Source organism: Tachypleus tridentatus, chromosome 2 (genome assembly GCF_004210375.1).
Source record: "Tachypleus tridentatus isolate NWPU-2018 chromosome 2, ASM421037v1, whole genome shotgun sequence".
NCBI lineage: Eukaryota > Metazoa > Arthropoda > Merostomata > Xiphosura > Limulidae > Tachypleus > Tachypleus tridentatus.
In genome coordinates, this window is record NC_134826.1 from 100,611,613 (window position 1) to 100,899,970 (window position 288,358).

General features: G+C 33.3%; 3 protein-coding genes across 3 annotated transcripts; 1 reads left to right on the forward strand and 2 right to left on the reverse strand.

Annotated features, from left to right (window-relative positions):
• Nucleotides 1-42,245: 42,245 nt before the first annotated feature.
• On the forward strand, nt 42,246-141,062 carry LOC143244694 (ATP-binding cassette sub-family F member 1). The gene is made up of 18 exons (XM_076489809.1): nt 42,246-42,578; nt 53,173-53,237; nt 59,474-59,605; nt 62,782-62,882; nt 73,507-73,592; nt 75,217-75,356; nt 75,518-75,666; nt 77,252-77,335; nt 100,424-100,548; nt 101,384-101,496; nt 110,045-110,219; nt 115,803-115,877; nt 122,716-122,786; nt 123,622-123,654; nt 124,272-124,343; nt 127,758-127,919; nt 136,446-136,518; nt 139,465-141,062. The coding sequence occupies exons 1-18, from the start codon at nt 42,389-42,391 to the stop codon at nt 139,653-139,655; spliced, it is 2,037 nt and encodes a 678-aa protein (XP_076345924.1). The 5' UTR covers nt 42,246-42,388; the 3' UTR covers nt 139,656-141,062.
• Nucleotides 141,063-179,128: 38,066 nt separating this feature from the next.
• Nucleotides 179,129-235,062, reverse strand: LOC143245573 (uncharacterized). The gene is made up of 10 exons (XM_076491932.1): nt 234,928-235,062; nt 233,600-233,799; nt 216,655-216,705; nt 211,954-212,012; nt 199,049-199,129; nt 197,281-197,550; nt 190,725-190,928; nt 186,622-186,840; nt 184,292-184,489; nt 179,129-179,710 (listed from the first exon to the last, which is right to left on the reverse strand). The coding sequence occupies exons 1-10, from the start codon at nt 235,060-235,062 to the stop codon at nt 179,298-179,300; spliced, it is 1,830 nt and encodes a 609-aa protein (XP_076348047.1). The 3' UTR covers nt 179,129-179,297.
• An 8,946-nt stretch (nt 235,063-244,008) lies between these two features.
• Nucleotides 244,009-286,989, reverse strand: LOC143244695 (transmembrane protein 132E-like). Its single transcript, XM_076489810.1, is given in 12 exon segments — nt 244,009-247,509; nt 250,925-251,116; nt 251,748-251,978; nt 253,939-254,029; nt 256,174-256,376; nt 260,254-260,397; nt 261,055-261,233; nt 261,236-261,255; nt 265,489-265,647; nt 273,053-273,511; nt 273,513-273,918; nt 286,463-286,989. Coding segments are annotated over 12 exon segments (3,444 nt in total). The 5' UTR covers nt 286,524-286,989; the 3' UTR covers nt 244,009-246,210.
• Nucleotides 286,990-288,358: the final 1,369 nt, after the last annotated feature.

The following is a 288,358-nucleotide window of genomic DNA, read 5'->3' on the forward strand; positions in this document are numbered from 1 at the left end:
GTTTCTATACCTGTGGTGGTCAAAGCACAGAAATCTCATTATGTAGATTTGTGCTTAACTACAAACTGAAAAACAGCTTTTTAAATTTCTAGTGATCCCTGCTATGCCTTGGCCCAAAAATAAACTTATTGAATGGCTAGGGAGAGATTCAAGTCAAAGGAATAATTTGCTTAACCTTAATTGCAAATTGGAGGGACATCCCAAGGACTGATCATCTGGCAATTGATGTTAAGATTGTAGTTTCTTAATAAACAGCTGAGAACACCATACAGTAAAAATTAGTTTTGGGTACAAGAAAAATAACTGATCATTGCTGGATTCGTGATTTTTTCTTGCAAAGATCTATTTATTTTACTTTTTTGAGTGCTATTTTCAATTTCATTCTAAAGTTGCTATAAAATAAGCTGCAGTTTAGGAAAATTACAATTTTTAATTTGTTTTTATTACGGTTAAATTTGCTTCTATATACAATAATGCTAGTATCAGGCCATTATGGTACATTTTTGGACTTGCTAATGTTGAGACTGCAGTCTAACTCCAGTGTGCTTGTGTACGTACGTACAGTCACACAATATCATGTATGACCATTTACTTTTGAGAGCATACTTAGAAATGATAACTTGCCAACGGAACTTTAATTTAAGATAATAAGTTTTGCGTGTTTGTGTTTTATTATAGCAAAGCGACATTGGGCTATCTGCTGAGCCCACCGAGGGGAATCGAACCCCTGATTTTAGCGTTGTAAATCCGTAGACATACCGCTGTACTAGCGGGGTACGTAATAAGTTTTAAATATATTTCTTAAAAATAAAATTTCTTTAAATATATTCATTGATAGATAGTCAGAGTAAATTATTAGTAAAGAGATAACAACCAAACTAAAGCTTTGACTCCAACAAACATTTTACCAGATTCTTAAACAAATTTGGATATTCAATGAATAATTATTAAAAACAATAACGATATTATATAACTACATGTGGCAACTTTTTCAAATCATGCTACTCATATGTTTAACTAAAGCCAGCTAAAACTCAAAGCCAGATAGTAAGGAATGATCCCAAAATAAAAACTTATCTTATGTTACTGTCATCATTTTAGTTTTCACGTGGTCTGTTACTAGATGAAATTACTTATGGTGCATCCAGGAAGGCTCCAAAGGGCCACATCAAGAAGTTAAAAAAAAATCTGACTTGGATAACAGGAAATGATGACAACATAGGAAAACTATACTGTAACCATTCAGCTAAATGTTTCCACGTTACGTTAGATTTGGACTTTAGTACAAAAAGGAAATTGTTATTTTATTGTTTATTACCAGAAAACTACATACAACCAAGTTGGAGATTACCAACGAATCTCCAAACATTATAAAGTTTGTGAAAACACTACAGAGTCACATTGTGATGTTCAAAAATAGCTAGATTTTACCCTTCTCTAAGTAGAAAATAATTTATCTGTATTCAAAAATATTTAAATAATATTTTGTACGTTTACTTACAATTACAATAAGATTATTGAAAACACTGGCACTCTGTTGCTATTGTATACAGATGAGTTATGGATGCATTAGAAAGACTCCCTGGTCTTGAATACCACTAGAATGAGCTGGATAATTGGTGCAACTCTAAATCTGCTTTCGGTACTTTAGGTGGTTTGTATGAATTCTGTGTCATACCTTTTGTCTCTAGTATTGTGCCTCCTACTTCCAAGCAAACGATGGCGCTTACACTGAGAGGAATATAATGTGAGTGGTACCTGATCTATGTTGACAATGTTGTAGTGTTAGGTGAATTTTATAGTCTATCGCTGAAAACCTGAACATGGTTCTTTTGTAAGTAAGGAAGACAGAGCTAAAATTTAAGGTTGCATCTGTTTGAAACTACCCCCATATCGAGATTTATTGAGCAATCTACAGTATCCTAGGTTTTTTTCACCATATTACGAATAATTTTTAGTCTATTTCTCCAGATTATTATAAATTTTCTACACAAAATAAAGCTTTAATAAACTTTAGTTAGATTTAGTTAGCATTAGCATGGTTCCCGTAAGAAATTTGTTTCGTTCTGCTGAATACTGACGCAGTGGAAATGTAAGTGGTGGAACAGTATTTTTGCAGCTGTGGCACAGTGTACAGTATGCAATTACAAACTTTAGTTACATACTTTTGACTTGTGAACACGTTCTGTATAATAAAAAGATAATATTGAATAGATAATTGCCCGTTGTTCATATTGTTACAAGAATACGAATTTGTTGTTCATCATGTACCCTACCCATAACTCACATAAACAGATGGATTGCCCAACTAGTTATGTATGACATACGGTATGTAATGATTACGCTACTGAATAATCTACGAAAATTATGCTTCATAAGACCTAGAAAGAGCATCTAAAGGTCATGGATCTAGGTTGTTTGATACTTAACCGGACAACAACATGAAATACAATAATTGAAAATAAAGTATTTTTATTCAAATGCACACAACCTATGGCACTTGTTCAAGCAGCTGGAAATGCAGAAATGTGTGTCTCACTGAGACACGGTTCTCAACCAATAATGAAGCTATTAGTCCATGACAATCTTGGAAGAGATGTATTTCAGACTCCATGTAATGCAAAAAAAACCACCAGAGCATTTTTTCACATATGTGACCAATGCAAGAAAGCACTTTGCCTGACCAAGTTTGTGATAAATTGTTGAGTGATGATGCAAACATTGTATTACGTATACTATCTGTAAGAAACATAAAAAAACAGAATAAACTTCAACACAAAGTTCTTAGTTCTCATGTATTGCGTGTATTGTCTATTGAAACATAAAAAAATAGGATAAACTTCAACAGAAAGTCTTTAGTTCTCATTACAGCAAATAGCTCAGGGCATAGTTCTCTTATAGAATTAATGAGATAATTAGTGTGTTTTGTTCATTATCAGCTGTTTCACTACGTGGGTTAAAGTTTTTGTATTATCTACCACTGATGTGTTGAATGAACTATGCATAGCTGTATTGAAGTGTTGTGAAGTGATGATTTGCACCTAGAGCTTTAACACGTTTTAAAGATGAGGTCTTCCATGGCGGTAGATGCTTTTCTTTCTTTCTATTGGAGTCCAGTAAATCGCGTTTTAGCAATAAATATTTTGGTTTTTGATCATTTTTTCATAATTGCTTGACATCTTTAGCCATTTAAGAATTAACACTGAACCCTCTTTTATTCAGCAGTTTTCTCTTAGTAACAAGACTATACTTTTATTTTCTTTGTTGCTTTGGCCTGACCATGATTTCTCTGTTGGATATCTCTTACATTAGATACTCACATTTGCTGGTTGGAAGTTTGGCACAGATATAAGGGTTCCACTGATTAAGATGTTGTCGCGGTAGCTATCTTAGCAGCCTCTGGATTATCTTGAGCCAAATACATTGCTTCAGGCCCGTATACTTTCTTATGAGATTCTTTCAACTTATTTTTCAACGCTGAAGTGAACTTACTAGCATTATAACTTTGAAAAAGTGTTGTGATGTTCAGAAATATGACGCTTCAGCATAATGGTATATCTTTATATTATTTTTATGCTAATACCTCTCTGAGTAACTTTTATAAAGGGACATCGCAATTTCTGCTTCTTTGTTATGGCAGGAGTTAGTGTAGTGCTGGGAAGAAATGTCATCACTGCAGATAAGTTAGACTGATCCATAGTCTTTATAGATCAGGATTTTGTGTGTTTTGCTAGTGTTATAATAGAAAGCTCCAATTCTAAAAGATTATCTTTTATAAAGGTTGGACCTTCAGCTGAGAGTTCTTCTAGTAGGTGTAGCAGAATGGGCAAACTCAGGGTATTATCATAGTTACTATCAAATAAGTCACAGCTGTCTTCTATGGTTCTTACTAAATAAATAGAGCTTTGTGTAGAAATAATAATAGACAGTATGGTCAAAAACGTAACCTTATATCTAATAATAAATAGATGACAAACTCAATGATCAGAATACAACTGAATGTTACCTAGTTTTTGAAACACACTTAAACAGTTAAAATATAACAGTGGATTATAACATACCCAGGTATTTCATTACAAACACACGTACTGAAAGGAGGTACTGCTCTTCCTCATAAATTAAATCGTTAGGATCAAACAGTGAAATGATTAAACCACACACCAAGTTTAATCCTGCTAAATCTTTACCTAGCTATAACAACTCTCCCAAACTATGTTTATCTATATCTCCTATGTCATGAGTAATATTCCACATTTAGGTTTCCAAAGGTTTCCTGAGATATCAAATAGATTTGAATATGAATAGCTCCTATATTAGTTGGTGGTACATGGTGGCAGTTTTACACATACTTACCACTCACTCGTTTGATTATGGAGGATTAGCAACGTTCAGAACAAACTTTGACTTACCATTGATGATTTACATCTGTATTAAGTATAGCAAAACTCAAAGGAAAAATAAGGAACATCGTCCCACAGTATATACAGCCCATTAGTATATACTAAGCAGTGTAAATGTTATGCTTGAGTAGAAATAGTATTAAATATTATTCAAAAAGTCCAAAAGCTTAGAAGCTTTTCAATTCTAAAAAACAACATATTGTAACCCGTCACCAGTGACAACACTGTGTACACTGCTTCTTCTTACTTGTGACTAATAATTAGCTATTTTTACTTACCAAAATAAATGTACCAAATTAAATAATTTTTTTACAAATATTATTAAAGTATTATTTATACCACATTTTCCCTTGATGTTTTGTAACGAATTACAATGATTTATATGTCTTAAGTCAAAGCCTATAGACTTACAAGTATTTCAGTATTGTAGAACTAAACATTATCTTCACTGACACCAAATTAACCATTAAATACCATATTTTATCTTGATATTATGTAATCCTTTAGTTTGCCCAACTTTATTAGCTGTTAACTATTCTTCAATGTATGGGTGTTTATGTATATTCAGGTATATAATAAACATTACAAAAAGAAGTGGATAAACAGACTAATCACAATATTATATATTTTGTCGTATCCTACAAATATATGCATTAATTGTGATGTACATATTACTTAAAGTAAGTGATTAATATAATTAACGGCAGAAACGATATTCGCTGACTTAACTAAATATCGACATGCTAATTGCTACTGCTTTATCATGTGTGAGTCAGAAAACCCAGGACTAATTCTTTCTATACCAATCATTATGCCCGAAGTTAAACAAAAAGACGCGAACTGGCTAACTAATGAATGAATATTTGTTGTAAAAGGTTCATAAGTGTAGCTAACAGTTTGACTGCTAATTTTGATTCCATTTCTTCAAGTCGCACGTTCAATTCTTTTTTGGCAGCACTTTTCTTTTCACACCTATGATGTTTTTGATTAGATAGACTTTAACAAAAAAAGAAAACGTTATAAGAAAAACACTAAAATCAAAACAAATATTACATGGATAACAATATAAGATGTGAAATACAAATAAATTGATGATCACAAAGTTATAGTAGAAATTAGATTTTGTTGGTCGACTGTTATGACTTACACTTTAAGAATTAAAGTTATAAGTAAAACTAAATAAACAATAATAATATGAGGAAATAAAGTGTAATTAATGCACTGAACGTAAATAAAACACATAATTATAGTACCAAAGCAGATAAAGAAAATAATTAATACGCTAATAAAACAACTTTTGTTGAGCTGACGTTTGAGGGTAATAGTAAGTTACAAGGGATTGGTCACAAGTCCCTCGCTGGGACAGAGGTAAGTCTTCGGACTTATAAAACTATAATCATGGGTTTGATTCCCTTCGGTAGACACAGCTGATGAGGCTTTTCTATAAGCAAAACACACACACTGAAATCACTCAATAATGTAAATGTATAGAGAAATAATTAAAGTACATGCAATTTACAAATTTGTAATAAAGAAATATAAATATATTTCCTAAATATAAATAGACAATATATAAGAATCTAAAAAACATCTAGATATGAGATTATTTTCAAATATGGGTGTGTTAAGAAAATGGAAAGTGGAGTGAGAAAAGGTTCACATTTACAAATAAAAAATATCACTAATTTCTTTTAGAAAATGTTTTAAGATAAAATGGATATTCTTCTTCCTCGCATAAATTTCCCTGGAAACATATTTCAAAACCACAATTACATTAAAATTCAATGATTTTTTAGAATAAAAGTGATTAGGTCAAGAGTCACTCAGTTGGCCAGTTAACAGACGAGAGTATGTTGAACATTATCCTTAAGCAACAAAAACATCACGAATATCTGTTGGCGACTCACTATTGCAGCTTCATCAAAGCATGTTTTTCTTTTATGAAGCATTAACTAACTATAAAGTTTGTAAGAATAACTTTACTTAGTAGAGAAGACAATAGGTTCATAAAGCTTTAGCCAAGCTTTGGCCGAAAGGGTACGGGGTTTGCAAAGGTTATTTGTCCTTAAGCAATGTGATAGTGTAGAAAGAAGCTAAATATCTTGATTTATTCCTATTCTATTTTACTGGTATTTGTCAGTTAGAACTTGAACGTAACTATGGTTTTATAGATACCAATTTGCCAAATCAAGATTAAACTACACAAAGTCACTTTTAACTGCCTTAAATATTAAATGTTTAATCTATATGAACCAACTAAAACCAATAAATCACATAAATATGGGTTGCTTGTATATAAGTCGTGTTTACAAATACCGGGAAAAATAATATGTAAACAAGATCACAAATTTATGACACTTTTATTTATGCAAAATACTGCCCATATTTATGTTTTATCTTAACTTCAGAAAAGCAAAACAAGTTTTCGCCTAACTTGAATTTGGAAAGTAATTAAGATTCATTTTCAGCTGCGGCATAGCGGCTCATAGAATGGCTCCGAGCTTGTTGGTTTTATTAGCAATCGAAACTTACAACTCCGTCATCTCTTGACTGATTTGAGATATAATAACAGTTTTGGACTCAGGAGGTCAAACCCTTTCGATTAATGTATCTCAACATACCCAAGATTTCATAAATTAATTCACTCCAATCCTGTCTAAGATAATTTCAATTTGACTTGTATAGATCATGATAAGTAATAAAATTGATTGTAGTATAGATGTGCCCCACGCCCTGGTGCACACAAATGTAGTTGACAAAAATGAAAAAAAAAAAAGGTATTAGAGATTAATTTACTTCCTTCGTAGAATAATTTCAAGTGTCTCGGCTATTGAGGATTCCTTCTTGTTTAACTTTAAGTTACATTAGACATAAGCAACTCCCTGTCTAGCGTGATTTTATTTAGAGATCTTAGAAAATACGATTCGCTTAAACTATAACTAATTATTTTAACTTTACATTTGGCAAATATGATTTTCTAAAAACTGTAACTAATTATATCAATGCTGGTTAGTACCTGGAGAAAAATTAAACACTACATCAGTGATCTGATCTATCTAAGGTCAGGTAAAATCAGTTTCAGTAGTTTCAGAAACGCGTTTTCAAGTTTTGTTTTTAGATCTTATGTCAAATGCTTGTTGTTATCTTTAGCTGAAATTATATACAAATAATAGAAGTTTGACTAGTAAAGTATGTATTTTTAATAATGACCTAGAGTGATAATTATTTAAGTTTCAATAAAGGTTACTATCCACCAAGGTAGATAGTGTTATGAAGTCTCTCATTTATAACACTATAGAAAGCTTTAAAGGCAAATAAAATAAAAAAATAATATAATAAAAAAACATCTTATGTATGAAAAAAGGTGCGGACAGAAGAGGATTTAATGTGTGATTTAAAGGAATGAAATCAAACTGGTAACTACACTTACAGTGTTGGTAAGAATTTTACTGCAAATATTCTTTCATTAGTTAGCCAGGCCGTGTTTTGGTTCATTTTGGAGCATTACTGTTAGTAAAATTTTCTTTAAATTTGAGCACTTTTTTGTTGGTCAACTTTGTAGTTAAGCACAAAGCTACACGATGGGTTATCTGTGCTCCGCGCATCTCTGGTATTAAAACCCAGTTTCTAGCATTGTAAGTACTCAGACTTGTCGCTGTACCATTAGAAAGCATTGTACGCGTAATTTATAATTACATCAAATGAGACTCCTTAATGTAGGTTTTACAGATATGTTAGTGTACGAAATGTGAAAAACGTCAATAAAAGTTAAGTATATTTTTTAACCAAATAAAATTTCCACACTTTTGTTAAGAAATAAGAAAAAAAGAAAGAAACTAAATCAAAATTGTATATGCTATATCTTAAGTATTTCTTAATGAATTCTTTAAAATTTGTATATGCGAAGTAAGAGTCCAGTAAGACATATCCACTAAAAATATATGATAATTTGGATCATTAGAGTTCTGCAGGGTTTATTTGTTTTTTACGCAAGACATTACTGTTTAGTTAAATTGAAACAATAAAAAACACAACATATTGATATAACTGGAAACAGTTGAAACGGATTCTTATTCTCTATACGTTGAAAATACTTTCGCACGTGGAAGATGTAAAACAAAAATAGCAATAAATTTGCATCTGCTTGAACACATGTAATCGCTTGCCTAAAGACAGTTCTTTACGTTGATATGCTTAACACGTGACGATTAAATACACACAGATTGCATATCTTTCATTTATTGAACGAAACGAAAGTATTATAAAAAAATTATAATTCCACTTGAATACATGTAATAATATTCTCTTCAAGTCTTCCAAGAGATTTTCTCTAAACAGCCTATCACCATTTCAAGAGCACTTTGGTCTTGATATCAGTTCACTATAATATATATAAGAAAGTGGAGCAAAAGGTAATTTTTTTATTGTCTAACGTAAATATTAGTTTTAGAAACTCAATGAACTTTATGAAATATTGAAATAAAAATTTACGTCATTCTCAACCACTTAATGGGATTAGCACCCAGATTTCTTGAGTATGACTTATTTAATTAAGGAAACCATTTTCAATAATTCTTTGGTTTCGTAATAAGTTCTCGAAATTCATTGTTCTATGATATTAATACGTATCTAAACTAGGAACATTTTAATGTAAACTTTAAGTAAACTCGAGTGTTGTGATTCAATCTCGTTTTATACACAAAAAAGTGACTCAGTGATCAATTTACACGAACTACCGTTTTACCTCTTCAACCTTCACAGGTACCATCTTCCTATTCGATATACACTATATATTGTCTTCTAGTTCAAATCATACAGTCACCATTATCTTATTAAATATATACTAATTGTTGTCTTCCAGCTCAACTTGCACTAACTTCTGTTTCCTGTTTAACCGTCTTAACTACCATGTTCCTATTCAACCCACACAAACTTCATTGTTCTTGTTCAATATATTTTAACTACCATATTCCTGTTTTACCTGCACTAAGTAGTGCCTTTCTATGTTGTCTGTCTCTTTCGTGGCTCAGTGTCAAATTTACGGACTGAAAAATATTACAGTGGACAGAGCGCCTAAGACTCATTGGGTAGTTTTGCATTAGCAGTACACCAGTCAGTCAACCAATATTGTTTGAACATATTTTAAGAAGAGATACGGAATTAGTTTTGGATGATGGCCTGAATTATATATCTTGTATATATATATAATGATATATGTAATTCCGTAAAACTACCGCTAACCGATCGATCAGAGAAACTTAATTTTGGAGTTACATTTTAGTAGAAAGGTAGCCTGTGAATAGTATCCGCTGCCAATCTAACCAGATAGAGAGAACTGTCTATTGCTCATGATAATTATCAGGTTACATTTAGCTCTTTAAATTTTTAAAATATTCTATATTTGACCTTCTATTCGAAACACAAGAGGGGATCCTAATAGCCGCGGCACTTTAAATTATTTTAAGTAGGATTAGACTAAATTAATATTCTATGAGACTTTTTATTCACTTTTTATAAGCTATATTTTTCTGTGTCAGCAATACAGCTGCAAATATAACCCATTAGGGAGTAATTTTATCTACATATAAACATTTGTTTTTTTGTATATTTTTGTAGCTAGAAATATATCCACCACAGCTGCAAATACATCTATTAAAATAATTTGTTTTCTGTTTGTGTCCATTCTAAGAATTTTTGTACATCTCATTAATAATTGAGATAATAATAATTATAAACTATATTTAATAATAATAAACACATCTATTACGAGAATTACTTTAACTTTACCTAACTGTGTGTTTCCCCCTCTGTGGGACAGCAATAACTCTTCGGATTTACAACGCTAAAATTACTATGAAACGTATGCACACACAGTATATTTATTATAAGAATTATTTTATTTTTTATAAGTGTATATATCTTTGTATACTTTTATAACTATCCTTATCTAGTACAAGAAATACTTTAGCATCATTAAATCCTATATGACTTTGTGAAACTTCATATTTCAAATAAATAAACTGAAGGAATCACTATAATATTATTGAAGTATATATATATATATATATATATCACATACTTTCATAGATATCTATATCCATTACAGAAAATATATGAGCTTTATTGCAGTATATATATATATATATACATTTTGTATACCTTCATGGTTGCAAAATTATTTATCAAAGGAACTATTTTAGCAATATTTCGTTATAGGTACCTTTAGATAATTTTATAGCTAAAGTATATCAAATAAAATAATTAGTTTAGCATTATTAAAGTGTATATTTCTTAGTATATCCTCACTATTGTAACTATATCCACTACAGGAATTGTTTACGATGATTGAAGTATTTATTCCTTTGTATACTTTCATAGATGGAAATATATCTATTAAAGGAAAGACTTTAAGATTATTAAAAAGTTATATGTCTTTGCATTACTTCAAAGCTGCTTATATATCTATTACTTAAAGTATTTTGGCATTACTTTAATGTACATATCCTGGTGAACATTCAAAACTATATATAGGCACCACAGTAATTATTTAACATTATTAAAATTTAAGTATCCTTGTATATTTTACATAGTTAACTATATACATTACAAGAATTACTTAAGCTAAATTTAAGAGTATAAATCTTTTCTCTACCTATATAGCTGCAAGTATATACATTACAAGAATTACTTTAGAATTAATTAAAGTGTATATTTCTTTATGAACTTCATAGCTAACTTTATTCATTACAGATATTGTTTTAACTGTAGTAGTGTATCTTTGTATACCTTAAAAGCTGAAAGTATTTCCATTACACGAAGTACTTAAGCATTAAAGAGCATAAATGTTTCTGTATCTCACAGCTGTCTATATCCATCACAGGAATTACTTTAGCGTTTTCGAATTGTCTGTATCTTTATATACCTTCATAGTTCAGGTATAGCAGTTAAAATAAATACTTTGGCATTATTAAAACATATGTGACTTTGTGAGACTTCGTATTTCAATAAATAAACTAAAGGAATTGTTATATTATTATTGAAGTGTCTATATATATATACATCATTATTATTATCAAAGAGTATTTATCTATCGGTACCATTGTAAACAATTATATCCTTTAAATGAATTATTTTAGCGTTATCAAAATTTAAATAACTTTGCGTACCATCACTGTTACGTATATGTCCAGTACAAGAATTATATTTGCTGTATTTAAGTGTATGTATCATTTCATATTTTCGTAGCTAAATTGCATTAACATTATTAAACTGTATATTTCTTTCTAGAACTTATTAGCAACAAACATCAATTACAAGAATTACTGTAATTTTATTTAAAAAGTGTGGATCTTTATTTAGCTTCATAGCTTTAAATATATGTAGTAAAGGAATTACCTAATCATTATTAAATTGTATGTGTCTTTTCAATCTTTCGTAATTGCAAATATATCCATTACAAAAATTATATTAGCATTATTGAAGTGTATACTATACAAAATAAAATATCTAGCTACGATGCAGAAGTTCAAATTTTCTCTTCTCTTTTCATCAGGATTTAGTCCAAGTTTTCGACCAAAGAGGGTTAGATTTAGCGTTGATCTCTTCCTCCTTCTCAAAAATTGTTATTTTGTTAACATTGTTACTGCTAATATAGATAAGAAAAGACGTTTCTGCTGTTTAAGTTTCCCGCTCTTTAGTGATTCACGCCATTTAACTTCTGGTTTATACCAGGCTTAGAATAAGCACTTAGGCCTGATTTATAGAAGTATTTCAGAACTAAATATTTTTCAGGATATTTCTTATATCTTGGTGAAGAAGATAATTTTCATTATAAGAAGCAAAATTCAAGATTATCATATAACTTAACGCATTAAATATACCAAATTCAGACAGTAGAAATCTTAACCACGTCTCTATTGTGAAACTGTCTGCTTTGAACAAGAAATGACGCAATTGCTTTGCCATTTCTGCCAAGTTTTCGAGTTGACTGCCACTGATCCTCTCTTTCGATCCATTTACATTATCTTACAATAATTTTCTTGGAGAATGAATGCTACCAAAAATAATCCCATACATACTGATGACTTTTAGCCAATTTCTGAGTGTTTTGCGTAAAGAAGTAAGAGTACAATTTCCTTAACGTCAGTTTGCAAATAGCTCATATTGCAAAATAACCTTGTTTAGTTAGTCTCTGGATACCCTGGAATAAATGTGTTTATTCCATTCCTGTCGTAAGGAATTACAAGACTTCTTTCAACTCAGGTAGTGGTCTTGCGGCTTCTGACACTAAACTTTCCTGAAACAACGTTTCCTGTAGTCTTATGATATTTCAGAAATATGGATAAAGTACACTGGACAATTGAACAACTTTACGCTTAGTAGCTTGTGGCACGTGACGACGCATTACTCTACACAAAGTACTGAGACATTGTTTAAACAAAGCTTTGTTTTTTTTCTGTAGAAGATTATATTAAAACCCTATCATTTTATACAAAAAAATGTGCATATGTGTTTTAATGAACAAATGCTCAAAAAATTTAAACAGAGCAGAATAACAACTCGTACATGTTTTTCTCATCATAGTTACCTTTGTTGTTACTACTCTGGAACTTGCTCAGTAACAACCTCAAGCAAGTAGACAATAACATCAATATAGAGCTGTATACAAACATTTTGGCTAAGACTATATTTTGCTCCAGATTTTTTTTGGCTTTTAGTTTGCTCTTAATATTTATTTTATGCAAAGTTATAGTTAATCTTGATTTTTTTACTTAATTACTGTCTAATCAACGAAGTAATTAGTTTTACGATATATATACATATATATATATATATGTTGATGCTAGTATAGTGCGCTGTAACTGTATTTATGAAGCTCTAGTGAAATAGTTAATATTCGAGAACTGTTTCAGATCAGGATAATTACTTCGACACTTTGTTGGTATATATAGATTAAACAGACATACAGTTATTATGAGTTCAGAAACTTACAAGTTTATTTCTTAAAAAATATAAAATTTTATATCTAAAACTGATAAATTTATCAGGAACACAATTTTAGCTCTCCAGCAGTACAGCGGATATGTCTGCCGACAACCACCGCTAAAAACCGAGTTCAATACCCATAGTGCGCAGAGCACAGGTAACCCATTGTGTAACTTTGTGCTTAATTACGAACAAACAAATACAGTTTTAGTCTTCGAACTCCAGATGTTGGCGGTGTAACGAAAAGAAACATAATCACAAACAGTAAGTTGCACCAAAAAGTATAATAAAAGATTACTACAAATTTTGTGGCTAACTTTAATGTTAATTTGGGTAAAACTAAGAATAATAATATTAAAAAAGTAAAATAAAGTGAAGTGTGCGAAAAGGTTGAGTGAAATCACAGTGGATCGCCGTGAAAGCTCGAAAGTTTTTTATTAGCTTTCAAATCATTGTTACAAATATGGTTAAAACTTCATTGTGTAGTAAGAAAGAAAGAGGAGTGTAAAATAGAGAGAGTTTCGAAAAGTTTTGTTTCTAAAAAATGTAAAGAAAACCTCTATGAGACATTGATTAAGTAAAATAAATGTCATAAGAAGATTGATTAAGGAGAATATGTTAATTATACATAAACATAAAAAAAATAAAAATAAAAAAGTGGAAAATTAACATAAATACATAATAAGTACTAAGAAAGATTAGTGTTAATAGAAATTTTACTTCAAACATTGAAAAAAAACACAAGAGATTTTACTTGCCAAACACTGGGGCCTATCATGGCAAGGTGATTGGAGGTGTTATAATGTTAGCAAAAGAGATGGCGGTAGGTGATGAATGGCTAGCTGCCTTTACTGCTAAGTTAAGGACGACTAGCGCGGGTAGCTCACGTATAACTTTGAGAGAAATAAATACAAAACAAACAAACATTGTCAATTATTGAACTAATTAATAATTGAATTATATTATGCAGGAAGTACGTTTTTTAGTGTTAACAGCAGATTTATTGTTGTTGAAACGCTCTCTAGAAGTCGTTTGGATCTGTTAATGATTTTACTTTTTACAGTGTACGACGTACACTAAACACGTAGTTTTTATGACAGTTTCAACCTATTTCTCTTACATGAATAAATAATATCTTCATTCTTCTGCTCTCCCTGAAGAAGACAACAGTAACTTTAGATGCAATCAATGTAATTATTTTTCTCAGAATAAGGAAACAATTTTTAAGTTTAAAATGATAAGTAATAACAAGATGATTCGTGATGGAACAAAACGAAGTGTAATGATAAATATGAAAACAGTTGACAAAATAGAAAAATTTTACTTACAGCTTTCAATTGTTTCAGAATACATTTATTCCATTTTCAGCGAAATATGAAAACAGTGTTGCAAAGATATTTTCCACCTTTCAGCCGTTGGGGCGTTATAATGTGACCGTCAATCTCACTATTCGTTGGTAAAAGAGTAGCCCAAGAGTTAGCGGTGGGTGGTGATGACTAGCTGCCTTCCCTCTAATCTTACATTACTAAATTAGGGACGGCTAGCGCAGATAACCCTCGTGTAACTTTGCGTGAAATTCAAAACAATTAAAGGTATTTATTAATTAACGCAATGATATCATTAATGACCAGTTTATTTAAATATTAATTGAAGTTGTAAATTTATTTATTGTTAGGAATTATGCACAAAGCCAAACTTGGAGCTGTCTGTGGTTTGCCCACCACTGATATCGAAACCCCGTTTTTCGTAGTGGGGATCTGCAGACATACCACTGTGCCACTGAGGGGTAAAGTGGTAAATTAAGAGAAAAAGATAAAATAAACAAAGTATAGAATAAATATCTTATGAAACAGTTGAGTTTTAATTATGCGTTTAAATGTAGAATAATTTTAAGTCTAAGGAAGTTTTGAGTCATTAAGAGTAGGGCGGTATTTAGCTATATGTACAATTTTTTTTAATGTAGAGTAGCTTTGCGCGAAATTCCAAACAAACAAACAATTCGCGCATTAACATAATCTGTATCAGTCTGAAATCACACCGAAATATATACAGCATTTTTAATTTGTTTTCTAATGCAAAATTTTTCAACAGATTATAATTTAAAATACTACGGCCAATGTATCAAACCGTAAAACAGCTAAATCACGAAATTAAACGTTAACCGATCAAGTTTCAATTGCTTCCGAAGTAATACAATGTTTATTGCAAATTGATTAATATGACCTTATTTACTTTGAAACGAAGTCACTGTGAAAGAAAGAAAAAATAAATCCTGGCAGCAAGAGTATCTGACGTTAAATACAGTTCAACCACAGTTAGAATTTTATTCATTACACCGATCAGTGCACTGAGTGAAAAGGATATAGTCCGAACGCACGGTCATTATACACAAAGGACTTGTAAGCTAAATAATTATATATATATACATATAGTTCAAAGACAATAACGAAAAGCTGCAAACATAGGTCACAACTGTTTGTGTTAATTAGTTAACACCATCATTTTCATTCTATTCTCAATTCGACCAGACAGGCAGGTTTTATACATCCTTAATTTATAACCAAGCATTTCCTTATTAAACTTATCGTTGGACATTTTGATATTATGACCCAACTGTCCTTGTAACCATAAATTTATACTATGAGACTACACATACTACATACAACGTCACATCTGAGTTTCGCTATTATCTGCATTTTGTAAGTTCTGCAATATTTAGAATATACGCTGCTTTTATTACAGTTGGTATGAATAAGCTGATGATTTTTTTTCCATTTTAGTTACATAAATATAGTAGCACAAAGATACATAAAAGTTATTCTTGTCGGTTTGAGTAAAATGCCATGTTTGTGATTTTGCTAAGAAGCTTATATATTTATTGTTAGAAAAGATGAATCATTTTATACGTATGATGTAATGTATAAAGCATACATATATCTTAATTTATTAAAATACTCTGGCCAAGCGTGTTAAGGCGTTCGACTCCCGGTCGCACTAAACATGCTCGCCCTCCCAGCCGTGGGGGTGTTATAATGTGACGGGTAATCCCACTATTCGTTGGTAAAAAAAGAGTTGGCGGTGGGTGGTGATGACTAGCTGCCTTCCCTCTAGTTTTACACTACTAAATTAGGGACGGCTAGCGCAGATAGCCCTCGAGTAGCTTTGCGCGAAATTCAAAAACAAAACAAACTAAAATCCTAAACGAATTACATTATTAGCCTTCCTCACTGTATGAAAGTTCGTTGATCGAATTTATTTAGATACACTTGAGTGACGTAATTTGTGAGGTGAGTGTCAATAAAATCTGAACTTATTTCATAAATTTTACATTTAAAAATGACAGCTATTTCCAGCTATCAAGAACCTTAAATGTTTTAATTTTCTTTCCAACTCATTATACTCTGATTTTTGGTAAAATATATTTCTGTTGTAAAAACAACTTTATTCCGTCTGTACAGAATAGCAATGGTTTCATGGGATGACGATTAATTCTGAAGTTGGAGCGAAAAGAATTTATTTGAAACTGAATAATGATATCAAAGATTCATTATGAATTTCAAAATAACTTTAGTAATAAAAATGTATTTACTTTAGTTATAAAAATGTATTTAAACTATAATTTTTAGAAAATTCTAACAGGTTCTTGGAAATTCTCGTACGTTTTACAACATTCTAGAAAATTCTTGGAAGTTCTACAACATTCTAGAATGTTCTTGTAAGTTTGAGAAATTTTTCTATCAGCTACTCAGCACTGAATTTACCTGGAATGTTCTGAAAAATGGGTAAATTTGAAAATTTCATTACCCAGGTCACAAAAGAAAGAGAAAAATAGGTCTTTTCCATTTACTTCAGGCATAAGCAATTGGGAAATAACACTTTTTACCCAGGAACAAGAAAAAAATAAAAATTTTGTTTCATAGTGTGATAGATTGACTTGTGAGAAACGAAAATATTTATAAATAGAGTTATATCAGCAAAACAACGAGTAAAGAAGTTTTATTCTGAAGCTGGAAAAAAAAGACTGCTTGGAAAGTTTTGACTCTTACGTTTCAAGGCCTGGCATGGCCTAGCGCGTTAAGGCGTTCGACTCCCGGTCGCACTAAACATGCTCGCCCTCCCAGCCGTGGGGGTGTTATAATGTGACGGGTAATCCCACTATTCGTTGGTAAAAAAAGAGTTGGCGGTGGGTGGTGATGACTAGCTGCCTTCCCTCTAGTTTTACACTACTAAATTAGGGACGGCTAGCGCAGATAGCCCTCGAGTAGCTTTGCGCGAAATTCAAAAACAAAACAAACTAAAATCCTAAACGAATTACATTATTAGCCTTCCTCACTGTATGAAAGTTCGTTGATCGAATTTATTTAGATACACTTGAGTGACGTAATTTGTGAGGTGAGTGTCAATAAAATCTGAACTTATTTCATAAATTTTACATTTAAAAATGACAGCTATTTCCAGCTATCAAGAACCTTAAATGTTTTAATTTTCTTTCCAACTCATTATACTCTGATTTTTGGTAAAATATATTTCTGTTGTAAAAACAACTTTATTCCGTCTGTACAGAATAGCAATGGTTTCATGGGATGACGATTAATTCTGAAGTTGGAGCGAAAAGAATTTATTTGAAACTGAATAATGATATCAAAGATTCATTATGAATTTCAAAATAACTTTAGTAATAAAAATGTATTTACTTTAGTTATAAAAATGTATTTAAACTATAATTTTTAAAGGGAAGAATGACGTGCGATGTCAAGAGGAAACATTGTTCTAAATATGGGAAATAACTGTGGAATACATAAGGTAAAAACGTTTTCTCTAAATAAGAAGAATGACTTAAACTTTCACTTGGACAGATTTTATTTAGAAATGAAGAAGAAACACTTTTTATTCTCACAATACAACATGACAAATGGATTCTCCATACATACTGTAGCTACAGTGTAACAAATTATTTCAATGAAGAAATATTTCACATCTGAGTAATTACTACAAAGTCAGGCGAACAAAATTTAAATTATAAAGGTAAAAATGATTGTGGAATATCAAGGATTCATAACACAACATTCTAAAACTGTTAATCATTGTTAATTTTACAGCTGCAGGATGACAAGTAGAATCAATAGAAATATTTTCATTCTGGATCTGAAACATAACACTTTGTAACCCAAGTTTTGTTCCTGGATAGCATGTGTTATTTCTTAACTGCTTATGTTATAAAAGTACAAAATATGGCCATTATTCCCTTCAAACTTTGTTTTGTGACCTGGATAATGAAATTTAGAAATTAACCTATTTTCTATGCAAAAACGAGCAAATTTGCACATTTTCATTTACATAAGGTCTGAATAAAACAACACGTGAATCAAGATTTACATGTATTTATACTAAAGTTATACAACAATGAACAAAAATATTTAGAAGTGAGCAGTTTTTCGAAATTTGCAACTGTAATGTAAATCAATTTTACTTATTAGCCTCCAAATATAGTCTCAGCATTTGTCTTTGTTAGACCAAGATCTCTGATCAAGTCATTGAGGCCTCTTTGGTTTGGGTAGTATGGGTTTCTCTCACCAGCTGCACCTCTGAAATTATAATCTGAATCTCCAACGTCTATCTCCTCTTCTGATTTACTGCTCTCTTTTGAAGATGGCTGCTTTTTTCTCTGGCGAAATGAGTTCAGGGAGCTCAGGACAGTCTGGCACTGGGGCGATGGAACATGGAAGTTCCAGATACATGATAACAGATGCATTCGCGCCAGCCCGACGTTTGAAAGGGTCCACCATTCAAAAGTAGCAATTGTTTGAGTGGTCAGAGGGTTCACGCCAAATTTTTGGGATAATGAACTTCATGGTTCTCTGTACCATCCTGCAAAAGAGCAAAATAAAATTGTTATTATGAAGAATAAATTTATTTCATCCACAACTAATGTGTAAGAGGATTATGCAAAATATTTTATGTGATATATGTGATACATTTTCTATACTATTGGAAATTAAAAAAATTAATAAATTAAAAGATATTTAAATTTTAAATGTCTACAATTTGTATAATATAAAATCAAGAAAGCAAAAATTGTCCATCTTACCTTCCAGAGATTTTTTGCAGTGCTCAGAGGTAAAATGAGGTGCCCAGGGTTTGTCTTGATCCCCGACAAGCATGCCGAAATATGCCTTATAGGCTTCACACATTTTAGCGGATGCTGTCACAGAGTACTTTTTACTCTTGTCTTGATAAATTAGCCACATACATAGCAGAATGCTTGCAGCTTCTTGATGCCATCTTTGATAAAATCAGATAGGTCTGCCTTGTCACTTAGGCAGCTAGAACCAAATTGAAGTGGTGAGTGGTGAGCCCCTGTATATATATATATATATATATATATATATATATATATATATACTTTGGAAAGTTCTAGAAAATTCTAACAGGTTCTTGGAAATTCTCGTACGTTTTACAACATTCTAGAAAATTCTTGGAAGTTCTACAACATTCTAGAATGTTCTTGTAAGTTTGAGAAATTTTTCTATCAGCTACTCAGCACTGAATTTACCTGGAATGTTCTGAAAAATGGGTAAATTTGAAAATTTCATTACCCAGGTCACAAAAGAAAGAGAAAAATAGGTCTTTTCCATTTACTTCAGGCATAAGCAATTGGGAAATAACACTTTTTACCCAGGAACAAGAAAAAAATAAAAATTTTGTTTCATAGTGTGATAGATTGACTTGTGAGAAACGAAAATATTTATAAATAGAGTTATATCAGCAAAACAACGAGTAAAGAAGTTTTATTCTGAAGCTGGAAAAAAAAGACTGCTTGGAAAGTTTTGACTCTTACGTTTCAAGGCCTGGCATGGCCTAGCGCGTTAAGGCGTGCGCTTCGTAATCTGAGGGTCGCGGGTTCGCGCCCGAGTCGCGCCAAACATGCTCGCCCTCCAAGCCGTGGGGGCGTTATAATGTGACGGTCAATCCCACTATTCGTTGGTAAAATAGTAGCCCAAGAGTTGGCGGTGGGTGGTGATGACTAGCTGCCTTCCCTCTAGTCTTACACTGCTAAATTAGGGACGGCTAGCACAGATAGCCCTCGAGTAGCTTTGTGCGAAAATCCAAAAAACAAACAAACTTACGTTTCAACGAGTCGTACGAGTATGCGATCATGCAAAAATAGTAATTTCATTTAATTGTCATATTGCAAAAGTCAGGAATAAATTATTTCGAAACAGTAGTAGTTCTATAGAAATCATTTAAATGTAATACTGATGCTTCGAAATATCTTTTTTTTTTTCATTCACGGGTAATGTTTCACCCGAATACTACGTAAACTCTAATATATTACATCGCAATTATGTTTAAACTATTTTCAGTAGTAGCTGCTTGTTGGGGCTCAAGGCCCTAATACCTTCGATAGATAGTGATGCTTATAAGAATTATGATAAAGCTTCAATTCTAAAACGTAAGGAGCAGCTTAAGATGATGGGGTAAAGAACTTTCGTTTTGAAGCTAAAGAATTATCGCCAGTTTACAAGAAAAAGTCATTCTTTCCTAATCAAGGTGATGTATGATATCTGAATTCATGAGATAAGGACACTTTTATTCAAATAATACTGAAAATTTCTGTAGTTTCATGAGAAAAGCAAAATATAATATTGTCTTAGCTGAAATATCAAATAATTCCACGCTTTTTTACCTCGTACAGAATATAAACTTTTTCAGACACATGCTCGGTATAAGTTCGAGGGTTGCTCTCCTCTGTATGTTGTTTGAGTAATTGATAATGTACGTACCTATTCGATACGAAATACTCCAGTTGAACCCTTTATCTGATTTTAAAAAGCGATATGTAGCCATTAATTCAGTCTTATCAGATGCGACTATATTAGAATTAGAATGTTTCCCTTTCATTCCAGCAATTTACGATAATGTGAAGTAAAAATTAAGACAATGTCAATAAAATCAGGGAGAAATTTTGTTTATTCTGAACCAGAGTAATTACTGTCAAATCATCAGAAAAATATTTTCATTTTGAAGCTGCAGGGCTGTAGAATTCAGGTTCACTAATACCAATCACATAAGTTTGAATCATAAATTGGTCAACCTCTAGCTGCCGGTTTTAGAAGAAAAGTTAGAACTAAAAGAATCCCCATCTACACAAGATAGGAAGAAAGATGGCTCTCTTTTTCCAATAAGAAATTCAGAATAAACGATAAAGAGCGAAATTTAAAGTTACATACGCATTGATTATTCCAAACAACATTTATAAGGGAGAAATAAATTGTAAAAGCACCTCACATGGGCACGTTCTTCCTTAGTGAAGAGACACAGGACCAAGGTAATATGATTTTCTAGCCCATGTAAAATATACCTGATTGAAAGGTTTAGTACATGTTTATGAAGTTTTGTAATTCAGCTAAAAATAATTGCAACTTACGTAAAGATGAATTGATTGTCTGTAATTAAACACAACGTTATACAATGGGCTAGCTATACTCTGTCTACTCTGTGTACCGAAAGTTAGTTTTAGCGTTGCAAGTCTGCAGACGTATCTCTGTGCCACTGTGCAAAGAACACATGCACGAAAATTTAGAACAACTAACTGAGTATTCCTAACAAAAGATATAAGATATATTCAAAACTGGTCATACCGTGTTTCTCCGAAAATAAGACAGGGCTTATATTAATTTTCACTCCAAAATATGACACTAGGGCTTATTTTCGGGGGATGTCTTATTTTGATATATTAAAAAAATAAAGTTGCAAGGTAAAACTATTAAACTAACCATTTAAAATAAACTATTATTAAACTATTAAACTAACTGAGTAATACTTAAACAAACTAATTAACTAACTATTAAACTAATTAATAAATTATTTTTTTTATTTCTTTCCTCTTCCTGCCACTCTTAACTGGGGCTTATTTTAAGGGTAGGGCTTATATTAAAATTATCCCCAAAAATCACACTAGGTCTTATTTTATGGGTAGGTCTTATTATCGGAGAAACACGGTAGTAGGATAAAGTATATGATTAGTTCAGTCGTTAAAATTTAACATGTGGAATAATTATAAGAACCTTTTTAATTTATTTCAATTTTAAGAAGTGACTAATCATAAACAAATATTTTCCAGGAGCTGAAGGATAGGAAAAGCATGTTAATTTTGAAGCTTAAGTATTAGAAAACTTTATGAAAATACAATTTTTAAAAGCATAAAAATGACTATAGAATCACATTTAAAAATTCTCCTCCTGAAGCTAAAAGAGAAATAGATCCATCACAGTTAATAATTTCTATTCTGCTGCTGCAAAATACCAATGGAATTTTGGAGGGAAAATAATTTTTGATTTTAAATTATTAGGGTGACATGTAGATTAATGATGCAAAACATCGTTTAAAGGCTGAATAATGAATGACTCCTGAAGAAAAAATAACTTTCATTTTAAACCTCAGAGTGATTGTTTAATCATACTGTTGTGCCACTGGGAGGCGAGTCATAATACAATATAATTATTCTGTCATTGGGTAATGACTGTGTAATTATCAGAAAAAACAAATCTTAAACTTCTGAATTACTAAACAATGAGATTTTGCGTTGAAGGATGACATGTTGATTGGTGATGTCAACTAATTCGTTCTGAAGTTGTATCATGGCATGTATATTCGCAATGATATAAGATTCACTCAAAAACTTCGTAATGACTATGACATCATGAACTAAAGTTATTCAGAAGCAATGGATAATTCTCAGATTGTGAAAAATTTTTCAAATGTTGGCTTTTCTCTCTTGAAAGGAAAATATTCAACACATTTAGCAGAAAATGAGAGAATAGAATATTCTTCTGGAGCTATAAGATGACATTTGGTTTCACAAGAGAATAAAGCTTTTATTCAAAACTCTATGGATGTTGTATGTGATAAGAAAAATTAAATAAGAGGATTATAAAATCGTAAAAAGTTCATTTTAAAATTCCAACTTGGTGTGTAGATTAATAAGAAAAATTTAATTCTAGAGATAGGAACATAATGAGATAGCTTGAGTTAAAAACAAGAAAAGTTGAAAAGATACAATGTGAAATGTAGATTTAAATGAAAAGAGAAAGATCACTTCAAAGTTGTAGAATAATCTTTGGGTATACAATAAAACACTGAAGAACCACGAAAATAAAAATATCTACCATGAAGCAAAAAAATTTATTTTGGAATTATAAGAAAAATAAATATTCATTTTCGAAATCAGAATAAAATAAGAGCTTCTGATGGAACTGCCACTCTAAATCTGTAGGATAACATCTGAATTCAAAAATAAACATTTTTCATTTTGAAACTGCAGCATATTTAATTCATCAGGAAATCAATAGCTCATTCATTCATAACAGAAAGACTATACTAAATTTAAGTAATGTCTGTCGAATCATGAGGGTCCACAGTATTTTCTTGAACAAGTAGCATAAGTTTTATTTTTATAATAATAGGTTGTCCAGAAATAAATGCCGTTCTTGAATTACGAAGCTTGGAAAAGTATAAACCAGTGTTGTAAAACATGCTTTGATCAAAGTAAGCACCTTTGCGCCAACACACTTTTTCCAACTTGTAACGATGCTATTTATGCTCCTGTTGTAGAAGTCAGAGTTTCTAAAGTCAATTAACTCTTTGAAAGCTTCTTCTGCAGCTGCCTGGTTTTGAAAGCGTTTATTGTTCAAAAAATTGTCAAAGTGATTGAAAGAATGAAAATATTTAGTGAAAAGGTCTAGAGACATAAGGTGGATGAGGCAGAACCTCGATTTCCAATTCGTTCACTTTTTGGAGAGTCATCCTTGACAGATTTCATAATGCCAATTTTGTTGATCTTCAGTCAGCTCATGCGGAACCTACTTGTCTAAGTTTTTCGTCTTTCCAATCGCGCTCAGGTGGTTGGCAATGCTTCATTTGCCTGAGCCTAGCTTTACTGCAAGCTCACATACTGTTGTGCGACGGTCAGTCTCAACTGCTTCCCTTAATGTGTTTTCATGTAAGGATGACTTCTTTCCACAACTTTGGTGGTCTTCAAGACTTTCATCTCCATGTCGAAACCTTTGGAACCAACGCTAATCTGTACGTTCAGTAACGAATCCATGGCCGAATATCTGGTTGATGTTTCGTGAGTTTCGGTAGCTTTTCTTCCAAGTTTGAAGTCGCAGAAGAAAATCAGACAAAAGTCCTTCTTTTCCATGCTGCCTTGGGGGTTGCGAAATTTACTTTTAGTAGAGATGAAAGTGTAGACAATTAAGACACCTTACAAGCGACAAACGTCGGTCTAAACCAGCCAACCAACGATAAGTTACTCAATATTCAGCTTCTAAATGTCATCGTAAGAATTCTGACATTTATTTCTGGACTACCTAATAATTAGGTCCTAATAGTGGGTTAGTATTTTTATTTTCAATCTTTACAAACTTTTCAGAATGAAAAACATTTTACTAATTCAATATCCAGTATACTGAATTATAATAATAAGATGCAATTATTTACGATTTCATGTTATATATTTTGTCTTTTGAGTTATTTACTACATCTTTTTCTTTATTTCACTAGAAGAAGTTGAAATGCAAAAATAGGTGAGTTTCTGAACAGAAACACTAAATTGTTTTTGAATTCCTGCATTTTAAATATTAGTTTAACTACTGCTGCTCCTAAAATGGTTTAACAGATCCGTTTGTTTTAACGTAAACGTAGTTTGAAATAATAATAAAACAAGTAAAAGATCAAGTTTGTTTGTTTTTGAATTTCGCTAGCCGTCCCTAATTTAGCAGTGTAAGACTAGAGGGAAGACAGCTAGTCATCACCACGCACCGCCAACTCTTGGGCTACTCTTTTACCAACGAACAGTGGGATTAACCATAACATTATAACGCCATCATGGCTGAAAAGGCGAGCAAGTTTGGTGTGACGGGAAGTTGAACCTGGGACTTTCAGAATATGAGTCGAGTGCCTTAACCACCTGGCCATGCCGGACAGAAAGATCAGGTCAATAAAATTGAATAACATAAGCCAATGCTTTAATAAACTATATTCTGAAAACAAGCAACATATTTTGTCGATAGAAAATTCGTTATTCTTTCTGAATTATCTAAACATTACACATTTCCCTTGCAAATATAGAAGCTGTGAATAAGAAATGTTATAAATTATATGTTAAGACTTTATTTGGTGTAATTGAAATTCATGTAGAAATTATACCCAAATATAAAAATTTTCAAAATACATTGGTTTAATTACTTTTAGAGAGATATAAACGCTGAATTTAAGAACCCTATCATTATTTGTTCCACATATCTAATACGAACTTTCCACACAATGCAGCATGTTGTTTAAATCCAGCTATCTCAAACCGGTTTCAACTAGATTTGGACAGCAATATGTTTGACGCTTTTGTCACTTGTTAAGCTTCTTTTATTGTTATTTACTATTCAAAACACAAAAAGAATTAAGCGTAAATAGTTGTAATAGTTTTATACAGACATATTATTCTTTAATTTCTTTTAATTTAATGCCTTGAATACAACTGTTTAAGCAGCATATATTTAGATGCGCTATCGCGGCCCTCCAGTGGCTCAGCGGTATGTCTGCAGACTTACAACGCTAAAAACCGAGTTTCTACACCCGTGGTGGGCAGAGCACAGATAGTCTATTGTGTAGCTTTGTGCTTAATTCAAAACAACAACAGCGCTACCGCGCATTTAGGCGCAAAGGTAAAAAAAAAAAAAAGCTATCTAATCTGTTACTCTGTACTATTAAATATATAAAAAAATAGTTCTTGTCGCTCGCTTAAAATGAATATTTAAATCAGTTTCTGTATTTCAGTTATTTCCCTGACTAAGATCATAATACTGCTGCTGTGTTTAGTAAGGTTTTTATTATATGTTTTTTTTAATTATTGCAACCGCGTTTTTTACTACGGTATTTTGTACTTCAACTTGAATCATAATTCAGTATTACTGGGTAAATTAAAAGCACATATTAACTTCCTGCATGGCTTAATTATTTGCTTGTTACTTTATTTAGGTCCCCGAGCTTGACACATATTTAATTTATTGCCCCCCCCCCAGTTGTATAATGGTAGGTCTGCGGATTATAAAGCTGGGGATCGGATTTCGATACTTTTGGTGGACACACCACAGAGGCCATTGTGTAGTTTTAAGTTTAACCATACAGAAAAAACCTTATTCTTTAAAAAGTGATTTTATGTCACTGCATAGTAATCTCTTTACTACGAGGACATTAAATATCTTTGCTAGGAGACATCTTGTACTTTGTGTGAAGCTAGCCAAGAAGGGCGTCTTTAGTTTATTTGAGGTGCAAAAACATCAACCCAGAATTATTTTTTTTCGGCGTGGACTTGGATCGTCGATAAAATTAAAAAAAACTGTTTTTTTTTATAAGTTTGTAAAATCTTGCATATAAACAATCATTTGTAATAGCTGTTAGTAATAACTGTTATTATAAAATAAATTATTTTATGTTTGTATGCTAACATTTATTTGTGTTAAAAATAAAATTGTGTGTATCAATCTAGTTGGCGAATAACATAAAATTAATACATATTAACGTTCAATTAACTACTAAGATCATATTCAAATTTCCGGTTATTTGAAATAGAAATACGTAACGTAATAAATCGGGGACTCATCCGACATATATTACAATACGTAATTATGTAGTCGGTCATCCCTTCCTAAACCACTTTAGTTCTTTTACTTCTTTTAATAAATACATTTTCTGGATTTTTTTTTCTAAGATGTACAAACATCAGAATTTGTAAATATATTACACACATTTTTTAGTTTTCCGTTTGTAAATTGTTTGTTTTCTTCCAGTATGCTTTGGTTTTAACATTTTCATACAGCTATACTGTTTCTTAAATTTCTTTATTTTTTATTTTTGGCTATCACTGTTGGTTTTATGTAGTTCCTGACGATAAAAAATGTCAAAGATTAGGGTGTTGACTCCGTTTTAGTTGCAGTGAGTCAGTTTAGAGGAGTTATTAAAGATTTTTCACTCGTGCTTCCCCTAAAAATAAATTCTATCACAGTTCTCCATTCCTCTTAGGTAAAGTTTTTTATTTTTCTCCATACAAGGTAATATGCCTTAGGCAAATCGGCTTCTAGAATTGATTGTTGGATTATTTACTTGAATCATTCAGTTTTCACAGTCACTTCTGGGGAGGTCTTCATAAATGTTAATAATATTCTCCAGCTGCACTTCTGCATACTTAGGGTTTACATCTCTTAAGGTGGGTGGTACATAACTGGTGAAAATACAATGTTTTATTATTGTTTGAGACTTGAAGATGTATAGCTAGCAACGCTGCATTCGTCTTGAATGGGTTCACTTCCAGAGGTCTTGTGGCTTGGATCCAGTAAAGTACAGTACCAGTAACAAATGAAGGATGAGCAAATCGTGACTTGTTCTGAGTAAGGTGCATCATTTCCCTCTCGTTGATTTAGTATACAAGTATAGAAGGTATGTTTGGTGTGAATATAGTTGAACAACACGAAGTAGTAATCTTACAAGCCTACCATGGTCTATTGTTGAAAAAGCCCTTTAGTCCTTCATTTGGACTATTTTATGCCTCATATCTGAGCACATTTCAGGACTTTGTGTATTTAATGAAATTTTTTGGATAAGAACAAATCGTGCTTCATAGGATAGGCTCAGTTGTATGTTGGAAGGTAGTAAACCCATGCACTTCTCCTGATGCACTACAGAAGGAACTGCAAGTCTAGTGTGGGAGGTAATTAATTTATCAAGTTTCTGCAGTATTAACCTGGGAAGTGGTAAGGCTGAGCTGTTGCAGTTTCTTACTTGATCAATGTGATAACACATGTTCTTCTTGAGTTTCAATAAATATAAGTTTATAGTATCCCTTTTTGTACTACAAATTATTGCTTGATGGTAGGAGTGTCAATTAACAAGTTCTCTTTCTGATTGAAACTTCTTTCAGTATGCGACGGTCATGGAGACGTTTGAGAAAGTATTATGTGTATTTCCAGAATTGGTTCCCTGATTTATAAAGTACGTATTTCAGTATCTATTTGCAAACCCAAGGCGTTTAACTTGACATCCTCATCCATTTTAAATTGTTTTAATTTAAAAACTCAGAATTGTGGAAATTTTGAGAAGAACAGAGTGTGTTTTTCTGAAGTTTTTTATCTGTGTTTACTAACAACCTTATCGAGTTACTTTCTACAAGTAAGTTTACTAGTTTTATGGTTAAATAATTTATCTGTAACGTAGAACTTTGACACTGTTTGGCAGTGTACAAGCATTCGTATATGTAGAAACGTCCAAAGACTTGATGATGCATTGTTTTCACAACATAATTTTAAACGAAGCTTCCAATAAAATAACAACGCTGAAACAATATAAGAAGTGAAAATCGAGATTATTAACAGCTGCACAACACTAGCAACAGGGCAAACAAATACAATCCTAGCTTTGCATCAATATACAGTTGTGTATCTCACATAACTTGAAATTAACTAAGATATTTATGATAAATTGAGAAAAATCTTAATATTTATAATTACAGTCGTTGAGAACTAAAGTTGTAAAGGCTAAAATGTGTAAGCCAGATGTTTTTCTTTTTTCTTTTCGGAGTTGGCGTGCCACGTTCGAATTCGTTCAGTACCACAGTTTGTAAACTGTATTGAAACTATAAGAGTGACAATCACTCTATTAACGTGAACAGTTGCTGGCAGGATGCTGCTAATTATCTGCCTACTCTCTGATTAGTTATTCAAAATTATAAGTGGCAACAGGTGGTCTTAGTTACTGATTTATTTTTGTTGTTGTTGTTGTTAATTTAACAGTGTAAGACTAGAAGGAAGGCAAATAGTTATCACCACCCACAGCCAACTCTTGGGGTAAAACCAACAAATAGTGGAATTGACCGTAACATTATAACGTCCCCACAGCTGAAAAGGCGAGCATGTTTGGTGTGACGGGGATTCTCACCCGCGACCGTCAGATTACTAGTTGAGCGTTATAACCACCTGGACATGCCGGGGCTTAGTTATTATATATATAGAGTAGCTTTCACATAAATACTAAAATGCGATTGCGAATGCTTATCTTTTTAATTTGACACCACAAAAGTTAAGAAAGTGAAGTTGATTATTTTGTAAACTAATAACTGGACCTAAATTCTATTATTCCTACTAATAGTTAGTTAGTTAGTTATCACCATTAGATTCCATCTAGGAACATAGGGCCGCAATCGCTTGCGGATTCTTCAACAAGTATTTAAGTGAGTAGGTAGTTAGCCCACTGCACCGAGCCATCCCTAATTTAGAAGTGTAAGACTAGAGGGAAGGCAGCTAGTCATCACCACCCACCGCCAACTCTTGGGCTACTCTTTTAAGTATGGTATAATATACTTTATACATGCTGTAAACAGTTAATAAAGTAATGAGGATATGGTTTCTGTTGCAGAGTCATACCCTTACACTGTGGGTTTAAAGGTAAATTTTGTTTAAGGTATTTAAGGACTCCATATAATACATGCTGTTACAATTATTAGTTTATTTTGGATGAGTCTTCGGGTTATTATGTTATGTATGTTAACGTCTCACTATTTAAAATAACCGGAACATTGAATTTGAATTTAGTAGTTAATTAGATATTAATATGTATTAAATTTATTTTATTTGCAAACAAGATTGATTACACACAATGTCCTTTTTTAACAAAAATAATACAATTAGTAATAATGGTTATGGTTATTACTAATACTTATTACAAATGATAGGGTATATACAAGAGTTTGCAAATTTACAAACAATACTGAGTTTTATATACAGTCTAGAACTAAATATTTTATCAATGGCCCATGTCCATAATGAGAAAATTAATTCCGAATTGATAATATTACGCCTTGTCTGAGCTAACAGTCTTTTTCTTTGCTGGCTTCACAACGAGTACAAGCTGATTCCTTTTAGCAAAGGAATTTAATGTTATCGTAGAAATACTAACATACAAATTAATTCACTAAAGTTGAACTGTTTGTAATATTCGAAAACTGTAGCATTCCTGGTCAAGTTATGTAATTTACCGATCACTAGACTTTAATCATAATTATAGCTTCCTAGGTCTATAGCGTATTGACTGTAGCTGTCCAATAATATTCTCTTTTTTCCGTCTCTTGGCTAGTTGCTTTTCATAAGAATCACGCGTGTTTGTAAAAATTTCGACAATATCCTTGCGTGCTTTCGTCAAACAAATATTGTTTATTCTTACACTAAAAAATGTTCTACACATTTCAAAGACAGGCGGGACTTGCTCAATACACAATTAAAAGTATACGTAATAGAAAAAAACCCAACTGTACACAAACAAGCCTAAACACTAAAATAATGAATAATGGCAAATCTGCTACAAGGTGTACAACTATGGGAGGATTTTAATCCTGTTTGTAATTTTTATGGGAAAACATTTTCTTCTGTTAGATGCTTAGGTATCGTTTTGGCTTCTTATTTGACCGCCTTTTTGGATTTGCATTTAATGTAGCATAGGTGGAAGTGTCTTAAAGGTGTTCTTCTATCTTACTTTGGTAACTGATTTTTTTAAACTACAAAACCTTTCTCTTTGTCTAATTTTTTTATGATCAGGTAGTTGTTCGTTTGGATCTCTATCATAGTTGCTTTTTCTGCTGGTGAGATGTTATTTTTTTCTTAATGATTTACATGTGTAGTTAGGATGCTTTTTATCTGGTGAAGTAGGAATGAGATTTTTTTTGTTCCGTATCTGTTGGTGTTTTTGATGATTGATACTTCTGTAAGTCAAATGGATGATTGCTGATTGATAGGTGATTCTAATTATCTTCTTGGTGATTTGTATCTTCTATTGGGTGGTAATAGAGGACAGAACGTTGTCTGGGGTATTATCGAAAATTCATTGTGTTTTCTTCAGTGTTTGGTGTGGAATTTTTTTTAGGTGTTTGTTCTTTCTATAGTTTCATAACGTTCTTTCCAGCAGACACAACATATAGCTTTTTCAAGTGATGTTAAAATCACTACACTGGTGTTGTCTGTACGCTGGACCATTTGCCAGAAGTGGCATATACTTGAGCTGAAGTTTTTTTTACTTATTATTATGACTGTCGTTCAAAACATTTCTGTGTTTTCTTGTAACTGTGCAACAATGATTTTGCATTTAGATGCTAGTAAAATTGATGGCTTACATTTATTACGTGTTTGAGAAGCATTACCTTCCTTTAACGAAATTGAATTGTTAAGCCAGTTTTAGAACTGTAGGTTTTTGTTGTTTTTTATTTTTAATATCTGTTTTTCTATCAATTTCCGGTAATGTTATTTTCTTCGATAATTAGAATCTTTAACACCTCGAATAATGTTTTTAAGGAAACGGTGTTGATTCATCAATGTTTTGGGGTATCTTTGTAATTGAATGAGACGTTAAATTACAAATGGGGTAATGTTATATTTTCAGAGCTGCTATAGAAAGCCTTTTGGTTTTTCTGTCCTGATCAGCTTGTTTGTTTAGAAAAAACTACTATTACGCTTCAGATATATATAAAAACATTAAAAAATATAACTAACATTTTACCTTTGCGGCTTCATCAGGGTTAATATACACAGTTTTTTGATGCAGAGGATATTCATCAATTTATAAAACTATTTATTATGTTCTATTTCTCGAATCTATTATTATGTGGTTCCAAAAATATATAAATTATTGTAATTGTTTCATTATTTTTCTAATATCATAGTATAGATATAATACTAACTCTATTGCTAAATTAACATATTTCACTAGATACAAACATACAGAGAACTACAATGTGTTTTATTATTAGCTGAAAACACAAAGACGAAAATAGAAGGCGCTTAGATGCAATAATAAATGGAAAGGATACAAAGTTTACAATCAGTGTTTAAAACAAATTGCAAGACTGTGTAATACTCCAGAATACGCGAATATTAAACTGAAGGTTATATTGTCAAGCATATTGCTAAGGTATGTTGTATTTTTTAATGAAATTATGACATTATGACAGACTGCAGAAACAGAACATTACAAGTAGTTTTATAATTTTACAAATATTCTAATACCAAACTGTTGTGTATATTAACCAGATGAAGCCAGAAAGGCGAAACATTGATTAAAATTTAAAAAAATATTATATATATCTCGTGTGTAAAGGCATTTTTTTCTAAATTTAATTTTGGGAGTTCCTTCAAATTATAAGTTGAAAATAACTTACATTCCAATCCATTTAATAAAAGAAAATTAATTTATATTTTCTTTTAATCAGCCCGGCATGGCCAGGTGGGCTAAGGCGTTCGACTTGTAACCTGAGGGTTGCAGCTTAGAATCCCTGTTGCACCAAACATGCTCGCCCTTTCAGCCGTGGGGGCGTTATAATATGACGGTAAATCCCACTATTCGTTGGTAAAAGAGTAGCCCAAGAGTTGGCAGTGGGTGGTGATGACTAGCTGTCTTCCCTCTAGTCTTACATTGCTAAATTAGGAACGGCTAGCGCAGATAGCCCTTGAGTAGCTTTGTGCGAAATTCAAAAACAAACAAACAAACTTTTCTTTTAATTTCTACAAACTTATATTACTTCCTACATTGCTATAAATAGATTAAGCCTACATTTACACTTTACACAAAAATTAACTTATATGTACAAATTAGCACAATAATTTCAACTACCTTGTTATATTTTCTCTAGTAACACTTTCTTTTTCAACTGTGTTGACATTTCATGGACGGTGGACTCAGCAGAGTACCCGATGTAGCTTTGCTATAGGAAAATACACATGCACACTTCATGGAACATAGTTTTATAATATACCTTTGTTCTAAAGCTTCTATGGCTAACGTAAGCTGAATATTAAATTACATCATGAAAAACCGCAGCAGCCTCTAGCTAACAAATAAATTACAATATTAGAGATATATATATAGCTGACAATATTGCGAATGCCTTGATAATGAAGTTCATTGAACAACAGTAATAGAACAAATAAAATAAAACACTACACTAAATTGTTCATTCACTACATCTTTTTGGTGGTTTTCTGTTTTAAGGTGAACATTATGCAAATGGATAGAATCTTGTCCCTGGTTGTTATTGGCCATACTACTGTTGTAGGAGATATCCCTAGGTAGATATTTGAGCTAATTTGCTAATGGTTTCAACCTAGATTATCTTCTACAGAAAGTCATTACGGGAATTCTGAGCTCTTTCTCAGGTTGAAGTTACATTGAGAAGTTCTTCTCTGGAGTTACTCACGTGGTCATTCTCTTACTGGCATACTTTCACAGACAAGTATGATGAATTATTCTTGGTTTAAACTGTATATCCTACTGACACTTTCTTAACTTTGTAATTTTTCACATTTTGCAATAAAATTTATTCAGCTATATCATGTCATTTTGAAGAAATCCAAATTTACCAGCCTTCTCACCACAGTTACCTTTTGTTAAATAACCGGTTTTATTTAAGTCTTTCCTAGATGAAATTATGTATACCTTTATTCTTTACATTTATGAGTGTTTCGAAAATTAATTTCACGGAACATGCCAAATAATTTAGATACACTTTGCCACAACCATTAGATGAAGAATTTTTCTAATAATTCCTGGAATGAGTGTTTCACTTCTTAACATTGCAAACCACGCTCCCTTTTTCTACTGAAAGTTCCACTTCTAGTGAAGTAACTCCTATATTGAATTTATTCATGTCTTGTGGCATCTTCATTCCATTCTATTTAACTTATTGTCTATCTAATACTTTAATTCCTTTTATGCTAATGTCAATGTGTGTTTATGTTTCAGTATTATTCATTGTGACATCTGACCATTCAATAACTTAAAGAGAATATCTTTAGTTGTTTATGCAAAACCTTAATGAATTCCAGCTCAATACAAAAACTGAAAATCCTTCTCTAAAGATGTAGACCTAATTTATCATATCCTAGTCTTTCAAAGTGTCTGTAAATTAAGTATACACCAAGGAATTCAATGGCTCACGTGGAACATCTGGTGATATAACTGTGCTATCCTTTTGCAAATTCATCTAAGGTCTTTTCTTTCTTTCATGCCTTGTTCTGAAATTTTGCACTAAATATTTATTTCTGTTTTTACACTCCAAACATATTCAACTACTGAAGCATTTTGGGCTACTCTTTTACCAACGAATAGTGGGATTGACCGTCACATTATAACGCCCCCACGGCTGGGAGCGCGAGCCTGTTTGGCGGGCGCGAACCCGCGACCCTCGGATTACGAGTCGCACGCCTTATGCGCTTGGCCATGCCAGGCCAAAATTAATTTTGGACAAATGATATTTTGAAAATATATTAAAAATGTTTATTTCTGTGAATCTCAGTTTCGGAGTCGGATTCTTTACTTCAAGTGTAAACATCTCGAGTTAGTGCTTGTGCGCTCCACTGGCCACTGCATCGCTCAATTAATGTAAATAAAGTATGGACTGGCAGAACTAGTCGAAATTCCAAAGGTTAGCTTGTTCAACTGGCCTGCTTATCTTGCGCTACCAATGCTGGATAGGTTTTACAACTCTCACATATAAGGTTACATAATATAATCACTGTCGGTGTTTCGTGATGACGAGGAACCCACTTGAAATAAAAATGTATCTCAAGACGGCTGGTATGGGTATTAAAAAGTTTAATAAAATAAAGTAGAGAACAACGTTTTGATCCACTGTCATTACGTTCACCTGTAAACAGGAAAAACTAACTAAATAGCATTTTTCAACCTCAAGATCATTAGAACCGATATACAATTCAAAATAGAAATCCACAGTAAAATCACCATACTGGACTTACATACCGTGGGACTCAAAACCAAAAACTCAACATATTAAGAAACTAAATAAACACAGCCACGAAACTATGCTCACCCGATAAAATTAACAATGAAATCAATAAAATAAAACAACGCTTCATCAACGTAAACAAATTTCTTTCAAAAACCAATAAAAAAAATTATATACGCACACACCTAGATCAACAACAACAAACAATAATAAATCCAAAGATACAACAAACTACTCATACTGCTGCATACCATGCATTCCCGACACCAGCGGAAAATAACCAACATTTGGAAAAACTTATAACAAAACAGAACATTCCAGTAAACGCCAAATTTATTTAAAAAACCAGGAACAAAACTAAAGACCACACTATGTAAAAACTACACTAACAAACACAACACCAACATAATTTATGAAATAGAATGCAACAACTGCCACGACTTCTATATTGGAGAAACAAGCAGAAAAATGGAAACCAGATTTAAAGAACAAAAAAAACAACCTTCACACGTTATGAGCACTACAAATAAAATAAACGCAACATGCTCATAGAAAACACCCAGATGTCAAGTAGAGAAAGAAACGTAAACAAACATAAACTCAAAGAAGCCCTACTTGTACAACAATTCAAACCGAAATTAAACCAGTATAATGAACACCTTTATACGTATACTAATTAATAACCTAACATATACTACAATGCCCCTACAATCCTGTATCCGTTTACACTCTCGTTCTCAAGTTATTTGCCCAGTAACAGTCAATTGCAAATTCTTTTTGTTAACCTCGATATGACCTGAGAAAGCCGAAACGTTGTTCTCTACTTTATTTTAATAAAAGTTTTAATACCCATACCAGCCGTTTTGAGATATAATGCTGGTCCTTCTAAATTGGAAGCAGGGAAGGCTTGTTATTTACTATTTCACCTTTTAAATCTTAAAATTATCTCCAATTGATCCTGATATGACTCCCACAGTACCTTTTCATTCTAGTACACTGATTTTCTAGTGACTGATAATGAACTGAACAGCTAGATTCTGGAACTGGATTTAAAATGCCATGGCTTGATTAGTTCAAGAATATTTTTCACTAACGCCTGGTACAGCAGTAATAGTAATAAGAGTAAATGAAATACGTTATTCTGAAATTGTACTAGATGAAATTTTTAGTTGAAACTCATGAACTAATGCAACAATGGTATGGGTTACTTAATTTTTGCATTTAATTATTTATTTTCCAGGTATTTTATTCAATCACTAATGTTTGTTTTCATTTCAACAATTTTATAATTATAGCTTCCTTGATGCACTTTTTAAATTTAGTCATTACAGTCTATCTGTTCTTCTTTTATATCCTTCTGAATTTCTTCAGACTTGTTATTCTAATATATTAATACGTTTTTCAATTAGAATTCTGATTTTAATTCTTATTTGAATAATTTTGTGGAATCTCGAGTTATGGAGGAGATATATTCCTGAAAAACACCATGTAATTTTAAACCATGTTACTCAAGGCAAGAAACACAAAAGGATAGGTACAGAGGACCAATATTTTATATCCTTATTTGATAATAATATTCTAATTAATTATATATTATTTATATTTTTAAAATCATATTTGATAGGTTTAATTATTTTTACAAGTTTAACTTGCTGTTGCCTTGATTATGAAAGTGTATAACCAAGATGGCATCATTTTCATGTGCAAAGCATCAGTGAAACAATTCTCATAGTCTAATAATGACGTTCCATGAGCACCATTTGATGTTTCAGTATAAATAATAAAAGACAAAGAATTGGAGAAAAAATAAAAGATAAACCATAAGTAAAAAAAAAAGAGAGATGAAATTATGCATATTAACTTAATGGTTATGGAATAAGTTTATATGATTATGGTTATCCGTGTATTGCCACGAGAGTTTACTTTGTTACATTCGAAATTTAATTGAGCAATATTGCTATCAATATTTACAAATGAAATTTTCATTAAAATTTATATTATAGTTCAAAATTTATATTATTTAGGCTTTAATTTGGTTATTTAAAGAGAAGCACTGAAAGAATCCTCAAACTTAAGTTGTTACTTATAAAGTTTTAATATTTAAACTTTCTACTTTGAGAATAGCTGGATTACATTAAATCTTCCTCATACAGAGAAAACCTAGATTAATTGTTTCGACTACACGTATCTCTTTCAAGTTCATTAAGAAATAAAAATAAATTTCTTGGAATTTTGACAAATGCCAAGTTCAAACTCTACTCACACTTGCGATTTCTCAGTCACTTATACTTAGTTGAACCAGATGTTTGTAACCAATTGAAAGACCACATTTCAAAATTCGAACGAAGAGTTTCATTCAGAACTTGTCAAATGTTCTAACTATTGTTGCTGTTTGTATCCTTGCTAACACTTTAGCATTATGTCTTATCTATAAACAAGTTAGATAGACAAACAACTAAAATTTAATTTGGTTTTAGTTTCATATTTTACGTAACTGTGTGTTAGTTATGTTTTAAAATGCATATTAAAAGGTTTATAATTTTTTTATGTAAACTAAATTGCCTCCGTTTATCAGACTTAGTGTCACTGCCAAGTAAACCCCAAGAATGGTCTTTGACGTGTGTCATGTTATGTGATAATGTTAAAGAATGAGAAAGAAAAATAAAACATAAAAAATGAGCTTGTTATGAAAAAGTAAAAATTTATAATTAAGAATATAAACTAAAATGTTCAATATTATCTGATGAAAGAATAAGAGGTGGGTACATTTTTTCCTATTTTGATTTTAAACATTGTACTGTAGTTGACAATACTACTTTAAATATTCAGATTTTGGCAACGGATAACTAGAAAACAAAAATAACAATTTTTAACTCAAATATTTAAATAAATACCTACTAAAATAAAAAAAATAATTGATTAAAACAAGTTCACTATTTGAGTACAAACTACTTGTAATCTTTAACCAAACTTTAAGTTAAAAGAAGTGAACTGCGAGATTTTTCTAAACAACAACAAGAATTAGAAAAAGAAAAAATCTTTGGCAGAGAATAGAGGAATAAAATCTAAAAAAAATAAGGGAGAAGCAAATGAGAAAAAGGAAAAAAACTGGAAATATATGTAGAGAGAATGGGAGCATAAATTGTGAAAGAAGAAAGTGTAGAGAGGAAATACCTAATAAAATAAAAATACTTAATTAAAACAATTTCATTCTTTATGTACAAAAACTTGTGATCTTTAATCAAATTTTACGCATTTTTATCAAGATACGTCACTAAAGCTCAGATTTGTTGTAAATATTGTTAGACTGTGCATCATTATCCATACGAGCTATGCCCAATAAAACTACTCTTTATATTGAGTTAAAGATGCTGCAAGAGACTTCTACAGAGATCTAAAAGGTACGAATATATTTATATTTTTTATATTTAACATTTCATTGCACTGTATTTTGATGATAATGGGTACAGAAAATTGAAAATGAAATATGTACATTTACCTTAAAACTTTGAAATCTATATATGATGCTCTACAGACAATGCAAATAAAATGTGATAACTGTAATATAGCAAATAATGTTTTTTTACTCTACATAAAAATCACCTTTCAGGTGAACTATTCATAAATCGATAACAAATAATTACATTAAATAACAATTTTTATGAGAAATATTTGAAAAAATCAAAATTAAAAGTTTTATTTTTTGAAACTACATGCTTTCAGGAAAGTTCTTGTCAACTTTCAAACAGTTTCGTCCAGTAGTTTTATTTTGGAAGAAATAAAACAATAGCATAATTAGGTCCTTAAAGTTGGGATGAGTTAGTAAAAAGATTAGGAGTTGATATCAGCTGATTGTTTCTTTCTATAGTCTCTCGCTGGTACATCGGCAAGTCTTTAGATTTAGAACGATAAAATCAGGGGTTCGATTCCCCTCGATGGACTCAGCAGATAGCTCAATGTGACTTTGCTAAAGGAAAACACACACACACGCTTCTTTCAAGAGGTAACAGTAATTCAAAATATATTAGTTGCACTTGATTCTTGTGAATTTCTGATCTCACAGTTAAGCTCGAATATCAGTTCAAACTTGAAAATGGCAATCCCAGTTGCTTTCACCAGTCACTCGAAAATTTCATTAATAAGATTATAAATTTTATAGCTACAATCATAATGTAAAACCATGTTAACAAATTTTAATAAGTGAATTGTAAGTGGTGAGTGTCTCAGGTTAAGAGACAGTAAACTATGAGTTTTCTAAACGACAACATGAATTAGAGAAAGAGAGAAGCTTAGGCAGAGAAGAAAGAAAGACTGAAAGAGGAGAGAAAAGGGGAGAATTAAATGGGAGAAAGGAAAGACTGGAAATATATAGGCTAGAGAGATATGAAAAAATTGCCCAAAGACATAACTGGGATAAAAATGACTGGACAGTCTTTCTCATCCCATTTCTTACATAAAAAGGCTTACAAGTCTATCAAAGCATGACATTAGATGATGCTATAGACTATGGCAAGTTAAAAGTGATCTTCGTAATGACAAGAAACCCACTTTAAGTAAAAATATATATCAGGACGGCTGGTATAGGTATTAATATTTTTACCAAAATAAAGCAGAGAACAACGTTTCGACCTTCTTAGGTCATCTTCAGCTTAACAAAAGGTTTATGGCTTTTCTACAATAATACTTACAATACAGACTAACATGACCAAATGTGAAAATAATTTTAAGTGGCTGGCAGATCTACTAATATATGAACATTTCAATAACACATGCTCAACTGGCAGGCCAATATTCCTAAAGAAAAGACCACTAAAGATATGGACGAGATGATCAAGTTTGTAGAAAAGCATATAGAACTTCATGGTAGGAATATATCTGAAAAGTCTAAAAATAATAATTTAAAGTCAAAACCAATGGTGGCTGACCAGAAACAGGAGTCCATCATAGGTGACAGAAGGTTAATAGATAAATTGGAGAAGAAATGGTATACTTACTACAAAATAGGGCACTTCACAAAGGAGTGCAAATCCATAACCAAGAAACAACAGCATAAATCTTAACATAAGTTTTAACCTTTTGTAATTGTTTTCGATATCTTGTATTACCATGGTTTCCAGCTCCAACTATGAAGCCATCCAACTATTTCAAAATATTCAAACTTATTCTACACGGAAAGACGTGAAATTATTAAACAGGTGAAAAGTGTCAGACTGACGTTTATCAATAACAAGTCCATGAATAAAAATATGTTGCTTATATATCCATCTGGCTTGGGATAGTTCACCAATTTGATGAAAGGGATGTTGCATATCTTCTAGAACCAAACCATCTGTGATGACTGACAATAATTTAAGGTGATTATTAAGTTTGCTGATTTGTCCATCCAAATTGGGAGAGCTCACCAGTTTTATTAAATTGCTGGTGATGATGTCTTCTAGAACCAAACTGACGAAGATTCTAATGCCACTGGCAAACCTGGAAAGATTAGACACTACCCCAGATGGGAATTTACACTTGTAAATGGCACAACAGCTGGCGTCATTGCTTTTTATTATCGATGTCTCCAAATGGTTTGGTGACATGTTTCATCGTAGTGTGTAGCACAACCACGAATAGGAAAAAAAATATGTGCATACATCTTTGATGAAACAACCACTTTCTTTAGCCAAAGTATATACACTTCAAGTACTACAAATGTTCTGAATGACATTTAAGTTTCGGGAAAATGAAGGTGGAGTGAACCGACCTCAACAAAGCTTTGACAGCTCAACTTTTAAGATATTGACTGGATAGTTCTGAAGAATATAGAGAGCTATGGTAATCAAAGTACAACTAGCAGAAATACCACTTGAGACATCTTAGAAGGGGCGAAGAGTAAAGCTCTCTACAAAGCAACTAACGATGATAAAAACTTGTCCATGCTAGAGGGGATTGCAGTGCTGAAGCATCACTCTTAGGAGATCATGTCTGAGTTGTTTTCTTTTATGTTGTTTTAACGTGCTTTCAAATTGTTTTTATTACACGTATCGTTGCTCATGAATTTATTTGTGTGTATGTATTAATTAAATTAATTCTAATAGATTTTTACGACTTAAAGCTATGTTTAATTTTTATTTTGTAGGTTTTATGAAGTATTTAACTTTTTAGGTAAGGCTATAGTTTCTTATTCTGTTTATCTTTTGGTATTGCAATATTAATTGTTAGACTGTCCACTTTTAAAACAGGCAGGACATCTCTACGTTTTGTTATTTATTATTTTTCAATTTTAGTGTTTATGCTTGTGAGTACATATATATTCGTTAATTGCTTTTTTTTGTTTAAATGCATTAATAAGTTCATGTATTTCATAGTTAAATGGTTCTTGTCTTTTTTTATATTATACTTCGTTTTATGCTTAATTCCAAATAAATTTCGTACAGTACTGCAAGATTATTTGCTATTTGTCAAAATAAAATGAACAGAGGATGTTTTAAATATTACATGATTTAATCAAATATTTTAGTTCAGATGTGATATTCTAGTCTAGAATAACAACCATTGAGTAATACCATACATTCTTGTTTCTGTAAGTTTTTTTCATTTTATACGTTTTTAAAATCTATAATTTAATCGCCAAAAGCTGGCCACGCATTTCATAAAAGTCATGTATACTACGGACTACCCGGCATGAATAAGTGGTTAGGACTCTCGACTTGTAATCTGAGGATTTCGGGCTCAAACCTGTGTCACATCAAGCATGCTAACTCTTTCAGCCGTGGGAGCGTTCTTACTTCGATCAATCCCACTATTTGTTGGAGAAAGAGTGGTCCAAGGGTTGACGGTGACTAATGATGACTAACTGTCTTCCCTCTAGTCATACACTACTAAATTAGGGACGGCTAGCGCAGATAGTCTTCTTATAGCTTTATGCGAAATTCAACACAAACAAACAATCAAAATACTGCGAACCTCCATCCCACCCGAGGAATATGCAGTTTACGTGAATACAAGTTTAATACATATTTATAGAACGAATTTAAAACTGACAGTAGGTGGCGCGACATTCGTTGTTTGAGGGCACGTTGCCTCTGTACGTCTTTTAGAATTCGGTGTTAAGTGTAATTTTCTGAATTTAATGTACGTAATTTGAAACATATTGTTGTTTGAGAAATACAGTTAATAATTTAAAATGCCTAAAAAGAATAAAGGAAAATCAGCAAAAAAGGATGTAGATGAAATTTCCAATACGGGAAAGTCGGAAATAAAAAAAACATTAGAAGAAGAATTGGAAGAAATGGGTTTTACAGGTGATGAAGTTGGACATGAGAATGAAATTGATGAAGAGAATGTTAATTCTGTGAAAAGAGTGGGAGAAAACGGTAACATTTTATTCAGTGAAAACTGTATGAAAAGAAACTTTTATTTAATTTAACGATAAATAATCTTAAAAGGACAAGTGTAAATTATACTTTTATTTTTCGTCTGTGTAAACACAACAAACATTATGTAATTTATATTTAAGGTAATTTATGTGGAGACGTACTTCCATTACTTATTGACTTGTGTGGTACTAGTAGGATTAAACGTAACGTATGACTGAATAAGAGTAAGGATCGTAAGGTGGTGAGGTTAGGCCTACATTTGATATTTTAGTTAACGTTTCTTTTGAAATCGGCAAAATTACATTAGTTTGCGCATACACACGTATATAGTGCTTAATTTGCAGATAGGAAGTGGAACGTAAAAATTATGACAAGGTTAGTGTAAATACAGGGTGTTTGGAAAGTCACTGTGCACTTGTATATTTATTAACAGACATATTTCAGTATAGAATACAGGAGGTAAATATGAATGACAGTTATAAACAATGTTGAAAGTGACCCCCGTTGGCATCAATACAGGCCTGGATCCTTTTTATTTTGTTTCTAAACACCGCTATTAGTTGCTGGCTTGAAATAGACTGAATAAAATATGATTACAAAACTGCACAGTGACTTTCCGAACACCCTATATTTACAACAAACATTGATATTATTGAAGAATTCCATCATTTCCTTCTTAAAAAGTACTGTAATGCTGTTTTTGAGCATTCCATCACAAATTAAGCACTGTTTAGTGTGTGGATTATAATATATACATATTTAAACACACATATACCACCTAAAAGAAACAAAGGCATATCAATTCTACAATAAAACTTAATCAGTTCATATTTTAACCTTTATCCTTTTATAGTATTAATTGCTTTGAGTTTGACATATTCATTTTGCCCTAGTGTATTATGCATGTTTATTCTTTACATTTTTCGTGTTACCTTTATTTTTACATTATTCAGGATAATTCTAATATTTCCAATAGAAATTGGATGCCAACATAATGTTTAGGGACAAAAAGAGACTATTGGTCCAATTTGGCTGTCACTTCCTCTAAGCCAAAACTTAAATAAATAAAAATTAAAATCAGACCTTGTCATTTCTACATCTATCAAGCTTTATTTTAAACTCAAATTTACTGCCTCCACAGTATCCGAAAACAACCTATTTTGAATGACAACCACCCTATAGGAAAAATAAAAATGTCTTTGCTAAAGACAGTTTCTTCTTTGCCTAAATCTGTATTTGTGTCCCCTAGTTCTGTAATTATTGTTGTTAAGTATGAAAAATGTTCATACATCAGCATTATAAATTCCTTTTATTATTTATTTATTTTTACTTAAATTAGATGCTCTCCCCTTTAACTCTTCTTTTTTCAAAAGAAAATTTGAGATATCATATGACAATTCCTCTGTCCCAGGTACCATTTTAGTAACTCTCCTCTGAATCCTTTCCAACAATTCAGTGTCCTTCCTAAAGTAAGGAGTCAAAGACTGAACACAACACTCAAAATGTAGCTTAAGTAGTTACCTAAAAAAGGAAATTATGAGCTCTTTTAGACTTGAATTGAATATTTCTGTAGATACAACCTAAAATTCTATTTGCCCTACCACTGTAACAGCACACTACTTGGATGGCTTAAGAGACTGGTCAACGATTACACCAAGATCCTTTTCTTTCATGATGCTCATATGGTTATTCTCATCCAAAGTATATGTGTAATTCAAATTATGATAGCCCACATGCAGTATCTTGCATTTATAATAATTGAAAACCATTTGGGTGTGTTTATCAACACTTAATTAAGCCATGCTCAACCAAATTCTCTTAGGCTTAAAGCCATGGAAAGAGCCATCACACTTCTATTTCTGTCTCCTTTTCCTACTGCACTGATGGTTCTCTCTCTCTTTTGGGGATGTAAGCATCCCTCGAATCTCTCATTACTTTGGGATGAGCACATATGAGGTCCCTTCAGTCGTTACTATATGACCATTGGATTATGCATTACAATCCTTTGGATCATCCTGTCTCATTACAAAGGAACAGCATCATCAGTTACAAATGGGGATTGGTTTGGAGCAACACTATCGTTTGGATACCTATTCCAACACCTCATCCCGAGATCTATGTATTCACATATACATCTCTTCACGGAAGGGAGCTTATCTTCAAAGTTGGGAGTTTCAAGGTATGTGGACAGAAGTTGAGCCAACTCTCCATATCTACATTTTTGTTAAACTTCTTGCAATACATTGGACAATGGTTCTGGGTGTTTCTTTTGAGGAGAAAACTGTCATAATATATTCCAACAATTCCATGATTGTGTCTTAGATCTCTTGTCAGTGAGGCACACACTCTTAGAGACCTTTGTTTTTGTACCTTTGATCTTCTTAAGTGGGTTCATTCTTATTATATCTGTGTTTTAGGATTTTATGTTCCAGTATTGATGAACTTCATTGCAGAACACTTGTCACAACCAACATGGATTTTTCCAATCCAAAGGATGCTATATGGCCATGTTTTTTAGCAAATTTGCTTTCAGTTTTAATCTCCAATGGTTGATGCCATTGCGACTCATTGGAATTCTCAACTGCAGTTCTTTTGGTCTCCTGTACCTCATCTTCAAGTGATATCAGTAAATGTATTTAGTCAAAACAGGACAGGTTTAAATCTGTATGCCTTTCCTCTGATTTGGCTATTGCCTGCATTCTGACTATAGTTCTAATATCTGTTGAGATCTTTTGATTGCACCCTACTGGCCAGCTCAAGCATGGTTTACTTTTCTTTGGTATGGGCATAATTGTCCACCTCTACCTTTTACATATTAGAAGTCTCTGTTCAGACAACCTTGATCAGACATTTTCCACCCAAATGCTTGGAAACTAGATCTTCGTGCTTGGAAGTTATGCATTTTTTTGCCTGACATAAGGGTTTAACTACTAAGATTTCTCTGCACTTAATCTTTATCTAGACCACCCATGATCTTTTATCAACAGTAATAGAATATTTATTGTTAATGGTGCATTAAAAAGAAGTTAAATCCTTTTCATCTAAAAGCATCCATCATATCTTGTTTTCTAACTTTGGGATATGAAAATAATGTTGTCTCCTACAGTAGCTTTCACCTTTCTCTTAAATTATATTTGTTGTTGTTGTTGGATTATGTACATTGTCAGTTGGAGTTATTTGCAGTCCATATGCATAGAACTTTATTCCACATTTGTCCTGCTTTACCCAAATAGGTCTTTTCTTTCCAATATTTCTAGAAGCAAGGAAAGAAGAACAGTCTGTCTCTACAATCCATTTTTAGTCATGTCTCACCTTTATGGCTGCTCTGAACATGATTGGTTATTATATCCTGTCAGGGCCCTCAAGTGTTATATGGTTTATATATGTAAAAACGGCTCGTTTTCTCGACATTACTGGTTATGTGGTTTGTACTGACTCATTTTGAGGTACTGTAATAGATTGTTCGTTCATCGGAATCCTTCTGTTCCTTGTGACGTATCTCTTCATGAAGTGGCTTTACAAATTGATTCACATGGCATATAATGAATTGTTGTTAGAGGAGAGGAATATTTTGCTTATCACATCTCACTAGGTTTGTCATAACGTTTTGTTATTAGCAGCCCAGTTGAATTTTCTTCTGGTAGATATTGTGTGGTCTGGTATGTGGACTGTTCCTAATACATTCCTGTGCTGTTACATACACAATTTGGCAATTTCCTATTCTGAAGGTTTTTGACTACCCCTGTAGCTGTTTATATCATATCTGTTAGACCAGAGGTCAGTATTTTCCTCAATGAAATAGTCTTTCATTTCCAGGGTCTCTTTATTTTTTCACTGGATCCCACTCTTTGCCAATTGTTACTGCACTAGCAACCTCTTTCACTGTAATTATTACACAGTGCAACACACTGTGTGAAAATAAAGTGTTCTATAAGATTATCTAGGTTCTTATATTATTATGTAACCTTAGTATGGACTATCAATCAAGGATGATCAGTGGTAAAGCTTAAGGGGATTCTGCCTGTCCCTGCCAATCTTTAGGTTGAATAAATTGGGATCATTTTGCTTTTAAAAATATAGGGAACTTGGTTCATCTGTTGCACAGTTTCCAGAGCTCTATTCCTCAGGTCTCCCTAGTGAGTATTAATTCTCCAGGAATCATTTAAGTTTAAAATTGAACCAGTGTTTCAACTTTCATGATAAATTTTGTGCACTTGGCTCTAGGCTAAGTGATCCCACTACACTACTACACTCACTACACTAATTAAGGCTTCACTATAGCACATACTGCACCTCACAGCTATTTTATGTTCTTCTCTTTAACATAATAGGCAGATAGTAATCAAACTATACTATCTATATATATGTTTTTTGACTTTTATGACTCCTATTTTGAGAAATCTAGTGTGCTGTGCCATGACACACATTGGCTTTCATGTGGGTGTGATAAATAACAGAAATGGCTTAAAATAATTTTCATACCTGGTCAAGCAGGGCTTCAAAAATATCATTCAAGGACAATGATGTCAAAATGTTCAAAGCTGCTAAATTTAAAGCCTTTAGATCCAGAGTTATCAGTTAGTTATGCATGATACAGTGGCAAACATAAGAAAAAAATGTATAGCAAGTTTTGAAAGTGGGAAATGTGGCATGTTATATTGGTTATATCTCCATAAGTTAAAAATGCTTCTCTGCTACAAACTGAGAGTTTAATTTTTTGGTTACATATAGTGTAAGTGTAATTGGTTCCAAAAAAGATTAAGTAAAAAATTTATTAAATGAACATAGGATTTCCATTAAAATTGTGTCTACTTCCATGCCCCAAAATTCCAGTATGTAACTAAAAATACAGAAAAATGCAGATATTATAAACTAATTTAATAAATACAATATGCAGGTACTGTTAAGATGAAATTATAAATATAAACATTAATAAGTAAAAACTACTTTTAATTTTAGTGTAATAATTAATGCATTTACTTTAAAGTGTGAAGAAGTTTGCTTGTTGGTTTAGAAATGTATTGATGGATGAAAATAAATTATTTCTTGCAAGAGGAATCACTTTCCATTATGACATCTGGAAGTTTTGATGCCACAGAAACACTAGTAACAGATGATATTCCTTGTATTTAGGGTGACAAAGACTCTTCTTACTGCCTTTCAGTGAAAAAATACTGTTTATAGTTTGCTGATTGGCTCTCTTTCTTCTACTTGCAAACTGATTCTTGAAGTAAGACACCATCTTGTCCTCCATCTCACAGTACAAGTTCAGTTCTTTCAGTGTTAGGATGTCTTGCAACTAGCTGCCTGATGTTCTCCAAGTGGTAGATAGTCTTTTCTGTCTGATGTAGAGATGGTGTCATCCTTCCCTTTTTCTTCCTCTTCACGGTCTTGTTCAGTCATCTTTTTAACTACTGCAGATCCTGAGGAGAAAGCTCTTTCATGTGGGACTGCACCAGTTCTTCAACATCCTCTACAGCTTCTTCAAGTCCAGTCAAATGAACTGTTGAAGCAGTCTCCTTTTACACATTTCCTATTGCTTCTTCATCTTGAGAGCTCTCAACATTCTGGACTGCCTCCACTCTGAATTCGTACAGCAAGTTGAAACATCTTAGCATACTGCCACAATCAGTCTTACAGCTTTCAAGATGTTGCACTTTGTTTTTTGAAATGTTGCAAGACTCAAATTAGAATTTGTTAAAGCTGCTTGGTTATATCTCCTAAACATTTTTTTATATATAATTTCTTGGAGCTGCAGATCACATTTTGGTCCATGGGTTGCAAGATTGGAGATGTGTTTGGAAGACCTTCAAAGAACTAACAAGTTCAGGGTCAGGACCAAGAGTATTATCCATGAGGAGCAGAGCTTTCAAAGGTAGCTTATTTGTTATTAAGTAGATCACCACAGAAGAGCCAAAGACATCTGATGTCATCTCACTGAATGGCTTCGTAGTAATCCATTCCATGCAGTTTGACTTCCAATAAACTCCAAATTGCCTTCTGGTTACTTTCTGTTGCTTAAATACCCTAGGATTTTCTGAATGGTACACAGGCATTGTCTTCAATTTGAAGTCTCCAGAGGCATCACCACCAAGCAACAAAGTTAACTGGTTATTCATGGGTTTATGTCTTGGTAAAGCAGCTTCATCTCTAGTAGTATAGGTTACCTGAGGCATTTACATCAATGTTAACAACTTGTTGTGGAAGATAATTCTCCTCATCCATCAGCTAACTAAATTCAATTTCAAATTTATCAACTGCTTCTTTATCAGCACTTGCAGCTTCACCATACATTACTATACTTACAATTTCAGCTTTTAAATTTATCAAACTAGCCCTTGCTTACCATAAATTCATTGATTCAACATCTGAGCTACCAGACAAGTTTCTCTTCTAATATTCATAAATCTCTCAGGTCTTTTCACAAATAAGTTCAAAACTTATGGAGTCATCTTTCATTTGTTTCTCTCTGATCCAACTTAACAAATGTTTCTCCACTTCAACTGTCAATGACTTGCTTTTGAACACCCTGGTTGATTTATCATTCACCTTTACTGCTTTCAGTTTTTCTTTGTGAGCAAGCGGAGTCAAAGAAGGAAGCCCGTATTCAGCACAAACATCATTTATTATAACACCTTCTCCATGCTTCTTAATAATTTCCTGCTTTTGCTGGGTTGAAATGGCTTTCCAAGTTCTCTTTGTTCAGTGCATGCTTACCTTGACATACCTTTAGTGAGAAGGTTAATCAGCTTGGTACATGGACTCATTTTAACATTTAGATGTAGAGAATCTTGTAGAAGCAATTGTCCAGTCTAAATAAAAGTAAGAAAACATTGTGTTGCCATGATCACTTAAGATTTAACACTTTTATTATGGTAAATTACTAAAAAGTTCATTTTTCAAGGCAGTGAAAAAAAGCCAAGGAACCTTATCTGTGACATTTAATGGCTCTTGTGCACACAACAATTATATCACACTGTGAGCATTGAATACTACATGTAAATGCATAACAGGTTAGGATAAATCCATTCATGTGTTTGTTGTAACAATCAAGGCAAGGTGTATGCATACCCCTTACTCTTGGTCTGATGATTTAACAAGCATTGTATCGTTTTAAGACAGTCTTCAGTTAGTCAGTTGGTATGGTTTAAAGCCAATTTTATTTATTATATGTAGTGTTACTTTTCTCTTCATTAGTAATACACACAAATCCAGGATACACCAGACCTACGGAAAAGAGTTTTTGTGGCGAAATCTTGTCAGGTTACTGTGATTAGCTGAGAAGAAGGTGTATAAATTTCTGTATCATGTTAATGGCTTAACTAGCAAGAATGGAAATTTCCATGAGACTGGCAAATTGAAGCAAAATTGTGATCTTGTACAGTATTCATTAAAAGGAATTTTGTTGTTAAATGAACAATCTTTCAGAAGATAAAACGTTGAATATGTAAAGGACTCGTGAAACAAGGGACCACTGTATATATGTATGTGTGTATATTCTTAAAAATAAAAATTAAAACTTGTTAACAGTTGAGTTTTGAACTTTTATTGCCAAGTTTATTGATACATATTGCTGTTAAAATAGTTTTATTAAAGTTTGAATGTGATTCTATAAAAGATTATGGCATGCTTACCTTGACATACACCACATGGCTAAAAGTATGGGGACGTTTGACCATCACACCCATATGTTCTTGTTGAATATCTCATTCCAAAACTATGGGCATTAATATGGCATTGCCACCCCCTTTGCTGCTATAACAGCCTCCAATCTACTGGGTAGGTTTTTCACTAGATTTTGGAACATAGCTGCAGGGATTTGCTGCTATTCAGCCACAAGAGCATTAGTGAGGTAGGGCATTGATGTCAGGTGAGAAAGTCTGGCTCACAGTTGGCCTTCATATTCATCTGAAAGGTGTTCCATCGGGTTGAGGTCAGGGCTCTGTGCAGGCCAGTAAAGTTTTTCCACACCAACCTTGGCAAACCATGTCTTTATGATCTCGCTTTGTGCACTGGGGCATTGTTATGTTGTAACAAAAAAAGGCTTTCCTCAAACTGTTGCTACAATGTTGGTAGTACACAATTCTCTAGAATATCATTGTATGCTGTAGCATTAAGATTTCTCTTCACTGGAACTAAAGAATCTAGCCCCTGACCATTATTCCTCCTTTACAAAACTTTACAGTTGGCACTATGCACTCAGGCAGATAGCGTTCTACTGACTTCCGCCAAGCCCAAATTCATCCATCATACTGCCAGATAGTGAAGTGTGATTCATCACTCCAGAGAACACATTTCTACTGCTCTAGAGTCCAATAGTGGTGTACTTTACACCATTCTAGCTGACACTTCGCATTGCACATTGCTTGTGTGCAGCTGCTTAACCATGGAAACCCATTTTATGAAGCTTCCAACAAACATTTCTTGTACTGATGTTGCTTCCAGAAGCAGTTTGGAATTCAGTAGTGAGTGTTGCAACTGTGAACAGACGATTTTTATGCGCTACACACTTCAGCACTCAGCTGTCCCATTCTGTGAGCTTGTGTGGCTGAGCTTTTGGGCAGCTCTAGCAGGGCAGAAATATTATGAATTGACTTGTTGGAAAGGTGGCATCCTATGACAGTGCCACATTGAAAGTCACTGAGCTTTTCAGTATGTCCCATTCTACTGCCAGTGTTTGTCTGTGGAGATTGCATGGCTGTGTACTTGATTTTATGTACCTGTCAGCAATGGGTGTGGCTGAAATAGCCAAACCCACTAATTAGAAGGGGTATCCAATAGCTGTCCATTTATTGTTCATATTTATCAATAACAAGTCACAAACACCCCTTATGGCAAAATCTTTATCTCACATATACATAAAACTCCATGTGAAACTAAATGAACTTAGTAGAACAGTGTAAGTTCAGATAATAAGAGATTCATTCAAGATACTGATTATGAAGTAATTAAGCTTTTGAGTAATGAAGTCATGAAGTTGAATGATACAAGATGGAAGTGAAATATAAACAATCTATATTAAAACAGGCTTAACACACACACACACATTTTCTCACTTTTATTTAGACTGGACAATTATTTCTACAAGATTCTCTTTATCCAACTGTTAAGATGAGTCCATGTACCAAGTTGATTAACCTTCTCAAATAAGGTACACTACAAAACAAGAAACATATTTCTTCTCATTTCTCCAAAGTTTGTTTCTAAAATCAGAATTAAAAACATTAAAAATATATACATATATATGTGTGTGTGTGTGTGTTTTCCCATTTAAATGTGCATGAAACAGAAAAGGTCCAAATCTTTACACTATGGATATCGCAGTTGTATCTCAAACTTTGAATAGCTCTCTTTTTTTTTTTCTTGTCAAAAATCTATTCAAGCTGATTCAGTTACTCTGCAATCCAATTGACAAGATAAACTATTTTTCTTTATCTTCTTTTCTTATAAAATAAATAGTGAATTCACTAATGCTACCCTGTGGGTTACCACAGATGTATCCTAAATTTCAAACAATTGTCTTCTTTTCATCAAAGATCAAACAAATAGATTTAATTACATTGTCACTAGATACTTTGTATTGTCTTGATGTTTAGCAATTCTTTTAACTATATATATATTTAATGTAAAAAGCACTTTCTTTGTTTCATAAACATCAAGAAAAATGATTCTCCTTATTTCTATTAAACTGAAATTCATTTCATAATATTGCCCATCACTGGTAATCACTCACACAGTGGCTAACTTCATATTTTCTTATGTTTCTTTCTGACAGAACCTTACTTGACTTGTTTTACTTTACTTTACATGGCTTGAGCTCACTTGATTCTCTTGATTTATATGTTGATTACTGAGGCCTCGAATAATTTTGAAGACTCAATGTGATGTTAACAATAATAGTAAAGCCTAGACAAGAATAGCAAACTCAACATATGACTTGTACAAAGTTATGCAACCAAGCTTGTCATCATTATAAGCTTCAAAGAAGTTACTTTTTACTTTTTGTTAAAACTAAACAATCATAAAATAATAGCTCACAAAATAAATAATGCCTGCACTAAACAGTTTTGTAGATCCAACATGAGGATATTACATTATAATCTTGCAATTCTATAATTGTTAAAACTTGTATTTACTTGCATTATTTAACATAAATTATGTAAACTTAAAGTGAGATCATTAAAATATAGTTGAGTGTTTTATTTATGTCATGATAAAAAAAATTCATCAACTACATTTGTGTACATTTTATTAAGAGCTTCATGTTGTCAAACGAACAACATGGCTTCATAAAATATGCCATACTGCTGCATTTTTTCAGAGAAATAACTCAATTAAATAATAACATAGAAGATTGCATCAGGCTTTGATTTTGCTGAGTGTCATTATTTTTATTTTATCCAGTTCTTTAAGTTAATATTGATGTATGTTTTTCAAAATGTTTTATATATTGCTCCTCTGAAATTGTGTTGCAATCTAAATTTTAAAGTTTTACTTACTTCATATATATACCTTGATTATGTGTATGTTTTGTACAATAGTCTGGAAAGAGATGCATTTGTATGTGGATGTTGTTTTTGTTCTTTTTTAGCTGAAAATGGTGAAAATGTAAAAGAAAAACTAAGCCACAGAGATAAGAAAAAGAAGAAAAAAGAGGTAAGAAAACCTGTTTATTATTAAAATTCAGATATGATATTATAACATTATTATAATTTTAAGATTTCTGTTTCCATCTCTATTTCTTTCATTATTGCTTATCCACTAATTCCAATTTGTAATCTTGAGCAACTCTCATATCTTATACTGTGTGTGTATTTGTGAGAGAGAGAAAGAATAATATATGACTAGCATATTTCTGCCTTCTCTGTACTCTTTAGCACAGTTTTTTTTTTTTTTCATATGGTTCCTCATCTGTTTATACTTACTTTGCACTTGATCTTATGTGTTCACAGTTTATTTTTTACACTCGATGCACTTCACATATATTTTTATTATTCATCATGGTGCTGTAATTTTTGGCTGTTCTTTCTGTCATATTTTTTCAAAACTAACAATTTATCTCAGCCCTATTATTAACTTTCTCATACATTCTTTAGTTATGAAATTGAAAATTTGTTTTATGAGAGAGAGCCTTGGCCTTCTGTTTTTGGAATTTGTTATTAAAGCTATTGCACTTTTGTTAGCATAACTTTAGTCTGTTTAGACTTTAATTTTTTAAAGTTTAACATTTCATTGATGTTGAAATTTTTTCAACTCTTTGGTCTCTTAGAAATCAGCCAGTTTTATTTAATTAATTTTTTTTAGTTTATTTTTTTATAGTGAAATATTGGGTCTGAGAAAGAATTGTTGTTTTAACTTAAACTGTTGTAGCATTGGAATAGATTTGTTATAAGAATTCCCATCCAAAACAGTCTAGAATCTTATTACCCATAGTTTCATCCACAAAATTTAACTGGGCATTTTGCCTTTTATTTTATGAAAATGTATGCCTAACTGTGCTTGGCACACCTAAGTTGACTGCACATTTTAGCCCTCATCAAACAGGTAATAGGTTCTTACATGCCTCAAGGTGTGTAAGATAAAGTTTAAGATTTCTTGAAAAATTGAGCAAAATACACATACACTTCCTGAACGTTGACCTAAGTTTCAAGAAGCTCAATTTCAGTAATTATTTATGGGTCTTTTTTAAGTCCCAGAATGTCTGGAGATTTAGAGAACAAGAAATACTATACAGGATAAATCATTTAATTGTGTTTCCTTTATGGAGAATAACATCATTCATGATTTAAAAGTCCCTCACTAATCAATCTTTAATCCTATCATTACAGGTTTTCCTTTGGATATGTGTCAGAGGACGTGCCATCACATTTGTAGAATTACATTTAGAAGTTTATTGAAATATTGTTTTGTGAATCTATGGCAATAACCTAGGCATCACATATTAAATTATAATTGAAATTTTAGTATTATACTTTAGGTAATTATTTTTAATTTAAAAGTGAATATTAAAACAAAATTCCTAAAGTATGATTTTTGTATGTTGCATGATATGTTGAATGCAGCTTTGGTTCAAATTAGATGTTGTGTTATACAAATACAAAATTATATCTTTTTATTAAATAGAAATTCAAATAACCAGTATTTAAAACCTAGAATATATGAAAACGTCCTGTCTTTTCTATTTGGTGAGATATATTTAATGAATCAAACAGTGGCTCTGTCCATCTCTTCCATTTGTCAAAATCCTTACATATACCTACACTGCTCTATTACACGCTAATAACCAATCAAAAGCTCAGAATTTTCTCGTGGTTTACTCGGTCTTTGTTAGGTGTTCAGGCAGTAAAAAACCATTAGGATGAAATGGTGATCTAGAAATGATAATGTTTTAGACTCAAATACAACTTAGTTAGTAAGCTGATGAATTATAGTGAAATTCTTTGGTGTAGGTATAGTAATTTCTTATTTTTTTGTTATGTTAAAATGCATTTAGAAAACCTAAACAAAATTTACATTCTCTATGTGTTAAATTTAATGAATCTTAATAGCAAGGTATGACAAGTAAGTATATACTTCATAGCAATCGTAAGTTGGTGAGATCATTGTTTTCTATATTTCTTTATTTAGTATTCTCTCTTTCAAGAAAAATAACTGAAATTTAAGAATATGTATACATGTACAAATATTATAACACTTCTGTAAAAGACTTGGTATAATATACAAGTTGGTGTACACAATTGCACAGGCTAAGTATTCTGTAACTTTTAATAATGATTCAGTGGTTTTTTTACACAAAAATCAGACTCTTTAATAAAGTATTTTTACTAAAGATTTGTTTGTGAAAATATTGAGTCTGTTTCTTAACTATTCCAAATGCAAAGTGATTTTCATGCCATGATTATAAAACTATCCTTTGTCCAACAAATCTCCAAAACCTCCTAAATATATTTCAAATGTTTGTTTTTAGTAAAACTTTGTATTTAGTCTGTTATTTATTCTACCTTAATCTAGTTGACCTCATAACCATCATAAATGCAATTCAAAAAATATGATGGCATAAATATTTGGCCTGTGACTTGTAGTGATAGGAATAAATGGAATGTGATCATACACTTCAAAATATGGGTATACTACAACAAAGCTAAGACAGTTATACTTTGTAAAGACTGGTTTTATGCTGTTGAATACAGTAACATGAAGTGCACATACACAACATGATTGCAACTTCTGTAATGTTAGCAAGACATAGCTGATATGTAAATAAAATGGTAAATACAAATAGATGTATAATGTTATGAGATTAAGCAATTGTTGTTTCCTATTTTGTAATTATTCCAGAACAAATAAAGTATATTTTAGATTTATATCTTCAGTTTTTATGGTGGATACAAAGTCAGTTAAGTTGACCAAACATATACTGATTTCAGATAGGGAAGATAACAGACAAAATATAAAGTTGATGTTAAAAGAAAGGTTTGTTAGTTACCTGAAGGTTGTTATGAGGTTATAGTTTTTGCATATAAAATTTTATAATTTTTGCTGCATGAAAATATTTTTAATCTTAAAATCAAAATGATTTCATGTTAGATAGTTAACATTTGTAAAGAAAAATTCACAATGAAATATTTAATTACAAGAATCTTAAAACTTAATTAAAAAAATTGATATTTTTTGTTTGAAAGCTTTGTAATGTGTACTGATAACATGCAAAACTTTGTAGATTATAAAACTATAGTATGACTACTCCCATGGTTACTTTGGCATTTATGAGCTGGCTGGATTTCACTTTACCTGTAGTCAACGAGTTAACCTCTGCATTTGTCCTACTTATCTCAAATATTATTCTGTATCACCTAATACTCATTATTTTATATATTTTTTGTAGACAAAGCTGTACCCTTTATATAAGAATTCCATTAGAGGATGTTGCTTTTCTTTCTTGAAAGGTTATTTGAACTCAAATTAAAACTAATTCAAATATGATAATCTGCATGCATTACCTTGCATTTATTAAATTAAACTCAATTGAAATTTATTTGCTCAACTCACTAAATGAACTAAATTCTTTTTGTAAATCAGCAGAATCCTCTTCACAGCTAGTTTGCTAAAGATCTTAATATCATCTGCTAATTTAAGTAATTTATTGAACATTCCTTCTTCTATGTTGTTGATATAAATCAAAAAGAGTAAGGACACAGAACCCTGAGGTACCCTCACTTGGGACATTAATTTGTCTGAACTATTTGTAACAACTGTGTTTTATTCCATCCAGCCTTTCTTCTATTCAGTTTACTAAGTTATTCCCCACACCTGTAGAAATAATTTTTTACAAGTATTTTATATGGTACCTTGTCAAGTGCTTCCTAAAAATCCAGTTATGTCAAATCTGCACTTACCCTTAGCTACATAAGGACTAACCTTTTCAAAGAACGTGAAAATATTTTTCCTTAGTGAAACCATGTTGACTATCCAAAAAAATTATAAACTTTATTAAATGACTTCACAAAGTCTTTTATCAGTCTTCCACAACATTTCCCTCAAACAATTTAAGGATAATAGGCCCTTAATTATGAGGACATCTTCTGTTACCTCCCTTGAAGATAGGAATAATATTAATCCAGTTTAACTGAACTCCATATGTAACAACCTTCTGTTTTTTTCTGTTTAACTACTCTTCTAATCAGAATGTAAAGTTAATGGAATCTGTTTCTGGTTTATTGTTTTCCTAATCATACCATTAACCCTTTTGCTTACAGGCTCAGAATAATATACACAAGTTTGTACATTTGTAGATGTTAAGTATCTTCACAATAACTTTTGATACATCATGTGCATCTTTGCTAAATTTATTTATTGCACTTTTAGTAAAAATTACAAGTGTTTTGTCCATAAAAAATCAGATTTTTTTAATGAAATATTTTTACTAAAGAATTATATGGAAAACTCATCTGTTCCATAACTAGTCTGAGTGTAAAGTGATTTCATGTTATGATTAAGAAAACTATTCTTCATCCCAAAATATTGATATTATTTGCATAATCTCTAAAACCTTCTAAATACATTTTAAATGTTTGTTTTGAATAAGACTACATTTTATTATTTTCTATACTCTAACTTTGTTGGGTCTGTCACTTGACCAACTTCATAACCATCATAAAAACAATAGACAATAAATATAAGTTATGTTTTTTCATTTTAAAATTACTACATATTATAACGTAAAAATACAAATGTTTAGCGTAAGTAGCTTAATTTTCATAATCATATATATATATATATATATATATATATATATATATTTTTATTATATTGACCTTCCAGTCATATCTAGCTTACATTACATAACTTGCATTGATGTGGTGCATGTGTATTCATGTTAAGTATCCAATAATATAAAACTGATCTTTAGTCTTCCCTCTCTTGGCTGTGTTTTAGTAGAAAAATATTTTCCAATATACAGTCACATTTCAATTATTATACAGTATGTGTGTATATATTGATTAATACTATTTACAAATAAATTAAATTTATTTTTCTTAAAATATGGAATAACAAATCAAACAATTATCATTTATTGCTACAACCTGTGAACTCAGTTAAATCTTTTAAAATTTTGCATTTGGAGGTTGTCAAACAAATTTTTTTTTAAGTTTTTGTATGTACAGTTGAATAACCAAATATTATGATTAACTATACTGATACTGCAGAATTCTACTATAATTTATTAAGCTTAGTAACTGAGGTGTATTTAGATTTTAAAAAATATGAAACTTCAAGCAGATTAGAGACCCAACATACCTTCATGAAATTTTGGTTTGAAAGAACATGGTAACTTTTTCACAGATTAAAATTGCTGAGATAACCCCAAAGGGGATATTTTAAGCTGTCAATTAGTTATTCACATAGCATATACTGTAGCAAGAATATATAAGGGACCATTTCAATTAATAGAAAGAGTTTAATGGGGCCACCATCTTTGATTCAGTACATCAGCCATAACTCAGCAAAATAAAAAGATATGAGGTTCTTATTTTATATTCTAGCTTGACTACATTAGTAATTTGAGGTTCTAATTTGCACAAAACTATAGACTTAGTATTTTGACATCATAAACATCTAATTGTAAACAGTGCTGCATTTAACATACCAAGTGACTCAATAAAACCTATATTTAGGTGTGTTCATTTAATATTCACTTTCAAATTAAGAAATTGACTGATATATATAACATTTACCTGTTTAGTGCCATAGACGAGATAACTCATCCAAGCCGATCAGTAACACAGTGCCACAGACGAGTTATTGTTTCATGTTTTGTACATATTTCTTCATTTTGTGTACAACTATAAGTTTGGCTAAGAGAAAAAATAGTATTTGTTGCTTATTTCCTTTGTTTTAAAACTTACTCAATTTTGCTGAAAAAAAACCAGCATAGGAACTGCCATAGAAGCTAAAATACTTGGTAGTCAACAGGTTAAAGCTTGAATTATAATCTAAAATTTGATTCTAAACGTATTGACAAAAATTCATAAAATTGTTCAATAAAATTTTGAATGTAAGTCAACATGGGACTTGACCTGTGACCCATTGTAAAATGGTTAAATAATATGTTTTGTAAAATAAGTTTTTCTGAGAAAATAATATTATTGCATGATTTTTACATGCATGTGAAAATTCCATTTTTATTAAATGACAATCTTAGTACTAATTAACCCTTTATTGTCAATAGAAGGTTTTTTTACATTACCATAGTTGGCAAAATGATATTAAGCATTTGTAAATGTATGGGTGGAGCTGATATGGTTAAAATACTCTTAAGTGAACATATTCAATTATTTTCATTTGAATAAAATACATTAAATACATTATTATTATTATGCATTATGTTATAGTTAGAATACCAGAAACAACTTGAAGCAGTTGGAAAACCTCATTCTGAGAAGATAGATGCTCAGTTTACTGTATCTCAGGCAGAAAAATCAACATCTCAGCAACAGCAGTTAGAAAATGCTATTGACATAAAGGTGGGTAGTGCTTTACCATACAAGTTTTCTGCAGTGATATTGTTAATTTCTTTTATGTATTTCTGCAATTTTATCCTCATGCTACTCCTTATATATATTTAAACTTCAGCATTTTTTTATAACTTTCACAATATTTTATACACATTATTTTTTATCTGACATATGTTTATTCTTTGTTCCACTGCAAGTCAAGCTTGTTGTGATTCATAACTATATTTTTAAGCCATATCATTTTTATTAAGTCAAATTTGTAATAAACATTAATATTGCTTTTTTCCATCTGTTGGTATTAATGCAATGCTTTCAGAGATCCAAGATGTAGTGTTAATGATGAAATACATTTTTGTTTTAAGCATAATCAAATTCTTTTGTATTTGTGAAAATAATTTTAATTAAACTTTTAAAGGGCTCATGTAAAAGTTTCGGGCTCAAAGCTGGTATTAGTAGGATGATGCATTTAGTAGACTATTGGAAAGTAAAGTCAAACATTAGCCTTATTCAAGTATTTTTACATTCAGTTAGTCCATTTTTTTTTTATCTACTCTTCATTTTGTTTCTCCCTTGGTATGGATTCCTGTACGTGGTGAGGGGACCTTCCAGTTAAGGTTCTCTTATTTCAGTTTACCTCCTGTAGGATCTAAACATACACTCACGTGTTTGCTGTGCGTGGTTCTCCATGAAGGGGAAGAGAGAATCCTGGTAGCTGAGGGGTCCAACCCTAACACACCACTTTGGCCTTGAATTCCTGTAGATGGGCGTCCTTGGGATGGTCCCCTTGGGACATTCGGCTGGTCCACTTGGGCTAGGGTCAAACAAATACCAGTGTTGGATGTTCTCAACAGCTGTTGTGGACATTGTATCTGATGCTGGTGTTTGGGTATAGTGAGCATGAAACCCTAATGTTGCTGCAGTGTCCTTGTTTGACATTGTAGTGCAATTCCCCTAAGGGCTCCAAGGTGGATGGGGTCAGTGGGCATTGAAAATTTTCTTTTTTTATAATGGATGCTCTAATTAAAAATCTTAATAAAATAGGGAAAAAACAATCTGTAGGTAAACGACCATGTTTTGAAGATCCTCACCATCTGTACCACCTGTTGTACCTAATTTTCTTATATTGCATTCACTTTCAGACAAACCTTGAGAGCAAGTGTCTCCCATTTTCATTTAGAAGGAACTAGAGGGACTTGCTGACTCTCCAAAGTCACTAAAGAAGCTTTGATCTGGTGACATATTGGTGGAAGCTTCCACATCTCAACACAGTGAACTCCTCTTGCATTAAAGGGGATTGGGAATATACCTATTGAGGTTACACCTCATATTACTTTGAGTTCATCTCAAAGGAATTATTGTTGAGAGGGATTTGAAGAATATCCCCGAGTCAGAGATTCTCACTGGTTTCTCCACCCAAGGAGTTTCTGCAGTGAGGCTTATCTCCATTTACAAAGATGGAATTACGATGCCGACCAATGTCCTCATTCTGACATTTACACCATCACTTCCATCCACCTGCCACCATCAAGGCAGGTTATCTTAATTGCAGGATACAGCTATACATTTTGTACCTACTCTGATGTTTCCAGTGTCAACAGTTTGGTCACCCGAAGAAGTCGTAGTGGTTCCTAGAGATGTGCTTGTTGTGGTGGCAAGGACCATGGTGCCTATGAGTGCGAAACGGACCCTCATTACGTCAACTGTGATGGCTCTCACCTGTCTCACTTTTGTTCTTGTCCTAAATGGTGGGAAGGAAAAGAGGTGCAGCATTTGAAAATGATTCATAACATTATTTATCGTGAGGCTCGAAAGTTACCGTCCACCATGTCATCTCTGACGTATGCTGCTGCACTTTGTTCCACTACTACAGTGGGAGTGCAGACAGATCTTTCTGTGACTCCAAAAGAATCATTCTCAAAACATATGAAAAGTATTTTGACCTCCATTGTTAAAAAAGTTGATGAATCAACTTCAACTTCCATCTTAAATACGTTCCAACAAACCTCAAGGTTCATATGCTTTGGTTCCGGATACAGGCATTTCCTCGGATACGATTTCTTCTCCCACCCCAAGATGCAAAACAATCATTTATTCACGTCTTCAGTCACTGGAATCTCCTTCCAACAGCAAAGACCTGCCCAATCAACCTAGGGCAGGATTCATGGAGATTGATAGACCTCCCTCGAATAAGAATGGTAAGGAAAAAAGACGTGGTCGTAAACAGAGGGGTTCTCCACCCAATTCATCTACACAAAATAAAAATGGACACCTTGATACAATGGAACTGTTAGAGGGCTGTTATGAAAGTTCAAGGCATTCAAAGACCACTATGGTGGCCAGTTATAGGATAACAGCCATACTCAAAGATCTGATTATTAATTTATCTCAAGATGGCTGGTATGAGTATTAAAACTTTTATTAAAATAAAATATAGATCAATGTTTTGACCTTCTTAGGTCATCTTCAGGTTAACAAAGAGAGTTTGCAACTAACCATTGCAGAGCACGACTTAATGACTGGAATGTGTGGGGGAAAAAAGAAGAAATATAGATATATATAATTTTTATAAATTTCTCTGCAATATTGTAATTTAAATGACTTGTAATTTTGATTTAGTGCTGTACTTAACATTAACTAATAATTACATTTTTTGAAGGTAGTTGTTAATTTATGTATTAATGTTATATTTTTGATGTATCATATATTATAATTGAACATTGTAACCAAATATTTTGATTGACATTAAAGCATATTACAAACTGTGTTTTGTACTGTTATGAGATTAATTTTATTGATTATTATTCTACAAATGTTTGATAAAGTAATTTAATTTTTAGTGTTAACAAGCCTTAAGTACTAAAGCACCTTCTTTTATGAAGGTAAGCATTCATTCTATATTAAGTTTGTTTTTCTCTTTGTTTTTTGAATTACTAACTTGTATATTTTAGAGTTTTCTGTAGCTTTAAATTTATTTTTATGTTGTTGTCCTCATAAAAGGGAAAAAAGTTTGCTATTTCAAATTATCAAATATCATAGTTACAGCCAAATCATTATGTTTTACCATATTTAATTTAAAAGGCCCAGAAACATTTTTAATCTACACTTTATATAACTGATGCATATCATAATTATTATTAACATCTAACTTTACTTGATTGAAAATCCTTTTTTCATTTCATTATTAGGTGGATAATTTTTCTATATCAGCTCGAGGAAAGGATCTATTTGTTAATGCTAGTTTACATATAACGGCAGGGAGACGATACGGTTTAGTGGGTCCCAATGGGTAAGTTCAAATTTTGTTCATATTTGTAACATACAGAAATCCTTGATGATCATAAATCATCTCCCTCTTTCTCTCGTTGTTACAGTAGTTTGTTGTTGGAGATAAATATACAAATAACTTTTTCCTTATGTGACTAAGTTTGAAACAGTTTCTATTAGTTCCTCTTATTAAAACCATTGTTATGACCAAAAATTATACAAAATTTCTGCAATAAAATATGAAAGCACTACTGTATTTACTGAATTTTGTCATTCAACTATGCATTTTGCTGAAAATAAAGATCATAGTGTAATTAAAAAGAGATGTTATCAATGCTGGCTTCTAGTTCAAAAATTAAAGGATGTAAAAATAGGTTATACTCTTTCAAGATTTTAATGTTTTATCTTTTAATTTTCTGTAAATTTTAAAAAAATGTTGAAAATACAATGCAAAATGGTACATAGTAGACAAAATATATATAAAAAAATAGAGTACTCTTTAGAAAATTGAATTTAATCAGCTTTTAATATGAAAAACATTTCCTTAATTTGTATTTTATAGACAGCTATTGTGGGTACTAAAACTTTAATTAAAAATAAAGTGCAGAACCATGTTTTGACCTTCTTAGGTTATTGTCAGGTTAATATATTAACCTCCTCTCAATGGACAGGTCTCAAGACATGCTACAATGTTTTAGAAAAATATTTTCAAAATATAATTGGATAACTTTATTTTTGTATATCATTAAAATTAGCATCATGTTGTAGTTTGGAAATACAGTTTTAATATTACCTGTTTTTAATTTCTCAATTTGAAAGAAAATATTTAATGTAAGTGGCAGAAATTAAATTTTTATGTGCCTTATGTTCTGCTGAATTTATATTTTATTTTGTTTACTGTACAATGTCTCTTATGGTTAATAAATTAGAAACTCAAATTTCAAACAGTTACAAGGTACACCTAGAATGAAATATCCTCCCACCTTCTTGACTTGCTATGATATCAACATATTTTGCAAACTTGCAAGGATAGCTCCAACCACTACTCCATTATTTTGGAACCTCTCATCTACTCATGTCTACATCTCTCAACCCTTAAAAGCAGCCATCATCAATTGATGTTTTCCTTGAAAAGGGCACCCATCATCAATTGATGACTTTATGCTCTGCACTCTGTACAGCTATCATCATTTGATGATAAAGGGTAAAAACATTAGTTGGCAACCCCCTCACACCATAGTGAGCGTACCCACTCAAAGCGTTATGTTTGAGTTTTTTCTCGGTGTAAGTCATGAACCATAAATGGAAGGGTGCATCAGCTAAGGGAATGAAGCGAAAATGTTTTTCATCAAAAGACAAAATTGGAGTATTAGCACTTGATAATTATTACAATGAAGAAAATTCTTCAGATTTTTCATCATCATCAAATTCAACTGTTTCAAGTTCTGAACATGATTTAGATAGTGTCTCTGTTGTTCTGGTGGTGTCCTAGAGTGACTCTATAAACTAGTTTCTGTATTCTATTATCCTGATGGTGTTACAGAGTGATTTTATAAACTTCTGGTTGCCATATCTGTTGTTCTGGTGGTGTTCCAGAGTGATTTTATAAACTTCTAGTTGCTGTATCTGTTGTTCTAGTGGTGTTCCAGAGTGATATTATAAACCTTTATTTGCTGTCTCTGTTGTTCTGGTGGTGTTCTAGAGTTATTTTATAAATTTCTAATTGCAGTCGCTGGGTAAGGTGTCATGAGTTTGATCCATTTATTCCTTCTTTTGATAGTAGAAATGCTGGATTCACAGATGAATCTAAAGAATATGAATTTTTCACTGCTATATTTGACCAAAGTATAAAGGGTCATATTGTGTGAGAAACTAACAGATATTACGAGTTTTGTATGTCCTTGAATTTCAGAAACAGTGAAAGTAACACTCCCTGTACTTCACAAAATAAGAAATGGGAAGATACAACTATAGAGGAAATGTACACTTTTTTGCTTTGTTGATGCTTATTCCATAAGTAAAAGAGCATATGATGGCTGACTATTGGAAGAATGATCCCCTTATAGGAACTCCCAATTTTTCTAAAATACTTTACTTGAGATCTATTCAGGGAGATTCTTAGATATATACACATTACAAGTGACAAAGAACCAATTGCAAACAATTGATTGTGGAAAGTTTGAGAAGTAATTACAGTGTTGAAGAATAAAGCTAAGGAATGTTTTTCTCTATTTCAAAAAGTAATAATTGATGGACCTTTGTTTCTTTTTTAAGGATCACATTGTTTTCAAGCAATACATATCAAATGAGCACTGTAGATTTGGAATAAAGGGCTTTTCTATCATGTGACTGTGAAACAGGAATTGTAATAGATGTGATTTTCTGTTCTGCAAGTGATGTAGATGTTCCTAAAGATCCCTGATTAGGATTTTCAGGATCATTTGTCAATCAGTTGATTAAAGACTATCTTGGAAAAGGTCATATATTATATACTGATAAGTCTCCCTCTGGTACAGTGGTAAGTCTATGGATTTACAATGCTAAAATCAGGAGTTTGATTTCCCTTGGTGGACTCAGCAGATAACCCAATGTGGCTTTGCTATGAGAAGACACACACAAACTTCTAATTACTATACAAGTCTGTATTTATGCAATTTTCTCTTTGAAAATAAGACTGGTTTTTGTGGAACAGTTAGAAGTAATCAGAAGAACATGCCTAAATTTACATCTCTAAACAAGGGTGATGTTGAGATCAAGAAGCAAGGGAATATTTTAGCACTTCAATGGAAAGACAAACATCCTGTTACTTTGCTTAGTACAGTATATAAAGGTGAAATTAAATACAGTGGAAAGGATGATTACAAAACTAAACAACCAATAATCAAGCCCAATAAGGTTTTAGGTTATACTGTCAATATGAGACTAGTTGACAAAACTGGCATGCAAATTGGACAAACTGATTGCCTTCATAAATGTGTAAAGTGGTACAAGCTCTTTTTTCACCTAATTGATATCTCAATTTTGAGTTTTTATGTGTGCATACAACAAGAAAAGAAACGAAAGATGGTGACTATCTGGTGTAAAGAATACAGAATAACGCTGTGTATTGGAGAAAGGTTTCATGATTTTCATAACCTAAAAACATTTGAATTTGTAATAAGTCTTTATCATGCTTTTTTTTTCATATTTTGTTCAAATTCATAATAAAAATGCTAAAGATTATGTTTGAGAAACTTTTTCCCCAATTTTTTAAGCCTGTGGTAAGCTATTATCTACAACATTCCTGTTGTCTAAGGGTTAAGTACATGTTTATAACCAACAGAAAGAGGACTCCCAGACTTTGTAAATCTGACAGTTGTTTGTAATTGGCTTTGAGGGGAAACTTTTAATCGAAAGGAGATTTTGAAGACATGATCTAGGAAGCACTCGATTGTCATTGAGAAGAGCATGCAAAAAAAATCATTAAAAAACAAAGTTTGATTTGTGGTGTGCTGTTCTTTTCCTTTTTAGATAAAACACTAACTGAACTTGCATACAATGACATACACAAGTCTTCCTTTCTCACTCTGCTTCCAGGAAGTTGGGGCACTAGCCAACTTATTTTGTGTTTTCCATAAGTCTGCTCTGAAGAAAGTTTTTAAACCCCATGTGGCTCAGTTAGAAAGTCAGATAGATTTCAGTGGTTTTTACATATATATAGTAATTTGATAATTGTTTGGTTTTTCTAAAATGCATATTTGAAATTAACAAAAATTAATTTATTTTCCCCTACACTTTAGAGAATAAATGAGGCCTATCAAGTATGATGTACAAGTATAAATTAATTTTGTACCATAGCAAGTATTGGACATCATTTCAATTCATTTTTTACTTACAGCATTATGTTTTTAGAAAAATAATTTCCAAAACTTACTCACCATCCTTTGACCCCTTGGTGTGGATTCCTGTATGTGGTGAGGGAGCATCCCAGGGAAGGTTCTGTTTTTCCAGTTTACCTCCTCTGGGATCTAAACATCCTCCCACATGTTTGCTGTGCATGGCAACCCGTAAAAGGGTATGAGAGAATCCTGGTGGTTGAGGGGTCCAACCCTAACACACCACTTTGGCCTTGAATTCCTGTAGATGGATGGCCTTGGGGTGGCCCCCATTGGGTCAGTTGGCTGGTCCATTTGGGCTAGGGTCAACCAAGTACTAGTGTTGGATGTTCTTAACAGGTGCTGTGGACATTGTACCAGAGGTTGGTGTTTGGGTATAGTGCTCATGAAACCCTGGCGTTGCTGCAGTGTCCTCTTTTAGGGTTCCATGGTGGGTGGGGTCAGTAGGCACCGAAATTTTCCTTTTTTTTATAATGGATATTCCAATTAAAAATCTTAATAAAATAGTGAAAAAACAATCTATAGGTAAACGACCACTTCTTGAAGATTTTGAGCAGCAATCTTCACCATCTGTACAACATGTTGTACCTCATTTTCTTATATTGCATTCACTTTCAGACAAACCTTCAGGGCAAATGTCTCCCTTCTTTCATTCCAAAGGGAATAAAGGGACTTGCTGGCTCTCCAAAGTCAGTAAAGAAGCTTCAATCTGGTGACATATTGATGGGAACATCCACATCTCAACACAGTGAACTCCTCTTGCATTCAAAGACAATTGGGGATATACCTATTGAGGTTACACCTCATGCTACTTTGAATTAATCATGAGAAGTTATTGTTGAGAGGGATTTGAAGAACATCCCAGAATCAGAGATTCTTGCTGGTTTCTCCACCCAAGGGGTTTCTGCAGTGAGGCATATATCCACTCTCAAAGAAGGAATTATGATGCCGACCAATGTCTTAATTCTGACATTTACATCACCATGTCCGCCTGCCACCATCAAGGCAGGTTATATTAATTGCAGAATACGGCCATACATTCCAAACCCTTTCCATGTTTCCAGTGCCAGTGGTTCTGTCACTCGAAGACGTCATGTGGTTCCTTGACGTGTGCTTATTGAGGTGGCAAGGACCATGATGCCTACGAGTGTGAAATGGACCCTCACTGCATCACTTGCAATGGCTCTCACACATGCTACTTTCGTTCTTGCCTTAATTGGTTGGAAGAAAAAGAGGTGCAATGTTTGGAAATGATTTATAACATTACTTTTCTTGAGGCTTGCAAGTTGCTGGCCACCACTTCATCTCAGACATATGCTGCTGCACTTCGTTTGACAGTAGGAGTGAAGACGAATGTCTCTGTGCCTCCAAAAGAATCATTTTCAAAATAAATGAAAAGTCTTTTAACTTCCATGGCTAAAAAGGTTTATGAATTAACTTCAGCACCCATCTCTGTCCCTTCCATACATTCCAACAAATTCCAAGATTCCTTTCCTTTGGTTTTGGGTACAGGCATTTCCATAGATATATCTTATTCTCCCACCCCACCATGCAAAACGATCATTCATTCATGTCCTCAATTGCTGGAATCCTCTTCCAACAGCAAAGACCTGCTCAATCAACCTCAGGCAGGATCCATGGAGGTCGATTGACCTCCCTCAAATAAAGACAGCAAACAAAAAATACATGGTTGTAAACAGAAGGGCTCTCCACCCAATTCACCTACACGTAAATAAAAATGGCCACCTTGATACAATGGAACTGTCAAAGTTTATGTTCTAATCTGATGACGTCAATACACTGATTGTTTTTAACCATCCTGTATGTCTTTACTTACAGGAAACATTTCTGAAACCTGAGGATACAGTCATCTTTTGGCAGTTTTCATTGTACAGAAATGACAGGCTGTGTAATGGACAAGTGCATGGAGGGGTGGCACTATTAGTTGATCAGCATGTGCCCACCCTGTCCTTGCCACTCGATACGCACTTGGAGGCCATAGCCATCCGTGTTTCCTTGGGTCGTACCATTACTATTTGTTCTCTCTAACTGTCACCTAGAGAGACATATGTTCAATCAGACCTTGATGCTCTCATTGAACAGTTGCTGTCTCCATTTTTAATCTTGGGGGGCTTTAATTAAAGTGCTGATGTTGATAGGAGAGGTTGCTCCATAGAGCATATGCTCTTTGATCACAACCTTTTTGTTTTCAATATGGTTCTTCTACTTATTTTCATGGGTTGACACTAATCCACGAGGCAATGATCATTTTCCTATAATTTGAAGAGAGATTGGCCGTGGTTGATGCCACCCGACCCGCTTGCCCTGGTGGAAGCTGGACCAAGCAAACTGGCCCTGTTTCACTGTTCTTACAAAACGTTACCCTGCCATTGTCTGTAAGCCATCAATAGATGACTGTGTGGCAGCAGTAACTGACTATATTATACAGGCAGCTGCTCAGTGTATTCCTAAAACTTCAACACATTTTCCATGATATTCTCATTCGTGGTGGAATCCTGCCAGCCACATAGCACAGGAGGCCCAAAATTGAGCCTGGGATACTTTTTGTTGGTATCCCCCACACTCGCACTGCATCTCCTTTCCTGCTGGCCCATGCACATGCTTAGTGGGTGAATGTCAAAACCAGAAGGAATCTTGGATTAAGTTCACAACTAGCATATCTTCTACCACCAGTTCCAAAGTCATATGGGACAATATTCCATTGCTCTCTGATGGCCAGGAAATAGCTGATACTCTAGGTGAAATCTTTTGCTTGGTATCTAGCACTTCTGCTTCTTCCTCCACATTTTTAGTCAACAAGACTCAGACAGAGCAAACACCTCTTTCCTTTTAAGTTGATTGTCTTTATGACTATAATCATCCCTTTACACTGGTGAAATTTAAACTGGCCCTTTATTGGTCTGGCAGTACACCTTTGGACTGGATGATGTACACTATAATATGCTGTGCTATCTGTCTCCTGCTTCTCTTACTATTCTTATGCTTGTTTTTAACCAAATGTGGAAGGAGAATGTTTTTCCTGATGCCTGGCATCAGGCTATTGTCTTAACTTTCTCTAAGCATGGGAAGGTTCCCAAGATTCCTTCAAACTACTGTCCAATTGCTTTGACAAGCTGTCTCTGTAAGACCTTAGAGAGGATGGTTAATGCTCGTCTCAGTTGGTTTCTCGAATCAAACAACCTCATCTTACCCACCTAGTGTGGGTTTTGAAAACAGTGCTCCTCCATGGACCACCTGATTTGACTTGAAATGTCCATCAGAGAAGCTTTTCTCAAATTTCATCTTGTATCAGTATTCTTGGACATTGAGAAGGCTTATGACACAACTTAGAGGTATAGCATTTTGCGAGACCCATATATATATATATGGGTAACATGGCCATTTGCTCATTTTTATTAATTTTTAATGGACAAGAGATTCCAAGTTCGTGTGGGTTCAACACTTTCCCATTCTTTTCTACAGGAGCTTGGAGTCCCTTAGGGCTGTGTTTTAAGTGTCACACTTTTCAGTATAAAGATTAGTGTCGTCATTGAACAACTCCCTGTTACTGTTACAAATGGGCTCAATGTTGGCAACTTTCACATCTTGTCAGTCATCAAACATGAGGTTTTATTGAGTGGCAGCTACAGACTGCCCTCAATCAGTTACTGAAGTGGTCCACAGCAAACAGCCTTAACTTCTCTCTTTCTAAAACTATTTGCATGCACTTTTGCCACCAATGGGTTATTCATCCTAGTCCTGAACTATGTATCAGTGAAGTTGTGCTGCCTGTGGTCCCTGAGACAAAGTTCTTGGTGCTTATCTTTGACCATAAGCTGACTTTTATACAACACATCAAGCAGCTATGGGTCAAATGTACAAGAGCACTTAACATACTCCATATCCTCTCTTCCACCACCTGGGGAGCAGATTCATCTTCTGTGAATAAGATATATCATGCTCTTATTCTTTTGAAACTCAACTATGGATCACTGGTCTATGGGTTTGCCAGGACTTTTATCTTAAAGATGCTGGACCCCATTCATCATCAAGGACTTTGGCTCTGCAATGGGGCTTTCCACATTTCCCCAATTCAGAGTTTATATGTAGAGTTTCATGAACCTTTTTTGCAACTCTGCCATTTGCAACTGTCTTTACTATATGCTTTGAAGCTTTGTTCCTTACGAAAGCATCTCACGTGAGATTTGTTTTCCTTCCTTGTTGGGCCATACTTTTTCAGAATAGATGATCTGCCATTGCTCCTTTTGGCCTTCATACCAAGTTGCAGTTGGATGTATTGAGTCTGTCTTTGGATAATATTGCTATATCCACTGATGAACCCATTCCACCATGGCTTCTTAGGTCCCCCAATGTGACCTCTCTTTAAGTCATCTGAGAAAAGCAGACATTCATGATTCAAAATATTGTCTGTTATTTGCTGAACATCTTTTGAACCATCCTTCCAATCCTATTTATAGAGATGGTTCAAAATCAGGTGACTGTGTTGTCTCAGCCAAGGTTTGTTATGGTTCAGTGGTTGCTTGTAGAATCCCCTCTACAGCTTTTGTGTTTACTGCCAAACTGTATGCCATTTCTCTTGCCCTGGATTACAGTTAAGCAGTTTTCAAACTGCACTATTTATACTGACTTGCTTAGTTCTCTACAGGCCATCGCTTCACGTTAGTTCACACCCTGTTCTCTATGAAATTCAAAACCAACTGGCTCATTTCTCTGTAACATCTACTTCTATCCAGTTTTTCTGGATAGCGGGTCATGTTGGTATTTATGGGAATGAGCTTGCCAGTGACACAGCAAAATCTATCTGCTCTGGCACTATCACTGCTATGCCTGTTCCATACAAGGACTATGGTCCTGTATTCAAGGCTCAGCTTTATGCCAGTTGGCCATTGACTTGGAATGAGCAACATGACAGCAAGCTTTTCCAAATAAAACCCTTTATTGGACTTTGGTTGTCTTTCTTGCGTAAGGATCTGAAAGAGGAAATTGTTCTTACTGGACTGCACATTGGTCACAGTTTTTTAACTCATCATTTTTTTTTATCTGGAACTGATACATCATTGTGTAGTCTGTCTGATACTCAGGTCACAGTAAACCACATTTCACTTTCTTGTAGTTGTTATGACTCTTAACATTGGCATCATTTTCACCATATTCTGTCCCAAAGTTTGTCCATAACGTTAGACAGTGTTATTGGTGATGGTGACACTGTCCACCTTGAAAATGTTTAGTTTTTTAAAGGCCATCAATCTTTTTAATGCTATTTAAGTTTTTTGATTTATACATTAGACCTTTTTTTTAATGAGATTCCCTTTTAATAATAACAATCCATCTAGTTCGATTTGAAATTAAAAAATAGCCGTAATGTCAAATAACTTGAAACCAGAACTGGAAAGGCCAACTTCAGGTAACTAACGCTGCTGTTCAAATTACGTGTTTGAACTTGATGTTAATCATTCTGGCGAGTTATTATTCAAATGTTGCTACAAGTTTTTTAAAATTTTTATTACTTTTTGAAATGGCCATTACGTCAAATAACTCAGAACCAGGACTGGAAAGGCCAACTTCAGGTGACTGACAATGGTTTTTGTACTTACCTGTTAGTCTTCCTGGCAAGTTCAGATAATTACAGTTATACTACAGAAAGTTCTTTATCACATGTATTACTGTAGTTTTTCTCTTAATGCTCTAGACTGGATGTAAACATAGGTTTTTATGATTTTTTTACTGTGTTTTTTTTACCTTAAATTACTTTTATAAATTTCCTAATTTTACTTTAATTTTAACTTTTTACTAGATGTTTGGCACAGATAACCTAGCTGCTTTGTGCCATAAAACACCAAATCAACCAACCAACCATCCTTTGATAATATAGCTATTTTTCAACATAAATTTTGCCTATATAAGCATTGATCATTCATGCTTCAGTCTTTTATACCCCACTCAAATGCACATGGCAATATCTGTTTTGTAAATTTTTCCACCCTCTTCATTGTACTCTCTCTCCTGGTACTGTATATAAGCACTTCACTTTGATAATGTAATCATTTTCTTGAGACTTACACTGACTCCTAGTAGAGAAGCAGGGCAGGAAAGTGTCAGCAGAGTTAAGTATGATTTGAAACACATTTACAATTTAGGAAGATATTAGCTTCCAATACATACTTCAATCTGCCGACAATATAGCTAGAATCCAACATTGAGAAGGTGGAGGGGACCAGTGTGGGCATTATGCATACAGAAAGCATCTACATAGAATGGTGGTGTACCAAAATAAAAGTGTGATTGCAGTCCCATAGTAGAAGAGTTGTGAATCTATTAAATTACAGTTCTAAAGTCAGTGTGGGTTTGCTCATAAACAAGCTTGCGACTTCATTATTTAAGCAAATCTATATCATGACAGGAGGTAGAAGCTCGTATAAGATCTCTTGACAGTTGCAAAGTAATCATGTGAAAAGTGGAAGAGTTGAGAATTATAGGTAAATCATGTATATGGTATTCAGACATCTAAAGTACATTAATAGATTTTGAGTTGCAAGTTTTGAGTTTATTATCAACAAGGAAAGCCTTTTAGTGTTTCAGAAGTAATTATCTGTTTGAAATTCTTTTTATTTCTAAATATATAAAATTTAGTAAATGTGGTATATTAATAAGAATAATTCTGTGACACTTTTATGATTTTTTATGTTTTTCATGGACAAAATGTTTTCATGCTTACCTATAAACTTAAAAGAGAAATGTCTATAATTTTAGCCATGGAAAGACTACATTGCTGAAACACATAGCTAATAGAGCTCTAAATATCCCTCCAAATATTGATGTTCTTCTCTGTGAGCAAGGTGAGATACTTCTTAACTGGTGTGTTTCATAATGAAAATAGAAATGTATCATATTAGATAATTGCAAAAACTATTTTTAATCATTTTATTCACTTATGATTTTTTTAAAAATCAAATTTACAATTTTATATATATTTTGTTTTTTAAGTTCTCAAAACTGGTCCTACTGATTCATTAAATCTAAGCATCTAGTATGAACATTGACTGTCAGTTTTATTTGAAACTTTCTTTTAGTTTTCAGTATTAATCTGTTCACAAAACCTTTTTCTTTGGAAATATGCATATTATTGTACATGAAAGTTAATATTTTGACAAGTGTGATATTTGACAAATACATATTTTGTAAATAGGATAATTGGCCTGTGAAATACAAAGTGCCCATGAAGTCCGTGTGCAGTTTGAATATTTAGTAACTTCACTTCTATGTAAGGTATAAAGAATCTGTAAAATAGAAAAAGAGGGAATTTATTCAAGATTTAGCATATTTAATTGTAAAAATGTAGCTTTCAAAATATCCACCATTGTTTTGGATACAAAGCTGAATGTGATTTTGAAGTTCCCCATTAATAGAACCAGTCTCCTTAAGTTTTTTTTAATCCAGTTTTGAATTGAATTTCTGATGCCTGATACAGAGAAGACGATTGACCTTTTCTTCAGCTAAAGCCATTCTGTATAATAAAGGGTTTATTATCTGGAAAATAAAACAAATTAGAACAAATGAATCATTAACAATTTTATTTAAATTCTGAATAAATTTCCCTTTTATTTTTATTTTACAGATTGTTTATATCTTATATAGAAGTGATGTTATTAAAGATTCAAACAGCTTAAGGACTTTGTGGACACCCTGTATATCTTATCAGTAATTTATACTGTTTCTTTAAGATAGATCATTCATGCAGGACTGTTTCATTTTTTATAAATAACTTGGATATCTGAATAGGAATGCATACATTTCATCAGTCTTATTTGCATTTTTTTTTGTATGGAAAATTTATTTTTTGTCACATGTGCACTTGAAATTTCCTTACTCTATGTAACTGTGTTTTCATTAATACCAATTTAATTTTAGTGGGTAAAGCTATAGAGAAATAACCTTGCATGAAACATGTTTAGTGTATTATGTGTGGGTATTTTGGTATTTTAACATGTAAAGAAAGAGCATCATGGAAATTTTTTTAATGTTTTTAGAAAATTAGTTTTTTTAAGTGTTTTTAGATGTAAAGTCTCAAAAACTTAAATAAAAAGTCATGAACATTTATATTAAGTCCTGCTAACTTGTATTTTAGGACTGTATATAAAGGTAATTTATATTTAAATTTGTTCTAGTGTAGATAGCAGCTATCCGTAACATTTGCTGGAAAGCATGACAAATGTACACCAATTATTTGTTTATCAGCAAAGCACACGCTAAAAAGCAATTGTTACATTCTATTTTTGTCCCTGTTTATGTTGAAAATATATCATAAATGTTTACAATATTAAGTGGAAGTGAGTATTTTAAATTACTTATAAACCTTAATGTGATTACATTTCTCATTGTACCGGAAAATTTTGGCGCATATATATATATATATATACACACACACACAAGTTGTAACATGTTTTTGTTTGGGGTATTTAGAGGTAGTTGCTGATGCTACTTCAGCTGTGGAGGTTGTTTTAAAATCTGACACAAAGAGGGTTGAACTTTTGGAGGAGTTAAATACACTGGAAAAAGAAATAAGTACTGGCAACATGAAGAATCAGACTCGACTAAATGAGGTCTGTGATTGGATTTATATTATAGTAACACAACTGAGAAAATAAAAGCTAAAATAACATATTTTTCAGTTTGTGTGTAACTTTTTATGTGTAATTCTCTCTTTAATAAACATAGATTTTCCTGTTTGTAAAAGATCTTTCTTAGATTTGTATCTGCTTAGGTTTATGAGGAACTTAAGATTATTGGAGCAGATTCTGCTGAATCACGTGCCCGAAGAATCTTGGCAGGTTTAGGTTTTACTCGTGGAATGCAAGATCGACCAACAAAGAACTTCTCTGGTGGTTGGCGAATGCGAGTGTCTCTTGCTCGGTAAGTCAGATTTAATTGCATATTCATGGTAAATAATGTTTATGTATATAATTTTATCCCTTAGTTTTTACTTAGTACAAGAGCATATATTATGGGAATTGTTGTTTGTTTTTCCAAAGAAATTAGATGATACATTAGGTTTAAAAGAACTAATTAGTCTTTTACATTTTTATATTGCCTAAAACTTGGTCCAAACCTTTGAAGTAGTAATTTTTCGCTTGAAAAAATCCCTGCAATTTTGCTTAAGATTTTAAATGTTTTCAGTGGTATTTATTGTTTGAGCAGAAAGTTCCATTTCTGTATATATTTTATGTATATATGTATATGTTACCAGGTTTAACTTCTTTTATGGTCATCAGTATGTTTCTTTTGATACTCAGAATTTGCTGATTGAAGCAGATAACTTCATACTGTGAAAGTGAATCACATAAACATATCATCATTAACAAAAATTTACTATTGGTAAAATGACCTTTCCTTTTAAAATAACATTGATACATTTGTAAGGTGAAGTAGCATAATATTCACCAATAATATCTTTGATCAAAATTGATTTATCTACTAACTAGTTTATTTTTAATAAATGTTAAAGAATTCTTATGTGTGTGTCATTTGAATACATTAAACTCAACACTGTTCAGTAAGTTTACTGTCATGGGCCTTTATTAGCTTACCATACTTATTAAACCTAAACTTCTTATTTTGATATTTTGTCATAGATAGATGCTCCTGTTTAATTTACATAATATTATCAGGAATGAAAAGAACATCAGCAGAAACTAAAACATCACAGGTCCGTAATTAGTTGGAAAGTATTTCTCATGAGGTTGTTTGTGGTGGCTGTACTTAACCTCAATATTTTCAAGAGTGTAACTAATTTTTATGTCAAACTGTTGTATTCTATATAATAGAGCATTACATATTAGAATATTTCTTTGTAACGGCTACAAGGCTATGTTGTTAATCCGACCTATGAAGTGTTTAAAGTTCTCAAGATGTTCCTGGGTGTACATTAAATGAAAAAGTTAATAAATTTTATTTTTCTGTCTTTAACATTTTTATCACTATTATCACAAGAAAAATTTACTTATTCTAAATTAGCACATATAAGCATAGAAATAAAACTCTTTATTTATCTACGCCATAAAAAAAGCCCAATTAATACACTATGGTGAGTGTAGATTAAACTGTTGACAGCTAAAGTGTAACTTCTAAATTTTATCAAGTAAGAGAACTGAATGAAGATTTCAAAGCAAACTAAAGTTACCCATCTCAGAAATTAAGAAAATTTTCTATATACCTTTTTTGTGATCTGAAATTTTGAGAAGTCTGAATTTTTTACTGTATGAGTGAAATTTAGTTAATATTACTAAGCCTGGTTATTCCAACCATAATTTGCAATCAGTGTTGAACTATTGTTATTTTGACATAAATAAATCTGTGTGTTTGTTTGTATTTTTTTAAATACTTATGTTTTAGCTTATACTCTTTTTCATAAGATTAAGAATTTAGGAACAGATACAAAAGAAAATTTGTTCAAGTAAGCATAAACTTGAAAATTACTTACTTGTATTTCATTCAACAGAGCCTTATTTATGGAACCAACACTACTACTACTTGATGAACCTACAAACCATTTAGATCTGAATGCTGTTATTTGGTTAGACAAGTAAGTTTTACTTTTTACAGTGATCAGAAAATTAATAGGTCTGCCAGTGGCATTACAGCCCTTAACTAATTTTGTTTATATTCTTAATATTTATATTAGTGAAAAAAGAGATCATTGGACAATAAATAGGTTCTGATTTGAATTTGATGTGATATTTCTTTATTTTATTTTGAAAAGCCTGGTCATTTAATTCTCAAGGTTCACTTAGTCAATTTGCCTACCAAATGGCTTCTTTGTACTAATTTAAAGTCTTTACAGATTTAATATTGTGTTGTTTGAAAAATAATGACAGATTTTAAATTTTAACTTTAATAAGAAATAAAAAAATTGAAAACAACTTTATTAATTAATATAGAAACCTAATGAATTTACATGCTTTTGCCAGTGAGAAACAAGACTACTTATGCCATAACAATAAAACTCAGAAGTCATAGAACTAAAAAATTTCTTAAAGCCTTTCTCTTCTGCTGCTCTGTTGTTGAATCTTTTGTCCTGTTAAAAGTTGTCCAAATGCTTGAAAAAGTGGTAGTTAGTGGGCGACAGGTCTGGGGAGTAAGGAGGATGAGGCAGAGTTTCATAGCCCAATTCACTGAGCTTCTGGAGCAACATGGCTAAGCGTCATCATGAAGCAAGATTAGTCTTCTTCAATTGACTAATGCAGGCATATTTTTTTTGCAGAGCTTTCTTGGCATTTCTTCCAATTCCTGACAGTAAACCTCTACAGTGATGTTTGGCCCCAGTTGAGCAGGCTGTAATACAGTGATTACAATCTTTTGTTGGTGCAACTTTGGCTTTGGAAAGTGTTTTAGAGCTTCTCTATGGTTGAACCATTGTGCAGATCACTTTCTGTTGTCGTAAAGTATTCACTTGTCATTGCAGGTGACAATTCGATCAAGAAACGGGTCGTTTCTTTTGTACAAAATCAGCATAGAGCACAGTTCAAAATGATGATTTTTCTGATTTTCACTGAGTTCAGGTGAACCCATTTGTCAAGCTATTTTGCTTTTCCAATTTGTTGGAGATGGTCCAAAATTGTGGAAATGCCAACACTCAATTCTTGTGCCATTTTTTGAATAGTTTGACGTGGATTTCTTTCCACTAATGCTCTCAGTTGGCAATTTTCAACAGCAGAAAGATGTTTTCTGCCATTCTAATCATCATCATCAAGACATATTTCTATTACAAAATATTTGGAACCAGTGATGTACTGTTTGTTCAGAGATCCTTTGCCCCATGCTTGGTTTATATTGCAAGCAGTTTGCAATACATTAAGATTAAGTTTGGATTCATGCAAAATAATTATGCTGAAATTATTTTTTTCCTACCATTGATTGTAGGGGTCTGAGATATTGGTAATAAAGTTTTAGAAAAGAATAAAAGCTCTAATGAATAGAAGAAAACTTCAGTTTTTCTATGGTAAATATGAAGTCATAAAAAAGACAGCTTTCTTATCACTATAAATTAATAAAATTTTAATACAAAAACCTTCTATTATTTTTAATAGTTTTTCAGTTAACATTATGAGTCTTTCACATATAAAATAATCATACTTTTTAGTTAAGTATTTTAAATAAATTAAAATTTAAACTTGTCTGTGAGTATATTAAGCATTTGATTTGAATAGTCTGTGTGAAAAATCTTTAAGATTAAAAATACTTTCTCTTATTTCAGAACTCTCAAATATTCTTTGTGTAATTTCTGAAACCTTCTAAATACATTCCAAAAGTTTTTTTTTTCTCAGTAAAACATTAGATTTTAAAACATACCATCCACTGTTTGTCCAGTGAGAATGCTTGCTCCATTCTTTTATAACCCTACATGACTGCCTTAGACAATTTCTGATTTGCAGATTTCTTTGCCAGCTCGACTGCACCCTCTCTTTAGGCTCTGTATATAAGCACCTCATCCCAATAATATAATCACTTTTCTCGACAACATATTGGGACCAAGTTTCTTTCAAGAGGAGTTTTGTGCTTATTTACTATTTGCATTGTGAATATGAATGTGATTGGCATTTCTACCATTATTTTTTCATCTATAATTATACATTATTTAATTAAAAGAAAGAATTACAGGGTGGTATGAATTCCCATGTTAAATGTTTCTGCTATAGAGATCAATCAGACCTTTTTTCTTCCACTTTTGCTGTCAGATATTTGTCAACAACCAAGGAGGAGGTTGTTCTTAATCGATACTGCTCATGATATGATCTGTAGTGAGATGTAGACATGTATGTGAACTGAGGGTGTCTCTCCATGTGGTTTTGAGGCAATTTTGGCAAATGACCTGGGAATAATTGGTGAGAATTTATACTTACCTCTTCTGGCTTCTTTTTTGGGTCAGGCTCAACAGAGGATCATTTTAAGCAGCCACTTACAGCCCCTTTTTCACTTCAGTTGGTTAATAGACTGTTCACTTTTGATAATCTCTCCTATTGCATTAGATGGAGAAGAAACTCCATCCTTGTTAGCAGAAAAGTCAGCAAGTGACTACTAATACTCCTGATATGCTAGATTTGTTGCTTAATTACTTGAAGGGATAGCTATGCCTTGACTCCCACATTTATCAGATCAGCATACTATGGCTTCTTACCACCAGGAGGTGGCCTATTTAGATTCTCAAAGGATGGATTCTCTCTCGGACCTGTGGGAATTTAGATTGGACCTGTGATCTCTTTCATCAGTTAAAGTTTTCTCATATTTCTCTTATCATCATGACTGTCCTGCAGTTTTTATCTTCATCTTTTGTCTGAAGCTTATCAGTGTTCTTTTCAATAGTTTGAGGATAAGTTTGGAATTTTTCTAATGTTTACAACAGTCATATTGTCTTTTTCCATTTTTGATTCCCATCTGGTTTGTTTTTGGAATTTAGTGGGTAGAGATGCTTTGCTACACAGGGTTCATTTATCATCTTCTGTCCTCTGGAAATTATGGGAATCTCCTCTATTCCATGTTATTTGCTTGAGTTCCAGTGATGTTAAAATCCCAAATTTATAATGCCCATTTATATTTCTTTTTATCATCCTTGACTTTCCCATCTTTCTCACCATAACAAAGAAATATTAGCCTGAAGTGTTTCCTGAACCCCTTCCTCCTTTGGTCCCCAAATCTTTTGGTTCCAGTGATAGGGTCCATCTATATTCTTGAGGATTTTGGGCTTGGGTGGACAGATGACAACTGCATTTGTGACTACCTTGGGGGCAGGGAAGTTCTAGTGCGAATACAATTACATCACTTCCTGGATGTTTGAAGCTCTTCTAATGGGGATCTATGGGTACTCTGACATTTTCTACTCATCCTGTTATATTTTTATCTCCAACACATCCATGTTGAGTGGAACTCTGTTTTCAGACCATAAGAGAGTTGCTAGTCAAGAAAGCAGTGGAGATGGTCAATTCATTTCTTCTGCAATTTGGTCCCCCAGTGGCTCAGTGATACGTCTGCAGACTTACAATGATATAAACTGTGTTTCAATACCTGTGGTGGGCAGAGCACAGATAGCCCATTGTGTAGCTTTGTGCTTAATTCAAAAAAACAATAAACTTCTGCAATTTCCCATTTATTTGTGACACTCAATCTGTCTTGACTCACTCCATTTTTGGAGCCTACTCACTTCACAATGGAATCTTTCTTACACTCTGAAATGGCACTTTAAACCAGGGCTATGGATGACTAACTTTGATGTCACTGATGATTATCTCTGTATTCCCACAGCAGAATCTTCTCAGAGGTTTCTCAAGTTTATACACAAAGGGCTGGTGCTACATTTCGGGGCTCTTTCTTGTGATTTTACATCTTATCTCCTCTACATAGTTGGTTGAGCTTTTTCTTGTCATCTGCATACTTATGGCATGTGCACACATCATTATATGGATGACTCAATCTTTCTTGCTCTATCCCATCAATTATCAGAATAGTATTCTCAGATTCTCTTTTCATAAATGACAATGTTGGCTTCCTTATCAGATTGAAGAGTTTTATTTTGTCACCAATGCAGTGCCTTGTCTATTTGGGTGTGTTTTTCAATACTCACTTAAGCTCCTTGGTGTGGATTCCTGTACGTGGTGATGGGACCTCCCAGGGAAGGTTCTGTTCTTTCAGGTTACCTCCTCTGGGATCTAAACATCCACCCATTGTTTGCCATGCATGGTGACCCATGAAAGGGAGAGAGGTTGGACCCCTCAACCCTAACACACCACTTTGGCCTTGAATTCCTGTAGACAGGTAGCCTTTGGGTGGCCCCCATTAGGTAAATCTTTGGTCCTCTCTGGCTAGAGTCAACCAAGTACCAGTGTTGGAAGTTCTCAATGGGTGTTGTGGATAATGTGTCTGATGCTGTTGTTTGGGTATAGTGCTCACCAAACTCTGGCATTGCTGCAATGTCCTTGCTTGACATTGTAGTTCATCCCCTCGTAGGGCTCCATGTTGGGTGGGGTCAGTGAGCACCGAAATTTTCTTTTTTCCTATGGATCCTCCAAATAAAAATTTAAATAAAATAGTGAAAAAACTGTCAATGGGTAAACGACCATGTCTTGAAGACTCTGATCAGCAATCTTCAACATCTGTACCACCAGTTGTACCTCATTTTCTCATTCCACATTCTCTTTCAGAGAAACCTTTAGGGCAAATGTCCCCCTTTTTTTATTGGAGGGAACTGGAGGGACTTTCTGGCTCTCCAAAGTCAGTAAAGAAGCTTTGATCTGGAGACATATTGGTTGAAACATCCACATCACAACACAGTGAACTCCTTTGAATTCAAAGGCAATTGAGGATATACCTATTGAGGTTACACCTCATGCTACTTTGAATTCATCATGAGGAGTTATTGTTGAGAAGGATTTGAAGAACCTCCCCGAGTCAGAGGTTCTCGCTGGTTTCTCAGCTCAAATTGTTTCTGCAGTGAGGCACATCTCCACTTTCAAAGATGGAGTTACACTGCTGACAAATATCCTCATTTTGACATTTACATCACCACGTGCACCTGCCACCATCAAGGCAGGTTATCTAAATTGCAGGGTATTGCCGTACATTCCAAACCCTCTTCGATGTTTCCAGTGTTAGAGGTTCGGTCACTCAAAGACATCATGTCTTGGTTCCCTGACATGTGCTTGTTGTGGTGACAAGGACCACAATGCCTATGAGTGTGAAATGGACCCACATTATGTCAGCTGCAATGGTTCTCACCCTTCCTACTTTCATTCTTGCTCTCAATGGTTGGAGGTAATAGTGGTGCAGCATTTGAAAACAACTCATAACATTACTTATCCTGAGGCTCGAAAATTGCTGTCCACCACTTCATCTCGAACATAAGCTGATGCACTTCATTCCACAACTATAGTGGGAGTGCAGACAGATTTCTCTGTGCTTTTAAGAGAATTGTTCTCAAAACAAATGAATAGCCTTTTGACCTCCATGGTTAAAAAAGTTGATGAATCAACTTCTACACCCATCTCTGTTCCTCCCATACATTCCAACAAACCCCAAGATTCACATCCTTTGGTTCCAGGTACAGGAATTTTTTCAGATACACCTTTTTCTCCCACCCCAAGATGCAAAACAATCATTCGTTCATGTCCTTAGTCACTGGAATCCCCTTCCAACAACAAAGGCCTGCCCAATCAACCTAGTGCAGGATCCATGGAGGTCGATAGACCTCCCTGAATGAGGACAGTAACGAAAAAAGATGTGGTCATAAACAGAAGGGTTCTTCAGCCAATTTGCCTGCACATAAATAAAAATGGCCACCTTGATACAATGGAACTGTCAAGGTTTGCGTTCTAATCTGAAGGACATCAAAATGCTGATTGCTTCCTACCATCCTGTATGTTTTTCCTTACAGGAAACATTTTTGAAACCTGCCGATACAGTCACCTTTCAACAGTTTTCTCTGTACAGAAATGACAGACTGTGTGATGGACAAGTACATGGGGGGTGGCACTGTTGGTTGATCAGCATGTACCCACCCTGTCTTTGTCACTCAACACAACCTTGGAGGCTGTAGCCATCTGTGTTTCCTTGGGTCATACCATCACTGTTTGTTCTCTCTACCTGTCACCTGGAGAGACATATGATCAATCAGATCTTGATGCTCTCATTGAACAGTTGGCGTCACCTTTTATAATCCTGGGGGACTTTAATGGACATCATCCCCTCTGGGGAAGTGCTGTTATTGATAGAAGGGTTCTTTCTGTAGAGCATATGCTCTCTGATCACAACCTTTCTCTTTTCAGTACTGGTTCTTCCACTTTTTTTCACGCACCTAATCAGTCCTTTACTGCTATTGATCTCTCAATTTGCTCCCCTTCATTATTTTTTCCATTTTTGATGGAGGGTTGACAATAATTCACAAGGCAGTGATCATTTTTCTATACTTTTGAGAGAGACTGGCCATGGTCATTGCCACCCAACCCATGTGCCCAGGTGGAAGCTGGATCAGGCAGACTGGTCCACTTTCACTGCTCTCACAGAATTTGATCCTACCATCATCTGTCAACCATCAATAGACGAATCTGTGACAGCAGTAAGTGACTGTATTATACAAGCAGCTGCTCTATATCTTCCTAAAAGCTCAAGATGTTTTCTACTATATTTTTGTCTGTGGTGGAATCCTGCCTGCCACGTGGCACAGAAGGCTAAAAAACGGGCCTTGGATACTTTCCGTAGATATCCCACACTTTGAAATTGCATTGCTTCCCAGGTGGCCTATGCACATGATAGGTGGGTAAGACGTCAAAGCCAGAAGGAATCTTGGATTAAGTTCACAACTGGCATATCTTCTACCACCAGTTCCAAAGTCATATGGGACAGTGTCCCATATTTCTGTCCCCCTCTTGATCTTACCCTCTGATGGCCAAGAAGTAGCTGATATCAGGAGCATCGCCGATACTCTAGGTGAAATCTTTTGCCAGGTATCTAGTACTTCTGCTTGTTTCTCCACCTTCTTGGCCATCAAGACTTGGGCAGAGCGTTCACCTCTTTCCTTTCGAACTGACTGTCTCTATGACTATAATCGTTCCTTTACACTGGTGGAACTGAAACTGGCCCTTTATCAGTTTGGCAGTACACCTGTTGGACCAGATGATGTACACTATGACATGCTACACCATCTATCTCCTGCTTCTCTTGATATTATTCTTATTGTTTTTAACTGGATCTGGCAGGAGAATGTTTTTCCTGATGCCTGGCACCAGGCTATTATCTTACCTTTCTCTAAGCTTGTGAAAGATCCCAAGATTCTTTCAAACTACCATCCAATTGCTTTGACGAGCTTTCTCTGTAAGACCTTTGAGAGGATGGTTAATGCTTGTCTTGTTTGGTTTCTCGAATCAAACAACCTCCTCTTGCCCGCCAAGTGTGGGTTCCGATGACAGCACTCCACCATGGACCACCTGATTTAACATGAAACATCAATACATTGAGAAGGCTTATGACACAACATGGAGGTATGGCATTTTGCGAGACCTCAATGTATATGGGTTATGTGGCCATTTACCCATTTTTATTAAAAATTGTTAACAAACAGGAAATTCCAAGTTTTTGTCAGTTCGACACTTTTCTACAGGAACTTGGAGTCCCTCAGGGCTATGTTTTGAAGGTCACACTTTTCAGTATAAGGATTAATGCCATCACTGAACAACTCCCTCTCACTGTTGCAAATGGGCTCTATGTCGACGACTTTAACATCTTATGTCAGTTATTGAACATGAGATATATTGAGCGGCAACTACAAATTGCCCTCAATCGTGTACTGAAGTGGACCACAGCAAACGGCTTTAACTTCTCTCTCTCTCTAAAACCATTTGCATGCACTTTGGCTGCCAATGGGGTATTCACTCTGATCCTGAACTCCATATCAGTGAAGTTGTGCTGCCTGTGGTCCCTGAGAATACGTTCTTGGGGCTTATCTTTCACCGTAAGCTGACCTTTATACCACACATTAAGCATCTACGGGTCAAATGCACAAGAGCACTGATCATCTTCTGTGTTCTCTCTACCACCAGTTTGGGAGTGGATCGATGTTCTATGATAAAGATATATCATGCTCTTATTTGATTGGAACTCAAGTGTGGTTCACTGGTCTATGGCTCTGCCAGAACCTCGGCCTTAAAGCTGCTGGACCCCATTCATCATCAAGGACTTCGACTCTGCACTGAGGCTTTCCGCACCTCACCAGTTCAGAGCTTATACATAGAATCTCATAAACCTTCTTTGCACCTTTGCTGTTTGCAACTGTCTTTACTATATTCTTCGAAACTTCGTTCCTTACCAAAGCATCCCACCTGGGGTTGTGTTTACGTTCCTCGGTGGGCCATACTTTTTCAGAACAGATGATCTGCCATTGTTCCTTTTGGCCTTCGCGTCCAACATTGCAGTATCCACTGGTCAGCCCATTCCAACATGGCCTCTCACAGTCCCAAAATGTGACCTACCTTTAAGTCATCTGAGAAAGGCAGACACTTTTGATTGGAAATACTTTCTGCTGTTTGTTGAACATCTTTTGAACCATCCTTCCATTCCTTATACAGATGGTTCAATATCAAGTGATTGTGTGGGCTCTTCCATGTTTTGTTGCAGTTCAGTGGTTGCACACAGAATCCCCTCTACAGCTTCTGTGTTCACTGCTGAACTGTACGCCATTTCTCTTGCCCTGGATCATATTGAAGCTAAGCAGTACTCCAACTGCACTATTTATACTGACTTGCTTAGTTCTCTACTGGCCCTGGAATCACTTCACGTTGATCCACACCCTGTTCTCGCTGATATTCAAAACGGACTGGCCCATTTCTCATTAACATCTACTTGTTTTTTTGGATACTAGGCCACGTTGGTATTTGCAGGGACGAGCTTGCAGACACGCCAGCTAAATCTATTTGCTCTGGCACTATCACCACTGTGCTTATTCCATACTAAGGTCCTGTATTCAAGGCTCAACTTCATGCCAGCTGGCAGTCTACTTGTGGCGAGCAATTCGAAAACAAGATTTTCCAAATAAAACCCTATATTGGACTTTGGCCGTCTTGCTTCCGTAAGGATCGGAAGTAGGAAGTTGACTATGCATTGGCCACAGTTTTTTAACTCGTCATTTTCTTTTATCTAAAACTGATGCACCAGTGTGTAATCTATGTAACACTGAAATCACTATAAGCTGCATTTTACTTTTTTGCCATCGTTAGGACTCTGAATGACAGCACCATTTTGACACTGTTCGGTTCAAGGTTTGTCCGTAACATAAGACAATGTTATTGGTGATGGTGACACTGTCCACCTTGATAAAGTTTTTAGTTTTTAAAGGCCATTAATCTTTTTAGTGTCATTTAAGTGTTTTAAATTTATACATTAAATGTTTTTTAATGTGGTTTCCTTTTAAGAATCACAATCTCTCTAATTCGATTTGAAAAGCAGAAAGTGGCTGTAACATTAAATAACTCGATACCTGGACTGGAAAGGCCAATGACTAATGCTGCTGTTTGAACTATCTGTTTGAAGTACCCTTTAGTCATCCTGGAGAGTTATTATTACAATTTTACTGCATGTCTTTTAAAACTTTTATTACTTTATTTTTTGAAAATGGCCATAATGACACATAACCCAGAACCAGGACTGGAAAGGCCAACCTCAGGTGACTGATGGTGGTTCTTGTACTTACCTGTTAGTCTTTTTGGCAATTTATGATCATTACCAATTTGCTAGAGAAAGTTCTTTACAACTTCTTTTACTGTAGTTTCTCTCTTAACATTGTAGACTGAATGTTAACATTGGTTTCATGCAATTTATGTTTTTAAATGCTGTTTCGTTTTACCTTCATTTCCTTTTATGAATTTTACTACATTAACTTTATTTTTATCTTTTTATCGGACGTTTGGCACAGATAGCCTATCACTTTGTGCCATAAAACACTAAATCAACCAACCACCCAACCAACTTAAGTTGTGTTCAACCAAACCCTTCTCAGACCTCAAGCTGTGGAAAGAGCCATCAGGCTTTTACTTCAGTCTCCTTTTCCCGATGCATGGAAGTTTTTTTCTCTTTTGGTGATGTAAGCATCTCCAGAACTTCTTATTTCTTTGGGATAGACCACACAAAGTATCTTCAAAAGATCATGCATTTTTATCACTGGGATCGTCCTGTTCTATTACTCAGGAACAACATTGTTGATCATGAATGGTGGTTGGATTTGAGCAACACTACTATTGGGGCACCCATTACACCACCTCATTCCAAGATTCATCTGCTCAAAGATGCATTACTTCAGGGATTTGGAGCTTATTTTCAAGGCCAGGAATTTCAGGATACTTGGACAGAAGAGTCTTCCCTCATTATCCACATTCTTAATCTTCTTGCAGTATATTGGGGAATGGTTCAAGGTCTACTTCTTTTGGGGGAAAAATTGTCATGATGCATTCTGACTATTCCATGGTTGTATCTTAGATTTTTTATCGAGGAAGCACACAGTCTTGAAACCTTTGTTTTTGTATTTTGGATCTTCTCTGTTGGACTTGTTCCTGTCATATCAGTCTTTTAGTGTATCATGTTCCAAGAGTGATGAATTTAATTGGAGATCATTTGTCTCAACCTGACTGAATTCTTCCAACAGAATGGATGTTACATGAACAGGTTTGTTAGTGGATTTGTCCTCAGTTCAGGTCTTCAACAATTGATGGTTTTGCAACTCACTGGAATTTTCAACTGCAGTTGTTTTTGTCTTCAATACCTCATCCTCAACCATTGAAAGAAAGTGTGTTCAGTCAGGATTGAACAGGTTTACATGTGTATATCTTTCTCTTGATTTGGCTATTTCACCTGCTTCTGACTGTGGTTTGTTCTCCCTGTTACACTCATTGTTACACCATTGGCTTTTTTGAGAGTGGTTGCCACTTCAGTATTTGCAGGAATGTCAACCTCTACCTCATCCACATTGGAAGTCTGCTGTGACAACTTTGATCAGATATTCTCCACCCATATGTTTTGAAACTCACTCTTTGTGCGTGGAAGGGGAAAAATCCTTTTCACCAATCAATTTGTTCCTTTTCCTCCTCCTCGTCTTGACCTTCATCTTTCTACAGATGTTCTGTTTGCAGGATTTTGAGGAAATAACTAGTCATTGGTGAGAAGTTGAATCTCTACCACATATCAATCTTTATGAAGTTACTTGGTGTACATTTGCATTGGATAATTTCCTGCCTGTAGTAGGATGTGGACATTTTGTCATGATTCATTCTGATAACTTGACAGTTGTCTGTTACAGCAGTCATGAAGGTGGCACCCGGTGTCATTGTATTTATTTTTAAATACTGGATCTTCCCTTCGGAGATCATTCTCAGGAAGTCTTTCTTATTGCTTGTTACATCCTGGGTGCTCTGAATCTTGTGACAGATTGGCTTTCTTGTCACAACAAGCTTTTTCTTATGAAGTATTTTCTTGCTACTCAAGTGTTCAAGTGGATATTCTCCTAGCTATGTGTCACCTTTCAGATGTCTTTACCACCCAGCTCAGTATCAAACTTTCCCCTCTTCTGGATTTTATTTCCTCATCTTTTGGTTATGGGTGTACAATCATTGGGATTAGCCAATTGTTTTGTATGCTTATACTCCCATCCTTCTTTTTCAATTCAAACCGCTCCATCTTAAGTCTTTTTCATCACTTTTTTCTTTTGTGTACTTCTGTAATTTTCACTTTTGAATTTCCTTCAGTCATTTTTTCCCATACTACTTCTTTCCTAATCTCTTCTTAGATAACCTGTTTTCTCCTCCTTTCATTCCTCCATAGACACACTCTGGTTTCATGCATGGGTTTCACCCAGTCTCTTATGAAGCAATCTGGACTTTACACAAGTAACTTTTATTCTTTCTTATTCTGCCTGCAAATTGTGCATATTTTATTGCTGAGTTTTACTTCCTATCTTTTCACCTTCCTAACCAACAGTTCCATTATATATCTTTCTTTATCTTGATCATAGTTTTCCCCAGATCTTTGGCAGCATGTGAAGGAAACAGCACTTTCACACCTATTTTCCTTTCATCTATCTGTTCTGTATTTCTGATGATATTTGCATGGGATTTTAATTTTTATGTTGCTAGCATGATTTATTTTCGAGGCTTTTAGGAAATATCATAATCTAAAAACAATACATGAACTACATTAAAATGTATATGTACAATAGTGCACATAAATTAGAGACCACTTAGTCATCACTATATATTTTAAAATCTAAACATATTACATTTTTTTTAGTGTTGATATTTCAAAAACTTGTAATACCTGAAAGCAAAACATTTTTGATAGATACTAAGTGGAAATTTAATTCTGAGCATCTTGTGACTTTATCTCTTTCTCCTGCATCTACAGGCTCCAAACCTAGCATACTGTAGTTTTTTTGCTGTATTTTCTGTGCATTTGGGATCATTATCTTACTGGAAAATTAAATTTATTACTAAACAACTTTCAGAAGGAACAGCTAAGTGAATAAATACTTGCTTTATATTAGGCAAAATTTGGGTTTCTAGTAGTACAGAAGTGATCACAGACAGCCCATATATTTTCTTTTAACTTGTTACCATATCTACAATGAATATACTGGCGTCTGTTGGTTTCAAAAATTCAAAACTGATTTTTCAGAATGAAGTATCCTTCTCCACATTTATTTTGTTCAATTTGTTTTATATATAAATTTAAGTGTCTTCTTTTTGCTGTCTTTCTAGAACAAAGATTTTCTTGTAGCAGTACTCTTTTGAGTTGTTATTGTCATACTGTGAAAGAGTTAGTGTTTTTTTGGAAATTCTGTGATAAGGCATTTACTAGATTTATATTTGTCTAAGTGAAGTTAGCCTAAAAACATGTTTTTTCCTTGGCTTTTTTTTCTCATCACAGATATTACTTTGATTGTATCTTTTCATTATATTTTTGAAATCAAGAGTGTGATACATTTGTTTTTGTAAAAAGCTGAAACTGACTGTATCCTTTAAACAGAGCTATTCTATGTCTTACTTTTCCAGAAACTTGGCATTTTAGAGCCATATTTTGTACTTTGGAAAGAGCAGTAGCAATGTTTCTGATTAAGTGGCAAATTACAGAAAATTGTATTTCATAAAAGAAACTAAAAACTGAAAAACAAAAAAAAGTTAATACCCTACCTTTATAGGAGAACTCTAAATGTATGGATTGGTGTTTGGTGTTGGACAACAGTATATTAGCAACATCATTAACTCTGAATGCTACGTGCTTCAGTTACTAGAAATGTGACTTTTACTAGTTTTGAGATTCTTATTTCTAACTTTTGAATAAATTTAATCCATGTACATTATTTGGAAGGAGAAGATATTTAAATAAATAAAGGTTTTTAGATTAGTATTATTCCTATATATCTCATCCTGAACACCTTTTGCACAGGAAAGTGAATGGTAGTCTAATTTGTGCTCTAGTGCATATGCAATACAACATGATAATCATATGAAAACTTGTCCCAATACTGCATGTAAACATAAATCATAATGCAAGTTTTCAAGTGCATTGAAAGCTGAAAATCCTTTCTAATTTCTATCTCTTTTGGTGATTTTTTTCCAGTTTTTAGAGCCTTTCTAGGACTTGTAAAGACATTTCGTTTCAAATGTTTGTGTATGCTCTTATAATCTTTTTTTATTTAATGATAAACTGGTTTATTAATAACAAGCAGCCATTTATTGTAAAAAATATTCTACGTTCAATATAATAGGTTACAAGTTTTTTTCAAAACTTAAGACTCAGTTTTGAATGCTCAGGAGTCAAAGAAAACACTTAAAATAGAAGTGGTATGAAACATTAATCAAAGGGAGAGTGACAAAATCATTTTAGGAAGATCGAATTTATCCATTCAAGTATTAGAAAAAAATTGAAGCTAAAAACTTAAAACATAATTATAATATATGCCATCTGAATGCCTGTCATACAATGATAAATTATGATTTATTTTTCTTTTGAAAATGTGATTCTTTTTCCTGTATTTCATAATAACATGTTTTCTGTATATTTAAATGCCTCCTGCAACTATTCCTTGATTGTCTCCTCCTTACCACTCTGGTATGTATGTGAACTCACAATGCTGGGAACCAGATTATGTTACCTGTTGTGGGTAGACAACAGCTAGCCTATTGTATAGCTTTGTGCTTAACTTCAAACAGACAGACAGACTCTTTGGTTGATTAAAATTTTGTCTTGTGTTCACATCTGCATCTTGATAAACCCTTATCAATTTGGCCATGTAGGAAAAAAAAAAAATATTTCCACAGTATCAAGTACATGAATATATGGTTTATTAATTGTGATAGCAAAAGCAAACAATTTCAGGGCGATAGGCAAATGTCCAAAGATACAACTTTTCATAAAAAATGCTTATAAAGTTTTTGCTTCAGTTGAACAGTGTCAATAATATATTGTGGTGTTATGTGTTAGGTTGAATATGTATTTAAGTTGTGTTTAACATAGACCAACACTGGTCTATATGCTTAATGTGATATGATTCCTGATATAACCTATAATTGTTCAAATTTTTCAGAATATCTAAATAGCTTTCTATAAATACCCAAACAAGCATTTAAAAAAATTAGCAAATATTCTGACTTGACTGGGATTGCAACAAGATTTCCACATGATAGTCATGCTCTACAACTATTCTGACACTTAATAATACTGTGCGTAGTGACCCGTGAAGGGGAGGAAAGGATCCTGGTGGTTGAGGGGTCCAACCCTAACACACACATTGGCCTTGAATTCCTGTAGATGGACAGCCTTTGGGTGGCCCCCCTTGGGTCAATCGGCTGGTCCACTTGGGCTAGGGTCAACCAAGTACCAGTGTTGGAAGTTTTCAATGGGTGTTGTGGACATTGTGTCTGATGCTGGTGTTTGTTTATAGTGCTCACGAAACCCTGGTGTTGCTACAGTGTCCTTGTTTGACATTGTAGTACATTCCCTCGTAGGGCTCCATGGTGGGTGGGGTCAGTGGGCACTGAAATATCTTTTTTATCATGAATCCTCTAAATAAAAACTTATTTAAAATAGTGGAAAAACAGTCCACTGGTAAACGACCACATATTGAAGATTCTGAGTAGCAATCTTCAACATCTGTAACATCTTTTGTACCTCATTTTTTTATACTACATTCTCTTTCAGACAAACCTTTATGGCAGATGTTTCCCTTTTTCATTCAGAAGAGACTAGTGGGACTTGCTGGCTCTCCAAAGTCAGTAAAGAAGCTTTGCTCTGGTGACATATTGGTGGAAAGATCTGCATCTCAACTCCTCTTGCATTCAAAGGTGATTGGGGATATACCTATTGAGGTTATGCCTCATGCTATGTTAAGTTTGTCATGAGGAGATATTGTTGAGAGGGATTTGAAGAACATCCCCAAGTCAGAAATTCTTGCTGGCTTTTTCACCCAAGATGGAATTATGATGCCAACCAATGTCCTCATTCTGACATTTAAGTCACTGCGTCCACCTGCCACCATCAAGGCAGGTTATCTTAATTGCAAGGTACAGACATATGTTCCAAACACTCTCAGATGTTTCCAGTGTCAGAGGTTTTGTCACTCAAAAATGTCATGTTGTGGTTCCTTGACATGTGCTCATTGCAGTGGCAAGAACCATAATGCCTGTGAGTGTGAAACAGACCCTCATTGCATTAGTTGCAATGGCTGTCACCCATCCTACTTTTCATTCTTGCCCTAAATGGTTAAAACAAAAATAGGTGCAGCATTTCAAAACTATTCAAAACGTTACTTACAAAAGTTGCTCTCCATCACTTCATCTCAAACATATGCTGCTGCACTTCATTCCACTACTACACTGTGCCTCCAAGAATGTTCTCAAACCAAATGAAAAGTTTTTTTACCTCCATTGTTAAAAAAGTTGATGAATCAACTTCAATATCCATCTTTGTTCCTAACATACATTCCAGCAAATTCCAAGATCCACTTCTTTTGGTTTTGGGTACGGGCATTTCCTCAGCTACATCTTCTTCTCCCACCCTAAGATGCAAAACGATCATTTGTTCATGTCCTCAGTCACTGGAATCCTCTTCCAACAACAAAGACCAGCCCAATCGACCCAGGTTGATAGACCTTCCTTGAATAAAGACAATAAAGAGAAAGATGTGGTCATAAACAGAAGGGCTCTTAGCCCAATTTGCCTGCACATAAATAAAAATAGCCACCTTAATACAATGGAACTGTTGAGGTTTACATTCTAATCTGGATGACATAAAAGCACTGATTGCTTCCTACCATTCTGTATGTTTTTCCTTACAGGAAACATTTCTGAAACCTGCTGATAAAGTCACCTTTTGGCAGTTTTCTTTGTACAGAAATGACAGGCTGTGTGATGGATGAGGAGTGGCACTGTTGGCTCATTAGCATTGCCCACCCTGTGTTTGCCACTCGACACACCCTTGGAGGCCACTGCCATCCGTGTTTCCTTTGGTTGTACCCTCACTGTTTGTTCTCTCTACCTGCTGTCTGGAGAGACCTATGATCAATCATACCTTGATGCTTTTATTGAACAGTTTCCATCTCCCTCTCTAATCCTGGGGGACTTTAATGGGCATCATCCCCTCTGGGGTAGTGCTAGTATTGATAGGAGGGGTTGCTTTGTGGAGCATATGTTCTCTGACCATAACCTTTCTCTTTTCAGTAGTGGTTCTTAAACTTATTTTCATGTACCTAGTCAGTCCTTTACTGCAATTGATCTCTCACTATACTCTTCTTAACTATTCTCCCACTTTTCATGGAGGGTTGACAATAACCCAAGAGGCAATGATCATTTTCCTCTACTTTTGAGAGAGACTGACCATGGTCAGTGCCACCTGACCTGCATGCCCCAGTGGGAGCTGGATTAAGCAAACTGGCCCTCTTTCACTGCTGTTACAGAACTTGATTCTGCCATTGTCTATAAGCCATCAATAGACGACTGTGTGGCAGTGGTAACTGACTGTATTATATAGGCAGCTGCTCAATGTATTCCTAAAACCTAGACATGTTTCCCACATTATCCTCATCTGTGGTGGAATCCTGCCTGCCACATGGGATGGAAGGCTGAAAAATGGGCCTGGGATACTTTTCCAGCAGGCTCGTGCATATGCTCAATGGGTAAGACATCAAAGCCAGAAGGACTCTTAGATTAAGTTTACAACCAGTATATTTTCTACCACCAGTTTCAAAGTCATATGGGACAAGATTCAAAAGGTCAGTGGGTAATATAATTCTGTCCCCCTCTCGATCTTGCTCTCTGATGGTCATGAAGTAGCTGATACCCATAGCATTGCCGATACTCTAGGTGAAAGCTTTTGCCGGGTGTCTAGCACTTCTGCCTCCACTTTGTTAGCCATTAAGACTTGGGAAGAGAGATCACCTCTTTCCTTTCAAGCTGATTGTCTCTATTACTATAATCATCCCTTTACACTGGTTGAACTCAAACTGACCCTTCATCAGTCTGGCAGTACATCGGTTTGGCCTGATGATGTACACTACGAAATGTTGTGCCATCTATCTCCTGCTTCTCTTGCTTTTCTTCTGATTGCTTTTAACTGGGTCTAGCAGGAGAATATTTTTCCTGGTGCTTAGTGTCAGGCTGTTGTTCTGCCTTTCTCTAAGCCTGGGAAGGATCCAAAGATTCCTTCAAACTACTGTCTAATTGTTTTGATGAACTGTTTCTGTAAGACTTTAGGGAGGATGTTTAATGCTCATCTTGTTTGGTTTCTTGAATCAAACAATCTCCTCTTGCCCACCCAGCATTGGTTCCAATGACAGCACTCCACTGTGGACCACCTGATTCGAATTGAAATGTCAATCAGAGAAGCCTTTCTCAAACGACAACATCTTGTGTCAATATTCTTTGACATTGAGGAGGCTTATGATACAACATGGAGGTATGACGTTGCGAGACCTCCATATATATGGGTTATGTGACCATTTTCCCATTTTTATTAAAATTTTATTAATGTACAGGCAATTCCAAATTTGTATAAGTTTGACACTTTCCCATTCTTTTCTACAGGAACTTGGAGTCTTTCAGGGCTGTATTTTGAGTGTCACACTTTTCAGTATAACGATTAATGCCATCATTGAAAAACTCCCTGTTACTGTTGCAAACGATCTATTGGATGATGACTTTCACATCTCATGTCAGTCATCGAACATAAGGTATATTAAGCAGCAGCTACAGACTGCCCTCAATTGTTTACTGAAGCGCATCACAGCAAATGGCCTTAACTTCTCTCTAAAACCATTTGCATGCACTTTTGCTCTGAACTACGTATTGGTGAAGTTATGCTTCCTGGGGTCCCTAAAACAAAGTTCTTGGGGCTTATCTTTGACCTTTATACCACACATCAAGCAACTAAGGGTCAAATGTACAAGAGCACTGAACATCCTCCATTTCCTCTTTTTCCCACTTGGGGAGTGGATTGATGTTCTATGCTAAAAATATATCATGCTCTTATTTGATCAAACCTATGCTATGGACCCCATGTCTATGGCTTTGCCGGATTCTGTTCATCATCTGGGACTTTGGCTCTGCACCAGGACTTTCTGCAAGTCCTCAGTTCAAAGCTTACACACAGTCTCATGAACTTTCTTTGCACCTCTGCCATTTGCAGCTGTCTTTGTTATATGCTTTGAAAATATGTTCCTTATGAAAGCATCCCACCTGAGGCTGTGTTTTCCATCCTAGGTGGGCCATGCTTTTTCAGAACATACAATCTACTATTGCTCCTTTTGGCCTTTGTATCAAGGTGCAGTTAGATGAATTGGGTCTGTCCTTCTATAACATTGCTGTATTATTTATACAGATGGTTCAAAATCAGGGGACTCTGTGTGGGCTCTGTCATGGTTTGTTATGATTCAGTGGTTGTGTGCAGAATCCCCTTTGCAGCTTCTGTGTTCACTGCTGAACTGTATGCCACTTCTGTTGCCCTGGATTACATAGAAGCTAAGCAGTATTTATACTGGACTATTTATGCTGACTCATTTAGTTCTCTACTGGCCCTGTAATTGCTTCACATTAGTTCACACCCTGTTCTTGCTGATGTTCAAAACCGACTGGCCCATTTCTCTTTAACATCTTCTTCTATCCAGTTTTTTTGGATACCAGGCCATGTTGATATCCACAAGAACGAGGTGGCTGACATTGCAGCTTAATCTGTTTGCTCTGGCACTATCACTACTGTGCCTGTTCCATACATGGACTGTGGTCCTGTATTCAAGGCTCGGCTCCATGCAGTTCACAGTCAACTTGGAGTAAGCAATGTGAAAACAAGCTTTTCCAATGAAAATCCTCTATTGAGAAAGTTGTTCTAACTAGACCACACATTGGTCAAAGTTTTTTTTAACTCGTCGTTTTCTTTTATTTGAGATTGATGCACCAATGTGTTGTCTGTGTAACACTTAGGTCACAATAAGCCACATTTTACTTTCTTGCCATCGTTACAACTCCCAAGGACAACACCATTTTAAACACGTTCAGTCCCAAGGTTTATCCATTACGTTAGACCGTGTTATTGGCGATGGTGACATTGTCCACCTTAGAAATGTCTTTAGTTTTTTAAAGGCCATTAACATTTTTAATGGTATTTAAGTTTTGTAATTTGTACATTAGACTATTTTTAATGTTATTCCCTTTTAAGTATCAAAGTCCATCTAGTTGGATTTGAAATTAGAAAATGACCGTAACATTAAATAACTTGAAACCAGGACTGGAAAGGCCAACTTCAGGTGACTAATGCTACTGTTCGAACTACTCATTAGCCATCCTGGTGAGTTATAATAATTAAAATTTTGCTTCAAGTTTTTTAAAACTTCTATTAATTTACTTTCTGTAATTGGCCATAATGTCAAATAACTCAAAACCAGGACTGGAAAGGCCAACTTCAGGTGACTAGAGGTGGTTATTGAACATATCTGTTAGTCTTCCTGGCAAGTTATGATAATTACAGTTATGCTGCAGAAAGTGTTTAAAACTTGTGTTACTGGAGTTTTTCTTTTACTGTTGTAGACTAGATGTAAAAATTTGATTTAATGCTATTTATGTTTTTAATTCAGAAATTAAACTTTGCCTTGGTTTACCTTAATTTCCTTTTATGAATTTTAATAATTTTACTTTAATTTTAACTTTTTACCAGATGTTTGTTGCAGATAGCCTAGCTGCTTTGTGCCATAAAACACCAAACCAACCAATCAACCCTAGGAATTTGGTTGTTCAGTGTCAGAATTGAGTTAGCTTATTTATAGTGTACCATAACTCAAACTCACAGCAACTTGATTACCATACAAAATTGATAAAACTAAATATACTCTTGCTTAATTTACTATACAAGTTCCTAAATAGTTAGACATCATTACAGAAGAATTGGAAGCCCTTAACAAATGAAACAGAGGTTCCTAATTGACATTCACTGCTTTTATGTGACTCTTTGAGGTGTGTTGTAATACTTCTGAATAAAATCATATTCTTTGAATTCTTGTTGTTCAGTCTGATAGACCTTGTGACTGTAAGTGATAATCATGTGTCACTGATTTAACTGGTGGAACAGCTAGTTGTTCTGATGTTACTTCAGATACAGTGATTACTTCTGCATTATTATGGGTTCTTCTTCAGGAGTATTTGTATCCACAAGTGGTATTTTTAATTCTGACTTCTTTTAGTTTATTCAATTCAGTATTTTCTGTCTTTTGTTTCCTTTTGTCATAAGGAAATGGTTGCCATTCCCTAACTTTCTTTAGTCTGTTTACATGTACAAATTGTTTATTACTGCCATATACTTCCTGAATTTCACAATTAACTCGGCTTGTTGGTTTCATTACCCTAAACAGTCCTTTCCATAACTTAGCTAGTTTCTTAGTATTTCCTTTTTTTAACACTAGGGATATACAACAAATCATTATCTCCTATGTTTATATTATCTGTCTGAGCTTTTTTTTTTCAGTTTGTTTTCCCTTTGCTCTGTTGCTTTTCTTAATTACTCTTGTGATATTTCAAAAGCTGACTGCATTTTTTTATTGTCTCAGCTACATAATGTTCACTTTCTGTAGTGTTAATATTTCCTGCATTGGTAAAAGTACATCTGCCTTCCAAAAGGAAAAAGGAGCTTTCATGTACAAATTTAGTTTCAGAACCTCTATAGGTCAGTAATAATAGTTATCTGCTTATCACCAGTTTTTGATCTTTTTTCACAATATTGTTCAATCAAATCTAACAATGTTTCATTTTTTCTATCAAATTGTTGACAGAAGGGCGATAAGCTGTGGTTTTAATTTTGGTCACTCCCAAGATTAGCCAAATTTCTTTCATTAAGTGCAATTCCTTCATGCCTGGTAATTATTAGATTTGTAAATGCTTTAGGTATTGTCTGAGCTTTCTGATCTGGTAAACACGTGACTTTTGGATATTGAGCTAAGTGGTCTGCAACTATTAATACATATTTTCTACATAAGATGTTAGTAGAGGACCCAACATATCCATAGTTATTAACTGGAAGGATGTAGTTAACCCTTAAATGGCAGCTATCATCAATTGATGCTGCTACCTACAACATTCTCACTGTTTAAGGATTAAATATGGCATCCTTTATGAAGAGGCATTTTTCAGAATCAAAGATAAGAGAGAGTTATTAATAAATCTTGAAAGAGGTGTGACAAGTGGGTACCGATTTGATAGCTCTCTAACCAAACAAAATTGCAGGCTATATATATTATGGTTTGGCTGAGTAATGAAAATTTTATAGTGAATAATTTACATTTAATTTCATACTTATTGGATAAAATAGAGAAAAGGAGATGTCTGGCAAAACTATTGTTTGTTACACTAAAGGAAGTTTAGGACTTTTTTTAAATATTGCCTTATAAAATTAAGTATTTAAAACTTGTATGATTAAAATAAGGATTATTAGTTAAAATTTTTTGCTATACTGGTTGATATAACATAATCAAAAGTAGATTAATATACATTAAAGCCTCATGACACACACAGTAAAGGATACCCATCATAATGGGGTTAAGTTGAAAAGATATTTAAGTTTTTTGACACATGCAATGAATGGTGTTTTGTTATGTCAGTGGCTGACTGCCTGTTATATGACAGTGAATGCTGATCAATATTTCTAAATAAATGTCTTATGAACATATTTTCTAAAAATTATTTTTGTGATAACAATACGTGTAAACAATGGCTATCCCTTTTCTGTTATTTCATGAAAACTTTTTTGTGTATTTTTTGTTATATCCTGCAGGATATCCTGTATGAAAATTTTGAATTGTGTATAATTTATCTTGAGTTTTCTTGATAAAACCTTGTTATATGAACCATACAAAAAACTGGCTTTCAAAGAAATATTCCTGCAATGTTAAATGTATGAACCTACCATTTATTAAATGTGTTGGCAGAGGCAACAAAGTTTATGGTAAATGGTAAATTCACAACCATATAACTTTTCATCAAAAATGCTTATAAGTTTTTAACTACATTTTAATAATTTGATATCTAAAGTAAAGAATATCAATAATAATGTATTGCAATCTGTTTGGTCAAAAAAACTATTTACATTCTCTTTGACACACAGTTACTGTAATATAAAATTGTATACATATTTCTTTCCAAATATTCAAAGGAATTGTTGTAAATATAATAATAAATATATACAAAAGATTATAAAAAGATTGTCATAAAATCTCTTATTGACTGGTATTAAAAATTGAGAGTGCCATGTGACACACAAACACCTTGCCACCCAGTCTTTCAAAGGAAGTGTTTATAAACAATTCAAGCCTCTAATACAAACTATCGTGCTTTTCTAGTTTTCCTAATATTGTAATATCTTTCTATACATGATGAGTTATAAAAATATTCCCACTCAACTGTCATATGAACTCAAGACTTCCACTTGAGACAAACCACTGAGTTAATTTCAATGTCACCAACAGAGAGTTGAGTGTTACTTAAAAAGGGAGCAGTCTCAGATAAATTATTTTTTTATAATTGTTATAACTTTTGACAACTCTTTAATATTAACTGTTACAACAAAGGATGGTACTTAACCCCTTTTTTGTATATTTTTTTCTTCTGACTTACAGCTATCTACAGGTTTGGAAGAAGACTTTGTTAGTTGTTTCTCATGACCAAAGTTTCTTAGACAATGTTTGTACAGACATTGTTCACCTTGATAACCAGAAACTTTTTTATTACAGAGGGAACTTTAGTAAGTATAAGACTTTTGAACATTGCCTAATAACATGTAGTAAAAAAACAAATAGTATAGAAATTATTTAAGTTGATAAGCCACTGTCTTTAGAACATGAGAATAATTACAACATTGTGTTTTCTTAGTTGTTAGCATTGCTTATATCTGAAATCCAAATTTTCCCATTAAAATAAATGTATTTTTTCATATTTCTTTCATTTTGTTTGTAATTGTTACATAATATACAATATTCTCTCATTTATAGAGAACTTAAGTGTGAAGAGATCTGTGTAGATTAATATTTATTGCAAATATTATTGCTATTTGTGTAGAGTATTTTACCAGTATTCTCTTTGCAGAACCCCACATTCAATTACAAACCAGTAACATGCACAATCAGTTACATTTCTGCTCTAGTTATCCTCCAAATAAGTGAAACATTCCCAAATCACAATTCACCAGATAACATGGATTTTACAGTAACAACCAAGATTTGGGTGCATTATTTTCCAAAATATGAGCCACTTTTGATTATAATAATGAGAATTTACATGTAATAAGTATTCAAATTCAGTTTATTGTACATTGCCTGGCTTAAATCTTGTTAATTCTTCTAATGCCAACATTTTAGATAACTTACAGATTTCAGTGGTGTCTAACCTCAATTCATCCAACACACTTATGTTATTCCATTTACATTTACGTATAACCCATTCAGTGCAAAAATCAATCATATATTGCTTGAAAATTTTTGCATCCTTATATATCTCAAGAAGAGATTAAAAATAAGAATTTTAAGGTAAATTTTAAGGTAAGAATTTATTTTTACCACCTTAATATTTGATTATTTTAGGTCAGTTCAAGAAAATGTATGTACAAAAAAGAAAAGAAATGATCAAGGAATATGAAAAACAGGAAAAAAGGCTCAAAGAAATGAAAGCTTCAGGAAAATCCAGTAAACAAGCTGTAAGTTTATATTTTTACCATTTGAGTCATGAGTATTTGGTATTAAAAGTAATAAGTAAATACATTAAAAATTTTGTATTAAATATAAATTAAACTGTTTTGCTAGTGCTTTTGACATCAACAGATTGTTTTTATGACAATAGCAGTAGAGAGATAATGAGTGAAAATTTAAATTCATTTACTTTTGCATAAGTAAATATTACATATTTATGACAAAATTGCTTGCTCTTCCATTATCTATAATTTTGAATCTGCTTATCAGAAGGAAAGTAGCCAGTCAATAGCACTTACCACCCATCATGCATGCTAATGAATTGACCCTTACTCTTGTAATATACTTATAACTTAAAGTGTGGCAATAAATATGTTGTATTTCTGTGAATATATAATTCAGAATGAAGTTTTAAAAACATACTTGATACTTTATTGAGGAAGTTGTGATTTGTTTCATTTACTTTTCAGTATTTTATATATATGACTAGTTTATTTGTATCAAAACATTTTGGGCTGTTTGTTTGTGTACTGTAATTTTGTAACTTTAAAATTGCTCTACAAAATTTAAGAAAAAACTAGAAGAAAATTTTATTTAGAAGATGCTGACAGTTCCCCACTTTAGGATACAAATGTAGACATGTAATAAGCTTATTCTAAATATGAAGGTAACAGTGATGTACATTTCTGCACATACACTTATAAAATAGGTATACAGTATATTCAGTTTCATAACAAAACAAAACATGTTATGTAATGCTAAACCCATTGTGTTACTTTATGCTAAAAATATCAAAAGAAACAAGTGTTAGGGCAGCTACTTAACATAAAATAAATTTTATGTGAACTAGTGTTTCAAAGTTAAACATTTTTTAATTTGAAGTTTTAAGATCAGTATTACATACGTACAAGTATAATCATATAAGTGTATATACATGTTTATGAAAAAGAATACATGCTCTCTATAGCAGTGTGGAAATTAAAATATTAACAATACTGTGTGCACATGTACATGCATTTTATATATTATTATTATAGACAATGTTGTTCCTGGGCTGTTCCTTTTTGTATGGCTGCTGAGTTCTTCAACAAAATAAAACATTACATAAGTCCAAAAAGATGTATTCTGTTTGTCAAATACATTGTGTAAAGTTATCTCATTATATATCCTGCATTTTGTATATTGCGGACTAGAATGTAGTATTTCAATATTTCTTGTTTACTAGTATAATGGCCAGGTGGTTAAGGCACTTGACTCATAACATGAGGGTTGTTGGTTCAAATCCCTGTCACACCAAACATGCTCGCCCTTTCAGCCGTGGGGGCATTATAATGTGACAATCAATCTTACTATTTATTGGTAAAAGAGTAGCCCAAGAGTTGGTGGTGAGTGGTGGTGACTAGCTACTTTCCCTCTAGTCTTACACTGCAAAATTAGGGACAGTTAGTGCAGATAGCTCTCATGTAACTTTGCATGAAATTCATAAACCAAACCAGTACAGTAATTGTAAAAGTAAGCATTCTTAAAACTGCTTTGGAAATGATCTTTTTTGTCCTATTCTCATTTAAAACTTGTCTTTTTCTGCAACTACTTTATCATGTCAAAATTTGTTAGGGCTGTGTTTCTTTACAGTACTTGTTAATGAATTGTTGATGATGATATTCAGCAACGAACAAACAGATGAGGAGTCCACTTGTTTTAAAATAATATAGTAAATCAAGTCAAATGTGTATGCAAATGGTCATTACACTGTTGATTTGCACAGTTATATTCAGAGCTTTATATAATTTATTTTTACAATGAAAGTCCAGACAAGCTGGTTTAGAGCTTTTTTATCAAGGTGAATTATTCTTCTCTAGTCTGTTATTACACTACAGTCTGTAATTATAACACTTTAATAAAAGTTGTCAGTATAAACTCATGATCAACTGGTATAGATTTATCTGTTCTTGTAACCAACTTTATCTTTTACTTACTTAAACTACATTTTGTATGTGTCTTTATAGCTTGACCAAAGCCTCAAACTTTCTACACACTAAAACACATTATATGATTCAACAATATTGGATTAAAGCAGTGAGAAAGAATGAGAAGATTCAAATAACATGACATCAGTTAATAACAGTTGAATGATATAACAAATGATTTGTAAATGGTTATGTTAGTAAACTTGCCATAATAATCAATTATTTGTGGTGATTATCAAATAGGTCAAATCTATTGGACATGTATAGAGATTTAATAGTGAAAGTAATAGATAAAATACAAAGTTTTTATCAAAGAATGTTTAATAATTATCTTTAGAGGTTATAGAGATATTGGGTGTTCATTAAATTATCTAATACATATAACTATTTTTAATCTTAAAATGAAAATTACTTTGCATTTTGGGTAAGCAATGCTTAAAGAGAAAAAAAAATCAGAACAATTATACCTTGTGTTATTTTACAGTTTTATGCAAAATTTCTGAATTTATTCACCAACCATTTTTTCTAATAATTTTGTGGAAATAATTTACTGCCCTCTGTTTTGCATCTCAGTCTTTACAAATGTTTGTAATAGTCAAACAGCATGCAAGTAGTATATATCTAGGATGTGTTGGTCATTTTTTGAGGGTAAAATGGGGTAAAAACATGGTTCTGCTTCATAGCCAGTGACTCCAACAGAGAAAAGGGAAGTTCATAGTGAGCAATAGGCATGAGTATTCAAAAAAGTTCATTGATACTGTATAATCCTCAAAGGGTATAAATTATGCAAGATGTACAATTTTTGTTTATAATTTTACTATTTCTTGTGGAGGTGAAAATAACAAAAAGACATCTTAGTACTGTTAAAAACTTTACCAGAATTTTTTATGGTGGCTGGAATTAATAAACTGTATTCATTTGTCATAAAACCTGATGCTCAAAAAATAATGTGTTCAGTGCAGAATATTTATTCACCTCATTCATTGTTGAACAATATCTTCCTTTGCCAGTTTCAGACCATGTTTGGAAAAAGTTTTATCAATATGTTTCTGGATTTGGAAATTGCTGAAAGATACAGATGCTGGAGAACCAAAACCTCTGTAATAATTAGAAAAATCTCCAGCAGTACAACTGAGTAAATTCTGAGTAACGTTAAAACTAGAATTTTCAACTTGTCCACAGATGGCACTAATGACATTGATAGTAAATTCTACCTTAATGTAGTGACATACTTTAATGACAATCAGGAAGAAGTGGTAAATTCATTACTTTCTAATCTTACTTTAATCAGAAAATCATTTAGCAAGAATATTGCAGGACTTCTTCAAGAAAAAAACTTGCCTCAAAGTCATTAAGGTGGGAAAACTATGTATTATTAGCTGTTGACAATACAAATGTGATAATAGGGAGTAAAAAGGAGTGCAGGTTATCTTCTGAAACTTAACCCAGAAATGTTGATTAAGGGAAACCCAGTTTCTCTCCTTCATTTGGCAAAAGACAAAAAGCAGTGAAGAAGAAATATCAGTCTGATGAACTTCTTATCACAATTTATTACTATTTGGACTAGAGTACAGACTAGAATCATAAGAACTACATGATATGGAGACTTCTGATGTATGTGTGTACATGCTTGTTGTCTATTGGAAAATGCTTGTAGAGGTTAATTGTGTAGAAGAAATATTTGAAGCAATACTTTGCAGCCAGACATGATGCAAATAAAAGAATGAAAACAAAAATTGATCTGAAGGAAAAGTTTTTTTCCTTAAGGATCAGAGGTATCAGCAGAAAAGGTTAGTGATTGTTTAGAAAAATTTAAAGAAAAACTTCCAGATTGAGGCTTTCTGTCAGTATGTTTTTTGGACAGGGATCTAGATCTTCTATGAATGGTTCTAAGAAAGTTGCAGACAAAATTGTAAAGACAAGTCAGAAGGTACAAGACACATCTGATACCAAATTACCAGGAAACACTTATTTGCAAGAGAAAAGACTTTACAAGTTATTTACATTAAGTAAATGTATATACATTATTTCTGAACAGTTGTATTCTTATCTTTGAGTATTATATTTTGAAATTACAATCTAACGATATGCCCATTGCTTGCAAAAGATTCTGTTTGCTTTATTTGAGGATCTGTGACTGCATATGCAATTTTGAATTGTTTAAATATTTTGGATTTGAATTTCAAAGACGACTTCAGTTAAAAAATGAGAACTTGGTAATTGGTTACGAAGTTGAGCATTTCCTTGCAAAGCTTAACAAAGGAAGCCATTTCTCTTTCTATGAAGGTGTAAGAAATTACTGTGAAACTGTATTGCAATATATTAAGGCCAAGCTCCCACTTCAAGACACAATTTTGAAACATACAAATGTAGCAAACATATCTGTCAAAAAAAAGTTTTTTTGGAAATGGTAGAGTACTTAGAAAATTCAAGTCATTCATTGCATGGAATTGAGCCAGTACATGGAATGTGTGTGTGCATAACTCTTTTGAAGTGCACTATGCACCATGTCAAACAGAATGAAAATGCAAATCTCTCACATTAAATAGTTTGGCATTTTTCTCTGTTTTAAAGCAGATGCCAAACTTGACAATTATGAGCAGGAATGTCTGTACTTTGAACATATTTAAAGGTAAAAGTCCAGTATCTGTAGCATCAACAAAGTTCCATTTCTTGTTTTATTAGAATTTTATGTTCTTTTAAATATGCATTACATTCGTAGCACTTTTTACTTTTCATCCCAAAACTCATCAAACCCTAGTACATAGAGATTGAATGAAGTTACCGAATGATGCCAACATGTTATTGCAGTGTTAAAGTCCATATGTCCAGTTTGTAAGCATATGCTAGTGAAGTTTAAATCTGTTCAATATATCACAGACCATACTTGCACAAACATTTCTGTTTATAACTGGTTTGTAACTGGTTCATTACAAAAGAAAGTCCATCTGCCTCTAAATACATTTATATGATACATCTCAGGACATAGCAAAGAGAATGTCTGATATCTTTGTAGCCTTTTGGAAGTACATGTATCACATCATCATGATAAGCAGACCAACTTGTATCTGAAATTTGTTTCAGCATTGGTATTCTTAGAGTTTTGAAACTTTCCATGAAAAGATTTCGATGATAAGTGGAAGAAGAAGTAAATAAAATTACAGTTTCTGTACAATATTTAAAAAAATGGAAATAGCTTCTGAACAATGGTCAACTGCACTTTGTTCCATAAGATTGCGCAGCATGGAATGATTTCAACTAGCTCATTTTTCTTCTGGGTTATTGCCTACATGCTTGCATATTTGCTGCTCATATTTGATGCATTATAAAAACACTGCCCTTTCAGTCATTTATGGAAATGCCATGTTCTTGTAGAAAGCTGAACAAAAGTTTTTGCCAAGCTCTACTGTGTGTCCATAAAATGGAATGAATTTTATAAAATGTTCAACAGGTCCATCAGATAATACATAGTGAAATATTAGTGTATGTTTATCAGTGTGTGATAATTCAGGAGTTGAGTCTATGCTAACAGAATAATACTTTGCATTGTTTATTTCATGGATGAGGATTTGATGGAGAATGTTTGGGCAGATGATAATAAATCTGTCACACTGTGGATATAATCTGTGATGACAATAAAACCCACTGTAGAGAAAAATATTTATGTAAAAACTTTTTTACATATATATTCTTTTGGATATGTTCTGTGAAAAATGTCATTAATAATTCTAAACCTCCAACATAATTAGCATTAGGGACAAAACCTACTATTTCATCACTTTTGTTGTAATAAATGCACAGTTTTGTGTGTTGTCTTGAATGACTTGCAATAAACACAAAATAATTTCCTTGCTGCTGATGAATAGCAAAGCCAGTTTCTTCTAACTGTTTTGCCACTTAGCTATTCATAACAAAATAGTGATTTTAGTATATGTCTTGAAAAATTATCCTGAAAATGCATTTTTGAAACACACAAAATAAAATAACTATTGACAGTTGGTAATGCTGTTTCATGTATAATATTCATGCCATGATTCAAAGATTAGTGAATGTACTAAATCATTAGAGAATTACATTTCTTTGTATTTGTCATCAGAAATTGTCATTTCAACATTTGATGGGCCAGTGCTACTCACTTCCAAAACTTTGTTATTCCCCAAGTTTTCACTTTCAATTCTAGGAACCTCTATACAAACATCATGCTCATTAATTTTCTTAGATGGGCAAAACTTTTATACTTCTGATGCTTGATATAGTACCTTTTGAGGTTTTGTGTCCTCTTCTATTTTGGCTTTTAATTACTCCCAACCACTAAGATACCTTTTCATTATACAAATAGTGAATCAAATATGGAGCTAATTCAAGGTTATCTTGACGAATTTATTAATGTAATAGATGATAGCTGTACTTATATTTTGATTTATACAATCAAAATTTACTGCTAAGTTCTTGTACCAGTGATTCAGTCCCCTAGTCTAGGTTTAACTTTAGGATAGAATGTAACAAAGATGTCCTGTTCCACCATTGCCTCCTTTTCTTTAATCCTAGATATTTCTGTGCCCATTCAGACTTTATACATACACAACTATCATCACATTAGTAGTATTTCAGGAAATGACAATAATTATTAATGACTTCAAGCCTGTTAAGTTTGTTTTTTTTACAAAAGACAAATTAGGTAATTAAATTTCACGTTTTTTGTAACATATTCAAAGATGTGATGAGGCTCTGACATACAAAAGAGATTTCATCATTTTCGTGTCATATGTGGTTCTAATCAACCAATAACATTGTATTTAAAGGATTGTACCAAACTGTATCTGTCTCAGTAACATTTTTTTTATATATATAAATTTAAACTTATCACAAATGACTTAGCCACGTGTGTTTTCAGGTGTTTTTTAACTTGGTGAAACTAGAGTTGCAACTCAGATAGTTCCTGCCTTGATCTAATTCTGGTTTTCTTGCTTGTTTGCAAAAACTAGAAAGACTTTTGAGGATCAATGTTAAACTCTCCCTTAGAATCAGTGCTGATAAGAAAAATGAAAATGGCTCTGTGCCATATTCATTTTCTTTCATTCCAAGAATTAACATATGATTTTTTAAGGAAAGTCAAAAGTGCTCCATTATAGGACTTTTAGTCAGCAGTACTTTATAATTAGTAGGTATCAAATAAAACATAATTAGTAGGAACACCATTTCTGTATACATTTTTTACTATTTTTCCCTTGTCCTGATATCAGTTACTATTTATCACAATTTAATATTGACAGGTGTGGTGATGTTTATTGGCTGTTGTTTCTTCAGGTCTGAAAGATGAAGAGAAATAGATTTTTTACTTTGTTAATAAGGTATTTATTGAACTGTACAGATTACCTAAGAAAAGAATTATATAACAGTTTAGAAGGGTAAAGAAAAGATTGTTTTATGGGTTGAAAGAGTTCAAGTTGATCTTACTAGTAAGTAGTTGTTTTTGTGAATGCAAAAGTATATGTTCCCTGTCAAACCATAATTTTCTGACAGGTATGATGAACTGTAGGATTTTGTAGACCACAATTGATGGGTTTAAAGTGTAAAATGTAGAGATGACTATTGCACTTGAATTAAGTCTTCCTAGCTGTTAAGCTATTTCATCGCTAGCTTCAACATAATCTCCATTTACCAATTTACCTTGACATGATGCTTGTTTGTCTTAATTTATCTGCAATAATATTTATTTTTCATTCTTAGCACTAATACAACATACTTTTATTTCAGTATATTGGTTTTATTGCAGTTATTATTCTGTTATATTTTAATGTAAAGGTGTTCACCAGATATATAGAAATCTAAGCCCAGTAGTAGTAGTACATTTCTAAACCTTGTGTAATATAAACATATAAAACTGAATGCTTGTAATGAGTTATACATTATAATAATGTTTTTTTGTTTTTTTGAATAGCTACAGTACAATAAATTCCAATTATTCTTTAACTGTTTTGTGCATGGTATTTATCTTTTATTACATTAATTGAATTTATTAGTTAGTTGAATGTACAGTACTTATTATTTTTTAAAAATAGTTAGATGTGTGTATTAAACATTAAATCCAATGCTATTCAATAAAACTAAAAATGCAGTAAAATATAACTTTACACGACATAAAATTAATACCAGTACATGCAAAACTAATTTTTTTAAAAACATCCTTCAGCTAAGGAATGCTCATTAATCAGTACCATCAGTGTAAATTATGTTAAACATATTGCTAACAACACAACTTATTTTAAAACACCATTCTTTGTTTCTGTTAATCTTATATTTGTGTGTTAAGCTAAATAATATTTCATCTTTTACTGACAGCTACATTTTTCTCTTCACATGTGCTTCAATAATCGTAGTTAGTGTTCATAGTTACTTGCTTTGCACATGGAATAAGTAAAATTAGCAATCTTGAGCAAAATACTCTTGATTTAAGACAAATGTGTAACTTTCAGCTTTTGTAAGGACAAAGTTCTTTTCTAACTGATATATATATATATATATATATAGAACTTGATTGTTAAAATAGTGGTGCTTTGACACAATGATTCTTGTTTTTTGTCTGCAGGAAAAAGCTACAAAAGATGTTTTGACAAGAAAACAGCAAAAAAATAAACAAAAGCTCCAGTCTAATGCTGATGATAATGGCCCAACAGAGCTACTTAAGAAACCCAAAGATTACATTGTTAAATTCAGCTTTCCAAATCCTCCACCTTTAAGTCCCCCTATTCTTGGTCTTCATTGTAAGTTTGCATACTTTTTGCATTATTATTATTATTCATTGAACATTTATACTGGGAATTATGTGTATTCCAAAACATACATGCCTCTGTGAACAATATAGCTATTTCTCATTCTCCAGGGTTTCCATTCTGTCCATCTAAGCTTTGAACATGCTTCCTCAATTGTTTATACCCCACTCAAATACCTTGGACCAACTTCAGTGTGCTCTCTATCTAGGTACTGTGTATGAACACCCCATTCAGATAATCACTTTTTTTTTCTGACAAAGCATTTGGCATGGGATTCTATCAACAGGAGTGTTGTGATTTTTCGCAATTTACATTGTGAGTTTAAACATCGTGACACTTCTATGATTTTATCTTTGTTTATAGTTATAAATTATTTTACAAAAACAACATAAAAAGTATAAATTGGCATGAATTCTTGAGTTAATATTTCTACTATGGAAGCCAACCAGATGTTTTATTTCCACCTATGCTATCTGGTGTTTGGTGTTTGTAAATAGCCTGGGAAGTGGTTACTCTCATATGAAGCTGTCCATGATATCTTTTGTAAGATGAAGACATATATTTGGACTGAGAGTGTCTTTTCAGAAGGTTCTCATGTGGCTTTTGTAAATGACCCAGGACTGGCTGAGGAGAATTTAGACTCATTTTTTCTGGTTCCTCCTTTAACTATGATTATCTCAACAGAGAATCATTTTGATCAGCCATTTCAAGCATCTTTATTAGGTTACTTAGGTTTGTGAGGTTTTGGGGTCTCTTGAATTGCATTTGACTCTACTCGTTGTTAATAGAAAGAATGGCAAGTGGCTACTTGGTTTTTCCTCCTCCTCCTGATATTACTGCTCATGCTGGGAGATTTGCCAATAAGTTATGCAGTGAGATAGCTGTTTCTCATCCCCCACATTTATCAGAACAGAATGCTTTGGCTTATTTCTGCCAGGAAGAGGTATGTTTATATTTTCAGTGAATGGATCCCCTTTTGGACATGTGGGAATCTAGATTAAAACCTGTGATTATTTTAAACAGATCACAGTTTTCTGAAATAAATCTTACTCTTACTGCTCTCATGAGGTATTTATCTTTAATTCAACATTCACATGAAGCCTTTCAATTTTCCCCTGCAGCAATTTAGGATGTATTGGGGATTTTGCTGACACCTACCTCAGTCAGATTATCTTCTTCTTCAGTTCTTTCTTTGGTTTCTTGGCTGGTTTGTTCTGGAATTTATTGGGTAGTGATGCTTTGTGTGATAATGTTTGTTTACTGCTTTTGGTCCTCATGGAGTTAAGGGAAGCTCCTTTTCTCCATCCCAAGTTATTTGTCAGAGTTCCAGAGATATATAAATCACAAATTTATACTTCCCATTTACATTCATTTTTACTGTTCTTGGATCTAATATAGGAATATTGTCCTGCAATGTTTCCCAACTCCCTTTTCTTTATTTCATATAATAGGGCTTATTCATATTCTCAGGGTACCCAAGAAAACAGAAATTGGTGTCCAGTCATTGATTTATTTTGACTCAACCAATTTTAAGAGATTCCTAATTTCACAATGAAATCTTTTCTCATCCTATAATGGCACTTTACACTAGGGTTCTGGGTGATTAAGTTTGATGTTACCAATGCTTATCTTCATACAGTCATGTGCAAAAGTTAAGACACCCTCTGAAAGCTAGTGTATTTTTGTAACATTTTTGGATATACAGATATTTAGTCTCAATTTAACAATAATGAGAGATTATAGGAATATAACTAAACAATTAAACCTGAAAAAAAGACTTTTCAAGATCTTCTTTAAATGTAATTCTACAAAAATCCACATTCTAACTGAGGAAAAAGTTAGGACACCCCCACATTTATTCCCACTTAAAATGGCACAACTCACACACAGGTGCACATGATTAGAAGATCGTTACTCAGCATTGTGAATGAGGCTTGCCTTATTTAAACCTCAGACATTTAGTTTGGTGTGCTCCTGACCCTTGAAGTGAGAGTGAGCACCATGGTGAGAGCAAAAGAGCTGTCTGAGGCCTTCAGAAAGAAAATTGTAGCAGCTTATGAGTCTGGTAAGGGATTTAAAAAGATCCCAAAGATTTTGAAATCAGCCATTCCACTGTCCAAAAAATAGTCAACAAGTGGAGGGCTTTCAAAACAACTGCCAACATGCCCAGGTCATCATGCAATGGTTTAAGATCTGTCTTTCTTGAAGGGAAAAACTGTCACAGTGTTTTTTGACAATTCCACAATGGTATCTCAGATTTCTTGTTAAAGAGGTACTTATTCTTGAGGCCTTTGTTTTCATACCAGGGATCATTTCAGCCTTTTAGCATGTCATGTTCTAGGAGTGATCAATTTAACTATACATCACTTGTCTTGACTTTACCAGATTCTCCCAGTGGAATGGATGCTACATCATGAGATTTTTCAGTGGATTTACTCTCAGTTTGGGTGTCCAACAATTAATGTCTTTGTCACTCATTGAAATTCTAAACTGCAGTTGTTTTAGCCTTTTATACCTCTTCCTCAAGTGTTGACAGTAGATGCATTCACTCAGGACTGGACCAGTTCACATGTGTATATGGTTCATCTGATTTGATCATTGCCCTGGCTCCTAATTGTGGTTTGTTCCACTCCTAGTCAGGTTCCCTTGGTTGCACTATACTGGCCATCATCATTGTGGTTTCTGGTTCTTTGGTATCTGCAGAAGTGTCCTTCTCAATCGAGCATTATCTAGCCAGATGTTCAGAAACGTCGTCTTTATGTTTGGAAGTTATGTGATCCTTTGTGAATCATAAGGATTTAACTCATAAGGTTTCTCAATATTTAACTAAATCTTTCTGTAGGAAAACAACTGCTGTTTATTAACAGAAATGAAGTACTTATCATCATTTGTGTATTAAAAGAAATTTAACTCCTTTTTATCCTAAAGTTTTACCATATCCCATTTTAGAACTTGGGTCCTTGAGAAAGGTCTTGCTTCATCAATGGTGGCTTTATATGAGGCATTCTTATCCATTATTTCTTGGTATTCCAAATATTGTAAGGTTTTTGAATCCCCAGTACTATCAGGTATACTCAAATTCTTTTGTATTCTTCTTCCAAAATTACCTTTTCAGTAACTGAATTGGGGTTTTATAGTTGTGTTATGTGAATTGTCTCATACTCCCTCTGAGCCCTCACATTTGTGTTTTCTGTTTCACCTTTCTCTGAAATTATATTTTTTGTTGTTGTTGGCTTGTGGACATCATCGATCAGAGTTTGTTGCAATACATGTGCATCAAACTCTTTATCATGCCACATTTGTTTTGCTTTACCCTAATAAGTCTTTCTTTCTAAAGATTTTGGCAGCCAAGGAGGAAAACAGATCCTTCTCACCAATATATTTGTCAGCCATTTCTCATTTTTATGACTACTCTGATCTTGGTCGTTCCTTATGTCCTCGGAGCTCTTAAGTGATACATGGCTCATGTTATTTCATTTTGAGTTAAGAGGAACTGATTGTTCATTCATTTGGATCTTTCTCTTTCCCATTACTTATCTTTCATTACCTTCTTGGAGAAGAGGGCAAAGTTGTAGTCCCCCTACTCAGGTTCCTGGATGTTTTTCAAGATATCAATAGGAGTGACACCAAGCTATCTAGTTAGAGTTTGCATGCCCCTTTGATCAATGTTGATTTCACATATTATTCATGAAAGGAGGTCCACTATCTCCTTGTAGTTCTAAATGTGAAATGGTCTAATACCAGGTCCTTGCCTAAGCAAAGGTTCCACATCCTTTCTCTTATTCCAGGAGCATGTGGAATACTCCTTGTCCACTTGGTTGCAGAGTGAGGATGAATGTTCATAATTTCAGACCTGATGAGTTCCATTGTTTTGATTGAGTAAGGCATATAAAATCCCATCATTCCAAACCTTTTGGACTATTTCAAGTGGAGGAGAAAGCATACCCACTTTGGTGGTGCTTACTTACTCACCATGATTCCAGTAGTGTGAAAATCATCACTGTAGCTACAGACTGTGAATTCAATCAAACGTATATATATATATAGAACATTGCAGTTTAAAATCTATAGCCACCAACTTGGGATAGTACCACAACTCCATAATTTTTTCAATACCAAATTGTAGAATCTCTGCTATATGGTTGGAGCTGGCTTATACTGACCTGATATGGGAACTAGTTTTCAGATGAAGAGCATACCTGTTCTAAATGAAGCATGATTCTCCCACTCTTGTACTATCTTTATCTTGGTACACTCCTCTTCTATACAGATGCTTTCTCCATGGATCATGGATTGCACCAACCCCTCCACTTTCTCATTGTGGGATTTTAGCTATATTGTCGGCAGATGGTAAATATGATTTGGAAGTTAACATTTTCCCAAACTGAAAATGTATTCCTAATAATACTTATCTCTGCTAACACTCTCCCACTCTACCTGTCTTATATACGTACAGTACCTAGATAAAAGGCATTTAGTAGAGCTTAGTAGAGAGTTTTGCAAATTAGAATTTACCAAGGGCATTTGAGTGTGGTATAAGAGTGGAGTAAGCATGTTCAATGCCTGGATAAGGAAAGAGTGGAAACCCTGGAGATTGAGAAATAACAGTGGAAGTAAGTATTATGGGAAATACATTTTCAGTTTAGGGAAATATTAACTTTTGTTCTGTTCTTATATGTTTATTTTAATGAATGGGCTTTGATAGTGTGTCATTTAAGTTTGTGGAATCTGTAGACCCATTACTGCCTGTTACATGCTACTATCATTAACTGACTTTATCATTGCATTTATACAAATGTCTATGTTTATAATTTCTTTATAAACTTAATTAGGTTCATTTGTTTTAATAATAAACAAGGAAATGTAGTTAGCAGTGTAGATGATACAGGCAAAAATAAAGTAGTAGATTACAAATTGCCAGAAGCTTTAGCTTTTAAAGTTTCAACACTGTTCATAATATAGTAGGTTAAAAAAATCCTAATGTACAGAATTTTTACATTAACAATATACAAGTCATAAATGAAAGAAGGAAAATTCAATTAATGTTATTAAAACTAATGGAAGTTAAGAAAAAAGATTACAAAATGCAGATTACAAATACATTTGAAAAATTGTGAAATGAAATATAAAGTTCAAAAAGAAGAAATATTGATTTAAACCAATAGATTGTAGAGACTAAAAGTTCATAGATTAATTTTCTGAAAGTCTATAAATCACATTTTACTAACAAGTGTATAATCGAAGACTATTTGTACGTATTTAAACATTCTTCTGCATGTGAAGCTGTTCATGACTGGCAAGTACAGTGGCAGTGGTACTTAGATAGATACAATGTGGAAATAAATGTTAGCCTTTTCACAACCAATATATATTCCCCAATTTATTCTTTGATCACTATGTGAATATTGAAAAAATTAGTAGATGTTAAAAGGGGAATATCTTTATGCTTTCTTGTGTGACGTTATTTCTATATAATCTTTTATACTAAATATTTGGTGATGATTAGTTTTTATTTGATTAGTTTTATAATAACATATTATAATTTTTGTTTTGTTCTTATTTATGTTTTTATAGCTGTAGATTTTAGATATGATGGCCAACCATACCTTTTCAAAAATTTGGACTTCGGTATTGACATGTCTTCAAGAGGTATGTTTAATGCATAAATATCTCTGAATACCTAATATTTAACATTATTTGTAAAATGTTTAGTTTTTGATTTAAGAAAATACAAACTTATTTATAAGCATCTATAAATCCAATTAATTATATAACTGTATTGAGTAGTTAATTTATAACACATGGAGCTTTTAAGGTGTTAATTAGACATTCATGGGTAATTTTTATATTGACTGTGTAATTTGTTTTGTATACTAGACTTAATAGTTCTTCAATTTGTCTTGTAGGAGAGTGCAGTACTTTAAATATTTTTGTGTTTGAACTTCTTTGCATCATATAAAAATTGTTTTTATTATATTCTAAAACAGAAGATTAGTCTGATAACCCATTTATACATCATGGATTAAAATGACTAATGATTAATTTTGTGTACAAAGGAATAAAAATTGTTCTCCAAATTAATTATTTGTTGGCATTACAATAGAAAAACATCCAAATTATATGTTTTTCTATGAATGTCATAAAATTATAACATTTTTATATCAAGCTTTCAGTACAAACACACGCACACACACAAAATAAAACTTGATGTAAGGTATAATGTCATAGCAAATAATCATATAAAAATTTCATAGAATTTACCAAATGTTGAGACATGATATATAGGCATAATCGTATTAGTATCTTTCAAGTAATAAACAACAGAAAATATAGAATGTACTTTAGTTTATTTCTTATTAATATGGTATTTTAAAGTAAAGATGCTAAGAAATATTTTTGAATATGTACTAAAATAGCAAATGAACATGAAGTTACCATTGGTTGTTTGCTGCTGTTGTTGAGGTTTTTATATATTTATTTTTTTGCAAATGGTAAAAATTTGAAGAAATTAATCACTCCTGTTACAAAGTATAATTGAAATGTAGTTTAAACTAACATTTATTCTTCACTATCAAATATTCTAAACATTTATTTACTTATGCTTTAAAGTTATAAATTTATCTCTTTTTAGAGTATAACTGTTACAAATAAACAATAGTAGATGAAAAACATTTTCAGACTAAAAGGTCTTTCACACTTCTTTCTATTGCATAAATTTTGGCTTTTCAAGCTTTTCATACATGTGTGAGACAGGTTAAAATGTTAGTGATAGATTTCATGAATACTGAAGCTGAACATACCTTATTAGTATTCTAGAAACTTTTTTCCTATTAGGACTAAATGAAACAGTTCTTTTGAGTGTCTTTTTGGGATGGTACTTTTATCTACTAATATACTGTAAATCTTTCTTACTCATATATATGGTCTCTCTCTGTTTGTTTGTTCGTTGTTGTTTTTAACCGGTAGTTTTGTACCTGTAAAAGTAAATTTTGATGTATTTTGACCTTTTCTTTTTCATTCACTCATTCATTTTTTTTCAATTAACTTATTATTATCATTTGTCTGGATGGTATTGTTTGTTTCACCTGTATAACATTGTTTTGGTGTAAATTGATTTTGATGTGTAATGTGTTACATTTCTCTGTTTTCTTATTGTTACTCAAACTTATTTCTTATTTAGTTTCTATAATGACATTTAGGCCTGATTAAAGGTCATGATCCAAAATACTGTCATTTCAAAATCCCTTCCATGTGGGATCCTGAACTGGTGAAAGGACCTCCCAGGTAAGGTTCTGTTCTTTCAGTTTACTTCCTATGGGATCTAAACATCAACCCACGTGTTTGCTGTGTGTAGCAACATGTGAAGAGGAGGAGAGGATCATGGTGGTTGAGAGGTCCAACCCTAACACACCACTTTGGCCTTGAATTCCTGTACATGGACAGCCTCAGGGTGGCCCCTCTTGGGTCAGTCGGCTAGGGTCAACCAAATACCAGTGCTGGATGTTCTCGACAAGTGTTGTGGGCATTGTATCTGATGTTGGTGTTTGGGTATAGTGCTCATGAAACTCTGGTGTTGCTGCAGTGTTCTTGTTTGACATTGTAGTGCATCCTCTCGTAGGGCTCCATGGTGAGTGGGGTCAGTGGGCACTGAATATTCATTTTTTATTATAGATCCTCCAAATAAAAACTTAAATAAAATAATGAAAAAACAGTCCATAGGCAAACGACCACATCTTGAAGATTCTGAGCAGCAGTTTTCAACATCTGTAATACCTGTTGTGCCTCATTTTCTTATCCTCTATTCTCTTTCAGACCAACCATTAGGACAAATCTCTCCCTTTTTCATTCAGAAGGGATGAGAGGAACTTGCTAGCTCTCCAAAGTCAGTAAAGAAGCTTTGATCTGGTGACATATTGGTGGAAACATCCATATCTTAACACAGTGAACTCCTCTTGCATTCAAATGTAATTGGGGATATATCTATCGAGGTTACACTTCCTTCTCCTTTGAATTTGCCATGAGGAGTTATTGTTGAGAGGGATTTGAAGAACATCCCTGGGTCAGAGATTCTCGCTGGTTTCTCCACTCAAGGAGTTTCTGCAGTGAGGCTTATCTCCACTCACAAAGATGGAATTATGGTGCTGACCAATGTCCTCATTCTCACATTTACGTCACCACATCTGCCTGCCACCATCAAGGCAGATTATCTTAATTGCAGAGTACATCCATACATTGCAAACCCTCTCTGATGTTTCCAGTGTCAGCGGTTCAGTCACTAAAAGACATCATGTCGTGGTTCCTTGATGTGTGCTTGTTGCAGTGGTAAGGACCATGTTGCCTGTGAATGTGAAATGGACCCTCATTGCATTAGTTGCAATGGCTCTCACCTGACCTACTTTCATTCTTGCCCTAAATGGTTGGAAGAAAAAGAGGTGCAGCATTTCAAAACGATTCATAACATTACTTACCTTGAGGCTCGAAATTGCTGTCCACCACTTCATCTCGGATGTATGCTGCTGCACTTCATTCCACTATGACAGTGGGAGTGCAGACGAATCTCTCTGTGCCTCCAAAAGAATTGTTCTCAAAGTCTATTCACCTCCATGGTTAAAAATGTTGATGAATCAACTTCAACACCCATTTCTGTCCTTAAAATACATTCCAACAAATCCCAAGATCCACTTCCTTTGGTTTCAGGTACAGGCATTTCCTCAGACACATCCTCTTCTCTCACCCCAAGATGCAAAATGAGCATTCTTTCACATCTTCATTCACTAGAATCCTTTTCTAACAGTAAAGATTTGCCCAGTCGACTTAAGGCAAGATTTATGAAGGTCAGTAGACTTCCTTGAATAAGGACAGAAAAGAAAGAAAATGTGGTCATAAACAGGAAGGGTTCTCCACCAAATTTGCCTACACATAAATAAAAATGGCCACTTTGATACAATGGAACTTTTTAGGTTTACGTTCTAATCTGGGTAACATGAAAACACTGATTGCTTCTTACCATCCTATACGTCTTTCCTTACAAGAAACATTTTTGAAACCTGCTGATACAGTCACCTTTGTCAGTCACAAATGTTTGAATGTATTCAAATAGATATTTTTTTGATAATTATAATTCACTTATTTTCTTTCAATCTCTTACATACAAAGAAAATGACTATTAAAAATAATGAAATAATAATGGATTTTATGAGACATTATGAACAAAGTTCCATTTTATATTTCTGTTAGGTTTAATTTATTTATTTTCATAAGTTGTATTTATTTTTGCATACTGTTAAAGCTAGGTAATTGTAATAATAGCATAAAAGACTGAATGGTAAAAGTGTTGACTGAAAGAAACACAATTTGTACTTTTAACCTAGGCATAAATTGATATAGGCATTATTTTTCCAACTATGTTTTTTATCTAGGTCAGTTTATCTCTGATAATTATAATTTATTTTCAATAATTAAGGACTTCTGATACTTTTATACATTCATTGTTTTGAATAATAATAAATATATTAATATGTGTAAAAAGCTTTTCTGTCATTGGAGAAGTTCGAGTTTATTGTACACACTAGCACTAAATAACCTTACCTGTGTATTTTTCCTGTACTTTTAAAACATACCTAATAAAACCAAACATATTAGCTAAACAAAATTTTGTGAAACTTGCTCTTAATTTCTGTAAACATGCCTTTAGGGGCATTTGTTCTCCACCATGTGTACTTCTGCTAGCAAGATACCTCTTCAGAAATCATAGGATACTGCTTACCCTAGCGTTATTTACTTTACAATGATATAAATAGACAAGAATCTTCTACAACCATTTTTTAGTAGTTCTGTCTGAGTGCAATACTAAGATTTATCAGTTACTATTCATTCTACTGCTATAGCATCATAAATGTTTTACAATTCAGGATTTTTGAAAATAGTCATTTAGAGGATAGTCCAATAAAAACCAAAACCTCAGATACAACTCTTTCTAAGAAATGTAAAGGAATAGGTAAATATAAGGATGAGTAGAAAAATTATAAACAAATGTTTATTGGCTTTGTTTACAAGTAATATCAATTAGAACTGCACAGAGATCAGTATTCAAACATCTTTTGAATATTTTTGAGTGAAAGAAAGTAAAAATAGAATTAAATTGTGTAATTTCTATTATTTCCATGTTCAAAATTTAATCTATCTTCTATATTTAAATATACTCTTCAAAACAAGAAACGCAAAAGGGATATTTTTGTTATTTTCAAGAGAAATATATGTAATAACGTTACAAGCTCAGAGTATGTGATGATACACGTGTTAAGGCACTGATTGTCAGACCAAAATGACAATAAAAGTTGTGCACTTTGAAAACGGAAGAAAACATCGGATGTTTTGCCAAAACGCATGTGTGTCCAATAAATTTGTTTGAGAGATCTGCATATTCTGCAAGTCCAACATGTGCAAAATCCCTATAAAAGTGACAGGTTCTCAGTTTCCATAGCTCAGTGTTAAGCCACCGACACGCAATACAGTTACGCCAAGACTGACTGAAGCACAACGCAACAACGCCATTGGTCGCTTGGAAGCAGGTGAATCTCGATCAGATGTTGCCAGAGCTGTGAATGTCCACCCAAGCACCATCACAAGGCTATGGAATCGTCACCAACAACATGGATCAACTCGTTACCGTCCACGATCTGGCAGATCTCGTGTGACCACGCCCGCACAAGATCGCAACATCCGGTTACGTCACCTTCAGGATAGGATCACCACTGCGATGTCTACTGCCTCAACCATACCAGGGGTGCATAGGATTTCCAATCAGACCGTACACAACCGTCTACGAGATGCAGGAATCCGACCTCGACGGCCAGTCATAGGCATCATCCTCACCCAGCAACATCGTCAAGCACGGCTGCAGTGGACTTGGGCACATCAGGTATGTCCTCATCGACGATGGAGGCATGTTTGGTTCAGCGATGAATCATGTTTTATGCTTAGTAGGCAGAATGGAAGGATCCGTGTTTACCGTTGCCAAGGTGAACGTTTTGCAGCAAACTTTGTGCAGGATGTTAACAGATTTGGTGGTGGCAGCGTCATATGTGGGCTGCCATCGCCTACAATGCCAGAACAGACCTTTTGCACATTCGAGGGAATCTTACAGCTCAACTATACATCGACGAGATTCTTAGGCCCCATGTGCAACCCATCATGGTGAACGTCAACGACGTTTTTCTACATGACAATGCCCGTCCTCACACAGCCCGACTCACCACTGTCTTCTTGAGACACCACAACATCAACGTTCTTCCCTGGCCCTCCAGATCACCAGATTTAAACCCCATCGAACATCTTTGGGACGAGTTGGACCGGACATCTGCGATGGCGACAACCTCAACCGCAGACTCTACCTCAGCTTGCAGCAGCTTTGCAGGCTGAGTGGACAGCCATTCCACAGGAAGTGATTCGTCATCTCATCGCTTCCATGGGCAGGAGATGCCAAGCAGTTATTGATGCTCACGGGGGCATACTCGTTATTGACATTGAGTAACGTTAAACTTCAACTAGTGAGCGTGGACTTCGCCTTTGCAGACTTTGGATGTTCAGCAGTGAATGTGCAAAGTTTCACACGTGTCATACAGAACTACCCGGAATAAACTTGTTAACAATTTGTCTCATGTTTTGCCTTTTGCGTTTCTTTTTTCGAAGAGTATATATTGGCTTATAATCCATATAATTTTCCATTTCAAGAAATCTTAAATGCTTTATTTTTTACAAAATTACAGAATTGCAAAATTAAGGATGCAAATTAGACTACAGCTTACAATCAAAACTCAAAGCACTGATCCTTTACGGATAACTAATTCCTCTCACATAAGAGGTAATGTTGAATTTCACCTAAAATTAGACCATGCAAAGTTGTCAAAATCATCCAACTCTGTAACAAAAAATTTTAACATTTTAAAGATATTTGTCAAACTTAATAGGGGGAAAATAATTTTAAAAACTCAAGCATAATATATTTAATGGCACAGTTTTCTTTGCACAAATGTGCTTGATTTTGCTGGTTTAATGGTATTTTGAATGTGATCTTAGAGGAGTGAAAAATTGCTGTTATTTGAAGAAAAAAATCTTTGGAAATCATTAGTGTCAAGTGCCAGTCTAATAGAATAATGGGTAACAAACATTGAACATATAATTTTAACAATCTGTATTTCAAACTTAAGCTTTATCTTTTATCTGATATTGGGCTGCACCTGTCCCTAGGACCAGCATCATGGACAACACCTACACCTACACACACACACACACACACATAAGTAAATATACTTTTATAAATCGATATAATGAAAATAACATGGGATTTTTATGCCCTTTAGGTATTGATAATTTGATCTTGATTTGTTTCATAAACTGCTTCCAATTTGAAACTCAAATATGAAATGGACAGATGTTTCAACATATGAATTTATTTACCTCAAGATTTCCTCTTTTAATTTTTTAGTTGCTGTTGTTGGTCCTAATGGAGTTGGGAAAAGTACCTTTTTGAAACTTTTGATGGGTAATCTAACACCAGTAAGTTTCTAGCCAGTGCAGATCAAGATCATACTGTATTCTTTGGCTAACATTTTTCTTATAATGTAGTAGTGTATGTATTCAAATAAAAAATGAAAAATAAAAGCTCAAAGTTTTTAAGAAATGAAAGCAAGTTGAGTTTTATTGGGCAAGGACTGACAATCATAAAACTTGTGAATATTTGAATTTATTTCATTCTTAGCTTCAGTCTTGTAACAAAGTCATTCAATTTAAATGAAATATTTGATGTATGGCAAGATGCATTGAATGTATTTATCCTTCATTTTGCATATGTTCTTTCATTTTAGTGATTAATTGTGGATTTTATATTTTCCAAATAAAAATTTACACTTGTGGATCTACATCTGTAAATATAAGAAAAAGTTTTTTATTGTTTAAATAGATTCAAGGATACATCAAATTTGATGTAGCATATAAATTTTGCCGAAATAACTAACTTTTCATGACTAACACATTTTTTACCTGTGTATAGAAAAACAAACCTTATTTGTGTACAGGGTATCAGGAATTAGCAGGTTCAATCCATAAAATATATATTGTGATAACTTCTAAACAATATATTGGTTTGTATACAAAAATATTTGAAAATTGCACCCTAGAATAAGGTAAGTGAATACTCTCTGTTTCACCTGTTTCATAGTTAATGAACTGTACTGATTTTGTTTAAGCATGAAATAATATTTACATAATCCAGCTGACCAGAGTGAAAGATGGTCTTTTATATTTATAATGTAGTCAGAAGAGTTGTGAACCTTTATTTTGTATCATTGTTCTTTCTATTTAAAGTGTTTTATGCATATTTTAATATTTACAGCTGGCTGGTGAACAAAGGAAGAATCATAGATTGGTTAGTATTTCAAAGTGTTTTGTAATGTGGTCAAATAATAAACTGATGATTTATTTTAAAGTTAATGATCAACTAATTTTTCACAAACAGTTTTTAAGAAAGTATTTTGAAATACTTAGAATTATTAATATGATTATAGCTCAACCAGAAGGTGGTTTGATTTGCCAATGTAGATTTACATTTATTACTGTTCTATATTTATGATATCAGTAGTCAGTACCTCATAGTTCCTGTTTGAAAATTTGTGAAAGTATATAGTTAAGTTTCAGTGTTTACATGCATGTTTTATAAAAAGCTTGTCAATGTCAAAACCACTAGAAATGTAGTTAATTCTGTAATCTTGTAGATAAAAGTATCCACCTATGTTTATTAATGAAGAGAGCCAATAAATACGTTTTTAACCTCTCTCAGTGTTTAATGTAACCTCTTTACATAATTCATTTACTTCCTTTTTTGTTTAGTGCAAAAGTTAAACATTAAAAATCTATGGAATAAGTAGTTATCTAAAACCTTAACCTGGGTGTTTATTAAAGGCACAGATAGCCTAGTTTGTTTGCACCATAAAATACCAAGCCAAACCATTTATTGAAGTACTGTTGAAATGAATTCTTTTACAGCGTATAGGGAGATTTGACCAGCATTCTGGTGAACAACTAAATCTTGAAGAATCCCCTGTGGAGTATCTTCAGGTATGCAAGTTTCTACCATGGAGGTTTAGAGTTACTACTTTTTTTCTCTTTATGTGAAACTAATTACAATATTATGTGGAACAATTTAGTTCAAAAATTTCTTAATCTTTTCGACTGGATCAGTATTTAAAACCTGTATGGTAGTTTATGTTGAACACTGTGAAAGATGATTTCATACTTAAATAATAACTCATTATATTTCACTAACAGACACTGATAGGTACATTTTAATATAATTAACAGGAATTGAGTCATTTTTATTAATTTGTAATAAATCTAACAAGAGTGCAGTTTCAAACCCAGGAAAATCTTGGAAAATAAGTTCTAAAAATTAGAAATCCTTGAAAAAAATAGCTGTTTTTAAATTGTAATTCTGAAATAATTGACTTTATTAAAAGAAATAAATTTTTGGTTATAGGAAGCTGGACATGCTGATATTTTATTGGCCATTGTAGCTTGTTTAATGAATTAAATTGACCAGGAGAATTTGAATGGATCCTGGAAACTTGAGTATATGGAAGGTTATATGGAAAAGACCTAGTTGAATGTTAATTCTCTTTTCGAAAAATTTAACTAGTTTCTTTTTTTTTTCCATTAGCTAAGGGTATTGTAAATCTCAAATACTGTAAAAAGGTAGTATTAACCTCATTGTACTCAAACTTTAAAGTAGTGACCTTGTTGGATACTTTAAATAATAAACAACATACTTTACATATTATGTGTAACATAATTTTCCATTGGAATATGTGTATCTTTTTTGAATATTTCTCAAAGTAGATTCTTTAGACATACAGTGAAATTTTGAGAGTACATAAAATACTATTCCATGAACAGAATTTTCAGAATACCACAATAGTGGATGAAAGAAACAGTATTAATGCTACCAAAATGTAACACTGTTGAAAATGTATGTTTATTTTTCCTTCAAAACTGTTTAACTTCCTGTATTTTTAGGCCAGATTTTTTAAAGTATAGGTTGTAGTTTTTTTCAAACATTGATAACAAAGCATTTAAAGTGCTGCTAAATAAAGTCATTTCACTTTGAGTTACATGCTTCACCAAAATGTTTATCTTTGCAGAAAAACTTTTATTATGTCTTCAGTTCCAAATTTATTCTTTTTATTTAAGCAGCCAAATCAAATTTTTATGGCTTTTGGTTATAAAAGTTGTAACTATTTTGAGAAGAAAATTAACTTTTAATTTCTTTATTTAACCATACAACAGTGGCACTATTTTTAAACTCCTTTTTAATTATACCACTTTACTATTAATATATTTTAATAAAATGTTTATTATCAAGTACATTATACTTCAAGTTTTATATTATCTTAACTTTTACTCATGTAGTTCAAAAGAAATGTTGAAGACAATAATGAAATATTGCAGGTTTGTGCAAGGGTCATATGTGTAAGCTATAAACAATTTCAAAATTTAATGAAGTATAGCTTGAAACATAAGATGGTAGACAAGTACATGCAACTAAAAGGACTTTTGTTGAATGCAGTTTAAACAAGAAATAAATTTTGTCAACTCTTCACAGTTGTCGCATTCACTTTCACATTGAGCTTTAGAAGTTACATCTGCATTCAACTTGTACGTTATACTCTTATAATCCAACAACAATTATTTTGAAATTGGAACCAAGTTGTCATTATTAGGTAGATGTACTGTTAGTTTGTACTATTAGTTGCTGTTTTCTTCATATTAACACTTAGTTTGTTTCTTACTAAAATGTGTTATAGTCAGAGAGAGAGTTAAATTCTGTTTAGGTTTTACTTTTATATTTTAGTTATGCATTATTTGAGTTTTAGAATTCATATTTGAAAGGTTTAATAATTTTTATAAAATGAACAAAGTCTATCCTTGGCTTCATTACCAAGGTGTATAAAAGGATTTTGCAGGAAGCTATATATATATTATTTCTGCCATTCATACTCTTATATTGCCTTCAGTTACCCATTGACATATGTAAATAATTAATGATAAAGAACAGTAAATATACTACAAATGAAAAAGTAAATACATGAAATTTGGCATATAATCCAAAGAAGATGTTTTAAGAGTATTCAGTGAAGAGTTGAAAAATTTGTGGTTACTTCTGTATTGTAATTTTAAGCATTTCATTACACTATATCTTGATAGTAATAGCTAAAATTAGTGGTATGATTGAAAAACAAAAGGGGAATTAAAGTGTAAAGATTTACCTTAAAATAACTTTTGATATTAATTTAGGAGATTTTAGAAATAATTCAGGTGAAATTTGAAAACTAAGAAAATAAATAGTACTTTTTTTTCTCAAAATGAAAATTACCTGAAAGGTGAACTATTCAAAATCTGGGTGTATGTAACTAAATTAAATTAAATTTTATTAAAAATAAAAGAAAAAATATTCTATTTTTCTCATATTACATATTTTGCTCAAAACTCTTCTCATATATTGAACAATTCTATCTACTAGTTTCAATTTTTAAACAACATATAACAAATACTATGTAATTTGTTGCACTTTGCATCATGCCATTGTTACCAGGTTAAACCTATAGTTTATTTTTGTCCTGTCATAATTTTTTCCAATGAAGTATTGTCATGTATTTCATTTTGGAAAATAACTGTCTAAATAAGATTAGATGTCATAAAACAATGGTATATTTAACATTCATCTGCATGTATTTGGTAATGTCATTGTCAATGTTTTAGTATCATTGAAGTTTTACTGCTCTATAACCATTTCCACACAGATCAAAGACCATGTCATCGGATTGTTTTTTACTTGTATTGAAAAGTTTTTACCTATAATTTTGTATACTAGCAATACCATGTGTGTGGTGCATATACCCAATTTTATTATTCATCAGGATAATTACTAATTTTATTATACACCCAATGTATTGGGACTCCAAATAGAAGAGTTTTGTGAAAGAATCAGAGAAGCTTTGTTATTTTTTTCTGTATATTTGTCTCAAAAGTCACTTGTTTGAATGAAGATGGGTTAAATATTGGAAATTTTATTCAGTCCATAAACACACACAGCCTTGTTTTATTCAACCACCACTGTGAAATAGTCGTTGTTTATATTAAGACACTTAAGTGCTATCGAACATAATATCAAAGCATTAAATTTTGAGAAAAGAAATATATATATATTACAAGTGATGTAAAAATGCATAACGTAATTTGCAGTATTTTTGATCATTTTATTATCAAACAGTGTAATTTTCACTAAAATTACAATTTGCTTCAAAGAAACATTTATTTTTTTCATTTATATCATAAATTTGAGGAATTTAATGTTGTTTTTTTTTAAATCGCAATTGTGGTATCTAATAGACTAATTAGAAAATTAAAAATAAAAATTACAGCTTTATTTAATTCTCTGTTAAATGATGTTTGGATGTTCTGATATCTATTTTGCAGAGATTGTTTAATTTGAACTACCAAGATGCCAGGAAACAGTTGGGTACTTTTGGGCTTGTTAGTTATGCACACACTATAAAAATTCATGACTTATCAGGAGGACAGAAGGCTAGAGTTGCACTAGCAGAGTTGTCTCTCAGAGCTCCAGATGTTCTTATTCTGGTAAGTTTTTAATGTTTACTTATATATCAGTTATACAGGAAAAGTACAAAGTGTTTTTATTATCAATTTAAAAGAGCAAAGCACTATAAAATAAAGATTTTTTTAAATTTTGTTGTCATGATATTTATAAGTATGATTTTTTTTTACATGAAAGACTTACAAATTTTATGATGTATTTTTAATAAACTAAAATAAAGATGTGTACATGAGTATATTGTTTGTTTTGAATAGTCCATACAAAGTAATTTTCATGTTAGGATTTAAAATGCTTTTTCTTCATTTTAAACATTCTTTAAAAAAAAATTAATCTGATATCTTCTCTACTCTATCTAAAAATGGGATTGCTCAATATGACTGACATCATAAGCATAAAAAATTAATCTAAATTTTTTTTTTTTTCAGAATGGTTTTTAATTATAACATTAAACTACATTAATTTATCCTAAGTAGCTTTAAGCTTGTAACAATATAATTCTATTTATAGTTAAATTTTATTGTTTTAATGCCCTTTCACCATGCATATCTGCTACCCATGCCATTATAAGTATTGTAAATCACTCAGGGCACTTGCTTCTTACATTACACTATTCAATTCATTTCCTACAAGCAACTTGCATGTGTGCCTGATGAAACATTTGTATTACATTATTATTATCTATTTTATTGAATTTAATCTTAACTAACCTAAAAAAGAATCCCTATTTGTACATTTTAGTCACTTTTGTAATAATAAAGAATAAAATGTGTCAAATAAGAAATGAAGTACTTACTCAATCTTCTTTTTTTTCTCTTGCTGTCAAGTATCAAATACATTTAAGCCTACTTTTTTATACTAATGGTAGTAATGCATTAAATAATTATTTATTTAAATAATGCACCAGAGAACCTAGAGTAATAACATGCAAAAAGTAGATAACTTTCCCTAACTGTCAAAAGTTTTGTCTATCTTACTATGCAACAAGTGCAAATTTATTTATGCTAGCTGTTAAGTTTCCCACAAGAACAAAGGTTGTACTTTGAATGAAATTTACACTTATCTGTTAAGAACAAAACATTATACAATACCTCATTTGATAGATAAAAACCTTGAATTTCTATTAGTTATAGGTAACATATAATTAAGAGAGGATGTGAAAGTAGGGATCTGATTTTCTATTCAATAGCTCTGTAACCAAACAAAATTGAAAGTATAAAAATTATGGTTTGTCTGAGCAATCATAATTTAGAGTGACTACCTTAAATTTAATTTTATACATTTTCAAAGAATGGTAAATAACATGGAGAAGACAAGATACTCAAATGTGTCACACTCGGGGAAATTCAGTATGTTTTTTAATATTGCCTTCTAGAATTAAGAACTTAAAACTTATATATTATTATATTAGAATATGAATTATTAGCTAATATTTTATGGTATACTAATTAATACAACATAAAAAGTAGTTTAATGAAATTTTGAATGTAAGACACTAAAACTGTGTCATGTGCAGTAAATGATACCTGGGATGAGAGTGTTAAAGATTAAATATCTGCTGTTGTCATATCTACACTTCAGATGACACTGTAAATAAAACTACAGCATATAAAGAGGGGGTTGAAGATTAAATATCTGCTGTTGGCATGTCTAAATGACACAAGATAAAACTATAATGTATAACAACTTGAGAAGATGAGACATGATACAGTAGTTTTTCAAAGAAGAGACATTACTGGGAGATATAGTTGAATAAATAAATATATATAAAAGATATTAATAAAATAGGTAAAAAGTTAAAGGAAAGCATTAATTCTTTCTAGAAATATACAAAATACAAAAAATCATATAAATACTTTTGTCTCGATGTTATTAAATTCAGTCAAAAAACCATGTAAAGTAATAATTAGAGTAAAATAAAGTAAGCAGGTAAAATTATATAGGAAATTTGCAAAATAAAAAGGTAAAACAGAGAACTCCTCCTTGAACTGCTAGTCTTTGTTTCTGTTGAACACATTTCTTTTTCATTTTGGCTTGTGGACATTACAGGTCAGATTTATTTGTCATCAGTTCATAACATTTTGTACCAACTAACTCTATGCTTTCTATATACTGACTGTTCCTTCCTTTCATATTCTGTATTAACTTTTGCTCTGATCCATATTGTTTTCTATGCCCAGTCTGTGCTTTAATGTGTCACATGTCATACACAGCATACCTCCTTGGCTTTTTATTCCTGTTTATTTGTCTACTGGAATCAGTTCATTTTCTATCATGTTCTTTTGTCACCTTTACTGGTTGGGCTCATCAAGTTACCTGCACTGTGTATTCTTCCCTTTCTCTTGAATCTTGCAAATTTATCTGTTTATTGTCCCATCTGATCCTCTACCTCACAAGCCCTTGGCTACTCATTTCCATGGTTCTTTGAAAGAAGTTATGTAGACCAGCATGTGGACCACTCCTGACACATTTATTTCACACAGGTTGCACCATCTGGTGGTTTCCTGCTCACCTGTATGTGACCTTCTCCTGAAGCCATTCTGTATATTTTGGTACAATTCTGAGTTGTTATGTCATTTTTGTTTCATTACTCCATAGGAGGCTCCTTTTCTCTAGTGAATCCTCCTACCAAGGACCATTTAATTTTCTCCAGGTGCTGATGGTCAGGACTGGAGTTGATCAACTGATTATGGTCCATAATGCCATAGCCACTCTACACACTTTCTTCATCTTGGGTTAGAAATGGATAACTTATATCCTTTGTATCCAACACAACACTAGTTGTTTCCACTTAGGTAAAGAGTATTCTCATTCAGATGTAATGCAGTCTTCCATGAGGGTGCACAGTTCATAGGTGTTCTTCAGATCCATTTGAAAAGTTTTCATCTAAATAATTTTACACCATTTTTTCCACTTGTTTATTGTGGGATTTTAGCTGTAACTGTGAGAAGAGGTAACTGTACTGGAGGTAGATACTTACCTCTTCTTCTACTTTACACCTGTTGTTTCTACTTCCTGTGTTGTTTTTTGTGCTTATTCTTGAAGTGAGGGTTCTTTTGTCATAATTTGTATGCTTAAATTTGGCTTAACCACATGGTATGTATATGTGAAATTATGGGGGAATTTGAGGCCAGTGGCAAGCAAAAATTTGCCAATATATTTGTTATACGTTGTTGGAGGTAGGCAGTTTCTCCATTGTATATATATACAGGGTGTTCGGAAAGTCACTGTGCCGTTTTGTCTGTTAATAAATATATAAGTGCACAGTCACTTTCTGAACACCCTGTACTATGTACCTTGTAATTTGCATTACATTTTCTAAAATTCTTGATGATGAGAAACCCACTTAAAATAAAAATGTATCTCAGAACAACTGGTACAGGTATTAACACTTTTACTGATAAGGAGAGAACAATGTTTCGACCTTCCTAGATCATCTTCAGTTTAAGAAAGAGAGAGTGTTTGAATGTAACCATTGATGGTTACATCTCAGGGACGAGAGTATAAACGGGTATAGGATTGTAGGGGGCATTGCAGGTGGATTTTAGGTTATTAATTAATTAGTATAGGTATAAAGGTGTTTCTTTATATTCGTTATATATTTTGGTTTTATTTGCTGTATAAGTAGGGCTTCCTTGATTTTGCATTTGTTTATATTTGTTTCCCTACTTTATATCTGGGTGTTTTCTATGGTTATGTTGTGTTTATTTGATTTGCAGTGTTCAAAAATGTGTGAAGGTATTTTTTGTATTCTTTGAATCTGGTTTCCATTTTTCTGCTTGTTTTTCCAATATAGAAGTTGTGTCAGCTGTTGCATTGTATTTTATAAATTATGTTGGTGTTGTGTTTGTCAGTGTAGTGTTTACATAGTACAGACTTTAGTTGTGTACCTGGTTTTTGAATAAATTTCAAATGTTGGTTATATTTTTGCTTATGTCGGGAACATATGGTATGCAGCAGTATAAGGTTTTCTAGTTTGTTGTATCTTGGGATTTATTGTTGTTGGTCTAGCTGGCTCCTTTTTTCAAAGACTCTTTTAACTTTAAATATATTCTTAATCAACTAAATCATAAATCTTTAATGGCCAATTCTGATGTAATCTCCCTCTTCACAGAAGTCCCAATTTATGAAGCCTGCAGGATAGCTTTAGAACTTTATATCCAAGACCCAAACACATTAATTTACATCCACAGCAACCAGTTAGAAACCCTTATAGAATTTGCTACTACAAAAACTAACTTTATGTTCAATAACCAAAACTACCTACAAATAAATGGTTTAAGTATGAGGAATCCCATCTCTCCAGTTCTAGCCAACATTTTTGTAACACAGATTGAATCACAAGTGATCAATTCAGCCTTACACCCACCACTATATTGATACAGGTATGTTGATGCTACAATTGCTGGATTCATATCCATAGAACACACAGTCATGCTAACTCAATACACCCCAACATTAAATTCACCTGTAAACAGGAACAAAATAACCAAATAACATTTCTTAACCTTAAAATCACTAGAGCTGATACACAAGTCAAAATACAAATCTACAGAAAAATCACCCATACTGGACTATACATTCCCTGGGACTCAGCTCATGAAACAAAACAAACACTCAAAATATTAAGAAACCAAATAAGCACAGTCACAAAGCTATGCTCACCCAGTAAATTTAATGATAAAATCAACAAAATAGAACAACACATCATCAACAAATTTCCTCACGAAAACGTGGAAAACATTATACGCACACACCTAGACCAACAACAAACAAACAACAATAAATCCCAAGTTACAACAAACTATAAAACTTTATACTGCTGCATACCATATGTTCCTGACATAAGAAAAAAATAACCAACATTTGGAAAAAAAACTTATAATAAAACACAACATTCCATTAAACACCAAATTTATTCAAAAACCAGGTACAAAATTGAAGTCCATATACTACGTAAAAACTACACTGACAAACACTACACCAATATAATTTATAAAATACAATGCAACAACTGCCACAACTTCTATATTGGAGAAACAAACAGAAAAATGGAAATGATTCAAAGAACATATAAAAACACCTTTACATGTTTTTGAACACTGCAAATCAAATAAACACCACATAACCATAGAAAAGACCCAGGTACTAAGTAGGGAAACAAATACAAACAAACGCTAAATTAAAGAAGCCTTACTTATACAGCAACTAAAACCAAAATGAAACCAATATAAAGGAACACCTTTATACCTATACTAATTAATAACCTAACATCCACCTGCAACACCCCTTACAATCTGGTACCTGTTTATACTCTCATCCCTAAGACATGTCTGTCAACAGTTACACTCAAACACTCTCTCTTTTTTAACCTGAAGATGACCCAGGAAGGTTGAAACATTCTTTTCATCTTATCACTAAAAGTGTTAATACCCATTACCAGCCATTCTGAGATACATTTTCTAAAATTGTTTATGTTGAAAAAATGAGTTAATAATTATGAAACTTTGTAGAATGGACGGCAACTGCCTGTTGTAGAGACACAAATGTAGAAGACAATGTTTTAAAAGTCATCTACCTGAAAACGAAAGGCAGAAGACTTTCAAAACATCATCCTCTACACTGATGTTTCCACAACAGGCAGTTGCCATCCATTCTACAAAGCTTCATCATGAATACTCTGCCTAAACAATCTATCAAAGAGTTAATAATTAATTTTTAATTTTTTCCATGTTTCTCAACAAAAAGAATGTGTAGCTTCATTTTCTAAGTAGCTTTAAACTCATAACAGTATAGATTTATCTATAATTAAAGTTTATTGTTTTAAATGCCTTTTAAACTGTATGTGATTTCTATTTATGCCATTGCAAGTTATAATTTAGTTGGGGAATGTGAATTGAATTACGTTACTCACAATCTGTTAGCTGCTTGCATACTTGCCTTTCAAAACATTATTATTATATTGTCATTATTACTTGTTTTACCTAATCTAACCTTAGGATATCCTTATTTTTACATTTTAGTTACTTATACACTAATAAATTAATAATATACATGAAAAACAAGAAATAAAAAACTTAAATCTTCTTTTTCATGCTATTGGTTGTTGATTACACTTTACTTTTTTGTACAAATGGTAGAAGTGCAATAAATTTTTATTTAATTAAATAATGCATGAAAGAGCATTTCTTATAACTGGGTGAAAATTCAGGAGTTTTTTTTTATTAATATTGCCTTATAAAATTAAGAATTTGGAATTTGTACACTATCAAAATATGGATTATTAGCTATGATTTTATGCTATAATAATTGGTATAACATGTACAAATAAAAAGTCATTTAATTACATTTTGAATGTAACTGATTAAAAACCTCATGAAATGCATAGTGGAGGATGATCATTGCAAGAAGGGTAAATGCTACTAAAAAGCCACAAGACATTCTTCAAAATGCCAAGGAGAACATGTTTTGAAGAAAGTGATGAGATCTTAAAAAAAAAAAAAAGAGTAGATTCATTTAAAAAATCTATTTATAACAATCTTTTTCAGCTACATTATCTTCAAGTTATTTGTTTGCCTGGGTATTCAATTGTGGCATTATTTTGTGACAACTGTGGTGATTGGTATTTCTTGCAGTTATGATGTTTTATTTATATACCAGAAACTATTGTGTTCATGGAATGCCATCTATGGTACAATTAAATATTGGGATTTCAAACTGAATAAAAGTGTTATTATAATAAAAGCATACCCTTTACATCTGTTTCATTACTACAAGTCTTTACAAAGAGCTAAACCCCTCAATATGGATTCCTGTACATGGTGAGGGGACCTCCCAGGGAAGGTTCTATTGTTTCAGTTTACCTCGTCTGGGATCTAAACATCCACCCACATGTTTGCCATGCGTGGCGACCCATGAAGAGGAGGAGAGGATGCTGGTGGTTGAGGGGTCCAACCCTAACACATCACTTTGGCCTTGAATTCCCTTGGGTCAATCAGCTGGTCTATTCGGGCTAGGGTCAACAAAGTACCAGTGTTGGATGTTCTCAGTAGGTATCATGGACATTGTATCTTACAAATCCCAAGATCCACTTCCTTCAGTCCCAGGTACAAGCATTTACTTGGACACATCTTCTTCTCACACCCCAAGATGCAAAACGATCATTTGTTCATGTCCTCAGTCACTGGAATCCCCTTCCAAAAGCAAGGGCTTGCCCCCTCAACCCAGGGCAGGATTCATGAAGGTGTATAGACTTCCCACAAATAAAGACAGTAAAGAAAAAGATGAAGTCATAAACAGAAGGGTTCTTCACTCAATTTGCCTACACATAAATAAATGTGGCCATCTTGATACAATGGAATTGTCGAGGTTTTTGTTCTAATCTGGATTAACTGGCTGTATAATACAAGCAGCTGCTCAATGTATTCCTAAAACATTGACACGTTTTCCACTATATCCTCCTCTGTGGTGGAATCCTGCCTGCCTGCCACATGGCATGGAAGGCTCAGAAACAGGCCTGGGATATGTTTTGTAGGTATCCCACATTCTCAAACTGCATTGCTTTCCTGCAGGCCTGTGCACATCCTCGATGGGTAAGATGTCAAAACCAGAAGGAATCTTGGATTAAGTTCACAACCAGCATATCTTTTGCCACCAGTTCCAAAGTAATATGGGACATGATTCGAAAGGTCAGTGGGCAATGTAATTCTGTCCCCCTCTCAATCTTGCTAATTGCAAGAGATAATGCAGCAGATGAGTGTGGCAAAAATAATCTGATTTTCTATTCAATATTTCTATAACTAAACAAAATTGAAGGCTATTAAAATTATATTTGCCGAGAAATGATGATTTTATTTTAAGTAATTTACATTTAATTTCATACTTGTTGGAGGGGTAGTGGATAAAACAGAGAAGATGCATATAGAAAATGCCACATTAGGATAATTTAGGATTTTTTAAAATATTGCTTCAAAAAATTACAAATTCAAAAATTCTATACCATTAAAATATTGTTTATTAGCTAACATTTTATGCTATTCTAATCGGTATAACATAAACGAAAAGTAGTTTCATTAAAATTAAAACTGAAGTCACCAGAAACTTGTCATATATTCTGTAAAGGATGCCTGCCACCATAGGGTTAATAAAATCAAAGTTTTATATATGACTTATTAATGCATATTACTTCTAGGTGGACATATGGCAAGTTTTTGGTGACCCAAGTTTTAAGTTTAATGAAACTACTTTTTGGTTATGTTATACGAATTAGAATAGCATAAAATGTTAGCTGATAAACCATATTTTAGTAGTATAGAAGTTTCATTAAAATTGAAACTTAAGTCACCCAAAATGTCCCATGTGGGCTGTAAAGGATGCCTGCCCCCACAGGGTTAATCAAATCAATTAAACTATTTTATCCACCTAGAAGTAATATGTATTGATAAGTCATATATAAAATTTTGAAGCTGAACTACTGTGAAATAATGTACATGTACAAATTGGGCAAAGGTTTCTTCCTGGTTTAAATGTTGATGTTTTATTCTGTCATACAGGATGAACCTACCAACAACTTGGATATTGAATCAATTGATGCCTTGGCTGATGCTATTAATGACTACAAAGGAGGTAACAGTAATATTTAGTTTTCTTTTGTAGTTATAACTTTTGAGATTAATTTAAAAGTAAGTTGTATACTAAGCTTTGGTTTTATTCTTCTAATAAAGTAAGTAACATTATTTTTGCTGCATCCAGTTCACACACTCATCTATCATAAACTACCTTGTTTGTCTGTGTGTGTTTGTATATTATACCTTGGGAAATTTGTGGCAGGATAGCATAATTCAGTGTAGGATATAGAACTTCAACATTTTACACTTTTTCAGTTGCTGGTTATTAGATAATTACTGAATTAAATATGTGTGGTATTTTGTCACAGGTTGTTAAGCCTTATCAAATTTTGCACATGGAGGATGCAAAATGAATTTTTTTTTATGTTATATATATATATATATGTGTGTGTGTGTGTGTGTGTGTGTGTGTGTGTGTTGTATTTTTCTCTATGTATGTAATAGTTTGTTATAGCTTAAAAACAAGCCTAAACAATGAATGCTGCACTAATTGAAAAGATCTGAGGGTGCAAGCTATTGTGTTGGGAATATAAAATGTACCCTAGGTTTTGGAGGTGACTGAAGAAACATAAATATACAAGAAATCATAAATTACTGTATTAATATCACAGAATTCCACTATAGTTTATCAAGTTGAGTAACTAAGCTGTATTTGGGTCTAAAAAAATGAATTTTCAAACTCAGTAAGGTCTTACCTTACTAGTTTGAAATCTTGTGTTAGAAGAATGAAATTAATGCCCTAATAGCTGATAAAGCCACTAGGGAGATGTTCAAGTTTTGATTGATTATTTACACATCATAGAAAGGAGTAGGTTTACATAGGGAAGTTTACAAAACTACAAATTTTGTATTTGGACATCGCAAATTGAACCAATGTTGAATCCAACATACCATGTGACACAAAAATCGATATTTAGGATCTTTTTAGTAGTTACTTTTAAATAAAGAAATTAACTAATCTATAATACTAAAATTTGGATTACAATCTACAATTTCATAAATGTATAAAATTATAGTTCAATAAAATTTTCAATCCATGTCAAAAAATACAATCACATGGCTTTTGACCTGTTTCGATTTGGTTAAGCTTATATGAAATTTATTTAGAATGTAACAGTTTTTCATCTCAAACATAAACTTAAAAATATATTAAAATTTATACTCTTTATTATAATCCTTCATATAAACTTCTTTGTCTATGACTATTGCCAACATTACAGGCTGTTGTTCCAAATAATAAGACAGCATGTCAGAACAAGAACTCCACCTTCTTGTGATGTCTCGGATCAGCTTGTGCTATGAAACTTAAGCATAAGTTGATTCGCTTTTAGTTTATTATTTCCCCATTTAAATTCTGTGGAAAAATAAAACTACCCTTTTCACCTACTCTAAGAACCTAATCACTTATGACACTTGAAAGCGTTTAATTCTGAACAGCCATATTAACAGTGTGTGTGTGAAGCATCTCACATAGTGATAGTTTTACCACATTATAAGCATTACATTGTAATAGTTGATTGTTAATCTTCTTCAAGTACAACCTTCTTCAGTACATTTGCTATGTGCTCAGCTGTGTGTGACTCATTTAATTGTATTGTTTTTCCTTTCCCAGAAGTTATTTATGAAATGCCAAGTAATAGTAATGTGGTTTTCAATAGATCTCTAAAAATATCCCACTCTGGTAAGGGCAGTAGAAGAAACACCTTTCTGTTGATTGTCAAATTTGTTCTTTTCTCTACAGGTCTTAGATTACTAAAACGTTTTAGAAGGTTTGTTTTATCTTGGTTCAAAATTCTTAAACACAGACCTACTGTCAGGATTATCCACTATTGAAATTTCTCTCGCATCTTTAACTATAAAGAATCTAGTAGCTCTTGTTATCTCTTTTGCCCTTTAATTGTTTGACATTATTTCTATTTTATGATTGACTTCCACCTCAAAAATTTTACAAAATGTTTCCAAAAAATTAGTTTTTTACTTTGTTTTGAATCTAAAACTTCAAACAAAATAGTTCCAAGCTGCAGATCCATGAGAAATAGGTGGGTTCTCTGTTTTACATTTTGACAAGTAACCTGCTCTTGACACAGTACATAGTAGCTTTGTCAACTGTTTGTGGAATAGTGTGATAGATACATGGTATTTATGAGCTATAAAAAACTGGAGTGAATTAGACATTTTTGCAGTATAGTTGAAAAGCAAACTACTTTCTAAATACAATAGAAAACCCTTTTTTTTCAATTAGTTTGTCATGGCAACTTCATGAGGACTAACAGTACAATAATTTATTATACTGCTTTTAATGTTCTATTTCTCAAGACTTTTGTAAGTGCTTTTAACAACATATAGAATATTGTTGTTTCACAGTCATTTTAATATTGTAGTACAGTGATGCTACTACTATTTTATCATGTTTAATATATGTGGAATAGATAATCAAAAACAGCTTCAAAATGTCACAAAATATATAAAAATTGAAGCAGTTGAGAAACAAAATTTGACAGTTGAAAATAGACAGAATTTACTAACATTGTGAAAATAAACTAGTTGTGTACTTTGTTATTGAAACTGAAAATACATGGGAAGGTCTTTAGAATATTAATAGGGAAAGTTGGTGTTATAAGTGACCATTAGTTTACCAAAGTATTGATCACAAGATATAATAAGAAACTTTTGCTTGATATGATATGGAGTCGGAATTTACCTGTACTTCCTGCACAAACATAAAACCTGAAACATAGATAAGTTCAGTTATGTTTGTTATAAAATGTCAAAGTGATTGCAGCAGCATCTGTTTTTACATATATTTCAGTAAAAAATAATCTTTTCTGTTTTATGTTTAGCAAGAGCATATATAATACATACAAACTAGTACTCATCATAAGAAATTAAATATTTGACGGAAAGTTTTTTTGTGTTTTTGGTTAAATTACATTGTTGTTTTTAGGTGTTGTGATTGTGAGCCATGATGAACGATTGATTCGTGAAACAAACTGCCAACTGTTGGTTATTGAAGATCAAAACATTAGTGAAATTGATGGAGATTTTGATGATTATAGATGTGAACTCCTTGAGTCACTTGGAGAAATTGTGAACAACCCTAGTATAGCTGCTCAACAAGCTATGGCTGCAAATTAACTACTGATTGATTTTATTTCTTTTACTGAAAATATTGACATCTATTTTGATGGACACTCCTGTCATAAGCTCAGTGTTTAAATACTTTGTGGAATTTTTATTTCAAATTAAAATAAAAGGCTCGACATTTTTATTTTAGGTTTCAGTTGTACACATTCATTAAATTAGTGAACAGTATTATTTAAATTTCTAACAAATAAGATTTTTCAACCAGATAGGTTAACAAGCTTATGCAGACTTACGTGATTATTTTATTAATTAATTTTGAGTAATAAGCTTCTGTTTACAGTCTTATTGACCTTATAAAAGTAATGTCTGTTGAAAGCACTTTGCATTGTAATGAAGAAAGCTGTATGAAACAAACAATATCATCATGTCAAAATGTATAAATTTACCTTGGAGTTCTTATACAATAACTTTCTCTTGTTTTAATCAACTGGATCATATTTCTTGAAAAGTTTGAGTTTTGTATCTTTGGTTGTGTAATGCAAGTTATGGCTAGTTAATACAAAAATTACTGTATTACATTTTGACTTACTTGAGATAATAAACTCAGATTAATAATAGTTAAAGTTGAATTTTGTATGTAAAATGTAGTGTCAACCTGAAGAGAGTAAATATACTGAAAAATTATACTTTAACATTAAGAAGCTGTCATAGTGGTGACTAATGGTGTGAGAAAAAAGGTTTTATTTTAATCACTAATTTATGCTAATCTTACAGTTAGAAAAATAGCAAATATTTTATTTTCAGAGAAGAATACTCTACTTGACCATATTTCTGTCAAAGCAATGATTTAAGTCTTTTCTGTGAATAGGTATTTTGGTTAGAAATTCATCCATACACATAAAATTAGTATATTGAAATTGTAGCATTGTTTTTGAAAACATACTTTGAGATTATGTCATGGCTAATTATTTACAGTTAATAAAGGGTCTATAATTAAAGCAGGTACTTAGTAAAATATTGAATTAACTTTTGATTCAATAAATTGTACATTATTTATTACCTTAATGCCAATGTATGATTGTAAGGTGCAGGAGCCATACTTTTATTTTGAAACTATTATAAACACCCAAATGATTTATCACAGTTAAGAAATGATGACATTGAATGTTAACATTCATTGTGTATGGTTTTTTACAATCCATTTTCCAAAACAGAAGCTGAAAGTTAAATTGACAGTTTTAAGTCAAGAAGAGGTGGGACAAGACAGGATATTAGTGTTTAGCTGAACAATACCACTCTGTAATTTGAATATATTTATAATTCTGGTTTAAACCAAATGTAAAGTAAGTGGGACAAGAAGACAGAAGGTGCATTTATTCAAGATATATGATACTAAGACTATTAGTTAAATATGTAAACAATAAACAAAAAGAAATAAATATTAATGCATTGATTCAATTTTTTTAAACTTTTATTTTGATTGCCTAATTCAAAGGAATATTGGGAAAAACATACTTAAAATAATTTTAAAAATGTATCAAGTAACTTTTGTAGTAATAAGGACTAGATGTGGTTTCTAGTGGTTTCTAGTAGTTCCTTTACAAACACTGATTCACAAATTAAGTTATTTTGAAAATCAGTCCATTTCCTTGAGAGAACTAAGTATTTTCCTTTGCCACTAAAGAGGCACTGATAGAACAAATTATACGAGTTTTATTAGGAATTAAAATTAGTAATCATAAAAGAGAAAATTAAATATATGATAATAAATGGAAAGTATGAAAATAAAGTATATCATTAATACGTTTTTAAATGGTATATAAACAATAATATGAAACGAAACCTAAAAAATAGGAAAAAATAAAACAACAAAAGTTAAGGAATAGTCTCAATTGCATGAAATTGTATTAAACTATCAAACCAGTAATGTCTCAGCTGCTGTTTTTCGTTTCATGTTTAACCATTCTTCCTTGGCCAGCTGTTTTAAAAAAAACAACAAAAGGTCTAATTATATATAGTTTTTTCTGCTTTTTATTGTATTTAAAAGTTGAGCTACTGATAAATATCAAACCATTGCAATGCAACATTTAATTTTACAACATATTGTATTTAGAAGTTTTACTTCATATATTCCTTTGCACATTTTAATTTTTCAAACTTTGTGTTTGAATAAGAAGTTATTAACTGAAAAAATTGATTGGATTGTTTTGTTACAGCTAAATTTTATGTACTTATGTGCAGATATATAATCAATCAGGGGAATAATGTGCAATGGTATAAATGTTTCCAAGCTAGCTAATGTTCTTATAACAATTAAATCTCTAAAACTCTCATATGAATAAATGCATATTATTATGTTAATTATGGAAACTTGTAACAGATGAGTCCAAGAGGGCTGGTCATTGGGTTAGACTTTCTGAAAGCTACAAATAATTTAATAACAAGCCATGTATGCAGTGGAATAAGCATGCAGGCCACCAACTAGAGGAATTTACATGTGAAACAGAGAAACTGACATACACATCAAATTCAATTTTCTATCCTAGAAACATTTTTAATTTTGATAAAATGCTCCACATTTTGTTTTTATAATTAGCACAACATATAAATTAATAAATGATACTTGGCATATGAAAAAAGTAATGAACAATAGAATTAATACTGGTTATAATAACTAGTAGGATTTGCTAGAAGGATATCACTGTAGAGGCTCCAAATAATATATATCTAATAGAGAAGTGAACACGGATAGAATCTATCATTTGACAGTATGTCTCACAGCATTGTTAAATGTTTTCTTAAAAAATGGGTAAATTGTACTGTTTATAAACTTTTGTTGATAATGTATGTTTAAAATTGAAAGCAAATCGTATATTGCATTAAGCATGGAGAAACTAAACTAAAATCACATACTACCAATTTACTGATTTCTTACAAACTACATCACCTAATCATCAAAAAGTGTTCAAAACCATCTACGTTGGAGTATGAAGGTTCAACACATTAGAGAAAGTTCTCAGTTGTTAGTCAATGTATGAACTTTCAATTTCCTCAAAAGCTAACGGTACTGTCAGTGTTATTAAAAACTTTTCTCTACCCATGAATTCAGTTCTCTTTAGTTTGTAAAAATAGTGTTGATATTGTACTTTGGATAAAAATATTGTTTTGTGTTAACTGAAACATCTAGAATGTATGGAGACATCTGTATTTTATCCTCATTTAATTTGTACATATCTATGCAATTAATTTGTGAATGAGATGGATAAATACAAGTACATTAACCTAGTTTTCAACCACAACACTTTATTATTACCCTTCCCTTGATAAATTTAGAGAACTCTGTGTCAGTATTGGTGTAAATAGTTTTCTGTTAAGGCTGAAATAAATGGAATCTCCAATGAAAGGTGATTCTGGTTGGCTGTAGGCTATCATACTTAAAACAGTGCAATTTTTTTAAATATGTATTTCAAGAAACCAAGTGGGAAAAAAGGAGAAAATCTCATTTTGATAATCTTGAAAAATCTTTATCCCAGCAACGAAAACATTACTGCAAGTATAGAGATGCAAGTAGAAACAGTACTGCTGAATATGCGAAATAAGCCTTAGTCATTAATTCGGCAAAAAAAAAAAGTCGGTCTGGCTAGATAGAAGGAAAACCATAACAAAGATATCAGAAAAAACCAAGAAGTAAAGAGACAGCTATAAGAAAAACTAGGCGAAGGTCTGGCCTAGAACCTAGTCGCTCTCGAAACAGTACCAAAAACTATGAAACAACATCAAACATCCCCACAATCATGTCATGCATTTCCTTAGGGTGACTTAATTTGATAACATGTACGTATCTGTATTTTGCTGCTAAAACAAAGTTTATGACAGAGATGCTTAGGTATATACTTTCATTTAATTGGAGCAATAAACAAGAAACATGAAATAGAAATGGAGGAACGAAGATCATACTAATTTTGAGATTGTACTGTGTAAAAAAACCACAAGGTGTAACGTTATCGCCTATTCCTACCTTGTTTCCTTACTTTTCGGTGCTCCCTTTGCTGTTTTCTAAGTCTTTACTTTAAAATATTTTACTCTCTTACGTACAAATATAATTTATTGCATTGTATAATGAAATCATAAATGTCATATCTTTCGTGACCCGATATGGTCATGTGGTTAGAGTGCTCGACTCGTAATCTGAGGATTGCAAGTTCGAATCCCTGTCACACTAAAATTGCACGTCCTATCAGCCGTGGGAGCGTTATAATGTTACGATCAGTCCCATTATTCGCTGGTAAAAGAGTAGCCCAACAGTTGGCGGTAGGTGATAATGACTATCTGCCTTCCCTGTATCCTACACTGCTAAATTAGGGATGGCTGGTCCTCGTGTAACTTTGTGCAAAATTAAAATAACTTTCACATATTGATGTTTTCAAATCGTAAGTATGTATATTAAATATTTAAAAGTATAGTTGTATCGACCTTTCATTGAGAAACGTTTTCCGAGCCAATGTTCGGGCACAGTTTAATGTCGCTGGCTATAGAAACTATTTTTAATATCGTATTGAAGTAAGCAGATAATAATACGGAAATAATTTGTATAAAACCTCATTTACCATTTCATAAACTAAAGGGTTTATGTAAACAGTAGTGATTGTTTTTGGTTTTATTTCCCAATCAAGTAAACAGGTTCACAATGGGTTATCTGTATGCTGCCCACTGCAAGTATTGAAATCTACTTTTCGAATGTTATAAGCTTGCGCACACATTACTGAGCCACTGTGGGACAAATAGTAAAATAGCTTGAAAGTTTGTTAATAAATATTTCAGAAAGTGTGACATTAGTCTTAAATAGTTTCTATAATAGTAAAATGATTGGATGAACAGTAAGTCATTCATTTATTATATTTAGTTCTAGTAAAATGAATTTGACAATTTTGATACTTTAAAGTTTAATGTCTTGTAAAGCTAAACACGAAAATAAGCACCTATCTTCAGGAATTGTAAGAAGTGTGGCAGAAAATAAGGTAAAATACTGTTGATTAATCAATAATCCTGATTATTACACTAACATTTCTGTTCATTGCATGATTTACGTATAGTTACATTATCCTCCTATAGAAAGACATGTAAACGAAAAATATAAGCATAATTTGAAATCCGTATACAATTTTATGGACTGCATGTCGTTTTAAAGCATGCACAGTTCGTCTGGTACGATCATCCATCTATAGAACTTTAGTAGCATTATCTGTCTAAAGAAAAACCATTCACGTTTGGAAAATGTATGTAAGAGAACACTGTAAAGTTGATATGATTAAAATAGATTGTTTTACTTATCTAAGTAAATTAAATAATTGTAACACTATCCTGCTCAAGAAACAGCAAGAGTATGATTAAATTTGTAAGCAACAATTTTAGAACTTATGCATTAGTAATGTATTTTACACAAAATGACGAATAACACTATGTAAAAAAAATTTATACTTTTTCTTGTTCCTGGGTAGAAAGTATTATTTCCCAATTGCTTATGCTTAAAGTAAATGGAAAAACCTATTTTTCTCTTCAAACTGTACTTGGTGACGTGGGAGCGTATAACGAAAACATGATGGGAGATTATATTAGGGGGCTGATTCGTGAAAGTGATTTACATTACAGTCGCAAGTTTCGAAAAACTACTCACTTCCAAATATTTTGTACAACTTTAGTATAAATACATATAAATCTTGATTCATATGTTGTTTTATTCAGACCTAATGTAAAAGAAAATGTGCAAATTTACCCGTTTTTACATAGAAAATAGGTTAATTTCTAAATTTCATTATACAGGTCACAAAAAAAAGTTTGAAGGGAATAATAGCCATTTTCTGTACTTTTAAAGCATAATCAATTAAGAAATGACAAATATTATCCAGGAACAAAATTTGTGTTACATAATGTAATTGTAAAGGTATGTAAATTATTGACTATAATATTTCCCTTGTTTAAATTACAATAAAGTTATATTTTTGGCCGAGAGATAGCGGGAAATTCTACCTTATTTGCATTAAAGCTATTTTCTAGATTAAAAGATGGCTCTAAAATATACATAATTCCAATAAAGACTTTATTGACCATTAGATAACGCTAAATTCTACACAATTCCGTTAAAGTTACGTTTTTGGTCAAGAGATAGCAGTACATTCTACACAATTCCATTACATGATGTTCTACAGACACGTAGGTCCAAGAAGTCTTGCTAAAAATGAAATAGAAACCCTATAACCCTGAGCACTTTCGAAAGGTGGGCCTTTCTTCTTCAGGGGCAAAATGGGAGTAGTAGTGTGATCGAACACGTGATATATATATATAGAGAGAGAGCGATTAGTGACATTATGGAGGTCATCCGGTTGTCCCGAAATTATTTATTTCTCTGTGTGTACTACTGTTGTGAGCGTCTCATTTCCGTTGCAATGTAGTCGATGGCAAGAGTGTGTGTTAAAAGGTGTTAGTGATATTTTAATTTTGAAATGGCTAAATGTATGTGTGTTTTTAAACAGATATGCTTAGGTGTTTTAGTAAAATAAAATAAAGATAACGCTTGGAGAGTGATTAAAAAAGATATGTTTTACTAATCAATTTAAAAAATTCAGCTTTGATATTTCATGTAAAAATAAGTGAAGAATAAAGTTATATATCTGACAGAGATGAAACTAATGACCGGAGATTGCTGATTCCTGGATCTAGATTAATTCCGATACACAACAAAAAGTAACATGTGTAAGAAAATTGCAAGATTTGTTTCATTAAAATAATGGTTTTACTTGGAATATCATTAAATCTAGACCACAATAATGCGATAACACACTCTATGATAAGATATTCATGGAGACTTAGTAATACGGATTTTGAACAAGTTCCACCTGTTATTGTGTTAGCGCCCTTGGTTTCGTTTTATTAAGAAAAATTTCATCTTTAGCAACACCACCAAAATCATGGAAAATATACATGTTCCCTTTTAATTATATCACAACAAATAATTAATGAGGAATACATTTTAGTAACGTGTGTATCTTCCTCCATCTAGGTACACAGGAAGGACACTGTTCAGGTAAATTAGTTAGTGCCTAAACAGTGAAAGTAATTTTTTCGAGGCACTCCACTTTTTCCCACATTTTATGGCACTGGATCTATGGGTTCATGTCACATCGAATAAGGTCATTTCAGTAAAATTAACAAATTTAGTAAATTAAAGTTAGGACCATATGACTCGTTTCTTTCGAGCTAGTGTCTAGCTGGTCACAACTTGATCATTCATTGATCGCCGCCTTTGCATCCTATGTGTTCGTAATGATTTCAACAAGAGGTCCAGGCCAAGTTTTTCTTTCGTAATCCATTTAGCAAACCACAAATGTAATCATAAGTGGGATGAAGAGAAATTAACTTTTTGAGTACTCTCAATTATTCTTTATACTTTGCTACAGAAGAAATAAAAGAAAGTGATAGAATATCTTTAGATGTTGTTGATACCACAAATCGACAGATTGGTGAGAAGCTGACGAGAAGAGAAAAAAATTATTATAACTAAGTCATTTAGGACTTCAATAGAGACAAAACAGCTACTCTGAAGATTTGAGTTTGAATTATACACATAAGAGTATGGTTTTACATCTAGTGGATTATTTCAAATAAGGTGAGTTGCATCGTACACGTATTTAAACAGTTGGTTAGTCATTGTAGTATGATAATTTCGTTTATAACTATTTATGTCAGCATCTCGAAGGTTAGATATTAACATTTTATGTTAATATAGAAAAGTGAGTAATGAAACTTATATTGGTTTAAGCAGTTAATAGATAATCTAGTTATTTGTACAAGCTTGTTGTGAAAGTAGAATTAGTAAACCAAGTTTAATAATACACATCAAAAAGTCTTCAGAATTTTTTAACTAAGAAATATTTCAGTGTTAATATCGCAATGGGAACCTAATGGCCTGGTTGATTATGAGCTGAAGGTAGAATTTGTGAATTCTTTTGTTAGTGAGACAGTTATTAAGAGAAAGTCTCACAAAAGGTAAAGCTTTAAGTGTATTATATGAAAATATAGAGCAAGAAAGTCTTTATTAATGGAAGAAGGTTGTATTTCAGTATTTTACAATAATCATTGTGTTGCGTTTAAGTTATTATTTTGACTTACTGAAACTTATGGTGTCATCTCTGTTAAGAATTATTTGGGATTAGATAAAGGCGGTTATCTAATGGACCTCCACCCTAGGAAAGTCTTGTCAAGAGTTTGGTGGGATATTGTTGGTGTGAACCACTTTGAGTTGCTTCCACTCAATGTGATGATAACGTCACGCTTTTATTGTCAACGTTTAGCACTTGAATGTTGCACTGGAAGAAAAGAGGCCTCCTTTGATCAATCGTAAAGGTGTTGTGTTACATCAGGATAATGCATGGTCCCATACAGCAAGAATCACATGCAAAGATGAAGGGGAAGACTGGAAAACCTTTTATATCCTCCTTATTCTCCAGACCTTGCCCCATCTGATTATCATCTATTCCGAACTTTGCAGAACTATTTTCATGGAAAAGAGCTTGGAATACATGAAGATGTCAAAACTACTCTCTCTAAATTCTTTTCGTTCAAGCCCCAAAATTTTATAAAAGTGGCATACAAAAGCTTGTGAATCGTTGGCAGGAAGCAATTAATAATAATGGAACACACATTATTAATTAAGTAACATTAAAACGATTTGAAATATTTTCTCTTTTTCCGAATTGACATCGGACGTTACTTAATGGATGACCTGATATATGATGGAAAGCAACGCTTTTAATATGTCAGGTTTATAATAGAGACTTCTGTATCAGAAATTATGCGTCAGTGCTAATTTCAATATATTTGGTTGTCTTATACAATATAACTGGATGTTAATGACATGGTGAAGCTCTATAATGTATTATATAGTATAACTTATGCATTCTATTATCGGCACCAAAGTCAATACATTTATATGCAACAACTTGTTTGAAACTATCAAGAAAGTTGTAATGAATTATATTCAATGAACTGTAGGAATCAAAATTCTTCATAAATATCTTAGTAGTTCTTGTGGTGATTAGGCAATAAAAGAATACTGTCACCTCTAAGTTTATATAACTGTTACATTATCGGCACCAGAAGGCGCAACTGTCATAGAGTGGTAGTTCCACAAAGCGACCCCAAAGGGTGGAAAAGTTTGATGATCATGCAAATAATTAATGAGCGAATCATCAGCCGGTGATTAAGATCAATAGAATTCACTAACGTGTAATCGTCAGCTCTGAAAAGTTTTTATCACAATCACAGTTTCATTTAAAAAGGCAGCCCGGCACAGCTAGGTAGTTAAGGCTCTCGACTCCAAAACCGATTGTCGCGAGTTCAAATCTCCGTCTCACCAAAAATGCTCGCTCTTTCAGCCACAGGGGCTTTTATAAGTTACGGTCAATTCCACTATTCGTTGGTAAACGAGTAGCCCAAGAGTTGACAGTGGGTGGTGATGACTAGCTGTCTTCCCTCTAGTCTTACAGTACTAAATTAGGGACGGCTAGAGCAGATAACCCTAGTATAGCTTTGCGCGAAATTGAAAAACCAAACTAAACCACTTAAAAAGTTAAACATTAAATACTTGTAGAAAAACAAATGTTGTTACTATATGTATAAATAGAATTAGAACAATAAAAATCAAAATATTAGATATTTAAATCAAGATTGTTAGTGTTTTTTTTTAATTTCGCACAAAGCTACTTGAGGGCTATCAGTGCTAGCCGTCCCTAATTTAGCAGTGTAAGACTAGAGGGAAGGCAGCTAGTCATCAGCACCCACCGCCGACTCTTGGCTACTCTTTACCAACGAAACGGCCCACGGCTGAAAGGGCGAGCATGTTTGGCGCGATGGGATGCAAACCCGCGCCTCAATACGTCGCACTATGCCGCTTGGCTATGCCGGGCCAATTAAATAAGAACATACTACAACTTACAAAAAATATAAAACTAGTTGTTAGCAGGTTTAGTGATGAAAATGATAATGGGCATCTGTTGTAAGTAATCTGAGTATTAAATGGTTTATTTTCTCAGTGATGTCGAGAAAACCCACTTGTAGAACCTGACGATGACCAAAGAAGGTCGAAACGTTGTTCGCTCTTCTATGTAAAATATTTTCTCAACCCAAACGAGCCGTTTTTTGCATATATATTGGTATATTTTCTGTTCAGAACATGTTGTTAACACTGAATTTATTTGAGAACGTTATGTTTGTAACGATTATTTTACAGATGTAGTATCGTATAAGGTGAGATACTGTTTCGATGATTTCATCTTTAAATGTATGATATTTACTGTTCAACATTATTCACTGTTTTAAATATAATGTCGTTAAAAATAATACGTCCTAAGCTTAGCGCATTTTGTGATATTTTACTATATTTTATTACTGATGTGACATTTTTCCTATAAACACAAACACACATTGCGATGAAATTGAATTACAATGTGCATACATTGATGGAGAATTCGTCCCAAATCACACGTATAGTTTATAAATGTTATCTTCTACAACACGAACTACATACAGTTTCGATCTACTTTCCAGAGCTATTTATTATTTAAGAAGAGTTTGTCATTTCTAGAAATATCTCAGACGGAAAATTAAATAGCTTTCACACAGAAGACACTATACTATAGCTATTACTTTGTTTTCTTCTTTTCTTACCCATAACAAGTTTAAGATTAGAATAAAAATAGTAATACAGTTTTTGTCTTTAAGAGTCGGGATTACCAACTAAATGACACGCCCTGGACAGCGAATCCGGGAATTTACAGTTTACGGTCTGTTGCTGCAAAAATGTGGCCCGTATTTTTGGATCGTAGTTGCTAATAACAAAAGCCCAATACTTGGCAATAGGTCCTGTTGAGTAGATACCCCCTCCCATCTAGTGTAATGGTTAAAAACTAGGGACATCTGTCTTGCATAGAATTTGAAAACAAATATTTATTAAGGTGCGATCAATAAGTTGAATATTTAAAATAGGACAGTGTCACTTTTGTTCCATTAAAATTGACATTTTGTTCGTTTTAAAATATTTGAAATCCTTCGACTTTAAATACTGCTCAAAATCAGAGTATTGTATATTATAGATATAAAATACCTTTTGTTCTAAAATTGTATCAATATCCCTTTCTTCCAAGAAGCTGCTAAACAGTTAAGCGCGGTTTAGGTGCAAGCTTGCTATCATTCATACAAAGAAAGCTCTTGCCAACAACAGCCATACATGATAAGTCTTATGTACGTTCAACAGTAAACCTGTATCATACGTAACTTTTACCAACATTTAATTTCAGATAAAATGCATTGTGAACATTATTACCTTTCTCTGTTTAAACTACTTTGTCAACAACGCTACGTATTTTTCTCTAAAAAAATTGTGGTTTGAATTAATCCCGAACCTTCTTCAAATGACATGTCGCATATCTGGCTGAAATGTTACGTGTAATTCAACTGTAAGAGAGACATATTTGAACAATACACCCATTCTTGACACTACTAAGGACTGGCTGTTTTTGGCTACTGGCATGATTGTTTGTCTTCCAGTTACTGTTTGTTCGGTTAGTGAAATTTGTTCGGTAGGAAAATGTGCCTTTTGTTATCGAGCTCATATCATCATATAATGATTTCTTACTTAGTCTGTACCCTGTCCTTATCTCTGACCAACTATATTAATGGCATCAGAGCGAGTTTACATGCTACCAACCACACTTTTCGACAGTTGTAGCGAATCTATAACAATCTGTTTTGGGTTTTGGCTCTTTCCATCTGACTTATTCATCTTAGTATGAGAACAGCCAGATGTCTTTGATAGAATCATGAAATATTTTATTATCTCTCTATGTCTCTTTAAACTATCTAGCTTTGTTCAAACCACTTACTGCAAACACATTCTGTATTATTCAGTTTTATATAAAAGTGAAATATGCATGTCAGGTCACATAGTCAATCAACTTACATTTATGCTGCATAAACGTTAAGCCATAGACGTCATTGAGATAATCTAATAACACTATTCGTGCCTTGTCTTAATAAAAATATTGTCACTTTAATTTTTATTCTCTATTTATTTTACTAGTGTAATTAGATAATTGCAAAATATTTTATATTTTGGTTAGCTTGAATTTACTCATTACTTGAGTTAGATGTATACTTGTACAATTAAAATTCATATAATAAAATTATCAGTTTTAATACTAATATAATTCTAAATTACTTTCCATTTTGAAAATAGTACTGTATGCTCTGCGGTAAAACATAGTTAGTATCCAAGATGTTATAGAAACATTTTATTTTTATATTAAAAATTAATACAAAAATTGCAACACATGTCAAAAGTATAAAAGTGCAATATATTGTTCTTTTCTCAAAATCTTCCCTGCTATTTTCTTCTTCTGAACCATAGGTTTGTGTCTCTGACTTAATTGAATGATCATCTGCATATTTTATTTCTAAGACATTTTTGATGGGATTTATCGAATAAACAGCTGAAACATTTACACTACTGACTTGTCATTTGTATAAATGGTATGGTTTCCTGTAGCTATTAATTTAAAAACAAGGACAGTGCCTGTTACATTTCTGTTTTATACTATGTGTGTGTGTGTGTGTGTTTACTTATAGCAAAGCCACTTTGGGCTATTTGCTGAAGCCACAGAGAGGAATCGAACCCCTGATTTTAGCGTTGGAAATTCGTAGACTTAGCGCTGTACTAGCGGGAGACTGTTTGATACTGAATGATTTAATTTGTTTTAGTGACGTGTATTGTGGATCAATTGCACCACGTGTTTAGTTTAGGAAACTTGAACTGTTAAGTTTCTGCAGTATACCTTCAACCTTTCATACCAAAAATATTGGATTAATGCTTTGAATAATGCTTTTGTTTGGTGAACTGAAATTTTGATAGTTTTCACAAAATGGCTGTTTTCTTATTTTTTCTTATAAACATTAACTACAATGTCTTTAATATTTCACATCATTATTACTGTTGATATTTCGACTGCGTTTGAAGCAGTAGTAAATTGCTTTTTATTTCTTTTTGTTTTCTAAATAAGCGTGAATTAAGAAGTTACTTTATACTATTAGACATGACACAACCTACAAAATGGATATAAAAACAACAAATTATACACAAGGAAGTGAACCACATAAACTGTAGTGTTCTCTTAAAGAATGCAGCTCTATCCAATCTTTTAGACAATACCATATGCAACATATCCACACATACACAAAACATAAAATTCAACACTACTAAGAATAACCATATTAAATGTGGAATTATTTTGTTATCATTCAACCTAATATAGATAACACATATTGCCGGTTCACAATTCAACGAGTAATCGAGGATCACTTAAGAAGGTAAACTTTGGCATGTACCTTAAATAGAATAAAAAAGACATAAATGAAGATTTCAGATAACCAAATTATTTATTTTTCATCTAGTAAATTAAACCTTCATGCCTAGGAAGATAAAGAAAATCTATTATATGCAGTAGTAGATTGATTGAAGTAAAATTATGAAAATCAAAATACAAATGCAGGGAATAATTTTACGAACTCATTGCACTTATAACAACCTTTCAGATAGCTAATGTGTAACTTTGTTAACATTGACGGAGACTAAGAATTGTGTAAAACAATATTATTTAAAAAAGTGGTCAAATGGTAATAGTAAAAACATATGAAATGCACCTACACGTTTTGGCAATATAACATGATATAGAAGCAATGGATGAGACTTGTTTAACACTCTATATTTAATTGCATGCATAATGTATCATAGTGTTAGATTTGTCTAACAATCTGATAGACTATGCATGCAATAAAATAGATATATAAAAGAAGAAATAATAAGAAAATAACTTTATTTTACCAAAATATTTAAGATTAGATGTTTAAAGCTTTGTGTTTTTGTATTTACATAGAAATATTCTGGAAGATTCGTATCACCTCTGTTCATGTTACTCTTTACAAGTAATGTTTCTAATAAAAATGTTACTCTAGTAATAAAAATATCAACGCTTCCTAAAAAATAAATAAATTTTACTTCAAATATAACTCCACCTAAATGCCTTCATATGCATCGTAAGTATAACCATTAGTGACTTTCGTACACAAGACAAAAAACAATGAGTTTTTTACGGAAAGTTGAAAGATTTAATTTTTTTTTACATTTTGTTAAGCAAAGGAATTCATTCATTGCGAACGTTTCGACTTTATAAACACTAAATCTTCTAATGACTAGAGTTTCCTTAACAGTTAGTTTCTTTTAATGTAAAGCCAGTTAAACTACCCATTATATTGACAAAAGTCGAGAGCTATATGGTAGGCAACGAACAAAATAAAATTGAAAAAAATATCGAAGCTTGTTAGAACTCATAAAATATTTAGGCATTATATATATATATATCTTATATATTCTGTTTCTTGCTATATAAAAAAAGCAGACTACCAAAAAACTTAATGATTATCCTTATAGCATGATAAATACTTTGTTTATTGGCCACATTACATCATCATTGTTGGTTTATACCTAAATTCTGGCTTTGTTAGGAATTAAGCAAAAGACTGAATTTGCTAAATCTATTACTCAATGAAAGATAAAACTGTTTGATACACAAATCATGACGTAAGGGTAGCATTAATTCATATGACAAATAACAAGATCAGTTATGTTGTCTTAGCTACACAACTCTAAAATCATTAGTGTAAGAAACATAGTTATTGTGGCTGTTGAACAACAAAGCGATACCAGTGTCTGAGGGTTATAACAGACACTAGAACACGTCTGTTGCTAGGGCTGAGCTGACGAATAACTACATTCTAGTTCTTATCATTTTTATTTATGACTTTGTAAATACTTAACTCGAAAAAAATATATATCAATCTAGTTATATTTATTTGGTTAGTTGTTCGTTTTGATACATGTTGGCAGCTTGCTTTAAATGGAGGTTATTGATAACTTCTATTGAACAATGAAATTCCATTGTTTAGTCAAATAAAATTATTTTTAAGTACCATTAACATACTTTGTTTATAGCGTAAGATAGCTTGTTTTCAAAATGTGTTTGGCAGAGTTTATATAAATCACAATAATAATTCAGTTTAATAACATAATCAAATATTTAAAAGCGTGGCTAGCATAAAATAGTGTTATGTGTCTTAATAATATTTGTTATGACAGAAAATTGAATTTGAAATAAATATGAAATTGCAATTAGTTACTCTTTATATTCATTGAAAGCCACACTGTTGTATTTCTGCGGACTCCCACCGGTAGAAACCGGGTTTCGATAGCAGTGGTGGGCAGAGCACAGATAACCCATTGTGTAGCTTTGTGCTGAATTCTAAAACAATCAATCGATCAGACGTATGTGTACTAATAAGTTGTGAAATGAATATATATATATATAACTTGTAAGGAGTTGTTTATTGTGGAGAAATGATAATTTTCATGTGTAACATTACTGTAGATATATTTATGTTTACCATCACAAAGTATTCATTTACCAGATTGTTTAAAATATCGAGAAACTGTTGATGAAATATTTTTTTACTTTAACAATAGCAATAGTAAAATAAATATTATTTAAATAAATAGCTCTTTACGCAAAACTTTAATTTTCTTTTTAGTTTCAATGGAATTACGGATAATAATGACAAAATTAATTGTGGTTCCTTTTGTTTAAGCTATCTTTCATGTGTTTTGTTTGTTTTTTTATTTCGCGCAAAGTTGCACCAGGTCTATCTCCACTAGCCGTCGCTAATTTAGCAGTGTAAGACTAGAGGAAAATCAACTAGTCATCTCCACTTACCGCCAACTCTTGGGCTACTCTTTTACCAACGCATAGGGGGATTACTCGCAATATTAGAACGCCCCCATGGCTGAAAGGGGGAGCATGTTTAGTGTGATGGAGATTCGAACCCGCGACCCTTAGATTAAGTCGAGCGCCCTAACTACCTCATCATGTGAGCCATCTTTAATGTGTGAGTTAGAGGTTGTTACAAAGAAACGTATTCTCTAAAACGAGAATGGGGTGGTGCTGATTAGATAAAAGTTTGAGATTGTGGGTTCTAGTTATAATTTTTTCTGCGTGATCTATATTTTACATATTTTAAGGAACTCTTGTCTTACTACTTAAAATGTAAGGAACTGTTGAATTTTCTAAACTGTTTGGTATTAAGTGACGTTTAGGATATTTTTCACATCTAGAACTGAGAATATTTAATTTTGCATCTTTGTTTTTGGTATTAATATGTTATTTCGATTGTAAGATACTGATTTGTTTACTGAAACGTTTTCTATTACTGTGTTGTCTCATCATTGGGCTCATCGATATGTTTAGTATTGTGCTCTTTAAGCTTTTGATTGTTGTTCCTACTTCGTTTTTCTTATAAGTGTGTTCTATAACATATTTTATTATTCATTTGTTCTCAAATTATTGATTATACTACTGTGTTCACCGAGATATTCTTTATTACTGAATATACTAAGAATGTTTGATAGATACTTCTACTGTCCCCAGGTGGTACAGTGGTAAATCTAAAGACTTACAACGCTAAAGTCAGGAGTTCGATTTCCCCATAGTGGACTCAGCAGATAGCCTGATGTGGCTTTGCTATAAGAAAACACACACATACTTTTACTGAAATGCTGTATGCTAGAATTCAACTCAAATTCGTTTGTTTTCACCCATGGATACAAAGTGCATAATCCAAATTTTATTTCTTTTAATGGAATGGAAACACTTCAAAGAAGGTTAGAAAAACGTTTTGATACATGTTTTTCTCTTTGTTAGTATACACTTGAACTTATGACTAAGGATAAAATACTACAAATATCTAATAGACATTTCTAATTTTTGCTCTTGGTTTTAGAATTTTTGTCCAAAGCTATACTAAGGTTCATTTGCGCACGACCTTCCCGAATTTTGAACAGCATAAAACAACAACTTTTTCCAAATAGAGGAATTTTAACACCACTTTTACAGCGTACCTACGTTCCCGAAAGTTCGGAGCATGTTTTTGCGGCAATAGACTGCTAATCATAAGCCCTCAGATTCATAGTTTGAGAATGCTAACCATTAAACCTGTCGGATCCCTTAATTTTCTGACGTGGTCATTTTTAAAGTAAGTAAAGTCGTAGTAACAAACAGAAGTAAAAATATGTCTTAGAAATATTGCATTTTTATTTATCTATTAACTGTGGATGTTAGTAAAATTACAAACTCTAACTGCGACTGATATCACACATATTGAGACAACTATTTAAAGAAAGAAAATCCAGGTTTGAAATAATAGATTATTGCTTTAAAACTATATGTCACTTTCTGTTAATTATTTTAAAAAATAAAAACGTCCCTCTTTAGTTCGTTTAAAATTAAGAACAAAGGACTATCTGAGCTCCGCCCACCACAAGTATTGAAAGCAGAGTGCGTCTGGAGAATGTTTCAAGATTCTTGGTGCCATATCTGATAAAATCAGATAGTTCTACGTGTTCACTTAGGCAGCTACAACTAAACTGAAGTGGTGAGTTCCTGTATATATATTTACTATGGAAAGTTCTAGAAAATTCTAAAAGATTCTTGAAAATTCTCGTAAGTTCTACAACATTTTAGAAAGTTCTCGAAAATTCTTGTGAGTTCGAGAAAATTCTCTATCATCTACTCAGCACTGAATCTACCTGGAATGTTCTGAAGAATGGGTAAATTTTAAAATTTTATTACCCAGGTCACAAAAGGAAAGTATGAAGAGAAAAATAGGTCTTTTCCATTTACTTTAGGCAGAAGCAATTGGGAAATAACACTTTCTGCCCAGGAACAACAAAAAGTAAAAATTTTGTTATATAGTGTTATTAACATTTAAAATACTACAACTTTCAGACTGTCTATCATGAAATACACATAGAAATTTCCATTTGTCATATCTTAGTCTGTAAAACTAATGGATATCTGTCTAACGTCTGTAATAGATGTATTCTTATACATTTATTTTAATATCTGTGCGTGTTTCACTTTGATATATGTGATGTATATTGTTAGGTGTGTTCTGCCTATTATTTAAATTTGTAGAAGATTCTCAAGCATAATAATCAACAATTTATGATGTATGTAAAATACTTTTAGTTTGGTTTGAATTTCACGCAAAGCTACACGAGATCTATCTGCGCTAGCCGTCCCTAATTTAGCAGTGTAAATTAAGACAAGAGAAAAGGCAACCAGCTAGTCATCATCACCCACCATCAACTCTTGGGCTACTCTTTAACAATGAATCATGGGATTGACCTTTACATTATAACGCCCTCACGGCTGATAGGATGAGCATGTTTATTGTGACAGAGATTCGAACCCACGACCCTCAGATTACGAGTTGGGTGCTTTAACCACCTGGTCATGTTGGGCAGTGTAAAATACAAGTGATTGCTAGTATTTCTGCCCATTAAACTTTCTATTACTTCGCCTGAAGTTTATAAATCGACACGTCAAGAGACAGTAATAGAATATTTTTCGGTCTTTACAGAGTACACTATAAGCCTCGGAAATTATAATTGTAACAAATGCTTATTCATCAGAAAACTACAGATACTTGACTAGGAACTTTTGTAAATTTCGAACATTACAAACCATTCAACTTCAGTGAATTAACTTTGATCATGAGTATTTCTATGAAGACATTAAATATATTCATCAGTAAAAAGTCAGCTTATAAGTGAGATGAGGCCAGTCAAGCTAACTAGCTTAAGGGAGGTGAAATTATATCAACTCAGAATTAACTTGCTCATCATGGACCTGGACCATTGATAAAATATTCAGTTCTAGAACGTATAGAAGACTCAGTATAGTTTGTAAATTTGTAAAACTCTTCTATAAAACCTACACTCAGTGGCCACTTTATTAGGTAACCTGCTCTTTAACGCAAACAGTGAATCATGTGGCTTCAATTCAATATATAAAGCATACAGAGATGGTCAAGAGGCTCAGTTGTTGTTTGACCAAACATTAGATGCAGAATATGCGTGATCTTAGTGACCATGGAGTGATTTTTGATGACAAACGTGGTGGCTCCAGCATCTCACAAACTTCTGACTTCCCGGGATTTTCATGAACTACAGCCCCTAGAGTTTACAGAAAATGTTGTGAAAACCAAAAAAAATTCAGTGAGCGTTAGTTTTGAGAGTGAAAATACCTTGTAATGAGAAAGGCTAGAAGAGAATGACCACACCCGTTCAAGCTGACAGGAAGGCCACAAATACTAAAATAACCACTTTTTGCAATTGGGCATTTATGAACACACAACATGCCAAACCTTGAAGTTAATGAGCTATGGGAGCAGAAGACCACGCCGGGTTCCACTCCTGTCAGCTACTAACAGTAAGAAGAAGCTGCATCGGGTACAGGATCACCAAAACTGGACGATTGAATATTGGAGAAACGTCACCTGGATCCATTCTGCCTTGTGTGAACAGTACAAGCTGTTAGTGGTTGTGTAATGGTGTTGGAAATATTTTCTTGGCGCACATTAGGCCCCTTAATACCAATTGAGCATTATTTGAATGCCACAGCGTACCTCAGTGTTGTTGCTGATCATATGCATCCCTTTATGGCTACAGTCTACCCATTTTCTAATGGCTACTTTCAGTAGGATAATGTGCCATGTCACAAAGCACGCATTATCTCCTCAAGCTGGTTCCATGAACATGACAGTGAGTTCAGTGTACTCCAGTGACCTGCACAGTCCCCAGATCTCAATCCGATAGAGCACCTTTGGAATGAGGTGGAACAGGAGATTCGCAGCATAAATGTGTGGCTGACCAATCTGCAGGAACTGCCTGCTGCTATCGAGTCAGCATGGACCAGAATCCCTAAAGAATGTTTCAAGCACCTTATTGGATCCATGCCACAAAGAGTTAAGTCTATTCTGTAGGCAAAATGGGTCCTACCCAGTACCATATAGGTGTACCTAATAAAGAGGCCACTGAATGTACATTTATGATAACCGTTATTATAAGTTGTATTGTTGTTTGTGTATTAAAATATATTTGTGTTAAGAAAGAAAATTGTATGTATCAATTGTGTTCCCAAATATCATAAAATTGACACATATTGAATTTCAGTTAACTTAAAAATTTCCTAACTATTTGAAGTCGTAATACATAACTTACATAGCATAATAAATCAGAGACTCGTCCAAGATAAATTATAATACGTTACATGTTCACGTTATGGACAGTTATTTCTGACAACACATGACTAAATTTGAAGCTTGGAGACATTATCACCAAAATATGCAAACAGATTATCAAGGCTATTATTTAGAACTTTCAAACTGTTTAAAGTTAAAACACTAATTGCAAATCGCATCAAACGGAAGTTTAAGCGTTCAAAGGTCAGACACAATCAGTTTGGACACTGCCGTCAAGATAAGCTTGTTTCGGGGATGTAGGGCTGTGAGATACTTCATTCAATGATCTCTTCTCATTGGTCACATCGAAAAGAGCATTACATCTTCTTTTCTACATCTTACAAAACTTTATCTACATTTAAACTTAATTGTTTTTCAAATATACAAGATAATATAACTGGTATTATAATTTATAATTATTTCACTTTGTAGATAAATTACTAAATTATGTATAAAACTTATGTTTCTAATACTGTCCCAAAACGTTCTTGATATTCAAAACCACTGACTGTCTTGTTTGTTTGTTTTTTTAATTTCGCGCAAAGCTACTGAAGGGCTATCTGCGCAGCCGTCCCTAATTTAGCAGTGTAAGACGAGAGGGAAGGCAGCTAGTCATCACCACCCACCACCAACTCTTGGGCTACTCTTTTACTAACGAATAGTGGGATTTATCGTCACATTATAATGCCCCCACGGCTGAAAGGGCGAGCATGTTTGGTGCGACGGGGATTCGAACCCGCAACTCTCGAATTACGAGTCAAACGCCTTAATACGCTTGGCCATGCCGGGCCCTGATTGTCTTAATTGAGAAATTATGCACATTTAGAAAAATAATAGGATTAGGACTACTACATTTATTTCCCAATAACTGGCTAACTAGTTCAAGGACCAGGTGATAAAAGTTTTGGTAATATGAATCATACAATTTAGTGTTTGTCGCATATATACGTAACATCAGTAAGTACAATAATTAATATTTACTTTTACTGTAATTCCATGCATATTGACAGCAGTTTCGAGAAAATACGATAGTTACGTCTGAGTAATCTAAACCCTGTACAAGTGACGATACAAAAACCTATTTCGATGAGACAAAAGTGTGAACAATATAGGAAACAGCTGCTTCTTAATACATAAAACCGCTTTACATAAAATGAAATTCAGCCATCTCAGCAAAATTCTGTACCTGTTGAATCCACTAAAGTTAAGGATTCTTCTGAAAAATCCAGCTTCTCTATTTTGCAGTCTTCTGAAAATCAGGATAAAGCTTCACCAATACCATCAAGGCCTTTCTGTCATTTTTATAAAAAATTTAGTCATGTTATGTCCAATTAGGAAAAGAAAATTGAAACAAAAGGAGGCAATATCCAGTGCATTTCTGTTTAGCTTTTAACGTATTTTGACTAGATCAACTAGCGCTGTTGATTTAGTCACTGATAAAATGTCGGAGGAAGGGAGGAAGAAATTTAGACCATTCGTGTCTGTTAGTTTTGTGGCTTTGACAAATGGCATTGCTAATCCCATATCCTTACATATTACATGTGATACTTGAGCGACAAAATCACTGTTGTTAGAAGGTACACTGCCTTCAGATTCGAGTTCTGCCACTGTTGACATACTATGGGACATTTTATATTCTATTTTGATATATTTGCCTCTATCACTCCCCCAGTGGCACTGTAGTATGTTTAGGAAATTACAACACTAAAACTAAGTTTTGTACACGTAGTGGGCAGAGCACAGATATCCCTATGTGCAGCTTTGTGCTTAACTAAATAAAAACCTTGATATATTTCAATCGCCAATTCCTTTAACCTCATCTGAAAAATATTTTCACAATTAAAGAACGACAGCTTTGAATAATGTTTCTAGATGTGAAGTATTACTTTAGTCTTAAGCAGTATAACCTACTGTAATTCAGCATGACCCAATTTAAAAAAGTATCGTAAAAAGGGGCTTACAGAGAGTCAAATAACAAACTTCTCCAGTACGTCACTGTTGGGTCTAACCAGGAAATCATTGTTTACTATGGATTTTACTGATAGTTCTGGAACAACTGTGAAACTAATAAGGTTTCACATGAAGTAGATGACCTGATGCTCGATTAGATGCACCTGAAAACGCAATCATAGATTTTAGTATATGTCTTTTCATCCAAAAGCGTTTCCAAGAAAGTTAGCAAATGAAAACTAATTTAGATATTTCAATGTTATAACAAAAAGTATAAACATTTCTAAGTGATTTTATCCTGCCAGTAACAACTCCAGCACGGTTTAAGGAATCCAGTTAACTATCTGCTTTAAAATATGTTGAAAAGACATATATATATATATATATATAGTTAGTTTCCACGTTAGATAATATCTAATTACTTGATTATTAAATACAACAACAATAAATAAACAACAGTTTCATTCATTAATATTTTTTATTTACCTAAACGCGAATTTCACTCATAAAAAATGACGTAGAAACCTATTTTTTTTATTCGCTGGTTCCCCTGTTAAAGCATTAAAGAAAACCCAACGACAATAAGTTGATTACCCCTAGACTATAAACCTGTATTCTAACTAATGGTATAAAGTTATTTATACAGCTGCTAGGTGAAACTGCAGAATCTGAAGTAATTTTCTCAGCAAAATACAGGAGGGTGAAAAATGACTGTACAGTGTTTCATTTAGATTGTATTTAATTTCTAATCATAATTATAAAACAAAGGTTTCAGTTATTTTCGTAATATTTTTCTTTAATACCACTAGCTTTACCAGCCGTAAAGTACCAACTGTACGGTAACTTTTGTCCCGTCTTTTTATAGGAATTTATATATTTTATTAATAAAATATGCTGTCTTGCTAAGCGGTAATACCACATGTTAACATGGTTTAGTTACTTGTGCGTTTATGAGCATGTGTGTGTGTGTGTGTGCGAGATAAATATAAGCAAATAATGTTAAAAATTTAAAACAACAAATCACAAAAAACTACCTTATGGCATGAGGAGGTTGTTTTATTAGTTAAAAATACGCACGCACGCACAAAACACGAGAATACAAATTTACAGTAACCTTTGGTATTGGTGTCAAGTTCCAGTTCTTCAACAGCGCATTTCCACCACATCCGAACATTTAGTTGTAAGTGTATGTCACACCACATTCCATGAGATAACATTGTAACAGTAGAGTTATTAAACGATACACAACAACAACAACAAAAAAGAATGAAATGAAGGAACATTCAGTGAACCCCACGGACATCACGTATATACAAGGTAATTATTTTAGCCTCGTTAAAGTTATAGTGGTGGAACGCTAGTACAGATATTATATTAAATTTCAAATAATAGGTTGTGTTTATATTTCTCATCAAAATATTAGTGCTGTCTATAATTCTAAATACTTTTTTCTTTTGTTTTACAGCCAGACAAAAATAAGAGACACTACCTTCTCTTATCAACTTCAAGGATTTTATTATTAAAATCCTTAATTAAATCTTAATTTGTTTGGATTCTTCATTTGGTGGTAGTGTTTGTTAGGCACCATCATTTACATTTATTATAGATAAATTATGTTTGAAACTTGTATTCAGAACTATTTTCTTTCTTGTTTAATCCGCTTCTACTTTGTAGTCTTAAGTGCTTATTTGAAGAAACTATCTTTGTGTTCAACCTTTTAAATCTCTAAATGGTTTCTTTCAATCAAGAAAAGCATGCTGTACACAATCCAATGAAACTGCTTGTGACGTATTCATATTCATTCCCAAACCTTTGATATTCCTTATCTTCAGTACTTTGACTTAGACATGAACAAATGCATTATCTTTCACTGATATCCAGAAGGTGGTATTAAATTAGATGGATGGGTTTGTTATGAAGCTGATGTAACAATAAAGATCACAATGAGACGTACATAAAACCCATAATATTTTGTTGCACAAAAACATTAGTAGTGAACTGTGGTCATATGTATATATATATAATATTTCAGTTTAACTTAGTCTATTTTTTAATACTTCACTTTATTTCAGATGACAATCAACAAGCGTGCAAAGTTCAAGCTATTGTTGTTTTCGAAAGTTGATTAGAAGTATTGGTTTTTCGGATATTACATTATCTATGAAGGTTTGCAGAGAAAAGTAAATTAAAGATAAAAATAAAGAAATAAAACATAATGTTTGAGTTCATTAATCATTTTTCTTAAACTCTCCTTCCCTCACTGGCTCATTGCTAAGTCTGATGGCTTATAACGTCAAAAATATGTTTTTAATACCACGCACAACCTTATGCTTAAAAAATAGACAAATCGTTTTAAAATCTATATGAAATTTGCATTTAACACATTATAAACAACCTAATTATTTGTTTATCCAAATAAAAACAGTTTTCATTTCCCAGTTCTTATTATATAATAGTTAATTAGTACAACAGAATTACTTCACAAATAATTCTAGATGATAGAAACCTAATTCTAATATCCGGAATATATTAGCTATATATTAAATATCAAGTAAAATTAACATAAAACGACACATATATTTATCGGTATTGCCATTTCAATCCAAATCCCAACTTATGCATGCATAGACTAAATAACCAGGTCAAAGACTGCTAGAGCTAAAATGTAGACTATATAAAACGTCATTGATTTTAAATTAATAATGAGAGAAGGAAACCAATTAGCAGCACTTGTTACTACAAACCAATTAGAAGCACATGTTGCCACAAATATTAAAAGCTAAAGATGAATATGTGTCCAGTGACATCACAATTCAATGTTTGGTGTTTTTGATCAGCAGCTGGGCACACTCGATCGGCTGTTATTTACGACAAAATAGTATTCATCCATCGCCCTTGTTTCGTAAATTTAATTGAAAACGCACATGTTTACAAAATATTCATAATGCGTGTTGGTAATAAATACATGTACATCTTGAACTGCATTGGCTTATAAACCTGTAGATGCACATGTGAACAGTAAATAAAGAAAAAACTAGAGGTAAATTTCTCCATAAAATAAACAATATCATGTTTCCACATTCAGTCTTACGCTGTGACTTTTATTAAGCAGCTAACGTCAAGAGTAGGTATGCTATATGTGTGAGTAACTATGTAAATAATTTTTATTTAAAGTTACGGATAAGAAAAAGTTCCATAGCTATTTCCATTAAATACGCAGTAATAAGAATGATGGTCATTTCCTACTGTTCAATCAGACGAGAGAAGCTTATGAGTTAGTTGTAGGTGATGTGGACTTATTATATTTTAATAGTAGCCTTTCATCTACTCTACCAATTCAGTGTGTGCACTGTTTTTGAATAAAGAACGGTAAAGCAACGGCAACAATTGTAAACACTTTTAATGAATGTTTCGAAATTATGCATATTTTATTTTCATCAAATCTATGAAATTGACAAACGTTATCACACCCCAGTTCTTTGGGTTGTTTTGTTGAATTTCGCACAAAGCTACTCGAGGGCTACCTGCGCTAGCCGTCCCTAATTTAGCAGTGTAAGACTAGAGGGAAGGCAGCTAGTCATCAGTACCCACCTCCAATTCTTGGGCTACTCTTTTACCAACCAATAGTGAGATTGACCGTCACTATATAACGCCCCCACGGCTGAAAGGGAGAGCATGTTTGGTGTGACGGGGATGCGAACCCGCGACCCTCAGATTACGAGTCGCACGACTTAACACGCTTGGCCATGCCGGGCCAGTTCTTTGGGAGACTTTTCAGTTCTATCTTCTGGAGTGTGTGTGTGTTTTTCGTATAGCAAAGCCACAAAGGGCTATCTGCTCAGCCCACCGAGGGGAATCGAACCCCTGATTTTAGCGTTGTAAATCCGGAGACATACCGCTGTACTAGCGGGGGGCCTATCTTCTGGATATAATAATCATCAACTATTAAATAAAAGATATTTAATTCTACATATTATTACCAAACATCCAAATTTCAATAAAAACTCGTCCTTCCTTGCTTTATTGAAATAGCTCTTTCTATTTTTTAATTGAATGTTTTAGAATGTTTAACACTATTCGTTGTATTTTTATATTAGTAATTGTTGTAAATATTGTTCAATTTGTCATTTTCAGAAGTTTCCTGAAGATGGAATATGTGTAATTCCAAAATCTTCATTAAAGTTATGGAATGATTTAAAACAAAATTCTGAAACAAACAAGTTTGCGACAAAGTTAGGAAAAAATATAGAAATGTCCTTCACAATATTGTGAGTTAGGAATGTGTTTTCTGTCAATATAAAGTTACATAAAAACACCAAACAACAGCTTTAACATTATAAAGTTGAAGAAAAGAATCACAAACTAAGGAAAAGCAAATCTGGTCAATAATGACAAATGAAAGCAATGTTAAGTCAATGTTACTAATATTACGCTAAAAAGCTACAGAAAAATTTCAAGTCAAAGTACTCGGGTCATGAAATTATGGGAAAAAAAGCAAAATTCGAGCTATTTATAAAAAAAATGGTTTGCATTTAAGCTTTCAGATCTAGAAACTATAGAAAAAATATTTTAATTTGAGCATTTGGTTATTAAATTTCGTGTAAAGCCACAAAAGGGTTATCTGCACTAGCCATCCCTAATTTGGGAAGTTAGGAACGGAAGAAAGGCGGCGAGTCATTACCACTAACCATAATATTATAACTCCCCCACTGCTCAAAAAAACGAGTCTGTTTGGGGGGGGATTCGAACCCACCACCGTCGGATTAGGAGTTGAGTGCTTTAACTGCTTGCCCATGCCTGACGGTGAGGCGTATCATATAACTGCATAAAACGAAAACAACTGTAGAAATGTTGTTAAAGCTTTCAGATAAAAATTGTATATTGTAGTTTTTGTTTCCTACAGGAAAGTGTCACTAAAAGCATGCCAGTGAGTAGTAAAATTGCTTTACATTTGAATAGAAAGTTTAAAATTAGCCAATACATCAGTGGATATACAAGAGTGGACAAAAATTAACCCCCGGTTGAAAATGTTAATTAGTTATATATGTTATTAGATAACAGACAAATACATAAAAATTGTATTGTTTTTAGAACGCACTTGACGAGATCTGTTCAAATACGATATCAAATCTTAATGTTAACACTATATTTTATAACTACCTGAACTTTTCATTATTTTAGTTACATTTTCACATAAAAAGTGTTGTGCACATGCTGTAGTTTCTTAGATATTCTAATTCTAATCAGCTTACAAGATGGTCAAACAAGTTTTTCTGTAATGGTTGAGTCGCTAAAAGATATCTTAGAAATAAGTGAATTGATCTTATGGAACGGCAGAGTGTCGAGTTGTGGATTAGAAAATTCGAGCCGCGGAATATGTGCTGCTGAACAGGTACTGCACTTTCAATTGTGAGGACGTTATAGTTGCTATTTGGATATCAGGAGCCACACACATCTGTTTAGTAAGCAGTTCTTAACTAAAGCATTTCTTGTCTGGCCGTTTATCTCAAGTGTCACCGTTCATGTTGAGTATCACAAGGCTGACTATTTTACAGTACAGAAAGTCTTAGCTGAAATATATTTATAACAGCCAGTGAAGGGCATTGCTGCCGATAAGTCTATCCTATACAATGAACATTAGAACAAAGTAGATGCTTTTTGTGAAGGGTTGGGTGTGTATCGAAATATTTCACGATATTGTGCTTCTTGACCGAGAAATGTGTGTGTTTTCTTACAGCAAAACCACATTGGGCTATCTGCTGAGCCCACTGAGGGAATCGAGCCCCTGACTTTTGCGTTGTGAATCCGTAGACTTACCGCTGTACTAGCGGGGGGCCCTGACCTAAAATCTCCACAGATTCATTCCGTAAAAGCAAAGTAACTTAATTTCGATTGCTTTTGCCTTTTTGTTTGTTTGCTTTCTCTTTACATCTCATTTTAGTGCTATAATGTTCACGTACATTCCAGATGTCAGGGTATTTGTCGGGTCTTTGTAGTGTCTTTAGGAGTACCTAGCCTTCAGTTTTAGAATCTCTGGTTTAAAAATATTGATGTCGTTATTTTATTTTTTTTTTGCTGTCTGTCTTCCTATCTATCTAACTATTTATGTATCTATACATATATGACACTCATTCCAAGTATTAGTTAAATAGAAATTAACATTATAAATAATTATAATTCATATAGTTCGTATACCCAGGAGAAAACGGAGTATAAAAATGCTATTATGCAGGTAAGTTCAATCAGGTATTCTTGTTTTTTTTTGTTTGTTGTTAAAATAGCTTCTATTGTTACTCTACTCCTTCTAATGACACGCATGTTTATTATTTTCTTTTCCATAACATGTGTATTTATTATTCCCTTCCTCTATGACAAGTATTAATATTATTCCCTCCTCTTCGTGACAAGTACTATTCATTATTCATTTCCCTATGGAAAGTGTTGTTTGTGAAGATGACCTAAGAAGGTCGAAACGTTGCTCCCTGTTTTATTATCAGTAAAAGTGTTAATACCCATACCAGTCGTCCTGAAATACAAAGTATTATTTGTTATTCCCATCCCCATATCAAGCATATTCATTATTCATTTCTCTAACAAATACTATTTGTTCTTCTCTCCACCCATGACAAGTGTAATTTATTCTTACCTCCTCCCATAACTAGTGTTACTTATAATAAGCTCTTTTCCAACAGATCCAGTGAACAAAACAGACCCAATGGCTCTTCGGTTTCGTGAAGGAAGTCCAGTCGTACGTATTGTGCTTTTAGCTACTTTGTGAAATTATCTATTTCTTCAAGCGGAGGGAGCTTGAACTAGAAATGTCTGTAAGTTGTTATGGAAACAACTTCTTCAACTACAAGAATTAAAATGGTCTTGTAATTTTACTGAATGAAAAACAACACTGTAATTGACAAAAATTAGTGAAAGTATAAAAATAAATTATAATTCTTATTGAATATCATTTGATACTCAGAACTCCTTATGGAAAAATTTCATTAAATTTGACATATGAAGCTTAATGAATATTAACCTAATACAATAACAACGAACTTTCACTTATCTTTCCTTGTTTTGTGACAAATTACATAGCAAAACGTTATTACAGTAAATAAATTAATATTTATATAAATATTTTAATACTATGTGTTGCCTGTTGCATGTCCATGTAACTCATTCGCAGGATGTAGACTGGTCTGCAGATTCAATAGATCTGTGTGGGGGTACATACAAATTTTAAGTTTTGCGGTTTTTATAGGCGTTTTTTTTTTCAATTACATATAAGAGAAGCAACTTTTCATGTATTAACATAATCTTTCATAGCTCATGAATTTACGTAACTTCCGTCCAGGAGACAAGAAATCCAGCTAGTTTGAAAATATTATTTTTGTTCCTCTGCTTTGGAAAGAGTATTATCTTTTTATTCAACTTTCAAAGTATTATGAATATTTAACCAAGTTGAAGGGCAAGATTTTCATCTCGCCTCAAGTAACCAACAAGAACTAATATTCTTAGATTAAAAAAGGTTAAAGTTAAGCATAACACCGATTCTGTTAAACCTTAGATTAAATTTCTAAACAAACTTTATCAAAAAGAAACTTGACAGTTGTTAAAAATTAAACTTTAATACAAAATAAAATATTATGGTACATTGCATGTGAACAGACTATGAATTTAGCCAGAACTGGTGAAAAGAGCCAATGTACTAAAATACAATCAACCATCAGCAACGTTTTTATTGACATCATATGGTCATCATAAAAATATTTGAAAAGATAATAGAGAAATAACGTATATATTTTAATATTTCATAAAGCTACTGGTAGCCAGTTGTGACAAGTAACTCACATTATTTATATCAATATACTTGAAGAATTATTTTGCAGACCTGAAACAGTTAGATTAAAGGAAATTCGTTTCTTTAGTGTAAATGGTGAATTTGATAGAAGTACAGTTAATGTTTAGTCCCCAACCCCCGAAATCTGTTTTATGTGAAATAGAATGCTATAAAACGCTTTGATTGTTGACTGCTTTTTGGATATTAAAACACACCCTACATTATAAATAATTATATGTATCAAATCTTTATTTTGACATAACTTGCCGTGATATGGATTTGCATGGATTTACCAAGATAAAGTTTCTAGTCATATTTTCCAGTTTAACCCTTGCACATTTCATACATCTAAATAATGTAATGGATATTTGTGCTATTCCACAATAAGAAGCACCAATAAAATTGTTGGAGCCTATTTTTACTTTGCAATAGGATACTCTTAAAATGGGCTTTGGAAAGTCAACATCCGCATATAATAGACTGGTTATTGAAAGCATTCAGGAGATTGATGTTTTTTAGACATGATATTTTACGATGTATCTGAGTTTGAAATAGAAATTACGATTCGGGCTTTTTGTCAAGATACACAGCTTTCAGATAGCGCACTGTGGCTTGTAACAATTGTTTGTTTTAAAGTTCGCGCAAAGCTATTCGAGGGCTATCTGCACTAGCCGTCCCTCATTTAGGACTGTAAGACTAGAGAAGAGGCAGCTAGTCATCACCACCCATCGCTAACTCTTGGGCTACTCTTTTACCAACGAATAGTGGAATTGACCGTTACATTATTACGCTCCCACAGCTGAAGAGGTGAGCATGTTTTGTGTGACTGGAATTCGAACTCGCGACCCTGAGATTAGGAATCGAACGCTTTAGCCCACCTGGCCATGCCAGGTCTGGCTTGTAACAACATAACGGCACTCCAGAATTGTCTTATATAACTTGTTTAGTCTCTTGATTACTAGTAATCGCTCTAAAGAGGTGGGCTACTTATCTTTCATAGCGGCCACAACTATGGCTAATGAAAACAACGTTGGCCACACTATTAAAAAAAAATTGAATGATGTTGATTTAATCAAAATAATTGCATTTCAACTAATCTTCAATGTGAAAATTGATGGGGTTTTCATCAACACATTTTGTGAAATTTGGCTTAATATCTATGCTCAATGATCTGTATCTAGACTTGAGAAAATCTAGCGTAGAAAATGTTGACTCATACACCCATGTGGATCCAAACATGGAAAATAATTTTAAAATTGCCATCTTTAAATTTGGGAGACTCTCATTTATCAAAATAGCGAGCCACATCTCTTTTATAAAACATTTTTGTTTACCTTTTATGTGTTTTACACTTTGCAGGGTAAGCATCTTGTCTTCAAATCTACACTTATCCAAAGACGAAAAAAATGCATTTTCTTTACTGAAATTTCCTAAGTCAAATTGAAATGAATCATGCAAAAAGTTATATATCAGTTTCAAATTTTTAAATTCGGAGAAACGTGATTCAAATTTGTGAGATAGATTTTTGACCCAGTTTACACAGAGATCATCTTTAGCGTCAGAAAAATCATAATCCTTATTATTTTCTAGAAAATTATTCAACTTTGCAAAATGTGTAAAATCATTCTTTTGTAATTGTTCCGCCAGGAGGTTTAGCTTTAAATGAAATTCATGAATAGACTGTAATTGCTCGCTTATTATTTTACCTCTTTCCTGAAGCTTCGTATTCAAATTATTCAAGTAAGCGAGCCATCATGTCGCACAGAAAGTGCAAATCACACTGCCATGAGAAAGTTTCAATTTCAGAGAAATTTTCAATCTCACCTTTTCTAACAAGATACTCTTTTATTTGAGAAACTAAGGAAGTAAATCATTCCAAGACTTTTCCTCTACTTAGTCATCTTACATTTGCAAAATCAGTAACATCATCATCATCACTGCTTTTCTTCAAAGACTCAACAAACTGTCGATGGATGAGAGAGCTTCCACTTCTAATATAATTCACAATTTTTACAACAATGTCCATCAAATTTTTCAATTCATCACTTTTAGACATCTGAGCACATAAATCTTCCTGGTGTAAAATGCAATGGAAAGATGGTAGAGTGAACTTCACATTATTTTCAATCAAATGTTGTTTCAAAAGAAAAACAAATCCCAATTTCGCTCCAGTTGTAACAAAAACCAGTTTTTAAGATCCAGATTGAATTTTTATGACATTTCAAGACATTTTTCAAAGATGTTTTTCACATATTCGATCTCGTAATTCACAAAGGCCAAGCAGTTTTTCCCACACTTGAAGATCTGAAGATACATATCGAACCCAAAATATTAACTGTGCAGTGACACTAACACCTGCTGTCTCATCTAGTGCTAAAAAACATACAAACAGCCTTTTAGTTGTTCAAGCAACTAATTTTCTATGTTTTCGCTAACACTAGCATTTTTCGGACAATTGTTCTTTGACTTAATTGCAAATTATTTATTTTTTGAAGAATATCATCTTTTATTTTTGAATCATAACCCTCCAACAGAGTTTCAATGACCATAATCAATATTTTTTTTACTAGTTTGGCATCAGAAAATGATTTATTTTTCTGAGCTACAATCCAAGGTACTTTATGTAACTAGTTCTATCGCTGATAAACATCTTTTTAAGCCTCCCTTTTGTTCATGAAGTTGTGCTTTCAGACGGCTAATTTCATTCATACAATTTTTGCTATCAACTGGAAATTTTACATCAAATTCGTTGTGAAAATTATTAAAGAGTTGCTTAAAGTTGTATACTTTATTATTCCTAAAACCTTTGTGACACAAATGACACACAGGCTTATTATTTGCTTCAATCACTGCAAATTTCAACTCTAAACTTTCATTAAATTTTCGTTTCACGTTTTTCCAGTCATATGCCATTCTCTTTTCGGCAGAATCAATTAAATTCTCTTTATTTTCTGAATGTTCACCATCATCTGGATTCTTTCGTTTTCGAATTATCCACTTATCCGTATTATGGGATTAAAACAAAATATATTTAAACACTTGAAAGTTGCACAATAAAAATATGTTTGCAAGCGCATGCAAAACAACGAACACTCGATAACAAACATCTAAACCAGACTGACCTTATAAATTGGGCGGAGTCTGTGGCAGTGATAAAAACGCGACAATAGCGATGACGTGAAGCAATGTAGTTGCTGATTACCAAATTTGCGATAAAAAATAATTGATGGAAAAAGTTGATTTCTAAACTCAAGCTGGCCATAGATGTGCTATCCACTGGCCATGGAGTTGCTCATGTAACATCGAGACTGACACCTTTTGTACTTGGTGTCGCTGTAAAGTTACAGCCAAGCTTGGCTGCATTAATAGAAATGTAATTTACATTATATGTTTATGACTAATTTATTTAATGCTAAGTAGTTCAAGTAAGTTGTTTGTAACTAATGTAGTTCTTATTTGTTTAAATTACAAATATAGACGTTTGCTGTCTGTTTCTGATAAAATTTTACTCGTGTTAACGAAAATAATCTAGAAAAATTGCAATACTTCAAATAATTTCAAGTTTCTGATTATTATTCCAATTTACATTTTCTAAGAAATTTAAGAAAGAATGTTATAATGTTGAGAATAAACTCTTCTAAATGTCTGCCTGTCTGGGTCAATGTTTGGTCGTGCAGTTATTCGCCACATACTACCTAACTACCTCCTCTCTTCCAAACGTTTAGAAATTTGTGTAAGTTGATTCATAAAATGTAATTAATTTCTGATAAAATTGAAATAACTAAGTTACGAAGTTTAAATTAAAATTAAAATTTAAGCACTGAAAAATTTGCTATAAATAATATTCGTTTACTGTAGTACTAATAACAGTTTATTTTGCTATCAATTCATGTTTTTCCATAAATCACTTTTTACATTATTTTTAGCAGATGGTACAGAGGCAGATAGTTCGTTAATCTATAATGCATATCAAGGCGAGGTTTTACGTTTTCTTGTTTACAAATATTTTCACCTGGAGATATTTCAATAAGACTACAAATAAAGTTTGAAGTTAAAGAATATGTTATTTTTTTATCAACGAATTTTGATAACTTAATAAAGAAACATTGCACTATTAACTTTTTTCATGAAAAGCAGCATTTGATAAATTCAGAGGCATCCGTTAAAAAAAATAAAACAGAAGTACAGTTGGGAAACTAATTATTTTCTTTTACTAATTTTTCACATATGTACTTTTGCATGTCTGTTTTAGGTGTACTTACACACCACTTTCTAACACATAAGTTTCCTGTTATATAAAAATTACAATAAAAAAATAAAAATATGAATTAGTTTTACACAAATCCACTAAATAAGAAACTTAGAAGTTTAAATGCAATAATTACTTCTACGCAAATCAACTGAAAATTCTTTTCCTGCGAATTTGCATTTGTTTTTTTCTTGATAATTCGTTGTATATCTCTGGATCCATTCGTCCCGTTTTTATATTATATATATATATACACTGCTGGCCATAATCTTAAGGCCAATAAACATAAAAAAAAATATGCATTTTGCGTTGTAAGACTCAACCACTTATTTGAGAAGAGCTTTGATAGATAAAATTAAGAAAAGAGAAAATAAAAATAAAAAACTTTCTTAGCATTTAATAGGGAAAATGTGAACACTATGAAATTAGCCTAAATACTAACTGGTTAAAAGTTTAAGACCATACTGAAACGAAGCGTTAATTGGTAAACACGTAACGAAATTTAGTCATTTATGTTCAAGCATTAGCGTTGTGAACAATCTCAAACTGACATCTCCTGTGTTACATTGGGTAAAAACATGGCAAAGGCTAAAAGGTTGACAAGAGTTTGAACGTGGCAGAATTGTTGAGCTGCAAAAGCAAGGTCTCTCTCAATGTGCCATTGCTGATGAGATTGGGCATAGTAAAACTGCTATTGCAAATTTCTTAAAAGACCCTGAGGGATACGGAACAAGAATTTCAAGTGGTCGGCCCATGAAAATTTCACCAGCGTTGAGCAAGAGGATTCAACAGTTTGTCCGGCAAAACACCAGCCGATTGTCGAACCAGATCGTAATCTGGACGCAAAATGCAGCTCAAGAACAACAAGACGGCATCTACGAGAGAAAAGCTTTAAAAACTGTAAACGTCTTCAAAGGCCACGCCTCCTTCCATACCATGAAAGAGCTTGGTTAAACTTTGATGAGAAGCATCAAACATGGGACATAGAAAAGTGGACGAATGTTTTGTTTTCTGATGAGAAAAAATTTAACCTGGATGGTCCATTTGGCTTCCAATGTTACTGGCACGATAAGGATATCCCACAGGAGACATTTTCTACACGACACAGTGGAGAAAGTTCATCATGATCTGAGAAGCTTTCTCCTTCCATGGAACAATGGAGCTTCAGATTATACAGGAACGTCAAACAGCAGCTGGCAACATTGGCATGTTGGAGAGAGCATCCTTATTGACTGAAGGCCCTCGCTTGTGTGGAAATGACTGCATCTTTCAGCAGGACAACGCTGCAATCCACAATGCTCGCAGGACAAAGGACTTTTTGATGGAGAATAACGTGATTCTTTTGGACCATCCTGCTTGTTCGCCCGAACTGAACCCCATTGAAAATGTTTGGGGGTGGATGGCAAGGGAAGTCTATAGAAATGGACGTCAATTCCAAACAGTGCATGATTTCCTGAAACCATCTTCACCACCTGGAATAACATTCCAGCATGCGTTCTGCAAACGCTTATGTCGACCATGCCAAAGCGAATGTTTGAAGTTATTCTCAATGACTGCCGTGCAATTCACTACTGAGACCTCTTGTTGGGCATTTCTTATCTTGTTTAGGACTTCTTTTTGGTATGATCTTAAACTTTTGACCAGCTAGTATTTAGACTAATTTCATAGTGTTCACATTTTCCCTATTAAATGCTAAAAAGTTTTTTATTTTTATTTTTCCTGCATATTTTTTTCTTTATGTTCATTGGCCTTAAGATTTTGTCCAGTAGTGTATCTGAACCTATACAAAAGTGCTTTCAGATTCTCCACGTATCAGTATTAATAACATAATTTAATTCATAAAATATATTAAGTCATATTATTTGTAAATATAGTAACAAGTATAATTTTTTGTAACTAATAAGTTTAATGTTTGTAAAAATTGTATTAATTTTAATGTTACGATATCAGTAACATGCAATGAATCTGTAAAAATATAATAATACTGTCTGTTTTCTGTTGTATGTCCATATAACTACTTCGCAGGCTGTCGATGGATCTTCACCAAAATTGGTATGGAGGCTCAGTTCATTAGATCCATGCAGGGGGTACATAGAAATTTTAAGCTTTATGTTTTGCGATTTTTATAGGCGTTTTGTAGCACTAATTCGTTCTATATGGATCAGTTTTCACTAAATTTGGTATGGAGGCTCGTTGAATCCATGGGGAGAGACATAAACATTTTCAATTCTGCATTTTGCAGTTCTTGTGGACGTTGTTTACTATTACATCATCTTCTCTGGATGAATCTTCACCAAAATTAGTATGGAGGTTTATTTTCTTCATGCTGAGGTATGTACAAATTTTCAGTTTTGTGTTTTCAGTTTTTATGAACGTTTTGTACCATTACTTCGTTCCCCTTTAAATGGATCTTCAACAAATTTGATATGGAGGGTCACCGACACCATGGGGAGATACATGCAAACTTAGTTTCATTTTTCATTCTGTTTTATAATTTGTATGCGCGTGTTTGAGTTTTTTATATAATTACATATAAAGAAAGCAAGTTTTCATGTCCTTAGATAACCTTTCATTAACCATGTACTTACATAACTTCCTTCCAAGAAACGGATACTCCAACTATTCTCTAATATTGTATAAATAACATCAAACCAACCTAGCATTTTGTGATAGGAAACATAACAATTTAGTCCAACAAGCACCACATTTCATATTTTTTTGATTATTTGATAACAGTGAATATAAAGCGACCGCTAACTTCAAATACCGCTAGAAGGAAAAGTGTTTGTTTGGAAATAGGAGCATTATTCACTATTTCAAAATACTAAAGAGATTGTTTTATTTCCAATTCAAATATAAAAAGAAAAAAAGAACACTTATACGATATACATTGGTCCGAAAGAGGGCAATATTTAAACTAACAAAAACTTATAAATAATACAACCATACAAATAAAGGAGACTCTAAAAGTGCTCTTTAAAACTTATTTGGATACATCCATTTATTAAATCTTTTCTTAACATGCTTTGATACTGGATTGGGTTATAACTTTTTATAACATACTTCCTAAAGGTGTTTCGATATATGATTGAGTTGTAAGTGATTATTAAATTTTTTTTTTAAATAGATAAGTTATTATTTTATATTATAACGTCATGATGTTCCTTATAAAATTGATGTTTTTTTCTGGCAGCCGTTCATATTAGTTACTATATTGCCCCACAGAGGTACATCAGCATGTCTGCAAACTTATAACGCTAGATGACTGATTGTTTAAAATTAAGCACAAAGCTACACAGTGGGCTATCTGTGCTCTGCCAACCACGGGTATCGAAACTCGGTTTCTAACAGTGTGACTCCGCACATATATCGCTATACCACCTGTGGGATACACTGGTAGAATCCAGGTTTCGATATTGTGAGTAGAATACAGATAACCTATTGTATTCCCCTGTGCTTAACTTTAAAGAAACAAACAAACAAGTTACTACACGTAATCTGGTTTTACAAGATTCCTGTACTTAAAAGCATAAATGGTGAATCAAAGGGTGTCACTTAAAGGCAAAAGACATCACTTATAACTTATAATCTACATAGAAGTCTGTTTTCCGTATCAACACAAAACATCCAAACTCTAAGATATTTATCATATTAATTGTATTCTTATCCATATGCTAATCTGACAGACAGACCTGGAACGGTTAGGAAAAACAAAAAACGGCAGATTTAACATTTGTCAAAATCATCTTCGTTGATATACGTGGCAAACAATCCTAAATGGTATGTCTTGTCCACTTTTTTTGTCTGTGATAACTTTGTTAATGTAAATGTTTTTCACTTTTTTCACGTATTTCACGTTTATCATAAAAGGCTATGTATGAACAAGATATATTTTACCTTTGAGCATTAATCATATGATGGACAACGGCAACAACTAGCGAAACATACAGACGTCACTGAATAATTGCAGTTCTTGAGTGAGACACTTCTCGAGAATATATAACGATTGAATTAAAACACAGTTTATCTGTTTCGTTTATTTTTATGAATTTCACGCAAAGCATTTCAAAGGTTATCTGCGCTAATCGTTCCTAATTTAGTAGTGAAAAACAAGAAGAAAGCTGGCCAGTCAACAAGCACTGAACTTGAAACTGTGTGACTCATTGTTGTACGTCTAACTTTTACAATATCAGTCCATCTTTAAAACGTTTAGGTAATGGTTGTGTAATATTTAAGCAGATTATATAATGTTAAGTAGGTTCCACTGTGAAATCACAAAATTTTGTCAACATTAAATGCATGGTATGGGTTCTTTATGTAAAAAAAAAAATCAGACTTATTAATTGTCTGGTGTTCCTTACTTCAAACTGAATGTTGTCCTTTAACGTTATTTTCTACAGAAATCTGAAAGTACCCTATACAAATATTCAACCTGTGAAACAAAATATTCAGTTTATGTATCAAAAACGCTTCGTTTATTACTGTTTTCAAAGTGAAACAATAAAATTCGACTCTAACAATAATACAAAAACTAATATCGTATTAAGAACTATAGAGAATGAAACTACTAATTTGGTATAATATGACAGAGATTGGAATTAATGATCAACACCATATGGTGGTTCACAAATGAACCACATAACAAACCTTCTCCTCCCACGGCTCCACAAAAATGACCTTACCGCTCCCATAAAATTTAGAAACCATTCATCTTTAGTAGCACATCACGAAAGTATACGCCTTAGGACACCACAAGGAATGGTAAAGTTTTAAGTACACTTCTTAAGAATATTGGAATCTCAACAAACCAAACGCTCTTCTCACAAATATCAGTTAAAGACATTTTGACATGACAGAGATCATTATTAACATTTTTTAATCTTATCTTTCTTTCATTCATAAAACGTTTGTTTTTATTTGTTTTTAATTTCGCGCAAAACTACACAGGGCCATCTTCACTAGCAGTTCCTAATTTAGCAGTGGCAAGGCAACTAGTCATCACCACCCACCGCCAACTCTTGGGCTGCTCTTTTACCAACGAACAGTGGGATTGGCCGTCCCATTATAACGAACCCACAGCTAAAGTGGCGAGCTTGTTTTGTAGAACGGGGATTCGAACCTTCGACCCTCAGATTACGAGTTTAGCGCCCTAACCACCAGGCCACATTCGTGGAATGACTGAATGATATCTCGTTATATTTATACAGTTAAACTTACAATTATTTTTTTCTTAAACTAGTTTATTGACCAAGCGAAAGATTACATTTGAATTTGGTTTTTACGTTAGGTATTAAAAAGCTAAATTAATAAAATAACCATAAAATTTTAATTTCAATTTTCTAAACACTAGAAAAAATTTTGCCAACCTAGAATAGATTTTGATACTAAAGCTCTATACGTGGACTACAGAAGTTACTGATTCCTACGACATGTTGGTAGCATTATACTGACACATAAACTTACACCAGTTGTCGTCGCAACGATAGTCACTATACTGGTAATTCCTCCATTTAGGTAATAATACGCAATCTCTATCGTAGCCAAACTCGCCTGTATCGGGTTCACCAGGGTACCAGTTAACAAACTTAGCTATTTTTCCAGTTGCATCTCTCCAGACAAGTTCCTCCTGTTGGTCATTTAGGCTCGTCCACAAACATTCCTCTTTGATGTTTGTAAGACGATCGACTATGAATTTATAGACATCCTCATCGTCGATTACTAACGGTTCCATATCTAGCACTTGGCATTTCCACTGGGCTGTCATTCCCAGACTTTCCCACATCAGCTTGTAGCACTTTCTTTTGTAGTACCAGGCGGTCCCGCTGCATCTTTCCTCTAATAAAGAGGTCAACTGAATTTGTCAAACATACACTGGTTCAGAAACAAAGAATATAACATTAAACATAAACATATTTTGATATTTCTACGATCACATAAGTAACAATGAACATAAAATGATACGTAGAATAATTTAGAAACTTTAAAGTATCTTTCAGTAAAAGAAGACACAACATGATACACAGAGGCATTTCGATACTGTCAATATCTTTACAATAACAAGAAAACATAATGTATAGAAGGAGCTTGAAATCCGTATACTTCATGCCTATAACAAAAACAGAGGTTGATACATAGAAGCAATTTGAAATCCCTCAAGGTCATGTAAATAACAAAGAACACGTAATCTACAGGTATTTGAATTTTGTCAAGATCTTATGAATAACAAAGGGCACAATTTGACACTCAAGGGCGTTTTGAAATCTATCAGTACAATGTCAGTGATAGAGAGCATGATATTAAACAAAAAACCAAATTAATTTATCACAGTATAAACTATACTTAGTTAGAGAGAATGGCAAAAAAAACGAATGTTGGTTAACTTGATGCACTAGGATCAACAGGAAGTGATACCGAAACCATCAACAGAGAGTTCGTAGTGAACGCCATCTAACTACAATGTATATACAAGTTGCTTTAGTTTGCATTTTGCGCAGAGCTGCACAAAGGCTATCTGCAATAGCTGTCTCTGAGTTAGCAGCGAAAAACTAGAAAGAAAGCAGCTAGTCATAACGACCCACCGCCAACTGTTGGGCTATCCTTTTATCAAAGAATAGTTGGAGTGACTATCTCATTATAAGGCCCCCATGGCTGAAAAGGCGAGCATATTCGATGGGACGGGGATTTTAACTAGCAACCCTCAGATTGAAAGTCAAGCACCCTAGCCAACTGGCCATGCCAGGCTTTCAATAGGGGTAAATGGCATGTAGTGAAACTTTTTCTAAAGGATTCATGATCATTGCTGGGTACTGCGTCCAAGGAGGGGAAAAGCAAGTTGAAGTACAGTAGATACAAAGGTAAAGGTGAACTCTTCTTATTATCAAATCAATGTTCTGAATTCTTTGTATCACACAGAAATGACAGATTTATAAGGAAATGAGAGCAACAGAGTATAGGTTTCCAAAGTTAAGGCTTCTACCATGCTTCATGTTCAATGGTCGTATACCTCAAATTGCTGAGAATTAATCAAGAATTCGTACTATTTCAGATGAACACATATTGGTCAAGTCACTGGACTAAGCACCTTTGGATTCTATGTGATCCTACTGTTCAAACGGGTACTGGGAAATCATCGTTCATGGATTAGTAAAAACTTGCACAAAGTAGTGGTGCGTTTCTTGACCTGATGGCTTTACGACGGAGATTTTGCAATACAAGCTATACCGTTAGGCGATTTTCAAAGTGCTCAGTCATCAAATATCACAAGTCCTGGGAACTTTGACACAAATCTAATGCTATGCATCCTTATTCATTCTGTGAAATCTACGTTTTTAAGTCTCAAAACTACATGTTGTGGTCTTTCTTTTATGTACTGCGTCTAGAACATCTCGTTTCCATGACCAGCAATAATCAGCTATCATACTTGCTATCCCCTCTCCATTTCCCTTATGTTTTAATAAAATATTTCCCCGAGTTTCTCGCTGACAGCACCAAAGTTTGTAGTTTATGTAAGAGTAAGAAATGAACTTTCAAGCTCAAATTACAACCCAACTCTTTGAATTTATCGAAAATGTTATTGTCAGTATTTAGGTCCTTGTTGTTTCACAAAAAATCGTCAATATCATCTTTAAATTAAATCCACGCTTCTTTTTCAACTTTTCCCATTGTTCTTTCGAATTGTTCATCAAAAGTCAATTTCCAACAAAGATTTCTTCTTTAAGTTCCGCTTCTGAAAGAGATGGAAATTGCCCACATAGATATTTGAAATATTTGCTATATTTGTCTAAGGCCTTTAAAACTGTTTTATCAAACACAGTTTTATGTGAAATGGTGGTAATAGGGGTTTCAATGTGTCAACCAAATTTTCCTGTTCAATGTTTTTATACCCTGGTATCAGACTGACTTTGCATGATTATTGCTTCTTTGTTTACTGCTGATTTCATGTTATGTTGTCCCATTCACACAAAAAACATGTAAACTTTGTATAACCAGATTGCTGAAACAAGAAACTAACAAAGGAATTTTAAATCTCCACAAAGTAGCCAACTATGTTATTTGTATATGACCTTATTATACGAGATATGCATGTTTCCCTCAAGTGAACAGAACGTGCATTAATAAAATATGCATATATGTTACCATTGCAAAGGAGAACTATTTTTAGACTTGTTTCCGAGGAATCAATGAGCAATCACCACTCACTTGGTTCATAGAATGCAGCTCATAACACTGGTAATAATTCAGCAATAGTGTTGCAACAAATCAACGAACTTTCTTGCGAAAAGTACGGTATCAACTCTTTCTCACAGCTTCTGTACCAGTAAAGTTCTTAGTCTGAAGTCTGGACCCCAACATCTCTAAAGAATCCTGTGGAAGGCACAAATCTTTCAACAAATCATTAAGTTCATTTCATGTGAAAAATTGGTATTTCACCAGACGTTTCAGGTTGAAAACAATTTCTATTTTTCTATTGATATGAAATTCAGAATTAGATTGAACTGTTTCAAGAGTCGCCAGTGGAGTAGATACAGGTACATCATGTCCATTAGCAACAGACCTTATAGCAAACTAAGTGTTTGAATAAGAAGTTTCTTTTCGATTTCGAGTAGTGTTGCCTTGCACGTGACATAAGCAAAAATAGCAGTAATATCCGTGGAGCTCGTGATTTACCTTGGTCCCTGAGTTTTATTCCAAAATACGTGTAATAGGCTTTTTTTGCGAATTTTCTGTTGTTTTTCCTTTGTTTCATTACAATACATTTACCACTAATATAATAGAGTATGCTTGCATCATTTACACTACCTAAATAACATTGAAAAAAATATATATAAAAGTGCACGCAAGAACAAATGCTAGTATATAAACGACTGGAAAGCCTTGCAGCCTGGTAACCATTTAAATACTAGCGTTGTGTCTCTCGTGGGTTCTAGAACGATCGATAACACTCTCACGTCGCAAATGGTGTGGAGATATCTATAACCAGTGGTTGAAAACATTTTAAGCATAACAAACTGTGACCCGATTTCAACGAAAATGATTCACTTAGTAAAAGTATACCACATAGGTGATGGGAAAAATGGATATCATTTTCGGATTCAGGTATTGGAACTACAAAAGAATACGTAAAAATTTAAGAAAAAAAAACTGTGTAACTGATGATTATCTTGCCCACCACACAGACGCCATTAGTAGAACACTTAAAACTGCAACTGCGTAAAAGGATCCTCCATAATCAAAGAGTGGTATAGCATGTAAACATGCTGAGAACTAAAAAATTTAAAAAAAGAAATTACGTATTAAGCAGTAAGATTGAAATTGACAAAGATCTCGACTCATAACTAGTTTGTTATTCGAGAAAGTCTTTCCTCGGAATAATCATACCTGCTTTCATTGTAATATGCTTATCCAATTTTTGTACGATCAGAAGTGATAACATGCTACTGAATTATAATTTTAGGAATGGACTCCTTGAAAAGTTAGTGACAAACAGAAGATAAAAACTTTCCTTTTGGAATACTTGCGTATTTAATGCCGTCTTATATTCTTTAAATAAAATTCCATAAAACGTTTATTTTACGTTCTTACTTCTGTTGTATTAATTCTATAAATTTGTTGTGCAGTATTCAGGTTTCATATATTAAAGTATTGCCTCTGTAACGACAACAGTAAATAATTAATGGTTTTAAATTCTTGACAAAAGTAACCAGTGTTTCTGACATAAACAACCCTTGGATAGTAAGGCATGTGAATATGATGTAAGCAAGACAATCTTCCAAATTCTGTTACTCTCGTCATATCCTTCTCGTAAATTACCAGCGTTAAGCAAGATATTGTTTCAGATAATGATATTGCTATGAAAGCACATTATTTAAATTCATTATATTAAAAATGTTACTTTAGTTTAATTGTAACTTTCAAGAACGGCGGATTAAATTAAATGTAACCATCATTAACCACACACAACTTTAGCTTAATTATAACCTTCATAAACTACGAATTACTTTAGCCTTAATGTAAACTCTATGAATGACGCATTACTTTCTCTGTAAATTCCAACAACTACGCATTAACCTATACCATCCAAGAATAATGCATTACTTTACTTTGTCTGTATCATCCATGAACTATAGATTACTTTAGCATAACTGTAACTTCCTTGAACCACTCAGTGTTAAAACAGTTGAACTATCACCTCTACAATAAGCTAAATACTTCATTATTAACTTAATCTTGGAACTGGCAGAAAAGAATTATCCTATTCTTACATCGACTATGTTTGTAAAAAGATGTGATAACGCTCTGATAATTAACTTATGCCACATAATACAGTATCAAATGAAACAGATTTTTTTGACAAAGCATTAAGTGTCATATTCTGTTCTATATCTTTCTGAAATAACATTTTGTCAAAGTACTGACCACAATATGGTGTGGCTGACCAGCGGCCAGAAGGTAGACACGTGATAGAAGAGGGTCCAACTAAGAATTTAGATTCATGACACGAGACCTTGCATTCACTATTGACAGCCATTGTACAGGTATCTTCGAGGTCTACTTCTGGTGGCAGTTCTTCTTCTGTACAGAGCACCTTATTAGGGTCTGTGTGAATTTCTCTCACTGAAAGAAAGACAGCCTATCACTTGCGCTCTCAGAGATTAAACCAATTTTAACTTAGATGTTGAAATAAACAGTAACAGTACCAAAAGAAAAATATATTATGAATAAAGCATCCAAAGGATTTAGTACAATAGTAGCATACATTCACAATAAAAACCTATGTAAAGTTCAAAAAACGAAATTCCTAATCCACACACAAACGTTTGTGTTTTCGATGCATTTCATAGTTAAGTCTACATAAACATCCTACACTTTCACTGTATGTCCTACTTTACTTATACATGTCATATAATTTCAATATATTTCATTGTCTTCTTCACACATATTTTATACTTGCAATGCATGTCATAATTTACTCCACACACACGTAGGCACCACTTACAATTCCACACACGTGCTACAGTTTCTGTGTAATTCTTATTTTACTCCACCCACACATAGGCACCACTTACAATTCCACACACGTTACAGTTTCTGTATAATTCTTATTTTACTCCATACACACATAGGCACCACTTACAATTCCACACACGTGCTACAGTTTCTGTGTAATTCTTATTTTACTCCACACACACATAGGCACCACTTACAATTCCACACACGTGCTACAGTTTCTGTGTAATTCTTATTTTACTCCACACACACATAGGCACCACTTACAATTCCACACACGTGCTACAGTTTCTGTGTAATTCTTATTTTACTCCACCCACACATAGGCACCACTTACAATTCCACACACGTGTTACAGTTTCTGTGTAATTCTTATTTTACTCCACCCACACATAGGCACCACTTACAATTCCACACACGTGCTACAGTTTCTGTGTAATTCTTATTTTACTCCACCCACACAACTCCTACAGTTTAAAGGTTTTTATAGTTTAGTCAATTTGTTTATGCTACAGTTATAATGTATTTCAGAGTTTAGTAAGCACACACACACACACCACACTTCTGCAATTTCAATATATTTCATAGATTACTCCAAACGCACCTAGAATTTCAAAGTGTTTTACAATTTAGGATACACACAGATGCGACAGTTTGGATGTATTTCACACTATAACCCACACTCATATCCTGCTGTTCCAATGTGTTTCACAGTTTTCTTCAGATAAACAAATAGCTTATAGTTTCAGCGTGTTCCATAGTTTACTTCACAAACACTCTTCCATAGTTCCAATGCGTTTCATAGTTTAATTCACACGCACTATATTTCATAATTTAGTTCTACACATCGATATCTCAACTAGAATGTATTTCATATTGTGTTCCACATTCAAATCCTGTAGATTTAATGCATTTTATTGTTTATTCACAGACACACACACACACATACGTCGTGCACTTCCAATGTGATTCATAGTTTAGTCCATTTACACATCCTATAGTCCCATTGTTTCAATATATTTCCTGATTTAGCTCACACATACGTACAATTTCACTGATTTACAGTTTAGTCCACCAACAGATCTTATAGTTTCAGGGTGTTTTATAACTTAGTTCACACACACATGACGTACAATTTCAAAATGTTTCACAGTTTAATTCTACTCACAAATCATACAGTTTTAACGTGTTTTATAGTTTAATCCACACCACACAGATTTCACACTTTAGTTCATCCACACATCCTGCCGTTTCAATGTGTTTTATAACTTAGTTCACACACACATGACGTACAATTTCAAAATGTTTCACAGTTTAATTCTACTCACAAATCATACAGTTTTAACGTGTTTTATAGTTTAATCCACACCACACAGATTTCACAGTTTAGTTCATCCACACATCCTGCCGTTTCAATGTGTTTTATAACTTAGTTCACACACACATGACGTACAATTTCAAAATGTTTCACAGTTTAATTCTACTCACAAATCATACAGTTTTAACGTGTTTTATAGTTTAATCCACACCACACAGATTTCACAGTTTAGTTCATCCACACATCCTGCCGTTTCAATGTGTTTTATAACTTAGTTCACACGCAGAAGCGTCTATAACTTTAATGTGTTTTGTGGTTTATTCGACGCACACACTTTCCTCAATTTCAAGTGTTTACTTTTCTTTGTTTTGTATATACCATATCTATACACTGTTAATGAGTAAAACAATTAGAACCACACCACAATAGGGCTTGCTAGACCAAATTCCTTTCGTTAAACATGTAACTTCTTTGTTTCCTTGTAATATCAAATTTTTAGCACATTGTATTTGACACTTTACTCCCTGCTTAGTCTCGATACCACAGTCTTCGTTTAGTCTGACGCTTCGAGGTAACTGGATTTCCTTACAATTAGTCTGAGTGTCCGTGGTTACTTCTCTTTGCTCTTCTAGTTTAGGTACTGAAAACCGTAAATTGAAATCAATTAGTTCAAGAGAATAACATTGGATATAATTGGTTTTATATATTTATATATATATATATATTCATATTAGTAGCATTTTACCCTTTTTGTTCTAGCTTGTTGCCATTTCATACAATTTCGACTCGTTTTCTTAACTTTGGTTTTTAAAAATGCAGTTCAACCCCTTTAAAAGAGACGACAGTAAAATGTTTATTTGAAATAGTGAAAATTATTTTAATTACAAAAGGAAAACTCTATTACAACAAAAAATGAAAATAGATATTTGGGTATAGCATTGATCTCAACACCAGATGAAAAAAAAAGGAATTCTGATATTTACCGTCCGATCAATGTATAATATATTCTTCCACAAAATTTCGCCTTGTTAATACAAAAATTGACATTTGAAAATATTTCTGTATTAAAGCCGATAAAGAATTACATAAGTAAAATGCATTTGCATCTGCTAGAGTGGATTAAAAGCCTTTCTTTTTGCACAATGTTTAGGTCCACTGTTAATGTAAAACCAATATCATCCTTTATAACTATGATCAGTATATTATATTGTAATCACGTTATTTCTTTATATTACATGATAATATAATCAAGTACTGTCATTTTTTAGATCTATTATAAGTCAAACAAATTGCCTCCTTGCGAATTCAAATCACATTAATTCACAGGATTTATTCCATGCACATTCTAGTGACTGTAATCTGTTAAACTGACATCGTGCAAGTTCTTATAACGATAATATGCTGAATTAACACTAGGTATGTTCTTGTTATGATAATATGTTAGATTAGTATCTTGCATGTTCTTGTGACTGTAATCTGCTGGATTAACGCTGGCTGTAATCTGTTGGTTAAACTTTGAGCAGGTTCTAGTAATAGCAGGCTGCTGAATTAACACCATGCATGTTCTAACGACAGTAGTTTACCAGTAAAACATGTATATTAAGATGGCAGTAATATGTTGCTTGGACATCATACGCATTCTTATGATTGTTTTGATGATTGATATTGCACGTAAGTTTATTATATTTATCTGCTGTATTTACAACACGAATTCTCTGATTACGTTAATCTGCTGGTTTAACATCAAGCATGTTCTTATGACGGTTATCTGATAGATTAATATTACATACATTATTTTATTTGACAATTATCTCCTGGTCAGATATCACGCATATTTTCTAATTACAATAACCTTCTGGATTAACATCACGCATGTTCTAATGTTAATCTACTGTATTAATAACATAAATATTCTGATGATGATGGTATGCAGGATTAACATCTTGAAAGTTCTTATGACGGTAAGATGGATTATCATTATCCATATTCTGAAGAAGGTAATATATATATACCAAACTGCCATCACACACATTCTGATGATGGTAATCTACTAGTTAAACATCACGCAATTTTTTTCATTATGGCAATTAACGTTACGCATATTTTGACAACGACAATATACTGGATTAATATCGTGCAAGTTCCGATGTCCCCAAGGGTGAATTCCTGTACTTGATGAGGGGACCTCCTGGAGAAGATTCTGTACTTTCAGTTTACCTCCTCTAGAATCCGAACGTCCGCTCACTGTTTGCCGTGCGTGGTGATCCTTGAAGGAATGGAGAGAATCCTGGTGATTAGATGTCCAACCCCAACATGCCACTTTGGCCTTTAATTCCTGTAGAACTAAGTACCGGTGTGGAAGATTCTCAAAGGGTGTTGAAGACATTGCGTTTGATACTCACGAAACCCAAGCGTTGCTACAGTATCCTTGTTTGGCATTGTACTGCGTCCCGTCGTAGGGCTCCATGGTGGAGTCTTGACTATCAACGAGTACAGAAGGCTTAGAAACAGATCTAGGATATATTTTTCAGGTATTTCATTCTTGCTCTCTGATAACTTGGAAGTTGGTTATGTTCAAAATATCACTGTAACCCTAGGGGAGTGCTTTTCTTACATTTTAAACACTTCTATATCTTCTCCTGCCTTCTTAGCCATCAAGTCGCAGGGTAAGCAATCGCAATTTTCTTTTCAGGCAGATCATTCCTATGATTATAATTGCTCATTTATGCTGGTGAAACTTAAAATTACTCTTTATTAATCTGGCAGTACATCAGTCGGACCTAATGCTATTCATTGTAGGATGCTTCGAATTATTATTTCATTGTTTTTGTTTAATGTCTGTCTTGTCTGGTTCGTTGAATCAAACAACCTTTTCTCGTCTATCTGATGTGGGTTTCCTTGACATCACTCCATTGTGAACCACCTGATTCCTTTTGAAACATCAATCAGAAAGCCTTCCTCTAGAGGAATCATCTTTTCTCCATTTTCTTTGATCTTGAGAAGTTTTATGACTCTATGTGGAAGTACGGTATTTTACAAGAAAGCCATTCCTGGGTTGCATTATCATTTGCCCATTTTATTTGTAACTTTTTACTTCACAAGATTTTGCAAGTCCATTTGAGTTTGACCCTGTTCCATTACTTCTCATAGGAACTTTAAATTCCTCAGGACTATGTCCTGAGTATCACATTTTTCAGTATTAAGATTAATGCTATCACTAAAGAACTTCCTCCTTCTGTTGACACAATCCTCTATATTCACAGCTTCCACATTTCATGTTAGTTGTCAAATATTAGATTTATTGAGCAGCAGCTTCAGACTGCTCTCACTTTCTTGCATGTTAAGAATTTTTTACGCAGATGTGTTACTTTCCTTCCAGGTATAAAAACTACTCTTACACGCAAGTAGACTTTTTCCTGTTTTTTTTTTATGCTCTTGTGGATCATGTTATAAACAGTGTGCAAAAAGCTGTGAATTATGTATAGCCGTCAGGGAAGTCCACAATTCCTGTTGACTATTCATTACTAAATGTTTTCAATACTTCATTTTCGAGGGTTCTTAATTTTTTCCCAAAACATTAAATCCAATTTATATTTGTACTGTTATAGTTTATATTATGCAAACACAAGATGCAGTCCAAACTTCGTGAGGAAATACTGCTAGTATTGCCCATTATTTGTGTTTTACGCTTGTTGCTTAATCTCTGGAAACCGGTGTAGCTGGCATACCACTCAAAGTATAAGGGACGCATGGGGACATAATTGGGAAAACTATAGGTGTGAAAGGCGAACACTGACAAATAATGACTTTTGGAGAACGAGATAAGGACAACCCCCATGTCAATCAACGAGGTTCCGTAAAAAAAATGCATGCCAAGTTTTATTGAGATTGATCAAATATTATATGTGCGAAAACCAAAAAGATAGAAAGAGAGAGTCCTATTATTCAGTGAATGATATGGATGTCAGATTTGAATAACCCCCTCCTCCTCACCGCTCCTCGGGATGTTCTGAGGTTGCTTTCAAAGTTTGACGAAGGTTCATAGCGTAGTGTGGGAAACACACAGGGTCCCCTGGAAGTGCCATAGGAGGATCAAATTCGAACGCGAATACTCTGTACTCTTCTAGGACGGGACTAAAGGTGCATGTGGAGTTCAGTTGAAATCAATTAAAAGTGTAAGCGTGAAAATCTTTCAGAAAAAAAAAACGATATCATTACTGTTACATATATAATATATATACATACACATATATCTTTATATATAGATAAATAGGTATAGGTCTTTCTTAGCAGCAATAGAGATAGATTTGTTTTCATTCTCCTTACAAAAATTACATGTTGTTGAAAGTGACTTACTAATTAAGATTAAAAACGCCAAGCCAAAGACCACAGCCAACCTTCAGTTAATTATGTCATAGCTGTACTAAATGTTTCACTACGTTGTGGAAACGATCTACTTGAAGATCTTACTTCTCAACGAGAAAAGCAGCAATTGTAAGACATTACAAGAAAAATTTAACTTACCACAAGTTGGGAATTCTGACCACTCTCCGGTCGGCAAACATTTGATAACATGGGGGCCATTACGTTCTTCCCAATCTCCACAGGACACTGGACAGAAGTGTTGATGATACTTGATACAGATGGCTTGAATGTGTAAATAGTCCGGTATACTGTCCAACGAACAGCTGTAGTTCCTAGGTGTTTGGTGTATATTTGTCACATTGTCTGTATAAGAGATTTTCTATATTAGTCAATATAGGATTAAGATCATCTACAATTTGAATAACAGACCTGGCCGCCAACCGTTCGGGCACTTTTCGCAACGGCTGCGTCTAGACGTTCGAAACGCCGTAGCAATCTGCTGTTGGTCCACGCACGCACGAAACAGGCCGAAAAAATGGGTTCCCCCGTCTCAAGTAGTTTTCGTGAAATGAACTGCAGAACAAACGTAAAATCACGTGCGTACAATGACTTTAGCTGTTTCAAATTGTGTATAAAAATACGTGTGTTTAAAAGATTTATGTATCAGAATTGGTTCCACAAAGTAAAGGCAATCGTGTAGATACATAGAACTCGTTACTTCTTTTTTCTCTTATCAATATAGAGTGAATAGAATTGCGACTTATAAAAAGAAATATTCTATTTAAGTTTCGAAACTTGCAGCTGAAAGTTTCTGTAAAGAAGTATGGTTTGGTTTTAAATTTTATGCAAAGCTATAGAAGGCTATCTGGGCTAGTTGTCCCTAATTTAGCAGTGCAAGACTACACGGAAAGCAGCTAGTCATAACCACCCAAAACCAATTCTTGGGCTACTCTTTTACCAACAAAGAGTGGGACCGACCGTAACGTAAAAATGCCCCCACGGGTGAAAAAGCGAGCATGTTTTGTTTGACGGGGAATCGTAACGGAAACCATCAGAAGACAAGTCGAAAGCCCTAACTACCTGGCCAGGCCAGGCTTAAGGCAGTATGTACATGAAGTGTTATGTTAAAAATGTAAGCTTTTCTCAATAATTCAGTGAGTACCTGAACTGAAAAAAAAAAAAAAGTCGGAAGTTCAGCACTTTAACATTTAGTGTACAAAACACTGCTTTGGTGTTTATATACAAGTAAAATAAGAAGTATATAAAATATCCTGCACTCATGCTCAGGCCCAGTCTTACATAGAGTCAAACCTAAGCAAATACGTAATGGCGCCAATCTCAGCTGGTGGTGAACGTTAGACTCACTATATTAAGTTTAGATTTTTGATTATTTTGTTAATTATTAATAATAATTGCCCTTTATTCCTGGAACCTAACAGTATTTAAATTATAACTTACTCTTTTATAGTATTAATTTTACTTTTTGCGCTGATAAACTCTGTTCATGTGGGGGAACGTACTACTCGAAAAAGTCACGTTAATTTATTATAGTTAGCGCTTCACAGAAGAGACGCAATTATATAAAAAAATTGACTTAACCTACTGTGATATCGTTGTGATTAATTTAATATAACCTTTAATCGCCGATTGTTTTAGTATCTTATAAGCGCTTTCGCGATTGAATTTATTAACAGGTGAAGATCGTTTTATTACTAACTTGTGTAGCTAATTCAAATTTGATTAGTGAGGAAAAATTCCTATCATAAATTTTAATAATAAAGTCCGCTAGAAAACTGTCTCGTTTTCAAAACAGAAAAAGAGAACTCGAGCAGCATGAAAAACAAGTTGAATTTTTATAAACGTTCCGGCATTAACTTGATTTTCAAAGTTAAACAACCCATAAAAGAAAAGCAATCCACGCTAGGAGCAGCAGCAGTAATTTTCAGAAGGTGAAAGTAGGTCAAGTTAGCCTTGTGAACATATTTCACACAAGGGTGAGATGTTGCAAAGGCAATCGAATGAATCTACAGTTCTGGAAGCCGAAGAAAGTGGATCACTGCCCAGCGAATGTACTTTCATCCAATATATCTCTACTGAAATTATTAGTTATTTACGAACGAGGAGCTACTAGATCCGCAAAATGGAAAATATATAATTTATTTTGGGTTTACATAACGAAAAGTTCACCAAAAAAATTTTCGAAAAGATAGATTTTTCGAAATCAAAGTGTCTACCACGATCTTGGCGCAAGATATTCCTTAAAACATTTCGTTTTTGCTCAGTTAATAAACGGAGAAGTTACGAAACAAGACTAGATTTGATTTTGTGAATCTGCAAAGAGAAAATGTGTGTACTGGTGTCAGCTTTAATGATATGAAAAGAGAGAAACATATAACTGGACATGGTAAATCTTTTGAGCATAAAGACAATACAAGTTTTTGTTCCTCGTGCAGATTACTGGAAATTGGTAATTTTAATAATTGTTAGAAGTAAAGGTTTTGTCTAGCCGAGCTGACGAAATTGACAATTTTGGGAAAGACGATAATGGCAATTACTTGAGAATAATACAAGTAATTTCTAAATTTGATCCGTTTTTATGTAAGCATGTAAAAAATGTAAATCAAGACACGCGAAACATTTTCTATCTTTCAAAAATATATGTAATAGATTTATTTCTCTAAAAACATCTTCACTTAACTAATTTTATTACTGAAGAATTAAAACTAAAATTACTCTATCATTATAGATTCCACGCTAGATATCATGAATACTGATCAGTTAATGTTCACATATACGCTCTTCAAAAGTTTTATATACTTTTTAACCAATACTAGACATGAAGTGAAAGACATAAAACAGCCTGTATTAAAGCTGTTAAAGGACTTAAAGCTTGATATAAAGAATTGTACGAGACAACTATTCCATAACGCCAATAACATGGTGAGTAAATACTTGGGTTTAAAATCTCGCATCAAAAGTCACAACTTGATTCCTTATATATACTCTTCACATTTAGATAAATGTAAGTGAATGCCAGCAGAATGTTGTCTAAGAGATATTTCTCATGTTAGTGCAACAGGTTTATAATTTTTGGTCAGCTTCAAGCAATAGATGGGAAATTTTAAGTCAGATGCTTTATGAACACGAAGAGTATTCGAATACAAATTATCTTTTGCCAGAAACATTACCTGCAATTCGTTTGTTTGCAAGGGCTAGTGTGTGTAAAGTGTTGAAAACTGAATATTCATGTTTCAGTGTTTCATAAAAATTATCTGAGATGTCTCAAACTATGATGGGAACTTAGAAGCTATTAAATTAAATGTATTCTTTAGATATAGGTAAACCTACCGCATTTTGTAAAGGATAGACACATGTAATAAAACGCTAGAAAGCGCTAGAAAGGTATATATCGATTTATCATTTGTTATAGAACTCAATTCTAACAATGGCGGATTTAAGGTTGTGGGGGTTCAGGGGCTAATGGTTTTTGTAGGCCCTACATCCCATGTAATTTTACATAGAATAAGATTATCACTGGGCTCCAATTGAGACCATTGGCCCTGAGACTGAGCTCCCTCTAGCCCCTACCTAAATACACCACTACATTCTAATGACTAATATCCTCTCTAATCGTGCTAAACTCATAAGCATCTTCTTTGATGAGGAAGAAATTGACCAATTAACGTAGCCTGCATGCTTAATGGACTTCATTTCCATTAAATATGTAAGTGGTGAAAGTTTTGATTTCTATTCAATGACTTGAGACAGTGAAGAGTAATGGAATCAGTTCTTTCATTCCTTGTCATAAATATCTCAAGAATGAATTAAAACTCTGAGTTTAACATGCAACATCAGTGCCAAGTATTGTTATTCGTGATAACTGCACCATCTATTGAGGTGAACTACCATGAACTATAGGAAAGTAAAGCCACCTCTAACAACAGATTATCAGATGTCTGATTTACATAAAAATTATCTGATAGTGTGATTGAAATTATTTTATAATAATAGTTTTTCTTTTTTTAACCAAAAATTATTAAATCCCCTTATTTTAACTGTTTTATTCAATGCATTATAGTTACCAATTTGTGCATAATATGCTTTTTAAGCTCAATGGCAGATTTAATATTTTCATACTCTAAAAGTTTTGTATCTTTAATATTCTATTGCACACTTGAAAATACACACTGATTAATCTTTGAAAAACGATTTCTGCAGAACTTTGTTCATTATCTGCATCTTGTTGAGTTGAGTACTAAGTGACAATTTTAAGGGTAGTGACAGTGATAGCAGGCACTGAATTCTTATGTGGAGAGTAACTGCCTTGCAAGATGCAGAAGAGAGTTTCTATGCTGATTTGCCAATATTCTTTTGGGTATACTCTCTCCTACTGATTCCCTATATATTTTCCTTTTCTTAGTCAAACCATATGATAGTTTGTTTTTGAGTTGTCTCATTCCTTCTGAATATCAATGAAGATCTTCCATGGTTGCCACTTTCAACTTAATAGTGCCAGGAAGTCAACATCCTCCTAACAGATTTATACTAGATTCGACTAGAGGCGTCTTTTAGCGAGTCCTAGATACTTACATTCAGATGACTATCTTCTGTTGTATTCAGTTCATTGTTTTCAATAATCCAGAAAAGAGTTTCCTTAAAGTAGAAAGCTGAATGCTCCACCATCCTTATGCAGAATGTTGTTTTTCTGTGATATAATGACCAATCACGTGTAACAATGATGACAGGTGGCTATTCACAACGATCTTTAAATAAATGCTGACAGGATTATTCCACTTCACTCTTTACCCCATATTTTCCTTTGGTCCCATTGGTACCAGATGTTTATTTCAGATGGGAAAATCTGAGATATGCTGGTGCTGAATTATCCAAGTGATGGTTGTTTAGCCCTGTCCACTTATGACTGTCTTATAAATCTCAGTTTATTCAATACCCTGCTTTATTGATGTATGCAAAGATGTTGCAGGGTTAGAATATCTAAACTGAAAATGGCAGTTACATGATAATAAAATACATGGTCTTTGTACTACAAGGACAAAGTAAAAAAAAAATGTTGCTTGTAAGTACTGTTAATATACTGTAATGTTGTTGAGGCTTGGGAGATTTACTATTAATTGAGCATTGGTATGAGTGACTAAAATACAACATTAAATGCACCATAGTCTTATTCCTTCGATTTGATGTGGGGCACCCATCATCCTCCCTTTTACATATGTAATGTTTTGGTGTTGTAACCATACATGCTTTCTTTCTTTTTTCAGGCAAAGGAACTTTAACCACCATCTCCACTTCAAGCACACAGCTCAGGCACTCCCTGGAATAATCAGAGCCCAGGGAGTGAAAGTGGGTTTACTAGGGGTTCTCCCGTTTTCCCCACATCAAAATATTGGCATAAAATCTACGGATCCCTAGCCGTTCTGAAAAACCCTAAGTATTCGATTAAAATCTACATAATATTCAAATAATTCAACCTTTTCATACATACACATTTATTTATGCAGCAAACTCTACAAAAGTTCCAACTATTGCACTATATCCTTTTCCTTCTGTCTAGTTTTTCTCTCTGTTGTTTACACTATCAGTAAACAGTAATCAGTAAACATTAAACCTATTGTGTTAAGTAAAGAAATACCACAATAATTATTAACCTTATGAGCATTACCCCCTATATTATCACTCCAATAGTGTAAACAAATATCCAAACTTCAATATTTAATTGGTTTGAATTTCGCACATAGCTACACAAGGGCTATCTGCGCTAGCCGTCCCTAATTTTGTAGTGTAAGACTAGAGGGAAGGCAGCTAGTCATCACTACCCACCGTCAACTCTTGAGCTACTCTTTTACCAACGAATAGTAGGATTGACCGTCATATTATAACACCCCAAGAGCTAAAAGGGCGAGCATGTTTGATGTGATGGGGATTCGAACCCGCGACCCTCGGATTATGAGTCGAGTGCCTTAACCACCTGGCCATGCCGAGCCCAATGTTTAATTAAACACTTCTCTAGTAGTTTCAACATTTCAACAATAAGTACACCAATCAATTCGTGCTTTGATATTTAGAAGGGCTGAGGTATATCAATAGCTTTTTACTTCTCTACATCACATGTAATCTAATTTTTGATCGCCACAAAATTCAACATTAATTCCATTTTTATTTTTTTAATATTAGGACTTAAAACGTCTTTATAAATAAATAAAACCACGCAGGTGGTAGACTTATTATCATATTATCATTTACATACTTTAACATTTCCAAAAATATACTTAATTTTCCTTTTTCTCGCAATTCGTTTGTTTGTTTGTTTGGTTGGTTGGTTCAGCGCAGAGCTGTAGAACAGGCTTTCTGCGCTTTGTCTAGTATGGAGAATAGAACACTGGATTTAGCATTGTAAATCAAGTTTTTTCTCAACTCATTCTGACTCTCCGTGAGTCTACTGAAACACCTATTTTTATCAAAGCTAATGTTATTCGAATATAAATTGAAAAAGAAAAAAGAACTAAAACTTTTAAAGTAGAACATGAAAATAAAACAATAACTAAAGTGCCCTGTCATGCTGGAATAGTATTAACTTTGATTTACGCATGTAAGAAACGTTAGAGCTAAATATATGTAGTATTATTTATGGCCTAATGTTACGAAGTTTTATCGACGGCCACATGATATCGATAAATAATATAAACTGTGTACTTACCGCATGTTGGTATGGCTGACCACCGTCCAGATGGCAGACAAATAATAACTTCTGGACCTTCTAACACTCCTCCTTCAGGGCATTTTACGTCACAAACAATGTCTGGATGTTCAATGCAATTAGACGATATAAACAATTCGCTGGGAAGGGAAGAAAAAGGACATCTATTGGCACTGACAGATCTTATCTTCAAATCTCTCAGAGTCATCATTTTTTGTGTTTTCTTAACCACATGGTCTCCACTCCACACAAAATCATTATTTAATGAACCTAGTAATTAAGGAAATGATAAAAAATAACAGAATCAAGCAAGTTATGTAAAAAATAATAGCACTTAAGAAAAATAGTCTCAAAATGAAAAAAAAAACACAAAAATCACATGTCGTTAGTTAAACTTGTGCCTGACATATTTCTAGATAAAACGTGTTGTAAGCAAACCCCTTATAGTATGTTAATACGTGTGCATCTTACAGTGTAAATATAAAATGTGTAATAATGAAAAAAACAATAACAGAACCTTTGAAATCTGCTACAGTTTGTGCCTCTTGTAGTGTCTGATTATTTTTACGTAGACTGATACTGCACTATGCTCATAGAGTTCCCTGAAGCCATTTGAACAGCAACCCGTACTGGGAACAAATGACAGAAATGTGGTCGTAACTGATTGTACTAAGAAGAACTGTAACAGAAAGATAAGTGATATCCCCTTACCTCTTTAACAAACATACAGAAATTGTCTTCAGAGACACAGAAGTAATAAAAGAGATAACCATAGGTAGCATGAATGTAAATAACCTAAAATATACAGCGCTATTGCCCGAAAATTAGGACCCAACAAACTGTCCATAAAATAGAAGAAAAAGCGAGGAGCATTGACTGAATATTAATAAAACAAAAACAGTAGCCATTAGGAAAAGAAAAAAGTAATAAAAGCCTGAAGCTAAAATAATAATAAACGAAATGTAACAAGAAGAAAGTAAAAGCTATCTTTATCGTAGACAATCACAGAAGGTGATATATGTGTAGAAGAAATAAGAATACCTATCGCAAAAAACTGCCTTTCACACTGTTAAACAAATTCTGACATCAGGAAAAATAAATATCCAACTAAAAATGAGAATCATCAAATGTTAAACAAGGTCACCACTGAGAGCATTTCAAATGTGGATATTCTGAAGACATGGAAGAAGATCGTAGAGAAACAAATGAAAATAGTTTAAGAAAACTAAACATAAAAAGAGAACTCCTGGGCACCTTACAGCAAAGGGAAACAGTATATTTTAGACAAATGAAAAGGCAAAACGAGATAATACAGAAATTTATGCTCGAAGGAAAAGAAGAAGGAAAGAGGGCAAAACGACAAAAATAATTGGTTGTGACAATAATATAAAACAGTAAATGGGCCTAAGAGTGTGCAAATAGGATTCGAAACAGACAACGATAGTGGCTCATTGCAGTCAACTTCTGTAACGGACATGACACAAAGAAACGAAGCAGAGTTAAAATTTACAAAATAACAATTTGATCCTTAAAAAAGTTTGTCGATTGAAAATCACAATAGTATTTACAAAGCATATGGTTGGTGATTACTTCGTGTGTTATTTGCTAGTGTTTCTCATTAGCATTTCTTTTCCGTAACAGTTACTTAAATTTATATATATCACAGATACAGTTTAAAAACAAGATTCAAATGCCAAAGCCAAATATAACACCACTCTTGTGAAAACAAGAATATTTAAAATGTAAAACGATATTAGAGAAAACTCACCATTAAGTGCGTGTAACTTGGAGATAGTCAAAAGTATGATGAAAACTGCTTTCATTGCAAATGTTATCTTCTTAGAGACACCTATTATACAAAAGTAAAACTAAAATTTAAGAAATTTAATAATTAACCATTTTGTGAATGTAAGCTTGCTTTTATAACACATTTTAATAAGTTGCCATCTTAAATACATTTTACTATTTTTACTTTGGAGTAACGTCAATTTCTAGTTGTTTTACAACTGAAATTTACATTTTATTACGCTCAATCTAGACCACATTTTAAGTTTTTCAACAATATATTGGCCCGGCATGGCCTAGCGACTCGTAATCCGAGGGTCGCGGGTTCGCGCCCGTGTCGCGCTAAACATGCTCGCCCTCCCAGCCGTGGGGGTGTATAAAGTGACGGTCAATCCCACTATTCGTTGGTAAAGAGTAGCCCAAGAGTTGGCGGTGGGTGGTGATGACTAGCTGCCCCTTCCCTCTAGTCTTACACTGCTAAATTAGGGACGGCTAGCACAGATAGCCCTCGAGTAGCTTTGTGCGAAATTTCCAAACAAAAAACAACAATATATTATTTATGTATTTAAGTTCTTAACATAATCATTAAACAATTGCAACATTGTTGCTATTTCACTTATTACCTTTAATATGTTTGTATTTTTAAGTTTTTCGTAATCGCCAAAACTGTTGTGTAACTACGTTAACATTTTCGTTACGTGACAAAAAAACAACAATCCTGTTTTCTATAGATTTAGGCTTAGGTCACAATAATTGAGTGTTAGATCTATAACTACGTAATCCGAGTCTGAAAAGTTTACAGTCCTAATTGCTTTTCATGAAAAGTTTGAATGGTATTCGTTTATATAGTTCGTTATGATCTAACAACAAAGCTTAATTTCAAAGCTTATAATAAAAAGCAGTCTCATCTCATAATGTTGATGGCTAAATAAATATTTTTATTGTTTGTGAGCCTAAAGTGTTGAGCTCAACTTAACTAAAATTTAATATCAACTTAGACCTAAGCCCACGGTATTCTTGCTTTTATTTTTATTGAATGTTTAGATTGTTTTCTGGCTCCAGTAGCTTGTAGTTAAATATTTTATGTAACAAACGGGCTACCTTATACCATAACGTACCTGCAGAAAGTTACACTTACACATTTTAACCCTAAAATATTTTGATATAGCAATGGCAAGCTTAACTGTTATTGTTAACCCTACAAAACGTTTCTTGCCTTTGAACCTAAAAATATGCATTAACTTACTTTCGTATTTCTTAATTAACTACTAACAAAATATATTAGGGTAATATTAATTTAGGCATACTCGATGGGTAATTAGCTTATTATCACTATTTCACAAGTGTGAGTATAAGAAAGAAACAGTTTATGTACATTAATTTTAGTAAGCGTAAGTTTATATTCACTTAGAAATATTTTTGAAATTATAATTGCAAATAATATTGAATTACTATTTATATTTGGTTTATCTAAACTGCTGGAACTAGTACAGTTAGTATGACACAAAAATGAGCGTAGTGTCTGCCGTTGAACAACGCATTATATACTTCATCAATTTCACTCCAAATCTTTCGAAAGTGCGTGGTAACCTTCTCTTGCACGTGATTCAAATAGTCTAAAGTTTGGTAATTAAAAAAAAAACAGTTAAAACCGATAAACTTTTAAATCTCAACCAATATAAGAACAAAAATTTAAAAGTGTGGAACATGGAGATTTTATTTTGTAAGTTGCAGTGTCTAAAATTAAATAACAGTCTAAACCAATTTCTTTTACTAGCTGTTTTGGTTTCACACACAAATTACTGCTAATTAAACACTTGGTGTGTTTTAATAAATCATTGTACCTTTTTAAACGTTGTGGTGTTCAAGTTTTTAGCTTACTTATCGCATGAAGAACCATCTTTTGCTGCATTTACAACTAAACGTCACCAGGGGCGCAGATCCTGGGGGGATAGGAGATATACACCCCCCTTCATTTTAGGTGGGGGTATGGTCCATACAATCATACCTACCTTCAGTTTGGTCTGTTAAGTTGTTTTATTGCATCACAGGCCTACAAATTGTGTGTTTGTTCTTGTGATTCTCGTGTTCTTACCAATCGAATTACGTAATTAGGCCTAAATGTAGGCTTTTTCAGTAGCCGAAATGTACATCTTTAATATAGGCGTTCTTCTAAGCTTTTCGATCTGAGCGATAGTTCGTAAGTATCAGTCAGTAGGCTTATGTGTATACATGCAAGTATCGTGGCAACAAGATTACTCTGTGACTGCATGTTTTAAGCTTTCAGGAGTCACGTAATCAGAGATTACCAATTTGCAAATTGAGCAGTCCACATAAGTGGTTGCAAAAATCATTCCCCCCTCCATTGGGTGTAAAGAATCTACGTCCCTGAATGTCACGATCTGCCAAATTTGATATCCTACAACTTCATTCTTGTCCCAGAAGCGGTTGATGCAAATAGTTTTAAACTAGACCTTATTCGTAATATATTTAATAGGGCTACGAGCGCTTCATCTGCTGCATGGAATAGAACCCCGAAATTTAGCGTTTTAAGTCATAAACTTACCATTGACCCGTCATAGAATTTGTCATGAAAAATAATCACGCTTTGCGAGCAAAAGATATTCACACCATAACAGTTGTTATTCTAACAAATAGGTTATGCAAATAGAGCTCCAACCACTGTTTTGTTTGTTGTTTTAAATTTTTAACGTAGAGAAACTGATATTAAGAAATATACATTAAATTTTCTCTTCGTTATATATTTTTTCGGCCCTCTTACCTAGCCTACATGGGGCAGCAAGTTACTGAAAGCTCGCAGTTAGTTTGGTTTGGTTTGCTTTGAATTTCGCGCAAAACTACACAAGGGCTATTTGCGCTAGCCGTCCCTAATTTAGCAGTGTAAGACTAGAGTGAAAGCAATTAGTCGTCACCACCCACCGCCAACTCTTGGGCTACTCTTTCACCAACGAACACAAGGATTGGACGTCACATTATAACGCCCCCACGGCTGAAAGGGCAAGCATGTTTGGTGTGACGGGGATTCTAACCCGCGACCCTCAGATTTGAGTCAAGTGCCTTAACCACCAGGCCAAGCTGGTCCAGCTTGCTAATGAAGAGAAAATATAGTAGAGAACAGTAACTTTATATTATGTTTTCTAACATTACTATGTTTGTTACATCATATACGTTCCCACGTGGGTAAACAGTAAGTCTTAGGACTTATAACAATGACATCAGAGGTTCGATACTCCCCGATGGATACAACAGATAGCCCGATGTGGCTGTGCTAGAAGAAAACACACACACAAACCATCCCACCCGATCTTGTGAACTGAGTATTGAAGATTTGTTTGTTTTTTAATTTCGCGCAAAGCTACACGAGGGATATCTGAGCTAGTCGTCTATAATTTAGCAGTGTAAGATAAAATGGAAGGCAGCTAGTGATCACCACCCACCACCAACTTTTGGGCTACTTTTTGACCAACAAATAATGGGATTGAAGATATTATTATAACGCCCCTACCGCTGAAAGAGTGAGCGCATTTAGTGTGACGGGGATTCAAATCCGCGACCCGCAGATTATGAGTCGAGCACCCTAACCCACCTGGCCACGCTGGGCGATAAAGAATAGAGCTAGCTAGCCTTCCCATCAAGTGAAGTACATCAGCGTATTGACAAGAAAAGTTATTTGCACATCGTAAGCCATCGAGAAAGTATTCAGCTCCAGACCAGATAAAGGACTTAATACTGTTTGCGTGTTAGTAAAACATTTGTATACAGATTATTATATGTAATAATCGTTATTATAAATTGTATTGTTGCTTGTATATTAAAATGTATTTGTATTAAAAAAGAAAACTGTGTATTAATCTTGTTGGCAAATTTCTTACATTTGATACATATCGATATTCATATAACTTCTAAGTTCAATTTCCAATTATTTGAAATCATAATACCAATGTACGTAACATAATAAATCAGAGACTCGTCCAAGATAAATTATAACACTTAACACTAGTTATCTTGTCATGTCAGAATATAGCATTTTAATTATTTCTAAACAGAGGATCCAGACCCATCTTGTGATATTTATAGAATATTTACTTTTCATATAATATGCTAGGCTCCACTGATCATGATATATACGGGCGTGTTTTCTACTAGAGCAATGGTTCTTAGCCTGGGTTCAATCGAACCACAGGGGTTCGGTGAGTCAGTCTCAGGGGTTTTCCGCGGAGGTCAAGACACACACACACTGTGTGTGTGTCCGTTCCGTTCACCCCGCTCGTATGACTCATGACGTCATGCTCCACTTGACAATCATTGGCTGCGGCTGATCACGTCACATCACTTGACCTTAATATCTGTGCTGCAGGGTACTTCGTGCGCTTAGCAGTCGACTTGTGACTGTAGTGTTCGTGCGTCATTTGTGATTTTTTTCCTAATTTTTCAATCCCTTCATACTAACTATGTAGAGCAAAAACAGAAAATGGTCGGACGAATACGTACAATATGGATTCACGTGTATAACGGAACATGATGGAAGTCAGGGTCCTCAATGCATGATTTGCAATGCCAAGTTGAGCAATTCTAGTCTTGCACCGGCAAAACTAAGAGAACACTCCCTAAAGCTGCATGGAGATGGGAAATACAAGAACACAACGTTTGCTGAATTCAAGGTAAAGAGAGCCAAGTTCGATGAAAAGGCTACTTTGCCTGTTCTCGGCTTTGTACCCATCGACAAACCGATCCTCACAGCATCGTACAAAGTTGCGTACTTCATCGCAAAGCAGGGCAAACCACACACCATTGGTGAATCACTTAAAAGCTTTTCCCAGCATGTTATTCGCCATCTTCAACGCAGCTGAAAATATGTTATCCTAAATTCCTCTTTCAAATGACACCATCAGCAGCAAAATAGATGACATGAGCGATGACATCTTGTCTCAAGTAGTTGCAGATCTGACGTTTCCAATCTGAGCCAATTTATTTGTGTGCTATGTGAAGAACAACGAAATAAAAGAATTTTTTTATTTTGTAAGCCTCTTACAATAACAACTAAGGCAGCCGACGTGAAGAAACTTGTGGATGACTTCTTCAGAGACAACGATCTTTCGTGGGATATGGTTTCTGCAGTTTGTTCGGACGGACCTCCAGTCATGCTGGGACGAAACTCTGGTGCGCTGGTAAAAGCCGATGCACCACACATCATTGTAACGCACTGTGTTCTGCACAGGCATGCATTGGCAACAAAAACTTTGCCTTCAAAACTGGCAGAAGTATTAAAAATTGTAGTGGAATGTGTGAACTTTGTGCGAAATAGTGCCTTGAAGCACCGCATCTTCAAAGAGCTGCGTAATGAAATGGGTTTTGAATTCGAGGTACTTCTGTACTATTCTAATGTTCGGTGGTTATCCCAGGGAAAGGTGCTGAATAGTGTTTTTGCCATGGGTGTGGAATTAGCCCTGTTTTGCGAGAGCACCAACATTGTCATGCAGATTGCTTTGAAAAATCTGAGTTCTTTCTTATTTTGGCGTACATGGCCGATATCTTCAATTCTCTCAATCATTTCAATCAACAGATGCAGGGCAGTGGAGTCAACATCATCGAAACAGAAGAAAACCTGAAGGCTTTTCAATAAAAGCTACCGTTATGGAAACGACGAACAGAGAATGATAACTTCGCAAACTTTCCCCTGCTGGACGACTGTGTAAGTAAGATCGAAGATGTGTCTGAAATCGGAGACATTTCTGTACCCGAGGAACTGAAACAAGCAATTGCCATGCACTTAGATGAGCTCGCAAAGTCTCTTGACGAATACTTCCCCACCAGATAGTCATATTCAGCATGGGTGAGACAGCCGTTCACGTTTAGCGTTGCGACAACAGATGTCAATGATGAATACCTCGGCGAAATCATTGAACTTCAGCAGAGCCAGGTTCAACAGCAACTTTTTAGAACAACAATGCTCTCAACGTTTTGGTGTCACCAAATTGCAGCGTACTCTCTTATTGCTAAGAAAGCCCTTGAGATACTCATACCGTTTGTTACAACGTATCTTTGCGATAATTCCTTTTCGAGGATGGTAGACATAAAAACGAAGAAAAAGAACAGACTTTGTTGCGAAAATGATATGAGAGTGGCATTTGCCAAGGTGAAGCCGCGCATTTCTGAACTTGTCCCTGAAAGGCAACAGCAAAAGTCACATTGATTTGCAGTAAATATTCATTGAGTTATGTTTTTGTTTTTGTGTGAAATTCATGTTTTGTTGGTTTTGTTCTTTAAACACAGTGATATTGTGTGTAACTGATGCATGGTTCATTTTGTGCACTAATAAAATACCTATTTATGTTTTGAATTTTAAAAAATCATATTTTATTTTTCCAATTACGACGGCTTCAGTGAATGTAAGTACGAAACTTTTGGGGTTCAGTACCTCCAACAAGGTTAAAAACCACTGTACAATAGCGGGTTTAAGCTAGACCTAAAAATTCTACTTATACAATTAGATTTAGTGATATTTATAAAATATTTGTTTCTAGGTACCAAGTTTATTGCTCGAGGCAATGGCATCCATGGTCGGATTGTCTACTCGAGCGGAAGTCTAGGTCTGCAAATTCTACTTTTCTATTATATCTATCTTGTAGTATTTAAATAATATTTATGATTTGCGTTCTAAATTTAAGCCTCTTAGCTATGATAGGCAAGGTCGCATTATCTGCTTGAGTGGAAATACTAAGCTACACTTATAAATTATAGATTTAGATCTGTCAAATGATATTTGGAGAGAACGTACTCGTCAGATACTAAACTCAGCTCTTGTGTCCATGTTATGTAGGGTCATGTGTATTCAAGTGAAAGTCTGGGCTAAGCCTAAAATTTCTACCTCTAGATCTAAACCTACTTTGTGAGTTTTTTAAGAATGTTATTCTGTATGTACCAAAATCACTCCTCGTGGCCATGGTATATATAGTTAAGTATAAGTCTGAGCAATAAATATTAAATCTAGATATGGTTATAACAGTATAGGTTCCATGACAAACTAGATGAACTTATTTGAGAAATATGGTCCCTTGCAAACGATCCTTACCATATTTGTACAGTTGAAGGTAGTTCAAAGACGTGTTATTACTTTTATTTCCTTGTTAAGTATATCTACGTTGTCAAATTACGTCAATGAGAAGTTTTTGAAATCTCGAATATATTACTGCCAATAAACTTCCAGCGGCTTCACGTTAGCGATACATTTACTGATATGTGAAAACATCAGTTGTTGTTTGAGTACAAAGCTATATAATGAAATATATGCACTGTATTCACTTCAGAGAATCGAGCCCTATATTTTAGTGCTGTAAGTCAGTACACTTACCATTGAATAGGTAGAAAACGACATTATTGTATATTAAATTTGAATTTTATCTTCAGTGAATAAAAAACAAAGGATTTTTAAATACATTCCAGCCTCTTACTAACCGTTTTTGTGTTTCACTTTAATGTTGCTAAATTTGAAATGTTGCGTAATAATTAACTTTTGTTCAGAGCAGGCATTTTTTCATTTATTAGAATTAAAAAAAATCAGTTCAGTAATATTTTTTTAAAATAAAAGTACTGTTCTTATTTTTTAATTTATAAATATGAGAATAATTATTTAGACTTTAAATGGTTTTATTAGTACAATAATGTTACTTTATAACAGGAACATAACTTTTCTTTACTTTGAATATTTGCTTAGTAATACTCTTAACTGTTTTGAAAACTAGTGGTTATGGACATACTAGAGTCTGGAATTCTTATTGTAGTATTTCATTTACCTCAAAGTTTGAAACTGTTATTTAATTAAATACCACATAACTAAGTTCAAGTGAAAACATTTCTGGTACAGTGTGTCTGTAGAAAATGCATATATTTTTAATATTATCCATGTTAAATTAGTGACAGTTTGCATTTAACTGTACCTATACTGAAAAAAAAATTATGTGTGTGTTTTTCTTATAGCAATATAAGAAACATAAGAACATTAAGCTACGGATGCTTTTGTGTTACTGTCAGATAAATACCAATCTATTAGAATGCATTTTGGCTTATGCAATGCCCCTTCAGAGACTAATGGATGTCGTATTGTCAGGTTACAAGATACGAAATGCTTCTGCTATTTAGATGGCGTCATAGTGTTCGCGGCAAGCTTTGAAGAACACCTAGTAAGATTAATACATGTATCTGTTAAATTGCGAAAAGCAAATTTGAAGCTTAAGCCAAGTAAATATATTTTTTTTAAAAAGGAGAAGTAGAATACAGAGGTGGTAACCACAGATGGTGTAAAGACTGACCCAAAGAAACTTGAAAATTTATCCATTGCCTAAAAGAGTGAAATACATCCACGCATATACAGGTTTTGTAGGATTTTAAAGAAGATTTGTACCACAATTTGAATTGATAGTAATTCTAACTGATTTATCGTTGTGCGTTTATTATAATACATATGCTTCTTTCTGTATAGTTTTACTTTTTGCCTGTGACGCATGTCATTGACCGTGTATTGCGCAAGTCCCGCCTGGTCTCAAAATATATAGAATATTTGTGAGTGTAAAAAATCAACAATACTTGTTTGACGAAGGCATGCGAGAATATTAACAAAAGTTCAACAAACTTGTATTATTCTTATACAAAAACGGCTAACCTAAAGTAGTAGTACTGTTGGACAACTACAGTTAATGTACTATAGGCCTAGGAAGCTTTAAATGTGGTTAACGCCTATCAGTCGGAAAACTACAAAACTGGACCAGGAACATTATAGATTTTGAAAATTACAAACCGATTAACTTCAGTGAAATATTACTTCGGATTTTATTATTTCTACGAGGATATTAAATATCTTCGCTGGAAGAAGTGAACTTCTAACTGGTGTGAGGTTAGCTATAGAAAAAAGCGTTAACTTAAGCCAGGCGTGACACTATTAATTCAGAATTAATATGCTCATCGTGGACCTGGACCATCGATAAAATATTCAGTTCTAAACTAGTATTGACTCTACGTTTGTTAAAACCGTTCTATGTAAACCATGATTTGTAATAACAATTATTATAAATTGTACTGTTTTTAAATTTTTATATTAAAATATATTTGTGTTAAAAACGAAAATTGTGTACCAATTTTGTTGGCAAGTAATATAAATTTAATACATTTTAACAATCAATTAACAACTGATCTAAAATTCGAACTTCTGGTTATCTGAAATAGTAGTACGTAACGTACGAAATGTAATAAATCGGAGACTCGTCAGAAATAAATTATCATATGTTACAATAATAACACGTAGTAATATATTAGTTTTTTTTTTCTAAGCTCAGATGCTTCAGGTTAAATGAAAATGAAAAATAACACCCTGTAGCTTATCAGAGTAGACAATTAAGAAAAACTGAATTATTCAGTTACAGAACAAGAATGCTTAACTGTAAAACACGGAATTAAAACTTCCTGCTGTTATCTGCATGGTAGGAAGTTTAATATCATCATGTACTGTTGAGATGGATAATGATATTGAAAAATCTCTCTTCTAGATTAGAGAGATGATCATTATTGTTACAGGTCTATGACTTCGAAAGTATATAGGCCTGGCATGTCCAAGCGCGTAAGGCGTGCGACTCGTAATCCGAGGGTCGCGGGTTCGCATCCCGGTCGCGCCAAACATGCTCGCCCTCCCAGCCGTGGGGGCGTTATAATGTGACGGTCAATCCCACTATTCGTTGGTAAAAGAGTAGCCCAAGAGTTGGCTGCTTTCCCTCTAGTCTTACACTGCTAAATTAGGGACGGCTAGCGCAGGTAGCCCTCGAGTAGCTTTGTGCGAAATTCCAAACAATCGAAAGTGTATATATATATAGATAGACCAAGCAGAAAGCATTTTAATGTTATTGCTTTGAGCAGAATTAGAGTAGGAAATACAGAAACTAGGATAAAACGGACAATTAACAAAATAAAGGAAATAAAGCTAAAAACTGGAGATGATTTTAGAGGTAATTTAAGATTTGAACCATATGATTAACAAACAGAAGCAAAATGAAGTGGTAAATAACCTAAGGAACGGAGTATTATTTGGGGAAGATATTAAGAAGACGTTTAACTCAGATATGTTATGGAGACAGATTGATGATAACAGCATTATATATAATTGTACCATATAGCTTGAAGTCTAAGATCATGAAAAAATATCATGAAACGCTGTTCGCAGCACACTTAGCTTTCGCAAAAACGTACAGTAGAATAAGTAATAGATTTTTTGATGAAAATGAGAAAAGACATTAAAGACTACTGTGAGTTCAGATTAAGAAGTTAGCACACAGGATCACATACAAAGATTGCAATGGTTTTTAAACGAAATCCAAAACTCGAGCACTTTCGAATAGTTTACTATGCTTCTACACGTAATGAGTATAATGAACTACACCCTTGTGCAAATTAATTGAAACACAACGGAAAATTACGATTTTTTTAAATTTTTGCGTTTTATTTCTGAGAATCCAAAAATTACTCACAAATTGATACATGATATGACCGCCTTTATTTTTCAGCAGATCATTAATCCGCTTTGGCATCGAGTCAACGAGTTGACTGCAATTTTTACTAATTTTTGGATCGCGGTACCACACCTCAATTATGGCTTCAATTAGCTTATCTTTCGTAATACAGTCTTTTCCCCGAAGTCTTTCTTTACAAATCGCCCAAAGGTTTTCAATAGGATGTAAGTACGGAGAGTTCCCAGGCCAGTCCTGCACCTTTATTCGCGTTGTAGTCATAAAATTCTTCACAAGTTTCGATGTGTGGCACGGAGCCAGATCTTGCTGAAAAATGCCAGATCCATCTGGAAATCTCTTTTTCAATTCTGGAGCAACTATTCTCTGCAAAACATCGATGTACTGTGGTCCTCGCATCATACCTTCTACGATATGTATGCCTCCGATGTCACAGTAGCTGAAAAAGCCCCAAAATATCTTCTTCAAGGAATGTTTTACGAATTGATTGATGTGAGATTCTCGAAGTTTCTCACCTGGAGATCTGCGAACATGCAGACTTCTTTGACCTTGTACGAAGAAATGAATCTCGTCACTGAATAACACCTTTCTCCATTGTTCTTGCATCCAGTTCTTGTATTTCAAACCCCATTGATACCGTTTTTTCTTCATTGAGTTGGTAAGTTGTTTTTTGACTGGTCTTCTAACGCAATTTCGAAAGACGTAATATTCCTCAAAATTTCGTTATATATCCCAAAATAGATCGACCGTACTACAAAACACAGCTAATGACGCCGTCTGTGTGAAAAAATGACTATTAAAGGAAATCAGCGAGCCTGCACCGGCCGCCATGCTGAAAATATTGTAAAATAACCATTTGTTTCAATTAATTTGCACAAGGGTGTATATGGCACAGACATCAAAGCCACGTAAACCGGATGTTCTATATGAGTTTTAGATCTTGTTAATCATAACCTAACGTATTTTGTGTCAGGTTTAGTTTGTGTAAAAAAGGTGTGTAAAGTACATAAAAGAAATATAATTTATAATAGTTATAAGAAATGTTAATTAATTTTACAATGATAAATTAAAAATAAAATAACTGCAAAAGGTGGTGGAAAATAAAGAAAATAATAATGTGACGCAAAATATAGAAAATTATACAAGTATAGAGAAATCAAAACATGAATAATACTAATAATATCAATTAAGTTTAATTATGAATTTAGTTTTAAGATATTTCAGAGGATTTCGAAGGTCAACAATCTGGAATCGAGATTGATTACATTTGGAGTTACAATATTTAGTGTGTGTGTGTGTGTCTGTGTTTTCTTATAGAAAATCCACATCAGGCTATCTGCTGAGCCCACCGAGGGGAATCGAATTCCTGCTTTTAGAGTTGTAAATCCGTAGACTTACCGCTGTACCAGCGGGAGACGGTATTTAGTAAGTGCTATCCAGTAAGCTTCTTTAAATTCGCTGTGCGGCCTGGCATGGCCAAGCGCGTAAGGCGTGCGACTCGTAATCCGAGGGTCGCGGATTCGCGCCCGCGTCGCGCTAAACATGCTCGCCCTCCCAGCCGTGGGGGTGTATAATGTGACGGTTAATCCCACTATTCGTTGGTAAAAGAGTAGCCCAAGAGTTGGCGGTGGGTGGTGATGACTAGCTGCCTTCCCTCTAGTCTTACACTGCTAAATTAGGGACGGCTAGCACAGATAGCCCTCGTGTAGCTTTGTGCGAAATTCCAAAACAAACAAACAAACAAAAATTCGCTGTTTCTGTAATATATTAAATTTGTCTCTATACCCATCAGTTTAGTGCCTTCAAAACAGTGCCCAGGCATGTTAAAGTGTTTTGCGACCGGAAGATCTTTGTTTTAATTGTTGATTTGTGGTTATTAAAACGTTCCTGTATAGTTTTTTTGGTTCAACTTACATATAGAAATTACATTTTTGCAATTTGATCAAGTAAATAATATTTTTTCGTCAAGTAGATTATGGGTTTAGTGATTTTTCAACTGGTTCTGATTTTCTTTGTCGAAAAATTTGTCTGTTTCCTGCATTAACTTACAATTCTTAATCTGCATGCAAATTCTTGTTGGACGGAAATTAGTTCAAAGCTATCTATGTTTTTAGGAGTAGGAGAAAAATTAAGACATTTACTGAAAAGTTTGTTTTCAATGCAATGATTTTGGCATTTGTATGGTGACATGCATCTTATTTCCATTACTGATTGTATTGTATCTGTATTCTATAATTGTTTCCGTTGTAGCATGTGACAAATCCTTTTTCATTTCTTTCAGGTCTTGATGGAGGTGAATCAACCTATATTATCTAAACACAGAAACGAAAAAGATGAAATTTCCTGATATATCATTTACCAAGGGGACAGTTCGGAACTTCTTCACTCTTCTCCATCACACGTTGGAAAGCTATATTCCTGAATGTTGCCCAAGAAAAACCAAAAATTAAAGATGAAGATTTATTGCTGATCTTATAATTAAATTTTCTGAAAATCAATTATGGCAAGGGGGCCTGACCAATGGCATGAATTTTGCTACTGTAAATTCACGGCTGAAAGCAATTTGCAACAGCTGAGAAAGTAATTTTTATCAAATCATCAAAGAAAGCGTAAAGAACTTGAAACAATGCACTCCTTTGATCGCAGTATATGTTTTCTCAGGTTCACCGATAACCGAAGAAGGTCGAAATATTGTTCGCTCCTCTACATAGAGCTTTCTCTACCCATACCAGCCGTTTATACATATATAGTTTTCCAATTAATAGACGTTAATCACAATTATATCTTCCTAGGCCTATAGGACACTGACTGTAGTCTTCAAGAAAAAAAGCATCTGTATTATATTCTTGATGGCATTGTTCCTCACACACCTTGTCACCTTATTCGTGCTTTTTCTGACAATATTGATATTCTTGAAGACAGTTGATGGAAAAAAAAAACACCTTTTATTCCACACAAATGATGTTATAACAACGTTAACCTCCTCCTTCAAAGAGAGAATACAGTTGATACACATTGGTTGAAGCAAGTTACTAAAACAAGATATTCTGAAAAGATTAACTGCCTTGATGAAGCAGCCACAACAGGAACACGTCCTTAGACATAAATTGATGGTGAACAATACCAAGTGAATACTTCGTTTGAGAGTGGTGAAGAAATACTAAAAGCAAATATTTAAAACAAAGCATATGTCTCCGGTCAACTGCATAATTCTTTTCAATGTAGCCATCAGTGCTGACAATTCAGAAATCACAACACCAGGAATAATGCTTATTTCACAAGTACCTGTCGATAATGCTGACACTTTGAATACTGTAATAAACAGATTCAGAAAGATCACTGCTCACCTAGGCCAGAATTACACTATTATTGTAATAGACTGACAACTATATAACAAAGCAGAAGAGTTGACATGAGGAAATCAAGATAAGTGTAGGAACACAGTCCTATTGACGGGTGATTTGCATGTTCTTTTTAACTCTCTCAGTGTGATAAGCGAAGACTTTGAGAGCGCTAACCTAGATTATTTCTGAGAGAGGGCTGATTTATAAGCAAAATAATTGACACAGTCTTTGCTTGAAGGTAAAGCTTACAACTGAGCATGAGCACTGTGGCATATGAAGTACTGTTCAGAATAAATTGGGTTAAATTAGAATGACTTCACAGCCAATCGCTAGTGAATAATGTAGATAATGCGCTATGGGAGGAAGTTTAAAAAGTTAATTAACATTTCCAGAAGAAAAAACATGATGATATTCAACAACTTATTGCTGACCTGTGTGAAACACTTCAGAAAATAGGTATCACAAAAAAAAATGAAACTATCCTCAGATCAATATTTTGCGTACTGAACAAAATACGTGATAATGATAAAGATTCTTAATGGATTTCATTTGTGCCAACAAGGGAGGCAGTTGTAATCTTAATTAGTGATGACGAGAAAACCCACTTGTAGAGAAAAATATATAAGTAAGAACAGCTGGTTTGGGTTGAGATTTGTTTTATGTAGAGGAGCGAACAACGTTTCGATGATAACCGAAGAAGGTCGAAACGTTGTTCGCTCCTCTACATAAAAAATGTTATCAACCCAAACCAGTTGTAATCTTAATCTTGAAACATTTGAAGCCATGTTTCAAGAAGTCTGGTGTGAACAGCAGTAATAAATATATGCTAGCCTAACTTAATTCTTTTTTTTTCCCATATAAAAAAGCGAAAAAAATAACGCCATTAAAATAACTAGCTTTTGTTATTTTTCATCAAAGTAAACATGATAATTTAATTAACATGTTAAAATATTTTATACTTTATTTTAACACTGAGAAATGAAAAAAAAAACATTAGAAATGGACTTCAATTGTTTTTTATACTTACGATATTGAAAATTTAGGTTGTTAAAAAAACTCAATTTTTGTCATTTTTTCATATAAATGATCTTGAAACTGACCTTCAAGATCAAATGCTGAAATGGTATACCTTCCGATTCAAACAATGAACTAATATATAAGACTTTCAGGGGGCGGTACCAACTTGCAAAAAAGTGCTACCAAAACATTTCTAAGCATATTTAACTTGTTTAACTGGCCAACTACAGATTAAAACGATCCAGAGGACAAACAGATTGGAGACTCGATGTAACTTTGTGCTTAAAAGAAACAAAAAGATTTGGAATAATAAAATTAAATAACTAAGACAGATGACTCTAACATTAGTAAATTTCGGGTTTGGCTCTTTATAAAAAAGTTCTAGTCAGAAATTAAAATATGTAGCTTAGGTCTGTTATAGAAATTAAAATGCTGTGTTTTTAACTCTAACGTTCAGAAGACGTAGATAGTTATTATTTTCGCAAATTTCTTGTTCATTTAATTACTATATACTGTACCAATATATAGCTATTTGTAAACAATAGTCATAAAAATAATATTATGCAAAAGGTCAGCATTTTTCATGTACAATGACAGACTAATTTCTGATATAAAAATTGCCAATTTCGGAAATTCAAGGCAGATTGTGTAGCACTCGTAAATTGATGTATCATAATCAAGTGATGGGTTTATAGCCTAAACAGTTGTGTGTGAAATGTTGATTTCAGCACATTCGTTTTTCAATGCTGAACCAATTATTTGATGCATAATGTAAAAGTTACTTACAACAATTATATGCTAAATACTAAATGCAAAAATGAAGGCTATGAAGTAGTTTTATCAAGACATTTTGCCTCATTTCGGAAATATATGACAATTTGAAAAACGTGAAAATGTTTGATTAATAGTAAATCATGACTCCAATTACAACATTTTAATTTAGCTTTACGCTTAACATTATTTTTGTTGATTTACTTTAGTTTCCGTCTAACTACACTGTAATGTTAGGTGTCACTGTTAGCCTAAGTACAGATTAGCCTCAAATTGTTACAATTTATATCAAGCGTTAGCTATACAAACAAATTAAGTTTAATACTACTTAGTACTACACTAAGTGTAATAAGGCCAAAAATTTGTTTAAATTAATTTGGAAAGTTAAAAAAAAAAACTAACAGTGTGGGTTTAGTTCATATTTTTAGTTTAATTTTTCGAATTACCAAACGCGTTTAATACATTTGATTATGTTGTATGAATAGTATTAAAATAGGCCTAAATTTTAGGTTACGTGTGACAGTTTAATTGCGTTCAGTTATACTTTGCTTACCTTCTAATTAAACTGTATATATGCAGTCACAGAACATATAATAATCATAGGTGATGAGTGAAGGATTTGTTTAATTTATGTAGATTGAGTGCAAAGCACGTAACTATTTAAATTACGACTTTATTTTATATCAGCATGTTTGTTTTTTTTCACTTGGCGAGAAAGGTCCACTGCATAAATGGGTAGTTTCAGCTACTATACTGGGATAAATGTAGATTATGCAATGAAGTTGGTGGTTTTAGTACTTTTTAAAGACTTTGACGAAATGTCTTAATTTTTTACTGAAAGAGACTGCACTCCATCGCTAAAATCTGATACTGTATAATATGCAAACATAGTGGAAACTGTGGGAAAAAAATTCGCGTTGGGGAAAGAACCTGTTAAGATATAAATTATAAAACAGAACAAAATGAATAGTTTTTGTGGGCGCCACTTCAGCAGTTCAGAAAATGAAATGGTTGGGTTCAAGTATGCACTGTCGGATATTATCAAAATATAATATCCTGTAGTCAACTAATTTGTAAGTTAGGCATTCTTCATCAAAACGGCTTTCTCCTTCCTATAATTTTAAAACACTTTGCCGTTTTTAACAAGTTTGTACTTTTACTTACATTATTGTATTTATTTAGTTTAACCTTTCTTTATTTTTCTTAATTGATCTTATAGTTTTCTTATTAATTCATTGAATTGAACAAAACTGTAACGCGATATTATGAACTAAGTATTTATTGTTATAACAAATACAAGTGTTTACTATGACAGTTGCGCAGATACTCCTTGTGCAGCTTTGCGCGAAATTGAAAACAAACAAACTATAACAGTTTAAACGTGGATGAAGTTGGCGAGAGTGAAAGAAAGCAGACATATTTTTGATCTTAGCAAATTTATAACGGAAAATTGAACGGAAACTACAACCAACCACAACTAACAAGAGAAGTATTCAGGTGTAATCCTAAAATTAACATTACTTTGTTTGTTTTGGAATTTCGCACAAAGCTACTCGAGGGCTATCTGTGCTAGCCGTCCCTAATTTAGCAGTGTAAGACTAGAGGGAAGGCAGCTAGTCATCACCACCCACCGCCAACTCTTGGGCTACTCTTTTAGCAACGAATAGTGGGATTGACCGTCACATTATACACCCCCACGGCTGGGAGGGCGAGCATGTTTAGCGCGACGCGGGCGCGAACCCGCGACCCTCGGATTACGAGTCGCACGCCTTACGCGCTTGGCCATGCCAGGCCATTAACATTACTAACATTAAGCGTCTGTCTCGTGGCGGGGTCCTCGTTGAAGGACAGGAACCCGCTGACTTTAATAGATTACTGAAAGAATGGCCTTCAGACGCTTTTAAAACAGGAAACAATTATACACTTACCTGGAGCTAGGCCAACACACAAATCTTTTGTAATCAGGGGGTTGCACCACTCTATTGGCATAGAAGATATTAAGGATGAATTAACTGAACTAAACATAAAACACGTTTCAGTGGAACGAATGATTTCTAATATAACTAAAAACCCAACTAGTCTAATTAAAGTAGTTACGGAAAATACCCAAGAAATAACCCAGCTAATAAATAATGGTATCACATTGTGGTATCATAAATACACAGTAGAACAAACCAAAACACCATCAGTGGTTGTAACAGATTATTACCAATGCCAAAGGTTTGGACATGTAGCAGCAGCCTGCCAAGCAACTGCGCGCTGTGTAGGCTGTGGAGAAAATCACCACATATCTCAATGTATCAAACTAAACCCCAAACCTAAATGCTGTAATTGAGGGGAAGAACACACGGCAAATTATAAAATTACAAAGGATGCCAAAAATACAAGTCTATTAAGGCACACTTATACCAACTTAAAAATCAAAACATGAACAAGCCACAAACAAAATCCAAGAACAATCAAAATTAACTACTACTCAAACACCACAAAACACACAAACAAACTCATATGTTGCAGTAGTCAAGAAAACATCATTCATGCAGGAAAAATTATCAACAAGTAATGAAGATTTACCTAAAACAACTGAAGACACACACAAAACCACTCCTATGAATATTGAAAACACACTAACCAATGCCATTACTTGCACCTTTTCTGAAATATTGACAGAATACACTAATCCAGATATGAATTCATATTTCTACAATAAAATCACCAACCATATACTAAACAATAAAAAACAATTCGAACCAATTTTCCCAATAAACATAACTGAGAACAAGCACAAGAACCTATCACAAACTATGAAAACACGACACTAACCAAAGAAATATTACTACAAGAACCACTCGAAGCAATAAAAAACACAAAAAACAAATCTCCAGGTGAAAATGAAATACAAGCCATCCTTCTAAAAAAGGGCACTCCGAAATTGTTTGACCACCTAAAAACACTTTTTAATCTATCTCTATCCTTAGGATACATCCCAGTTTCTTGGAAGCTCGCTAATATATTAATGTTCCATAAGGAAGGAAAGCCAGCAAATAAACCTAATAGTTACCATCCAATCAGCCTGACCAGCTGTATAGGCAAAATTCTCGAAAGAATAACCAGTAATAGACTCTCCACATTCTCGTAGATAACATCAGAATTACCAAAAGAACAAAACGGATTTAGGAAATTTAGACAAACAACAGATCATTTATTTAGATTAACCGAAACTATAATAAACAGTTTCAATAAAAAAAGAATGCACTATCGCTTGCTTCCTTGATATCGAGAAAGCATTCGACACTGTATGGCATGATGGTCTAAGGTTCCGAATGATTGAAATGGGACTACCGCGTGGAGTTATTCGCTGGCTATCCAACTTTTTGGAAAATAGAAAGTGTAGAATGAATGTTGAGGGTACCTTTTCTGAGTACTTTACTCCAGAAGCTGGTGTCCCTCAAGGAGGGGTAGTTAGCCCTATACTCTTCATCATGTAAGTAAATAATTTACCATTGAAGGATCCAAATCATGGATTCTCTTCACAGTTCGCAGATGATGTGGCAGTCTGGAAAAGTGCTGTAACTAATATACAACCGCAACTAAATAGAATAAGCGAATACTGTCAAAAATATAGAATAAAAATAAACACAGCAAGCACACAACTCGTAGTCTTTACGAAATTGACAAAACATAAAAAACAACAGCCAGAATTATATATGAATGGCACACTACTTCAGACTGCCTCATGGGCAAAATTTTTAGGTCTAACCTATGTTTCAAAATTAACTTGGATTAATCATGTCAACGAAATTAAAAATAAAGTCTGGCAAAGAACTAACTATGCTAGGTGTTTAACTGACAAAAATAGTGGAGCATCTAAAGACAACATACTAAAATCTACAAAGCATATATTAAACTAGTAATAGATTATGCAGCTCCAGCATGGATAACTGTAAGCGATAAAATAATTAAAACCAAACTACAAACAATCCAAAACACACTCTTCACAACAGCATACATAGTTCCAAGAACTACATCATCTCAATTCATACACAAATATTCGAACGTACCAACCATACTAGATAGACTCCTACATAGTACAATAACGTACTTTGATAAGAATTGGATGAAAAATAAATTACTATGTGAATTAGATAGGTACCTCATACATGATGAAGTTAGTCCTAAACATCTCTCCCCAGTCAATTTGTATTTTAAACATAAAAATAAAAATAAATAAGTAAAAATAATATAAATTAATTTAAAAAAATAAATAAATAAAAAAATAAAATAAAGTGCCACTAATAAACTTGACATACTGCTGTTAGGGCAAAATAACAACTATATATGTACCAAAATACACGGATATTGCCCTGTAAAGGATCAAAAATAATATTCAGTCCAAATTCAACTATTGTAAGACCAATATAAATATGGGGAGGAAGAAAAGGTCACGGAGAACCTGACCCTCCAGGGTATAAACATATACCCAAACACCGAGAGAGAGAGTTTAAACGTCATACTAATCCTTGATGACGAGAAAACCCACTTGTAGGGAAAAATATATGTAAAAACGGCTGGTATAGATTGAGAAAATTCTATGTAGAGGAGCGCCAACATTATTTATAAAATACAATGTGATAACTGCCACGACTTCTATATTGGAGAAACAAGTAGAAAAATGGAAACCAGATTCAAAGAACACAAAAATTCACCTTCACACGTTTTCGAACATTGCAAATCAAATAAACACAACATAACCATAAAAAACACCCAAATACTATATAAAGAAACAGACATAAACAAACGCAAAATTAAAGAAGCCTTACTTATACAACAACTCAAGCCCAATACAAAGGAACATCTTTATACCTATATTAATAAATATAATCAAACATCTAATTATGCCCTCTACATTCCTACACACAGTTACACAACCCCCTTCAAACATGTGATCAGCTATCGTTCGGTCACCTCTTTCTTTCTTTGTGAACCTGACGATGACCGAAGAAGGTCGAAACGTTATTCGCTCCTCTACATAGAATTTTCTCAATCCATACCAGCCGTTTTAACATATTTTTAAAAGGCATACTGCTTTTGTTTATAATTAACAGAAACGTGTTTTTAATTTAATGTGTTATTTTATTTTGGTTTTAGTTTAGTTTCAAATCACATTACGTTTCGATAGGTTTGTCACCTGAAGATGCTAAAATAGTTTATCTGCTGTATAATATCTAATAATAAATTAGGCGCAATGCTACAGCCAACGAAGTTACATAGTAAACACAAATTGGCCCATATTTGTGAACACTTAATCACAAGCAGTACAGTTATTTTTCCTTACTAAAACATAATATTTTAATATTTTGCCACTAAATATATCCCATTAAGTGACTTCTATTATTCCAAACCCTACCAGTCTTTAATTTTCGTTCATATGCAGGTTAAGACTAGCACGATTGAAAAAGCAACTGTGGAGGCTAATTCACTTGTGGCAACAGTTGTGATTGTAACTGCATTTATTTTGTCCCGTAGCTTGCTGAATTCGTATTTGTGTGTACTATTTGATATAATTGGCATATATTAGCTCCTTAATTAAACAATATTGTCAATTGGTCCGTGTGGGATGTATATGAAGTAAAATCAACACACATTGATCAATATTTGAATGTTTCTATTTTCTAGACAATGGTAGTGAGAATTTCTTTGTGTAGGATTTCTATGAATTCATTAAAAACACTTGAGGATAAGCAATGAACTTAACTTTTTCTCTTATATACATCTTTTTGAGTGTGTTCAACATTAAATGTATGATACTCAGGTAATACCTTCAGTATTTCTAAGTAATTGCTATTATGCACTGAACCAACTACTTCCTCTGAATGCTAGCTCTCTGGATAATAGAACTTTATGAATGAGAGAGTATGCTATAGAATCTAGTACCTATATATTTTCTTCAACTTCATATGCTCTGTTAAAGTCTTATTGATTTGTCTGTTTTTGGTTTTAGGATTAATAAATTTGGTGACGCAACTTTGATGCGATGAGCTTGTTACGTGCCTACTAAAGTTCTTTTCAGCATGTTTCCAGAGTAGCCTATTGTTGCAAGTGAAGTTTCCATTGTTGTTGAAAATAATTTGCATATATTGGCGAAGACATTCCCCTCCAATGGTTAGTAACAAAGTCAGTTTCTTTTAACCTTTATTCAGTTCATTGTGATAAAACGTATTTGAGCATTGGAATTCACTCTTGTGGCCTGAAATCATTTTGCAGATGCACTGAAATCTGCATCTCATTTTGTCACAAAGTTGTGTCCATGCTACAGTGTCTAAAACAAGGGATGGTTAGAATCTTTGTCGCAATTTCAATAAATGATTTCTTCCTGTTGGCAGTGGCACGATTCAATTTGATTAAATTGACGGTCATCAGCATCGACACTTGTAGTCTCTACATGATTGTTTTCTTATTCTCGATTGGCAATTATGTTTTCAGCACTTTCATATTGAGGGAAACAGCTTAATTTTGATATAGTGAAAATGACAATCACCAGCGTTCAGAATTAGCGTTTACATTGTTTTTCTACTGTTCTGGCTGGTGAGGATTTCGGCATCAGAGGAAAAAAAAACATAAATCTGTTAGCTTCCTAGTTCTTCCGACAACTTCATTTAATTTTTTCTTCTTTGTTCTTTGACTTTAACTTTTCCCATTCACTCTTTGTGTTTGTATATCTATATAATAAATAAACTGAACGCTTAATAAATAGTATCTGTGTATAAGCATACTCGTGTGGGTGTGAGAGAGAGAGAATGAACAAGAAGTTAGAATGAGCTACGTATAGTTTTGTTACAAATGATCGCATATAATTTTCTGTACGTAATTCAAAAATTTCAACTTGATGACTTCTATCTTGCACCCTTCAGTTAATTATGTTTGTCAAGTTCTTAACGAATTTTTTGCAAATTACAACTGATACCTCGGTAAGTGTAGGTCCACAAGCAGTTATGGATTTATTAGAAATAACAATGTGCAAGTTATGCTAAAAAATACAAACGATTGATACAATATATTCTAAAATCTTAAAATACTGTTACTTATCTGGTTATTGAAGACTGAACTATTTTCTTGATCAAGTATGAAGCATTTGAGATTGAAAATATCGATATTTTCAATCTAGCCCATCAACTTGATCTATTTATATTATAAGGCTACTGTTTTATCAGACGATAAGAAAAGACATTTTTGGCACAAGCCACGAGGAAGTAGCTTAGGTAATAACTTTATGAAATTCTGGAGTGAAAAGATCTGGATTGACCGACGCCTGTCATTCGATTAGCGTAACAGGGTTTAGCCTTACTTACATCTAACATATTTGCTTGACAAACTGTATGCAAATAATATAGTTAAAAACGAGACAAATCTCTATATACGGATTGGCTATCCTAAAAATGGTAATATACAAGACTGAAGCGACCGGAAGGAACTTAACGGTCATTTTCAAGCCCTATAAACCTTTTTGAATAAAGATCAATGGTGAAAATCTAAATTGTATAACGGATTTATCGTTGTACATTTATTGTATTGCATACGGTTGTTTCGTTGTAGTTTTTGCACTTGACGTATGTTCTTGATTGTGCATTGCGCAAGTCCCGCTCATTTTGGAAATTTGTAGGGAATTCTTGAAAATGTAAAAGTCAACAATGCTTGTCTGACGAAAGAGCGCGAGAATATATTGGTGAAAGTTCGAGAAACTTGCATAATTTGTAGAAAAGTAACGTGCCAAAAGAGGAGAATAATATTGGACAGCTATAGTCGCTGTGCTAGAGGCTTAGGAAGGTAATATTGTGATCAGAGTCTATTAATCGCAAAACTATAGAATTTTACCAGTAACATTTATAGATTTCGAACATTACAAACTATTTACTCACGGAATTTCTTCGGACGTTAGAATTTCTACAAAAACATTAAATATCTTCCCCGGTAAATGGTGTGAGGCCAATCCGGAAACAACAGCTAGCTAAGCGAGATGTGTAACATCAACTCAGAATTAATTTGTTTTTCGTGAGCTTGGATCGTCGATAAAATATTCAATTTAACACTGGATATAAGTCTCGGTATTGTCTGTATATTTATAAAAATGCTGTATATAAACCATCATTTGTAATAACTATTATTATAAATTGTACTGTTTTTAAATTTTTATACTGAAATATATTTGAGTTAAAAAAGGAAATTGTGTATATCAATCTTGTTGGCAAATATCATAAATTTAAAACATTAACATTTAATTAACTTATAAATTCAAATTTTCGGGTATTTGAGATAAGAATATGTAAGGTGCGTATATGTAAATATTTGAATTACTTATTGAGATAATTATTTATTTCACTTTTTTATTTACTCTTCTATGTTTTAAGAAAAATAAGTTCAATAACATTTCTAAGTAGTAACAATCTATATACATATATAATGTATACTAATTAAAATGTAACTACATATTACAAAATACTAGTCTACTAAAACACAAGTGTCACTTTGTAAAGACTAAAGGTCAGTTTGATATTATTGGATACCGTAATATGTGTGCACTTGCGCCGCGTCATTGCGTATTGTCAAGCCATGCACGGTTGAAAGGTCAATATAATAAAAGCAGTAAATCTATAAATTGTATAATGGTATGAGATTTTTGGCTATTTAGTCTAAGGGTTTATGTTTTCGTGTTATACGTTGTTGTCATTCTAGAATGAAAGAAGCATAACATCTTAATTTCCTAATTTTTATAATGTTTTCGAGATCGATTACATTTACTAAACCTGTGCAGAGATTCGTTAGTGAAAATAACAGAAAAAAGGTTGTGTTGTTTGAAATTAAGTTTGTTTGTTTGTTTTGGAATTTCGCACAAAGCTACTCGAGGGCTATCTGTGCTAGCCGTCCCTAATTTAGCAGTGTAAGACTAGAGGGAAGGCAGCTAGTCATCAGCACCCACCGCCAATTCTTGGGGTACTCTTTTACCAACCAATAGTGAGATTGACCGTCACATTATAATGCTCCCACGGCTGAAAGGGCGAGCATGTTTGGCGCGACCGGGATGCGAACCCGCGACCTTCAGATTACGAGTCGTACTCCTTAACACGCTTGGCCATGCCGGGCCTGTTTGAAGTCAAACACAAAGATACACAATGGACTGACTATCTGTGCTCTGCCAACCACGAGTATCAAAACCCAGTTTCTAGTATTTGTAATTCCACAGACATACCATTGTACCTTTAGGGGGTAACAGATAAAATATGTTTTCTTTCTTAAGAAACATTTGATAAATATCTGGACGCTGCAAAGACTTTGCATGTGAAATTTGAAAATTTTCTGTTGTAAAAGTATTTTTAATCGTAAAGTAAATACAGTGGTACCATGGTTCTCGAACGACTCCCTTCTCGAACAATTCGGTTTTCGAACATATTGTTTGAGAGAAAAAAAATGTCTCGGTTGTCGAACATAAACTCGGTTCCCGAACCAAGCTGTCGTGGCCCGAACCCCCGAAATAACCCGAGTGATGACCCGAAGGGATAATGAAAGCAGCAAACCAAAAAGAAAAGTTGTTAGAGCCACAATAGAGGTGAAAAAAGATCTCATAGTGAAGTATGAGAGTGGTGTTCGCATGTCTGACCATGTTACACAGTTTGGTATGGCAAAGTCTACAGTCTGCACCATACTGAAAAATAAAAAGGTCATCAAAGGAGCTGATGTTGCAAAAGGAGTGACAGTGCTTACGAAACAAAGATCACAAACAATGGAAGAAGTAGAAAAACTATTGTTGATTTGGGTAAACGAAAATCAGCTGGTGATAGCATTTCTGAGACCATCATTTGTGAGAAAGCAAAGCAGTTGCATGCTGACCTCCTGAAAAACACTCCTGGAATGAGTGCTGATACAAGTGATGCCTTTAAGGCTAATAGGGGTGGTTTGAAAAATTTAGGAAGAGAAGTGGCATACATAGTGTGGTGAGACATGGGGGGGTGCCAGTTCTAACAAAGACGCTGCTGATAAATTTGTTAGGGAATTTAAGGACTATGTAGAAGCTGAGGGTTTTATTCCTCAACAAGTGTTCAACTGTGATGAGACAGGCCTCTTTTGGAAGAAAATGCCAAAGGGGGCCTACATCACCAAGGAAGAGAAGTCACTGCTAGGACACAAGCCAGTGAAGGACAGGCTAACTCTATTGTTATGTAGTAATGCAATAGGGGACTTAAAACTTAAGCCTTTGCTTGTGTACCATTCTGAGAACCCGAGGGTTTTTAAGAAAAATAATGTCCTGAAAAGTAAACTAAATGTCATGTGGAGGGCTAATAGTAAAGCATGGGTAACCAGGCAATATTTTATGGAGTGGGTCCATGAAGTGTTTGCTCCAAGTGTAAAGAATTACCTCACGGAAAAACAGTTGCCACTCAAGGCCCTTCTTGTGATGGACAATGCACCTGCTCACCCACCAGACTTGGAGGACGGGTTGGTGGAGGAGTACAGTTTCATTACGGTGAAGCTCTTGCCTTTTAACACGACTCTTCTCATTCAGCCCATGGACCAGCAGGTGATATTGAACTTTAAGAAACTCTATACCAAAGCACTGTTTCAAAGGTGCTTTGAAATGATTTCTGACACAGAGTTAACCCTCAGAGAGTTCTGGAAAAATCACTTTAATATCCGCCATTGCTTGAGGATCATAGACAAAGCCTGGAGGGAAGTGTCTTTGAGAACCATGAACTCAGCCTGGAAGAAATTGTGGTCAGACTCAGTAGCAGGTAGAGACTTTGAAGGCTTTGAGGCTGAACCTGTTGTCGAGGATATTGTCTCACTAGGCAAGTGTATGGGCTTGAATGTGAGTGGTGATGATGTGGAGGAGTTGGTGGAAGACCACAACACTGAGCTCACCACGGAAGAACTCCAAGACCTTCAGAAGGAGCAGCAACAGAAAGCAACTGAGAAAGTGTCTTCAGATGAGGAGGAGGGAAAGGAGGATGTTCCTAGTTCACTAATCAAGGAAATGTGTGGAAAATGGGGAGAGTTACAAAGTTTAGTGGAAAAATTTCACCTGGCAAAGCTGTAGCAAACCGCAGCATAAACCTTTCAAATGACAATGCCATGTCTTACTTCAGCAACATTTCAAAATGCAGGCAGAAACAAACCTCACTAGACAAGTTTTTAGTGAGAAATAGGTCCAGTGAATCTCAAGCAGGTTATAGCGGTGCAAAGAGACAGAAAAGAGTAAGAACCCCAGAAGGAGAGTTACCTGACGTTTTTATGGAAGGTGACTCCACTTCCAAACAATAATAACCCTTCTACTTTCCACATTCCTCACAACCTTTTACTTACACCATAATTTTTGTGGTTGACTTTATGCATGTATGTATTATTATACAGGTATAAATAGGCAATATTTTTACTTAAAATGCTTCATAATGCGTAATTTTTGGAGGTCTGTAACGGATTAATTTAATTTACAGTATTTATTATGGGAAAAATTGTTTCGGTTTTTGAACAGCCTTCTGGAACGGATTAAGTTCGAGAACCGAGGTATCACTGTATTACTTTGCATGTTGTAGAGGCAAAATGTGAAAAGAAAAAAAAATGGCACGGGAAAAACATCGCTTAACAAACCTTTTGACTTAATAAAAAAATTGATATTTTGCGCATTAAAGCATTGTAAACGTTATAGGATGAAAAATATAACAAGCATAAAATTGTTACGAGGTCAGTCCCAGGGATTGGGTTACTTTTGCTATGTTAGTTATTTAAATTATTATTTGTTCTTTGAAAAAAACAAAAAGAAAAACATTCATAGATGCTAAAATAGACACTTTTTTCTTTCAGTTTTAAAATTATCATTAACCTGGGTTCAATCGAACCCCAGGGGTTCAGTACGTCAGTCTCAGGGGTTCAACGGAGGTCAAGACACATACACTGTGTGTCCGTTCCGTTCACCCCACTCGTATGATTCGTGACGTCATGCTCCACTTGGTCATCACGTCACATCACTTGGACTTAATATCTGTGCTGCAGAGAACTTTGTGCGCTTAGCAGTCGACTTGTGACTGTAGTAATCGTGCGTCATTTGTGATTTTTTCCTAATCTTTCAATCCATTCATACTAACTATGTTGAGCAAAAACAGAAAATGGTCGGACGAATACGTACAATATGGATTCACGTGTATAACGGAACATGATGGAAGTCAGGGTCCTCAATGCATGATTTGCAATGCCAAGTTGAGCAATTCTAGTCTTGCACCGGCAAAACTAAAAGAACATTCCCTAAAGCTGCATGGAGATGGGAAATACAAGAACACAACGTTTGCTGAATTCAAGGTAAAGAGAGCCAAGTTCGATGAAAAGGCTGCTTTGCCTGTTCTCGGCTTTGTTCCCATCGACAAACCGATCCTCACAGCATCGTACGAAGTTACGTACTTCATCGCAAAGCAGGGCAAAGCACACACCATTGGTGAAGCATTCATAAAACCAGCTGCGTTGAAGATGGTGAAAATAAGTTATCCCAAATTCCTCTTTCAAATGACACCATCAGCAGCAGAATAGATGACATGAGCGATGACATCTTGGCTCAAGTAGTTGCAGATCTGATTTCAAGCCCAGCAAAATTCAGCTTTCAACTCGACGAAACCACCGACGTTTCCAATCTAAGCCAGCTTGTTGTATTCATGCGCTATGTGAATAACGACGAGATAAAAGATAATTTTTATTCTGTAAGCCTCTTACAACAACAACTAAGGCAGCCGACGTGAAGAAACTTCTGGATGATTTTTCAGAGACAATGATCTTTCGTGGGATATGGTTTCTGTAGTTTGTTCAAACGGAGCTCCAGTCATGTTAGGACGAAACTCTGGTTTTGGTGCGCTGGTAAAAGCCGATGCACCACACATCATTGTAACGCACTGTGTTCTGCACAGGCATGCATTGGCAACAAAAATCTTGCCTTAAAACTGGCAGAAGTATTAAAAATTGTAGTGGAATGTGTGAACTTTGTGTGAAATAGTGCCTTGAAACACCGCATCTTCAAAGAGCTGCGTAATGAAATGGGCTTTGAATTCAAGGTACTTCTGTACCATTCTAATGTTCGGTGGTTATCCCAGGGAAAGGTGCTGAATCGTGTTTTTGCCATGGGTGTGGAATTAGTCCTGTTTTTGCGAGAGCACCAACATTGTCATGCAGATTGCTTCGAAAAATCTGTGTTCATTATCATTTTGACGTACATGGCCAATATCTTCAATTCTCTCATTCATCTTAATATGCGTAATAATGATATGTTTCATTTTATAACTCTATAATTAAACTTTTACAACGGGAAAGTTCTTCACAAAAGCTGCCACTTAAGATTGTTCCATAAATCACGATGTGTGAAGCAATTGAAACGGGGCCAGCAGAGTTTCAGACAGAGTTTGCACAGTTTCAGATTTGCTCTTCATCAACTCAGCTCTTAATAAACGGTAAACATGCCTATACTGTGTTTGATTCATCAAGAAAACTAAAGAGAAAGCTGGACATCTTCATTAAACAAATCCATGAATGGGAATAGAAGCTTAAGACTCAATGATGAAAAGGACAAAGACTAAAAGGAAAGGTTGAACATTTTTATGTGTTTTTAATTTACTGAAAGAAAATTTCATTTCTACAAACTGTGCTGAGGTTTTGGAGTCCAATTTTGAGGGAATTTTAAAAGAAATTATAATGCTAGGTTTGGTAAAAAGGTTGTAACGAATTTAATGATGGTTATCTAGAAAAACATAAACAATATAATTTAACTTTCAAACGTTTTCCTTCTAAAACATATGATTTTGTCAGGAATTTCTTTTGACCTTTCACCATGCCATAGGTGAATAAGTTCATGGTACCTAAAATAAATTGGGAATCTGGTTTCAACAACTCTAAACAAGAGTTGAACAAGACCAGTAGAAAGGAAATAAAACTATTTATACACTAATGCTGGATGAAATGACCATAAGGAGACATACTGAGTTTGTTAATAACAGATATTGGGGTTTTGTAAATGTTGGCAATGGATAGTGTGATAATGCTACTCCTGTTGCCAAAAATGCTTTTGAAATCACGACTGTTTCAATTAATGATTGTTGGAAAATACATGTGGGATGTGTTTTGGGGGATGAACTTCCTGGTGTAGAGAGAACCAACATTTAATGGAGTCTCCTCATTGATCACACTGTTAGTTTTATAGTAGTGTAACTTACATGATGGTCTCTTCGTCCATTTTACAAAGATGAAAGTGCTAGGTGTAAATTTAATTTAATGTTTGAAGCCTCGCTTTCCTCATCAATTAGGTACATGCAACTTGGTTCGCGTAATATTTTAACAATGCCATATGCTTAAGATAGTTAGAAACGTATTTTCTGATATGCACAGTCAGGTTGCACGATAATCAAACATGGAGGAGCTACATACGTTACAAGAAGTTGATGGACTTGAGCTTGGCAATAAGTTGAAATATAATCATTTACATTTAAAAAAGAATAAAATGAAGTTAAATATTGCTGAATAGGTCATAAGTTCAAGTGTTGCTAATATGTTACAGTACTGGAAATGCATCTTCCACGTATCAAGTGTTCAGAGGAGGCTGTCAAGTTTCTTAAAACTTTTGATGGCATATTTGATGTTTTCAACTCCAGAGAATTCAATGGATGTAGTAAATGTTACCAAGTGGATGGGAGTACTTAATAAAACTAAGGAATACATCATATCAGGTAAAATAGTTGTTGCAAGTGGGAGGAAATTTGTTTTCCTTATTTGCACTATAAGTATTGAGCATGTGTTCCATGATCTTGTGGAAGGTTAAAGTTCCGTATCTACGGTATTTATTGACATACAAAATGTGTCAAAGTCACATTGAGTTGTTATTTTCAACTATATGTACTGAATGTAGTTTAAGTAGTTCACTGCTAAGTAGTTCATGGCTGCATATCAAAGACCTCATACTTTTGAGTCACACATACGCACACACACAGGCAACTGCAACCCAGCCAACACAAACGTTTTTACTGTGCTACCTGGTCCTGATATTATAGCTACATGTTCAGATATTTATGTTATGAGAAAATATCACCTACTATTTCAAAAGTCAGCCATAAATGAACATGATTATGCTGAGTTACCAAACATAATTAGTTTGCTTTCTTACTAGGAAGCAGCAGTATTCTATCTTGCAGGGTATGCAGTTTCAATGATTAGGAAAAGACTAGATTACTTGTATTGTGTGGACTAATTGTCTGAAAAAAGGAAAAGCTCGTGTTTTCCTGCTTATAAAAGACGGGAGACTTGGAAAAAGCATCAAAATATATGAGGAGACTGAAAAATGTTTCCAGCATTTCTTAAAGTCTACATGTTATTACCTGCCATGATCATATTATATTTTGTCTCTTATTTCATCTATTGTTTTCTGCAATCCCTCACATGTGAATCTGTTTCCAACACTTAATTATCACAAATTTCATACATATGATCAATGGTTATTCACATCTAGTAAAAGTGTTTTTTTTTCTGAATCGTTTGCTAAGATAAGGCTACACCATCTAGGTAAACATTTCAATGGGAAATTAAGTGGACAAAAAATACAGAGAGTGTTGTCAAAGGTGATTCGTTTTCAGTACCAGTAGATTTTATTTTATATATCTGCTTTAAATAATTGTCTCAAATTATCATTATTCAGTATTTCAATTCGTTAAAAGTTTGTATAACATTTTCGTCTTGTTTTATATATTTGTATGACAAAAGGTGTTTTTAAATTTTCATTTATAGGTATAGATATTTTAAAGATTATTATAAAAAAGCACTGTTTCATTATCAAATAATATACCACTTTCATTAAGCTGAAATAATAAACCTTTCACACAAATTTCTGTGAACCCATAATTCAACGCAAATGTGTACCCTGTTACAGCCCCAAAACAAGTATTCAAATATAATTATTTCTTTCTTTAACAAAATGAACATTTATCTTATTTAAAGCCCATTTAATTATATTACAAAGCAGGACGATTTCGTATTTCATCATTTAAATCTAGATATATCACAGACCTTAACTTTATTCACTAAACTTATGAAATCTGGTGTGTATAAACTGAAAGGTCAACGAATTCTTACGTACTGCTAACAGATTTTTAACAAGACAGGATTAAAATTGTTTCCACACAAAATAAAACTACAATCTTCGTACATATAACGAATGCTAAAATTCTACAACAATAAAAATAACAATTTAAAAACAAAACACAAAGGGTGATCCACTACGGGCTGTTTTTTTTTTATGATTGTTGTTGTTGTTTTTAGAATTTCGCATAAAGCTACTCGAGGGCTATCTGTCCCTAATTTAGCAGTGTAAGACTAGAGGGAAGGCAGCTAGTCATCACCACCCACCGCCAACTCTTGGACTACTCTTTTACCAACGAATAGTGGGATTGACCGTCACTTATAACACCCCCACGGCTGGCGAGCATGTTTGGCACGACTCGGGCGCGAACCCGCGACCCTTAGATTACGAAGCGCACGCCTTAACGCGCTAGGCCATGCCATGCCATATTTTTATGAAACCAACACTTTTTCTTCAACCAATGATATGTAGCAGTCAATCCATATATAGGGATCAACGGTTTTAAGTCGCGTTTACTTATTGCTTTTCGGTAAAAATAAAATAGAAAATGAAGAGTTATTTAGATAGTCAAGCTCAGTGGACATGAATAATTTTATTCTTATGTACTTTCAATTTTTATATTGCAATTTTCGGAAAGACATACATTTCCATACTCATAATTTTTAAAAATCTCAGTTCCAAATCCATCAATCATATGAGTGATTTAATATTCATTGCTATAAATACCTCATAATGATACCTACCAATATACGCATCATTTCTTTTAGTCAATTAAGATGAAATTATGCCAAAAAGTACATAATAGAAGCTTGTCAAGGACAGAAAGGACAAATGAAAAACAAGTTGTGAGTGCCTACATAACTACCAACCCCTGTAATGATGTGTTCATAGATGAACGAAACATTGATCATTCTACATAAAATAAATAAATGAATTATATAAATGACTTGTTAACTGTCATAACCTTTTCACTGTGCATTGCACAAGTACACCTGCTGGTATTTTCAATTTTTGAAAACCAAATGCAAAAATAAACTCATAAATAGCGTATATATCTGTGTCACTCGTTTTTTTGTCATCAGGTTTTGTTTTTATTGGATTATTTTTATCAAAGTTTAAAGATGATAAAAGTAATAATTTAGTATACTATTTGTGATGGGAATAAGAGTACCTACAAGAAGAAAAAATATGAAAAAGATTTAATATAATTATGGATATTAATATTTTTGCTGCCTGGAGGCACAACTGTGTGTTATATAGAATAATATACTTTTGGAAATCGATGAGATTGTTTGAATAACTGCAGTATATCAGGCATGTAAAAATAAAGTGTTTGTTTATGATCTTACAAATTACAAACCGTTTTAAAACAATCTGCACAGATTCTATTGAGTGGAGCTTTGTTCTTAGGTCATGAGAGAATTGTTGGTCAAAAATGCAATAGAGATGGAACAGGAGATTGGCGTCAAATCATCGATTTATCTCGACTCAATTTGCGGATCCTCCTGCTTTACAGTGGATTTTTTTCTCAATTTATGATGACACACTGATGCTTCGTTTCATATTCCCATAGCAGAATTTTCCCAGAGGTTTCTCAGGTTTGTACACAAGAGTCAGGTGCTACAGTTATAAGGTCTACCTTTTGGTCTTGCATCAGCACCATATCACTTCTGCAGAGTTGTTTGAGCTTTTTATAATTACCTGCATTTTTTGGCCTTGTGCCTGCAAATAGCTCCTTCTGGTTTCATCCCATTAACTATCAGAACTATTGGATTTACCTTTCACAAGCCACAAAAGTGGGCTTCCTTATCAGATTGGAGAAATCTATTTTGTCTAATTGAATGTGCTTTTCAATATTCACTAAAATTGTGCTTAACCAACTCCTATTAGGTTTCAAACCATGGAAAGAGCTGTCAGGCTTTTAATTCTGTTTTTTTTTTCTCACTGCATGGATGGTTTTCTCTTTTTCATTCTTTTGGAATAAGCACATATGTGGTCCTTTTGGTGATCATTACATGACCAGTAGATTACACATTCCGATCCTTTAGATCATCCTGTCTCATTATTCAGTAGCAACATTGTCAATTGCAACTAGTGGTTGGATTGGAGTAAAACTACTCTGTGGGTATCCTTTCCACCCCCTCATTCCGAGATCCCTCTCTTCACAGACGAATCTCTTCAAGAATGAAGAGGTTATTTTCAAGTTCAGGAGTGCCAAAGTAATTGGACACCAATGTTCTCAAAATTTTTGCACTATATTGGGCAACAGTTCAAGGTTATTTATTTTGAGAGAAAAATTGTCATGATGTATTCCAATAATTCTATGGTAGTATCTCAGATCTCGTGAAAGAGACACACATTCTTCAACCCTTTGCTTTCGTACTTTGCATCTTATATACTAGGCTAATTTCCACCATATCAGTCCTTTCGTTTGCTCCATGAATGATGAATTTAATTGTAGATCACTCTTCTTGATCTAACTGGGTTCTTCTGATGGAATGGATGCTACATCACAAGAGATTTTAGTGGGTTTGCTCTCAGTTTGGGTATCCAAGAATCAATCCATTGAGACTCATTGAAATTCTCAACTGCAGTTGTTTTGGTCTGATATTCCAATCTATAGAGTGGGCAATAGTTGTGCTAAGTCAGCACTGCACAGGTTTACATCTATGTGCCCTTTCTTCAATTTAGTTATTTCTCTGTATTCTGACAGTAGTTCATTTTACACCCTGCTGAGTTCTCTTGGTTGCACCTTATTGACAAGCTCAGTCATAATAGGCATAATTTCTACTACTTCAATATCTGCAAGAATGTCCAACTTTACTTCTTCCGCATTGATGGTTTCTGTTAAGACAACCTTCAGACATTCTCCACCCAGATGTTTGGAAACCAAATCTTCATGCTTGGAAATTATGTGGTTCTTTGCCTGGCATAAGGGTTTAAGTTTTAAAGTCTCTCTGTATTTGACCAAATCTATATATATATATATAGGCCAACCACGACCGTTTATCAACGGAAATAGAATATTTATCATCAGTTGTGTATTAAATGGAATTTAAATCCTCTTTATGCAAAAGTATCTACCATATCCCGTTTATAACTTTGGTATTTGAGAAAGGTTTTGCTTCATTTATAGTGACTTTATATAAGGAATCCTTATCCACTATTTTTAGGTATTCTAAATATTTCAAGATTTTTGAATTCTCAGTTCTATCAAACCTACTAAAATGTCATATTATTTAGGTCAAACACCTATTTAATTACTAAATTGGAATTTTACTGTTATTTTACATGCATTCTCTCATCCTCCTTTTGAGCCCTTAGTTTCATGTTCTTTGAGTCACCTTTCTCTTAATTAAATTGTATTTTGTTGTTGTTGCCCTGTGGACATTGTTAGTCAGAGGGGTTTGCAATTCATGTGCATAGGACTATCATTCACATTTGTCTTGCTTTACCTCGATAGGTATTTTCTTCCCAAGATTCTGGCATCAAAGAAAGGGGAAAAGTTTTATCTGCATCCATTTGCCATCCTTTATGATTGCTTCAATATTGATCATTTGCTATGTCCTGTCAGAATCCTAGAGTGTTATGTGACTCGTACTAACTCATTTCAAAGTAGTATGAACCAATAATTCATTCATTGGGGCCCCTCTATTCCCCATGATTTGTTTCCCATTACCCTTACAAGGTGGATTTAAAACTGATTCATATGGCCTATAATGGGTTATTGTTACAGGAGAGGAATCTTTTCCGTGTCATATCTCACCAGATTCTTCATATCTATCATTAACCATTCTGGAAGATATTATGTGGGCTGGTATGTGGACTACTCTTAATACTTTCATATCTCATCATGAGTAAAGCTACAGGGGATCCTATCATTCTTCAGGTTGAGTAAATCAGACTTGGGTCACGTTTAAACATGTAGGAAACTTGGCTTACCTATTGCACAGTTTCCAGAGCACTGTTCTTCAGGAATCCCAACGTGCTTTTACCCCTCCCTCCAAACTCTACTAATGGAACTCGTAAGTCCTCACCGCCCCTAGTTTCCAACAGCTTGGATGATGTACAAAGGTTTTTCCTCTAGAATACTTGAGCTCGTTCCTCCACTCTCTGAGAAGAGGGCAAAGTTTGGAACTGTCCTTCCAGGGACTCTGATTGTTTTTCCAAATGTCAGTAGGAATGGCATCAGCCTACTTGTAATTTCAGTTCAGATTTCACAAGCTATCTAGTTGGGGAGTGGATGGCCCTTCTCTTTGATCAATGCCATTTTGATATATTGTTTATGGAAGTTGATCAATTATCTCCTTATTCCGAGTGCAAAGTGGTCCCATCTTAGGTCCTTGGCTGATCATAGGTTGTATGTCCTCTCCATAATTCCTAGTACAAGCAGAATACCTCTTGTCCAGTTGGTTGGGCAGTGAGGATGAATGTTCATAATACCAGACCAATGAGTTCTGTTCCATTGGTTGAACACGGCATATACGATCCCGTCATTCTGAGCTTTTGGACTTCTTCAGGTGGATGAGAAAGTATTCCTACTTAGGTTTTACTTTCTCGAAATGATTCCAGGGATATAAAACATATCACTTTATTTCTACCAGTTAGGATTCAATCAATAGTGTGTGTATATATATATATATAACATTGCGATTCAATAGAGGGGTGAATATTCCTTATCATCAATGTGAGATGCAGGTACCACGACCCCTTAATTCCAGCTCCAAGTTGTGAAACTTCAGCTTTCTGTATTCTTTGATAGGTTGTTTTCTGGTTTGGGGCTTTCTGGTTGAGGCTGGCCTATACTGACAATTACTCGTATTCTGTTTTACCTTTTACATATGAACTAAGTTCCAGGTAAAGAGCATACTTAGGCTTGATGTAGTGAAGTTCCTCACTCTTGTACCTTTTTTTTTTATCTTGGTACACTTCTGTTTTAGATGCTTTCTGTATGGTTCAAGGCTGCATCAGCGCCTTCATCTTCTTAATGTAGGATTATAGCCGTGGTGTCAGCAGATGGTAAATACGTTTTGGACGTTAATATTTTGTAAACTGAAAATGTATTTCCACTCTACTGCCTTACCTCCCCGCTAGAAGCTTATATATAGTACCTAGATAAAGATTGCATTGAAATTGGTGGAGATATTTACAACTTAGAATTTGCCAAAAACATTTGAGTGTGGTATAAAAGATTGAAGCAAGCGTTTGCAATATTAAATGGAAGAGTGGAAAACCTCGAAATCGAGATATAGCTATGGTAATAGCGGAGGTATGTATTATTGAAAATACAATTTTAGTTTAAGAAAGTGTTAACCATAGATACTGTTGTGTAAAATTGCAATACAAATTAGACTAAATACCACATGTTACAAATATTGTAGTGTAAAATTGTAATATAATTAAAAATTGTGTTAGAATAATCTCCTGATATTAAAAGTCCTATAGAGTAAAATTACAGTCTAAAGTAAAACAGCTGTTAGCATGACATCCTGATGTAAGAAATACTGTAATGTAAACTCACAATATAAGGTAGAAATACTATTACAATAATTTCTGGTGTTACAGATACTGTAGTGTAAAAAAAATGTGAGGTTAAAATGCTACAAGCATTATAATGTAAAATTGCAGTGTAAAGTAAAAATGCTCTTACCATAAAGTCCAGATTTTACATGTATTGTAGTATAAAATTCCAGTGTGAGGTAGAAATATTATTAGAATAATGTCTTGATCGTAGATACTGTAGTGTAAAATTACAATAAAAAAGTAAAATAAAATTCCCATTTTACAACTGTTATAGTGTAAAATTACAATATAAGGTAAAAATGCTATCACACTAATGTCCTGATATTACAAATACTGTTGGGTTAAATTTCAGTTTTAAGTAAATATGCTATTTGAATAATGTTATGATGCTATTGTTACACATAGTGTACAAAAGGTATAATATGAAGCACAAATGCTCTTACAGTAATACTATCGAATTCGTCAATCCCCCTTCTCCAGGGTTCGATTCCATGTTGGTTATAGTTCCCGAAAAAAACCAGGGACTGGCCTCCTGTTATAGATAATTTTACTCTTGACGAGTTTATTACCTACTTTAGAGTATTCTTCAACTTCAATATAAGTCTAGCCCGGTCTTCTCCTTTTCATTTTATATTGTTGAAACTATTATTTCTCAAACGGATAATCAATAAAGACACAATTTTAGAAGAAAAACTGGAATTGGACTCCAGTAACTCATGAAATTTGAAGAAATAGTGTGACAGACCACAACTTGGTGTTTACGATTGTGAGAGTTTTTATAGTTTTTCATAATAATATGGTTAAATGTCAGTGAAAATATATTTTAAAACAAGGAACTTAAATATATTAATTTCATTTAGATCAATCAATGGGTTAACTAATCGCATACACTGATACTTTGATTGTCTGCTATTTCTGTTGTACTCGATTTTTTTTTTCCTTTCCTAAGACCAGGATGGATTGTCATAGTATATACTAACGATCACATGATACCAACACTGAACTGTCTTGGGTCCTGTCTTAGTCCTTATGCCTTCACCGACTGGTTAAATAATTCGTAATGACGAGAAATCCTCTTGAAGTAAAAATGTATTTTAAAGATGGCTGGTAAGAGTATTAAAACATTTATTAAAACAAATTAGAGAACAACGTTTCGACCTTGTTAGTTCTCTAATTTATTTTAATAAAAGTTTTAATATCCATACCAGCTGTCTTTAGAATAAACTTTCATCAATTTGTTCAATTGAGAGAAAGAAGAAAAACAAATGAGTGCGAAAATAGTAACGTACTGCGCAACCGTCGTACTCACTGGAAAACGTGAAGTAGTGAAACTGTCATTAAAATCACAAAATCAAAGTTTGATTTAGGACAAAACACAAAGTTCTGGACTTCAAAAAAAATCCAAAACTGTTTTAGATTCAAGTTATATTTAGCACAGCCCTACGAACGGATAAAATACAGAAGAAACAAATACTAGACACCACAATGAAATTTTTAATCACCATGGTGACCTAGCCAGGGGCGTAGATCCTGGGGGGATGGGTGGGATACATCCCCCTTCATTTTAGGATGGAGGTATGGTCCATACAATCACCCCCCCCCTACAGTTTGGTCTGTTGAATTGTTTTACTGCATCGCAGGCCTACAAATTGTGTTTTTTCTTGTGATTCTCGTGTTCTTACCAATCGAATTACATAATTAGGCCTAGATGTAGGCTTTTTTAGTAGCCGAAATGTACATCTTTAATATAGGCGTGCTTCTAAGCTTTTCGATCTAAGCGATAGTTCATAAGTATCATTCAGTAGGCCTAAGTATACATGCAAGGCTTGCAAGCACTATCACAGACTCTACCTACATCTTGTACGTAGTGTAAGATTAAGTAGAATTTTCATCTCAACAGATTGAACAGAGCATGAAATTCGAAATTATTGCTCCCAAGCGTAAACTCCTGTGATCTAGATCTGGCAGGTCATTTGTAGCTTGTAGCTGCATCAATCTTATGTGTATATTGTGCAGTTTTCCTACGCCATTTGTTCTTATTCATGTCTAGCCGGTTTTATTGTCGAACGCCTTACTTTCCTTAGCTACCGAATCCGCTGACCATAGTGTACGTTTAGTGTGCAGTTAACGACAGGTTCGGGCCGCTCGGATCCAGATGCGCCCTACATCACCCCCCTCCGCTCCCTTTAGTCTAAGCCTCGATTTTACAACGGGGCTCATTAGACCTGTGTTTGTGGCCCTCATTAATCCATGAAATTTTAGATTATCACCGTCCTCTAATAAAGTGCCGGTGCTTTATGGTAAAAGAACAATATATTATCTTGTCATAGTTAGTAAAAATATTGTATTTTCTTGTATAATTAGAACATAAAAGGAGCGATTTCAACGGCCTGAAACTTCTACTCGAATTGATTTGCTAGTTTTTGTTTAGGTGTTTTTATTTAATAGACGTGCTTATAGGCATTATATCACAACGTGTTTGCCTTTTGATGAGCTTTAACAGGAATATAATACATTTGTGACTGTTTAAGCATTTTTCGAGAAACTTGCAATTACTTGTGTTGTAATTAGCACACATTATTGTCCCAGCGATGCCCAGGCGATCAGTCGGCTCGGTCGTCACTGTGAGGTTCGCGCGTTCGACTTAAATACATTGTACAGTTCAGTCCTACTTCCATTCTGTTCTATCTTCGTTCGTTATACGTTAGAGTTTTTCAATAAATACTGTATTTTAGCCTGTTGAGTCATCTGGGAAACAGATTCCAATTATGACAAGCAAGCATCTGGAACTTTCCGATATTAGACAGTTCTGCAAGCCAGTTACTGGTACTATAAGTGACAATGTAGATGCAGATAATCCAACAACCTCAAGCAAAGGAATAGAAACTTGCCATACAGAGGAAATACCACGTTCATCAGAGGACGAGTCTGAAAATGCTTGTGCAACTATTGCACATCATGAATCACCAGATAGTTGTGAAACAACTTTGTGCAGTAATGAAAAATCTGACACTCCACAAATACAGTGTAAAAAGCTATATCATCCAGACACACAACTAATACCATGACAGAAAGCAAAATCTCAAAATGTTAACTTCCAGGGCAAGTGGTTTGATGAGTTCCCATGGCTGCACTTCGACAATCAGACTCAAAAAAGTCATATGCTTTCATTGTGCCAAGGCAGAAGTTTACGTTTCTTACTACGTCAAGAACATACTGGATATACTGATACAGAGGGGTACTTCCTGTAGTTAATGAAGCTCCTAGAAGAGGAAGATCCTGAGTTGACGACCTACTTGTCAAAGAAAACCACATTCACATCACCACATGCTCAGAATGAAATAATGGAGATGTTCAGCCATAAAATACTGAGGAACATAGCACACGAAGTGTAGCAAAGTAAAGTCTTTGCATTAATGGTTGATGGCACTCAAGATGTTACAGGTGCCGAACAGGAAGTAATATGTGTACGATACGTAGATGAGAGCCTTGACGTCCATGAGACATTTCTTGGTTTGTACAGTGTTTCCAATACAACTGGTGAAACAATATCATCGACTATACTTGATGTACTGACTAGACTCAATTTACCACTGTCAGGATTAAGAGCACAAACTTATGATGGAGCCGCTAACATGAGTAGTGCATACAGTGGATGCCAGGCAAACATAAAAGAGAAGCAACCATCAACTTTGTCTTTTCTCTGCGGAGCTCACAAGGCTAATTTAATAATGCAACATGCAGTTGAAGCTTGTGAATGTGTTCGAGATTCTATCCAGTGGGTACATGAACTTGGTGTCTTGCTTCAGAGGTCAGGCAAATACAAGACAATCTTTGAAAATATTTTATCGTCAAACAGCCACAATGGTCCAGTTAAATACATCCGCTCACTGTGTCCAACACACTGGTTGTGCCGCCTATCTGCAATTACATGTGCTAATGATCACTACAGTGACATTGTTGTTTCTTTGTCTGAAATCAGATGTAGCAGTGAAAGCACGAGGTTTGCTGGACAGATTTGACAAAGGAAAGACAGTTTTAGGATTGTTGATGACTCAGCATCCATTAGCTGCAGTAGATGAACTAAACTGTGCATTCCAAGCAAAATCAGCGACAGTATTTGGCATGATTGAAGCATATACAATGACAGTTGAGCAATTGCGGATATTGTGAACAGAGGAAAATTACAAAAAGATATTTGATGAAGCTGAGAAAAAGGTAACTTCCCTTGATCTGGTACCTATTTAACTACCACGCCTTCGCAGACCCCCCAGGAGGATCACAGGTGATGGCTCAGCACACCATTCTGCAACAGCTAGAGATTACTACAGAAGCCAATATTTTGAATTTGTGGACACAGTCATAGAACATCTGACCACAATATTCAATGCAGACAGCAATAACTTGAGGCAATATCTGACACTTGAGAACATGATCACATCTAGCAAGAATGGCAACTCGATTATAAAGTTCTATCCAGAAATTTCTGCACAACGGCTCGAGTTTCAGTTGCCCATGTTCCAAGGAACAACAAAAGCAGTATCTCTGAAAGGTGCGAAGGATGCTTCCTGTAAAATGCATGAAACAAGCCAGCAGATGTTTAGTGAAATGTTTCTTCTCATGAAAATTTTGCTTGTATGTCCAGTATCCAGCTGCGAATGTGAACGCAGCTTTTCTGCATTAAGACGGTTGAAGACATGGTTAACTGTCTCAGTGCCGCCTCAACCATGTAGCAGTTTGTCACACTCACAAAGATGAGGTCGACAAAATAAATATAGAAGAGCTTATGAAAGAATTCATAAACAGATCATCACAAAGAAGATCTACGTTTGGGAACATGTAGACTAGAGGACTAAATGAATCTTACTTCAATGAAAAGTATGAATAATTATGTGCTACATTGTATTGATGTGTAATTTTCAAGAGTTCGCAAAGACATTTTGATTATTTTTATCAGACAACATGAAGTTTTTCAGTAGATATAAACTTATCAAGGGTAATTACTAATTTTATTAATATTTGAAAACGTAATTCATGCAATGAAAGTTATTAGTAACCTTGCCAAGTATAATGGCCATCTTTTATACTGTGCAGTGTGCAGGAATAAATTCATGTATCAGTTAATTTGTGACACATTTGTCTTTATTCTCTTAACATTTTGAAAACTGTTCACAACACCTCAATTATACAAACCTACATGGAAACATTGAAGTTTCGGGGCAACAAGATTACTCTGTGACTTATGTTTACAGCTTTAGGTTCATGTAATCAGAGATTACCAATTTGCAAATTCAACAGTCCACATAAGTGGTTGCAAAAATCACCCCTTCCATCGGGTGTAAAAAATCTATGCCCCTGGACCTAGCACATGCGATTTGTCGTAGGCTGGGTTGAGTAATTGACTAAGATGCCTAAAATTATGGATTTATTTAACTCCCGAACCCCCTTAAAATGACAAAATGAGCATATCCCACAGTTTTGGGTTGTACATATGGAACTTGTAAAATAGTATCTATCTACCAAATTGCGGACCTTGCTGATACAGCAGTCTAGTCTACGGATTTACAACGCTAAAATCAGGGGTTCAATTCCTCTCGATAGACTCAGCCGATAGCCCGATGTAGTTTTGCAATAAGAAATACATACTACCAAATCGCATGGTTTTTTTTTTTATAGAACAAGTGGAAAAGTTTATAAAAAATATAGTATTTTAGACTAATTTATTAAAGACAGAAATATTGATATTTAAACTATGTGTTTTATAGTTAAAGAATCAATATTTCTCAAAGATATTTATAGAAAGGAGAGTGAAGTAAAATAATTCTGTTATTTTGATGTACACCAAATAATTTCTTAATACCAAAAATATCAAATACAAAAACTTTTATAATAATTTAAATACATAACCTATTTGAAATATTGAAGTTATTATAATTATTTAAACACATCATCAATGCAGGAGACTCCACTGTTGTGACTTACAAGTTGTTTCTTTTTTGTTAGTGAGGCTCACTTGCCTACAGTAGATACACACAAACTGACTATGTTATCCATTTCTTGAGACTTTTACTGATGCGGAAGGAGAGAAAAATAAAAAAAAAAGACCAAGACAGGAACACAAGTTCCAGTAATATAAGACTCATACAAGTTAACAGTCACTTTTGCATGTATAGCTAAAGTTTGGTTGGTAGCGTTAATATTTTTGGTTTGTTTTGAATTTCGCGCAAAGCTACAGGAGGGCTATATGCGTCAGCCGTCTCTAATTTAGTAGAGTAAGACTAGAGAGAAGGCGGCTAGTTATCACCACCCACCGCCAACTATTGAGCTACTCTTTTACCAACGAATAGTGGAATTGACCATAACATTATAACGCTCCGACGGCTGAAAGGGCGAGCATGTTTGGTGCCACCGGTATTCAAACCTGCGACCCTCAGATTACGAGTTGAACGCCTTAACCCACCTGGGCAATTAATAAAGCATACAGTTATCTTTGTATGCTAAATTCCAAACATCCCAGACCAGAATTCAAGTACTTGCAAAGTTTATTGAATTGTCTCCAAACTTGTACTGTAAAAATGTTTTCAGATTCAAAGTGCAATCTTATTCCTCTCAGGAATTTTTGTTGTAAACACTGTAGGACACATAGCTGATAAGTTCCACATCATGTTCTTGAAGCAGGAGTCAGATTGGCTAATTTCTTTCCTTGTGATCTGGTGTCACATAAACAGTCTAACGATACCAGCAGTCTTTTGTTGCTTTAGTTTCAGTGGATTACTATTTCAGCCAATGAAAGTAAAATAAACACAGAAAATAAATGTGAAATATTTTGCATGAATTTTCCTCAAGTAAAACACACCTACTACAATTCATGGCTGTACTCCCCTTTAGTGTACACATCTGCTTCACCGCTGCCATTCCCGGTTGTTCTCTTCTTTAATATACACAATATTCTGAACAATTTATTTTATTGAGGATCTCAGTAATATTCTAAATGCAGGATATTTGCTTTAAGATTTTGTTGAGGAACTCTAACATTTTAAATTCAGGACACATTTTAAGATTTTGTTGAAGTACTGTCCTGTTGAATATACAAGACTGTAAAGTGCGAGTTATTTCATTTTATGATTTAGTATTTAATGATTATTTTGTTTTCACAGCAAGGTTGTTAAGCTATTTTAAAAATGATTGTTGTGATAAGTTAACACTTGTGTAATGATTTATCAGTTTGAAGGTTATGATATACAAGAAGTTTGACTTTCCTATATTATGTTTTTACACTGTTTTCTTCAAACGTAACTGTAAATCGTGATTAATTAAAACTTAAACTATGTATGAAACTCATTTTCATTATTTCTAGCATTAAGAACTTTCAGTAATCATCTGTCCAAACTACATAAATTCATCACAATTTAAAGTAATTTCACTTACTACAAAGTTTGTTTACAATACAATTTGCAGTTTTTATTTATTTATCACTGACATAAAGTACCTTTGACTAATGTTTCCTATCTAAGACAACAGACAGTCAAAATCATTGTTTTCTATATCACTTGAGACTTTTTCAAATAACTAATTTTTGAAAATGGTGAAAAATGAATACACACACACACAATCACCATTGATGGCCTTTATTGTGACTATTTAAATAACAGGCCCTTCTAAACATTAATGGATATGATATATTAATTTTCCTCACATGACCTGATAATGACTAGTTGTTATGTCAGGTAACTCGGAAAGTAAAGTATGCAATGGAAAAGTGCTCCAACAATACAGCTTTAGTAATTCATTTATTTTGAGTTAATGTGAATAACCTGATCTTTAAGGTTGAAACAATAGTATGCACACAATAACCTGTACAATATTTCACTGAAATTCTTTAATCTTGCTTCTACTTTATAAAACATTTCTCACCTCATCAGACAATAGTATCTGCTTCACATTCACCAATCTAAAAGCTAGAGTGCTTGTTCCACTAAGTTAAGAAAATTACAACACCGATAAGACACTTTAATTAAATAAAATTTGGATTTCTGATAGAATATCATGAGCAAATGAAATATAAAATATTAAATAAATATCAAAAAACTTAAATAACAAGTATCACAAAAACTTTAAACATGAACTAAAAAATCCCAAACACTGATGCTCAAAATGATAACAGCTTGACTTCATTTAAAATGGATATATCCATTTTCCAAATGGACTACAATCACACTTCTGAGGAGAACAAAGTCCATGGAAAAGAAAAATTAATATGAGTAAATGAGATCAGTGAACAGTTTGAATAGAGCTGATTCCTCACTCTAACAGGGGGCATCTTTGTTACTGAGCTGATGGGAAGTTTGAGAGGAGGCTAATTCCTCATTTCATTGTGAGGATTGGTAGTAGAAACAATCTTGCTACTAAGATATATAAGTAGAAAGTTAAGAAGTTAATCCATCATTTAGTCCCCATTATATTAAAAGGTGACAGTGAACTGAAACAAAAATGCTCAAAAGTTAGTGTGATTACTACTTACTTTTGTTTTGTAGAAATGATACTGGGTTATAAGCTGACATTCGTTTTTATCACCACATAATCAACATAAAAACATGTAACAATAAAATCATTGACCAATGCCTGATTTTCATAAACTATTACTTTAGTGCACTTTTCAATGTTTAATATAATGTGGTCAAAATCTTTAATTATGATGTAAATTTATTTGAAATTGAAAGAAAAACCAAATATATTCTTTTGTTCTAAGAAGACAGTAAAACACAGCCAAATATGACTCTAATTTACCAAAATCTTAGACCAATCATCACTTTAAAGAACATTTTCCAGACCAAAACTCATGGTGCAATTTAATAAAAATGATAAATGAAAAGTTCCGAGTGGAAACAAATTTCACATTAGATACTGGTTGTGACACATTACACTATGTAACACAAGTTTTGTTCCTGGATAGTATGTGTTATTTCTTAATTGCTTGTGTTGTAAAAGTGCAGAAAATGGCCATTATTCCCTTCAAACTTTGCTTTTGTCACCTGTATAATGAAATTTAGAAATTAACCTATTTTGTAAAAATAGGCACATTTGCACATTTTCATTTACATAAGGTCTGAATAAAACAACATATGAATCAAGATTTACATGTATTTATACTAAAGTTAAACAAAAATGTTTAGAAGTGAGTAGTTTTTCGAGACTTGCGACTGTAATGCAAATCACTTTCACGTATCAGCCTCCAAATGTAGTCTCCCGTCATGTTTTCGTTATACGCTCCCAGGTCACAAAAGCAAAGTTTGAAGAGAAAAATAGATCTTTTCCATTTACTTTAGGAATAAGCAATTGGGAAACAACACTTTCTGCCAAGGAACAAGTAAAAATTTTGTTACATAATGTTATTGACAAATGAAATATGTCTTTCTTAAACAATGCAGTCTATTTATTAGTGACTATATACATGTAATTTTGGTGAACATTTTTAAAACCTCACGATATTATACAATAGGCAGAGGGAGTTGGAGATTCACAGTGTTAATTGATTATAACTTTCAAAAAATGTATACTGAGCTTCTTAAGAAATGCTAGTCAAGCATGCACAAAATAAATTAAGTAAGGATGTTTTAATTCTTGAAAATGTGAGGCAGAGACTGAAAAATGTCCAGCAGAGACAATGCATGTGGAGTTAAAAAAAGATTCAGACTAGTAAATGTCCCAAACCAAAATGTCTAAGCTCACTAGTGGAACTCCCTTTAACTATTGCACTAAAACTGAACTAATAATTCCTCTGCATTTTATCTTTTAAGCTGTCAAAATCCTAACTTCATGCATTAGATTCTTTTAGATTATCGAAGTACTGCATGAGTTGATCATAGTCCATGCCCTTGACCACTGTGTCCCAGTCCATCTGGTTAATGTCATCCAATGTCATAGGATTCTCTGTCAAAAGCAAGTTTTGGTTTTCTCTCCAATCTTGTCTAATTGTCCCTTTTATGGGAAGATTCTGATGAGGAGGAACTGGTGGTGGTATGTTAAAAGTAGACAGAGTTGTCTGATGACTCCATTTGTTAAGATTAGCAGGGGCAATTGGAGGAGGTATTGGATTGGTTTGAATTTGCACCTTCTTCTCACGTGAAATTTTGTTTGTTGAACCAGCATCCATAACTGATGGAAGACATAGAGCATTTTCATTAGCTATGCTATTAACTGTGCCTTTCTCAATCAAGCTCGTCTCATCCTCTGTATCATTGGCTGCTTGTTGTGGGTTGGTTGTTATGTGGATACTGATCTCTGACCCAGGAAATGAAACACTGCTTGCTCTACAGCCACTACCAACTGACCTTCCACAGAGGGTTTTGTCTCGATGTAAAACATTCCCTCCCATGTTGCCATGAGTATCACTCCTGGGGAGTATGGTTTGAGGACAGCGAGTATTGAAAGAACTTCTCTCAAGAGTAGCCCTACCTAGCCAAACCCAGTCATGGGCATGAGCTGCAGACTCACCATGCTGAACAGCAGGAAGCTGTTTTTGTTTGTAGTGAACAGCAAAGACTGTACAACTGACTACAAAGACTAGACTTGCCACACAGAAGACACCCAGCATGGCATACAGCCCAATTTCTAATGGGGTTAAATTAGCTTGATGTCCAACAACTGCATGCTGACGAGCTTGTACTGTGGGCTCATAGAAATAGGGCTTTCCTTTTCCATGGCTGTTAATCCCATCCTGATAAAGCACATCATTAATATCCCTAACACCATCAACCCTGTTCAACTGTTTTTGACGAGAACCCAGTTTACCTGGAAACTTGCTATCACTGAATACAGAACCAGTCAGGACTGATTCTGTAAAATTTACATAAACATAAGCATAAGCCATAGCCAGGGGCTGGGTTCGACGCTTTTGGCAATGTGCAGACAACTCCAAGGATACATGCAACAGATCCCCTTTACCTTGACCAACTGCAATAACTCTTGGGTGATGAAGTCCTGCCATAGGTGCAAATGCCACAACTCCACTATCAAAGGTGTCCACAGATAGGTGATAGTCTGTCTCACTTATGTCAGATAGAGAAGTCACAGAACCATCAGAGTAGTGAATGTTAATATTCAGTAACCCTTCCTGTGGAAAACAAAAAATAATCCTTATTCATGTTATACAGAAAGATTAATATCAGCAGCTATTTTGGAGAATGTTGCCTTTATCATTACAGTATGGCAAAAGTTATTCCAATACAGGATTGAATATCAAGTAAGATACCAAGATCTTCACTATTATATATATAAAAATGTACACCTTAACATTTTCCCCAAAAAAATTATTAATTTCTTTAATCTACAAATGAATATCTTGCATAACTCTTGGTGAAATTTAAAATCAGTATTTACTCTTCCATTTTGCATCTGTAGCTACTTTTTCAAGTTACACTTCCTTTTCAGGCTTTGCTCACCAGGCTTATACATAGCCAGTATCTTCTTATTTGGATAACATTCTTGTTTTGAAGAATATTATCCAAATAAGAATAATGGCTAGAATTGCATTTATAATTAATACTGCTAGTTGACATAATACCACCACCTCTAAATATACAATGAACAGTGTCTGCTATTTTTAAACTCAACTTACTTAAATATTCCAACAATTTATCTGTTTAACAATCACTCCCTGTAGTTAAAATAGCTGAATTTAACTGTTATATTACATCTAAACACACAACCTGTTTTGTCACTATTTGGGTGGAGGACTATAGTCTAATGCTGATTAAATCATGGACTGGCATAGTATACATCATTATAAGTAGCAGCAGGTATATGTGCAATAGGTTTTTGGCAATGGTGCATGATATTAGTTATCTTTTCTGTGAAGAGACATGTCATTTCTGAATTAACAGGTTGATAACACATGATTCTGATGCTATCACTGTTTCACTACATGAATTTTAATTAAACTCTGGGACATTGATACTAACTATCATAGTAGTGGTTATTCTGAACCTATTATAACTGCCCAGCATGGCCAGGTGGTTAAGGCACTCAACTCGTAATCTGAGGGTCGTGGATTCAACTCCCCATCACACCAAACATGCTCGCCCTTTCAGTCATGAGGGCATTATAATGTGACAGTCAATCCCACTATACATTAGTAAAAGAGTAGCCAGAGTTGGCAGTGGGTAGTGATGACTAGTTGCCTAGTCATACACTGCTAAATTAGGGATGACTAGTACAGATAGCCCTTAAGTAGCTCTGCACAAAATTCAAAACAAACATTATATTAAATATAGTCTGGAGCCTCACCACATCCTCAGTCTATATTTTTAGTTTTTTTCATCCTCTGAATGATGGTCATACATCTAGACAATAGCTCTACATTATAATCTCCATTGCAAAAGGCTATGGTGTAATGCTGTCAAGTCTAAAACAACTTATTTGTCTCATAATTAAACTGGCAGGTTGATAATATGGTAGGTAGCGCTGATTCTAATCCCATCATTATATATTTGCATGCCTTATAATTAAACTGACAGTAGATAATGATATATAGCTAGTGTTGGTTCTTGTCAGAAACTCACTAACACTGTCTAAAACTACTCACCAAAATAGACAAGATAACATGAAATGTAGTTAATGAAAACAGTAACCTTGACACTTAGTCACATCAGGGAATTATCCATATAGTAAAAGATAGATTTATTTATATAGAGCATTAATTTCACTTATAAAATAGTAATAACTCGTGCTTATTTCTTAAATTCTTCTGATAGTGCAATAACAGATCACAGTCAATTCATTATTCAAACTAATAGTTCACAGCTAATTCTGATTTTTTACTGACAACAGATCACCATGAATTCTTAGGTGTTTAATAACACTAATTTAATATACAGGAGACAGCCTAAGCTTTCATCCTTTCTCAACAAGCTAATTTATGGAATACTGTATTAAGAATTTCATTCATGGAATAATACATTCTGTAAACTCTTGAGATTTCTTAAAATATTCTCTAAAAAACAGGTAAGAATTTGTAAAAGATCATAAGTATCTTGCATATAAAGAACGACATTATTTAAATTGAGTGTTTTCACTATTAATACATTATTTATTTATTGTAGTTACTTGCTGTCAAACTCTTAATAATTAAAATTGAATACAAGATTTTTTTAAATTTTAACTATAAAATTACTTTTATAGTTTTCATATTTTATATACAAAATCTACAAAACCTCCTAAATGACTATCAAAAGTTATTTTAAAGTAAATGTTTATATTTTATTTTTCATCTTCTCTACACTGTCACTAACTCTGCTATTATCATCAATATACAATGCAACAACAAAATTATAAAAATGAGGAAACAGAAAAAAACAACATGCCTTTAAACTGTTTTGTAGAATATCTTTAAAGATGATCTTGTGGCTATATTTATATTTAACATTTATTATTCATCTCAGCACAAGTCAGTGGTGACCTCAGGGAATGTTACAGTATTTCTAGCAACAACAATGTGCAACCTTTCAGCAAAATTTTTATGCCCCTACATAATATTCTGAGCCTTGAGAACTGATGTATATTTAAAAAATGTTTAAGCCTTTCAGTTATGCACTTTAAAGCATAAATAATACATATTTAACTAAAATGTAAAAGTATGACCTAAATACAATTTAACTGTATCTTTAATTATAACATGGATGGGTGGTTAGGGCACTTGACTCGAAATCTGATGGTTGTGGGTTCATAACCCTATTACACCAAACATGTATGCTCTTTCAGCCATGAGGGCATTATAATGTTATGGTCAATCCCACTATTCATTGGTTAAAGAGTGGCCCAAGAGTTGGCAGTGAGTGGTGATGACTAGCTTCCTTCCCTCTTGCCTTACACTGCTAAATTAGGGAAAGCTAGAGCAGGTAGCTCTCATGTAGCTTTGTGCTAAATTCAAAAACAAATAACATATTATGTTAAGTGATGACACTGCATACCAATTTTAAAATAGCTATTGTCAGAATATAGTGTAGAATTACCTCTTTATAATGATTAAATGTACATTTAACCTATACATGTTGATACATCCACCTTCAATAGATTTGAGTTTTATAGCCTACATGTAGTGGTTACATACAGGAATTGTAACAAGTAGCCAATACATTTTGTCTAGAGAACTTTGGAATGTACAGGTCTATACGTTAAACAAACATCTTTCTAAAACATTTTTCTCAAGGTTTCTTATGAAATAAAGGACTTAGATGTAGATGACATAAAATTTTGAATCATAACATAGATTATAATGTTAATTTCATTCACATATTGTAAGAGTAAAGCTGTAATTACATTTTCAATGTAATGCACTGACATGTAGAAAAATGTTTAAAGGGATACCTAGTATGAAGGGGTTAACTGTGCAAAAAATAACTAGTAATGCTAATTTAGTATACAGGACATTTAATTTTAAACTATACCAACATAACACTTCAGTAAGACTATTTTAGCATACAAATAGTAGTCTAAACTTTAAAGATATTACAAAAATATTCTGTACTAACTTGGTACTGAGTGGTTAACTGATGACTGATAGCTGTCCAAGCAAAAAATACATTAGCCATCTCATCATCAGGATGAATAGAGAGTTGTAGTCCTGTAACAATATTGACTTCTAACTGGGTAATCGTTTCTTTGTCACTACCAACTCGAACTTCACAAGCACCTATCACTCGACCTGTGATTGGTGACAGTACCTGAAATGAAAGATCTACTCATAGAAAAAGTTGAACTTTAAAAAAAAAAAAGTAATTGTAGTAGCAACACCAAAATGAATAAAATGATCAACTTTGGTTAATTAATGACCTGTGATCTGTTTCTTTGAATAATTGACATGCTCTAAGAATTTAGCATTGACCAATATACAGGCTCTTTTCCTTTTAGTTATGTATTTCTATTACAACACATTTATCAGTACACAATTAAGATATCTGTAAGTTATCCCTGATTCCAAACCACAGACCTCACAGAAGCAACCAGCTGGTAGCAATCTCTTTAACTTTATTGTATTTTTTATTCTATATTTTATTTATTTTATAATTTTTTTTTATTTACTTTAACATCAAGCACCAATATAAATATGATTTCACCATTATTTCTACTGATATTATACATTTTAGGAGTTTGACAGAGGTTCTTCTTCCTCCAATAATCTCAGTGTTCTAATACAATGCCCAATTCAACTGACTTGGCAACCATTTGTCTTTGGACTTTTCAAAAGACAAAATTTATCAAAACAAAATTCCTGCTTTTTCTAATTTATAAGCTTGTTTTATGTTAAATGTATATTACATGCTAAATATTGTACTTTTCTGACAACTAATATACCTGAACTTCTGTTCGTCCACTGGCCAGGCCCTGAATAACAGAACCTTTTAGCATGGCTATCCTAGAATCAGCTACACGCAGAAATGGTGATACTAGTTCTGTGATACGAAGAGTGGCCTGCCTACTAAGAAGATAAGCTTCTCGCCCAGAGTTATGGTCTATGCTAAAGAAGCGAGTATAGACAGTAATCCCAGCTTGTTGGTAGCGTAGCCTGCACACAACATCCAATGACTAAAAATAAACAGTAATATGTTTTACTGTAAACATTCACTGTTGCTAGATTTTACTACCATAAAATATTTTATATTACAAATACACTTTATTTCATATTAATTTCTGGTGCCAATTTCTAACAGCATGCAATTGACTAGGGCTAACATTCAAAGGTGCTTTTGAGAACAATGTTTTTTGCTATGTAACATCCAGAACAACTTATTGTTAAAAGACTAGGAGGTAGCATCAAACTAATCTCAGTTACATAGGCAATACCAAACCAACCTTACAAAGCATAACAGTAGAAACGTATTACTAATGAACCTTGCATAACATGCAAAAATATAAATGCAACACCAAACCAGTCTTGCATAATACACAGCATTAGAGATTTAGCACCAACTTAACCATACACAGTATACAGCAATATAGATGTACCACCAAACAAACCATACACAGTGTACATCAGCAGAGATGCAGCACTAAACCAACCTTACATTATATTCAATAGTAAAGATGTAACACCAATCATTCTTATATTATATACATGAAAGATGTATTGTTAAACAAACAGTACATAATACACAGCATTAGAAAAGTAGCATCAAAGGGACCTTAAATAATATATGATAGTAAAGACATAACACCAAGCTACTTTACAAGATATATAACAGTACAGGTGTATCATTAAACCAATCTTGCATCATATACAAAAGCATATTTAATGCTAAAGTAACCTTACATAATATACAGAAGTAAAGATGTAGCACCTAACTGACTTTACATTACATACAACAGGGAAATGATGCACTAATCCAATCTTACATTATGTGTTACACATTACAATTTATCTTTGATGATCTTCTATTTTATAACATTATTTATCATGATTTGAAATAACCTGAAACAGAGTTAAATGATAATTTAAACATAGAAGTTAATTAAATGTTGATATGTACCAAATTTATGATATTTGCCAACATGATTAATATATACAGGTTCCTTTCTTCATTTAAATATCTTTCAATATACAAACAACAATGCATTTTATAATAAAAATTACTACAAACAGTTATTACAAATAATCATTTATTTACAAAAGTTTTACAAACAATATTGAGTTTTTTTTATCAGATCTGGAACTTCCTTGATATCCTATTGAGTGTTCATGAGTGAATTCAGTTTGAGTTGATATCAGTACAATTCACTTAACAGGGAGCTAGCTAGCCCTTCATTGATCACACTTGAGGTTTTCACAACTGAAGTTATGTAATGTCTTTGTAAAAATACTAACATCTGATGTTAATCTGTTCCAGTTAAACAGTTTGTAATGTTCCAAATCTATAACCATTCCTGGTTAGTATCTGAAGTTCCCAATTAATAAGCATTAATTACAGTTGTAGCTTCCAGGGTTTATAGTATACCAACTTTAGCAAACTAATAATACATACTGTCACTTGGCAGATTGCACTGGTTACATCTTATAAGCATCATGCGAGTTTCTAGAAATTTCAAATAAAATAACAATACTGGTATTTACATACATATACACACATTGTTGATTCTTATACTCAAGAATCTTCTACAACTTTAATGAATAGATGTGAATTTTACATTATAGATTTAACAGTATACATTACGTGAATTTCTAAATATATATTTCACTGAAACAACTGTCGATATTAAAATAAATACCTAATTGTAAGTCCATCACATAAGACAGTAAAGGTGAAGCACTAACTCAATCTTACCCTCTGTAAGACAGTATAAAATGTAACACCTAACCAACTGTACATTATGTAAAATATTAAACAATTAGTACCAAACCAATCTCATAATATTTAAAACGGAGGTGCAGCAGCAAACCAACTAAACACAAGATATGACAGTAGAGATGCATCATGAGCCAACCTTACATAGTATATAACATTATTAATTTAAAATTAATTAAAAGTCTATAAAGAGAAAAATTCCTTACCTCTGTGTTTGCATCCCACTTTTTCTTTTTGCTTTGAGACCTATTGTCAGCATGGTTACCAGGAGTAACAGATGAGGACCATCGAGACTTTCTACAAAGAAATGTGTGTTTAAAATGTCAATAACTAAATGCTGCAAGACATTCTGTTTATTTCTTTTACTGCTATGAAGAAGCACTGAATATATCTCCTTGTATTTCACTGATATGGTTTTAGAAGGGTGTCAAAAAGATCAATAGATTATCGTGTATATATCTTTATACACACACACACACAGCAAAGATCAACTATTAATGTAAATTGTAACGAATTTTAACTAATTTGGCATTTTGTGTAAAAAAGTCAAAGAAAATCTTTTAACAATTGCAGTTTGACCATCTTCAGTTATTGTGATTATTCATTAGATAATGATCTTGCCTGTTAGAGAATGGTAACAACAGCCAACATAAAATTGAAAAAAAGTTGCTTGTATTGACAGTTCTTGTCTGTATTATTCAGAAACCTAAGACTTAAAGATATTGGGTCAACCATTCTTCACTTTTAAAACATATGCTCCACACATAGGTTAAAAAGTGTGTGTGTGTGTGTGTGTGTGTGTGCAGAGAAAGGGTTAAAAATCTACATAGCAAACCAGCATCAGTATTATTTTCAACAGAATTATCTTGCTTATTCTAATTTTACAATGTGAAAGTTATTGTACCTACATGTTTATGAGTTATAACCCTATTTACTTCAATATTATTAAAGTCAGTATCATACTTCTGTTTTTGGTTTTTATGCAAACTCCATAGGATTTCTTTTTGTCACTGATATCACAGTTTTTGTGACAATACTGTTAATACATACATCTGTAATAACAGCAATAATAAAGCAAAAGATGTAAGCTTTATATTACATTCATCCTCTTTTAGAAGATGCTAGGACTTACTAATTTCTTTACACTATACTGATCCAGTGATGACTAACATACGGTAATACAACATCAACTGTCTTGCATTGTCAAGCTTTATTTAGAATGATAGGTTCTTCTTTCTGCCATTAAATTTATTTTATTCATCAGTTATTGTCTCAGAAGTTTAAACTTATAGTGTATTAGTTTTATCCTTTCAGTGACTATCATGAAAATCATCTCCTTTAATGAGTCAATTTTCATAAAAAAAGTATTTAGCTATGGTTATTTATTCATAAATTAATATAGAACAACCTATGTTTCATAAGATACGACATAAAATGTAAGTGAAATTCACACTAATTTTTCAGTATTGAAAAAATATGATTTGATGTCAAAGTAAAAAAAAAAGAAACTTAGTATACGAGGGTAATATGAGTGTTAATGTGCATGCTTAGCTCATGATACATTTTGTACTGATACCTCAATATGAAAATAAAGGTGTTTAAAATTTTGAGAAAGTTGTGGAAAATCAGAGAATGAAATATAATGAAGGATATAAAGCTTGACAAAAAAAGTGAAGATTCAAACAATTTTTAGGATTTGGATGAAAATGAAAAGTTCATATTTAAAGGAACAAGTCAATCAAAGGTTAAGTAGCATTTTCAACAGAACAATGACATGAATAGAGCAAATACTAAGCAAAAAAGGTACATGTTAAAAATATAATTTTTTCTTTACACACTCACATATATATACAGTTTTGTTTAAATAGCTGAATAATATTACTATCTTTCATAGCTTAACACCAAAAAATTTATATCATGTATAACAATAAAATAACAGAAAGATTCAACATTATATATAACAAATAATGCATTTAAAGACATTTTTACCCATCCACCAAAATATCAACAATTTGATGCATCAACTATTCTCCCATGCCACTATCAAACATGATGAAACTGAACACAACTTTCTCATTAAAAGTTTTCTAATATTGAGTATTCCATCAATGTCTAACTATTCAAGATTTGTTTGTTCAATACATGGAAAGTATTCAGTATTCAACTGTTCAAACGGGCATTGTTAACTGACCAATATTCAGTTATTCACTAGAGTATGATTAACAATCCACTATGTGGTTATTCAATAGGAGTTATCCACCTATAGTAAGTCATTTTTAGAACAAGGTTAACCATCCAATATCTGGTTATTTAGTAAAGCATAGATAATTATCCAATATTTTGTAATTCATTATGACAAAGTTAACTATCCAGTATTAGGTTATTCATTAGGATAATGGTAAAATATGATGGTTAGCTAAACTGGATATGCATATCCCTACCTTCTTTGAACTCTAGGAGTTCTCCAACCTTTCACCTGACTAAGCTTATTATCTGATAAGTTCACCTCCAAAGGTAACTGAGGCATCCAAACTAGATAATGTGCTTGGCCAGTAAATGTTCCATACTTCACTAACACAGATGCATTTTGAGAGCCTCTTATTTCTGAGCCATCTAAGTATACAGATGTGCAAGAAGGTGAAACCTGTTGAAATGGTGATCTTTATAACCATGTTCTCTTATGTAAAAATATTTTACTGTTCCTGAAAAATCACTTAATTAATTATGCAATTAACCAAGTGTAGTTAAAAACCATTATCTTAACAAGTAAAGAATAAAATTCTCAAAATGATTGTTAATCTTATTGTAAAGTAATAGAAAAAAGAGCAATTAAAATAAAACAAGGTTTTCTTCAGTACTGACATATTTCTCCATATTTGTGCTTCTATCAGATACAAGAACAATAAATACCAATAGTTTAACACTGTTCTCTGTGTTGCCAGAAAATGGCTTCTTGTCCACTTCATTGAAGTTTGGCTAGTCATTGAACATGTGGTCCTCATAATAGAGTTTGTTAGGGTTTTGAAAAAAATGGAGGCAATTTCCAGAGCTTGTTAAGTTTTGGAAAAATGAAATTTTACACAATGGTTCTGAAAAAGTCATGGAAAATAAAAATTTTCTCCTGTCAATATTATAAACCAGTCTTCCAGAATGTGTTTATTTGGAGATTGCATTGTATCCAATAATTTATCTCATGGTAACGATCTTCAGAAAGAGGCTTCCTGTTTTCCCTTAGTAATGAACATGAGCTGCACATGTGTATGAATAATTAGTAACTTGAATTACTTCAGCAGTACAAGGTTAAACGAGAATAAGATCATTGTTGTCTGATCCTCACTATTTAAGCAATAACAAAATTGCAATTAATCTGTTCTTTTCCATTATTATTTTTATGCACTATGTTAGTAACAAAAAAAAAACATGCTTAAAACATGCTCAGCAAATGTACATTTAACAATGCTTAACTTCTGAAGGATAAGTGTAAGAAATGGCTTGTTACGGATGCACAAAATATGCACTAGAGAACACCTAGGTTCCAAAAAAGTAGGAATATGCAGTTTAGCTAACCATCAATTTTTAGCCATGCTTTAATGATATGCTAAAGAGCTTGTTACCATGTGTGCCATAAGAAAGTTCAATATTGGGAAGTCTGACATGATAAGTTAAATTTAATATTCAAGAGAATAAGCCAAACTGCACTGATTTAAAAGCACAATAAAATTAAAAAAAACTTGTGTTATTTTGCAATTAGCTTTTGGATAATTCACTTCATTTCATCTAATTGCCAGCACCTCATTATATAATTTATTCATTACTTGGTAGACTGGATTCATATGTTTCAAAAGCTAAAATGAGTGGAAATCTAAGTTTTTGTGGATCCTGAAGACCATTGTTAGCTGGCACAGTTACAAAAGCTCTGAAACATAAGATATATAACTTGTGATAACTAGATTTCTTGTTTCTACATCTCAGACACATATGGACTAATAATCTGTTAAGCTATTCATTTGGTACTTTGACTCAGAAGAAAATATTTTGATGACTAGATTTTTAGTTTCTACATGTTAGAAACACATGGACTAATGATCTCTCGAGCCATTTCTTACAGCTGACAAAAAAGCTTAATCTTTGTCATCTTTTGCAAATAAATATTAATGACCCAAATATTAACTGTTCATTCCACAAGAAATTAGAATCAAAGTTAAAAATTACAAATTAGAAACCATCTTTAACTAACATTGGGTCTTGTGGTCTCCACACAGTCTATGGAGCTCTTCGTATTGCTTTCAATGTTTCTGATTGGAATTTAGAAGCAATACTTAAATCAATGTACCACCTTTTCAAAGCTTCTCCAGCCAGTACAATTACTTGGTCTTGTGCACTGAAATTTTGCTCTTCCCAATGGGCAAAGAATGCACCTGTTGCACAAAGGGAAATTAAAATCATTTCTAATTTCCAAACATACATCAAAACAGGTTGAAGTCAAATCAAACTCCTCCACAATACTAAAAGGTCAAGCATTTAATACTGTGAAACCTGCAACAACTGATATTCTTTCCATAACAAAGTTATTATTTTATATTTTGAAATCTGCAGAACACTCTCCATTTCTAATGAAATATTAGACAGACTACCCTGTGTTCTTTTTTGTCACCTGTAATATTAAGTCTGTGACAAGAAATCTTCTAAGGATTGCAAAACATGATGTGCTATCAAAAACAGACATGCTTTTAAGTTGCTAAAATTCATTGAAGTAGTATGGAAAATATTAAATTGGCTAAATGTGTCAATATTGATTTTTGTACAACAGAAAATGTGAAATTATTTATTATCACAGAGAAGACAACTCCAAAAAACAAACTTGCATTTCACAATGCTTGTTTTTATCTGGCTAATCAAGCATCTGCTGAAATGCTCATTTACTCATAATGTCATTTTCTCAGATGTTTACTGTCTACTCTTGTTAATTTGAAATGTCTCAAAATAGAAGAATGTGATTGCTTAATCAGACATTATAACTTGTTTTATGACAGGTTGTGAAGCCAAATTCCTGCATCTTCAAGGATTTTGACATCAAAGATGATAGGCTTCACTGCTTTTTGTTCAAAGATATAGGACAAACTATAGTTCAAAAGTCCTTACGGTGTGTTTTCAAACTCATTTTGATCATTTCTTATGGCCTGGCAACTGTTGAAAGGGGCTTTTCTGTAAAAGAAGGTTTAATACTTCAAAACATGAAGGATGTCTTCGTTGTTCATAACAGTTGATCTATGATTACGTGCACTCAGTTGGAGGTATTCTAGAAGTTTCTTTGTTGAAGGAACTTTTCACTGCCACTCAACGTGTTTATATAGCAATATAACAATTACTTCGATCAATAAAAGGAGACAACTGAACTGAATGAAAAACATGAAAAAGGAAACTTATCCTTGAAGATATTACAAAACTTACAGCTTAATGCCAATGATTTGAAAAAGATATAGCATCCTTAACCAAAGCCGATGATGATCTTCCTTACAAGGCCAAAAAACAAGGCAATATGACTGATTTGGCAAAATCAGTTTCAAATAAATGGCAAAAAAGTCCTTAGAATTTATAATTTTGCACAAAGAAATTGCAAAGATGGTGGAAAAGTCAAATATATAGAATAAGCAGTTAATGTAGATTATATGGTTTATTGCATGTTATATTTTTTCTAGAAAGACATGGAAACCTGTGTACTACTCCTGTTATAATGAGTTTTATAAATGGTACTGTTACAAAGAATGAAGACAAAAACTGTCAAAACCATATCTACATAATCATTACTTCCTTTTACGAAAATGGGATTGGATCTTGTCATTTACAAGACATTACTGCTTCACATGGTGTTGAGATTCTGTATATATTAACTTCATAGTAGGAAAGCATTTTTTGTGCCTTAATGTGTATAAGATACACTCATTCAACCACCATTAGACATTTGATATACTGGTTAGTCTCAAAGCCTACTCCTAACCCTGTTTCATATAATGCAATGTCCAATTGCTATACCAAACACTTGATTTAATCTAAATAACATAATTTTCACAAGTCAGAACTGACACATAGTGGTTGTTACTTATGTTGTGGTTTGTTACATTTAAGTGTCTGAGCAACTGTATCAATGATCAGTTCTACACTTTAGTAATGACACTTTGAGACACTTGTAGTTAATTGGTCAGGTTTAGTTCCTCCACTATCTCGCCACGCAAGTTAAAGTTTGTGGACATTAAGTTCTGTTGTTCCCTTCAAAGTGCTAACTGGGACAAAATTGTAGACAATATATGTTGAATAACTAATCATTTGCATTTTAAGTCACATAACTAATCATCACATGCTTTATGTACTGAAAATTGAAAGAGAGGTAAGTTAAATTTTCTTATAACAGTAATTTTGTTTTGTTCATAATTAAAATATCATTACAATTACCATATCAGAAAAAGGAGTAAAACCTAACTATTACGTTTAACTATTTTTAAAGGAAAATAACATTTTCGAACCTTAAGAATTGATTCATCTGTTGCATGACATGAAGACTGTAGTGTTACATCACCAATTTTACCTGCCTGGCTGATTACCAAAACTTTCATTGGCTGAGAGACTTGCTTTCCTGTCAGGACTGCTGTGTTCAACAGTTGAGTTGACTAGATGAATGGAAAAGAACCAGTGGTATATAGTTAAAGTAATTAGTATAGTATCACCTTAAATTTCATTTCTGACATAAGCATAAAAAGTGCCAGATAAGAACAACATATTTCATGAGTGAATATTTTAAAACTTTCTTACTGGTTTCCATAAAAATGCTGGTTCAGAAATTTAATGGCGAGTGAATATGAATCTGTTCAATGCATGGTAAAATTAACACAAGTGCAGCTATATTACAAATAAAATGTGTTGCTTTCCTTGTGCAAGGCTTCCTATTAGACATATAACATGGAAGGAGCATTATATACTAGTGCATATCACACAAAGAAAACTTAATATTTGTTATGTTTCACCCATAAAAACTGTACACTGGTTTTACTTCATCATTTGCAAGGCCTAACAACCCAAGTTTTCATATTAGTTATAAAACCAATATTGCATAATGACTTTTATCAGTACTAGTTTATGATCTTCTTACTCTCCAAAGTTATAACTTGCTCTTCCTACATATTTATTTGCACAACTTTAGTTATTTATTAGTTTCTTATCAAAATGTTGATTGACTTTACTGTTCTTCTCTTTGAATGATATGTATACTACAATAAAGCTAACATCAACACAAATGGTTGTTTTATATTTAATTCAATATTTCACACCTTGGAAATTGGTAAGACAGCTTGTACGTCATCTTTATGAATGTCAAGTCTTGACATCATCTGTATTTTGTCATCATCAAAGTTATACTGGTTATTAATTGTAGAGTCTAAAATATAGCGAAGCTGCCAGATTATTTGTCCACTGTCACTGTAAACTGAATTTTCCTCTACCTCAAAAGCCAAGTGAAGAGTTCCTGCATACTGGGAAAAATAAAATAAAATTCACATAGATTAAAAACTTTTACCAACAATAATAAAGTTTCTGAGAGCTTAAAAAAAAATGTAGTTCAAGTTTAGATTTCTTCCAACAGTAATAAAGTAACAAGTTTTGCATGCTAAAAAAAAAAAAAGATACTGCTTGGGTTCAGAGATTTTTCCCCATAATAACAATAAAATACTCTGCATACTGGAAAGATATAGTTATGTTTAGAGATCTTGATAACAATAGAAAGTAAAAATTATTAATAGCTTTAAAATTCTTGTATTTTGGAAAACTTACTACTGAATGTAAAATATATTTCCCAGAATAATAAACAGAGACACATGAAAATGCTTGATTTTCAGTTAATATAGAATTATTTCTTGTTTGACAGATATGTACATTTAATTTCTAATCTACAATGGAAAGTCATCATTCAACTGACAATTAGGAACAGCAGAATGTACAAACAAAACATGATAATAAGACATGCAAGATGAACGACAGCATGTAATATATACCAGAAGTACATCACATAACAGACTATGCAGCACAACAGTGTGGAATATACAATACAAATACATTAGGCAACAAACAACAGATAAAACACTGGTGTGGAATGAGCACTATATTGCTGAATTTCACATAAAACTACTGAAGGACTAGATGTCCCTAATTTAGAAGAGATAAATTAGAGGTAAAGCAGATATTCAACACTACCCACTGCCAACACTTGGGTTACTATAATCAAATATTAAGGTGAAAGTGCAATCTTGTATGGTTATGGGATATGAACCCTTGACCCAAAGTTGTAAGTCAAATGTTCCAACCACCATGCCATGTATATTAGTAACACATTAATAAGAAATACTAGATTAAACACCAGCATGTAAATACACACTAGAAATGCAAAAGACAACAGATTAAACAAAACAACAGTGTAGAATGTGTCCTAGAAACAAGAAACACATTCAATAACAGAATAGATAAAAGAAGGGCATTTAATATAACACAAGAAATTTGTTATAAAAAAAGACTCGATAAACAATAGTGTGGAATGTATGTGAGACAACAGTCTAGATAACACAGTCATAGAATGTACACTATAAACAATAATGGGATGGAAAATACTCTAAAAATGCATTTGATAAGACACTAAATAAAACAACTTGTAATATACACTAAATATATGTGAGAGAACAGACTAAATATAACAAGGATATTACATGAGGAATATACACTAAAAACACATTAGACAAGAAACTACATTAAATAATGATGTGAAATGTATGACAGAGATACGTGATGTGAGAGGGGTTCTAGATAAAGCAATGCAGCAGAAATTCAGAAAATCTGTGCAAATTAGTATTATCATTTGTTTAAGATAACAAACTGGCTAGATTAATGGAAGAAGTTCCTATTGTATTGAAAAATGTATCTTCATTGAAGAATTCCACTTGGAGTCATTATTCATCAAACAAACAAACAAACAAAAAAAAAAACCTGCCAAGTTCCTTTCATTCCCTGACTCTGCAACTAAAACTCTTGACACTGATGTCATGAGAGATTTAGTGTCTAGATTCACATGTAAATATAAATTTAAAAGCTAATGTTAATAGTGCAATTATATAAATTGTAACAGATTTTCCTGAGACTTAACAAGACTAGATTACAGGTTCCAGAATGTTCCTATAACCATCAGATATTTTTAATCCCTTTCTTATTAATCTCTAACATGAAAGGTAATTTTCACTTTTGCTTAAATGGTTTGAAATGAGCCTTGAAGTTTTGTAGAAAGACCTACAAAATGTTTCACACATCTTATAAACACCTATTTGTATATGGTAATGCAGGTGGCATATCAACTTCACACAATAAGGGTGAAACCACAGATGCTAGATTTAGCATGTATATATGAAGCAAGGCAAATTACCAAACCTTAGATTGACTTATGGCTATACCACAGTCTTTCTCAAACAGGTTATTTGTTGTTAGATGTAAAGCCAAAGGACCCATCATTTAGAATAACTGGCTTGGAAGCTACATTTCAGCTTAACCCTTTCTCATTGGGTCATGGGTCAAAGGCCATGTCATCATGTTCATTAACTTGCATTCAAAATTTTATTGAACTGCTATTTTATGAATTTATGTCAATAAGCTTGAAATCTACTTATAGATTATAATCCAAACTTTAATATTATATACGAGTTATTGCTTTAATTTAAAAAGTAAACATTAAAATAACACACCTAAATATAGATTTTAGTGAGTCATATGGTATGTCTAATGCAGCACTGTTTAAAATTAGATGTTTGTGATTTCAAAATACTTAGTCTATAGTTTTGTACAGATTAGGAGCCCAAATTACCAATACTGACAAACTAGAATCTAATATATGAACCACGTATCTTTTTACTTTGAGGAAATATGGTTTATGTACTGAATCAAGCACAGTGGCTTCATTCACCTCTTTCAATTTTTGGAAATGACCCCTTATATACACTTACTTCAATATATAACATGTGGATAACCAACTGACAGCTTAGAATGTCTCCTTATGGTTTTCTAAGACATCTTAATCTGTGAAATGACTACAACGTTCTTTCAAGCCAAGATTTCAAGAAGGTAAGTTGTGTTTTTTAGTCTGCTCAATGTTTCATATTTTTTGAAATCTAAATACATCTTAGTTACTAAGCTTAATACTATGTAATTCTATGGTATCAGTGTAGTTATTTAAGATTTTTTGGTTATTCAACTGTATATATAAAACCTAAACAATGTTGTTTGATATCTTCGATGTGCAAAATCTTAAAAGGCTTAGCAACCTACATGCAGCAACAACCGAGTACAAAGGTCATAGCTAGAAAAGATAATTATTTCCTTTACTTCTTTAATTACTCTTCTATATTTTAACAGAAATAAGTTTAATAGCTTATTTATAAATAGTAATAAATTATATGCATACATATAATGTATAATAATTGAAATTTGAGTGCATATTACAAAATACTAGTCCACTAAAATACAGCCGAGACAGTGAAGACTAAAGATCAATTATTATATTACTGGATATGCAACGAGTGCACGTGCACCTCATCAATGCAAACTATGTTATGTTGGTTTGGCATGACTGAATGGTTAGTATAATAAAACAATAATAAATATATAGCATTATGAGACATAAGATACTTCAAATAAAGATTTTAATTTTCATGTTATGTGTAGTCATTCTAAAATGAGGAAAAGCATAATTCATATTTCTTTCCTTATTCTTTTTTTATGTAGGTTACAAGGATGGTCAATTGACAGACCTCGCATAGGGTATAGATAATAACAAAAAATATAAAGTCCTACTGAAAACAGGCATTTGAAACGAATTTAGGTTTTAGGGATTACACAAATAATAGCTGGGACAAAGAACAGTTTTTAACCATAACATGAAATCACTTTGCATTTGGACTAGTAATGAAACATACTAGATATGTTCCCAAACAAACCTTTATGAAAAGATTTCATTAAAAATCTGATAGTTTGTGTACAAAAAATAGTAATTTTTAGTAAAAAACTACCAAATTTTGTGAAAATGCACATGCTATATCAAAAATTATAGTGCAAATGCTTAATGTGTGTAGATGTGTAGATGAACTCCTGCATATTATACCAAGCCCACTGCAAAAGATTAATTTGAAACATTCCTCTTATTCTGTAAATGAAAGCTATAACTAAGAAAGAAATCTCTCTGATACAAAATGTCATTGCATTAAAGTTGGGCATATTGCTTAACACAATTAACATGATAATAAACAAGCATATGAAGTTCAAGGCACACAACAAAACTTACATAATAATTAATGCACCAGTATATAAAACACTTTTAACCAAAACTAGATCACCACTAAATTATCACTGTATCTAAAGGTTTCAAGTAAACTTCAATTATCATTAAAAGTATATATGTATCAGTGTAGAAAAAGTTTAGAATACACCTGTACAGCTGAATATGATGATATTGTTAGAAAGGAAAAGGGTTTAAACTTCAGTACAATGTGATGACACTGTCCAGTAAGGAAAAAATAAAGGTTAAAAGTTCAACATGATGGTTTAGAAATTTTACACATTATCAAAATGACCAATTTGTTTGGCAATCCACATTCACTGTTATTTTATGTACTTTTTACAATATACCATAATTCTTTATCAAGCTAATGTTTGGGCCTTCACTGATTTTACCTCACCTTGTGCTTTTTACATCATGTTCATACAAGGATGAATCCTTGATAAATGCTTTCACTGTGGCAACGGTCTGCTTTGTGTTTAAGTCTACAGATATGCGCCAACTGGAGAGGAGGGCTTCCTGAGCACCCAAAATACGAAGGCCACTTCTTACTCGAGCCCTGGTAAAAAACTTATATATTTAAAGTTAAACAATGGAAATCTGCTAGTATAAAAAAAACACATAAATGTTCTGAAGGTATATTGTGCTTAGCAGGACCAAATTATTTATTAGGTACAACAGAGGCAGTACCTAGGGCCTATGAAAAGTTTCCATAAAAGTTAATATAAGAGGGCCAAAAAATAATAAGCATAAAAAAATGAAATACAAATTTTACTGCAGAAACGTTATTACATCTTCAAATTATACTACAGATTTTTGTATATATCCATTAGTTTGTGTACTCAAGTTCACATAAGTATACAGTCGATATTTAACTACAGTGTATTAACACCTATAAACAGCAAGCATATATTATATGCATATAAATACTTAAATTTCAAACCAGAATTTTTAATTTATATATCTATAATTTGTCTAACGTTTTACAGCCATTAGGGCCTACAAACAGAAGGTACCTAAGCCCTGCGATCGTCTTGATCTGACACTGGTTCCAACAGCCATAATACTGAATAGTTTATATAGTTCTGCAAATAAAAATTTCACTTAACTCATATTATCATATGACTGTATGAAATTGCCTGGGCTTATATTTATGGTTTTAATTATTTCATACAAACATATTCACGAATATCAACAAAAAAATTATATGACTAAATGAAGTTGAATATTCAATAATACTCATCAGAAAATAACTGATTAATTCATTTTTATGCACCTAGTTTTGTATGAAAAACTTTAATAACTTCTTAAATTTATTCAAACCAATCAGATCAGTGACACAACTGCTTCAGTTACTGTTTAAGGTTAGTTGACCTAATAAAATCTGTTTGACAACTTCTTCAGCTGCTCCTTAACTTTAATCATAGTAATAAGAGTTGTGACACAACTTTTTCACCTAATTATCAAGTTTAATTGAACTAATAAGATGTGTGACACAATTTCTTCAGCTACAACTTAACAGAAATTGAAGTTACAGTAATAAAATCTCCAAGAAGCAATTTCTTTGAGTATTTCTAAAGCATATGTAAGCTAAGATCTGTGTAACACTCCTTCAGTTATTTCTTAGGATTATTCAAACAATGAGTTCTAATACAATACCTTACCTCTCTACACACACACACACACAATAGCTTTTCTCAACTTGTACTTCCTTTTATATGTGCAATTTTTGCTTGCCACTAGCCTTGATTCTCTCACCTACCCTCAAGTAATTTTATTTGGTATAGCTATGCTATAGCATGCAAATGACTATGTGACAACCCTCCACAAACAGAAATGTGGCACACCTTCCTAGTGCATCTGCCTCCCTCTATATTGTATGGTACTAACATTATTTCTTGATTTACCATTTTAATATGTAGTCATGCTCAACTTTTGCTCTATAGTTACAATTCTTGTGTGCATTTTCAGTTAATTCTGATGTGTTTTGACAACTCTTAGTTTGTAAATTATTTGCTGCTTACTATCTATCTATTTGTGGAATATTTTTCTTTTTCACTTCTAAATAATGAACTCTCACTTTACTAATACTATAAAAACTTCTATCATGGATCTGATTACTACTGATCCACAACCACTTGCTACTTTTGTGGCTTTGGGCTCCATGCTTTCTTAAAGACATTTTGACCATAGTGCATCATTAGTTGGAAGCTAACTTGTTTCTTGCTACATTCCCAAAACCACAGCAAAATGTCCCAATCATAGAAGATCTAGTCCTGACAAAGAGACTACTGAACAGCCTTTTACCACCATACTACTACAGCAACATCCAGTGCTACCTCTCCAGATTTCTCTTATTCTTCACTGGTTTTTTGTACCTGACCTCTCTGGTATGTTACTTATCGTCTATTAACTTTGTCATACAATTCCTCTCTTCCATCCTTCATTCTACACCATTTTCAGATTATCTGATTCACCCTTCTCCTGATATCCATGTTCATGCTGAACAGTTTATTGCCCATTTATGTTCAGGTGCCAGCATACCTTGACCCCACATTTGTTTGATTCCTGTTCCATTTCACCCTCACATGATCTTTTACATATTTGGGAGTGTTTTTAGCACTTACCTCAATAGAGCCCAGTATTCTCCTGTGTGTTGGAAATCAATGGAGGTCTTGGTTTCCAAATCCAAGCTCTTTCCTTCTCTACCTATGTGTGAGATTCTTTCTTTTTTGGGGACTTTGGCTTTCAAGTTGTGCATACATGTTTTCTTCAGTGGGTGTTATATGATCATTATAATCTCAGTCAAAACCACTTGCACTTTACTCTCCTTCCTTCTATACAAGTAAGCTTTGGTGGCTCAACAGAAACAACACCTTGACTGTCATTCCTCTGTTTCTTCCTGACTTGCACATTTTTAAAGATTCTTCTCTTACAGGTTGGGGAGTGTATTTTGGTCCTCAGAAGATCTCCAGCCATTGGACAGTGATCAAATCTTCCCTCCACATAAATTTTTTTGGAATTTCTTACAGTGTGTCAATTTCTTTTACAGTGATAATTCTTCCATTGTCAGAATCACCTTTTCTGCTTTGATCCTGGGTGATCTAAATCTTTATTTGGTTATATCATTAGAGTGGTTTCTTTCACTTTAAAATTTTGATCATGCCTTCTGGATGCATTTGCCACCAATCTCCAACCAAATTGCTTTACCTTTTTGTGCCTTCAGTCAATATTGGACCAATCTTTACCTTTATGTTTACTTTCCTATCCTTCATTTTCTGTGTGTTCTTTCCCTTATCAAAGCCACCCCACGTCAAATCTGTCTAATCACCCCCATTCTGGCCTGCTCTACCATAGCTTCTGATCCTGAATCTTCTTCATTCATCTCCTCCCATACCTCTTCCACTTCTGATCCTTTCTACATCAACCTCATTCCACCAAATTTCATCATGCCATTATCACACTCTGGCTTTATACATGGATTTTGTCTGGTCCCCACAAGACAATATAGGCTCTGCATGCTGGTAGGATCTTTTCTACCTCACTCAGGCTTCCCTTCTTCCTTGAATGTTCACCAAAGGAAATGGTTCAATTTCTAGAGTTGATTTTTTGCCATGGTATTTCACCTTCCCAACCTAGTATTTATCACCTTTCTGATTTCTTTACTCAGCTCTTTGGCAATGGTTTATTAGTTTCCACCATTGCAGGCTATGGGGTGGTCTTGTCTGATATTTTTCCCTTTTTCCTTCTCCCTTCCAATTTTATTTCTCCTTTCCTTTTTCTCTTGTTTTGCTACTTTTTTATGATTTATCTTCCCCATCAGATTTCCCTACATGATTGGTATCTCAATGTGGTCCTTCATGCCCTTATCTTTTCTCTCTTTGAACATCTGGCCACTAGTTTATTGTACCACCTCTCTCTCAAGATGTCTTTCTTACTCCTCTTCACATGTGGTCATTCTAGGTTAGACATATTTGCTGGAATATTTCCTTTGCCTTTGATATTTCTCCTCTCTTCCTTACCAGATGGATCTACTAGTTTATTCATCTTGCTTTGCTTCATTATCCAATAATTTCCATTGCATTTTCCAAGCCTCCTCCCATAAAATACATCATTTCACCTCTTCCCTGACTACCCACTTCCATCATCTATTAGAACAGATTGTGCTGATGGCATGGGTCTCACACATTCATAGCCCAATATCTACATCATTTAGCTATCTCCTCCTCATCTGGCAGTTGCTTGCTGACCATTACCATTTTGACTCTGAAAGGGTAAGTTCTTCATTTATTCATTTCCTTTCCAGTGGCCCATTCTCCTTTCCTGAATCCCACTCTATGGTGAGTAGTGCCTGTCCATGTATACTTACCCACTGTAATGTCTTATGGTGTTACATTCCTCCAAATTCCCCACCACATTGTTTTTTATCCCTCTCCCAGTCTCTAGCTTCTGAGGAGGTGAATCATGGAAGCTTTCTCCTAAATATAACCAATTCCACTCATTTAAGAATAGGGTAGTGGCATTTTATTGGTGTATATGGTGAATATTCTCCTTCTACCATAGACTGCAGTTCACTCCACTGGCTAGATTCCTCCATCCCACCTCTGCCTGGATGTTTCCAAGGTATTCTGCTGTTTGATTGGCACAGCACCAGCCAACATAAGCACTCACACATGGTTGGTAGGGACCCTCTTCCTACTGTGGATCAAATGACATATGCCCAATAACACTTGGTTTTGGACTGGAGATGACACACCATGTTTGCATGCTCCCTTCCTACCACTGGCTGATGTTGATTGTGTACTGGGTATATACACATTTGCCCTGCCTTGGTTGTTAGAATGCAAATTGTTTTTCTCTTCCACTTCCTGGAGAGAAGACAATTAGAACATTCATCATACTGCAAACTGAAAGACAAATAGCCAATACCCCATAGTTTTGGACTGGAGTTGACCAACCAAACATGGTCTGATGTGCCCTTACCACTCTACATCATTTGGCGTATACAATTACAGATTGCATGTGCATCTCTTCTGCCACATTTATTAACATGTATTTTTATAACAGCCTTTCAAAAAGATTTCATCTTAGCAACTTTTCCACTAGCACCTCCACCATTTCAGTAAGGGATTCTCGCTATTACATAAGTAGTAATAAGTTATTCATATCAGAAGTTAATATTTTCCTACAATGAATGTCTATTTCCATTAGATATTTACTTTCTTCCCACTTCCCACCTGTCCTCCCCACTTCCAGTGCATCTTTTGTGCTTAATCTCAAAGTGATGATAATGCTCTACAATATAGAGGATTTGTATGCTACAATGTAGCTATGCCATGAAAAACTATGTGAATGTATGTGGGTAAAAAAAGCAAGCAAAAATTGCACATATAAAGGATGGCAAGTTCAGAATATCTATTATGTGAGAAGAGGTAAGCATCTATCAGAAATACATTTTCAGTGTAAGAAAATATTAAGTCTGTGTAATAGTAATTCTCAAGCTAAATTTTGCATTTAATTTTGCTGATAGAATCCTTTTTGGCTACACCTTAAGGTTAGTTAAATTAGCAAGATCTGTGTAACATAATTCCTTTGGATATAATAATTTAGTTACTGTTAAGCTTGAAATGTAGGTGGAAAAGTAGTATAAGAAAGATATTATTAGAATAATTAATATATGTTATTCTACTTTTCCACCAACATTCCAAGCTTAACAGTGACTCAATTCTTTCAGTTATTTCTTAAGTTTATTTTTTAATAGCATCTCTGTGACAACTTCTTCAGTTATTTATTAAGGTTAGTAAAATCATTAAGATTTGTGCAACTTGACCTTTTCAGCTACTTCTTAAATTCAGTTATGCTAACAATATCATGTGGAAACTTTTGAAGTTACTTCTTAAATTTAATCCCACTAATGATCTCTGTGTGTGTGACATTAATTACTTTTAAGATATAGCTGAAGAAGTTAAGACCTGCATTTGTGTGATATAATTCCTACAATAAATTCCTTACATCATTAATCTCTTCAAACTTCTAATATAGTATCTTGTTTACCATACAAAATTGTAATTGCATGCTGGATGTAGAATTAAAAATTTATATTTTCCTCATATAGTTAACACTTGATCTTTTTTACAAGCACATTTTGCAAGTTGTTGCAAAATTCTATTTCTCTGAGCTCAATACCACAAAGGATAAGTAAAAAACAATGAAACTATTGTGTTTGTTTTATTAAGTGTATGTTTGTTTCTTCCACATTAAAAATATTGATCAAAACTAGCAAATACATCTATCATAGGTACAGTTTCTTCAGTTTTATGTAGGTTATATTAGAGTCAAAGTTGTTGTTTGTTTTACAATTACAGTTTGTGATTAAAACATTTGTTCGAATGTTGTTGTGCTATGTTCTTTTTCAACAAGAACCTGAACAAACTCCAACACATGACAGAAATGTGTACAGTTTATCATAAGTTTGATACTGACTGAGGTTAACAGAATGTTTTTTGTTTGGTATTATACTTTTGAAATAAACACTGGAATATATCATGGACAGCTTTAATTATAGCATTTATAATGGAAATATAATTTACTATTTTGATATCAACTTAGATAGAAACAATATTACATTGATAAAAATTATGTATAAAAAATAACTTCTAATGTTCTGTGTCAGACTATACTATATTTTAACAGAGCATTCAAGCCAACAGGACTTTTAAGAAAATTATTATTTTTAACAGAACATTTTAGCACTGTTTTTGACATATAATCTTAATAGAACATAACATATAATCTTAATAGAACATAACATAAAATCTTAATAGAACATAACAGGTAATAATACTCTCTTTAACACCACATTCAAGTCAAGATATTTTAAGATATTGTCTTTAACAGAGCATTAAAGCCAATAATATTTATAATAAGAGGAAAGTTCTTAATCAAAGCATACAGATCACCAACATTTTTAAGAAAAATACTGTCTTTAACATTGTAGAAAATTATATTGTCTTTACAACAGTATACAGTTCTGCAGTATTTTTAAGAGAAATTTTGTCTTTAACAACACATTCAAATCTACTGTATATTTTTATATAAATATTATTTTAATAAACCATTCAAACTTACAATATTGTCTTTAACAGAACATTAAATGTTTCCACTTGTACAGTACTTGTGCACTTGTATATTTATTAACAGACATATTTCAATATAGAATACAGGATGTAAATATGAATGACAATTATAAACAATGTTGAAAGTGACCCCTGTTGACATCAATACAGGCCTGGATCCTTCTTTTGTTTCTAAACACCACTATCAGTTGCTGACTTGAAATAGACTGAATAAAATATGATTACAAAACTGCACAGTAACTTTCCAAACACCCTGTATTTTTCAGTTTTAACTATGTTGAAAGTTGCAGAATCTTTGGATAATGTTGGCTTTACCTGATCATTTACTGTAATTAACTGGAACTGAAATACAAATATTAGTGACTAAAATACCACATTGCAGGAAGATGTACTTGTGACTAAAGACTTAATGGTTACCAGTGGTTAATGAGTAGTAATGTGATGATATTGCTTTTGAAATAAACTGTTTCATGGTAACTGCTAATGATACATGAGTACAATTCACAAATGTATGATAAGAGATGCTTATTTAATGTTTCTGCTGGCAGTCTCCCAATTTTTGCATAGTTTTCATTCTATAGTTGGATTGGGAGTTATGACTGATACTATACAGAATTTTAAATGTTCATAACACATGTATAAATGAGGAATAATGTCAGAAGGTTAAGTTTCCATTACAAATATATGCTTGTGATTTAGACACTTCAAAGTACAAATCATATAATAACAGTACAAGTTATCTCATTCATTATTTTATAACTTTTAAGTTTTTACATATAAAAACAGTGCAGCTGTTGGTTGAGTACTGTATTTAGTGTTGAAACTTACCTGATAACAAAAACTGACAAGGGATAAACTGGATTTGGCTGAAGATATACTGGAACATAAACCTTAGAACGAGGATACACTGGTCCTTGTGGAACAAATATTTGGACATCATCATTCTTTACTTCTTCATAGCTTCCATGACTGTTAGATAATGCTACATGAGCAAGAAATATGCTTGAACCACCAGGTGGTGCAGCAACTGGGAGAGAGTTGGCATTGCATTCCAGAGAGCAGCTCTGAAGAACAGCATATTCTACTTGGACAGTAGCTTTGTATGGTTTCATCATTTTCCAAGGCTGGGACTGAAGTTGTGGCCACCAAGCCCAAGGAAGAACCACCTCACCCAGACAAACTCCATCACGACTGGCTGTTGGACTGCAAACTGCCATCAGTCGTTTCTCCTGATAACTCACATATAGTGCTACACAGAGTGTCCCTTTGTGAACATTATGGGAATCTTGTCTGGTTTTTTGGATCAGATGCCTGACTGCTGTGAAATAATACACGAAGTACAGGTTGATCTCTGTAAACTTCATGGGTTACAATATGTGCAATAATATCTGTATCACCACTAGAAGGCACTGCCAGCAGTGGGATTCTCTCAGATTCACTTCCAAAGTCTTCCTGACTAGAGTTCCAATTTTCATTTACTGATGGGACTATCGGTGCAGGCATTACTGTCTGTTTTACTGAAAAAGGCCCATAATGTGCATGCAGAGTGACAGTAGAAGAAGGGCAAATTAGGGTGAATCTTTCACTTTTACTTGTCATACCCCTATGCAAACCATTGTCTTCTAAATGACCATGATCCAAAAAGAATCCTGCATCCCTACTCTCCAGTGTGACATCTACTATAGCATGGGACTCTGTAAAAAAATAAATAAAATAAAAAAAAATAAGTAAAATAAAAGTATGGAGAATTTTTTGCTCAGAAAGTGCTTTGAGCTTGTAACATAGATCCTTGACCAGGAACAAATATCTAACAAATCTTAATTTGAAACTGGAACTTAGATATGATAAGATACATAGTTCTCTATCTTCTTTTTATAAAATTTGTAATAGTGAAGTGATATTGCTAAATTAAATATATTTACATGAATGTGATTTTTAAATTCCTTTAGTAGCACAATATTTCCTTTTTCAAGTACATCATGAAGTCTGAGAAATGATGTGACAGAAGGCCTTCTGTATGTAACCTTAAGACTGAGTCTTACTTCTCTATGTTTTTCTATCAATAGTTAAATTAGATCTTGTTCAGAGATATGAGGATTTCACAGTAAATTTAAATGAGATTGATTTTCTTTCCCACTAAATTTAAATGTACAATTCACTGGGAAAGAAAAGCAATCTCCTCTCTGCAAGAGCTGATTTTTAATGTCATTTTCAGACTTTGTCCTTGATCTGTGAAAGGTCACATCAACAAATTCATAAAAAGTTATGATTAACCATTTTAGATATTTAAGTTACAGAAAATTTGACTTTTAACTATTCTAAAATTCAGAACTGCTGAAAAAATAACTTAGGTTATAAAGTCTGTATTTAGTGAATATTTTTAGTTAACATATGATCTGGGTTTTAGACATTACTGTGTTACAAAGAATGGTGATGCCTAAGTTAATTTTAAGCCTATGAAAATTAACAACCAGTAATGACCTGGAGATTTTATAAACTTTGTATCATATATACATTTCACAGAGCAGTAATAGTTTGAAGTTTTATTTTGCTATGTTTATTTGCTAATCTAATGACATATCTGATGTCCAATCAACCCTGACTTAATATTATTGGTGGATATAGACACAGTAAATCTCTATGCAAATAATTAAAAACAAATTACGAGATTAAAAGATGGATGACAAAGATTACAGTAATGTTAAGGTAACAGTATCAGTTCCATACAAAATATTCCCACCTAAATAGAAAGAAATTATAAAATGAATGAGATTTGAGGATCAAAGGTGAGAGAGCATACAAGTTTGAATTCTATGTTTCACAAAGCATGCTTTGTCTTTTGCCACCTTTCTGCTTCTCAACCAAACTGTACTAAATGCCTCTGTTCATATTAGACATGAAATGCTCCATCTATGTAAGATGTAATTACCATATTTTATAATGGTTTCTGCTGTATATCAAATTGGAATAACATTTATTTTTGTCTTATCTTTATTTCTTAACAGTTTGCTTTGTGCTTACACTTCTCTAAAGTCTGTGAATTTCAAAAGCTGTCTTTATTGATTTTCACAAACAAATTACCTCCATGTTTTTACTTTTGTACACTTTAAAATTTCATCAGCAAAATGAGAACTAGTAAACACACACAAACCTAACATACTGATTACATAATCTATTTTTGGATCTTCTGAATATCAAGATATTTTGAACATGAGGAAATTAAAAAGCAAACAAAAGTAATCCATAGAGATCATTATTAAACATTCATCAGACTAGGATTAGCAACCAAGAGATACTGTTGTAAATGTTGTCTATTTACCAGACCAGAATGTGTAAACAAGATATACTGTTGTAATAAGAAAGGTTACTATAGTCTTCTCTATACATTAAACTTAACCCATTTATCCATCTAACCACAAGTTTTTTTTATTGACTAATTTAAATTAATTAAAAACAGTTGTTGTCCAGAAATGTATACCCTTTATGATCTATAAAGGTTCTTAATGCTTATATATAACAATGTTTGATGAAAGGTAAGTAAATTCTACAAAACTGATGTATAATAAATTTAAGCTAATACTGCATAACATACTTACCAGAAATATTTAATGTCATAACTTAATGCAACAGAAAACTGAAATGTTTTGTCTGTTTAGGTGAAAACATAAAGCTGCACATTGGTTTTCTGTGCTGTGCCCAACACAAGAATCAAACCACAAATTTTTAAAATTTTAATCTATTGAGCTAACTGCTGAGTCACTGAGATGGAGGTCAGGCTCCAAAATCATCACTGATTAGAATGTTTTGAATGACAATTAGGCACCTTCATTGTTAATGATTTTTTATACAGCAATTCCAATAATGCCTTACAAGTTTCACCAGTTTAGAAAATTTAGGTTAGTCCTAACAATATAGTAAACTAACAATGCTAAACAGTTTGTACAATTTTAATAATTAATCCAAAAATTATTTACCAGCATTATAAATATTAATCACAACAAATACAAACTAATAAAGTATTCTGTACAATGTTAGTATTGAATATCATTATTTAAAATTCTGTGCAACATGAAAGGTTGGCCATCATTACATTGTCTCATTTGTAATATCAACTGTAATGACAGGAGAGAAGACTCATGTGATTGTGGTTTTATATGTGATATTAGAAAAATGTTTTCTAACAGAGAAATCAGTTAGGCCTATTAACTGGAGGTTCAGAAATAATAGATTGTATAGCATAATGACCTCTTCAATCTACAGTAGGAACCACCTTGAAGAAAGGTTTGATACTAATGAAAATTCACATATAAAAATTTTTGTGCACAAAAATGAAGTCACAATAGAATAAAAAACACAGGGAAGCATTCGATGGTACAAGTTGAACTGATAAGAGTAATGAAGTTCTAATACATAAATTGCTATCAACTTGGCATGATCCTTGCTCTAAATTAAGCTAATCTATAAACAAGAAAAACCCAAATGTAAGCTTAAATGAATGGAAAACAAAAATTTAAACCACCTATCTAACACAACAATCAACTTACTCATAATGTAAATTAAATTAATTTAAACAAAACTCACAACTTAATAGTTAAATTCACAAGCTATACAAGTTACTTAACATAAAGATTCTCCAATTTGAAAAAAAAGCACCCTAAAAGAAAGTTAAAATCATTCTTACAAAAGAAAACCTGATTTATGTATAAAATAAAACACATAAGCCAAATTTACACATGGAATGTGCTTCAAATTACAAGATCTATATCCACTAAGAGTTGAGCTATAGAGCATATCTGTCTTTAACCTTATTCAATTTGTTAATAGGAAAAATTGGTTTGGTTGTTGTTAAGCACAAAACTTCACAATGGACTATTTCTCCTCTGCCCATCATGGGTGTCAAACAAGATTTTCAGTATTGCAAGTAAATTAACACCTGTATATAGTAAAACTGAAAACAACAAAATAATTACATATTCACAAAATATCTCAAAAGTTACAATTATAAAAATGCATACACTATATAAAACAATACCTTTAAACTTAAACATAGCTACACTTTAAATAAAATCTTTAAATGTAAATCTCAGCCTAAGCAGTACAAAGTAAAATATTAATTCTATATATATATAGGCTTACATACATACATACTTTTCAACAGTAAATAAAATCTATACCATTAAATAATAAGCACATGTATATAATTATTCAGCCCTTACATACAATTAAGTAAAAATGTTGGTAGTTACTCACATGGAGGATCTTTGACATCAAATCCTCCAATGCAGCTAAAGGTTTCTAGTTTACCACAGTTGTCTAGCGAGTAATCTCTACAACTAAAATAAGAGCTTTTAAAATAGCTGATGCACTTCCCCTGATGCACTTCCCCCGCAAGCTGTGTTGGTAGATTTGTTTCAATAGATGGCCTTTTTACAATTACAAAATTAATGAACCTCTGTCCATCTGGCAGATTGTTCCTAACAGTGGAACTTTAAGATTATTACTTGATTTAATGTGAGTTGCTTTTTTATCTTGGTCAGAGGCTTTGTAGGGAACTTCATTCTCTCACCTATCACTTTCAAAGCCACCATAGATGATGAAGCTGACATTCTAGTGTAGTGGTTGTGAAGATTAAAGTTACTATCGATCCTAGAACTGAAGTAGCAGTGGCTAATACAACTTGAAAAATGGCATTGATGATCTCCTGGGTTTCAGAGACAAATATGCAGCACTACTCATACACTGGTTTTCATGTAAGGCTCTTAGTAGGGGGAAAGTTTTTCCCAGCCATAAAATTAGATGATCCCAAAAAAGGTGTCCACACATAGCATGTCTGCTATTTCTACAGATTAAATAACTTCTACAGAATACAACACAACATTCTTAGCCTTAAAATCATCAACAGGCTTGGATTTTAAGCAAGACTTGCTCTTGGACCTTCTGATCTACTGGCATTTCATTTCTTCCTTGACTTGAAGGAGTACTGGGCCTGCCACAGAAATCTCCATCAGTATTATGCATTCATACTCACTGGCTCCATGGTCAGTACACCTAGCAACAAAACAACTCATAGTGTCAGAAAGAGTAAATGTATTACCTCCAGAGCCTTTATGTCAGATGCACCATCAAACACCACATCCTCATACACCAGCCCTAGGCATAAAAGGCAGTGATAAACACTTGGCAGCATGATTAAAATCAAATAAAACATTTTTGACATTGGTTCCTTCACTGACTTTGTAGATTTTAAGGTTGATCTACAAGTCAGATATAAACCAACTAGCAGGTTGAAAGATCGTGATAGCCAGAAGGTTTTCAAAATTTGATATTAAAATATAAAAGTCAGAACTCTAAATACTAGTCAAAAGGAATTCCAATTAGTTAGTATAACATGGTAAAGAGTGTTGGTTAAGGCTGTGGTGGCCTGGATGCAAAAACACTCCACTGTAAGTAAAATACCATCAAGACTTAATTGCAAAAACTAAACTTCTGTCAAGCTACTTGTCTACAGGTAGCTTAATCTGCCTGTCAACACATTACCTACAACCTGTGGGCAGTTCTGTTGATAAAGTCAACCTTGATTCTCAAGCTTGTCTAAACTATCTGTGCTGTGTATTGTTGTCACAGCTATGATGGTAGTCCATACCTATCCTGTAATCTTGCCATATTCCCTTCACTGCAATGTGGTTGTTAAACTTACAAAACTTGCAACAAGAGACTGACACTGTATTAAATACTACTCAGATGTTGACCTAGTTACTTTAACATTGAAATATGATAACACCAACATCTCATTTCCATCTGCATTTCCTTCAGATATAAGCATAGAGGTGAATTTCTTAATTTCACAGGAAAGTGTTACTTTTTGCCTCCATTACTCTTGCACAGTCCAAATTTTCATGAGCTGTGACTTGTCTTGCATTGAAAATGAATGTTTAAAATTTATTTGAAAAAAAAGGCATTTTAGAAACATTTTAGTCAACTTCCAACACAATCACACAATATCTGGATATGCCAATTTTACATTTCATATACCAGTTAACAATATCTTTGAATTTCACTTTCCATTAGTCTGTTTCACCTTACTCCAGCATCATCTAAATGAAATGTTCCTGGCCAAGACTCACAAAACACAGATATAACTGCTTTCCTGAATGGGTAGTGTAAGCCTTCTGTTACTTCAATCTGTTTCCTAAAAAAAATCATTACCTGCTAAATGATACAAGCTAAACATTCACATAATCATAAAAGAAAAGAACAGCTCACTAATTTTTCATATAATGCCCAGATTAAATTCATAATTTTGTACGACATTCACATCAAACTTTAGTATTCTCAAGTTTGAACTCTGTTATGCTTTCATTAACTAATTCATTTTGTGTTGAAAAACTTATAAATGAGACTACTTTTATATATGCACCTTACATTTAACATGTATACAATAGTAAATGTATATTTACATTACAGATAATACTGCATCACCTACACATCATTACATAAACACTCTTTGTTAACCTGAAGATGACCTAAGGTCATAACATTGTTCTCTACTTTATTTTAATAAATGTTTTAATACCCATGCCAGCTGTCTTGAGATACATTTTTACTTCAAGTGGGTTTCTTGTCATCATGCATCACATACATAGTTGTAGCTTTTGAAAGTCTCTCTCAGACATATACTTCACCACCATAATAATCAACACAGACTACTTCTACAAATTGATTGTATTTATGATTCAGTAATGTGCTGATATTTGTGAGTACCACAATGCAATGGTTTTGCAAGCCTCATAAACACTTCATGGTTGAATATTAATGAACCAGATATTCATCCTAAAATTCCATATGTCAATAATGTTACCTGTAGTCTATACCTTGTATACCAACTCACTCTTATGCCAGCAATGGCTAAATATACCATGCCACAGTAAATGGACATTCAGTGTTCTAACCAGCTAGCAGCTGTGGGCTGTTGATTCACTCAGGTTGCACAACTTCACAGGAAGGTAAACATTAGCAACCCCAGTGAAATAAGACTTACTCCACTGAAAATTTGCTCAATTTTATCTCTACTTTAGAGTAGAACACAACTCTCTTACTCTCCACAGAGAAGTCACACAGCCAAGAGTATGGGCAATTTCTTTTCAACAGAAAACCTATTACTGGTTTAGAAAAAAAACTTAAATTATTCTAATAAGGGTATCAATATTCATAATTAAAACCAATTTGGCATTTGGAACACAAGGAATCTCAACCAAACAACTGCCCTAACATCAGACAACTGAGTAATAATTTGAATGAACAATGGACTTCATAAATTGAACTTTACATCACTGCTTGATAGCTTGGAAAGCAGGGTACATTATCCTTTCTTTCAGTAATATTTTGACTACACAATTGATCTAGCTAGTACACAAGTAGTAATTGTACCATACACCATATATGTTGAGGGGCTCAGAAAACAACAGACACTAAGCTCTCAGTCATGACAACATGACCAAATGCTCATCTAAAATTTATACCTTCAAGACAAACTCCACAGCAAGTTTGAGAGAACTAACACTAATGTAATAAAGATGGAAATTTTCACTAAAAGTCAACTGGACACTCAAAAATCAAGAAGCCACCCCCTTCAGTCATTTCTCAAATGGCTGTTGTAATTTATATATTTTGTAATCACTTCAAGAAATCAGAAGTAAATTATCAGCATATAAGCCACAATGATTCAGTATCAGAAATAATACTGTCTGTACCTAAATCTGATCATTTTAGAATGTGGCCAGCTTCTCTTTAACCCACTGAAGGAGAGGTGTGCCTTGCTTTTACCACAGTCTGTATAGTTTCAGAATGGTCCTTGGACTGGGCAGTTTGGTTCAATGAAGAAAAGTTCCAACACTTTATCAGCTGACAACTGTAGGGGTATAAATTGATGCTTGTCTGTAGAAACTCTTGGTATTTTGCACAATATATTCCTGCTTCATTCACTCACTGCACCCCTCTCTTTACTATTTAGGTAACTGAATACCTTTCTTCTTAAAAAATGCACGTACTTGGCTTACTGACTGACGTTATCATCAGTGAGATCCAATTCAGGCATCTGCCAATGAAACAGCTCAGAATGGTGACTATCCATCAACACTATCTCACTCCTGAGTCTGGTGTCGGTAGCTAGCCACCTTCCTGCCTGTAGATGCTTCTTGTTTCATTCCTGAATTTCTTGCCCTCTCATTAGAGGTCATTTGTCAATAAACAGGGACAACAGTCCCACCTGCTACCAAAAGAGCTCATGTCTACAGTTTTTATCAGTTGACAACACCTCAGACTTTTTGACAATGGACCACCACCCATTACAGATAAGTTTATCTCTATTCCACTGATCACCATTGATGATAACCACCAAAGCTTACTATCTCATCTGCTAGAAAAATAACTCATACTGATGAAGCTCATTCACTAATAGTGTTGCATTCCTCTTTTCTATAAGCAGTCTAAACAAGAATTGAGTTTCTGCTACTAGTGATTATATTGAAGTCTTCAACAGACAATATATGGTCTCAGGTTCCTTCTGTCATAGTTTACCCAGATGATCCTCAGTCACTCATGCTTCCATACTACCTGGCCTTAACCACAGGGGAAGATTTGTGAAAGACCTTCTGGATAGCTCAGATAGTCATTTCTCTTCATCCTAAATTTTAGTTTTAGGAAAGGACTTCTAGATATGACCATCCTTCCTCCCAACATTTTAGCCCCAGCACCAGATTCATACATCCTTTTCCAGATTGTACATACTTTATTTCATGGACAAAGTTATCTCCATGTGATAAAACATATGTAATCACTAGAATATTCAAAATTCTACCTTTTAAACACTCTACAATAACAAAATACAAAAAATTTCCCTAACTCACTGTGCTGCATATAAAACAAACCACATATTAAAGATCTGTCTCCAATGGGAGTCGAACTTTAAGACATAGCTGGCCTTGATTCTTACCAACTTGCCCACAGGAAAGATAGCTTTCCATTTCTGGATCTTGTGTGCTATCTTCCCAGAAAAAAAAAAAAAAAGTCAAATAATTGCTAATTAGTTAACAAAAACATACTTGTTCTCAAAACAGAGAAAGTTACTATGTTATTTGAGAAATTTTCTGCACGAAGCTGAATATTCTGTAAGACAATAATTTTGAAAAGAATTTGCCTCTTAACTAAGGAAGTAGCAAACATATACTACAATCCAGTACTATAATGTAATAGTATAAGGGAAATTTCCAAAACTTGTTCATTTTTTTAAAGTAATGACTCAAGAAAGTCCTCCAATCACAAGTTCTGTTTTGTAAACAATAAGAGAAAAGTGCTGTAACAAGTTGCTCTTTTATAAATTATAACAATAGAAAACTCTCAGACAAGTTGCTGATTAATAAACTATAACAAGAGTCCCATGACAAGTTACTTTTTTATACAATATAACAAGAGAAGTTTCCCATGACAAATTGCAGTTTTATAATCTGTGACAATTTCAGAGAAGACTCCCATGAAAAGTTGCTATTTAATTAAACTGTGATAACTTGTCTTTTTTATTTTACTCTTTTATGAAATTGGCTTATTAAATTTGAAACAAAGATAAGCAGAAATAAATTATTATATTTAAGTAATGAACAAAATCATATACTGTCTCAGTAAATACTTTAATTAATACATTTCCTCATTAACATGGAGATGAGGAATAGGATTTCAGCATTTTACAACAAAATAATAAAAGTCTATAATGGCATTATCCATCTGCTTTCCACCAAGAACGTAGCTTCAATTGCATTTTTTTCAATATTCAGAAAACACACAATCTGCTGAAATCAAACAAAAGGTACAGTGTTGCTATAGAAACGATGTGTTTCTAGTCCAGTCGGTGACTTTTTTGATCCGCATGTCTCTTAGGTTGACGCCCTAAATATGTTTTAAATTGATGGTTAGGACCACAAGTTTGTGTCATATATGACAAATGCTGATGACATATGGAAAGAGGTGTTTTATAAGGCCCAACCTTAAAGTGAGACCTCAGTGAAATACAGACTAGAAAAGCTGAATATTCTAAAACATTAATTTTATATAAAAAATAAAATAATTTCTTTATTTGCTTTTAAATTGTGGCTTTTGAAACATGATTTTTAGCATTATAAGCCTTGATATTTGCTGCTGAACCACCAGGGAGGAAGAGACAGTGAGGTTGAAAAAACAAAAAACAAATTGCACAAAAATTAGAACCACAAATCTTACAGACTCTACTTCATACATTCCCATTTAAATCTCCTGTGAAGCTCACAGAAAGATCCCACAATACCCATCTTACTTGACTTCAGAAACTATAATATTCAGACTTCAAGTAACTTAAGCTACAAAACTACCATAATGAACTGCAACTATTGCATTCAGCACTCATTCAAATGATACATAAGCATACTTCACTTGACCAGACTGTAGAAAACTGTCACAATGAACTTAGACTATAATATATTCAGATTTCGCTTTACCAGCATCCATAAAATAATTCGATAAACAAAACTTGTAATCCCCAAACTTCACTTTACTATATACTCTACACATATGACCAGACCTTATAAAACTATAGTGATAAATTAAAATTAAAATTCATATTTCGCTTGGCTAGAATCAACAAAACAATGCATGCACTATAATATTCACACATCACTTGATCAAAACTATAGTATTATAATACTAAATAAAAGACTTCACTTGTCCACACTCTATCGAACCAGGATGTTTAGATTTTACTTCACCAGGACTGGCATGGTCAGGTACTTAAGGTGCTTGACTCGCAATCTGAGGGTCGCGGGTTCGAATTCCTGTCACATCAAACATGCTCTCTCTTTCAGTCGTGGGGTGTTATAATGTAACGGTCAATCCCACTATACATTAGTAAAAGAGTAGCCAAAGAGTTGGCAGCAGGTGGTGGTGATTAACTGCTTTCCCTCTAGTCTTACACTGCTAAATTAGGGAAGGCTGGTGGAGACGGCCTTCTTGTAGCTTTGAACAAAATTGAAAAGAAAACAAATATACTTCACCACATTACAAAACAGTACGCTTGGTAAAATCTTACACTTACAGAACACGATGGACAAGGGCTATGATATTTAAACTTCACTTGACCAGACTAATAAAACATCGCTATAACATTCTACCATTACATAAAAAAAGTCTTTTCTCACTTTTCGCATTACGAGAATAGCGAAGCTACTGATGTCGGGAAGCAGTTTGTCTCTATACATATACTATTAATTTCATACATTATAGTTTAAGAAACACAGTAACCCAAGCATTATTTTTTTAAATGTGCTATCTAACATATTATGAAAGTGTTTCTCAATATTTTAAGTAATTACTTTTAGACTAAGAAGAAAATTTATCAAAATTACTGCTCATGATGGTAAGAATCAAACTATTTTTGTACATCATCTTGGTTTAGTTAGGAATTTATATGTAATTTGACCTAGTTTACAAACAGTATAAAATATTTACGTATTAATACATGTACGATATTTCTTGCTTAATTTGCAAAAATATATGGCGCAGAAGGTATACGTTTTCACTTACCAAATATCTCACAGAGAGTTTGAAATGTGTGTTCTTGTTGTTGTTGTTGTTTAATGCCATTCCTAAATTTGAAGTGGTATATTAGAGGGAATACAGATAGTAATAAAATCCACTGCCATTTCTTGGGTTACTCTAACTGAATAACAGGATAGAGAAAGAAACACATTATGATATCACCACATTTGAAAGGACAAGCATGTTCCAAAACTACAACCTGAGGATTGCGAGTCAAACACCCTAACCACCAAATTAGTTATATAATGGTAGAAATTAAAAAGAGCCAGTCAGAAACCAGTAGACTCCTGTATACCACATTCCCATGATGAAGGTGGAAGTCTAAACAAAATAAATAAAGTACCAGTAATCATTATTTAGATCACCAAAGTAAAAATGACATAACATTTTATTGAACCTTTTAAATTATAAATAACCCATCTTCAGTACTTTGCTGCAAAGAGGAAATTGCCTTTAAGTATTAATAGGCACAGCATATAATATACTATCACAAAGATTACACATTTTAACGTACACCTATTTATTGTAAAACAGTTCGACATTTTTGTGTACACCTTACGCCAGTAAGGATGAAGCATAATCAAAAACACTGACAGTGAAAATACGCATTTCGTTGTTTGTTTTGAATTTTGTGCAAATGGTACCTGCCCTAGCCGTTCATAATTTAGCAGTGTAAGACTAGAGGGAAGACAACTAGTCATCACAATCTCATAGCCAACTCTTGAGCTACTCTTATCAACAAATAGTGGGATTGACCATAACATCCTCATGGCTGAAAGGGCGAGCATGTTTGGTGTGACGTTGATTTGAACCCGCAACCCTGAGATTGCGAGTCGAGTGCCCTAACCATCAAGCCATGCCGAGTCGTTTAGTCATTTATATACCTGCCATTCTCTAGTTTTTTTTATTATGAATGTCTTAGTCCAATTAACACTAATTAAGCGAATCCCACATCAATATTTACAAGGCTTGCTTTCTGTTAAGAGAATAATTGACTTACATCTAAAATTCTTGCAAATTTATAAAAAAAATTATATGAATACTTACTTCAAAATGTAAAAAAAATATTTCTATTAACACAATTCGTAAAAGCAATAAAAACATTAATACCATAATAGTGTTAATCAAAAATAAAAGTGATTTACAATTACATGATGATCCACCTCAGACTGAACCGTCCTAACTTTGACTAAAGGTTTTAAGTTTTACACATAATGTATTGATCAATTCTTAGATGATGATCAACACCTAGAGCAAACCGTTTTACACAGAGCACATAAATAATTGTTTAATATATTAAAGGATGGTCTAACTTTAGACTGAGCTGTTTTACACAGAAGTACTATCCAAAATCTGTAAACCGTGTAAATTGTAATAAAACAGTTTTGAGGTAAAGTAAAACTGAAGTGAAACGGTACGAATCGTCGATGATGATTTAGCACTTATAACGATTCAATCAACAGAAAACTAATCAAACAGATAATAACTGAAATTATATAAAATATTACCCAAGTTAATGAAGGTTATTCGGTATTCGAAGATGACTAAAAATATTGAAAGTTATAGCCAATATAAGCACATAACAGTCAACTACGATGTGGTTAGATCAATTATTTTTACCTCTCAAACTCAAAGCGTAGAACACAGTTCCGAGAAGAGAAAGCAGTCGAACAATTGCCATAGTGAGCGCGCTCTTATTTCAGTTTAAATGAAACACAACCTTTATCACCACAAAAATAAAACATAGCCAAGCAAGGATCTTCTCAGATATCGGATTTGGTTACTGGAACAGTGCAAGTGGAATGTAAAGTGTCATGGCGTTAGTCCATCGGACTAATACTGCATGCTACTTGTCACACAGGTTTTCTAACCGCGGTTGATTTGTTCATACTGGCGGCATTTGCTCGAGTACATCTCGTGTGTTGGGAAAATGTGAAAGATGTTGGTATTCCTACGCAATTTGCTTAATACGTTCGTTATTATGAAGCCATCTCAATTAGTTTATGCACGTATTGATATTTCAAACAAATATTTATGGGTTAAAATGAGGCTAAAAATAACTAATTCTTAAGATTTCTAGTTAAGTTAAAAATTTACTCAAATTCACATTTCACTGCGCAAGATTACCGTTGTTAGAAATACTCAATCCTGTCTCCGCGAAGGAAATAACGATGTAAATAATCAAGTTTCAGTACAAGTGAACAATCGAAAATAATAGCTGAATTCTCGATGTTGTCTTAGTTTAGATAACTCAGAATGAACACAAGTTTCCTGAAATAAAGCTCTGTTAATAAGTATAATCGTATTTATACATGTCTTTATACAGGGGCGTAGATTTTTTACACCCGATGGGGGGGGGTGATTTTTGCGACCATTTATGTGGACTGTTCAATTGGCAAATTGGTAATCTCTGATTACGTGAACCTGAAATCTATAAGCATGCAGTCAGTCACAGAGTAATCTTGTTGCCACGATACTTACATGTATACTTAGGCCTACTGACTGATACTCACGAATTATCGCTTAGATCGAAAAGCTTAGAAGCACGCCTATATTAAACATGTACATTTCGGCTACTGAAAAAGCCTACATCTAGGCTTAATTATGCAATTCGATTGGTAAAAACACGAGAATCACAAGAACAAACACACAATTTGTAAGCCTGTGATGCAATAAAACAATTGAACAGACCAAACTGTAGAGGGGAATGATTCTATGCACCTTAACCCCGCCTAAAATGAAGGGGGGAATGTATACCCCCTAGTATCTACGCCCCTGTCTTTACATACTATGGTTATGAAATGCCTAAAATACGCCAGTCGGAGACTACAATATCCAAGGTCTGGTGTGTTTCTTTTTATTTCACGCAAAGATATAAGCTGGTTATCTGCGCTAGTCGTCCCTAATTTAGCAGTGTAAGACTAAAGTCAAGGGAGCTAGTCATCACCATCCACCGCCAACTCCTGGGCTACTTTTTTTTATCAACTAATGGTGAGATTATAATCAGTGATGTGAACCTGACGATGACCGAAGAAGGTCGAAACGTTGTTCGCTTTTCTATGTAAAATATTTTCTCAACCCAAACGAGCCGTTTTTGCATATATAATGGTGAGATTGAACCAAACATAATGACGCCCCTACGGCTGAAAAAGGTGAACACGTTTGGTGTCACGTGGATTCGACCCCGCGACCCATAGGCTGTAAGTCAAGCATCCTAATCACCTAGCTATGCCGGTCCCCAGGGGCAGGAAAATATTAAATTCATAAAATAAAATAAAAAAGACACACGGAAAAAATATTATTTCGTAACTCTCCTAACAGTGTGCTTTTGGTGGACTTTAATTAATTACTGACCATTACGTAAGTTCGTTTGATTTGACTGTTAAGTATTTCTTGAAAGGCTGCATAAGGCCTGGCATGGCCTAGCGCGTTAAGGCGTGCGCTTCGTAATCTGAGGGTCGCGGGTTCGCGCCCGAGTCGCCCCAAACATGCTCGCTCTCCCAGCCGTGGGGGGCG

Coding starts and splice junctions, on each gene's coding strand:
- LOC143245573 (XM_076491932.1), bottom strand. CDS start 235,062: ATGCCATTCCTACTGACATTTGGAAAAACAATCAGAGTCCCTGGAAGG. Junction 199,130..211,953: donor AGTTCCGAACTGTCCCCTTG/GTAAATGATATA, acceptor TTTGTATAATAG/GTGTCTCTAAGAAGATAACA. Junction 186,841..190,724: donor GTCAGAATTCCCAACTTGTG/GTAAGTTAAATT, acceptor TACGGTTTTCAG/TACCTAAACTAGAAGAGCAA.
- LOC143244694 (XM_076489809.1), top strand. CDS start 42,389: ATGCCTAAAAAGAATAAAGGAAAATCAGCAAAAAAGGATGTAGATGAA. Junction 53,238..59,473: donor AGAAAAAGAAGAAAAAAGAG/GTAAGAAAACCT, acceptor ATTATGTTATAG/TTAGAATACCAGAAACAACT. Junction 101,497..110,044: donor GAAAATCCAGTAAACAAGCT/GTAAGTTTATAT, acceptor TTTTGTCTGCAG/GAAAAAGCTACAAAAGATGT.